The sequence below is a fragment of the Anolis carolinensis genome, chromosome 1 (assembly GCF_035594765.1).
Source record: "Anolis carolinensis isolate JA03-04 chromosome 1, rAnoCar3.1.pri, whole genome shotgun sequence".
In the NCBI taxonomy this organism is placed as follows: domain Eukaryota; kingdom Metazoa; phylum Chordata; class Lepidosauria; order Squamata; family Dactyloidae; genus Anolis; species Anolis carolinensis.
In genome coordinates, this window is record NC_085841.1 from 90,683,982 (window position 1) to 90,972,339 (window position 288,358).

The 288,358-nt window shown below is 40.0% G+C and overlaps 4 protein-coding genes, 3 long non-coding RNA genes and 2 other non-coding genes across 17 annotated transcripts; 5 read left to right on the top strand and 4 right to left on the bottom strand.

The window, feature by feature from the left end:
• Window positions 1-18,574: 18,574 nt before the first annotated feature.
• Window positions 18,575-80,158, bottom strand: trmt11 (tRNA methyltransferase 11 homolog). 5 transcript variants are annotated; one of them, XR_010005646.1, is made up of 14 exons: window positions 80,031-80,158; window positions 76,996-77,061; window positions 75,345-75,418; window positions 75,077-75,158; window positions 74,872-74,964; window positions 72,717-72,851; window positions 71,699-71,855; window positions 68,598-68,678; window positions 67,124-67,288; window positions 63,245-63,317; window positions 62,235-62,366; window positions 60,245-60,365; window positions 30,498-30,612; window positions 18,575-20,509 (listed from the first exon to the last, which is right to left on the bottom strand). XR_010005646.1 is itself a non-coding variant. In XM_062979020.1 (13 exons), exons 1-13 carry the CDS (start codon window positions 80,136-80,138, stop codon window positions 20,447-20,449), a joined length of 1,350 nt encoding a protein of 449 aa, XP_062835090.1. In that variant the 5' UTR covers window positions 80,139-80,158; the 3' UTR covers window positions 18,575-20,446. The 5 variants fall into 5 exon arrangements, 3 of the variants coding, with proteins under 3 accessions (XP_062835090.1, XP_062835085.1, XP_003215629.2); XR_010005642.1 differs by having other exon boundaries at window positions 30,498-30,696; XM_062979020.1 differs by lacking the exon at window positions 30,498-30,612.
• Window positions 80,159-80,215: 57 nt separating this feature from the next.
• Window positions 80,216-83,862, top strand: LOC100561611 (uncharacterized). Its single transcript, XR_010005652.1, has 2 exons — window positions 80,216-80,314; window positions 82,987-83,862. It is a non-coding gene; the product is annotated as an uncharacterized LOC100561611 (long non-coding RNA).
• Window positions 83,863-84,789: 927 nt separating this feature from the next.
• hint3 (histidine triad nucleotide binding protein 3) lies at window positions 84,790-96,625 on the bottom strand. Its single transcript, XM_003215582.4, has 5 exons — window positions 96,209-96,625; window positions 89,636-89,753; window positions 87,889-87,958; window positions 86,166-86,292; window positions 84,790-85,487 (listed from the first exon to the last, which is right to left on the bottom strand). The coding sequence occupies exons 1-5, from the start codon at window positions 96,608-96,610 to the stop codon at window positions 85,440-85,442; spliced, it is 765 nt and encodes a 254-aa protein (XP_003215630.2). The 5' UTR covers window positions 96,611-96,625; the 3' UTR covers window positions 84,790-85,439.
• A 291-nt stretch (window positions 96,626-96,916) lies between these two features.
• Window positions 96,917-225,620, bottom strand: ncoa7 (nuclear receptor coactivator 7). Of its 5 annotated transcripts, none has more exons than XM_062978989.1 (17): window positions 225,362-225,620; window positions 194,841-194,967; window positions 174,494-174,723; window positions 159,931-160,026; window positions 159,704-159,783; window positions 149,166-149,273; window positions 146,731-146,844; window positions 144,277-144,402; window positions 141,708-141,892; window positions 138,291-139,261; window positions 135,218-135,386; window positions 128,985-129,132; window positions 109,377-109,520; window positions 107,978-108,130; window positions 106,020-106,115; window positions 102,796-102,869; window positions 96,917-101,999 (listed from the first exon to the last, which is right to left on the bottom strand). In XM_062978989.1, the coding sequence occupies exons 2-17, from the start codon at window positions 194,888-194,890 to the stop codon at window positions 101,864-101,866; spliced, it is 2,880 nt and encodes a 959-aa protein (XP_062835059.1). In that variant the 5' UTR covers window positions 194,891-194,967; window positions 225,362-225,620; the 3' UTR covers window positions 96,917-101,863. The 5 variants fall into 5 exon arrangements, with proteins under 5 accessions (XP_062835059.1, XP_062835055.1, XP_062835066.1 ...); XM_062978985.1 differs by having other exon boundaries at window positions 138,291-139,294; XM_062978996.1 differs by lacking the exon at window positions 159,931-160,026 and having other exon boundaries at window positions 138,291-139,294; window positions 225,362-225,619.
• On the top strand, window positions 124,422-132,999 carry LOC103280527 (uncharacterized). The gene is made up of 2 exons (XR_507395.3): window positions 124,422-125,929; window positions 129,291-132,999. It is a non-coding gene; the product is annotated as an uncharacterized LOC103280527 (long non-coding RNA).
• Window positions 225,621-228,234: 2,614 nt separating the features above from the next.
• Window positions 228,235-228,306, top strand: trnae-cuc (transfer RNA glutamic acid (anticodon CUC)). Its single transcript has one exon. It is a non-coding gene; the product is annotated as a tRNA-Glu (tRNA).
• A 774-nt stretch (window positions 228,307-229,080) lies between these two features.
• Window positions 229,081-229,152, top strand: trnae-cuc (transfer RNA glutamic acid (anticodon CUC)). The gene has a single exon. It is a non-coding gene; the product is annotated as a tRNA-Glu (tRNA).
• Window positions 229,153-249,893: 20,741 nt separating this feature from the next.
• Window positions 249,894-273,504, bottom strand: hey2 (hes related family bHLH transcription factor with YRPW motif 2). The gene is made up of 5 exons (XM_003215558.4): window positions 273,230-273,504; window positions 267,965-268,043; window positions 267,761-267,844; window positions 257,578-257,659; window positions 249,894-252,213 (listed from the first exon to the last, which is right to left on the bottom strand). The coding sequence occupies exons 1-5, from the start codon at window positions 273,310-273,312 to the stop codon at window positions 251,537-251,539; spliced, it is 1,005 nt and encodes a 334-aa protein (XP_003215606.1). The 5' UTR covers window positions 273,313-273,504; the 3' UTR covers window positions 249,894-251,536.
• On the top strand, window positions 252,211-261,041 carry LOC134298541 (uncharacterized). The gene is made up of 2 exons (XR_010005656.1): window positions 252,211-252,905; window positions 258,553-261,041. It is a non-coding gene; the product is annotated as an uncharacterized LOC134298541 (long non-coding RNA).
• Window positions 273,505-288,358: the final 14,854 nt, after the last annotated feature.

The following is a 288,358-nucleotide window of genomic DNA, read 5'->3' on the forward strand; positions in this document are numbered from 1 at the left end:
ATAATAATAATAATAATAATAATAATAATTTATTTTTATATCCCACCTCCATCTCCCCGAAGGGACTCGGGGCAGCTTACATGGGGCCAAGCCCGAATAAAAACAGCAAACCAAATAAACATACAAGAAATATAGACATACATAGTAAAATTCAATACTCTAAACATAAGGTAAAAAGGTAAAGGTTTCCCCCTGATGTTAAGTCCAGTCATGTCTGACTCTGGGGGTTGGTACTCATCTCCATTTCTAAGCCGAAGAGCTGGCGTTGTCCGTAGACACCTCCAAGGTCATGTGGCCGGCATGACTGCATGGAGCGCCGTTACCTTCCTGCCGGAGTGGTACCTATTGATCTACTCACATTGGCATGTTTTCAAACTGCTAGGTTGGCAGGAGCTGGAGCTAACCGCGGCCGCTCCCGGGGTTTGAACCTGGGACCTTTCGGTCCGCAAGTTCAGCAGCTCAGTGCTTTAACACACTTTGCCCCCGGGGCTCCTTCTCTAAACATAACCAAAATATAAAACATACTAAAACAAGGATTTGGCACCCAAGTAGAAAAGAAAAGAAACAAACAAACTGGGCAAGGTGCAACGAGTGAATATTATAGCACAAGGTAGTTGATTCAGTTCCAAATGGCATTTACTCTCCTTGCAATAATATTATTATGCAGATTGATGTTAATTCTTTGTCTTTAGGACCTTTCTTATCACTGCTCTGTGGTAAACAGATGAAACCAGAATTTCAGCTGTTCTTACTGCAGTGTAGTATATCTGTGCCTCCTCCACTAGAGATCCTGCTGAGTTGTGTAGTATGCTCTTCTAAAATATTCTCTGTCCCAATTGTGTTGTCGAAGGCTTTCATGGCCGGGATCACAGGGTTGTTGTATGTCTTTCGGGCTGTGTGGCCATGTTCCAGAAGCATTCTCTCCTGACGTTTCGCCCACATCTATGGCAGGCATCCTCAGAGGTTGTGAGGTATTTCTCCATACCTCACAACCTCTGAGGATGCCTGCCATAGATGTGGGCGAAACGTCAGGAGAGAATGCTTCTGGAACATGGCCACACAGCCCGAAAGACATACAACAACCCTCTGTCCCAATTTCTCATGATCAAAAAATATTAGGAATCTACTTTCAGTTTTATCCTCCAAGACGTTAGGTAAAGGTAAAGCTTTTCCCCTGACATTAAGTCCAGTTGTGTCTGACTCTGGGAGTTGGTGTTCATCTCCATTTCTAAGCTGAAGAGCTGATGTTGTCCATAGACACTTCCAAGGTCATGTGGCCGGCATAACTGCATGGAGCAGTTACCTTCCCGTTGAAGCAGTACCTACTGATCTACTCACATTTGCATGTTTTTGAACTGCTAGTTTGGCAGAAGCTGAAGCTACAGCGGGAACTCACCTGGCTCCCCGGATTTAAACCGCTGACTTTTCGGCCAGCAAGTTCAGCAGCTCAGTGGTTTAATCCACTGAACCATCGGCGGCTCCAAGACATTAAGGACTTCAAAACCAGCAGTTTGTGCTCAGGATCATCAATCAAAGACAGGAGCCCCCGGTGGCACAGTGGATTAAACCCTTGTGCCGGCAGGACTGATGACTTGAAAACTGAGTTGCTGACCTGAAGGTTGCTGGTTCGAATCCAACCCAGGGAGAGCGTGGATGAGCTCCCTCTATCAGCTCCAGCTCCATACAGGGACATGAGAGAAGCCTACCACAAGGATGGTAAAAACAACAAAACATCAAGGCATCCCCTGGGCAACGTCTTTGCAGACGGTCAATTATCTCAAACCAGAAGCGACTTGCAGTTTCTCAAGTCGCTCCTGACACACACAAAAATTAATCAAAGAAAACTATTTTCATTTCCTTCCTCTTGTCAAGCCTATCATGGGCTTTCCTTGGTAATATTAATTCAGAGGGGGTTTGCCTTTGGCTTCTATGGTTGCAAGAATGTCACTTGCCCTGTGGTTTTCATGGCTGAGCAGGGATTCGACCCTGATCTTCTGAGTTGCAGTCCAGTGCTCAAACCACTACGCCATGCTACAGTACTGGCTGAGCTTTTAAATAATATGCTCAAAATCTGACAGAAAATTTTAGAAGCCTTTGTTTTTAGTAACTGTAAATACAGAATGGCTGAAGCTCTTAGATATAAATTATCTCTAAAGTGTTATTGGGGGATACCAATTATTTATTTACAGTAGAACCTCTACTTAACATTGTCCCAACTTAAGAGTGGTTTGAGTTAAGAGCTGTCGCTCAAACCATGTTTTGCTTTGACATAAGAGCAGCATTTTGAATTGAACGCTAGGGCCAGAGGGAGCGCTAGCGTGAGTGTACAGGGCTTTTAGGGCTTCAAGGGAACATCCTCCATGCCTCATGCTCTTGCCCGCTTTGAGAGATTGCTATCTGCTTTGCTCTTACCTGCTTTGGGAGATTGCTGACTATTTTGATCTTGTCAGCTTTGAGGAATATTGGTTTAGTTGATTTTGTGTGCTTTTTTCCTGGTATGTTTGGCTTCATGAAGAGAGAAAGGGAGGGAGAGAGAGAGAGAGAGAGAGAGCAAGAGATGAAGGGAGGCTAGAAAGACTGCAATAGGAAGAAAATGAAGCTTCTGCCTCTTTGCTTTGTGCTTCCTTGCTACAACTTTGTGCTTTTACCATTGTGCCACAACTTTATGCTTCTACCATTTTAAAGTTGATCTTTCTTTTTTTATTATTCCATGTGACTGTTCATTTATACATTATTTGATGTTTATAAAGTACATTTTCTCAAATTGTCTCAGAATGACATGGGAAACTATTTGCCTAGAAACAGCATCAGAAGAAGGCAATGAATAAATCTTACCAAGATTTGTGTTGAAGTGAGAAGTGAGAAGTGAGAAGTATGTCATTATTGGGCATTGCTCACCAGGAAATATAAGTGTAAATTACAAACAAGCATTTTAATAAAATGTTTTCTTTAATAACATCATCCAAGTTTGAAAAGTCTTAGAAAATAACATTTCATTAAAAGACAAAGCATGTATGGGGTAATTTTTTCATTTCCTGCTCATGTTGAAAGTATTACCCATATTATTTAACCAGCACTGAGAACATAGAACAAGAGATATAAATGTTCTTTGGAATCTTATTTATAGTTCCTTAGTACACCAATATCTTACGTATTCTGAAAATCAATAAGGTTTATGAGAGCCCACTGGAAATTTCAATTTTTGGCTTCTCATTTAAATCATGCTATTGACTCCATTCTCTTTCTTCATGCTGATCCAAGTTTTGAAGATAAGACTGATAAAACTGTCCAAGTTGACAGAATATTAATTTTCTGTCAGTGGGGAGCTGACTATAAAGAAAAACAAAGAAAATAAATTATTATTAATATTTTTATGGAAATAGGATTGGCGATAATTGATAACATATTTCTGTAGATATTAACTCGTATGTATAAAGTGTTTATTTGTAATTATCATCAGTCTCAGCACCAAGATTGATGGACGTTTCTTAATGAAATGGATACTTCACTATTATAGGCTTACTGATCAACATCCAAACTTCCCATACCATCAGCAGAGGAAAAAATCCACATGGAATATTACAATAATATGGAAGAGAACCAAAATGTTGGTTATAAGCCAGTCAGAAAAATCAATATTAATGCTCACACTACATCCTAGATTAATCCTTTAGTTGTGGGAGAACTTGAAGAAAGACCAAATTGGCCTCAGTCTTGAATTTCCTTTTGATGCAGCTATCTGAAACAGCAGAATTGTAATATAATTTTGGGTCTAACTAAATTCTAAAATTTCTTTCTGGTGCCAGAACACGTAAAATACATGAAATGTGTCCTAAAAGTATAAGGATTTCCTGCAAGATCTGACCAAGGGTCCATCGAGTCCTGCACTCCAACCGAAAGAATGGTCAATTGGATGTTTCTTATAAAATCAGATATTCATTATAAACAGATGGTTAAATCTAATATTACACTAGCAGAAAACATTTAACTGCAGCGGTGCAACTAATCTAATGGAGTCATAATCCTCAATGAATTGTGAAATGCTTTATGCAGCAGTTTGAGGAAGATCTCATGGGCCATTTTGTAAAATGCCTTATATCTCACCTTGTGGAACAACTTCCAAAATGGCTCGTGAAATGGCTTATGCAATGGCTTCCACAAGCAGAATCAAAGCAATGAATTAAATACTTGCACACATGTAATAAAGTGTTTCTGCAAGCACTGGAAGCAGTACATAGAAAGCACTGGACATTCTGTGATTCTCCAACTTGAACTCCAATTCCCATCAGGTCTTGCCAATGAATGAATGAATGAAAAAAATATTTATTTTACTTATTAAAAAAATAGAGGGTGGAAGTTGTTGTTGTTGTTGTTGTTGTTGTTGTTATTATTATTATTATTATTATTATTATTATTATTATATTTATACCCTGCTTTATATCCCTCAAAGGGGACTCAAATCAGCTTAAAGTTCTTGCACCTGCACTAATGGAATGGCAGCATTGAATAAAGTTCAAAGGTTTCTTTCTTGTTCATTTCTAGATTTTCCGCCACCAGAGATATTTCACAAATTGAGAGGTACATCCTATCCAAATGCATCTACTGTTTAAGATGCATTTTTAAACATTCATGGTACATGAGAAAATAAACCTATCTCTCATTTGTCCTCATAGGAACAATTCCAACAAAGGAAGGGCTTTTCTGACAACACAAGGAGATCCTATAGTTGAATGGAAATGAAGAAAAAGTCATCCCTCCAGGAAAGGTTCACTGTAAAATATTATTCTATGTTGTCCTGTGTTTAGAATCTACATAAGAAAATGGAGTACCACCAAGTGGTAACATACCGTATAGTCTCAGGTATAAGTCAATTTCATGTATGTCTTTTTTGTATGTTTTTACTTTAAAAACTTTATTTAATTATTTCAAAACATTTAACATACAATTGCCATGTTACATTATCTATTCCCAGATATATCCTCATCACCCCCAACATCCTTAACACAGCGTTAGAAATAACAGCTGCCAGTTCTATTATTTCTACTTATTCTAATTTAATCTATTACATTTATAGTTGTAATATATTTTCTAATTGTTCATCCACAATCTCTCTTGATCATTTGGTGGTTTGAATTTGGCATTAGTTTTACACATGAAGCTAATAAATAGCTCCCATGTACAGTATTGGAGCCCCTGATGGCGCAGCAGATTAAAGCACTGAGCTGCTGATATTGCTGACCTAAAGGTCCCGCTGTTAGCTCCAGCTTCTGCCAACCTAGCAGTTCGAAAACATGCAAATGTCAGTAGATCAATGGGTACCGCTCTAGCGGGAAGGTAACAGTGCACCATGCAGTCATTCCGGCCACATGACCTTGGAGGTGTCTACGGAGAATGACGGGTCTTTGGCTTAGAAATGGAGATGAGCACCAACCCCTTGGATTTAAATGGGTCCAGCAAGACTTTCAAACATCCTCTGAGGATGCCTGCCATAGATGTGGGCGAAACATCAGGAGAGAATACTTCTAGAACATGGCCATACAGCCCAGAAAACATACAACAACCCCATCATTTCTGTGTCTTTAAAAAGTAGAGAGTCATAATCAAAACTTCCTACGTTTTACATCTTTCCAACGGTCATATTTTGTCATTGAGGCTCTTGTTGAATACAAATGGAATAAGATTCCCCAAAGGCATATATCATCCAAAATTGGAGTAAATGTTTCCTCTTTTAACAAAAGAACACTGAAAAGTAAGCCCTCCACATCTTTACAGTGCCTAATTGAGTTGAAAATGAAATGTACTTGTCTCATGTAAACTTCTTAGCAAATTCTGTTCACTAAAACGGATGAGAAGCTTACAAATGAAAAACCTTCCCCAACCTGAAAAAGATCATAAATTATACAAGTCAAGAAAAGTGATTTCATCAAAGAGTCCAGCAATTTCCATGGAACATTTCAATTGTACTGAATTTACAGCTTTCAAGTAACCCTTTTATTATCCCTAATTTTCTGCAACAAAGAGCAGCAGGGATGTTCTAAATGTTCTTTGAAAACTCAGCAGTAAATCCAGAGCATACCATGGGAACTCAGGACACTGTCACTTTGATTTCTTGTTCCAAAAGTCAAATTGTCATTCTTTGTAATAGGAATCATATAATTTGTTGAGAAAATGCTTCTTTAAAATGAATTATTTTTTCACTCTGCTGCTTTTATCCCTTTACTTGCTTTTCAATCACTAGCCCTAAAAATAGTACCACATGATGGATTCTGGATCTTGCCTTTCTACAAGAATCATGCCCTGAGCCTAGGACTTACAAAGGCGCGACTGACAGCCTGACAGCCTCCCCCCCCCCCCCCGCCACCCTCATCCTCACTTATTGCAGAAGCCTCTGCAATCAGTGGGAATCCATTCCTTATTTCCATTATGACAGTTAGACATCAGGTCCTTATCGCTATTCACCATTGCACAAGCAAATGGGAACATCCGTCTTCTGCTTCCTGGGTGAAAGGGGAATAGACTCTCGTTGATTGCAGCTGCTGCTACCTGGTAAATGGGGATTGGGGCTTTCATGGTCAACATATCCCCTGAACTAGAAAATACACAGGGAGCATGAAGATGTGAATAAGTGGAGATTGGGGGACTTTCGTGGTCCCAATGTATCCCCTGAACATAGCGATCATGAATACACAAATTCATGTAGGGATAGTGATTGTGAAATTCTAGATGATCCATTTGTAATTGCTCAAGTGGATTTTGGCCACCATTATTTCATTGATGTACTTATTTATTTGATTTATATCTTGTTTTTCACATGGCATGGGACCCAAGGCAGATGGGAATAATGATGAGGAGTTGATACTGAAGTTAATTATCCTGTTCTTAAAAGCAATATTAGTATGGGACCCCCGGTGGTGCAGTGGGTTAAACCCTTGTGCTGACAGGACTGATGACTTGAAGGTTGGGTTGCTGACCTGAAGGTTTGCCAATTTGAATCCAATCCAGGGAGAGCATAAATGAGCTCCCTCTATCAGCTCCAACTTCATGCTGGGACATGAGAGAAGCCTCAAGGATGGTAAAACCATCAAAACATCTGGGCGTCCCCTGGGCAACATCCTTGCAGATGGCCAATTCTCTCACACCAGAAGTGACTTGCAGTTTCTCAAGTCGCTCCTGACATGAAAAAAGTATGGCTATAATAAAGTGATCAGACAAGCTTTATACCAGGACTCAAGGTGTGGCGGCGTGAGTGGCGCCATCTATATGTGGAACTGTAAGTTGCAAGATTTGAATTGTATCATGCCTGATTTTGCCTTTTTACCCTGTAAATGTAGTTGGATTGATTGGTTATTTATAGCTGTCAATCAATGTTGTTTGCACCAGTTATATTGCTCCCTCAGCTCAATTGTTTGGCTCTACCCTTTCCTGGAGTAGGTCAGTGTTTCCGTTTTCATTCCACCATCAAGCTTTCTATCAGATGGACGTGAGAGAGAGACTTGGCTCTAAAAGCCCTTGATTAAGTTACCTTCAGCACCAATTCTGAGGTTCTTACCCTTGAGACTTATGCTTCATGTTCAGACCAACCTGGATGATGTTGAGAAGTCTCAAGCGCCTTCAAATCAGTTCTTTGGCACCAGAGGAAGGCTCTGTGTCTTCAAACATAGGCCATTTGGACTTGGGGTTGAGGATTGCTTCGGCATTCACAGCCATTGAGACAGAGGGACCTGGAAAAGCTTCTCAGCTGCAGAGCTCCTTGGACCCAAGACAACCAGAGACTGTAATATATTTTCATTTACCCCTTTGAAACTTCCAGCTTATTGCCTTAAAGGGATAACCTTTTGTAAACAATAAAACCAGTTTTGAGTTATCTACAGTGTTTTGATCCTTGGTAGTTCTAACTTTCCTAAAGGAGGGCAAGAAGCAATCCCCTGAGGGTGTCCATGTCATGTCCATGCCTCTTTCGCTAAGAATTATAGCCCCAGGCATGACACACAAGGAATTAAGAGAGAGGTCCTGTCTGTATAAAATCTGTCAAGAGGAGATCATAGCTTAGTTGGCCACTGGGATTCAGAAGATTAGCCCAAAAGAGAGTTGAGTAAAGCACCTGAATTTTTCATTTAGCAGGAGTGATGATGCTATTGCTGTCCACTCAATCAGGTTTCACTGTTCCACCTAAACCTGTATTTCACTGCACAGTTGTTGTTTTCACCTAGGGTTTTTTTAGGGGAAAGAAAAGGGATATATGAAGTGACTATAAATGTATATGCTTCGGTTATGATTGATGGATTCTTTCCAGTCTCACTCTGAGATGGCTTTGTGGTCTTCCCTCTGGCTATCTTCACAAAAGTACAAAAAAAATATGGGAATGTAGGATCCTACTAAACATTATATTCCTAGGAAGTATGTGAAGCTATTTCATCACTACCCAAGCACGATAAAGAAGTCTTTATTAAACAAGAAGTGATCTAGCAACATTTTTGGATATGGCAAGTGGGTGGTATTTTTGGCCAAGATCCTTTTTAACTGAATGGAGGAAATACTGTGGTACCTAGAAATCTCAAAAACAGTCTTCAAGTTCACATGCGACCTACTTCATATGCCAGTAGTTCTCAACCTGTGGGCCCCTAGGTCTTTTGACTTTCAACTCCCAGCTGGTAAACTATACTACTATACTACTCAGAGGCTAAACTATTTCATTTCTTTTATAGTATCAGAAGCGACTTGAGAACATACTGCAAATTTCTTCTGGTGTGAGAGAATTGGCCATCTACAGTTTCCCTGGGGACGCCCAGATTTGTTACCATCTTGCTGGGAGGCTTCTCTCATGTCCCCGCATGGGAAGCTAGAGCTGACAGATGGGAGCTCACCCCATACTATGGATTCGAACCAGCAATCTTCAGGTCAACAACCCAACCTTTAGGTCAGCAGTCTACCTGGCACTAGGGTGTAACCCATTGTGCCACTGCGGCTCCTATTTTGGCAATAATAATAATAATAATAATAATAATAATAATAATAATAATAATAACAACATTTTAACTTTGAATATGTTTTGATGGATTTAACTATGATTTTAACTTTTTAGTGCTGTTTGTGTTTAATTCTGTTTTAATGTTTGCATATTTGTATATTTTAAATGTATAAAGGTAAAGGTAAAGGTTTCCCCTGACATTAAGTCCAGTCATGTCTGACTCTGGGGGTTGGTGCTCATCTCCATTTCTAAGCCGAAGAGCCGGCGTTGTCCATAAACACCTCCAAGGTCATGTGGCCGGCATGACTGCATGGAGCGCCGTTAACTTCCCGCTGGAGCGGTACCTATTGATCTACTCACATTGGCATGTTTTCGAACTGCTAGATTGGCAGGAGCTGGAGCTAACAGCGGCCGCTCCCGGGTTTGAACCTGGGACCTTTCGGTCTCCAGCTCAGTGCTTTAACACACTTCGCCACCGGAGCAAAGTGTATACTAATGCTTTTATGTCAATGTTGGCCCATTGGCAATAATAATAATAATAATAATAATAATAATAATAATAATAATAATAATACAACAGCCAGCAGAGTGTCTACTGTGGACTCATCTTGTTGTGTTTCAAATAATAATAATAATAATAATAATAATAATAATAATAATAATAATAATAATCAGCTGATGACCCAAAATGCAGACTGTGCAAGGAAACCGACGAAACCATTGATCATATCCTCAGCTGCTGTAAGAAAATCACACAGACAGACTACAAACAGAGGCACAACCATGTGGCCCAAATGATCCATTGGAACTTATGCCTCAAGTACCACCTCCCAGCAGCAAAGAACTAGTGGGATCACAAACCTGCAAAAGTATTGTAAAATGAACATGCAAAGATACTGTGGGACTTCCGAATCCAGACTGACAAAGATCTGGAACACAACACACCAGACATCACAGTTGTGGAAAAGAAAAAGGTTTGGATCATTGATGTCGCCATCCCAGGTGACAGTCGCATTGACGAAAAACAACAGGAAAAACTCAGCTGCTATCAGGACCTCAAGATTGAACTTCAAAGACTCTGGCAGAAACCAGTGCAGGTGGTCCCGGTGGTGATGGGCACACTGGGTGCCGTGCCAAAAGATCTCAGCCGGTATTTGGAAACAAGAGACATTGACAAAGTTACCATCTGTCAACTGCAAAAGGCCACCCTACTGGGATCTGCACGCATCATCCGAAAATACATCACACAGTCCTAGACACTTGGGAAGTGTTCGACTTGTGATTTTGTGATACGAAATCCAGAATATCTATCTTGTTTGCTGTGTCATAATAAAATAATAAAATAATAATAATAATAATAATAATAATAATAATAATAGAAGAAACTAAAAGCTTAGCTGCTATGCATTAGTCTAATTTCATTTAAAGACATCTGACCAAGTAGCTACTCCACTTTGCAATAATTATTTTCATACGATGATTATGATTTTGAAAACTAAAGACTAAAATACACATTGACTGATTGTACATATCAGACCTAATTGAAACAAGGCACCAAAGCAAACATTATCAAAGGAAAACTCCCCAGCTCTTAAATTATTGGTCTCTTCCATGCAGACAAGATGTACAAGAACTGTGTGTGCTGGCTGGAACGTTTGTGGTTATTAAAGATAAATTTTGTACTTTGGGAGTTCTGAGCCTTCAAACATTTTTTAAGTGTTATCGCTGCCGCAGAGATTAGAGCCTATAAAAAGTGAAGTAGGAGAATATATTAATTCCTTGTCTCTTGGACCACTCCTATCCTTCCTACAAAGAAAACAATTAGCAGCTCTTAAGATATGCTGATGTTTATTCTCCGAGGCAGAACCCTTTGCCGCAAGATCACAATGTGATGACAGCAGCAACTGAAGCAGGGCTAAGAGTTCATCCTTCAATTATTAAAATATATTTTATTTTATTTTATTGGTCTCCCTTTTGTCAGATGCACCAGGAAGTCAGTAAAATTCAGACATACTGTAGCTTTGTCATAAGTATAGTCAAAGTGCTGGCATTTACGGCATGTTCCCTTTAAATGCTTGTACCCCATTGCAGGATTTAACACAATGACAATGAAAGTTTTGTCCTATGTGTTGGTGAATCTGATTGCAGTGACACAAGCTAGTCCTATACATATTTACTTGCAACTGAGTACTACTGTTTCCTATGGGACTTACTCTCAAATATAGAATTGTAGTCCAATCAATGCAATGCTATCTGTAAGGATGCAGAAATAAGACCCATTTACAAACTTGTACTTATAACGCTGGAATGCAATTCCCTCTATATTTAACTAGTAGTATGGTCTGAATTTCCTAATGGCACCAGATCCTGTCTGATCCTGGAAACTAAGCAAGGTCATCCTTGGTTAGTATTTGAATGGGAGGCCACCAATAAATACCAGGTGATACAGATATATTTGAGATAATGGAACTGGGAAAACTACCTCTGAGTATTCCTTACCCTATGAAATTCATGGGTTCACCATAGGTTAATAGATGACTTATAATAACATGCACAAATATACCGTAAGTGGGTTTTACTCAGTGATGTAACTGAGGGACAAAAAAAGGCCGAGGAGCAAAATAGGGGCATTGCTCACCCAAAAAAGAATTATGTCACTCCCAGTTTAACTGTCATGGTGAAATACTATGAAAGCATGGGAGCTGTAATTTTACAGGGTTTTTTTTTTTTTGCCTTCTCTCCCAAAACAATCTGGTGCCTCACCAAACTATACTTTTTTATTCATACCATGTAGTCATAGTAGTTACAGTGCCCATCCAGACAGGCTCATATCCCGAGACCTGTGTCGGTTTTGTTGGAGGCATCCAAACAATGCCTCCAGTAAAATCGAACTAATTAAACATTGAGTAAGATCCAGATCGTATGGTAAGATCCCGGTCTTACTAGGTGTGGGCCCCCTGTGGATTCGGCCCCAGGAACACGTTGCGTAAACCCCAGGCCCAATCTACACAGCCGTCTCGGTTTTTCGGGCTCCAGGAGCCCACCATTCTGGTCTTTCTTGCACCCTCCTGGTGAGAGGAAATGGTGTACCAGGAGATGGAGGAGTATGGAGGAAAATCCCTCCTCCTCCCCCCCCTCCCCCCCGGTCTCTCACACCCTCCTGGCATGAGGAGGAATGTAACAGGAGCCAGGTAAGTTTTATTTACTTTTTAGAGGTACATTTGGGGACTTCAGGTGGCTGCATGCCACCGCCACCGCCACCCCGGAAAGCCTTTTTAAAATTTTTTTTGGGTGAACACAGATTTGGGGCCTGTCTAGAAGCGCCCACAGTGAGTTCAAACTGCATTAATTCTACATGGACCCTGAGATACTGAAAACGCTTAACAGCTAGAGCTCTTCTACTTGCTTCCTTCACATTTTCTTGACAACTTTGCCTTCCCTTTTTCTTTGGATACCTAAACTATTTCTTTAAAACTGAACTTTCAAATTACTTCAGTGCTTGAAATTTGGGGACTGATGGAAAATGTCATGTTGATAGGACAGTTGCCTCATTTTCTCAATTTCCTGTAGCTACACCCAGAATTTATGCTGAAGTAAATGTGCACAGAATTTCACTTTAAATTGATGAAGCTGAAAATCTAGTGTTGATTTGTCTATTTGTTATTACCACATTGAAGACATATTATTGCCTCAAAAATAGTTTGGTGGTGACTCAGAAAATGATAAGGGGAATAGGGTTGTCTCCACCAAGCCCCAGGATTATATGGCAGTGTAGGTGGGGCCTGAGAAACAAGGAGAAACGAAATGGTTGTGTTCACTCATTTTTAATTTAAATAACTTTAAACAGTGAAAACCAATTACTGATTGTGACAAAATTTGAAAATAATACAAAGAAATACAATGAAATTAAATATTTGAAGAACGGAATTGACTACTTTAGGTACTCCATACCTGCATAACCACCACCTGAGGAAGACTACACAGTCGAAACCGGTCGTGAATTGTGACTAACCTTGGACTTGTTTAAAACATTGGATTTCATAAAAGGATTCACTTACTTGGACCTTTAAATTTGGACTCACAATTAGTGACTTATACAGTCCTCCATGTGGAACATGAACTCTGGTGGGCACTGGACTCACAAACTCTGAATATAGAGTTTTACTTTCTATGTATGTATGTGTGTTGGTAACACATGGATTATATTTTGGTTTAATTACTGCTGTATAGTTCATATTATTGGATTACATTTCTAGATATAGTGGCCTCTTGCCTGAAAATTTGAAAATAAACCTTCTTATTAATATGGCCCTGTTGCAAAAAAATAAATAAAATGAAAAGGGGTTATTTGGTAACAACTTCAAAGTTTGTCATGGGAGGGAAACTATTGCTGGGCTTTTCTAAACATGCTGTAAGTAAGCGCTATTGATAATGACACTCCATACCAAGCTGAAAAATCAGGGTCCTTCCAGACAGGCCAAGCATGCAAGAGAAATTGGGGTTTTAAATCCCACTTTCTCTTGTGATAGAGGCCACACAGCTGGCCTAAATCCTGGGATTTTGCACAGGGGGGGGGGGATGTCCAGATAGGAGGGAGGGAAGGAAAACACATTTTTTCAATGACTGCATGTTTATACCGGGATTGAAAAATGTGTGTTTCTCAGGAAGAACCAGGTTTATAGGGAAAAATTTAAATACATGTTTTGCAGCCTTTAATCCAATTCCTCCTGCATTTTAGCTAAGCGTCGTTTTGCCACTCCCCCTTTTAACCCAATTTAACCTGGGTTATAATGCATGTATGGAAAGGCCCTCAGTCACCTCAGTTACAGCAACCATGTGAAAAGCTTTTTGGTGTCTGCCAAGAAAACTCTGGGTCAGGGTGATATCGTAGTTTGAGTGCCAGACTATGACTTTGGATAGCAGGTTTCAAATATCCAATTGGTCATGGAAACGCACTGGGTGGCCTTGGGCAAGTCATATTCTTTCAGCCTTGGAGGAAGGTGAAAGCAACCCCATTCTGAATAAAACTTGCCAAGAAACCACATGATATATTCATCTTGGTCACCATAAGTGCAAAGAATCTTGAAGACAGATAATAATAAGAAAAACCTATGAAATTCACCATAAATCAACAGGCAACACACACATGCACAAATCCTACATCCACTTGTGTCAGCTCACTCCAGCTGCTCGAGAATGAAGACGCGAGACCGGTGCGTAAACAAGGTGAACGTTTACTGAAGGATAACTGACGCATAAGAAGCCAAGAGTGCTGGGTGATGCCCTCGGGTCCCTTTATATACCCTCCTCCCACATTCAAACATGCAATTCCCGCTCGGTGAAAAACCCGCGCATAGTGCCCGCCAAAAACCCCCTTTGTCCGTTGGTGTCTCAAGGCCGACCCCGGCCTGCTTATCAGTCCAGGAATGTGCGGGAATGTCAGGGGCCTGATTCCCGGCGCCAATGTGAAGGCCCGGGAAACATGGGTCCTGACATGGTGTCCTCCTCCTCTTCTTCCTCCTCCTCCTGGAAAGAAACAACCAACACATCTACGATTCTCCGTTGTCCAACGTATTTCTTGAGCAAGCTACAATGGAATACCGGGTGTACCTTCCCTAGATCCTTTGGTAGTTTCAGTTGGTAGGTGACCTCGTTGATCCTCTTTGAGACTCTGAAGGGGCCTATGTAACGCGGGCTCAACTTTTTGGAGGGGAACCCCAGACTCAGGTTTTTTGTACTCAGCCAAACCAAGTCCTCCTCCTCAATTGTCTCCCCCTCCCTGCGCTTTCGGTCAGCAAATAGTTTGTACTTTCGCTGCGTTTCCCTCAGTGCCGCCGCCACATCCTGCCACCCAGCTCTGATCCTCGTTTGCCATTCCCTGCCTTCGAACTCCCCCTCCTCTTTCCACTCGGGCAGCTTTGGGAACGGCGCCACTTCTTGGCCGTATACAATCTCAAAGGGGGATCTCCCCGTGGCGGAGTGCGTCGCCCCGTTAAAGGCTACCTCAGCGAAAGGTAACAGTTCGGCCCAGTCGTTCTGCCTGCGGTTGGAATATATTCTCAGGAACTGCCCCAGCGTCTGCTGCGTGCGTTCGACCCCCCCGTTGGTCATAGGGTGGAACGCTGAGCTCAGGCTCCTCTCCGCCCCCAGCATCTGTAAGAACTTCCTCCAAAATCTCGCCGTGAACTGGACCCCCCTATCGCTAATCACCTTCTCGGGGCACCCATGCAGGCGATAAATGTGTTTAATATACAGCTCGGCGAGTTTCTCAGCCGAGGGGAGTTTCTGCAGCGGCACAAAGTGGGCTTGTTTGGAAAACAGGTCCAAAACAGTCCAAATGTATCGACACCCCCGGCTAGGGGGTAGTTCGCCCACAAAATCCATCGCTATGCATTCCCACGGTCTCGTGGGTTCTACTACAGTTTGTAACAGCCCTTGTGGTTTCCCTGGGGTTGTTTTGTTTTCTGCACACAGGTCACATTTGGCGATGTGTGACTTCACATCCCCCCTCATCCCTGGCCACCAACATTGCCTTGCTAATAGCTTTATGGTTTTTGTAAGCCCCAGATGGCCCGCCCCTTTGCTGTCATGATACCGTTTCAACATTTCTGGCCGCAACTTTTCAAACATCAAACCTCCATGCAGTTCCCCCTTCCCCTCATTGGAAATCAACCAGGCATCCCCCTGATACGCTTGCTTTAATTCCTTCTCCCATGTTTCCCCCTCCGCCTTGACGGCCGTGAGTTTATTTTCTCTTTCAGCTTGTGCTCTGGTTGTGACCGCTAGGCTCCACTGTTTGTCTGAAAATATCCCTCCCTCGGAGTCTCATGCTGAGGCATGCATGAGAGCGCGTCAGCCAGTACATTATGTTTCCCCTGGAAAAATTTCAATTGGAAGTCGAATCTACTGAAATATTGGGCCCATCTCATTTGTTTGGGGGACAGTTTGCGAGGGGACCTCAGGTATTGTAAGTTTTTATGGTCAGACCACACCTCAAAAGGAGTCCCGCTTCCTTCCAAAAGGTGCCTCCAGCATTCCAGTGCTCTCAAGATGGCTAGTGCTTCCCTTTCCCAAATCGGCCAGCGCTTCTCTACATCATTGAATTTTCGCGACAGGTACCCGCATGGTTTTAGGTTACCCTCCCAGTCCTTTTGCAACAGGACCGCCCCATACGCACAATCGGAGGCGTCGCAATGTACAACAAATTGCTTGGACATATCAGGGTGTTGCAACACCGGTTCCTCTGTAAATTTTTCCTTTAGGGCTTCAAAGGCCTCTTGGCATTCCCTCGTCCATGCCAGCTTGGCCCCCGGGGCCTTTAATCTGGTCGTTTCCCCCCTCCCTTTTGTCTTTAGCAGATCTGTCAGTGGTAGTGTCAGTTGTGCAAAGTCTTTCACAAACGTCCGGTAGAAATTCGCAAACCCAAGGAAGGACTGCAGTTGTTTACGGGTTTTAGGGGCCTCCCACCCTTTTACATCCTCCACCTTTGCGAGATCCATGGCTATCCCTTGGGATGAAATTCTGTACCCCAGGAAGTCTATTTGGTCTTTGTTGAATTCGCATTTAGCTATCTTGGCATAGAGTTTTGCTTCTCTTAGCTTTTGGAGTACTTCCCTCACCAATTGAACATGCTGCTGTTTGTTTTCCCCTCTTATTAATATGTCATCTAGGAAGACATAGACTCCCCTGTGTAACAACGGGTGGAGTACTTCGTTAATTAGCTGCATAAATATGCTTCCTGCATTTTTTAAACCAAAAGGACACACTCGGTAGTTGAATAATCCATAGGTACAGGAGAAAGCAGTCTCCCACCTGTCTTCTGGCTTGATCCTTAATTTGTGGTAAGCCTCAATTAAGTCCAATTTCGTGAATATTTTCCCCTCTGACAGTTGGGACAATAAATCCTTCATTAGGGGTAATGGGTATTTGTTATCTGTGCTGATTGTGTTAAGATTTCTATAATCAATACATAGCCTAAGTGAATTGTCCTTTTTACGCCTGAACAACACTGGGGCCCCCAGGGGGGAATTCGATGGTTCTATGAAACCCCGCGCCAAGTTTTTGTCAATATACTTCCTCAGTTCTTCCTTTTCCTGTGCAGACATCGGGTAGATTTTGGCTTTGGGGAGTTCTGCCCCTGGCACTAGTTCGATCCCTACTTCTACTCTCCTTTTGGGCGGGAATTTATCGGCTCCCTTTTCGTCAAAAACATCAACAAAGTCACGATATTCCTCGGGTAATTGCCTAGCCAGTTCTTCCAACCTGCCAAGTTCTTCCTCCCCCTTGTTGTCTATCTCCTTCTCTATCTTTTTGAAGAGTAGGCTCCTAGCCTCCCAATCAATAAGTGGATTGGCCTGTTCCAACCATGGCATGCCCAATATTACGTTATAGGTCGCCATTGGAGATATGACAAACGACACCTCTCCTCCCCAGGTTCCTATCTGGCATTTGACCTTCTCTATGGAGTGTTTTGCCACCCCTCCTGAGGCCAGGGATCCATCGAGCTGCGAGAACGCAAGCGGTGTCTCAAGTGCCACTGTCTCGCATCCCAATTCCCCTGCTAGTTCGGGTGTAACGATGTTCCTTGAGCACCCGCAGTCGATAAAGGCTTTACATGTGGCGCGTTTGTCCTTCCCCTCTATTCTAATTGGCATAACTAGCATTCTTTTGTCATGACTTACTAGCTCATCAGGTCGGCTTCCTCCCGGAGTTTCCTCCTCTGCCCGCTTTCCGGCCGCAGTCTTGGGTTTGGGCTGGTTGCCCCCTTCCCCTTTTCGCTGCCAACATTCGGCAGCCCGGTGCCCTACATGCCCGCACACGAAACATCCGCTCCGTGCCTTGTTGTTATTTCCTCTTCCCTCGGTTTGTTTCCCGGAGGGGGGTCTCTCCGGCCTCCTGGTCCCTCCGCTCGGCTGGGATTGCTGTCGTTGTGGTCTTCCGCCTCCTCGTTGTCTTCTCACTTGAGCTAGCGTTGTCTCGACGCGCCCTGCCAGCTGAATCCAGCCTTGTAGCGTCCCTGGGTCATCTCTGTGTGCCGCCCAGGAGAGGAGCTCAGGTCTCAGACCCTCCTTAAAGCACTCCGGTTTCGTCACGTTGCTCCAGTCTCTAACCTTTTCTGCTAGGCTCTGGAATTCTTCCGCGTACTGGGAGACTGACCTCTGCCCCTGGAGGATGGTTCTCAGCCCCTCCTTCGCCCGGAGTTGCTCCAGCGGATCGCAGAAACGGCCTTCCAGCGCTGCCAGGAACTGCCGTACAGAGTTCAGGCAGGGGTCGCGCCTGGCATGTAGTTGCACATACCAACCCGCAGCTGCTTTCCTCAAGGCGGCTCCTATGGCCCTGACCCGACTGGCTTCAGATGTAAAAGTCTGTCCGTTGTCCTCCATGAAGCCTCTGACCCCGTTAGGGTGCGCATATGCGGTAGAGGCCGCCACGGCGGCAAACCCCTCGAACTGTTCGGAGAGGGACATGCCCCCCTCTGCTCTGATCAAAGTTTCTTCCTCTTCGTCCATTTCCATGCCTCACTGTAACACAGGATGGCGCCAGTACTCTTGGCTTGCCTGTCAGCTCACTCCAGCCGCTCGAGAATGAAGACGCGAGACCGGTGCGTAAACAAGGTGAACGTTTACTGAAGGATAACTGACGCATAAGAAGCCAAGAGTGCTGGGTGATGCCCTCGGGTCCCTTTATATACCCTCCTCCCACATTCAAACATGCAATTCCCGCTCGGTGAAAAACCCGCGCATAGTGCCCGCCAAAAACCCCCTTTGTCCGTTGGTGTCTCAAGGCCGGCCCCGGCCTGCTTATCAGTCCAGGAATGTGCGGGAATGTCAGGGGCCTGATTCCCGGCGCCAATGTGAAGGCCCGGGAAACATGGGTCCTGACACACTTGTCCATTTCTACCTGCTGGATCAAATAACTAGTCTACATTTAAATTTCGCCATGTGTATTCTGTTTCTCTCTTTTCTAGAGTTGGCCTCGTATACTTTACTGTCAAAGACAAAGTACAAGATGGGCTTTTCTCTCCCAGGTTTAACCCTTGGCAACACCAGGCATGGCTGGGAAGATTCCTGCCTAAAACCCACAAGAGAAGATGGGCTGAAATGGACCAATTGTCTGGCTTTTTCTATGTTCTTTGTTTTTTTTATGTTCTTAACAGCTATGTTGCAGCCAGCAGTTCATACTGAACATTCATTCATAATGGCTTTAAAAATCATGAAATCTCATGAAATTGCTCCTTGGGTTTTCTGGGTTTTTCAAATTAATGTTACTTCTCCATCTATTCATTCCATTATTTTGGGAGTGGGGGCTGTTTGTAGCAATTTCTTGTGTCTGCACTAGGACATTTCCAAGGTTGTATGGTTTGGGGAAGTAGTTCTATAGATTGTAGGGCAGCTGTTCTCCTGAATGTTGTTATGGTGTTATTGTACAAAACTGCCATCTGCCAAAACTTTACCATAGCACCATTGCACTTTTGTGCTAAGAACTTCATCAGATGGAGCTGGGGAAAGCGGGAAAATCTTCTTCTTTGTGTGAGATTCCATCTTTAAATAAGACTGAGAATTTACTTACCCAGGATCACTTCCTCCTACCTCTAGTTCAATCATCCATGGAGACACAAGATAACTTCCTTAAGGCAGACACCACATCTATGGATTGCTTTACTTTCCCTCTCAAGCCCCTTACTCTCAAGGAGACATAAAGAATCATTCTTAAAGATCCCAACCCACGTGTTAATCTTGTTTTATCTTGTTTCCATGCGTATTGGGAGCTCAAAAGACAATTTTTCCCCGGCTCAATTTCCCCCGTTTTCCTACACTTCTGAAGCACTTCACAAATGAAGTAGCGTGGACGATAGGTGGAAGTTTGTTGGAGTAATATGAAGGGATCTGTGCTACTTCATCTATAAACTGTTTTAGAAATGGGAGGGACCTTGACTTACGAAATATGTATCAGTGTCAGTTTGAGACTCCTGAAACAGGTATTTGTTTTTTTTCTGACTACATGCAGAAATTACTATGGACTTTTATTTCTTTAAGTTGCACCTAATTAATGAGGATGTTCCAAAGTTCCAAATTCATAGTTTCATTGTTCTTTACCAGAGACCAGCACAGAGAATGTTGCTGTTTATTCGCTCAGTTGCTTCTGACTCTTTGTGACCTCACGGACCAGCCCATGCCAGAGCTTCCTGTCAGCCGTAGCCACCCCAGCTCCTTCAAGGTCAAGCTAGTCACTTCAATGATACCATCCATCCATCTTGCCCTTGGTTGGCCCCTCTTCCTTTTCTTTCCATTTTCCCCAGCATCATTATCTTCTCCAAGCTTCCCTGTCTTCTTATTATGTGGCCAAAGTATCCTTCCATCCAGTGAGCAGTTGGGCATTATTTCCTGGAGTATGGACTGGTTGGATCTTCTTGCGGTCCAAAGCACTCTCAGAATTTTCCTCCAACACCACAGTTCAAAAGAGTCTATCTTCCTTCACTCAGCCTTCCTTATTGTCCAGCACAGAGAATAGAATAAGTTCAACATAATTAAAACAAAATCCCTGTGAATAAAAATATTAATATTTAGAGTAAACAATAAAACTGTAAAAAAAAAAATCAAAATGCACCAGCAGTGCAGTATTAAGCCAAAAATATCAACAAAATATTATAACCAATAGAAAAGATGAACTTTCAACAGATACATGAGAAACATCTTGCCATTTTAAGCAAAGAATGAAAGTTGCTGCAAGGGTCAATGGAAAAGATAAAGCATTCAATCACTACTATTTCTGCTTGAAAGTGCAGAATCTTATAGTTCAGACTGTGATAATAATGTCCTTCCAGAAAATTAGAAAGCATAATTTGGAAATTAAGTGCTGGGTAAGCTTTCCTCAAATTAAATGGGTCAAAAGGGAAAAGAATTTTCCAAATTATAACAAGTCTTAAAATGACAAAGCCACAGGAAAATGACAACTTTTGAATCAGGTCCAGATTAGGCTAGATTTCAATGTGAAGAATTTACTCCGAACAAAGCTTGCCTTTATTCTTGATGTCAAATATAGCCAAAGGATGCTAGAAGGTGCAAAATAAAATCACCAATTATTATAGGCAAATCTGGAATCTTTCACATTACAGAAAGAATTAGGATCTCCATTGTAAGAATGGTGTTCTTAGGAGGTCTATGATCCAACAAAGAATGGAAAGAATATTTGATTATTATTATTAATTTTTTTTTGAAATGTTTAAAAATGTGCTCCTTGATTATCAGGAAGCCGCAGCGGTGACATGAAGGGGGAGGTGATGGTGCAGCAGGGCTGATGCACTCTCAGCTTGGTTGGGTGCCAACACAACACCACAATGGGTTCAGCCCAGATGTGTCTGGCTCCAACAATACATTTTCAAACATACATTTTCTAACTCTCTCCTCTTGTAACAATTTAAACATTTGAAAAACTTGGAGGGGATTTATATAAGGACCCGCGCACTAACATAAATCTTTTTGTCTCCTGAAAGAAACAGGAAACCCACCTTCTCTTTTTAAAGTTTTGGCTTCCCAAAATCAAGCATGTTCACAAAGCAATCCACAGGATTTGTAACTGGGTGTGCCTACATGAAAATAACACTCTGACGGTTAGAGCACTTGATTTATTATGCTCTGTGGGGGGGGGGGGGGAGAGTAATCCTTTTCCACCATGAGAATAAGCTAGCTCAGTAGAAACTGAAAACAAGCACAAATAAAACACCAGCCAGAATTGATTCAAACATGCATACTTTCTAATAAAAAATTGGAAACAGATGTTGCTTAAGATGAGTGATAATTAAAGAAGATAAATTAAAGACATGTTGTTCTGTGAATGGCTCTGTTGCACTCTAATTGCTTTTGCATGAAATAGGAATTGGCAAATTGCTGCTTCTGTCTGCTTTTGAGAGTTTTCCATTAATAAGAAGGTGAAGCAAGTTCCTCTTGAATCTGTATCTACTTTAATCCCAGGGTGGTTCTAGCAAAATGAACAAGGAGCCAGATATCCCTGAGTTCTGATCCTGTCAAATACATTCAAAAGATGCTAGAAGGTGAAAAATCAATCACCCATTGTTTTAAACTAATCTAGAATCCTTCATAGTACAGAAAGGCTCAGAAATTCCACTTATATGCTCTGCAAAATTTAACAGATGCCTACAGGGACATATATAAGTTGACCAACAACAGTGTGTTCAAAGGAATGCGGCCAGACAACATGAGGACAAAGCTTATTAATGAGAAAAACTAGAGAAGGTTACTGTACTTTTATAAGCAGAGAAACCTTAGAATTCATACAGTATGTTTGGGGAAGCTTTGAAAAAGAAAATATTCCAAATAAATAAAATACTTTTTGTCCGTACGTACACACACATGCAGAATAACTAACAATATATAAAATATACAACACATTATTGGAATCAGAATGCCAGAATGCCCCACTCAACATTAGATTATTCTCACGTCTGTGGTCACAACAGCTCTGGATTCACACCTAACTGTTCAGTACAATACATATCATAAACCAGATTAAATCCCAACTTTCTCAGAATACTCATCTGGACTCTTTGCCAACTTAGTCTGCTTCTCAGAGTTTTTGTTAGGATGACAACCATGTGGATAGGCGAGTGTGGAAGAATAAAGTATAATACCTTCACCTTCCAAAAATAAATAAAATCAAATTATTCTTTTAAGATGGAAAAAGCAAGATTTTCATACAGAAACTGATGCACTCCTATGGGGTTGTAAAATGTCTCAAGATGTAATCCTGTAGACATTTATCCAACAGTACATTCTACATACTGAAGCTTTCTCCTGAGTACATATGTGTCTGATTGCATTGTTAATGTATTGCATTGTGAATGTATTGCATTGTTAATATTGTCTTGCAGAAAAAGGTCAGTAGACAGTAATCTCTCCCAGTATATTCATTCTCTCTCTCTCTCCCTCTCTCTCTCTCCTCCCCCCCCCCCCCCCCCAAATTAATTTCTTCCTATGGCACCATGCAGCCCCGGCATGTAGATTGATGCAAGGAGAGAAAGGAATCAAAAGAAAATGGGATGGAGAAGAGAAAACATTTCTTCACATCCCATGCCCCTTGTCCTGTGAAACTAGGCCTTAAAATGCCCAGTGACCGCTCATAAAAACCCTACAGAGAAATTTATTCAAGCAATATAATCAAGATGTAGATGTGAGGGAGAAGATTTGGTACAAAGCAAAGTTACAATGCAGTAGTGGCTTCAATGCTGTGGTTCTCAAAACCACAGACATTCTCATTGCTGAGTTATTCAAGTAAAAACTCAATTTCTTAGGATTTTGCCAGCTTGCAGCTTTCACTTTTTTCTGAAAACAACTCAGAAAATGAAATATAGCTAGCAACCTTAATTTTTTTAATATAAATCATTAGGATACCCATGAAAAATGCAAGTATGGCATGAAATTAAAATGAAGGTTTTTCTGTTATAGATAAGTATAATTTCCTTACATTACTGAGTGACTATTCCGTTGTAAGGTCTGACAGATTACTCTTGAGAGTAGGTCACAGACCATTAACTAGTTCATAAATCATGTCATTAAAGTTATGAGGTTTAGTTTACGCTAGGCCTATTCAGTGCTTGCCAGTACCATGCAGCAATCATGATGGCAATATCTGTCTATTCCTCTGATAAAGTCTATGCCTATAGTCAGGTCCAGGTTGCATTACAGCTCAGAAGGAGTGCAAAAATTCAAGAAATTATGAAAAGGGGTGTCGAATTCATCTGCCTGGTAATATCAAGGCTGGCTCTTTGGACTTTCTCGCACCAACCCACTATGCCACAACAGTTGTGTTACTGTAAATAGTGGATAGATCCTGAGTTGAGCACCTTCGATAGCACACCTCTTTTCAATAGTGGAGCTGTGTTGGTTTAACAATTCACGGTCATAAGCCTTCCTGTACTATTGTCTATCCAACATGCCTTGTGACACATTCATTTTTGTATTAGTTTTATTTTAGTGCAAATTTTGCAACTCTAGCATTATTAAAAATGATCAAAGATATAATAAAGGTAAAGGTTTTCCCCTGACATTAAGTCTAGTTGTGTCCAACTATGGGGGGTTGATGCTCATCTCCATTTCGAAGCCGAAGAACCCGCATTGTCCATAGACACCTCCAAGGTCATGTTGCCAGCATTACTGCATGGAGCGCTATTATCTTCCCGCTGGAGTGGTACCTATTAATCTACTCACATTTGCATGTTTTCGAACAGCTAGGTTGGCAGAAGCTGGGGCTAACAGCAAGAGCTCACCCCACTCCCTGGATTTGAACCTGCAACCTTTTGGTCCGCAAGTTCAGCAGCTCAGTGGTTTAATCTGCTGTGCCACTGGGGACTTCAGCAAATATATATATATATATATATATATACACACACACACACACACACACACACACACACACACACATATATATATATATATATATATACACACACACACACACACACACACACACACATACACATATACACACACACACACACACACACACACACACAATTCAAGCAAAGCAACCACCTCAGGAAGAAAGGTGGGTGGAAGCATGGAGAGGTTCAGAATTTCACCCACTGACATCACATGATGGCCAAGATGCCAGCATAGAAACAGAAAGGACACATCACAGCAAGGTAGGTAATGGTAATGTAATAGGATGTGTAGCTATTGATGAGCTTTACCCATTAATGACTAAGGTATGGGAAAATCACAGGGAAGGGAGGCCAATTGGTAGTGGAATGCACACAGCATCATGTGATAGTGACCGTCACCAAAGGCATTGCAGTCCAGTTGCAATGCCAGTTTGCTTGCTTTGTATGATAAAGCCCATAGAACAGCAATAATACTCACAAGAATGTGTGCTAAAACCTTAGGAACCAGATAGTCTGATGAATGCATTCCTAGTATTTAAAAGTGAAAATTCATTGCCATATTGCCTTCAAACTTCTTCAATGGCTACTTAATTTTGTATCACTAACTAAATAACCTCTCTTGGTCTGACCCTTTAGCCCAACACCAGCAAAGGAGGTGTATGTAAGGCTACAATGAGGACTTCCAATGGAGTCACGCTGTTCTATATTGAGGGGTGGGAGCAGGCTGGAAATGACATCCTCCTTGCACCCAGATTGGCAAATGATCAGATCACCTTTGCCAGTTGCTATTGGCTACAAAGGGTCTTTCTACATTGTCAGTATAATGCAGCTTGGAACTCGTTTGAGAGGAACTGGTTCCACTGCAGGAGTGATTGCATTGATAGGTTTGGTCTGAGGCCAGGAAGGTAATTACATTCACCATGGAAACTGACATCAAACCATTATGAGGATTCTTTTTCTTCCCTTTCCAGGAGAGGTGCACACCAGTGCTCCATCTTATAGAGCCAAGTTCACCTGGATCTGGGATACACTGGTATCTGTTTTGGTGCATTAATTGACTGAACTGAGAATCTTCTCTGATTTTTTAATGTATTGCATTGGCAGTGTGTGTGTCAATGTAGTGTCAGTGTCGATGGGGTCAAAGGTGTGCTAGGGGACATACATATTGTAAGATAATTTATCTTGCTGAGTATGGAGTAATTACAGATTTAACACCCACTGAGGAGCCCTTGGTAGCACAGTGGGCTAAACCACTGAGCTGCTGAACTTGCTGACCGAAAGGTCGGTGGTTTGAATCCAGGGAGCAGAGTAAGCTCCTGCTATCAGCTCCAGCTTCTGCCAACCTAGCAGTTTGAAAACATGCAAGTAGATCAATAGGTACCGCTCCCTTCTGCCAACCTAGCAGTTCGAAAATATGCAAATGTGAGTAGATCAATAGGTATTGCTCTGGCTGGAAGGTAATGGTGCTCCATGCAGTCATGTCGGCCACATGACCTTGGAGGTGTCTATGAACAATGCTGGCTCTTTGGCTTAGAAATGGAGATGAGCACCAACCCCCAGAGTCGGACGCAACTAGACTTAATGTCAGGGGGAAACCTTTACCTTTATCTTACAGATTTGTAACTCTATGTTATGAATGTGTAACTATAATATAGAATGCCAGCCACTGGTTTTTGGATTGGCCATGCTGGTTTAGAAATGGGGGGGGGGGGGGGGGTGTCATAATTTAAAGACTTAACCATTCTCAACCTTGCACAATAATCTCAAAACAACACAACAGAACCAATTTTTTAAAAATGAAAGTAAGAACACAGATATGCTCACATTACTGTTACTATAATTGATAAAGTGCCTGAGGTTTAAATTGACTTTCAAATATACACCTAACTCTGTGAAGTGCTCAGCTATTTCATCTTAGCATGAACTGACAAGAGCAGAATGTTTTTTGAGATATTGGAACAATTGTTTCTGTAGCACACAGTTACTTTGTGAACCAGTCAAGCAATATGTGGTGTGTGGTGTGTGCAAAATCCCACAAGTCTTTGGCAAGTTAATAATGTTTTACCCACAATGGAGCTGGTTGGTTTTATTTTTCCTCATTTTCACCTGAAAAAATACTCACTCATTTTCAGGAAACTCTTTTCAAAAGCCCTCAAAATGAAACCACATAGTATTTTGTTTTTTCCACGACTCAGGAATGCTTTAAAAACGTGGGCTTCATCTAATTGTGGGCAAATGACTAATTTTCATGAGCTTGATTTGTTAAAAACATCTAGTTCTGGCACAGGCATTGTTTTTTCTGTAGATTGCCTGTACAGTCCAACTGTCAAACTAATGAAACCAAAGCAGTTCTTTCATAGAGAAATGGGAGGACTGAAGTGCCTAGCTGATCAATTGTGATGATTATCTCAGGGTGGCTAATTTTTGTGGCATCTCATGCTTCCAACATTCATTTAAATGTGCATTTTGGTGCTTTTTTTTTTTACATTGTGCCATTATCTCTGAACCAGACTCTGTCTGTCTGTCTGTCTGTCTGTCTGTCTGTCTATGGAGTAGAGAAGTGTCCTTGCTTAAGCCAATGTCACATGATATCTTGACACCAATTTGGGTATCATTCACACTCTAACAGGTTATGATTTAAATATAATTGCCATGGTAAATGCTAGGGTTTGTAGTTTGCTGAGGTACGAGAGGAGCTCTCAGGCTAAGAATTCAAAATGCCCTTCCATAAACTGAAAATCCCAGGATTACACTGGATGTTGCCATGATAGTTAAAATGGAATATTTCCCAATTCACAACACTGGAAAAAAGATTCCCTTATCAGCATGACAGCAAGGCAATTGAGTCACCAATTTCTCTATCTTTTCACTAGTTAAAAACATACCAGTAATAAAGATAAGACAAAGCATTTAATATTCAAATCTAGATTCATGAAAAAAAAACAAGAAAAAATTGGTGAAATTACAAAATTACATAAACTGCAAATAAGTTTAAAAGATGGCAAATGCCTTTGAGCACACACGCCATTTTCAGTGAACCTGGTCTTAACTGTAACTGACCAGTTTTAACCAGGATTCCTACTCAGCATGATGTGTAAGGACTTCTGCCTCACAATATTAGCAGGAAAATGATGGCGGAAAACAACAATGCACCTACATGGTGTACCAAAGCCTCCTGAGTATTATTGATTCTGCTAATATAATAAAAGGGCTTTATTTAAAAATACAGTTAATATTAATATCATTGTTAAGTGCATTGAACATGAAAATGCCTACTGTTTTGTCTTTTTAAATTCTACCCTGATGCTGAGTGACATAAAACTCACAAATACACCCTAATGAGTTATTTAGGATTATTGACTGTAACTTGGGCTGGGGCTGGATGACAAAAGAATAGCCTAATGCTGAAAAGAAAGGAGATAATAAAGAATTGCAGTTTTTCACTGAGAAGAGCAGCATGACTGATTCATGTCACCACCAAATTCAATTCCCAAGTTTGGAATTTCAGTCAAAAACCCATTTCATGACAAATTACCTGCCAAATCCCAAAATGTGGGATTAAAAAATACTGCTGTCTTAGCACAGCCAGATTTATAGTGAAAAATTCTGGACACATTCCAGCTTGCCAACATCTCCCTTCAATTGTGGTGCCCTGAATTGGACAGTGTGATTCCAGGTGTGGTCTGGCCAAGGCAGAATAGAGGGGTAGCATGACTTCCCTGGATCTAGACACTATACTCCTATTTATGCAGGCCCTGAACGTCCCCTATCATCTTACAGAGTCAGATCAACTCCTTGGTTTTCTGAGGAGCTGGCTGTGATAAAGCAGACGAAACTGAGACTAGAGTCATCTGGTGCAGATTTCAGGACGTATCCAACCGAGCACAGGCTAAAGCCTCTCTTAGGGCCTACTCCGCGGCATTGCGGGCAGCCAGGAAAGTTTTCTCGACTGCCCGCATTGCATATGCAACAAACAGACCATCTGAGTTGTTTCAGGTGGTGGGAGAGCTCCTCCACCCTTGTGAAGGGGGGGGGGCTGCCCCTTGCCACCTGACAACTCGATGTGGCAAGTTCGCCCATCACTTTGCAGACAAAGTCGCTCAGATACGCTCTGACTTAGACACCAGCCTTAACGCAGTATCTATGGAGGTGACCGAGGCACCTGTTTGTCCAGTGTTAATGGATTTGTTTCAGATTGTTCACCCTGATGACATTGAGGGGATCCTTGGAGCTGTGAGAGCGACCACATGCGCTTCAGACCCTTGCCCATCTTGGCTAATAAAACTTGCCAGTGGGGGATTGGCAAATTGGTTTGTGGGGATAATAAACGCCTCACTGGATCAGGGACTTTTTCCATCTACCTTAAAGCAGGCATTGGTTAAACCGATCCTGAAAAAGGTGTCCCTTGACCCGTCGGTTCTTAACAACTACCGGCCAATTTCAAACCTTCCCTTTTTGGGCAAGGTTCTGGAGTGGGTGGTCGCCTCGCAGCTCCAGGGGTTCCTGATAGAGACCGATTATCTGGATCCATCACAGTCTGGGTTCAGACCCGGTCATGGTACAGAGACGGCTTTGGTCGCCTTGGTGGATGACCTCCGCAGAGAACTTAACAGGGGGAGTGTGACCCTGTTGATTCTCTTGGATAATAATTTATTATTATTATTAAAATCCCATTGGCTTTTTTTGCTGCCATGTTGCATTGTTGGGTCATGTTTAACTTGTTGTCCACAAGGACTCCAAGATCTTTTTCACACGTACTGTTGTTGAGCCAGGCATCCCCCATTCTGTATCTTTGCATTTTATTTTTTTTCTGCCTAAGTGCTAATAACGAGCATCAGCACTTCATAATTTACACTACCAGAAAAAATCCACTATTTTATTTTTGTCAAAATAAAGGGGGGGAAAAGGAAAGATTATTGCACCTTACAAAATTTTAAGCCAGACATGACATTCACAGCACTGGTTAGACCACAGCAATAGGTAAACATGTTGCTTTTGGCATACAATTCTAATAGCTTTGATTTTCTGGCCATTTCTTTTCTTGATTTTTTGTTTCCTCTGTTAAATGTGTCTCTAAATTGATGCATCTTTCTTAGCCAAGAGAAAGATGGATTTCTTACTCATTTCTTAGCAGGTGCCATTGATGTCAGTGGCACCATATATATTATTTCAGCCATTTATTTTGTTGTCCAGCTTGGACATGAGAAACATGAGTTTAAAGCTAATTCTTTTTTCAAAGGCTTACATAAAAAGAGTTTGAAAATATGGTCTGAATTGAGAAGGGCAGAATCAATCAGAGTTGGAAAATTACTTTTTTGACCACAACTCCCAGAATAGTTAATCTTAGTTGGGAGGTTCTTGGAGTTTTATTTGAAAAAGTAACATTTGTAAGTTCTGGAATAATTACAGCAGGGGAAGAAGGGAGATGGAGAAAGAGAGATGTTAACAAAAGATGGAAATGGGTAAGGGTTGAAAATAACAAAATAGAACATGCAGTATATGATGTCCTTGAAAAAGGTCCAGGAACTTCAGCGTATGCCAGTAACTATTAACTACACAAAACTAAGTTGTTGCAAAAGTTTATTTTACTACTTTTGTCAGCATTCAACATTAACCTTGTGTGTCATAAACAGCTTAATCTAAAGAAACATTTCATGGGATTCATCACAATCTGTTCCAAGTCACATACATTGCAAGAACAGGAATGGCTTTCTTTTTTCAGGTCATGGATTAATATGGATTTTCTTTTAATGAAAAAACTTAATTACCACGCTGGACTAGCACAGAACTGAGAACCTGTGGCTTTCCAGATGTTCTTGAACTACAGTTTCCATCATCCATCAACCCTCACCATTAACTAATCCTACTGCAGTCATGGGTGACCGCAACACACAAGGTGAACAGTGGTTACTTCTAAAATCCCTTAATAAATATGTACAGAGAGCAAAACATAAAAAGGGAAAACATGTTGCCCTATTAGAAATGCATTGTTCTATAATTTTGGCCACCAAAATGGAAATCATAAGAAAAATGAAAGCTGGTGAAAGAGGGGGGGGGGGGGGAACTTTCCAGAATACATTTTAGAAGTTCCTTTTAAGTGGTCCATAGAAAGTTGGAAAATACAAGGCTTACCTGCCTTGGGACTTCATTCCACTCAGTCTTTGCTCCATTTCTCTGTGCTGCCAAAATGGAATCACATGGAGGCCATCACATGATGTAAGGACACTTCTGGTGGTTGCTCGTGGTACTTCATTGCAGCAGTGCAGGGAAACAGAAAGCAGACTGAGAGTTCTGGAATCAGGTGCCATCCAACTCCCAATGCCAGAAGACACTAGAAGCCGAAGAGAAGCCAGGGAAAGGATGTGGGATGGCTTTTATCACTGAATACGGAAAGGCATGGAACCTCCACAGTAGGGAAACAAGATGCTCAAGAATGTAATGCCTGTACACTCATATCTTCCATGTCCTGCTAAACTGGGCTTATGCAATCCTGGACTTGTTACTCTCTTGGGACTTCATCCCACAAAGGAGGAAAGCGGGGGTTGCTGTTTTTGTGTTACGTTTTGTGGCACTTCTTCTTAAAATGAAAAAAATAATGTGTTTACCTCCATCACACGTTTTGTATTTATATTAATCATTGGTTTGCTTTGCCATCACATAGTAGAGTATTGTCTTCTCCCACATCCCCCCTTATTATTTTTCATAGGAATGCATTAATAGAATATAAATTTAACCAAACCACACCCCAAATATATCCTGGCACAAATTTCATTTCATTAATTAGTAAAATGAAACCTTTCCTGGGGTACAAACATTTCAATATGGCAAATTAGTATAACTTCGACATTGCTCAGTTTCAGACATTAAAATTATTATTTTTTAATTACCAATCTTTCACTGTTGTGTCCAAAGAGTAATGGCTACTATAAGGAGCATAAAGACTGCCTACACAAAAACATCACAAAAGTAATTAAAGACAAAAAATAGAACTATTGCTGTCCCACTTCAAATTTGCCGCTTTAACCAGTTTCTGTTCACAGGGGGACCACTGGAGTCGTTTACTGCCCAGCTTTAAAATTCTTAAGAAATGGGGACAAATTACAAACCCAAAGAACGATCTTGCATTGTCTGAAGTCCTTAACCTCAGATTTTAAAACTGGAGGTTGAAAACTGCCCTCTTGCTTTCATATTACCAAACTTGGATAATCTAAAATTTGTCCAAATGTCTTCGGTACATAAGAATTACATGTACTTTGAAACAAGTTTTTTTTATGTTGTTCTGGGGCTAAATTGATCAACTTGGAGAGTTTCAAGATAAGAATCCAAGAGGAAAAAAAACAGAAAAAGAAATTATTTTTAAAAACTCGCTTTGAAACTTAATCTCATTATTGATTAAGTGTAAATGTACGTAGTGTTGTTTTTAGCACCTCCCACCAAGATTATCTGGGCGATCTGTTTAACATGCTGTTTAAATTCTTTTATTATCTTAATCAGAATTTCTTTAAAGTATAAGTTAAGTTTTAATTGTATGCTGCACTGAGATCACATGATAAAGGGCAAAATAGAAATACTTTTAGAAACATAGAGCTTGAGATAGAAATATTTTAATTAATTAATAAAAAGCTGATTTTTAAGAATATGAATAACAGCAAAAAAAGAAAGTTAAGATGTTTACTCTTACTTTACTCTCATATTTGAATGTTTTATTAGAATGAGGCATATACTTTCTAATAAATATTTATTACCACTGTTAACAACTTGATGATTTTTTTAAAAATAGGTTCAGGACTTTTCTTTTAAACGTTCACAGGTTGCCCACTTCAGTCCTGCTTTCCAGAGCAGTAGCAGCTGGCAGCAAGGAGAGCCATATACTTCTGTGATTAATATTGGCCATTAGAGACACACAGACATCAACTGGATATTCATAGTAGCGCAAGGGCTTCAATTTCCTTTTACCTAAAGTCCCCATAGTGTTTTCTCTTTTAAACAAAAGAACTAGAGCAGTGAGGAGCATGCTGCATTGGAAGAGAAGAGGAACATGTTAAATATAACTACTTAATTCTCTCCAATTCTTCTAACCTCTGGCCAGTTTTAGTTCCTTTACCTATCATGTTGCTTTCTCTTTTTTTGGAGGGGGTGGGGGAATGACAAACACTTACCGCCTATTGCTGCTTATCTATTAGTATTTCTAAATAGTATTCCCCAGGCTGTTTCAGAATGCTAGTCTCCTGGTAAATATTGGGATATTTTGTTTCAGAATGTCACACCTTATAACACCTTGTAACTAGTCCCCGGTGATGCAGTGGGTTAAACTGCTGAGCTGCTGAACTTTCTGACCAAAAGGTTGGCGGTTCAAATCTGAAGAGCACGATGAGCTTCCACTGTTAGCCCCAGCTTCTGCCAATCTTGCAGTCCAAAAACATTCAAATGTGACTAAATCAACAGGTACCGCTCCAGCAAGAAGATAATGGCACTCCACGCAGTTATGCCAGCCACATGACTTTGGAAGTGTCTATGGACAAGGCTGGCTCTTTGGCTTAGAAATGGAGATGAGCATCAACCCCCGGAGTCGGACACAACTAGACTTAATGTCAGGGGAAAACTTTTACCTTAAGCTAACACTTTATCACAGTTATTTCTGCTTCACATTCGTCGTGCCCTAAATATACTGGTTACCTGGAATTCTGAAATCTAAAATACTCAAAAATCTAAACCTTGGGTGGCTGAAATAGTGACACCTTTGCTTTCTAATAGTTCAATGAACACAAAATCTGTTTCATGCAAAATTACTAATAATATAGTTACAAATAAACCCTTATACCTATATTATAATATGTATATGAAATATAAATTAATTTCATATTTAAACTTAAATCTCCAAGATATTTCATTGTGTTTGTATATACAAATAAAAAGATATTCAACCTGTAGCCCAATATTCTGATCATTCTAAATCAAAATATGAAATCAAGGCAAATTGGTTAATCAAATTATTATCATTTCAGGAAATCCCAAACCATTCAGTTGATAGGCTGCAAACCCATTAATCATGAAAAATAAAAGTAGTAGAACCTAAAGTTTGTTTTGTTGTTGCTTTATTGATCAGTGCTGCCGTTATTCCAAATATTTCTTCCACATACATTTATCTGTGTGATAGCAGTGAAAAAGCAGGTGTTTCCCAATCATTTTCTACCCTACCCTCTTGAGATCTGACTTATAAGATTAGAATCAGGACAAAATGTTTAAAAAATATATCTAAAAGCTTTTAATTCTATTTCAGAACATTAAGATGGAACCACAAGAGCTCAACCAAAATCAGAAATTGGCATTTCTAACTCTCTTCCTATTTCTATAAACTGGAGCAACGCAAGATATTTCCCCAAGTGCCTCTTTCAGCAGTTGTTTAAATATGTTATGAATAGAATTGATTATATTTTTCTTATTGAAGCAGTACTTGCATTCCTGGAAGGGGAAATGGAATCATGATGGAAAATAAAATTCCTGGATCTGAAAGCGACGTAGCTTACCTAGCTGAGCAGCTGGCTGTACTCACAGTCTCTGCTATAAGAGGCCCACCACTGTGAAAATAGCTTCAGCAAAGGATTGAATCAGACAGACTTTTCCCCCTCCCATTTCCTCCTGCAGTCTTCACATTGTTATGCCTAGGAGGATACTATTATGACTGGAGCCCTGTTAGTGCACCCTGCAATGGGGACTACTTTTGCCAGATGCGTACAGCAGAGGCAAGGTAAAGCAAATCAGCCTGTTTCTCTAGTCCCTGTCTTCCGGCAGGGCTACAATGCCTATGGCCTCTTGCTGATACCTCCTAAGCTGGTACAGTAATGACAGTGCAGTACACCAACGGGATTTCAGACTGTCTCCTGAAACAGACAAACGCACATCCATGCAGATATGGGTTACTAAATTGGCTGGTATTCTGCTCTTAGAATCACAGAATTATAAAATTGGAAGTGACCAAAAGGGCCATTTATGCCAACGCCATTCTGCCATGTGGAATACACAATCGACACACTCCCAAGTGAGGGCCATTCAGCTTCTGTTTATAAACCTTCAAAGAAGGAGACTTCACTTCATTCTGAGGCCCTTTTGGTCTACACTGTCATATAGATTGAAACTGTGTTATTTGGCAGTGTAGATGGGGCCTGAGGTAATCCAAGTATTGGGTTGCTGTGAGTTTTCCAGGCTGTATGGCCATATTCCAGAAGCATTCTCTCCTGATGTTTCGCCGACATCTATAGGAGGCATCCTCAGAGGTTGTGAGATCTGTTGGAAACTAGGCATGTGGGGTTTATATCTGTGGGAGAAAGAACTATTGTCTGCTTGAGGCACGTGTGAATGTTGCATATGGCCACCTTGATTAGCATTTAATGACCTTGCAGATTCAATGCCTGACTGGTTGCTGCCTGGGGGAATTCTTTGTTGGGAGGTGTTAGCTGGCCCTGATTGTGTCATGCCTGGAATTCCCATTTTCTGAATATTTTTCTTTATTTACTGTCCTGATTTCAGAGTTTTTTAAATACTGGTAGCCAGATTTTGTTCATTTACATGGTTTCCTCCTTTTTATTGACAATGCCCACATGCTTGTGGATTTCAATGGCTTCTCTGTGTGGTCTGACCTGGTGGTTGTCAGAGTGGTCCAGCATTTCTGTGTTCTCAAATAATATGCTGTGTCCAGGTTGGTTCATCAAGTGCTCTGCTCTGGCTGACTTCTTTGGTTGAATTAGTCTGCAGTGTCTTTCATGTTCCTTGAATCGTGTTTGGGCAAGGTTGCATTTGGTGGTCCCTATGTAGCCAGATAGTATACGGTAGACTCCTGCAGAGGTGAGAGGATCCTTCTTATCCTTTGCTGAACTTAACATTTGTTGGATTTTCTTAGTGGGCCTGTAGATAGTTTGCACATTGTATTTCTTCATCAGTTACCCTGTGTGGTCAGTGGTTCCCTTGTGGTATGGTAAGAACCTTTTTGCTCTGGGTGGATCTTTGTCTTTCCTCTCGTGGCTTGTTCTTGGCCTTGCAGCTCTTCTGATGTCTGTGGCGGAGTCTCCATTGGCTTGTAGAGCCCAGTTTAGGTGGTTCAGCTCACCTTGGAGGAGGTGGGGTTCACAGATTCTTTTTGCATAGTCTGCCAGGGCTTTAATCTAAATATTATCAAGTTATATGACAATAACACAGCAATATAATATATTATATAATATAATATATATATATATATATCTCACACACACACTCACACACACAGTGAGGCAAACATCACTTGACTTTGACCAATGCTAAATAAACATTGAAAAGGTTGGAACAACACAGCTATCTATGTATTAATTAATGTGTGGTGAGCATTTTCTGCATGTGGTGTTATTGGACCACACTTCTTTAATGGAACTGTAACATCTGAAAATATTGAGAACATTTCTTCTGCCACAATTCAATATATTAAAAATACATCTAACTATCAAGTGACTTTTTCCTCACTCTGTGTGTGTACGCGCATAATTTAAATATACTGCCTAGTAGAAACAAACATATTCCAAAACTTAGCAGCCCCTTTCAGATTGTTCAGAGTAGAGTTATGGATATTTCCAGTTAAACCCAAGTTTGTGTAAATTAAAATGTTCAAGTACTCTCTTTTCTTTCACATAACCCTCAAGGGTTCCCCTTACTCTACACAATTGGAATGCTGTCATTCCACATTCCTTACAATGGCAATATCCTATGGGATCTTGAGATTTTCAGCAAGCAGTGGCATTATTTAGAATTCTCAGCCAAATAACTGCTTTAGTGCCTCTGACCAGGGCCGTAGCCAGAAAAAAATTTCGGGAGGGGTTTTGAAAATTTCAGGGGGGGGGGGTTGAACTCCTAGCACACACACACACACACACCCGCTACAAACCTGTCAATATCTGCTTGAGATAGTGCCTGGAGGGACTCTTAATGTTTTGCCTCTCATAGACTTAGCATGGGGATTTGGTTAACCAGTTAAAATTCATGAGTAAACCAGGTTGTTTTTTATAACCTGAAAAATTTGGGGGGGGGGGGTGAACCCCTAACCCCCCCCCCCTCACTACAGGCCTGCCTCTGACCAAACACCAAACCTCACAATATAATTATAACTATGCATATAATTATGCAGTCAACAAAATCAGAATTAGATTAGTTTAGTCAAAACTATCTTTATTAGATCTTTATTTAATAGAGTGTAGCTTGGAACATCAATGGTGTCTACTGAATAGCAGCAGAAAGCTCTTGTGGCAAGACTAGGTCCAAAAGAAATTTACTATGTATTATTTTTGCATTACTAAAATGTTCAAGGTGATCTTGAGATGGAGAAAGGGTTCCAGATCTCAGATCCCACTAACAAGGTAAGTTGTCTAGGGAAAAATATTGCTAAGCAATATTCGTGGAAAAAATATCAAATAGTCATAAAATCCTTGGGAATTTACCATACTTAGTTGCTGTTAGTTATCATTGTAGTAACAGTTTAAATTTTATTTTTATTTCTGCTTCTTCAGTACTTAAAATATTATATGGCTACAAGATACTGATCTGTAGCACAAAACAACTTCACATGAGAAGAAGTTTAAGTACAGTGCTCCCTCACTTATCGCTGGGGTTAGGTTCCAGGACCACCCGCAATAAGTGAAAATCCGTGAAGTAGGGACACTATATTTATTTTAATATTGATACATTATTTTAGTAGTTATACACTATTTTAAGTCTTTATCAACCGGTTGTGTGTTGATAAATCGCCTCCTTCTCCTCCCATTGCTGCTTGGGCTCCTTTTCTCTCCCTTTGTCTTTTCCTTCCTCCCTTCCTTAGGCTGTAAATTGTAATTTTTTATGATTCATAATAGTCTTTTAGTGTTTATTGAAAAACCGTGAAACAGCGAATCTGCGAAAAGTGAACCGTGAAGTAGTGAGGGAACACTGTAATAAGATACTCCTCATTGACCGTTTAGTGAGATCACATTCCCATAACTATAAGGAGTGAATAGATACCTTGTTACAATTTTAAGGCAATGTAGTTATTTCTTGACTCATACAAGAAAGGAACAAATTACAAGTAACTATGGTATTTATATGCAACATGGGGTTTCCGAGTGCTATTCATGTTTGTTATTAAAGAATTACCTTAAAACTCTTTAATAGCAATCTTGTATGTTATCAAAAGTTGTTACTCACTAACACATGATAAAACTATTTTGTCATAAAAATGTTCCTCCAATATCATATGTAACACTATGAGAAAATGAGAGAGAGAGAGAGAAAGAGAAAGTAAAAAAAAACAGCATCTTGTTAAACAAGAGTGGGAGAAGAAAAGAGGAATTCTAAGCATGCAGACTGTTATGTCTGTCTATCCACAAGATATCCATCATCCTCTCTTCTTCCTCAGGTTTTAGAAGAAATTGGTTGCAATGGTTTCATAATACATTATTTGTTGAATTTTTAATGCTGCATTTCAGTATAAACTGAAGCAACAGGAGCAACCCCCACAGTCACAGTTAACATCAATTATCACTCTCATTGGGATACTTATCAAGAAGTTCTGCATGATCCTGGGGTGGGGTGGGGTAGCGTTGGGGGGCCGATGCTGTCATGACAGCCAGCAGGATAATGTCAGAGATGTGGTATTGTCTTACCTCTCACCTTTGACAAACACAATTATCACTCATCACAGAGAGGGAATTATTTTCAAGAGAAACAAATAAAAAGAGCAACTTTGAAAATAATCTCTTGTGCCTTTTTTGTGGAAATCTGTCCTCTTCATGCTGATGTGGCATGCCCTGTGAAGGAAGCTAAGACCTTCTAAGATGTGGTGGCATTTTTATCCACACCTTGTCATACTATCACACTGAGTGACAGAAATGACTGTGAAGGGCCCATTCTCTCACTGAAGCCAAGTGTCAACACTGCTCTAGATTTCCGATTTGGCCAAACACACCTGATAGGAATATAGAAGAGCACCAAGGTTAAATTTCTGGGTCATTCACCATATAAGGAGCATCTTTTAAAAAGCAAGTAGCATATGAAAAAGTATCTTACAATATCATTAATATAGATTAAAAGACTGTGAAGACAAGTGAAATAGCCCACACATATATATATATATATATATATATATATATATATATATACACACACACACACACACACACACACACACACACACACACACACACACAGAGAGAGAGAGAGAGAGAGAGAGAGAGAGAGAGAGAGAGAGAGAGAGAGAGAGAGTGTCAAGGTCACTGCAAGGACTGTCTCACTACAGTCCATGGCTCACCTTTTTCCAATCTTGCCTTTTACCACTCAACTAAGAGAAGGCAGTGGTTCCTTTTATATATCAAAGTTAAAACACAGTACTTACATTGCCCTATGAATAAATCGAACCAGGTATTTTGGAGCAATTTGTCTAAAATTTCTAGACACATGCATAAGTTTATACAGTACTTACTTGACTCTTCTCCCTTTGGAAATTAACCTGGGAATCTATTGCCCTTCTGTAAATTACCCATAAAATATCATCTAAACTGGCCAAGCGACTTATTCAGTGAGAATGAATATTATCACTAGAAATTGCTGCTGAAATTTTACTTCAAAATTTGGAACTGCTAAAGTTCTTTATGCCAAATGGAAGAAAGCAAGGTCAGAAACCCTTTTAGGCTGCTCCTGCAAACTTTTTCTAAGAACTTCTTGAAAAAAGATGGGGGGGGGGGGGAGAGATGGACCACTTGCCAGAGGTCGATTTGCCTGAATAATTTGTTTTACTACTGGAAGAAGAATACTTGCAGCTGTTGCTTCCTTTTCCTGCTGCCACAGCAGAAATGTAGGCAGCCTATTAAAATGTATTTATCTATCCTATAAACTTCTAAAGAGAGTCTTTAAGCAAAAATGGCATGCAGGGATGCTCCCCTCCAACCGTAATTGTTAAATTAATTTTTTTACAGTGAAAGTACAATAGATTTAGCATCTGTGCGGCATACATGTGTTTCAATTTTAAAAACCAGAACCTTCTGGAAAAGAGATCTGAATAAAATCTGAGAGTAGAAACTCAGTTCTTCCTTCTCAGAAGCCCAATACCATCCAGAGGGTCCACGTATTTACTAAAATAGCTTTTAGCCATGGCAGATCCACAGTTCGGCAAGGAGGGAGACAAATCTCTGATAACTGCATTTCCCCAATCATCTCTGAAGCTTTCTGCCAGCAAGGGAAACTAAAATGGATGCTACTTTACCTTATATTGATATTGTCCAGATAAAACTGCAGGAGCTTCATGTACAGATAGTATGTATCTTTCCAGATGTTGAGCTGAATCTCCCTTCAGCCCTAACTAGAATACTTAAAGGTAAAAGAGAAGGGAAGATGCAACCCAATACCATCTGGAAGGTCACCCACCCTAAAGCTAAAGTAAAATCCAGATTAAATATACAAATTCCATATTTTTGTCCATTTGTAACTTTTATTCTCCTATGAGACACTTTTAAGATCGTGCCTCCTAGAAGACTGAATATTTTTGAATATTGAATATTTCCTTGTGTGTGTGTGTGTGTGTGTGTGTGTGTTTGTATATTTTTATCCCATCTTATGTTATGATTGAGCCTCATGGCTCTGTTACTGACAGACGTGGGCGTAAGACTCCTCGAGAGTCAGATACTCTCGAGGAGCGAGAAAGAAAAAGACTGCGAGACATTTTTGCAGCACCATCTGACGAAGAGTCTTTTGAGGGGTTTACGGAGAGAATGGAGGAGGGGCTGGTTAGCTCGGAGGAGGATGAGATGGATTGGACTCGGGTAAGGGAGGAATTGGGTGCCACTGGTCATGATGGGATAGAAGATGAATGGGGACCTTCAGGATTAGACCCATGGCTTAGCTGGAGGGATGGGACGGGATCCACAGCTGGAGATGCTGTGGGGCGTAGTCAGAGGTGTTCCAGCTCTGATGAGGAAAGTGATGAGGAAACGCCCGGGTTAAGGAGGACAGCTGACAGTGATGAGGATTTGTAACTGGCATAAAATGGGGCTTGGGAGCAATTGCAAATTGCGTTGGGCAAGGTAATCTGGACGAACGCTTGGGATCTGTGTGGGACGCTTTCCTGAAGACTGGTGTGTTTTCCTGTGCTGAGACGTAAGTTGTTTTGGAATTCAGGGTCAGACGGCGGGAGGAATTGTGTGGGCATTTGTTTGTGCAAACCTGTGCTTACTCTTATTAGCTTGACCTTCCGTCGTCTTCTTGACGGACGCCATCTCCTGTTTTGAAAACTCGGACTGAACTGACCACGGCTTGTCTTCCCCCCTTCTTGGACTTGGAATCTACAACGTCTGCTTCTGGCTTTGATCTACGGAAAGGAACTGGGTCTACTCTACTGCTACAATCCTTGGCTGATCTGTTCGTGTTGGAAATCCTGTCTGCTGTGTGTGTGGGAGCGACGCAAGTTACTCTAAGCACAGTGTTGGCAGCAGAGAGGAATCTGCTGCCAATTAGTTGCATTCTTTTGTATCTTTTGTTCCTCGGCTTTTGTTTTGTTTATCCCCAGGCTGAAGCAAGCAGTTTGTTTTTACCCGGATTAAACTCCGGTTTAATCCGGTTTATCTTTTGAACGTTTTTCCTTGCCCCTTTTTGCTCCTAAAGGCTAATACTGCCTGGCCCTTGTATTTTACGGGCATTTTTGAGTTCTGTAATCCAATAAACTCTGTTATCTTGAACCTTGTGGCGTTCTGTCCTTGACAGATTGCCCAACGCCCATAAAAAGTTTATTGCAGCAATAAACCCGTCAGGAAGACGATGGAGGAGTTAAGGGCCAAATTTGACCAATTACAAACGGCTTTTACCGTCAGCCAAGCAGCTCATGCTGTGAAAGGACATGTTTTGACTCCTGAACGCTTTGACGGAACCAGGTGCAAGTTGCCAACCTTTTTGGCACAAGTGGAGCTTTATTTTTCCCAGCTCAGTGCTCATGCTTTTCCTACAGACACTAGCAAGGTGGCATTTATTTTGAGTTTGTTGACCGGTCCCGCAGGACAATGGGCCACTAATTTAATTTTGGGAAATGACCCAGTCAAGGACAATTTGAATAATTTCAAACAGTTATTAACTGACACTTTTGGGGATCCTCTCCGCACGGAGAATGCTGGGTGGGCTCTGTATCGGTTGAAACAGGGAAAGGGGACTGTTTTGGATTACTTAAATAAGTTTAACCTGTATCGCCACCAGCTGGATTGGGGGGAAAATGCATTCATGCTTTTATTTACTGCCGGGTTAAGTGATATGCTCCAGGATGAATTAGCACGCTTGGAGCCGGCTGAAAATTGGGACGCCTTAGTAGCTAAGGTGCTGCGTTTAGACGCAAGGTTCGAGGCTCGTAAACACTCGAAAGCAATGTGTGCGCCACCCATGCATATTACCAGGGCACCTGTGGTGATGGGGGAAGAGCCTATGGTGCTTGGGGTCTTTAAAAAGCTGTCTACAGAGGAAAGGAGCCGTAGGAGGCAGCTGGGGTTGTGTTTGTACTGTGGGAATGCGGGGCATTTTGCCAAAAACTGTAATGTGAAACCTTCTCAGCTTTCGGGAAAAGGCCAGCCCTAGTGCGACGTGAGTCCAACGCACTAGGGCTCCTCAAGCAGTCAACTGAGGGGAGGAAGCATGTTTTCGTACCCATTACATTATCTGTTGGGGGAAGGGAACTTGTTTCTACTTTGGCACTGCTGGACTCAGGGGCTACGGTCTCTTATGTAGATATTGAGTTTGCTAAGAAGCATGGCATTCCTAGAGTGCGCAAGGCATGCGACGTGTGGGTGGAAGGAGCAGATGGGAGACTGCTGGAGACTGGGGTGGTTAACCATGAAACCTCAGCAGTAATGTGGGAGGTGCAGGGAGTAACGGGAACGTTTGTGTGGGATATTACGAGCTTGCCTAGATATGATGTGATCCTGGGGATGGATTGGCTAGCTGTAGTAAACCCACAAGTAGATTGGGCGACACGTAAAGTGACCTTAAAGAGGCAGGATTGTTGCACTCTGAATGTTACTCAATCTGATATGGAGGGAGTGCCTGCTGAGTATGGGGAGTTCTCTGATGTATTTTGTAAAAGAGAAGCGGACAAATTACCACCGCACAGGCCATATGATTGCGCCATCAAGTTAGCAGAAGGTGCGAAATTGCCAGCAGGAAGGCTGTATGCCTTGACTGTACCGGAAAGGCAAGCTTTGAGGGAGTTTCTAGATGAAAATTTAGCCAAGGGGTTTATTCGCCCATCTAGCTCTCCAACTGCGGCACCAGTATTCTTTGTAGCCAAAAAGACTGGGGAACTTAGGCTGGTCTGCGACTATCGGATCCTAAACAAATACACCATTCGGGATAGGTACCCGCTACCTTTAATCTCGGAACTATTGTCAAGGGTGCAAGGGGCTAAGGTTTTTACCAAGCTTGACCTGCGGGGGGCATATAACTTAATCCGTATACGGGAAGGGGATGAATGGAAGACGGCATTTAACACGTGTTTCGGATGCCACGAGTTCCGAGTCATGCCTTTCGGACTTTGCAACGCTCCTGCGGTCTTCCAGAGGTTCATGAACGATGTGTTCAGGGACCTAATTGACCAATTTTTAGTGATTTATTTGGATGATATCTTGATTTTTTCTAAGGACGAGAAAGAACATCGTCAACATGTCAAGCAGGTTCTGCACCGTCTGCGGGCTAATGGGCTTTTCGCCAAGGCTTCCAAGTGCGTCTTTCATGTGCCTGAAGTGGAGTTCCTAGGTCATGTAGTGTCAGGTAGGGAACTTAAAATGGATCCACATAAGGTCGACGCCGTTAACTCATGGCAGGAGCTAAAGACTAAGAAGGATGTACAAAGGTTCTTAGGTTTCGCTAATTACTACCGGGAGTTTATTCCGAATTTTGCAAAACTCACGGTACCTTTGACGCAGCTCCTGCGTAAGAAACAGCCATTTGTGTGGGGGCGGGAAGCTCACGATGCGTTTCTACAACTTAAGTCTAGTTTTCAATCGGACAACATACTAACACATCCTGATGTTGACAAACCGTTCGTGGTAGAAGCGGATGCTTCTAGCTACGCGTTGGGGGCTGTATTGTCTCAGAAGGATTCCTCAGGGACTTTGCGTCCCTGTGGTTTTTACTCGCGGCAACTAACACCCTTCGAGCAGAACTATACCATATGGGAGAAGGAGTTGTTGGCGATTAAGGTGGCGTTTGAGGTGTGGCGGCACTGGCTTGAAGGGGCACGGCACCAGATTGTGGTCAGATCTGATCACAAGAATTTAGAGCACTTACAAACAGCAAAGAAGTTAAACCAGCGTCAAATCTGATGGGCTTTGTTTTTCTCCAGGTTTAACTTCAAGGTGCAGTTCGTGGAGGGGAAGGCAAACTTGCGGGCCGATGCTTTATCCCGCAAGCCGGAGTTTAAGACCAATGAGCAGGTAGTATGTCAGACCATCTTGCCTACTGCCTCTCTATGTGTTGTAGACAATGAGCTCGGGTTACATGACCAGATCCTTGAGGCTCAGAGGGATGATGTGTGGGCTCAGGAGCAACTGATGCTGCTATCAGCAGGTAACCGTACAATACTGCCGCATCTACAAGATCAAGACGGAGTATTGGTACGCAGGGGGCAGGTCTACGTACCAGTGGGGGCCCTCAGGTTGGAGGTGATTAGAGCCCACCATGACGAACCCATGGCTGGGCACTTTGGCAGGTTCAAGACCGTACAGCTTATCACCAGGAGCTACTGGTGGCCAAAGATGCGGCAAGACATTCTGCGCTTTTGTGACAGCTGCGCTGTTTGCCAGCAGAGTAAGACGCCTGTTGGGCGCCCTAGAGGGTTGTTGTCGTCTCTACCTGTTCCGGAGAGGCCATGGCAAATCATTTCCATGGATTTTATTTCAGATTTGCCTAAGTCTGGGGGTTATACTTGTATTTGGGTGGTGGTGGATTTATTTAGCAAACTGGCTCATTTTATTCCTTGTTCAACCATTCCGGCGGCCCCTACGTTGGCCTTACTATTTACTAAGCACATCTATCGTTTGCACGGAGCACCCGAGGTGATTATTTCAGATAGGGCTCCGCAATTTGTGTCACGCTTTTGGAAACATTTCCATGAGTGCTTAGGGACTAAGTTAAACGTTTCTTCAGCCTTTCATCCGCAGACGGATGGACAGTCGGAACGGGTTAATGGGCTCTTAGAGCAGTATTTGCGTTGTTTTTGTTTAGATCAACCCACGGCTTGGGTGAAGTGGTTACCGGTGGCGGAGTTCGCTTACAATAATGCGGTGCACACGTCTAGTCAGCATACGCCATTTGAGCTAACTTATGGTTTTCACCCACGGGGAGGTGTGGCGCCGTCGACCAATGTGGTCTCTTCGGACCCTGTATACCGCTCTTCGGAAATGGCTGCACTGCATGATGTTGCCCGTCGCTTACTGTTGGAAGCTAAGGCAACGCAAAAGACTCAGGCTGACCGCCACAGGCAGGCAGGGGAGGAGTTGGAAGAAGGGGATTTGGTGTGGTTATCTTCCAAACATATTAAACAGGCTGGGGGAAAGTTTGCGCCGCGATATTTGGGTCCCTTTCCTATCGTTAAAAAGATTTCTTCCGTTGCGTTTCGTTTGCGTTTACCGTCTAGTTTAAAGGTCCATCCAGTCTTTCATCGTTCGCTGTTGAAACTAGATACGTCTAGTCGTCGTGGTGCTATAGCGGAGGGTATCACTGCCACTTCTCCGCCATCGGGGGAGGAGGCTTTGTGAGAGGGGATAGTGTTATGATTGAGCCTCATGGCTCTGTTACTGACAGACGTGGGCGTAAGACTCCTCGAGAGTCAGATACTCTCGAGGAGCGAGAAAGAAAAAGACTGCGAGACATTTTTGCAGCACCATCTGACTAAGAGTCTTTTGAGGGGTTTACGGAGAGAATGGAGGAGGGGCTGGTTAGCTCGGAGGAGGATGAGATGGATTGGACTCGGGTAAGGGAGGAATTGGGTGCCACTGGTCATGATGGGATAGAAGATGAATGGGGACCTTCAGGATTAGACCCATGGCTTAGCTGGAGGGATGGGACGGGATCCACAGCTGGAGATGCTGTGGGGCGTAGTCAGAGGTGTTCCAGCTCTGATGAGGAAAGTGATGAGGAAACGCCCGGGTTAAGGAGGACAGCTGACAGTGATGAGGATTTGTAACTGGCATAAAATGGGGCTTGGGAGCAATTGCAAATTGCGTTGGGCAAGGTAATCTGGACGAACGCTTGGGATCTGTGTGGGACGCTTTCCTGAAGACTGGTGTGTTTTCCTGTGCTGAGACGTAAGTTGTTTTGGAATTCAGGGTCAGACGGCGGGAGGAATTGTGTGGGCATTTGTTTGTGCAAACCTGTGCTTACTCTTATTAGCTTGACCTTCCGTCGTCTTCTTGACGGACGCCATCTCCTGTTTTGAAAACTCGGACTGAACTGACCACGGCTTGTCTTCCCCCCTTCTTGGACTTGGAATCTACAACGTCTGCTTCTGGCTTTGATCTACGGAAAGGAACTGGGTCTACTCTACTGCTACAATCCTTGGCTGATCTGTTCGTGTTGGAAATCCTGTCTGCTGTGTGTGTGGGAGCGACGCAAGTTACTCTAAGCACAGTGTTGGCAGCAGAGAGGAATCTGCTGCCAATTAGTTGCATTCTTTTGTATCTTTTGTTCCTCGGCTTTTGTTTTGTTTATCCCCAGGCTGAAGCAAGCAGTTTGTTTTTACCCGGATTAAACTCCGGTTTAATCCGGTTTATCTTTTGAACGTTTTTCCTTGCCCCTTTTTGCTCCTAAAGGCTAATACTGCCTGGCCCTTGCCTGGCTGCAAATTCTCACTGGATTCCTGAGACATCATCAGACGGCAGTTTTTAAAGCAATTTTACGCTGGTCTCCATTTCTTTTATCCAGTGCCCATGATATAGGTAAGTTCCCCGCAATTTTCTCTTTTTAGCACTATTTTCATGTGTCCCCCCGTCTAATGGGGGAAAGCGATGGGGCACAATGCACCTTGTAGCAATTCCTCCACAGCCCCCTTGCAGCCTTCTGTTAGCCCCCAAAACGTTACCGGGGGGGGGGGGATAGTGTGATGAGGTCACTGGAAATCACCATTACTCTAAGAAAATAATAGAAAGATTTTGAACCCATAAACTAAGGAATGTTCAGTCAGTATTGAGCCAAACCTGGGGCCTTTTCACACTAAGTCCCAGAATTCCTCTATTCCAGGAATTTCAAAAATGCAGTCACTGGGAGGAACTGAAAATATTGCCAGTTATTTTGCTACAGGTATAGATTTCCCTTTGTCATTTTGTTATACTCTTCCTGTAACCTGCTTTTATCAACTGCAGGAAGCTAAAACTGAATTTTCTTGAAATGAGTCCACTCTTTTTTATGTTCTGGTTGCCTCAATCACCAATGGGGAGCTACCTATTTTACTTCAGCTAGTGCTTGCTTTTCTCTCTTTCTCCTTCTGCAACAATTGAATTAATCTAGTTTTTCTCAAGGTAGTGCCCAAAATATGTTGGATTAAAGCTCCATCATGCTCAACTACCTCAGTCCAGAATGATGTGAACTGCAGTGAAATTGGGAGAAAGTGTTAACGCTGACTGATGCTGAACCCTTTAATCCCTTAACTAACACTTGAACATTTAAAATACTTCATTTTTTAGAGCTTGAATGTATAGCAATTACATTTTCTTTTTCTTCCCTTTCTTTTTCTTTCTTTCTTTCTTTCTTTCTTTCTTTCTTTCTTTCTTTCTCTTCCTTCCTTCCTTCCTTCCTTCCTTCCTTCCTTCTCTATTCCCATCCAACTTGAACCTTATTTCTAATTTCAACATTGTCTATAGGAAATTATCTTCCATGGAAATAAAAAAAAATGGCTTAGGTTGTATATATTGTAATGCCTACTTAAAAGCAGCACATACAGCATCCTTCCTGCAAAATGCTCAAGCTAGTGTACTCGGAAATATTTTTTACAAGCCTCTTAAAAATGTACCTTGCAATTTATATTAGGGGTTAAGCAAATTAGCCATTTTATATTTCCCTTCTAAAGCATGAATATGCAGCTAATAAACTGCTTAAACTATACAAAAATATTAGCGCTCTAGACTGAATGTTAGAGCTCTAGAGTAATCACCTTATGGCTGTTTATGTCTACAGGAACAGAATGTTGAAGGCTTTTAGCAAGTTAGCGAGCCAGAATCTTCCCATTCTTACACAACCAGGTTAATTCTGCTGTCATTTTAGTCACTACCAGAGCTGCAAAGAGAGGCTTCTGTTACTTACAAACCTTCCTGAAATCAAAGAGATGAGAAGAAATCATGGGAGGAATTTCCTGCTAGTGCTTCTGTCCTTCAAAATGTGAGGGTGAAGATAGATCATTTGAAAAGAGAGTCCTGGCTTCCTGCTTGCCTTTTGACAGAGATCATTCAGCTCAGGTATTGCCTCCCTCCCTCCCGGTTTCAGGCAGATACCAGCTTCCACCTTTTAAAAAGAGATTAAGATATTCTGCAAGTGAATGAACAGTCATTCATCTCCATTTTCCAAAAGTGATTAAAGGATTAGGGTATGTTGTGAGGATACATTAGTTTAGCGGTGCAATAGACACAGAAGCACAAATCAACACAATGCAGAGCTGTTCTCAAATGTACACCTTCACACAGTGCCCAGTCGAGAAAACTATGTGAAATGTTGTACACCTTGAAATCACCCACAGAGTAGAGCAACCTCGGAAAAGTTCTTTTTTGTCTGGCAATATATTTGCCACAGATTATGGGGGAAGAGTTTCAAGTGTTCAAGCAATCAAAACTTTGAAAGAAAATTAAAAGTCTTACAGTTCCTCTCAAGACTGAGAGAAAGCAATGCCTCTATGTTTGTAAGATGCATCTGGCGCCACAAAAACGTTAGCAAGAAATTCCCCTTTCCCATTTAGTCTCAAAATTGATACAGAGTTCCTTCATATCTCTTTATGCTGGAACAGACTGGCATGGTTATGTCTTGAAAGCTTGTAAATTACCTCTAAAAAGAAATAATTCAATATGTAATTTATTACAGAACATCCCCCAAGCAATTTGTGAATGTTAGATTTTTTTTAAAAAAAACTTTGTGATATAACATTAATATAATGTAATATATTTTATATTATTTTATATTTATATTTCTTGTTGTGAGTTGAGAAAGGAAAGCCACAGAACATAAAAAAACTTTAAAATGTTTTAAAAATGCATCTTTAAAAGTGGAAACATTGCTCAAAAATGTTTACTTATTTCACTGGGATAGGCAAAATGCTGCCTTTCAGATTCCTTACAATTAACTATACTGAACAGGGCTCCTAATGCTTTTAATTATTCATTTTTAAATAGTACTAGTTTTAATTCTGTTTTAATGCTTATAGTCGTTAGGTTTTAAATTGTATATTGTATTGTTTTACCACCATTCACTGCTTTGAGTCTTTTAGAGAAAAAACTGGTATATAAATAAATATAATCATCATCACAGAACATCATCACATCATCGCAAACCACAGACCACCTATGACAATGCAGTCTGAGCCCTGCCACATGCACAATGGAGGACCTTCTTACAGCAACACAAGAAGCACTTCAAGTGGCTAGCTACTGGTCAAAGGACATTTAGTATAATGCCAAGTTTTTAACTTTGCTTGTGGAGAGTTTTTTGAATACATTTTAACTGTACCCTCAGATTGCTTCTGACACAATAAATACAAAACTTTTAATCCAAACACATGCAGGGCTGCATTGTGTTCATACCTGTTCACCCCCCAAAGTGACATGTCTGTTCCTTATTCCTGTAATGTTCTTTTCACACATTATTTCAGAGCTCTGCATGCACAGGATAAACTTTTACTAGTTAAAAACCAATCTATTATATCAAGGAATGGTGTATCCTGTACTCTCTTGATTTGGGGACGAACACCCCATATTAACATCTGCCGCTCTATGAAGCAAGGAGGCCGACATCTCTTTCCTTCCCGTGCATACTGCAGCAATAAAAAAGCGGTAAGAAGAAAAAAAGAATGGTCCAAAAATAATATTTGAAAACACTGGAAAAATCTTCAAAGCACCCCAAATAACTGTCAGAGGCAATGATTTCAGAGCAGGCTTCTGAACAGACCCTCTCTGCCAGGGGCAAGACACTGGAATTTAACGCAGGCTGGAGTCAGATGGGCAAAAAAGAGCCAAAAAAACCCTTCAGCTGCAGTAGCAGCAGCAACAGATTACCAGTTTCTGGCAGGGAAAAAAACAAACCAACATGTCCAAGGGAGACAAGAGGTCATGGGCAACTTGCAGACACTGAATGAGGGTATAAGTGATCCCTAAGTTAAGAGCAAGATAGGTTCTGTAGGTCTGGTTCTTAAGTTCAATTTGTTTAAAAATCAGAACAGGTACATTTTTTAAGTGCAACTCCAGCCAAATATATGTATCGTTTAGCTTTGGACACATGAGGAAGGGTTAATACCCTTGGTGTTTGTTTTGCTATCTGTACCTGCTCAGATTTCACCTCACTTTCTGTCCCTGTGATAATTGGATTATGAAAAATTTGGCTTGTTGTGGAAACATGGATTGGTGATACAGCTTCAGTGGAGACACCTTTTCCCCACAAAGACTCTTCCAGGAGTCAATTTCTCTTCCTAAGGGTAGATTTCTCTCACTTTCTGTTGTCTCACCCTTGCTCTTAACTATGAGTCATTTGTAAGTCAGATGATTATAACTCGAGAACTCCTTGTATTGTTCTTGTAACCACATTTGTCTGCCTAAGTCAGGGAGCTGGGCTTTTTCATAATGGCACTGCTTTTGTGGGGTAAAGCCATTGAAAGTGGATCATCTCATTACTTCATTTTAGAAGTGGAATTCTTTTTATGAAGCCAGAATGTTAAGGTTGGGCTTATCAATTTCAAGGAAGCCCCTGGTGGTGCAATGGGAAAATCCTTGTGCCAGCAGGACTGCTGACCAGCAGGTCAGTGGTTTGAATCTGGGGAGAGCGGGTGAGCTCCTTCTGTCAGTTCCAGGTCCCCATGCAGAGACATGAGAGAAGCCTCCCACAAGGATGGTAAAACATCAAAACATCCAGGCGTTCCCTGGGCAACGTCCTTGCCGACGGCCAATTCTCTCACACCAGAAGCAGTTTCCAAGTTACACTTGACACACACAAAAAAAAATCAATTACAATAATCAGAAATTCATTAGATACGCAATCATTAAAAATGATTCTTGGGACTCCAAAATCGTGGTTACTGGATGTCTGAACAGGAGATATGAACACCTAGATACAAACATTTCTATTTGAGACCTTTAATGCAATCTACAATTTGAATTTTCTATCACAGCTTCACGTGGGACACAGCTGCAAGGACAAGGAGAGAAACATAAACAACTGCCATATCTCCCATAAAGCTTCATGTATGTTTTGAGTTTGTAAGAAGAAAGGTAAATTGAATGGTTTAATCACCAAGATTTGAAACTGAGACACTTAGCCTTTCCTGTGTCATGGCCAATCCAGTGGTGGCTCTCAATCACTGGATTAGTCTCCTGACAAATGTTGAGATAGAATCAATTTCACTATCTTTCAGGTATCAGGTACATCTACACTGCAGAATATATGCGGTTTGACACCACTTTCACTGCCATGGCTCAGTGCTATAGAATCACAGGAGTTGTAGTTTTACAAGATCTTTAGCTTTCTCTGCCAAAGAATAATGGTTCCTGACCATACTGCAAATCCCAGGATTGCATAGTTTTGAGCCAAGGGAGTGATGTCAAACTGCATTACTTCTACAGTGTAGAGCAGTGGTTCTGAACCTGTAGGTCCCCAGGTGTTTTAGGCTACAACTCCCAGAAATCCCAGCAAGTTTACCAGCTGTTAGGATTTCTGGGAGTTGGAAGGCCAAAACATCTGGGGGCCCACAGGTTGAGAACCACTGGTGTAGAGCATCTACAGGTCTTTTTAGGTAAAGGTAAAGGTTTTCCCCTGACATTAAGTCTAGTTGTATCTGACTCTGGGGGTTGGTACTCATCACAATTTCTAAGCCGAAGAGCCAGTGTTGTCCGCAAATACCTCCAAGGTCATGTGGCTGGCATAACTGCATGGAACGTTACCTTCCTGCTGGAGCAGTCCCTATTGATCTACCCACATTTGCATATTTTTGAACTGCTAGGTTGGCAGAAGCTGGGGCTCATGGTGGAAGCTCACCCCGCTCCCTGGATTTGAACCACCGACCTTTCGATCAGCAACTTCAGCAGCTCAGTGGTTTAACCCGCTGTGCCACCAGAAGCTCTACTTTAATATATGCAACAACAAATATTCATAACCTGCCATAAATTAAGGTAGTTAACATATAATAAGATCTTCAGATAAAAAACCCTTCAATATTCAAGGAAGACTGGGAACCCTTCAAAAATTTCCTGGAAGAACTCCAACATCTCATGTTTAAAGTGTTAATCTATTACATCACATTATATTAATTGATTACAATGAACTAGACAATATGGAAACAACAAATTCTTAGGTATATGAAAAAAGGATATGTAAAAATTTGACAATGTATTTCAATTAAAAATGACTTGAATACACTCAATAACAAACATTCATAACCTGCCGTAAATTAAGGTAATTAACATAATGGATTAACACAAAAAGACAGCAGAATCATCTAAAAATGGCAATAAAAATACTGGAATCAGCAACAGCCAGCTTTTTTTTAAAATGACAATAGGTCCAAAATACAGATGTATTTCAGCTGTATAATAAAGAATTTATGAGGTTTAATAGTTCCTGGAACCTAGATGGTAGCCGTGTGTGTGTGTGTGTGTGTGTGTGTGTGTGTGTGTGTGTGTGTGTGTGTGTGTGTGTGTGTGTGTGTGTGGTGTGTTTGACCCTGGAAATATCAATAACGTGGCATGCAACACAAGTTTAAAAACTCACAAACATCTTTGCAGACTTTATTTTACATCAGTTGCAAAAGGAAAAAGCAAATAAAATCAATCTTCCTAATAAAAATATATTTAAGACTTCCAGCTGTTCAGTTTAAAAAGTCAAAAAATACTAGTAGTTTTTGTTAAGAGGTAATGGGCTAAAAAAATTACAGTGACAAGGGTTGTAGTCCATTATCATTAGACCGTAAAGTACAAAAATAAATTAAATAAGAGTAAAAAAAAGTTGTGCAATAATCTGGTATAAACAAAGTTAATGAAAAAGAACTGTCCTGAACTTAAGTTGTGGTTTTTGCTTTGAGTTTTTTAAAAATTAAAAACAGTATTTGTTCTCTGAAGTATCCATATAATATTGAGGGCCAGATGTTTTAATAGCCAAATGTAAGCCTCATGAGTACTTTGCTTGTAGCGATCTTCCTTTTTTAAAAAAATTATTTCTGGCTGTCTTTTTCTTCCTTGGCAATTCTTTTTGTCACTCCACTGAAATATTTATCACGAAAGGAGTTGTGACTTTTGTATGGCAGGTATTGGCTTTCCAATATGTGAACATCATGGTCTTCATCCTATATGGGATTAAAAATGCATTGTTCAAACATACACTATGTGTTGCCCTGGTTTGATAGAAGAACATTTTCCCCAAGATAATGAAGCATGGTAAGCAGACTCAAATTAAAAACATACTTGTGGCTTTATTTTAAAAATGGCTGCATTAACAATAAAGCATTTTGGATGGGAGAGATCATACTGCAACCTTCGGTACTGTTGCAAATATCCCATCACTCCTGACTTACTCAGAGCTAAATAAAGTTGGATCACAATTAAGATTGTTCATTCTAAAGAACAGATCTTGTTGAACACCAATTCCCATCATCCCTTCCCATTATGAAGCTAGGACAGATGCTTCTTCCAATGAATAAAAACCAGCAAAGATCCTTATATTATTATTATTATTATTATTATTATTATTATTATTATTATTATTAATTGTCATTTCTATCCCGCCTTTCTCACTTGAGAAGACTCAGGCAGCTTACAAATCTGTGCTGGCAGGACTGATGCCTTGAAGATTGGGTTGCTGACCTTAAGGTTGCCAGTTTGAAACCAACCTGGGGAGAGTGCAGATGAGCTCCCTCTATCAGCTCCAGCTCCATGTGGGGACATGAGAGAAGCTTCCCACAAGGATGCTAAGACATCAAACATCCGGGTGTCCCCTGGGCAACGTCCTTGCAGACAGCCAATTCTCTCACACCAGAAGCAACTTGCAGTTTCTCAAGTTGCTCCTGACACGAAAAAAGGCATAAGCATTCATACATCCAAGCCCCATTTCATCAAACAGAAATGAAAGTGATCCTTCTTTCTATCACTTTTGCTGTTTAACATAATTCTTATTTTTTCTAGTAAGCTCTTAAACATTTACATAGCCAAGATTTCTTTAAAAACAGAAATTCATTTGAACCATAGTAGATTGCATTGTATTCTGTTGATCTTTTCCTAAAAGCTCAGGCTTGTTTATAAGACAAAAAAGAAATGTAAGAATTAACTCATGTAAGCTGGTTTTTTGTTGTTTTTTTAAAAAAGAAAAGTCTATATATGTCTTTACTTGTATTCCCTTACTGGCCATCACATCACTTGGCTCAGCCACATCCAGAATGTGCTCCAGCAATGCATTTCCTAGGACTGGATGGAAGAGCTGGATCCCTTTTCTGAAATGGCCTCTGTTGTGAAATGCAGTTGACAGAATTGTTTCCAATGCACAACAGTTCAATTAAATCTTCATCGGTTCTCAGTTTGTTTCTAAGCTCAATAGTGGAAACTGATAAATATCCATAAATTCCAAGATCAGGGCAAAGCAACCTCTGTGGTTTCAGGAGACTATTTTTGATCTCTGAAACCCACCAGAGGCTTTACAGACTACAGTTAAGTGGTCCAAATCCAGGAACAAATGAAAAGTGTCCAGAAATCCATTCCTATTTTTCAAAGGACATAATATTAAAAAGCAAAGGAGGAGGCCTTCTTATCTATTTAAAAGGCGAATTGTGGCTTCTAAAGTTGTCAAAGTAAGGTAATTCACACATTTTTTTACCAAGCAGAAGGTGGTTCAAAAGAGCTCTGGAGGTTTTTTGTTTTTTTTTGGGGGGGGGGGGAGGGGGTACCCCTCTTGGATGTGTTTATTTTGCCCGTAAGTAGTTTAGGAATGCCTATTTTTAATGAACTTGTCTGCCATTAAACTCAAAATTGTCCAAGATACTGTTAAGGGAAATATGGCGGGACCTTTTTAATGTGGCATCCTCACTGTCGAATCACAAAACTATTTTTGGACATGATCTCATTATTCAGAGAGACAGCACGGCATTGTGGTTTGAACATTGGACGATGACTCTGGAGACCAGGGTTTGAATCTACTGTTTGGCCTTGGAAACCTTTTGGGTGACCTTGGGAAAGTCACATTCTTTCAGAAGAAGGCAAAGGCAATCCTCTTCAGAACAAATCTTACCAAAAACACACCTGGTTCACTTTAGGGTAGCCATAAATGGTAACCAATTTGAAGACAAAGAACAACAACACAAGAAGCTTCTCATCCTAAACCTCCCAGATGAGCAATTAAGACACCCTATTAAGTCCATATAGATATAGACATATAGACATGGACATGGGTGAATAGATAGATAGATAGACAGATAGATTCACTCATTCATTTCACCAAGGGGCCGCAGTGGCGTAATGGGTTAAACCCTTGTGCCGGCTGAACTGCTGACCTGAAGGTCGGCAGTTCAAATCCACGAGACAGGATGAGCTCCCATCTGTCAGCCCTAGCTTCCCATGCAGGGAGATGAGAGAAGTCTCCCCACAGAATGGTAACATATCCACGCGTCCCCTAGGCAACGTCTTTGTAGACGGCCAATTCTCTCACAGCAGACGCGACTTGCAATATGTTCTCAATTCGCTTCTGAAATGATAAAAAAATCCATATGGACAATCCTTTTGAAAATCAAACTGAAAGATACATGTAATGTTATGAAGAAACATGTGATTCTAATAAAGTTTAAAAAATGAGCAGCTTAACAATGTTTTACAACGATTTTCTCTTAAAACTTCAGTCAGCATAAAAGTAGTGTCCCACCCTTGTTCATGGCTGTTCATATTCCCCAGAAAAATTATTCATTTGAGACAGAGTTATACAGACCTCATTCAGACATAAGAATAAATTAAAGTTTATTCTAGGAAATCAAACCTACACTTGTGGTATCTTCCCTTCTCTCTCCCCCACCACCCTCCAGTACGCTTTCAAAGAAAAGACTGGTTTCTTAAATTTCCATTTTGGGCCAATCAGAGAATTTGTCAATTATTTGCATGTATTTAATTAAAACACTCTTACTCATAAATACCTTTAAAATGCCTAACCTTGTGGTTGCAGCCATGTTTTATCCAACCACGCAAAACATTTTTTAAAGTATGAGATTTTTTTAAAAAAATCTAATAGCAAATAACCGCACAAAATGCAATACTATAACCAGGGATCTACATCAGGTATTTGGTAAAATAATGTCTTCATTTCTATCACATTTCTGAAACTATTATGCAAACAAGATTGCATAAAAAGGGTTATTGCTGAAAGAAAAACACGTAGCCATTTGAAGAATTAAAGATTAATGACATCTTAGTATTACAAAAACAAAATCATGACCAATACAAGTAACAAATCCCTTTCACCCCCAATGATTCTTGAACTCATACTACAAGAAAGGCTCACTACGAGAGCAAAGTATCAGGAATACTTTACAGTATTTCAGCAAAAAGTTATCATATGTAATCAATGAGAAGCAAATTATGTGGATATTATCTATCTTCAGGCAGTGTATCCCATCTATATATACAGTAAAGTCTCACTTATTCAACATAAACGGGCCGGCAGAATGTTGGATAAGCGAATATGTTGGATAATAAGGAGGCATTAAGGAAAAGCCTATTAAACATGAGAACCATCAAAATGAACAAAACCTGGTAGACAGCATTTAAAAACTCTACAATCTGGACAGTAAATAGAGAACAACACTCTGAAAATAAGGGTATTCCAGACAGGAAACAACCAGAGCTAGCTAACACCTCCCAACAAAGGATTCCCCCAGAGAGGAAACAACCACTCTTTGAAAGCTGCAAGCTCATTCAGTACTAATCAAGGTGACTAATTATAACATTCACACTTGCCTCCACAAACAAAATCCCAGCTTAGGGCAACGCCACAACAATATGTGGCTGGGCACAGCTAGTTTGCTTATAAATCTGATTTCTGAAACAACTCGCATATTAAGAATTTTGAATCAGCAGAGGAAAGATTATGAGAGTAAATCCTTGAGAGAATGCAAAGCATAAAGGAAATACCGAGAGGTTTTTATGTGTTAATGGTTCTAATAACAAGCTCTCATAGTCTAAGTTGTGCTGAGATCTAAAAGTCTGATTTATAACTTTATGGATACTTGGGTTAAATCTAGAGTAGAATTGTTACAATAGGACTTCACTATGGGTGCATCTACACTGTACAATTCATGTAGATTGAAACCACTTTAACCACTACGGAATCCTGGGAGTTGTTGTTTTACAAAGTCTTTAGCCTTCTCTGCCAAAGATTGCTGGTACCTCACCAAACTACATATATATGTCAAACCAAATTAATTCTACAGAGTAGATGCACTCTTAGTTGTATCTAACGAGTCCCAGTTTATTTCAAGAGGGTTTACTCAAGGGAGAGCAATTGCTGGATTTTTAAAAAGGGACCTATTGTTTTGAATCTAAACACATCAAAAAATTTCCAAACTCAAAAAACCCTTTCTGAAGGTTTAGGACAGCGCTGTTGTTGATGACCGTGTTGTTATTTAAATATCACTTTCCCCCAAAATTCAAAGTGGCTTATTTTAAAAGAACAATACAATTAAAGCATGCCTAAAATGAACTGAATTAAGGTGCTAATTAAAAAAAGTATAATTAAACTACTCACAATGTGTTCTTTAAAAATGCCGTTTTTAAAGCCTACCACAACAAAAAGATTCAGTGTCTCACGATGGAAGACACTGATCCCATGAAATCCTTGTAGCTTTCGGGACCACTTTTTAAATGAGGCACTGCACTGGGACTATTTTCTTTATCATCTCTTCCATAATAAAACATCCACACAACCAGAACTATTTTTAAATGTCCTATATTATTTTGATATGAGGAAATCATAATTAGCTGCAATATTTCAATTTCAAAATCTCTTAAAGCAAACATTGCCTGCCAAAACTCCAAAGATAGATATACACACCACAGTGAATCTTATATGTGAATCCTTTGCTTTTGTTACAGATATGCACAATTGAGACCCCATCTACACTGCCAAATAATACAGTTTGAAATTGTATTATAGGGTCAACGTGTACTCATATTGCAGTTCAATGCAGTTAAGACTGCATTATATAAGTCTACACGGATCATGTAATGTAATTTCAAACTGCATGATATGGCAATGTATTGGGTCTCAGCTTACAGAGTAATCGTATTGGGTCAAGAACCAGTTTCTTTCCAAACATTTATTTTCATATCTGAGACCCAAACCAATATTAAGTATGCAGAAATATTTTTAATTGATAAAGCATTATCTATGCTTGACATTTTGTTCAAACTGGAGCCCTCATGGGTGTCTAGTGAAACATCAGTGGAAACAAGGTGCTAAGTCCACAGAATAAGACATAGTTAACCATTTTTAAACTTCCGAGCAACTCAGATGTCTTATGGCTATCTGAATAGACTACAGCTCTTATTTTTGTCTCTTTTAAACTGTATTGTCTGAAGGAAGGACATAGATCCATGTTGAAGCCAAAGGATAAATCCTGAACTGCAGATTGCCATATTAGTAAACAATGGTGACACGAATGTGGACACACTGAAGCCTTCCTGTCGATGCCATTTAATAATATGGGGTGTGGTCATCCACATTTTTCATATCTGCAGTGACTCCCAAAACTGAATCCTTGCGTATACAGCAAACCCATTCATATTTGTCTGAGCCAATGATACATTATGATGTTGATTTTGAAAAACATCTGAGCTGAGAAAGTTCCTCACAGATTTATCTTTATTGAATGATGTTTGAAGGAACAAGTACTACTTTCAAAGGTTCTGGATTTGTAGGCAAATTAATAAAAGAGCAGCAGAAGGAGTAAGAATAGGCCTACTTTTCAGTGCTTTGGGCATTTATGTTCACTACCAGAAAACTATATCCCAAACAGAAAGAGAGAGACAGATGGGGAATAATATTTAAACTTGACAGCTAACAAATATAATTTATCTCCACAATTTTGATTTATGTGAAGAAACACAAACATCCTTGGATCAAATATTGTATCGGTGGCAGCGAGACATGTAAACATGATAGGCGTACAAACACAGACACACACATATTGGAAAGATAAAGTAGTTTTCCCTCAATGTAATGCTCTCCAGATGCAAGAGGCTACAACTTGACTCATCTCAACATACATGGTGATTATCGCAATTGCAGTCTAAGATGTAAACTTATGAGTGCATCAAAAAATGTAGCAAGGAAAATATTTGGACAGTTTCTAATATTTAAAATATTTCAGATAAAAAGACATACAATTAATTTTATCCTTGTCTCAGTTCCTAAAGGTTCCAAACTAGGGGAAAATTAGGATTCAGCTCTTGAATCTAATTAGAATTGAGCTTGGAAAGCTCATAAAACTGAAATTAGAAGTGTCTACAGTTAATCTGTGACTTGTTTACGTCCAATAAGCAAGAAGATGTTCTACTATATCAACATTCATAAAAGATTAATATCTCAGTTTGGCCACTTATAGCAGTTTTTCCCTGGGACAAATGATTTTAAATTTTTTCACTTGTGTTCACCACTTTACTTTCATGAATTTTAAATGGTACATTTTTAATGCTATAGTACCTAAAAAGGAAGAGTGTGGGAGCTGATAATCAAGTTCCCAAGAATGGAGCTACATACAGTTTCCACCTTCTAGAACCTGTTGTCTGAAATCCTATGAAGGTACTGCGCCTTCAGATTATCCTAAAGCTCATAAATTAGGTGATCAAGGACAGAAACTCTGGAAATGTGGGACCTTTATTTTAGCATTTCTGTTGAGACAAGATGCAAGACTACATACTCAATTTTCCTACTGTTAACATCTAAACAAGTAGAAATCTTTGCTTATTTTTCATAAGGTGTTTCCATCCTTCTTTCAGATGACATTGATTTGTATTTCCTTGTGCTATATTTATAAAGTCACACCCAGATTTTATTTATTTTATTCTCAATAGTTTCTTTTATTATTCATATATCTACAAAGTTTCAGGCTGGGAAACCCAGAAAAAAGGCATAATTTGAAATGTCAAACAGACGATGTGACAAGAAGATCGTGTTTGGTATTTAAGAGTCAAGTAGAGCATATGCTAAGTGTTCCCTTGAAAATCAAACAAATGAGCATACATTTATAGATAAGTAGAATTTAGCCCTGCTGTCCCTGAAATTGTTAGATAAATTAATTCCTGTTACTATGCAGCACCTCGGCATCAAAATAATAAAACTGGAACCAAAAATAACAAGACTTTTTAAAAATAAAAAATCAGCATATATCAGTAAAGCGTAACAAAAACATTACCTTCGATTATAGCTTCCAGGCCCATCAGCACAGAAAGTGCTTTCGCTTCTCATTTTTTGACATTTACGGCTGTTTTACAAACCTTCTAAAATCAACATGTGAAAATGCTTTACCGTGCCTTGTCTGGTATAGTAAGTGCCTTAGACTTGTAACGTAGGAAAAGCCCATTATCGGCTGTTTTGCACACAAACTCAACAGTATACAACGCCTGTTTTGCACACAAATTCATCAAAACAATTACCTCGAATTCTTTCACCTTTTCCATGGTTATCAGGTATCTAGACGTGTGGCTGGAAAGTGTCTGCTCACAGTTGCTAATCAGTTTCAGACATGGGTGCCGGGGTATAATCTCTTCTGTATATCTGGAAAAAATAAAACAGTCAAAGGGCTATTATATAAGAGCTTGTGAACTGTAATACGTGAATCTGAAACAGAACAGCCAGAGGGGCTGACTCAAACTGAATTAGACTACACACTTCCACATGGTTCATAGTCTTATTAAATTTCCCAGAGACAATGTGTGCTAATTGCTTTCAGGATCCAAAGCCACATGTGGAGCACAAAGGGAGGACAAAACAAAAGGCACAATGCAGGTGAAAGTTTGGCTGTAATGGGAAGAGTATGTTTCATGGGAGATTTCTAGTGTTTCAGCACCCAGGTCATTTAAAACGATTATGGGAAACTGTCTGCCAACAAGTATTCAAATAAGCACTGTCTTTATTCATACAATGCTGAGCTGTTTTTTAGACCTAATCCAACAAATATACTACTGCCATCCTGAGCTCATCGGTGGAAGGGCAGGATATGGATGTAAAAAATGCAGACATACTTCCTAGTCTGTAAATTCTTGGGGGGGGGGGGGCTCCAATCAATTGCAATTGGATCTGTTTCACTTGTGATTAACCCTAAACGCATTCCAATTTCTTAAGGGTCACTTACTGCTAACACAGTCAAGGGCTTTCAGTACAGTATCATTCAGCCCAAAAAGGTATCTTTCACCGTCATTCTGACACTAGCACATATTGTAAGCGGAATAAGTTCAGTACAATTCCATTCTTGCTGCTTTTAAGCACAAGTCAGTTTTAAACTATGGATTTAAAATTTATATTTTATTAGTCTTGGTGTTTTAACATTTTTTCTATATGTTATATATTTATTTAATGGACTTGAGCTTTACCCATATGCTTTTTTCAATGTTTTATTGATTTTTTTAAAAAGGTACAACCCACCCTACAGCTCCCCCTCCCACTCCTGTAGCTCGACTTGTTAAAACAAATAAAATTTTAAAAACCATAAAACACATTAAAAGCACAGTTGATCCCGCCCCCAAAACCACGGCATCCATCAACCTTTTAGATTGTACTTCTATTCTAATTGCTTTAACATCTGCTGTATATACACAAATATAGTCAAAATTGCTACCTACCCACAAGTGATATTAATACTAACAATTTAAACATTTTTACTAAAATTCAATTCTTATAATTGCATGTTTTATTTCCCATCTTAATGTTCTTCAACTTTTTCTTTTGAATCAAATTTTACTATACTTTTCTTATGAGTTTTATCTTCTCATTTTTTGACATGTACGGCTGTTTTACAAACCTTCTAAAATTAACACATGAAAATGCTTTACTGAGCCTTGTCTGGTATAGTAAACTGCCTTAAACTTGCATCATAGGAAAAGCCCATTATCAGCTGTTTTGCACACAAACTCAACAGCACACAACAGCTATTTTGCACACAAACTTATCAAAACTATTATTTCAAATTCTTTCACCTTTTCCGTGGTTCCAATCAATTACAACTGGATCTGTTTCACTTGTAATTAACCTGAAACACATTCCAATTTCTTAAGGGTCACTGACTGCTAATACAGTTAAGGGCTGTCAGTACAGTATCATTCAGCCCAGAAGAGTATCTTTCACCGTCTTTTTCCTATGAGCTTTATATATGTGTTTTAAGTATGTTCTATTTCCTCTCAAGCCAAGAGGAGAAGCGGGTAATATACTATGATGATGATATGGCCAACTAGTATCAGCTGAAGTTAGCTCCACATAAGGATGTTTAAGATTATAATACAGGCATTCCAAGTTGTCTTTAGTAATTTCAGATTGTTCCCCTCACCAGACAGAACTAAAATCAGAGCCATCCTATCTAGACTATGGCCAGCCATGTATGATAATACTCCAGATTCCAGACATTAATATTTTTTAAAACATTACACTTACTCTGGTTTATATATAGGAAGCCAGTAAACCAATCTTCCTCCAATCACCAGGTGTTCAGCCGCAAATTTTAACAGGTCAAAAAGGATATCGCTCAGATGATAATTTGAAGAAATGGAGATGTGATTTTCAGTTCTAGGCAGCATTTTACAATATAATTAATTTGATAGTGGACACATTATTTTATGTAAACAAAATATGATTTCACAATAACACCACAAACAAGCATGTAATCCTTCAAACATCAGGTCTCTCTACCATTCATAAAATTAAAAAGAAACGAACACATACAAGTCTGTTTCTGGAACAAAAATATGTTCTGAAGATTAAAAAGAGACAATCATATCTAGTTTTTCTTTTTCAAAAAATAAACATTTCCCAGCCAATTCTTAACAGAAAAAAAATCAAAAAATGAATTGCAGTAGCATTTATTTACCTTATAATTAAATTTAGATATATGTCTGAAATATGTGAATATAAAAAATGTAATAGTGGACAGAGGGGGACCAAAACTGCAGCAGATTTTCAGATACTAATAGGGCAATGGCTTTGAAAACCCCTCACCACCAACCTCATATAAACTCTGACTTGATTTCCTTATAATATAAGTTGATCTACCACTATCCTAAGCCTTCAGAGTCATGACCTCACATTGTTATGACTTGGCCCAAAAATTAACAGAAAAAAGCCTCTCCCACTACCATTAGTGAATGGCTTTTCCCACTTATTTTCTATCAATTCACACATAATTATATAAAGTTGCAAATTAAGTAGCACAATCTGAGGCCAAAATCACTGCCTATCATTTTCCATGTTGGAAATTATGTTTATAGGTTACAAGTTCCTATCTCAGACCCTACCTGAAAAACATGACTGAATACTTGCAAGCTAGAAACTAAAAAAACACATTATCAGATTTGTCATTCGTTTATCAGGAGGCTTAATTAAAAAGAAATACAGTCACATCTAGCCTTGAGTTTAGCATCTGCATTTCCAAAACAAGGCCCACCTACCCTCTTTCTGTCATTTTAGCCATCTCCTTTTGTGAACCAGTTCTTCTGGTGGCTTCTCGAATTCCATAGGGAGCTACACAAAAGAAATACGTAAAACACATGCATTGATGAAAATGTTCCAGTGACATCAGCCATTGCAGAATAAATACACTGTCCAACTTCTTACAAGTTTCTAGAATTTACTGGAGTCTGTCACTCTACTACAACAGCAAATAATCTGACTAGTACACACAGGTCTAATTCAAGGGGGTAATGATTACAGTGCTATATGATGAGGGGTGCATCTTCACTGTAGAATGAATGCAGTTTGACACCACTTTAATTGCCATGTCTCGATGCTGTGGAATCCTGAGAGCTGCAGTTTGGTGAGGTGCCAGCACTCTTTGGCAGAGAAAGTAAAAGACCTCATAAAACTTTAACTCCCATGATTTCATAACACTGAGACATAGCAGTTAAAGTGGTGCCAAACTGCATTACTTCTATAGTATAGATGCATTCTTGGGCAGGAATGGACAAGACTGGCAAATCTGAGGACCCCCGAGACATAAACCACTTCAGTCCAGCCAGAAGTATAGTTTGATTTTCCTAAAAATCTTATATTTGGTCAAAACAAGGCATGGAAAATTATTTTAAAGGGGAAATTACACTTTAACAGAAGCCGGGTTATTGGTTTATGGGGAAAATGTATTGGGGCTTCTGGGGGTTCCAGTGGGTGCAAATTCCTTAACTTGGTGGGTTGAAATAACCCACAGCTTGATATCCAGATAACAAACCTCCTGTGACATGTCTCTGCCCATCAGCTTAGATTTAAGGTTTGTTAAAAAACGTTTGTCAAATGGCAATCCTATACCCAACTAGAAATGGGATGCATTTGACTCAGTGGGACTTACTCCTGAATATGTACATATGGATAGGATCACACTGCCACAAACACCTCTAGTGTTTTTGTTAAAGTGCTATAAAAGAATCCCTTTCTCCACAGAAGCAGCCAGTTAATTGAACCCTGTTTTCGGAGATTTGACTAATTCCTCTGTTGGCAGCATTTCAGTGCTGCTGCAGCTCTTTCTGGAAATTATTTCAGCAGACTTGGTTCCAAATCACTTTTTAAAATACAGCCAGGATCCTACTGAATACCAATGGAGCAGAAATTCTTACTGGTGTGGTAACATGAGATCCCTGCTGGTAGTTGCTGCAACTTCTTCTTGGGAAATTTTGGATGCCGTAATGTCAAAAACACTCATACCATGATCCGTTTTATAACCCCACGATCCTGCTCTTTGGCTACTTGTTTTCTTTCTTTTGCTTCTAAGGCCTGTTTCATCTCCATTTCAACCCTCTGTCTCCACACAATGAGCACTGACTCTTGAGCGAAACCCTGATTTGTTCCTGTTTTCAGGCTTCACTTTGGATAGAATTCTTAGAGGGCTTTAAAAAAAGTTTTAAGGGGTATTTTAATGTGTTTGAATTTTTCAAAAATCTCTTTATGTTTTTGATCACTTTTACTTGGGAGGCCTTGTGAGCTGGGAGGTGATATGTAAATAGCTTAAATATATAATGCTGCTTATAATCACTTTTTAATCACTGTGTTTGACTGTCATAATGTTTTGAGCAACTTCAAATGGTAAAATCACAATAATTCACAGAGCAATCCCAAACCCTTTCTAAATCCATTGAATGCTCAAAACCAGAAATCTACAGATTTCTCCATCAAAGAAGACTAGATTTTGAAAATCTCAGAAATGGACAAACTACATAATTTGATCAGAGAGAAGGCATTGGATACATTTTAAAGGACTGGAAACTGTTCTTTATTTATATAAAGGAGAAAGAAGGAAAGCTTATACTTTCAGAATCTGAAAATTGATATATATTGAATATCTTGTTTAATCTTGTAGTTCAAATTGATATTAGAAGGAAGTTTTAAAAAAATAGATTTAAGATTTTTGTGTTTTGGAGGGTAAGGAATTAATTTTAATGTATTTTTTCTGTGGTGGTGGAAGTAGTTCAGTGGTACAGCGGTTAGTTTAATGTTAGTTATTTTCATTTTATGTATTCTATTATTCTTAACTCCATCCCTCTTTTTAATAGTAGCCATTACATGTAAGTTGAGTTATTGTACATGTATTTATAGTGCCCCTGTAATAAAATATAAATTATATAAAAAAGAAATCTGTTGAGGGGTTTGCAATATAGATGGTTGGTGGAGAGGAATAGATTTGGGTTCCCTCCATTCATTTAGGCAGGAGGAAATTTCAAATAAAAAGATCCAAGGATGACTCTCTGAGTCACCATGAGAAGCCAGTCTTTGCAATGGTGCTCCCATCCCTTACTTGGGACTTACCTTTGATTCACCTTTCAAGGGTGTAGTCTTTTAAAACAGGTAACAGAATTATGATCTGACTTATTTTTAATAAAATGCTATAAAGATCTTATACATCTTATTGAACCATTAAAATACTAAAAAAAATTCCACATAAATTTAATTACCTTTAATCAAGCATCTGTAACATGAATTTTGCACTATATTTAACCTCTTTGATTCTCAGATAAAATCAGCCTTTTTAACTAATCACAGTTTTAATTGTTCAGATTTCTTTTTGTCAGACTCTAATGGATACAGCCATGGATTTTGTCCATGTATTCATAAAGCAGTTACATTTAGAACTTTGTGATTAATAACCAGCATTAATTTGCATATTTCGACATGGCCACAGAGTGTAATTCACTACATTCAAATATGCTTTAAATTTGCCTTAACCTGAGGGAATATTTTCAAGATGCCTAATGAGAAGAGGGTGTTTAATTTACTCTGACTTGCAATTAGCATCAAAGACCTAATTTCCATTTCTGCCTTAAAAGGCTTTCTTCTTTCTTCCAAATACTGTAAATTCCAATGCTGCAAAGTCCAACATCTTAAAGGCTATGAATTCAAAGGAATTTACATACTCGATTTTGGGTTTTTTTGTAAATAATGTTTCATCCCTTCATAAACAGCTTCAACAATTAGTGCAGAGTGAAAGAAGATTCAGTTTGCACACTAGCAGATGAAATCTTGATTTTTATTTGCACACAAAGTTATATTTTAAATTCAGAGGCTGATCAGCATCAATTGACATATGCCCTTCCATCCCTTTATTATGTTCTCCTAGGTCTCCTATTCATAAATAGGACAGGAAGAGATTTAATGTCTTTAGCACATTATTGGCAACTTAACATGCAATTCAGTTAGAAACAAGGAAAAACTCCTACAAGCAAAAACAGAGTCAACGTGACTTCTAAAAGGTAAAAAACCCGTCAAAGCATTTCTAAAAAGGGACTGGTAATAGGTTACAAATTCTGTGGAATATATACATTCAAGGTAAAATTAAATTATGCAACAACTTATATAAATAATAATTCATATCCAGTGGATACCTGGAGGTGGTCACAATGCAGAAAAACTAGATTGCTTTCTTACTGCTGATGCCTTTCAGCTTCAAATTGGAAATTTGACATGTCAGTATAAAATTTGCAATTACACAGGACCACCAAGGTAGGAACACCATTCTAAGCAAATGAGAGGTCATAGAAAATTACAATATACTTTTAAAAACCTCTTATGCCATGAGCATTTGCAAATTACTGAAACTGCCCTTGTAAGATCTAATTTACATAAATTAAAGTAAATATTTGACAGCTTGAAATAAGAGGTTCTTCATTCACTGGGCTTGTTATAAGTAGCTTGCAATTCTTTTTAAAATCAGTGTGGGTGTCCTTGTACTAAAGTTCAGTTTAGAACAGACAATAAACTACATGACGTGCTTGTAAATGTTTCCATTATCATCGCTATATAGACCATATTTATGTAACATACATATTTTACATGATAGATCAACTTACGGTCCGTGATTATTGCATCAAACTGTGCTCCCTTCCTCCATATGGGCCTTGATGCATCAGAAACAAATGCATCAAGGTAGTGCTTTTCCAAACCATACTGTCGAAGGTTGGCTCTGATATTTTCATCTGGACCTCTCCACTTTTGGTTCTTCCGGCTAGCTTTGCCTTGGAGCAATTAGGAGTGATGAAAATAAAATTAAGATATATGGCTTAAAATAATCATTGATGTTCCTTCATTCTTACTGTAACTTATTTATATTCTTCTCTTATAAATAATCCCTGGTGAGCAGCTATTGTTTAAAGCTTTTACAAGCATAACTCATAAATACCAGTTGCCCCACAGCAGCCATAATGCATACAAGGAATTGTACCTATCTAAACTTACTCTGTAAGTTGTGCAAGAAATTAAATAATTACTTTCTACTTCACTCAGGCATAATGATGGCAATATTTGTCTGTCTTTCATAGTTGTGGCAGTACTTTTTATCTCAGTTGGATGTAATTAATCTACTACAATTCCAACTATACTTAAAGGGAGTGCTGGGCAATTCATGTAGGCTCTTCACATGCTTTCTGAAAACATGGAGAACTGGAACTCACACATCCTATAAACTGCAAAAAAATGTGAACTCTGCTTTTATGACATTTGTTAGTCTTTTAATGCATTATCACTATATCTTCTTCAATAAAGCAGCAGGGGAACAGCTCAATCCAGTCCACTCCACTGTTGGTTTCTTCACATGGAAAACAACATATCTAAAGTGAATAATAATAATAATAAACTTTATTTATATCTAGCCCCCTTTCCCCAAAGGGACTTGTTAGTGTAGATAATGTTAGTGTAGATCCTCTTTATGAGTTTTTGAAAATCATAGTTCTTGATAGGGGAAAAAAATAATGAAATGGAAATTCACTAACAAGAACTGCCCTCTGCAGAACATATTGCTTTTCATGTGAGGGAAACCATAAAGGACTGACTTCCAGAGATGCAGTTGAGTTTAGCTAAGAAACTCTGCTCCTGGGGAAGATGGGAGGGGGAAGGGGATATCTTAAAGGGAAGGGGCTAACTCTGGATCTCTCCCATAACGGCTATTTACAATATGCAGGCTACTGTCTCCTAACTAAGGAGGAAAACAGAGGAGGTTTCTGTGGGGGCACAACAATACCTATATACCTGGGGTCACATAAACATTTATGGAAAAGGTTTAAGACGCCGTGATCTACCCATGCAATAAGAAATGAATACATTTTAAAAAAAAACAATAAAAAGGACAAGCTGATCAAAACCATTTAGAAAATACATCCACTCAAGATGTTACAAGTATAGGATATTTTTAACATCATGATTATTCATAATTTCATGTAACTAGTCACCTACACATTTCCTAAATTTTGGATGTTGCTTTGGAACATACAAAATGACTGCCTTATTTTAAAATGTTTACATTGTCACTGCTAAGTATTGAAAACATACCCAGTCCATGTACTGTGCTATAATCTATATCCGTTCCAAATACATAAGCTCCAAAGTGTGCTGATGCTATAAGAAGTCCACCTGAAAGACAAAAAAAGAAACTGAATTCGTGAGAATACTTCCCTTTTAAAACATAATATCCAGAAAAGTTAATGAAATTCTACAAGTTCTATATTCTACAGCAACAAATAAACACAGAGGTAGCCAAGAACACCAACCCAAAACCTAAATGCAACAAGTGGGGCATGTGAATCAATGGGGTGCAAAAAGGTTTAAAACTGGACTGGCTCTTTTTGGAAGGACAGGAATTTGAGAGTCAGGGACTGAGAGCAAGAGATGTGAGTGATGAGATAAATAGGCTGCAAAGGGGTTTAACATTCAACTTGCAGTGTTGGAAGATTGAAGGAAGTGAGGGGCAAGGACATTCAACTAGTTAAGTAACCTGCAAACGTGATGGGCCAACTGTACTTCATTCTGGAATTATTATCGACAAAAGCAAGAAACTGTATCAGAATAGTTATTGCAAATCTCATCATCTCAGTCTGAAATTTTAGGAGACACAATAAAGCTCCATTCACAATATTCTGGGATCCTTCAAACTTTGATCTCTTCTAACAAATCCCTTCTTAGCATTACTGTTCTTTTCAGGCCAAATTTAGTCAATTCATACTTGAGCTTATTGTGAAAGAAATGTAAAATTTAAAAAATCACAAAAGCAGCTTCTGTACTACCTATAAATGTGACAGAAGTGCCCTCTACTGGCACATTAGAAAATGTTAATGGAAATAAGACATTAATGTGTTTGCTATCATCCTATGGAATAAGGCTAGGCAAGTGTGAGCCTCTCCAAATATTCTTGGAAATGCAAATCTCATCATCCTTTATCACTGTCTAGGTCTGGTGAAAGATCCAGTCCAGGAACATCTGCATTCCAGTTGTACATTCCTGCTATGGAACAATATGAAGAAGGGAAGCTTTTGGCCTACCTTGGACATAGAAATCTGGAAGAAAGGAAGTCCTTTCTTTTTAGATATATGTTTCTCCTTTCTCAAAAAATCCTTTAAACTCCCTCAACAGACAACTCAGAAAGGAGCAAAAGAAACCAAAAAGTTTCCTGCTTTATAGTGATAGTCCTGATTCTGATTTCCTCTAGCACAGGGCTGTAGTATTCCAAGTATCGTTAGTCTGCAACTCACATCAGCCACAACCAATAAAGCCAATGGTGAGGGCGTGATAGGGATTTACCTTTCGTAACTTACACTTATATCCCAACTTTTCCTCCAATGATCTCTTAGTAACACAGATCTGGATTTCCTCACTTTATCTCATAGCTGTTTATAAATTCAACAATATCTAGAAATATATGTTTCTCAACCCTGCCCCAGCATGATAATACATGCAATACCATTTATTAACTTCATTAATTTTTTTTAGGCACTAAGCAGAAGACAAAAATAAATAATTTGAGAAATAATTTTGGATTGTATTGCAGAATCATCCTTGGAGACATATCATGTAGACAGCAAATTAAAATTAAAAAGTTACTGGATATATTCCACATTGAGTGGACTGATGAGATCTTGAAATAACCCTGTCTGAACACAGCCATTCAATTTCTAACTATAGATTCATAGGTTAGCACAAAAAATAGAAGATAAGGAAGAGAGAGCAAGCATTCTATATAATTATAAAGGCAAAGGATTACTGAGTTCTATCTTGGATACCTTAGTCTTCTGAAGAAAGCATCCTCTCATGTCCCTGATGACAAAATAAACTATTCATTCATCCTAATTATAATTCTGGTAAATATGCTATAGTACCACCTCTTAAGCAAGAAAACAAGAAATATTGGACATAACCTATTGGAAATAACTGCAACCAGTCTCTGGGCACATATCCCTTTGGAAATAAATGGCAATCATAACCTTATTGAAAAGGAAAAATGATGTCATATCCATTTGGCAAATGTGAATATGAACATGTGGAGACCACCTTTGAAAACTACTAGTCAAGAAAAGCATGACCTTGTTAGAAGTCAACCCTTTGATCAAGTGATATTCATAAGCATTCCTGCAATGGCACACAGGTAACTCAGCTGTTAAACTGAAGAACCATGCCAAGGATAAAGACATGCCACTACAAAAATATAGTTGGTTAGCAGAGGATGATTGTATCTTTGTTGAAATTGTTGTAATTGCCCAAAAGACATACACTCCCTTGAAACTTTTTAGTTTAAAATATGCATTCAGAGATAATAAAAAAAAACAAAGTCTTCTTTGAAAATAACTTATCTTGTGTACTCACAAACATCTTGTATTAATTCACCATACAGGCATATTTCTTAATAAAGTTCAGTTATAGATAGGATGTAGTTCTCTGTATGTTGACAACACAGGGTATTATTCTTAATCAATTGTCCATAGTCTGTAGGTATAGTTGTACTCACTGAAGTCCCTAAGTCATACTTCTGTACGGAAAATCAAACAGCAACATGCATCCACCTCCACTGAGGGGATAGCAGATATTGAATACAAAATGGAGTCCTGAGTCTGAACATGCTCAGTACAATCATGTGTCTGTAACCCCTCCCACACCGAAGAGGTACAGTCAAACTGGCAAATTAACATACACATAGAATATTGGCTAGCAAATATATACATTAACAAATAAACAGTGAAAGGGTTGGGAGGTTGCTTATTTCCAACAGGAAAAGTTAACTGTACTGCAAAAACGTTGTTTAATCCTGCACCAATGATAGAACCAATTTGCAGTCTGCACAAAGGGTTAAAAATGGCATATGAAAAGTTAAAAGTAGCAGCAACAAAAATGAAGTTTTTGGAGTATAACAACTACTTTCAAAATAAGTACTGAACAATTAAACAGGAAATAACACTTTCAAACCAGGAACAGAAAAAAATTCAAATTTTGTTACATAGTGTCATTGCATACTTTATTCTATCCAGACAGAATGCAAACAAAACAACCTCATCTTAATAGATAGAAGCAGTTTTATAATCTGAAGGAAATGAACAGCAGGCAAAGAAACCATACCACCAAATAAATAAGTTCAATAAAGAATAGGCTGGATGGAGGAGAGATACCTGTTCCGACAAATGGATCGAATACAACATCATTTGGTTTTACTCTCCCGTGGTTGGCCATGATAAAAGCTAAACAAGCATCCATGCTTGTATTCCCAATAAAATGTCTCTTTTTTACACTATATGATTCAATGAGATCCCTTTGTCCATTGGCAATCTGTGGAATGTAGGGAAGGAGAAAGACAACATGAATGAATTACTTTGTTACCAGGCACTGCTAAAAATAATCAGATTACAAAGTCAGCTTTTAAAAATAATTTCCTACAATATGTTATCTCAGATCATAACACTGAGAACATAAAATGAAGAATGTTTGGGTTTTTTTATTCCAAAACATCCTCTAACATTGTGTTTTATTATTCAGGCTGCTACTATTTTGTTAAACAGTCCTGGGTAGACACTTTTTTTTCGTGTCAGGAGCGACTTGAGAAACTGCAAGTTGCTTTTGTTGTGAGTGAAGTAGCCATCTGCAAGGACATTGCCCAGGGGACACCCAGATGTTTACTATCCTGTGGGAGGCTTCTCTCATGTCCCCACATGGGAAGCTGGAGCTGACAGATGGGAGCTCACCCCGCTCCCCAGATTCAAACCACCAACCTTTTGGTCAGCAGTCCTGCTGGAATAAGGGTTAACCCATTACGCCGCCAGAGCAATGCAAAAAAGTGCTTTGAGGTGTTGAAAATGTATCAACTGTATGAAGAAACATGTGTACAAAACCTATCCCAAATGTAGCATTTGCAGAACTGAAACAATAGAATTTATATTAATATTAAAAAGAAAGCACACCAAAATGCTCAGGGATTTCATAAACAATTTTGTGTCAGAAACATGAGCTCTGGATACAAAGTTATTTTTTTATTCTCAATCTATTTGCTCAAAGAACTGGAATACATAATATAAATTATGTGAAAAGAATACTGCATTATCCCAGCCATATTCTCATCTATCAACTCTATCTGATACTGTAATTATTCTTCCTTAGTATGTTATTTAGAAATTAATGTAATGATCAACTCACCCATCTCCCAAAATATAAATAAATAGGATGCTCGGGAATATTGTTTGGATCCATTCCATAGTCTTCTAATAACCAAAATATATTGTCCGGTTTCTTTAAATTCACTTTTCCTTCAAACGGCAAAAACTCTAGAGACTTAATTAGGATAGTAGGGACAAAACAGGTATACAAAATAACAGATAGGTTATTATTATAATGGAGATTTATTTTGTTCCTTTTCTTTTGCAGTTCTGAAGTACCACCAAAATAACATTAACAATGTGCACAAGTCACTAAACTCATAGACTACAACTGCATGTAATTTTATGGTCCCTTCCCAACAAGTTACCCAAAATGGTGCAAAATCAAAAACATAATATTCATAGGCCTCTTTGCAGAAGGAAAACTATCAGATCTATTATGAGCTGCTTCTCTGTGATTTTAGAGAATTTATTCTGGAAAGTATGAAGAAGATGACAAGTAACACGACTTGGATAACAGCAAAAATATTCCAGTAGGGTGGTGAACGGTAAGATGGGCCTTTCTGAATCCAAACCTAGACCATGTAGGGATTTGAAAACAGGATGGCTCAACTTCTTGCCTTTGGGATTTTATTGGATTCTAATCTCTGCATTATGACTCACCATCTGTTATTATTGGCTAGGGCATATGGAAGATGCAGTCCAGTAACATTTGGATAGTCACGGATATGTATCCAACCATCTTTCCACCTATGTTGTGATAATAATTCAGCTACAGCATATTCTGTGTGAAAGCTAATTTTCCGGACTATGTTCAAAGGAAGCCCCATGATATGTCCACTGATACACTTATGAGGTTTGCAATGGACTGTCATGGTTAGTCTGATTCTGCCTTGATAAGTGAAACAGATAAACTTCTTTCCTGGGCAACACTGCCTCTGTGTCCAAGGATGGAATAACACAATCCACAGACTGCAAATCTCTCTCTTTACACGCATGACCCATCCCAAACAGGTGCTCATCAAATCAACGTATCGGTAGCCTGTTTGGAATACCTTACAATTTCTGTACCAAATAAACTCTTTATCAGGAATGTAAAGGAAGCCTACTTGCAGGTTACTTGCAAATACGTAATCTGCTGCAGGTAAATGTGAATATACCAGCCAGGCAAAGTTTAGTTTCAGTAAGTGAATTTAGTCCCGGGATCTCTTTTAATGCATATGATGAATCTATGATCATGTGAACTAAGGCTGGATCTACACTGCCCAGGATCTGATTCCAGATTATTATCTCCTTCTCCCAGGCCCAGTTCTTTATTGAGGCCCATGAAGCCATGTCTTCGGGTGCAGCCCTTGCTGGGCGCACTCGAAGGGGCGGCGGTGGCAGCAGCGGGCGGCGACCATTGGGTCGCTCGTCGCGGAACAAGGAAGTACTTCGCATTCTCGCAAGATTTCGCGAGATATTGCGAAATATCGCAAGATTTCTGCGAGATCTCGCGAGAATACCAATTACTTCCTTGTTACGCAGCGAGCGACCCAATGGTCGCCGCCGCTGCCGGTAAATTGGGGGTGGGGGCGGCCCTAGGTTTGCTTAAATGCTGAAAAAACCTAGGGCCACTCCTGCCTTCTCCCAGATTATCTGAAAGTGTGGATTCATATAATCCAGTTCAAATCAGATAATTTGGGATCAGATCCTGGGATATAGGGCAGTGTAAATCCATCCTAAGAGGAAGGAGGCATACTATATGGCATTCTTTGAACACTGAACAACAACCTGCCTGCATATAAGGGAATGATTTTGAGGGTAAAGAGACAGATTTACAGGTAATCATGGCACATCTCATACTTATGCCTTTGGGAAGTAAGGGAAACCTATAAAACACAAGTAGCAACTCATCCATCTTGCAAATAACTATCAAAAAGCTAAATGCTGCCAAATATGTACATATCCTTGTTTTACTGTAACCAGTTCTGTATGTATGTGCTGGCTTCAAGTCACCTATCAATTTGTGGTGACCCCATCAATTTTATGGAGTTTTCTTAGGCAACAAATACTCAGAGGTGGTTTTTAATTTCTCTAAAATATAACCTACAGACCTGGTATTTTTTGTTAATATCCAAGTACTAACCAGCTATGTAGTGTTATGGAATAACACAAATATAAGCAATTAATTCAAGAGGTTACAGAATACTTACATCTATCCTTTGAATTTTTTCTTCTTGTGTCAGTGTTTTGTTAAAAGCATGAACCTTTATTTTGTATGTTAAATTGGACTGTAAATACGGAGCCTGAAAAAAGCAAAACATTTTGGCTTAGGGTCATGGTTCAATGTGCTGTTGGTTACAGCTGAATAACAAGTTCCAGGAAAACATAAACCAAGACAGGTTCATTTCTACAAACCATATTCTCTAGTGGATAATTCTTCAATGAAGAGTACAGCTCATCTGTAGATTTTCCATGGCCCCACAGCTCAAATATAGATCTGAAAGTGTCACAATACTTAGGTTATATTCAGCAAGGTGGAACAAAAATCATAAATGTCTTTCTCAGTTTACTAGATTTATTCTGACACCCCCTATGAAATAGAACATAACTATGAACATGGAAAATCACCATAGAAGCAGGAAGGGAACTTCCTCTAATTTATAATTCCAAGCATGATCCTTACTTTGCACATACTGTTCGTTTCATTAGTCCTTTAGCTATATCTTCTGAAGGTAGGCTAAGAATCCAAAATGGAGACTGAAAGAAGGAAAGAAGAAACAGCAGTAAGTTTAAGGAAAAAGCAATATGATTAATGGAATTCTATCGCTTGTGTGACAAATGTACTAATGTGTTCTTCACCTGCACTGCCAGCTTACGATCACAATGGAACCAATAGAAAAGCCTATCAATGAATTAAAAGCAACCTCTTCTTTCCTTGCTATTAACATCTTATTCCCAACTACAACTAAGTAATAGTACCATGTTAGGTAGGAAGGGAGAAAGGAGGTTGTGGTACGTATGTATAATAAATACATAGTAAAACTTTATTTTTAACCCATCCTCTCTTCCCATAGGGACTCAGGGCAGCTTCCAAAGTAAAAATGGCAAAAAAATTCAATGCCAGTGCAATTACATAATAAACAATTAGACAAACAATTAAAAAGTAAACAGATTAAATACGGTTGACTAAAATGTATGAATCAATCAAAAACATAATATAAACAAATTACACAATTAAAATGCATATAAAAATATAGACCTTCCATAAATTAGATTATATGTATGCATATATCCACATATTGACAGATGGCACTTTTGATTTGAAAGAACAGAAATAAATGAATGCAATGGAGAGCAATTCCAAAAATGATGGCGAAGTCCTGCTAACTGCACTTCATTAATCTCAATGAATTTTGCGAAGCTCTTGCATATGAAACTGTAGAGTTTATCTTAGTTTGCTAGAAATTATAGAGAGCAAAAAGTCAACCTTTTATGACCAGTCTTGTACAAACTTACGTGAACGCAGGTTTTACTAAGTTCAGCTCGACATGCTTTTAAGATTGTTCTACACAAGTCAGGAGCAATGCTGAAGTTCATACATACACACAATGAAGTAAATTTCACTATGTTCTAAAGGGTGTATTATTTTTATATACTTCTATTACACTAGTAGTTTTGGAAATATTCCTGTATCTCCCGGTCTTTGAATGGCAAAATATTTATTTTACACATGATGCAAATTAGATATGACATTTTATCCATATTTTGTAAGACTGCCCTCAAGTTTAAAAAATAGTTATAGTATGCAGTATGAATAACACATTAATTAATATATACATTTAAGATAGAAGGAAGTGATCTGTACATTGTACTCAGTCAATTAAAATCAATGGGAAAGTTGCAGCCTAGCAATGCCACGAGGACCACATTTTGCATCCTTCCTGTTATGTAGTATTATATTATCCCTGATAATGTCCAGGCCTTAATATAATACAAGATAGCAGAAGGAATGCTAAAAAAAAGATGATGAATGAGAAAATGTGATACGGTTCCATATTAGCTACTCACTGAGCAAAGATGCCACACACAAAATGATGCCTCATCCATAAATCAAAGCGTTATTCAATTTTCAGCATTTCTAATGAAAGATATTTTTGTTCCAGCATTCCAGTTTCCAACTGTATTTGTACTGTATTTAAAACATCATCCCTTCATGGTCCACTTTCACTGAAAGCATTATGGATGCAAGTAAGGTGGAAGCTTGGCTTGAAAGGACTGAGTCAATACTTTAAAGATCACAAAAGCTTAAGATTTTGTTCTGGACCCAAACTTACATTTAGGCGTAGTTCCTGCTGACTGCTCAATTGTCCACCACAGAGGGAAACCAACGTTTTTATTTCCTAGGGGAAAGATGACAGAAAACATATGTTCTAATAGTTCTGGAAATTAAACTACCATCTCAAAATGTTAAATTTGTTGGTTCCACTATGAAACAAATGTTGTCCTGAATCACATCTGAAGACCAATTTCTTCGGGAAAATAATACTGAGGAAGACTCCGCCAAATACCCAACCTTCCCAATCATTTTGTACTATATTATTGTATGTTATCAATCAGCTTTAATCATATTGTACCCCCTGCCTCAAGCCGTAAATAAATCATAATAATAATTTACAGTGCAATTGTTGTTGCTTGTTGCAAATTGCCTTTTAAAGTCAGTTTTGAACTTTAGTGACCATATGAATGAAAGGTTTCCAAGTGCCACAGCCATCAACTAGCTTATTCAGGTTTTGCACCCTGAGTGCCATGGTTTCCTGGACTGCGTAAATCTCTCTGTGTTCCCTGTGCATCCAGATTCAACCATCCATAGAATCATAGAATCATAGAATAGTAGAGTTGGAAGAGACCACATGGGCCATCTAGTCCAACCCCCTGCTAAGAAGCTTGATTTAAAAAAGAAATCCAAAAGCTTGATTTAAAAAAGAAATCCAAAAGCAAACCTTGATTTTGACATTTTATATAATGGACACCGTTTTACCACGTCATTGTATATAATGGGACTTAAGCATCCATCAATATGGGTTTCCATGGAGGGTACTGGAACCAACCCTCAGTGGATACTGTATATGTGCATTTAAACTGTTAATTTTTAATACCATTGATGTTTCATTCTGTTTTAATGTTTGTGGATTTTTAATTGTATTCAAAGGCTTTTAATGTAAGCCATTTTAAATCTCCTTTGTGATGAGAAAAAGTGGGGTATAAATAAACATAGTAATAATAATATGCATATATACATAAAGAAAATGCATACTTAATCATTTGCACATGTAGAATTTGCACACGAGCGCCACGATGGCGCAATGGGTAAAATCCTTGTGAGCTGCTGACCTGAAGGTTGGGTTGCTGGCCTGAAGGCTACCGGTTCGAATCTATGAGACAGGGTGAGCTCCCTTCTATCAACTCTAGCTTGCGGGGATATGAGAGAAACCGCCCAGCAGGATGGTAACACATCCGAGTGTCTCCTGGGCAACCTCTCTGTAGATGACCAATTCTTTAACGTCAGAAGCGACCTGCAGTATGTTCTCAAGTCGCTTCTGACAAAATTTTAAAAACATGTAGAATGGCTGACATTATTTTAAATTTTTTTCACTGTTTTTTATGCTGATGCCATGCTGGTGCAGCGGGTTACATCACTGAGCTGCAAAACTTGCTGACTGAAACGCTGGTGGTTCGAATCCAGGGAGCGGGGTGAGCGCCTGCTGTTAGCTCCAGCTTCTGCGAACCTAGCAGTTCGAAAACATGTAATAGATCAATAGATACCGCTCAGGTGGGAAGGTAACGGCGCTCCATGCAGTCATGCTGGCCACACGATCTAGCAGGTGTCTATGGACAACGCCGGCTTTTCAGCTTAGAAATGGAGATGAACCCCAACCCCCAGTCGGACATGACTAGGCTTAATGTCAGGGGAAAACTTATACCTTTACCTTAACTGGTATAAAATTGCCTGGTTTTAAGTGATTAAGCATTTATTCCTTTATTATTATTATTATTACTTATTTGCATAGCACTATTAATGTACATGGTGGTTTAAAGCAAAACAACCAAAGTCAAAGCCATACAATTTAAGTTGGTGGCTCTAAACCATTTTAAACTTTAATGCACTTTAGTGGTCAGATTTTATCATGTCCACATAGGAGAAAGAACTCTTGTCTGTTTAAGGCAAGTGCGAATGTTGCAACTAGACACCTTGATTAGCATTGAATAGCCAGGCAGCTTATAAGCCTGGCTGCTTCCTGCCTGGGGGAATCCTTTGTTGGGAAGTGTTTGCCACTTTTCTTGTTTGGAAGCTGACTTGAATTCCTTTGGGGAGATAGGGTGTGTGATAAATAAATAAATAATTTAGAAGTTGTGATTTTTGTATCACTCTTGAGACCTTGGATGGCATAAAAATGTCTCAATAAATGAATAACACCCTACTGAATGGTAATTAAAGAAAAATCACAGCACTACAGTTGTGTAAAGGTCTCATCTTTCTAGATTTATTTGTTTGTTTATTTACCCTATTTATACCCTGCCTTTCCTGCTCAGAAGGGCACTCAAGGTGGCTTACATATGGCAATTATTCAGTGCCTTAAAAACACATATAAAACATAAGCTTAAAATATGTCAATATGTATTAAAATTAATACATATTGACAATTAAAAACATTACATTCAATTAAAATCACGCCATCCAAAAATCGTAGTCTAGAGCCGTTCCATAGTCACAGCACATATTACACTATTATTGCACTGCGCTATTATCCGAAAGCTTGATCCCAGTGCCTTTTGTACACATCCAGTGACTTGTGCACACTTTGGGAGGGCAATAGGAAGCTATAAAAACTAACCCTGAAACAAAAACTTCCTCTGATGGGAGACCTAATGGCAACTTATGCATCTACATTGTAGAATTAATGCAGTTTGACACCACTTAAAATGCCACGTCTCAGTGCTATGGATGTTTAGCCTTCTCTGCCAAAGAGTGCTAATGCCTTGCCAAACTGCAAATCCTATAGCATTGGTAATGAAAGTGGTGTCAAACTGCATTAAATTTACAGTGTAGATCAGGTATGGGCAAACTTCGGTCCTCCCTCCAGGTGTTTTGGACTGCAACTCCCACAATTCTAGGAATTGTGGGAATTGCAGTCCAAAACACCTGGAGAGAGGTCCGAATTTTGCCCCTACCTGGTGTGCATGAGCCTTCTCTCTCTGTCTCCCTCCAGCATGGATCATAGGGAGAGGGGTGGATTGCAACCGCGCATGCGCCCTGGCCTCCGCGAACGTTCCATGCGCGCGGATTGGCCCTGACGCGCCGGAGACTCACCGGCAGCCGGAAAGCCAAGTTCTCCTGCGCCAGAAGCAGCAAGTACCGCGCTCGCCCCGCGCCCGGCCGTGCCATGGCTCCCGGCTCCTGGTCGGGCGAAGCACGCATGCGCGCCTGGGGTGGGCGGACCCTCCGTGGAGAAGGGAGGCTGGTCTAGGAGCAGGAGCGGAGGAAGTGATGAGAGCGGCCAACAGGAAAAGGGCGGACCAGGAGGAGGAGAAGGGTAAACTTGAACTACCTGTCTAAAGAGAGCCTGTCATTATTCCGTTACAAGGAAAGAGACTGTAATGAAACCCTTGTGTTTGTGTTGCTCCAGGGAGGGGAAGAAATAAGCATGGCCTGTCAGGTTTTTGTTACAGTGTGCCTTTAAGGATGTGTTTATAGGCTGCTGTCTTACTTGCAGAGAGATTATATTTCAGTTAGATTTAAGTGCATAACTTTTCAAATTCCCTCCTTTACAATAACTCTAAATTGCAACTACAGCAGACTTAATTAACCTGCACCCATGGGAACTGGTAAATACCAGATAAATCTGGTACAAGGCAGTAAAACAAATTGTGGCCAATCAATCAATCAATTTTAAATGTTTATGGTGCCCTAAGGCTTTTGTTGCAGTCGACTAAAATAACTAGTTCTGTAGAAGGGCACAAGTTCTGTGAGTCACTGGCTTTGGGTCTGCAGTAAATTCCCTGGAAATAAGTTGTTGTAGTTAATATATACAATTATTATTATTATTATTTGATACACAAGATTAGGAAAGGAGATTCCACCTGTGTGGAATATGTGAGGGGAAGTCATAGGGAGGAGGGAGCAATCTTGTTTTCTGCTGCACTGCAGACTAGGATGCGGAACAATGGCTTCAAACTACAGGAAAGGAGATTCCACCTGATCATCAGGAAGAACTTCCTAACTGTGAGAGCTATTCGGCAGTGGAACTCTCTCCCCCGGACTGTGGTGGAGGCTCCTTCTTTGGAGACTTTTCAGCAGATGCTGGATGGCCATCTGTCGGGGGTGCTTTGAATGTGATTTCCTGCTTCTTGGCAGGGGGTTGGACTGGATGGCCCATGAGGTCTCTTCCAACTCTACTATTCTATGATTCCAGTACACTACAGAGCAAACAAGATCACTATGCTGGCTGATGTATTACACATCGGATACTTTCCAAATGTCTAGGACTATGTGATGTATCAGCAAATAATGCTTGCAGATCCAAGTAGGTGGCCTTTTGCAGACAGATGGTTATTTTGTCAGCATCGATTGTTTTTAAGTGCTGGCCAAGGTCTTTAGGTACTGCACCCAGAGTGCCAATCACCACTGGGACCACCTTTACTGGCTTGTGCCAGAATCTTTGCAGTTCAATCTTTAAATCCTCATATCACGTAAGCTTTTCCAGTTGCTTCTCACTGATACTGCTGTCACGTGGGATTGCAACAGTGACATACTTTGTTTTTTTAATACGATTGTGAGATCAAGAGTATTGTGCTCCAAAACTCTTTGTCATTTTGACAGTTTAGTATACTGTATGGTTAAGCTGATTGCAATAATAACTCGCAAACAACTAGAAACTACATTTATCTGGCTTTTACCAATCCCCATGAGTGCCAGTTAATAATAATAATACCTCTCTTTATCTCTCCCACAGGAGACTCAAAGCAGTTTTACATAAAAACATCAACATACAATTTAAAATATATAGATATGGTTTCAGTCTTCAACCGATTCGTTAAAAGGAAGCCTGATGGTCATCCATATCACCTAACTTTAGAGCTTATCTTTCTGTTCTAGAAGTATTAGTTGTTGCTTTGTTACAGTGCGCAGATCATATAAGACACAGATTGAGTATCCTTTATCTGGAAATCTGAAATAATTCCAAATTATCCAGATGGCTGGCAGAGATAGTGACATCTTTGCTTTCTAATGGTTTAATATACACAAATTTTGTTTCATGTACAAAATTATTAGAAAATATGATGGATAAAATTACCTTCAGGCTATGTGTATATGTACACATTTTGTTTAGACTTGGAGTGCATCTATATTGTAGAATTGAGGCAGCCTGATAGCACTTTAACTACAGTCACTTAATGCTATGGAATATGAGATCCTTCTCTGCCAAAGAGTGCTGGTACCTCACCGAACTACAACTTCCATAATCCCATAGCACTGAGCCATGGCAGTTAAAGTGGTGTCAATTCTGCAGTGTGGATCAGAGCTTTCCCAACTGTGTTTGGAACGTTAGTGTATCATCCACCGTGTGCAAATCTGTCGTGCTAATGGATCAAGAAACCTCTGAGTCTATGTGAAATATGCAATTATATGTTTTAAAAATATAAATGAAAGATTTTCATGAAATATGGGTCATAGGATCATAGAATAGTTGGAAGAGACCACCTAGGTCATCTAGACCAACCCCCTGCCATGCAGGAAAACCACAAAGCACCCCCAACAGATGGCTTGGATGGCCTCTGATTAAAAGCTTCCAAAGAGCTTCCACTACACTCCAAGGCAGAGAGTTCTACTGCTGAACAGCTCTTACAGCCAGGAAGTTCTTCCTAATGTTCATGTGGAATCTCCTTTCCTGTAATTTGAACCCATTGCTCCGAGTCCTAGTCTCCAGGTAGCCAGAAAACAAGCCTGCTCCCTCTTCCTTATGACAGCCTTTCAAATATTTACCAGTTTTGCCATACAATTTACATATGTATATGTTCATATCTCTTAAAAGGGGTTGGTTTAACTTCCAGATCGCTAGTAAGACTGAATTACTGTTTCACAAAATGATGCATGTCTCAAGTGTGTCCACATGAAATGTTTGGAATGCTCTAGTGTAGATGCACCCTCTGATCCCATATGTACATATGTGCAGATACAGGTATAACAAAATTGAAATCCAAAACCTTTCTGGTCCCAAGCATTTTGGATAAGGGATACTCAGCCTGGCTTATTTTTGTGCCCACAGCTGATTCATTGCTCTTCCTGGGATGTTACACTCTCCTTGAGGCATGGAAGGAAGAGAAAGGTGCAGTACCAAAACAGCAAGGGCCCACCGTGGCGCCGTGGGAGAGCTGGCACAGGGCTGGCAAAGCTGGTCCGATGATCATGTTGACTATCAGAAGCGGAACCCATTCAGCAGCAATAAGCCAGTGATGCTGCGGACTGAGAGAGGTGATCCCACTTATGGGAGGCCACCTGAAGGATCCAAAACAGAGCAGAGGGGGAAAGATGCTCACACGCATATTGGCAAGGAAGTCGAAGAACTGTGTTTGGTCATACGCAGGGTTGGGGAGAGAGGACAAGATGGGCGTGTGCGAATAACCTTTAAGCACCTTTTTGACAGATATGTGACTATTTCCAACAAAGTTGTAGGTGTCCTCTTGAGAGCAAGAAAGCATGGGCTAATTGACTTTGAAGGTGAAATGCTTTGGCAAGGAAGAGATGACGATGTGGTCATCACCTTACTTTGAATCAACTGGGTAAACTTTATTGCATGATACTCTGGGGAACAGTTTCAACACTTTTAAGTGGCAACCATGCTGGCTGGTCAGGATGCAGTGAACAAAATGCTATGTTAACATGTAAGATACATGGTTGCTAGTTTATGCCTTCGCCCCACTGAATTCTGCAGTGTCTCTAGTTTACGCTCTCTGTTCAGGATTAAATCTCAGCATGGTCTCTCCCCTCCTCCCTCCCAATTAAGCTGTGAGAGTGTGTGAACTGAAGCTAGGCAAATATAACTTATAACTGTGGCTGTACTAGAAATATAAAATGTTAGCAAATTAAAATATTTTGGGCATGTTTTAAGTCTCTTATCATTAAAAGGTCAATATGCAGTGTATTTAATTGTGAAATGATTATTACCTACTACAAAATTCTTTTTAAGACACTTCTGTGTCATAAAATACACTAGAGAATTGTGAGGCAATAGCTACCTTTTTAAAAGCAGGTAGTTTTGTATTAAACACATGACAGTGCTCCTCATCTATGTATCCAGCTCATACATCCCCATCTGAAGCTACTAAAACGAATAACACTTTTCAGTCAGTAGTCACTTTGAGTCTTCTTTTGCAGAGAAAAAGTGGGATATAAACACTACATCTCCTGCTGCTACTGATAATATATTAGATACAAGAATATTCAAAGGTCTAGAGCTAACCATTGTTTATTAACGTTTTCCTTTTCATGACACTACTGAGCTGACTATTACATTTCCAGTTTCATTTCATTAATTCACAATCGCAATACATACTTTTCATACTGTAACACATTTAACATTTCAATACAGTTGAAGATACCTTGCCTGCCCTCACAACAGTCCAGACTCAAGTATCAAACACATGCTAAATCTACAATAAATAGATTAAAACTCTTAATGCCTTAAAAGATGAGAACAAAACCTCATTTTATTCTAGTACATTCTTGAACATTAATACAATTGTATAAACTGAAAAGTAGGAAATGTATGGTGAAAAACACAGTCTAAGTAACTGTGTGCTATACTTCACTTTTCCTTATGAGACCTAGGTGAAATCGAGATGTCTGCATAACATAATATACTAGGGAAAAAGCAGATAATTAAAGATGTAGTGTATATTCATGCAGACTCTCAAAACATTCCCAATTTTGACATTCTTGGTTTTCATTTGTGGGTGTTGCCAAGATTTAGTATCTCAAGATCTGCTTGCACAGCAACAAATTTCCACAGCAGAAAACGCTTAAACTTTCAATTACAGCCAAATGAATGTTTAGGTGAATATTAGTTCAAGCATTTTGTAAACTGTTCATCTATCTTTAAAGGCTATCCACCCCAAAACTATCTATTTACTTCAATTCACATATGTAGTCTTAAGTACATGCATTTAATAAGCAACTTTACTTACACAGTTCACATTCACAAACAGTTCTGATCTACACTGACAAGCAATGTAATGTCTCAGATTAGAAGAACAGATTTAAGTCATATTGTGGGCACAATGGTTTGTTGTTAACTGCACTTGCTGTGTTGTACAGCTAAATACATTTGAGTGGTAACGGATTTAGCACCAAGACATCACAACTGCCTCAGCTTTGTAATGCCAAAGAATATAAGAGGCACAAAACCTTGCGTAATTTAGACACCCCGACTCAGATATGAAACCTTAATACCATTATTTACAAGATGTATTAATACCTGCTTTTGAAAGAAAATAGGTACTTTTCACTTTTTGATCTGGAAGCTCTGGAAAGTGCTAAGTTCTTGCATTCAAATATTTGCCTGAGAAATTTAGTATATGGAATTGAGTTAACAATGAGTTCAACCACTGTCTAGCAGCAAATTCAGTACTCGCTTTCAAAAAGTTTGCCTTGACACCAATTATATCCAATCCTGTACTATTCATTAATCACAAACATGTCTGATCCTAGGGCAAGCTTTTTTCAACTTGTAGCACTCTCAGAAGTCAGCCGTTCCATCAGTTGCTCAGCCTGTTAAAATAAGAAAATGAAGGCAATGCATTACTATTTGCCGAAATTTTCTTACTGGGTCTTTTAAAAGCATGAGGCCTAAATCAAGTCTCGTGGCCCAAATCCAAATTTGTGAGTAGTGTGACTGTTCTTCCATTTGCATTCTAGATGCATTTATTGGACACAGTTCAGGCAGATCGATTTAGAAAGCAAGAGTTGGTTGTTGTAGTAATGTAACATCTCAATTCCCTCCTTCATTCACCAAGTGGCTCTGCAAGATCTGAAGCCATGCAATTCGTGGAAAAAAAATTATTTCAGTTTTGATCTGTTAAGTAGAGATATCAAGCAATGATTCTGAAACATGGATATATAGGTCTTCCACCTCTCTGGACCAAACTTAATGAGTTGGATTCAGCATTGGGAGATTGCTCTAAAGCAGTGGTTCTCAACCTGTGGGCCTTCAACTCCCAGAAATCCTAACAGTTGTTAAGCTGGCTGGGATTTCTGGGAGTTGTAGGCCAAACCACCTGGAGACCCAGAGGTCGAGCACCACTACTCTATAGGGAATCTCTCAGGATGCTCCGATCAATGGAAGGGGGTATGTTTTTCGCAGCATTATTTTCCATGCTATCGCCTATCATTCACAGCAGTTGGAGAGGCACAAGAGGGCTTGCAAGAACTGAATTCTGAAATACTTACTGTGATAAACCAGTAGGAATTGATTCTGTATATCATACGAGACAAGAATCCCAACTGACTAGCTGGAGCCAGCACATGAAGATGCAAGTGGGCTATTGAGCAGAATGGAGGCCAATGAAAACCCATCCTTGAAAAACAGAAAAAAAGAAATCAAGACCTGATACCCAGAAGCTGAAAACAACATTAAGCAGCAAGCATTAGGACAAAATCCAGTTGTTAATCCCAACTAAAGAAGATCCGTTTAATCAATGGGAACTTGATACATTTCATTAATTCACTGAGATCTACCCTAATGAAACCCTACCAGATTTATTTCCTATCATCAAACAATCTGATGTAAGTACTGGAAGCAGCATGCTAAATGATGCCGAATAATTTAATAAAACTGTCACCTTTGACGGATAGGGATGATAAATTCTAAAAATTATATTCATTTATGCTTTATTATTACTGTAAACCATTGATACATTGGATCATTTTTAATTGGAATTTTGAAGTATGACTGCAAGGAAACAGAGTAGTGATTCGGAACAAAAGCAGGGCAAGTACTTAAGATATTAACTTTAGATGCATCCCTATTTCCCAAAATATTTCATAAAGGTGATGTGTATAAAATACATATTCATTCACATCGAAACTGGTAAGCTCTTCAGCCCACTGAATGGTAAATACAGATCTAGATCAGAGTTTTCCAAACTCTGTGTCGCAACAGTTTAGCATATCAGTTGCAGTGCGGAGGTGTGTCACACAAACATAACAACAGGCCTCTGAGTCTATGGGGAAAAAGCAATATATCATGTTTTTAGAAATATAAATGAAAGGTTTTCATGAGATATGTTGTGTTCCCATACATTTCGTTATTACAATTTAAGAATGTCTCTATCTCTTATAAGGGGTTGGTCAAGAGATTTGTTAGTGTTACTGTGATGTGAAATGATGCATGTCTGAAAAGTGTGTCACTAACTCGAAATGTTTGGCAAGCTCTGCTCTAGATCAGGAGTTCTCAACCTGTGGGTCCCCAAGTGTTTTGGCCTACAACTCCCAAAATCCCTGCCAGTTTACCAGCTGTTAGGATTTCTGGGAGTTGAAGGCCAAAACATTTGGGGATGCACAGGTTGAGAACTTCTTTAGATGACTTCTAGTTAGCCCCATACAACATTTCTAATGGCAATGGGTTATGGAAAGTATATTTTTAAAAAACTGTAAAGATTCCTGATCTGTGCTCTACCAACTGAAAAAACTAAGCAGAAATTGCTTTTACTGCTATTGATGGAAATTTCCTCCAACCTGTATTAATACTGGGAAGTACTGGTAGTCTTTGTTTTTGGAGGCTTCGCGTGCTCTAGTGTAGTGGTTTCCAACCGTTGGTTCTTCAGATTTTTTGTTTGGACTTCAGCTCCCAGAATTCCTAACTATTGGCCAAGCTGGCTGGGGATTCTGGGAGTTGAAGTCCCAAAGGTGGACCACAGTTAGCAGGAGGACACCATAACAGTGGAGATGACGAGAAGTATTGTATTTTTCCAACAAAATGCTTTAAATGCTTTTTTGAGTGAGGCTGAAAATCTCCCCAGGATTTAAAATATTTGAAGCATTTTTGTGTGTGCAAGGATTTAATTTTAAATTTCAAGAGCTCCCACAAAACCACATTACATGCACTTCCTTACTGACTCTTTAGCACTGTTGCAAAATAGTTTATCAGACACTTTCCTTTCTGGGAATGTACCTTATATCATTCAAGTCAGTAAATTTGTTCCGTTGAAGGATAGCCTTTCCAGCTGCCATCATTCTTTCCACTGTCGAGTAAGGAGGCAGAGAAGCAAAAATAAAATCTGATTTAAAACTCAAGTAAGATTCCCAATGCATTATTAAAGTCCACCATATCGGCCCTAAAACAATTTAAATTGATCCAAATCCTATTGGTTTCAGTGGGATTCAGTCCAACATGACTTTGAAAGGAGTTCTTCTTAACAATAAGAATAATTAATACAATGATTACAGACCTTGGAAAAAAACTAGTTTTCAAATAACTAGTTAACTGTAATTAGTTCCTTATGATGGCATAGATATATCACGTAACAGTAATGAGGGAGAAAACCACTTCTTTTGAAGTGTAACAATAACTTTTTATTTACTTTAATACAGAAGTATTGCCTCACTGCACATTAAAAAGGAGTAGCAGGCACTGCTTTGTGATGTTCCCACTGCACAGTTGTTATACTGAAGAAACAAGAAAATGAATGGGAAGTGTCCAGCAGCTGGTAGCATTCACATTTTAGTGACTTTTGAAAAATGGCAAAGGCGATACGTAAAAATCACAACTATAGTGATATTGCATATTTTACAGAATCCATGTAAACAGTATTACTTTTAAAAAGTGACTTTCCCAACTTTGATTATTTCTGACTCACCCTTTATCAAAGTAATCCAGGGGAGGATAACATATCAAGAAAAGAAAAACACAATGTTAAGACAGGCAATCCGTTGGGGAAAGATCTTGGGGCCCAGAAGTTGAATAACATCTGGTGATTCCAAAATTTCCACCCCTGATTCAGGGGTGGAAAAATATACCCTTCTGATTCAGTTTGTGTTCTTTAACAAACCTTTTTTGAGGGGGGGGGGGCATCCAGAGTTTCCTTCACTTTTTATTTTTGTAAGAGGCAAAGAATGATAAAAGGAGGCCCGTTTTTCCTCTCATGGAAAGGGATTCATGCTGCTATTTCCAGGGTGGGGCAGAGCAAGAGGCATGAAACTGGTTTCCCATCCAAAGCAAATGTCAATCTATGGTTGACAGTTTGGATCAAGTTGAGCTCATGGCCTTTAACCTAGTTTCCACCAACCTAGTGGTTCCAAAGCAAAAAAAGTGAGTAGATAAATAGGTACTGCTTTAAAAAGCAAGGGAGGTATTTTAAGGCACCCCTAAAGGAAAAATGCTGGCAATCTGACCAAAAAAGGGGGAAGTTTACGAACAAAAAAGCACCACCACTCCCGTGGCCGAAACCGAGCACAAGCCTCTGAGATGCCGAGAATGGGAAAAGTCTATATATACCTTTTTCTATGTACAACTGACTTGTCTGTATAAAACGGCATTGAATGTTTGCTGTATATGTATGTTCTGTGATCCTCCTTGAGTCCCCTTCAGGGTGAGAAGGGCAGAATATAAATACTATAAATAAATAAATGGATGCAGAGTCTCTCACACTCTTTGATGTCATCCAGCCCAATGCTTTCCCACTCCTATTAGTAAAGCAAGAAAGAGCAATTTGAAAGCTGAAGTTGCCAGCCACAGATGCAGGTGAAACATCAGGAAAAAATGCTGCTAGAATGCGGCCATACAGCCCAGAAACCACACAATACCCCAGTGGTTTTAGCCCTGAAAGCCTTTGACAAAACAATTTGAAAGCGAGTGGTCAGTGCTCTTTCAGACTTCCCAAGCAATTAAAAGTTGTGGTGAAGTATGCCAGTTCGCTTACCTAATGGTATATGTTCACTCTTTAATGTTTTGCAATTTCCTATGTGGTTTTTTGGCACCACTAAATAATGGTGTGGAGCTCCAGGTCTGATGTCTCTAAAGCACACCAAGTCTTCATGCTAATGGAACAGATAGAAAAGAACATGTTATGGAAATGGCCTGATAAACAAAAACAGTTTTCCTGATGCCTATTAGAAATAATCCTACATAACACTGATGTAAAAAAAAAATCCAACCATTGAACAGTTCTCAGCTCTACTGGAAAGAAAAGATAATAGGGAATAAAAGTTTGGGATTATTGTCCCCGGGGTTTGTAGGTAGCATGAAAGAACGGCCCGTGGAGTTGGATGAGAAAGAATTGTATTCTAGTTTTTTTTCTACAGCTATTATGTATCGTTTTCAATGTAGTTTATATGTGATCTTGTAAATATCAGTATTTTTAACAAGGGCTGACCCGAATACACTTGTCACATTTAAAAGAGCACATGAAAATGAACACCCAGAAATTATAAATCAAAAGAGAAATTAAAAGCAGTGTTATTCTTGCAACAAAAGGCAAATCATATAATGAAAAAGCCAAAACCATTTCCATCCCTACAATCGTTCTATTCCATTAAATTCTGTTTATTTGTAGCTTCCATAAAGTTCAAGGGGGTCATGTGAGCAAAAATTCTCAGCTTCCATGATTTTCTATAGACTTCCAAACAGTTCCAGCTCATGGATCCAAACAGAATAGACCTTCAAGAGCAACAGGAATTTGGTAAAGTCAATGCTTATAAATGCTGTTGTTTCCACATGTTTACTATACTTGGAATTCACAATTTTATTTAGGTCACTGACCCTCTTGTCTTTGGCTTTAGTATATCCCAGCTGAATGAGAAGTTGCATGTTAAGGATAAATCCCCAAACAAATTTGGATTGAGACTGAAATTGAAGGCCAGAGTTGTAATCCCACTGCTTCTTACCTGGCCGACAGCAATTGAATTTACTTCTCCCTAAATAGCAATAGCAGGATTCAAAGTGTGGCCTTGGAGTAGGATGCAGCCCTGCATATGTTGTTTTTGCAGCCAACCAATCTTTTAGTTTTCCAATCTTCTCTTTTGTGGCAGGGAGAGCAAAGCTGCCTCTTTTTTTTTTAAAGAAGGCAAGAGGAACAGTGAAATACTTGTTAAATAGGTCACAGGACCATGCCGCACTGTTTACCATTTTGAAAAACCAGTTTTCAAAACAAGGAGCAGACTAGTTGCCACATCTGATTTGATTTTTCCTCTCTGCGTTTTTGGCAGTCCATATAGCCTCCAGAGGATAGAACACTGACCTCTGGACTGCCAAAAGCTTTTAAAGCTTCTCTGTCACCACGTTAATACTGTCAGGCATTTCTATTCCAGTGGTCTATCTCCACAAGTGCATCTCAGCTACAAAATTAAAAACTGTAACAGTTGACATTATAGTTTTGTAAGGTTTTTAATTTTCTTTGCAAACTAAAACTAAAACTCCCATGAGCAGTTAAAGTGGTGTCAAACTGCATTAATTCTGCAACTAAGGACTTCATCACACTAGAGTTTGGATCCACTTTAAATCCACTTTAGGGAAGGGGCTTTAAACAGCTCAGCCAGATAAGTCCTGTGCCTCACCAAACTACAAACCCCAAAATTCAGCAGGAGGCAGAAACCGGATTTAAAGTGGATCCATGCTCTGGTGTGAAGAGACAGATAGATGCACTCCACCTGAAAACACATTTTGGCCCCTTTGCTACCTCTTATCTTTAGAACTATATTTTTAAATACTCGGCCAATGGCTTTAAAAGGGGATCTCACAGATGTGTATACAAGATTGAGCTATGAATAACTATCGCTACAAAGATTCAATGCTATTTCTGGCTTCCGAGGCTGTTGCTGGGAAAGAAGAAAGAAAAAGGGGATTTACAGCGCTCAAAAGAGGCGGGGGGGGGGGGATTAGTGTACAGTTGGGCACAAATTGTGCAGTCGAGGAACCATTGTGCAGTTGCAGGGCTAACAGATGTGCATTTGGGAAAATGGGTCAAAATATGTTTTGCACTGGAGTGAAAATGCGTAACAGCCCCAACATGCTGTCATCTAAGCCTGAATACCTTTCAAACATGATGATGAGACTGATAAAATCACCTAGTGTTGATTATGTTTGTTTTGTTGTGTATGTATTTTATCTTGTTTTATTGTGGTTATTTGGGCTTGGCCCCATGTCAGCCGCCCCAAGTCTCTGCAGGGAGATGGAGTCGGGGTATAAAAATAAAGTTATTATACTAGTGTTCTGAGAAGCACACTTTAGTATCAAACAAATGGTGAAACAGATGACACGTTACTGAGCTAAGATTCATAGTAAGTACAGATTGGGTATCCTTTATTCAAAATGCTTGGAACCAGAAGTGTTCTGGTATTTCAGGAGTTTTGGGGACTTTAGAATACACCGCATATACATAATGAGATACCTTGAAGATGGGGACCATGTCAAAACACAAAAAACATTTACGTTTCATATAACCTTATAGACACAACTGGAAGGTAATTTTATACACAATATTTTAAATAGTTTGCGCATCAAACAAAGTTGGTATACACTGAGCCACCAGAAAGCACAGGTATCACTCTCAGCCACCCACTAATTTTGAGCATTTTGGATTTTGGAATTTAATCATAGAATCATAGAATAGTAGAGTTGGAAGAGACCTCAAGGGCCATCTAGTCCAACCCCCCGCTAAGAAGCAGGAAATCGCATTCAAAGCACCCCCGACAGATGGCCATCCAGCCTCTGCTTAAAAGCCTCCAAAGAAGGAGCCTCCACCACGGCCCGGGGGAGAGAGTTCCACTGCCGAACAGCCCTCACAGTGAGGAAGTTCTTCCTGATGTTCAGGTGGAATCTCCTTTCCTGTAGTTTGAAGCCATTGTTCCGTGTCCTAGTCTGCAGGGCAGCAGAAAATAAGCTTGCTCCCTCCTCCCTATGACTTCCCCTCACATATTTGTACATGGCTATCATGTCTCCTCTCAGCCTTCTCTTCTGCAGGCTAAACATGCCCAGCTCTTTAAGCCTCTCCTCATAGGGCTTGTTCTCCAGACCCTTAATCATTTTAGTTGCCCTCCTCTGGACGCTTTCCAGCTTGTCAGCATCTCCCTTCATCTGCGGTGCCCAAAACTGGACACAGTATTCCAGGTGTGGTCTGACCAAGGCAGAATAGAGGGGGAGCATGACTTCCCTGGATCTAGACGTTATTCCCCTATTGATGCAGGCCAAAATCCCATTGGCTTTTTTAGCTGCCGCATCACATTGTAGGCTCATGTTTAACTTGTTGTCCACGAGGACTCCAAGATCTTTTTCGCACACACTGCTGTCAAGCCAGGCGTCCCCCATTCTGTATCTTTGATTTCCATTTTTTCTGCCGAAGGGCTACTCAACCTGTAGTAGCTGTTCAGCGGACACTGGTTCTGAAACTGACAGAAAGGATAGACAAGGAGCAAAGCACGCTTTCTGTTCACTTCTTTTGTATGTGTGTGCAAGGAGAAGCTTTTTATACAAGGTTTTCCCAACATATATACACACACACACCCTTCAACAACTAATAGTAGCTACAATAATCAGTTGAAGGCTAAATACATTTATATTGAAGAAGGAATGCCATAATAAAGGTATAACCCAGTAGTTCTCAACCTGTGGGTCCCCAGATGTTTTGGCTTTCAACCCCCAGAAATCCCAACAACTGGTAAACTGGCTGGGATTTCTGGGAGTTGTAGGCCAAAACACCTGGGGACCCACAGGTTGAGAACCACTGATTTAAACGAGTTATAAATCCCATCATTTTATGCCAGGTGTTCAAATTGTCCGCCACGTGTTGTCAGGATTAAAACTTCATTTTCTCTTGCAAATTCTGCAACAGTTCTCCACTATTAAAATCTTTAACCCTGTTAAGAGTGCACAGGCTGTCCCAAACATCTGACTTACAAACATCTAACTCATAGTTAGGCACCGGGATGAGACAACAGGAAGTGAGAGAAATCTACCCCTTGAAAAGGGTTCAATTCTTACAGGGACAGAAAGTGAGGTGAGATCTTCCGAACAGGGGGCATAGACAGAAAAACAAACTCTAGAGGGGTGTTATAGCCCTCCCCCATGCTGTCCAAAGCTTAGCGAGAGAAAGAGGGAGGGAGGCTGGAGCTACACTTAAAAAACATACCTGTTCTGACTTACATGCAAATTCAACTTTCAAATAAACCTACAGAACCTATCTTCTTCGTAACTTAGGGACTGCCTGTATTTGTGTGTGTGTCATATATATATATATATATACACACACACACACAGTGTTCTCTCACTCATCATGGGGTTAGGTTCCAGGACCACCCGCAATAAGTGAAAATCCACGAAGTAGGGACACTATATTTATTTTAATATTTATATATTATTGTAGTAGTTATACACTATTTTAAGTCTTTATCAACCAATTGTGTGGTGATAAATCCCCTCCTTCTTCTCCCATTGCCACTTGGGCTCATTTTCTCTCCCTTCTCCTTCCTCAGGATGTAAATTGTAATTTTTTATGATTTATAATAGTCTTTTAGAGTTTATTGAAAAAAAACACGAAACAGTGAATCTGCAAAAAGTGAACCGCGAAGTAGTGAGGGAACACTGTGTATATACACACACACACACACACACACACACACACACACACACGGTTTCCTCGAAAATAACACATCCCCTGAAAATAAGACCTAGTAGAGGTTTTGCTGAATTGCTAAATATAAGGCCTCCCCCAAAAGTAAGAACTAGCAAAGTTTTTGTTTAAAAGCATACCTGCCAAATAGAACACCCATACATGCAGGATTGGTAAATGTACGTACCATAGATGTACATGGAATTAATGGAAGTAACCAGAAATTCTTGATAGGTTTCAAAGTTTGGTTATGCTGGCTTGTGATGACAACTATTGTACGGTATACAATAAATGTTCATTTTTTTTTGTTCAACAATAAATGTGAATTCTTCTTTGTGGAAAAGTTCCCTGAAGACATACATCCCTTGAAAATAAGAACTAGCGCATTTTTGGGAACAAAAATATAAGATGTTGTCTTATTTTCGGGGAAACACAGTATATATGCATACACATATATATGAAATATGTGTGTGTGTGTGTGTGTCTCTCTCTATATATAAAATTATAAAAAAGATGTATACATTTCTGAGGGGAGGGTTGCAATATACACACACACACACACACACACATACAGTAGAGTCTCACTTATCCAACATTCGCTTATCCAACGTTCTGGATTATCCAATGCATTTTTGTAGTCAATGTTTTCAATACATTGTGATATTTTGGTGCTAAATTTGTAAATACAGCAATTGCTACATAGCACTATTGTGTATTGAACTACCCTTTCTGTCAAATTTGTTGTATAACATGTTTGGATGCTTAATTTGTAAAATCATAACCTAATTTGATGTTTAATAGGCGTTTCTTTAATCCCTCCTTATTATCCAACATATTCGCTTATCCAACATTCTGCTGGCCTGTTTAATGTTGGATAAGTGAGACTCTACTGTATATATGCATACACATATATATGAAATATGTGTGTGTGTCTCTCTCTATATATAAAAAATTATAAAAAAGATGTATACATTTTGGAGGGGGAGGGTTGCTCCATATATATGTGTGTGTGTGTGTGTGTGTGTGTACACATACATGTGTACATGGCATATTCAGAATGCATATATTTTAGAGGGCTGATATATATATATATATATATATATATATATATATCACCAAGAAACTGATTTAGCCAACATGCTAGCTATCAATATTACAAGTTTATGTACATAAGCAATATTTACATCAAGATTTAAAAAGAGGGCACATAGGAATGTATGCATTTTGGAGGGAAGGGTTGCAAATACCTATCTATGCAACTAGCTAACTATATGTATATCTATGTTCAGCATTATATAAAGATATGGACATTTTTGGGAGGGAAGCCCTCCCCTCTGCTTTCTTCCAACCTGTTTCACACCAAGGAGTCTCTTGAGGCTGAAGGAGTAATGAAAGCGGCAAACCGAGACCAGAGGGACCTGGGGTTGCCTTCTCTGAGAGAGGTGACCTTTGGACATTAGGGAGGCACCGATCCGAACTGAAGAGTACGTCTATACCAGGCATGGGCAAAGTTGGACTCTACAGGGTTTTGGACTGCAACTCCCACCATTCCTCACAGCCTCAGGCCCCTTCCTTTCCCCCCTCAGCCGCTTAAGCGGCTGAGGGGGGAAAGGAAAGGGCCTGAGGCTGTGAGGAATGGTGGGAGTTGCAGTCCAAAACCCTGCAGAGCCCAACTTTGCCCATGCCTGGTCTACACTGTAAAATTAATCCAGTTTAGTGGCTGAGTGCAATGGGATCCTGGGATCAGAGAAGGTAAAACTCCACCTCCCAGGATCCCACAGCATGGCGCCACGGCAGTTAACCTGCATGAACTGAACAGTGTAGACGTATTGCAAGACCGTGGAGGAAATCAGCCTGGACTCTTCTGCCTCTCTCTCCTCTCCATCTCACCTCGCAGGGGAGCAGCTCGGTGCCGCCCTCCTCCCCGTGGCTGATCCGGCAGAAGACGCACTTGCCATCATAGCCGCTGCTGCCTCCGCCGCCGCCTTCTCCCCCCGCCGCGCCCCCCGCGGCTCCGGGACTGGGCTCGGCGGCGGGGGACGAGCCCGAGCTGCCTCCTTCTTCGCCGGCCATGGAGTGAGCTTGGAGGAAGGAAGCAAGGGAGGGAGGGAATGCAAAGCAGCACAGAGCCCGGCCGCCTAACGCCCAGCAGAGCGCGCCCCGCCCTTGCGGCCCTTTCCCGGCAGCGACACCCAGCGGCAGAAATAAGAAGGGCACCCGGGCAGCTTTCCCTTCCTGCTGATTCATCAGGTGCAGACAGAATGGAGGCAATGTGTTGTCGAAGGCTTTCATGGCCAGAATCACTGGGTTGGTGTGAATTTTCCGGGCTGTATGGCCATGTTCCAGAAGCATTCTCTCCTGACGTTTCGCCCACATCTATGGCAGGCATCCTCAGAGGTTATGAGGTCTGTTGGGAACTAGGCGAGTGATATTTATTTATTTACAGTAGAGTCTTACTTATCCAACATAAACGGGCCGGCAGAACGTTGGATAAGTGAATATGTTGGATAATAAGGAGAGATTAAGGAGAAGCCTATTAAATATCAAATTAGGTTATGATTTTACAAATTAAGCACCAAAACATCATGTTATACAACATTTTTTTTCAATAAGAAAGATCTTTTATTTTCATTTCTCACTGCCTTCTTGAATTCCTGCTGATAACATTAGGACCACTCTGTGGTAGTCCCTACCCACTCAGTTGCCTGAGCAGTGGGAGCAGCAGACCAGTCTTCAGTGGCAGGCTGTGCACTCCAGTCCTCTGCTGGGAATGGTTGTATGGGCACAGAGGGCACTTGCACCCCTTCAGACCAATCAGCCACCTCCGGTTGTGGTGGTGCTGTAAATTCAGGGGCAGGAGCAGTCCATTCGCCCTGGAACTCTTCCTTTGTAACCGCCTTCTCAGCTGCGGCCTGCTCTTCCTTCTAAATCTCTTCAGGATCCCGGTAGAAGTAGAGATCGGGCATCACCTCCCATGGATTGTTATACAACAAATTTGACAGAAAAAGTAGTTCAATATGCAGTAATGCTACGTAGTAATTACTGTATTTACGAATTTAGCACCAAAATATCACAATATATTGAAAACATTGACTACAAAATTGCGTTGGATAATCCAGAAAGTTGGATAAGCGAATGTTGGATAAGTGAGACTCTATCTGTAGAAGGTCCGGGGTGGGAGAAAGAACTCTTGTCTGTTTGAGGTAGGTGTGAATGTTTCAATTGGCCACCTTGATTAGTATTGAATAGCCCTTCAGCTTCAAGGTCTGGCTGCTTCCTGCCTGGGGGAGTCCTTTGTTGGGAGGCGTTAGCTGACCGTGATTTATTCATGCCTGGAATTCCTCTCTTTTCTGAGTGGTGTTCTTTATTTCCTTTATTTATATAGTCCTATAAAACTACAACTTCTGTGATTCCATAGCATGGCAGTGGAAGTGGTGTCAAGCTGTATTCATTCTAGGGTGGAGCGGCACCCTTTGCACTTCTTGAATTTAGTCAGCACAGGATTTGGTAAGTCACAGTGATTCTCAACCTGTGGGTCCCCAGATGTTTTAGCCTACAACTCCCAGAAATCTCAACCAGTTTACCAGCTCTTGGGATTTCTGGGAGTTGAAGGCCAAAAACATCTGGGGATGCCAGGTTGAGAACCACTGGGTTAAGAACTTGGATGAATCTACCTCAGGCATGGGCAAACTTTGACCCTCCAGGTGTTTGGGGAGTTGAATGAATGAAAATACATCCTGCATATCAGATATTTGCATTATGCTTCATAGTAGTAGCACAATGACAGTTATGAAGTAGCAGTGAAAATAATGTTATGGTTGGGGGTCACCACAACATGAGGAAATGTATTAAGAGGTCACTGCATTGCAAAGGTTGAGAACCACTGCTTTAGATGCTGTGGGTAGTAGAACTGGAGGCAGATTATCAGGATATAAGTAAAAAGACTAGATAAGCGAGATGGAGTTCTGGTCCAACTTACCTGTCCGAATGTATCTCCTCCTATGAACCATTATGAACGTTAAGATTGTCTGGGGAGGCCCTGCCCTCGGTCCCACCTGCCTCGCAAGCGCAGCTGGTGGGAACGAGGGACAGGCCTTCTCAAAGGTGGCTCCTCGGCTGTGGAGCGCCCTCCCCAGTAACATCCGGCAGGCCCCGACTCTCTTGGACTTTAGGAAGACCGTAAAGACATGGCTTTGTGCGCAAGCATTTAATGAGTAAACATTATATTTTACATGGTCTGAACTAAGGTCTACGTGCAAGGTTTTTGGAAGAATTGAATTAAGTAATTATATGCTTTTAAGCTTGTATAATGTGTTTTTATTAATTGTTGTTCATTGTTTAAATGTATTGTTGATTTTTATTGATTTTGTTGGGGCATTGAATTTTGCCAGTTGTTGTAAGCAGCCTTGAGTCCCCTCGGGTGAGAAAGGGGTAAAGGCAGGGTTTTTTTTTCTTTCCTTTCTTTTTTTTCTTTTCTTTTTTTGTTGGACTATATATGCCCTCTTTTAATTTTAATGTACTGCAATAATTACAAATAAAATGATTTAAAAAAGAGAAAGGCAGGGTAAAAATGTTGTAAATAAATAAATAAATAAATATAAAATTGAAGCATGAAAAAACGCATGTAAACATATGAATGCGTAAATTTGTTTATTGAAAATGTTGCAATAGCACTGCATTACATATATTAAATATCCATAGTTTTTGAAGGGTCACAGAAATTTGATAGGACAACACTGTTCTGGATACAGGACACAAATGTTTCAGATACGCGCTGACAAGTATAATAGGATGGAATTGTATGTCAAATATCAAAAACTTTCTGCTTGAAACTCGCATGTGCCCCCATCATTCATAAAACGATCTTTGAGAGATTCTTGGGAGTGTCTTCCAAATGGAATTATAATAGCAGAAAGTTTGTCATGAGTAGCACTGCTGGTCGGATTATATAGTGAAAAGCAGCGTGAAAAGCTCAGGTGTTGGGTCCTAGTTCTGTTTTACCCTTTAAACATTTGTTTGTAAGTCACATAGTCATAATTTGTCTTTATACCCTGGTATACACAAGCTCTTTATGACACCTAAATATCCTAAAGGCACCAGATCCAGTCTGATCTTAAAAACTAAGCACAGTCAGCCCTGGTTAGTACTTGGATAGGAGATCACCAACAAGTATCAGGTGCTGTGGGCTCTTATTTCAAAGGGAGGAACCAGAAAAACCACCTCTGAGCATTCCTTGCCTAAGAAAGTCCTATAAAATTCATGGGCTCACCATAAGTCAACAGGCGACTTGAAGGCACATGCATACATATAGTCTCTTACTCTAGAAAAATTATGTATGTTCCTTCTCTGTGTAACACTATGTGAGATTAATAGAAAACATTTCCTTGTTTTTGTTACATTCAAGCTTGCAGGAGATTCTAATTGCCAGCATGTCGCCAATAGGATTATTGGACTCCAAAATAAATGTATGTGTGTTTGCTCCATGTGGTCATACGCACCAAAGTTTGTCAACAACTCTAGTATCACCATATCCCCACTGAACAGGATACATAACTTAGAACTGAAATGGGTAGGTAGCCAAATAGGATGCATATTTGTCACACGCATGTACACACTCACACCCCATTATCCATGCGTATGGCACAAAAGTATAAAGAGGAGGCCTGTGCAACTATGTACATAGACCTCTCCTATAGATATACAAATGGCCTCTATAGGGGCTAGGTAGATTATGCCACATATCATGTATTCAAGGATGGGTAATAGGAACACATGTATTGCTAACTTATTATCAAAGAGGGGCTGCTAAACCTCCTTTTGTTTCTATATATAAATATAAATAAAGATTTTCACAAATTGGGTGCAGCTGATAAAGCAGCATGACACAGAGAAGGAAAGAGCTGAAACATGATGTGCTAGTAAGTCAAATCATTCTTCTGGTTTGAGTCAAGCTGGTTCTGGGTATTTCCATGTCAACTGTAAAAAAACTCATCATGAATGGGACACACAGCTGGAAAGAACCATGTTATTATGTCATATTGTAGTCTAGATTAGGATAAATGCCTGGTAGAAGTACCTGATAAATGCAGGGTTGTTGTTTTTGTACTATCACTCTCACACTATCTCATATAATTGTAAACTGGCTACAAAATCATAAGACATCTGGCAGGTCATCCCTTGTACTAAAGAGTGACATATACAGATTAACTGATACTTTTAAAGAAATATAGACACATATTTTTTTTAAAAATCAATTCGCTCTCTCAATTTGTTTTGTTTAAACAATTGTCAAGGATCAAAATGTTATGACAGTATTATAAAGTGTTTGAAAACAGATATTATCTTTACCACTCTTTTCTAACCAATGTATTTTTATGAGAGGAAAATACTCTAAAACCATTTTTCCCAATTCATATACAACACTTAACATTTTTAATGTATCAAATTGAAGTTAAACCCTGGATTCTCATGTACTGCATCTTCAAATGAAATAAATGCTTGGCTACATGAACATATCCTTTAAAATGTTTTTTTCTTATCGGAAATAAAAGTAATCTATTTTACTAAATAAGCAGAAATCAGGCAATAGTTTAAAATCATATTCAAGAATAAGACTATTCCCTCCTCTTTGAAAGGGATGAATCTAATCGGCACAACAAGGAGTTTCAAGTAATTTGTAGAGAGCAATTAAAATTCGGTTTTCTGCCCTACAAGGGTATGGCCTTTTCTGAAATTCTTTCTTATTTTGTTCAAGAGTTAAAAACTAGATCTCTCTTCTAACATTTCCACTCAACCAACAAGATGAAGATATGTTTGATAATGGGAGCTGTCAATGCGCCTATCTCAAACAATCCAAAAGAATGTGTTCAGTCAAAACCTAAGATCCCAAAAATAATTACAAATAGCAACAAAGACATCTCTTTTACAAAATTAAAAAAACAGCAAAATATTTTTAAAAACCGGAAAAATGAAAATAATTTGCCACTGTGTTGACATCTGCTTCAATCAATATAGCTTCCTTGCAAATTCTGGCATTTGAAATATTGAAAGGAAAAACATGCCTAATACATTTCAGAAAAAAGTACTATACAAGCAATAAATATATTCCTTTAAAAATGCTCCCTTTAAGTGCTATATACCTAATGATCATTGCTTTGTGCTGCAGAATTTGGTAACACAATCTTTCCCTCTTTTTGGTTTCCACTCTCACTGAATAAAAATACACATGGAATGTACTATACGCCTCTATGATTTTTCCACAGACTTCTTTCACAGTTACAGAAAGTAATAAGACAGCTTTTAACAAACCTGTATGTTACAAATGCCTTCCACAAACACCTTCCTACCATGATGTAGGAACACTAGCCGAGCAGGAAAAAGACATGAGTTATGTCCAATTTTTGCCTTAATCTTCTTGGATTATTAGTCTGCCTGATTTCTGGGGTCAAAAAGCTTGTTCTGTCATGAGGCAGCCTACATTCCAATTTTCAGCATCCACTGAGTGTTCAGTAAATTCAAGTTCGGCTTTTTAAGGCAGGAACTTCATCACTCAAATGTCCATACTTCCACATCCTGGATGACAAAGTCTTCTTTTTTGGATAAAATGTCATTATTGAATGTGCTGCAACAGTTGCTCCGACCATGGTATAAATCAGCATCTAACCATAAGCCAAACCTACCACTGAAAAGAGAAGAAAATGGTTTGAAGTATTTTTTAATTTTAAAAAATGCAGTCTAGTAAGAATGATGCATTTTTATACTTGATTTTCAGCTAGAAATATAATTTTCCTCCAATGAGAACTTTTGCTGGATTGTGAAGTTTGTTTCTAAAAGGTAGCAATTTTTTTAATGAATTATATTTGACAGTACATTGTTGGCTAGGAGTAGAATATCATGTACAGATTAAAACTATCAAAATGTATCAAATGACTTTGATAGAGGACTTGAAAATTGCATTTTATAGCAAAAGAATGCATATCCTCAGCATACATTTTTTGATACCTGTGAACATTTGTTCAGATTAATTTGGTACCTTTTGGTAACAAGCTCCAAGATTGTGCCTGCTAATTATTAACCATAAACAGATGTTCACTGAAATGAGTTTTAACTGGGATGTGTAAATGTTCAAACAATGACCTTTATATTCAGATATGCAGAAGCACAACAGTAGGCTGCACAGATGGTTTTGATCTCCATTTAGCTAGGCAAACGCATTTCACTTTTTAAAAAAGGTTTATTGACTTGCATTCTCTAACTGATAGAGCTGTTTCTTTGTCCACTATCCAATGAAAGTACACGCACATGCAAAAACTACCACATAAGCAGACAATACTGTTTGTCACTGCAGCAGTTCTAACAAATTGAAGAGACAAAGATACTTTAATAATGAATTGTAGTTTGCTTTGTCGATAATGGAAGATGCTGTACACATTGTCTACAATATCATAAATAGGTCAAGAGAAATACATATGACTTACTCTCCACCTCCAAGTTCTAATGATGTTACATCTCCATTGATGAAGTAAGTGTTTTCTCCACTCCACTTAAAAACCTAAGGGAACAGAACATAAAACCTAAGTGAGCACAAGCACACTAAAATATGTTTGCAAATGTGTTGTGAGAGGTATTATTAACTGGTTAGGGAGAGATGGAGAAGGATGTGGGTCATTTATCCTCTACTATTTATCTTCCCAAGTTACAGTGGCAGTAGACAAGTACAAAATTGCACTGCATTACATCATTATGACTGTGTTCAGAGAACAAAAAAGAAAAATTCAGAACAATAGGGAAGAATGTCTAATGTGATTTTAGGGGAAACCATCATCAAGGAAATGTTTAATGTGAATGCTTCTTGCTAAAAACTGCTTGGGACAATTTTAACTTCAGTTCACCAAAGCAGTGTGAAATAGAGACATTGTCCCAAGTGTTTTTTGAAACAAAAATTATTAAACATTTCATATAATAGAGATGTCATGTTTTATTATTGCATTGTCTACAGTTGCTGTCAGTCCTCTCTGTATATTGAGCTTATTTATACTTTTTCAATGGTAGAAAGGTAAGTAATGCCTGTTGATTTGGATTTTGTGAAAAGAAGGAAGGAAACAATAGGGCTCAGCAAGCAGCTATTTCAGTGGTACATGGCAGAAGATACATCAAGAAAGGACAGGCATGTGATAGTGGCCAAAAATCCCATATGCAGTACTGGTTGTTCCTAAACTGGAACAGAGGATAGTTTGGGAACAACCAGTACAGAAGACAGATTACGAATGGATGCTGGATGTCTTCTATTCCAAATAGCCCAGGTAGACATGGTAACCGTTCGCCTGTAAAAAGTGTTTCTGCTTAACAGCAGGTCAGTAAAAAGAAAAACAATCTCCTTCCAGGCCTGGATCCTGATTGGTGTGTATAACAGGATCTTTGAAGATGCTGAGGAAAAAGATAGGTTCTCTGGAGAAATTATAGCTATCAAGTGTATGTAAATCCTTGCCTTTCCTATCTTGTCAAATTTATCTGTTTATTTACTTGCTTTATTTATACTCCGCCTTTCTTCTCAAAGGGACTCAAGGCAGCTAATCAAAGATGCCAGTGGAGAACTAGAAGAAAGGATACTAGGATTATGCAATGCCTCTCTCCTGCAAAGCATAACCCAACTTGTTAAAGGAGGAACCAGTAGTTGTAAGGTCCTTGTTAAGATAGGCCTTCAGACTTGTAAACCTCAATGAAAGAGATTGGAGGTCAACAAACTCCCCTTTTAACCATCCCCCATTTATCCAACTGGAAGAACTTCCTAACTGTGAGAGCAGTTTGGCGGTGGAACTCTCTGCCCCAGAGTGTGGTGGAGGCTCCTTCTTTGGAGGCAGAAGCTGGATGGCCATCTGTCAGGGGTGCTTTGAATGCGATTTCCTGCTTCTTAGCAGGGGGTGGACTGGATGGCCCAAGAGGTCTCTTCCAATTCTATTATTCTATGATTCTATCCCTCTTCTTTCCCTTCAATTCTTATCTCTCCTCCCTTTCCTTTGAATCCCCGTTACTCGAGTCTCGTCCATTCCCCTTACCCATTTTCTTTTATCCTACTGAAAAAGTTTCAATAAAATTATTATTTAAAAAGGTAGGCCTTCCTAGTTACTACTCTATGGGATAACTGCCTGCCTGGACTTTGGGGTGTCCTCCCAACTGCAGGCGTTTCTGAATGAGAATGATCATTTCAATCAATTTCAATCTGACTTCAGGTTAGGTTATGGGGATAAATACAGCCTTGGTGGAAACTAAACAGGGGTGTCCTCTTGGTACTGCTGGATCACTTAGTGGCATTTGATATCATCGGCCATGGTATCCTTCTGGGCATGTCTCTGGGATGGGAATCTGACGCACTATTCTACCTTTCCTTTCTGGAGCAGTGAAGGTGGTGCTGGGAGATTCCTATTCAACTCTTTGGCCATTCACCTGTGGAGTCCCATGAGGCTTGGTTTATATCTCTCATGCTATTTAACATATAAATGAAGCCCCCATGAGAGGCTTTCCAGGGTTTTGGACACCAATCTGCTAATGACACCTAGCTCACTCTCTCCTGTCAATCTCAACCCAAGGAAACTATTTCAGTTTTAAACTAATGCTTGTCAGCAGTGATGGGCTGGATGAGGCTGAACAACTGGAAGCTTAATCCAGGCAAGAAGGAGGTTCTTCTCATCAATTGAAAGGCAGGTCAGGGAGTAGAGGTTCAGTCTATGCTGGATGGCATTACATTGTCCCCAAATGCCCAGCTTGGGTACACTCCTGGATTCAGTCCTGACTCTGGATGCTCAGGTTTCTGGAGTGACCAAGAATGCATTTGCACAGTTAAAAGCTTGTGCACCCACTCCTTAGGATGACTCGCTTGGCCACAGTGAAATATAACTTGCTTAGATCCTGACTGAGTTACTATAAAGCACTCTATGTGGGACTGCCTTTGCAGTCAATGGAGCCTGAAGACAGATAACTAATAGGTGCTAGTTGCAGGGAGCACACAACTCCCTTATTGCAAGAACTCCACTTGTCAGTCTTCAAAGAGCCGGTTTTGACCTATAAATCCCTGTTTGATAGGCTATATCTTCCACTATGAGCCTGAACTTTAAGATCTGCTGGGGAAGCTTTCTATTGTCCCACCACCTTTATAGAAATGTTGGTGGGAAGAAAGGAGAAAGCTTTATCTGAAGCTGGTTCCATGCATTGCAGCTCCCTCCCTGGAGGTAAGGTGGCTCTTTCTTTGTTCTGGTCCTTCTGGTGCCTGAAAACTGATTTTTTTTTAAAGAATCTTTATGGTGTTGAATTGTTTTTAAGCTTTGTTTTAAAGTAAGATTTTAAATGGTTTTAATTATGTTGTAATTATGTCCTGTTTAATCTCAATTTTGTATGTTTTTAACTATATTTGTTTATTGGGGAGGGGCTGTAAACTGCTTTGAGTCCCAGTATGGGAGAAAGCCAGAATATAAATAAAGGATGGATGGATCAGATCATATACAAATTGTTGTTTTAAATGCGAGGCCTAAATTAAATGTTTAACCTCAACTAAAGTAGACCCATAAAATAAATGGGAACTTACGTTTAGCTAATAGGTATCCTTTATTGAGGCTGATAAATAGTTTTAAACCACAGGTGCAACCACAATTGTGGATTGTATTTAAACAAATATATTGTTTAAGTAAGAGTTCCCAGAGCAACATACCTTGAAAAGAGGATTAAATGTAAACAGGAGAGTTTCTCCGGTGCCATAATAGTGATCACTCAATCTGAAAGGATGTGTCGCATAAGCCCCAAATATCTGTCATAAAAGAAAATAGCTGTTAACAATATTTCCACATTTAAAGTTAGATTATCCTAACATGGAACACATAGGAATTATCACAGTCAGTGAACTAAACAGGCACAGCTTAAAACTACTGGTATGCCACCCATTATTCATTATTTATTTTGCCCATCTAAATGTAACTTCCAGTCATAATGTCATTTAATTCTTCCAATCCTTAAAGTAATTTCCAGTCAATATTAAGACTGTCTTTGGAACTCACTGGTTTTGGGTTTTTTTTTAATAAAGAGGCTGGTGAGCTACGCGTCAGATAAAGAGAGATCTGAAAGTTCAAAGAGCCCCAAAGGGGGGCTGTTTGTTGTTTATTTGTTCAGTCGCTTCCAACTCTTCATGACCTCATGGACCAGCCCATGCCAGAGCTCCCTGTCGGCAGTGGCCACCCCCAGCTCCTTCAAGGTCAAGCCAGTCACTTCAAGGATAACATCCATCTATCTTGCCCTTAGTCGGCCCCTCTTCCTATTTCCTTCCATTTTCCCCAGCATCATTCTCTTCTCTAAGCTTTCCTGTCTGCTCATGACGTGGCCAAAGTACTTCATCTTTACCTCTGATAATCTTCCCTCCAGTGAGCAGCCGGGCATTATTTCCTGGAGTATGGACTGGTTGGACTAGGGGGCTATTATCAACAAAGAAAATCACATTATACAATATTTGTTTTGTTTTTCCTGAACCTATTCCCAGAAAGCTCAGGAACTATAAGGAAATAATTGTAAGGATCTTAACATGATAATCTGCCAATCTTTTTCATACAATCTGTAGGTGACATGCAGACCATATGACTCTTACGATGGTGATACCCACACTCCTGTGTCTCTGCTTTCTTTGACCGATGAAATAACCTGTTGTTTTCAAAGGCCCTGTAAAGGGGAGACAGTAGAAGGTCCCGCCCTGGAGTTGGAAAGCAGCTGTTCCTTTGAAACACCAGCAAGTCTCAAGGACACTGAATCAAAGCAAGCACCAAGTCAGATGCGGAGTAATTGGAAGGAGGGAGAAGGGAGTGAAGGAAGGGAGATAAGAGAGGGAGTGGGGGAAGAATAGGGAGCTCCCGTTAGATTTGAGTTGTCAGTGTGTCTGAAATGAAGAAGTTACTGGGAGTATTCCAACTGGAATGGATAATGCTGGACCCTCTCACAGGCTTGCACATAGATTTTTGTGCTTTTCTGACCGACGTAGCAATTGCTATTACAGCTTGAGTATCCCTTATGTGAAGTATTTTTAGGAGAGGGATTTTTTTTTTTTTGGAATGCCTGCATTTGAATGCTGTAAATGTATGCAATGAACTAACCTGGAGATGGGAGCTAAATCTAAACACAGAATTCATTTATGTTTCATATACACTTTAAACACATAGCCCTAAAGTAGTATTATATACAATATTGGTAATAATCTGGGGAGAGGAAACAAAGTTGGTGTACTGTATACATAACCTTTAGAAAGCAAATGTGCTACTATCTCAGCCACTCATGTGGACAATTTAAAATTCTGGGGTATTTCAGATTTTGGAAATCTTGAAAGGCATACTTAATCTGCACTCCAATGTTGATTTTGTTTTAGAGAACATAGCTAACACATGCTAGTATTCTTACTTTTTCTTACATTTGTATAGACAAGATGGAACATCAGAGTCATCAATAAAGTCCCTCTTGTGCTACGAGAACATAAAAGGGAGACTAAAGCATAACATGGACTTCTTTCACTGCAATATGTTATTTTTTTGACTGGAAAGAGCCTAATCTGGCTGTCTTCTGAAAACAGGAAAGCATTATCATCTCATTGTTTATAAGCCTCACCCACACACACAACCACATCTTGTGGCTGACCTGATTATCCATGTCCTTGACAACAAGAAGCACTGGACTATCAAGAGATGCTGACTTTCGATACAGAGTTTTCAAGCTAGTTCCATGTTCTTGTGTGCTGTAGATAAGTCTCCAGGGATATCCTTGAACCCTTGCTGGCAGGCACCGGGCAAGCTAGTAAGTAAATGAAATCAGTGAAGTTTAAATTATTATACTGGTATCAAATGTGTCCCTAGAAATCCTTCTGTCCAGTATAAATCTAAACAGTTCTACCCATAATCAATATTATAGTCTCGTACAATAAAGTATGTTCCGAATATGTACCATCTGGTTTACTTAAGTGTGTGATCCTGTGAAAGCAAACGTAAAAATGGTGTGCACTAGTTCCTCCTTACCTTTAAATTCCATCGATTCCATCTGGGTTAGCTGAGAGACTCTCCTGCCATTTCTTAAACTACTTCCACTAAAGTTGAAAGAGTGAAGCCAAGGCAGTCCTGGTCACAGCAGAAAACTGGCTTTCGAGGAGCAACATTGGGTCCAAGAGCACCCCCAAGCTACAGACCTGGTATTTCAGAGGGAGAGCAACACCTTCCAAAACAGGCTGCAATCCCAAACATTGGTTTAAGTATGTTGTCGAAGGCTTTCATGGCCGGAATCACAGGGTTGTTGTGTGTTTTCTGAGCTGTTTGGCTATGTTCCAGAAGTATTCTCTCCTGTCATTTCGCCCACATCTGTGGCAGGCATACAGCCCAGAAAACACACAACAACCATTGGTTTAAGTAGCTGCTTTTCTTCTCTTCACAACATTGCCATCTGCTTGCATTTTTAGAAAGACTGCTTTCGAACGCTTCATGGTGTGAATCATGAAGCCTGTGTCGTATAAGATATGGCAAATGATGGTGTGGTTGTGACTTTCATGTGAAGGTATCTCAATTTCCCATCTACTTTGACTTTGGTAGATAGGAGGGTGCATAGCAAAGCTGAGTTCACCTCCTGGAAACCCTCTCTCTGCTTTATCAGTCCCACTGATGGTAAATTGTCAAAACATAATTATGTAGTTACACATTTAGATGAAATGTGAAAAGCTGTTCCTGAGCATCAAGATGTCTCAAGTTCATATGCTATGCTGCTGAGGGGGTATGGAGGAGGAGACATGAGCAACATTGGCAAATACTGTAGTGGTGCATCCCTTTGGAAACACAGGTGGCATGAACCTCTTCTATGACTTTTAACAAAAAATATATGGATAATACAAAACCTGAAGCCTCCGACAACACCCTGACTGTTCTGTTATATTGGGAGATGGATTAAAAAACACTACTGACGAGATCACCTTTTAAACCAACCTACAGTGCTACAATGTTTGTGACCAGAGCACTGAAATGAGAAAAAATTGATACAGACAGGTTGCCAACCATACCTGCTCTACATGCATGTTTTCTAAGAGTGCACTCTGGTTTTTTAAAACAGGCAGTGCATCATCATCTTCGTCAACATCAGCATCATCTTCTTCACAATAGCTGCAAACACTCTTTCGGCGCTTAGCCTCTTCCACAGTAATAATCTGCAAAGAAAAGGAATACACTAAGAGGAGGGGGGAAATAAAACATCTTCTGCTAACATGGCATAAACCTCAGCATAATACTCCGTGGTCATTTTTACACTGGTGGGTGTATTTTGAATTTTGGTGTGTATCAGAGATGCCAGTGGCTGCCATAAAGGAAGTGTCATACACAAAGGCTTCATAAAATCAGGAATCCTTACTTGAGTAACTGATCTTGTGGAGCAATAGAAGCTAGGCTATGAATTGCCTCTCTGTTATAAATATTGCCACAAAAATACAATAATCAGAGGAAACAAGGCAAATAGAATTTACAACTGAAGCATATAGCAAAGCTAGAAATAATCAGAAAATTAGTTTTGAAACCTTCCAGACAAGATTAATGTTTAATACCCACAGATCACTTTAATGTCTCTATTAAATATTAATTTTGTATAAAAGGCACTCAAATAATATTATAGCAGAAAACATGGTGGAACTTCCAGAATGGCATTTACAACATTATTAAATGCTTAACAAAGAGATGACATTATGACTGCTTCAAATTCTTATTTGTATGAAGAATGGCGACACTATAAATTTCAACTAATTATGATCACATTTGCATAAAGCAACACTAAACAAAGAAAAATCTATATAAATGATAGTCATGGCTTCTAACCTGGATTCCAGAGAGAAAAAGAAAGTTGGGGTACAAACTGAAGTTATCATTATCAAAATTGTATTGATTTCATGGGTGTGTTAAGCACATGCTTAGAATTCCTCACTGAAATCATGGGTGGGCTTGCATTCTTTATTTTTTAAAATATGGTTTTGCATATAAGAAACAGAAAAATCCAAGAAAGACCCTCCATTAACCAATCATCTATATATATAAAATGATAAAGTTGTTTGCGCAGTGACTATAACAACAAAACTAAACATCCCAGAAATACGAAATTTGGCAACACAATGCAAAAGGCTTGCCTCCAGGTTACAACAACACAACCACACCACAAAACCACTATCCGGACCCACAAAACTCACAACAACGCATCATGCGATAACAACACAACTAAACGCCCCAGAAATACAAAACTTGGCAACACAACGCAAAAGCCTTCCCTCCAGGTTGTAACAACACAACCACACCACAAAACCACACAGGACCCATAAAACTCACAACAACACATTGTGACTATAACAACACAATTAAACGCCCCAGAAATACAAAACTTGGCAACACAACACAAAAGCCTTCCCTCCAGGTTGTAACAACACAACCGCACCACAAAACCACAATCCGGACCCATAAAACTCACAACAACGCATCGTGACTATAACAACACAACTAAACGCCCCAGAAATACGAAACTTGACACACAACTAAACACCCCAGAAATATAAAACTTGACAACACAACGCAAAAGCCTTGCCTCCCGGTTGTAACAACACAACCACACCACAAAACCACAATCCGGACACACAAAACTCACAACAATGCATCGTGACTATAACAACACAACTAAACGCCCCAGAAATACAAAACTTGGCACACAACTAAACGCCCCAGAAATACAAAACTTGACAACACAACACAAAAGCCTTGCCTCCCGGTTGTAACAACACAACTACACCACAAAACCACAATCCGGACCCACAAAACTCACAACAACGCATCGTGACTATAACACAACTAAACACCTCAGAAATACAAAATTTGACAACACAACGCAAAAGCCTTGCCTCCCAGTTGTAAGAACACAACCACAACACAAAACCACAATCCGGACCCACAAAACTCACAACAACGCATCATGACTATAACAACACAACTAAACGCCCCAGAAACACAAAACTTGGCAAAACAATGCAAAAGCCTTGCCTCCCAGTTGTAGCAACACAACCACACCACAAAACCACAATCCGGACCCACAAAACTCACAACAACGCATTGTGACTATAACAAATACAAAATTTGACAACACAACTCATCCACCTCCCCAATCCCTACATTCACACTTGGCCTCCAAAAAAACAATTACAATAATAACAATGACAACAACAACAATAAGAATCAACACCATCACAGGCAAGAAACAGCCGGGCACTGAGGCTGACAGGCCAGTCAGTGCTACACTGGGCCTCCAAAAAACAATACAGTAGCATCTAACTTATCCAACCTTCATGACCACAACAACAACAATAATAATAAACACCTACACAGGCAAAACAAAAAAAGGACTATTGTAACACAATAAAAATATAAACCGCACTCAGCAGAATCAGACATTACAACTAACAACAAACCAAAAACAACAGGGATCTCAAGCAATTATTAATCAACACAAAAATTGAAGAAGGTAACAGACTTCAAATACTACTACTAATGTGAGTATAAAGAAGGTGGAGGTCACAGCATAAATACAACCTAATGTAGACTGACCAACACCACCAGACTAAGCCACAGCAACGCGTGGCCGGGCACAGCTAGTCTATATATATAAAATGATAAAGTTGTTTGCGCAGTGATTATAACAACAAAACTAAACATCCCAGAAATACGAAATTTGGCAACACAATGCAAAAGGCTTGCCTCCAGGTTACAACAACACAACCACACCACAAAACCACAATCCAGACCCACAAAACTCACAACAACGCATCATGCGATAACAACACAACTAAACGCCCCAGAAATACAAAACTTGGCAAAACAATGCAAAAGCCTTGCCTCCCAGTTGTAACAACACAACCACACCACAAAACCACACAGGACCCACAAAACTCACAACAACGCATCATGACTATAACAACACAACTAAACGCTCCAGAAATACGAAACTTGGCAACACAACCCAAAAGCCTTCCCTCCAGGTTGTAACAACACAACCACACCACAAAACCACAATCCGGACCCATAAAATTCACAACAACGCATCGTGACTATAATAACACAACTAAACGCCCCAGAAATACGAAACTTGGCACACAACTAAACGCCCCAGAAATATAAAACTTGACAACACAACGCAAAAGCCTTGCCTCCCGGTTGTAACAACACAACCACACCACAAAACCACAATCCGGACCCACAAAACTCACAACAATGCATCGTGACTATAACAACACAACTAAATGCCCCAGAAATACGAAACTTGGCACACAACTAAACGCCCCAGAAATATAAAACTTGACAACACAACGCAAAAGCCTTGCCTCCCGGTTGTAACAACACAACCACACCACAAAACCACAATCCGGACCCACAAAACTCACAACAATGCATCGTGACTATAACAACACAACTAAATGCCCCAGAAATACGAAACTTGGCACACAACTAAACGCCCCAGAAATACAAAATTTAACAACACAACGCAAAAGCCTTGCCTCCCAGTTGTACGAACACAACCACAACACAAAACCACAATCCGGACCCACAAAACTCACAACAACGCATCATGACTATAACAACACAACTAAACGCCCCAGAAATACAAAACTTGGCAAAACAATGCAAAAGCCTTGCCTCCCAGTTGTAACAACACAACCACACCGGACCCACAAAACTCACAACAACGCATCATGACTATAACAACACAACTAAACGCCCCAGAAATACGAAACTTGGCAACACAACACAAAAGCATTCCCTCCCGATTGTAACAACACAACCACACCACAAAACCACAATCCGGACCCACAAAACTCACAACAGTGCATCATGACTATAACAACACAACTAAACGCCCCAGAAATACAAAACTTGGCACCTAACTAAATGCCCCAGAAATACAAAACTTGGCAACACAACACAAAAGCCTTGCCTCTCAGTTGTAACAACACAACCACACCACAAAACCACAATCCGGACCCACAAAACTCACAACAACGTATTGTGACTATAACAAATACAAAATTTGACAACACAACTCATCCACCTCCCCAATCCCTACATTCACACTTGGCCTCCAAAAAAACAATTACAATAATAACAATGACAACAACAACAACAACAATAAGAATCAACACCATCACAGGCAAGAAACAGCCAGGCACTGAGGCTGAGAGGCCAGTCAGTGCTACACTGGGCCTCCAAAAAACAATACAGTAGCATCTAACTTATCCAACCTTCATGACCACAACAACAACAACAATAATAAACACCTACACAGGCAAAACAAAAAAAAAGACTATTGTACCACAATAAAAATATAAACCGCACTCAGCAGAATCAGACATTACAATTAACAACAAACCAAAGACAACAGGGATCTCAAGCAATTATCAATCAACACAAAAACTGAAGAAGGTAACAGACTTCAAATACTACTACTAATGTGAGTATAAAGAAGGTGGAGGTCACAGCATCAATACAACCTAATGCAGACTGACCAACACCACCAGACTAAGCCACAGCAACGCGTGGCCGGGCACAGCTAGTATATCTATAAATCTGGATTATCTGAAGGACACTGCAATGAAAGTAGAGGGGTAGGATACAAGGGTTCTCTTTTCTTAAAGTAATGTCTCTCCCTCATTTAAACATAGGCAATGTTGTCAGTTGGCAATGTTTAACCGAAGATTTATTAGCATTCTGACTCAACTATGAAATGGTTATAATGTGAATTTGTTGGTCTGTGTTCAATTGTTTGATTGTCTTTGTTGCTTGTGTAAAGGTACATTGGGTTTTATCTTTTGGTTTATGTTATTTTGTATTTTTATATGGCATTAAATGCTTGTCTCGGTATGTTGTAAGCAGCCCTGAGCCCCTATTGGGGGAGATAGGGCAGGATAGAAATAAAAGTCTCATTCATTCATTCATAAATCTATACCACTTTTTGAGCCTAATTTGCCAAATCCATTCACACTAGAATAATCGGCATGAAGCTTCAGTAATAGTCAAACTGTAGAAATATGCAAGACGACCCTGTTGGCAAGTATTTTTGGGTAAGATTATGGGCACAGTTTATTCTCTGCCATTTATCTACATTTGTATTTAGTTTATATTTCAACCAAGGGTCACTCCCAGAATTAAATTAGTAGGTAATGCAAATCTTCCTAAAGATAAATGGCATACTTTACAGCAGCAGAAATATCTATTACACACAAACACACAAACTAGATTCTTAACTTTCCAAGAGAAAAGAAAAGGGACATGGAATAAAATATTGTAAGTATTCCATATCTTTAAGATATTTCACATAGGGAAAATGGGCACAGGATGTGCGCGTGCCAGGTATAGCATATTTTATTTATTTATTAAGAACATGTATATTTTCCCTTTCCAATTTCAAATATGAATTATCTTACAAAATGATAAAATCAGCACCAGAATCATAAAGCACAATTGTCAAAACAACAAAATAAAATGTTACCACAACGATGAAGAAAACAGCATGGTGCCAACATACTTCCCAATGAGAGAAGAAAATTTAAACTAGAGACTATAGCAATTTGGACAATTCCTATCATCCTGCACAAGTAGCTAGCTTGGCTGAGAATGCTAGGAGTCATGTTAACGCCACTGGAGGACTGTAGTTACCCACTCTGATGTAGAGTGTGTTCTAACATGCCATATACTGTACAGTCTAAATAAATCATACATAAAGTTTCATATACAGAATATTTGAGCCCTCTCAACTGAACTTGAAGATGCAATTTTATAGAAAATGAAGGAGAAAATTAAAACTAAGCCCAAAGCAAGAAAAAACACAAATAGTTTTTTCAATTCTTTTAAACTATACACCTATGCCATAGAGTGACCTAGGACTTGTTCCATTACAGTAAACAGGACTTGCTTCAGAGCTGATATAACACAGAATCACACTAAACTGATTTTTAGGGACCAGGGTGGAAAGGTATAGTCTCAAAAAGAATAAACTCTAAAACAAGAGCACACGAGACTGTATGTAACACTGCATCTGCTCTGTCCTGAAAAATTAGATGCATTATCTTATTTACAGTTAAATTTCCAATATGATATTCACTGATGGACAAATTTGTCAACCTTATCAGTAAAGCCCACATTTCAAAATCTGGGTTTTGAGTTGTCATATCCACGCATCTTGAATCAATCGAGTCTATTCCAAATCAGCATCTGATGAATAAAACTGAAGAGGAGTCAGTACCTGCACAAAAGGTTCCTGGTCAGGTCTGGTGCTGTATATTATTTGGAAATTCAGGGGTGTCTGCTTTACTCTCATTGTTAGGATTTTGCTTTCCCAGCTCCACGTTTTCTCTCGCCTTGGCTGCCTGTTCGGGTTCCTCTCCGTCGATGAAGCTGCTGCACTCTCTGTCTCTGCTCTCTCGCACACCAGGAAAGTGTGTGTGGCTTCTACACTTCCTTGTAATAATCACTTTCGTTTTCTCCAGTATAGGAAAAAGGGGACCCTGACAACTGACTCAACACAAAGGAAGAACTGCCTTGGAAACCTGGTTAGAGCCAGAAGGCTCCCCACAGATAATCTGTACATTAGTAATCCCTGTGTCCCAAAGCACTTGTTTTTAGTTAATTTCTAGGATACAGAAGGAAAGAGTCTTTATTTCATATGCAGAACATATATGCAAAGGAGAAGAGACTGAACAACTTTGTTCCAGAGGAAAGTGAGAATCATCCCAGGGAGTCTGCCTCTCATCCCTTAGGACTTGCCTAAACACTTTCTTTCTCTCCTTTTGACCAAAAACACTTGTTTTAAGTTAACTTTGAAATGATAACAGAAATTAAAGTATCCCCGTTTTATATGTAGAATATACACACAAAGGAGAGGAGACTGGATGACCTTTGTTCCAGAGGATTGAGAGGCATCCCAGGGATTCTGCCTCTCATCCCTTAGGATTTGCCCATACACTTGCTTTCTCTCCACAACTTGATCGAACAAAAGCTCCCCATTAGCATTTCTAAAGGGAGATCACATCCAAGATAACTGCATTCTCCTTCCCTTATCTCAGTTATATTACTATTAACAACTTAACAGTAGCAACCAATAATACCTGCACATTCAAGCACTACTTCAAAACCTCCTTGTCCAGAAGGCACACCACCACTTTCATGCATAAGCCTAGCAGCACAGGAACAATTTCCAGAAGTGTACTCCCCTCATGGAGCCCCCAATGTTGCAGCGGGCTGAACCGCTGAGCTGCTAAACTTGCAGTGGGGTGAGCTCCCATTGTTAGCCCCAGCTTCTGCCAACCTAGCAGTTCGAAAACATGCCAATGTGAGTAGAAAAATAGGTACTACTCTGGCGGGAAGGTAACAGCGCTCCATGCAGTCATGCCGGCCACATGACCCTGGAGGCATCTACAGACAACGCCGGCTCTTTGGCTTAGAAATGGAGATGAGCACCAACCCCCAGAGTCGGACATGACTAGACTTAATGTCAGTAGAAAACCTTTACCCTACTTCCCCCAGATTACTCTATTGCAAATAAACAAGCAAGCAAACAAAATATTGTGGTGTCTGAAACCCTTAAGTTCCCAGCACAAACTTTCATGACATGAGTTCTTGTAATACTCCTTACAGTTGAATCAGGACTCATGCTGAGCCTATCATGAGATTTTTAGCAATATTTATTCAGAAGGGTTCTGCTATTGTGAGTTGGTCAAACTAGCCCAGTATGTGTCCATGACTAAGGAGGGATTCAAACCCCAGTTTCCCAGTCTGCAGCTCGGTAATGCAGTTTGACATCACTTTTAATTGCCATGACTCTGTTGTGGAATCATGAAATTCGTAGTTTGGTGACACACCAGCATTCTTTGGCAAAGAAGGCTAGAGACTTTGTAAAACTCCAACTTCCAGGACTCTATGCAATTGAGGTATGGCAGTTAAAGTGGTCTCAAACTGCATTAATTCTCCTGTGTAGATGTACCTCTAGTTGATTATTCAGACAACTACACCACAGTGATTCTTTATTATGTATTTGAGCACTGTATGACGTCCGTATCTTTGGGACCAGTACCCCCAGTTTCACCTACCTGTATCCAACAAAATATGTCTGCTTTAGCAATTTTCTCGGTCTTCCAGGCAATTCTATGATACATTTTCACTGGAAATTACCATCACTGTGATGACTCATGGGCCTTGTAGTCCTGTTCCTAGTACTATTGTGGCAGACGAAGAGGAAAACATGGGGTTTTCGCCGGTTCAGCAAGAGCCGGAGTCTCTTCACCTGCAGGATGTTGATGTTTGCCCTCAAGAATTCAGCCAAACAGGCCTTGGGCAGAACTCCCCTCCGTTTCCCAGGAGGGAAAATTATTCTAAAGACAGGGGAGTCAGGGAGGCTAATCGGAGAAGCCTGAGAATCGCTGCCAAACAAATGGCTGATTAGGTCTGCTTCCCTTGGGAAATTCTAAGGAGTCATGCATCTGGACAGAGTTGGGTTTCGCTTCTCGTTCTCTAGGGAAAGAGTTCTGTTGGCGGGAAAACGAGACCCAATATAGGTGTTTGGCGTGAGGGATTGTTTGCGGAGTCAATTGATCAGCTTGAGGAGAGAGATCGTGTGTGGACTTCGTAATCCCAGTTCCTTGCTTCCCGGATCAAGCTTCAAGCCTTGCCCTGTCTCACGGTTTTACCACGGACTCTGTTCATGCTTCATGTTCATCTTGTCTCCAGTCACGGATCTAGTCAAGAATCACGTTTATTTCCAGCCTTGTTGTCAAGCTTCATTGGACTCTAAGACTCTGTTATTTCCCCACACTATTGCTTGGCAAAGTGTGTGTTTCGGTCAAGTGGATTAAAACTTTGAACTCTAATATCTTATATTGGACAATACATTTCTGGACTATATTTGACCTCATCTGAAAGGTCTGCTTCTGAACTATATTCTTCACTTGTTTTTATTGATTTTATATATTTCTTTAATAAAGATATTAGATAGAGACTGGCCTCTGTGTAAGGTTATTGGTGCTCTGCAGCCAGGGACCTGACAATCACCAACTTGAAGGATCTAGCAAATTTCTACAGAAGATACCTCTCTAAAACTTTTCTTAGGTCCCCCAGGGTGACTCCAAGATAACTTCTGGTGGGAATTGTTCATTTCAATGGGGTTTGCTATTATCCATACTTTCCTATTTCCACAGTAAATTCCGGAATGTATCTCCTGCAGATATGGCCATTGTACTGCATTATGCTGCATTATCAGGAGCTTTCCATCCATCAATTGATCCATTCATCACTCGTGTATGTCAAGAGTACAATCAGAGGGACATGAAAAACAAAAACCCACAAACTATACTAACTGCCGTATATATAATCTGAAAGCAACACCAAACCACCATTTCCCCACTTTTCCTGTACTCACTACCGCAAGTTTTTTGTTTTTTTTAAACCTGTTAAAGGAACATCAGTTTCAAAAGCTAACACCAAAACTTTACACATTTAGGGTTAGCTCAATAAAAGTATTGCCAAAATATAGAGTGTAGATTTTAGTTGTCAACCTGGCTATCCATGCCATATTAGAAATAGCCATTCACAATACACGGTAATAACATAAGATATTCTTGTATTGGTGAGCAAATTAATGCATTTTTACAGAAACAAAGAAACCTGCTTTACAGTGAGTTGACCAAATTTTACATAAGTGTTCGTAGTCAACTCTTGAAATAAGAAAAAGCCACAGGACTCCTGCATGCAGAAAACAATCAGGGCCAGCTAACACCTCCCAACATAGGATTCTCCCAGGCAGGAAACAGCCAGGCTTTGAAGCTGCAAAGCAATGCATATCAAGGTGGCCAACTGCAACATTCTCACCTGCCTCAAACAGACAAGAGTTCTTTCTCCCACTCTAGACCTTCCACATATATATAAACCTCACTTGTCTAGTTTCCAACAGACCTCACAACTTCTGAAGATGCCTGTCAAAGATGTAGGTAAAACGTCAGGAGAAAATGCTTCTGGAACATAGCCATAAAGCCCAGAAAACTCACAGCAACCCATCATCTGGAACCCAGCCATGCTTCCTTTTCATTTGTTCACCAGTTCAGTATAAACTATTCTAAATGGCTGTCCCTTTGACAGAAGCATTAAGCTTCTTAGGAAGGGTGAACTGAACCTGCATGAAAAGCATGAACTTTCCTATCAAACTACAAACTCTTCTGAAATCCCTCTTACTGATAAAAAAAAAGAATAAATATGCTGGTACCCAGAAGTAACTCTGCAGATTCATAACAACACAAATCTAAAACAAAGACGTTTGAATGAATCTTAGTCACTTTCTTTTCTTTCTGAATGTCACATCTAAGTATGCCACTTACCCTCCTCTGATTTGCCAATAATAAAGGTAAAGGTAAAGGTTTTCCTCTGACTTTAAGTCTAATCGTGTCCAACTCTGGGGGTTAATGCTCATCTCCATTTCTAAGCCGAAGAGCCAGCGTTGTCCATTGACAGCTCCAAGGCCATGTGACCAGCATGACTGCATGGAGCACCGTTACCTTCCCACCAGAATGGTACCTACTGATCTGGCCCGGGGCTGTGGCGCAGACGGGAGAGCAAGCCAGTGCAATTAACTGCAATGAATCACTGACCAGGAGGTCATAAGTTCGAGCTATGTTGTTTGTCTTTGTCCTATGTTAAAAGGCATTGAATGTTTGCCTATATGTGTAATGTGATCCGCTCTGAGTCCCCTTCGGGGTGAGAAGGGCGGAATATAAATGCTGTAAATAAATAAATAAATAAATACTCATATTTGCATGTTTTTGAACTGCTAGGTTGGCAGGAGTTGAGGCTAACAGCAGGAACTCACCCCGCTCCCCAGATTCAAACCACTGACCTTTTGGTCAGCAAATTCAGAAGCTCAGCTCTGCCACCAGGGGCTCCGCCAATAATAAAAACTTTTCTATTTTAGATTTTACATGCCTTAGATTTATTTAAAATGGTGGTCCATGAACCAGTGCACATCTACCAGCCATCAACTGCTAGTCAGTGGAGAATACAATCAAATACAAAATCCAAAAGTGCAGAAAATGAATAATGCAAGGCTTCTTCATCAGGAAAAGTTGTTAAAATCATGTAAGAGAAAGAAAGTGAAGATTTTTTTCTGCATTTTGATTAGAGCAATACCATTCATTTGTGGGTTTTGTATTTTGTTGTACATATTTTGCTGTATTATCAAAACAGTTACCCTGAATATGTTTCGTGATCACTGGAGGGTTTCCAGGAAAGAAGCAATTACAGTCTTTAGGCACAAATATGGTCTTGCTGGTGGAGCCCCGGTGGCGAAGTGCGTTAAAGCACTGAGCTGGAGACTGAAAGGTCACAGGTTCAAACCCCGGGAGCGGCGGGAGCGGCCGCTGTTAGCTCCAGCTCCTGCCAACCTAGCAGTTCGAAAACATGCCAATGTGAGTACAGCAATAGGTACCGCTCAGGCGGGAAGGTAACGGCGCTCCATGCAGTCATGCCGGCCACATGACCTTGGAGGTGCCTATGGACAACACCGGCTCTTCGGCTTAGAAATGGAGATGAGCACCAACCCCCAGAGTCAGACATGACTGGACTTAACGTCAGGGGAAACCTATACCTGTTTATGGTCTTGGTCCTGAGCACCTTAGATAAGGACTGTTCTAGTTGCTGTTGTGCAGCTTCAAGTCATGGCGACCCTAAGGCAACCCTATCATGGAAATTGGCCTTTGCCTTCCTCTGAGGTTGAGAGTGTGTGGTGTGTCCAAGGTCACACAGTGGGCTTCCATGGCTGAGCAGGGATTCACATTCTAGTCTCCAGAGTTGTAGTCCAACACTCAAACCACGACACGATGCTGGCCCACAATATTAAACTGCTTATTAACCTACATTCCTTGCTCTCTGTAGAAATAATACCAGAGACACCGAACAAGCTCTTTTGCACAGACAGACTGGGAGACATAGAACTGTTCATCTAGCATATTTGCCTATTTGTTTTAACCAAAGGGGTAGCTTCCATTTTGAGAAGAATTAAAAACAAATATAGACATCCAAATATTTTGGCGCTACACCTATAAGCCCCAGCCATCATAACAAATGTAGAATGAATAAGCAAAGTATTATGGGAGTTGCTCTCCAGGAACATGTCACAACAGCTGCCCACCTGTTTATAGAGTTCTAGTGAAAGCGATCTGCTTCTGCGCTTTTGTAATTTTTAGACAAAACTTATGAGACCCTATGTAGAAAAGACTCTTTTCTTTGGGTTGCTGTGAGCTTTGGTCATGTTCCTGAAGTATTTTCTCCTGACGTTTCGCCCACATCTATGGCAGGCATCCGCAGAGATTGTGAGGTCTGCTGGAAACTAGGCAAGTGGGGTTGATTTATCTGTGGAAGGTCCAGGTTGGGAGAAAGAACTCTTGTCTGTTTGAGGAAAGTGTGAATGTTGCAATTGGCCAGCTTGATTAGCATTGAATGGCCTTACAGATTCAAAGCCTGGCTGCTTCCTTGCCTGGGGGATCCTTTGTTGGGAGGTGTTAGCTGGCCCTGATTGTTTCAAGTCTTTTCTTTACTCTTGTGGAATTTTATTCTATGCTTAAATGAAGCTTAAAATTAACAAAAGAAAAAAATCCATAAATTATATGGAGTACAGAACACATTTCTCAAAAAGACTTACTGTGATAGTCAAATCTAATTTCTGAAAAACAGCCACTCTCTCACCTATAGTTGCAACAGAAATTAAGCTGAGGCAAGGTATGCTGCCGTTTCTGTATGCTTCATACTAACTATTCATGAGCCTTCATACTTTTGATCCTTTCTAACAATGTCCTTTTTTAGCAACATGGATGGTGATCACTGTTTTGCCCAACCAACTTCATACTATAGTTTGAATAATTGTAAACAATTGCAAAATTTACAGCCCAATTTGAATAGCAGAGAACAAAAGAAAAGATTCTCCTCCCATGTGAAACTAAAGAAATGAATGAAGCGACCACTCAACACTATCGATTTTTCCCCATAATCAGGAGGCCTGAAGAGGTGAGATACTAAAATCTGGCAAGTCTTATGTATTAGTGTAAAATCATCTTACTGCTGGTATAGAAGATACAGTGCTCTCAAATGCCAAAAGTAGCATCTATCCATTATGACTAGTAATCACTGATAACTTTATTTTCCACGCTTTTGTGAAACTTCATATCCTTTGAAGTCAAATTGGAGGCCATCACCATATTGTACTGCAGCAAATTACTTATTTTCTTCATAGTTAACTTTGAACGCACAATAAAAGGGTGGAAGAAATGCCCACACTGCTGTTCTTCCTCAAAATATAACATGTTCCTACCTGAATTAATCTGGCATTGTTTGAGCAAACTGTTGGTGCCTGTATTATCTCATGGTACAATGAGGATGTTGAGGAGGTGAATGGAGTGTGTGCATGTGTCATTGCCAGTAAAATAGATGGTAATAAAAGCCTTGCCCCCTTTTCATTATGGCACCTTGAACATTCTGCCAAATACCCACCTTCTTCTGTTTTTATGGCTTCTGACAATTGAGTCACAACAGCCAATAATTCCCTGGCAAAGATGGCCACTCCAACGAAGAAAGAGGAAGTCATTCCCCACAATTTAAACCGAAGGAAGAAACATTTGGCATTTATATCCCCTGCGTTGAAAACTTATCATATTATAAAGTAGTTCAGCATTTATTATCTACAAATGTAAGAGGAAATTATAAACTAAGACTGTATTAGTGGTAGGACCAAAGTCTAATCATTTGTAGAAGCCGATAGAGAGACTACTGATGATATATCACCTTCATACCAACACACACAGGGCAACAGATACAGAGTTGGATGCCAAGCCTGGGACTTGGCCTATTTACCTGACAGTTTTTCTACACCCAATTAACACAACTTACCTCATCACATCATTGAGTCCACAGCATAAAATATGCTATTGTCTGTCTCCCAATCCCATTCTGATGACCCATGAATATATATACAGTAGAGTCTCACATATCCAAGCCTCGCTTATCCAAGCTTCTGGATTATCCAAGCCATTTTTGTAGTCAATGTTTTCAATACATCATGATATTTTGGTGCTAAATTCGTAAATACAGTAATTACTACATAGCATTAATGCATATTGAACTACTTTTTCTGTCAAATTTGTTGTATAACATGATGTTTTGGTGCTTAATTTGTAAAATCATAACCAAATTTGATGTTTAATAGGCTTTTCCTTAATCCCTCCTTATTATCCAAGATATTCGCTTGTCCAAGCTTCTGCCAGCCCGTTTAGCTTGGATAAGTGAGACTCTACTGTATATGTATAAAGAAAAAGAAAAAGCGGAACCTTCACTTGTCTCTGATAAGACAGAACTAGTTCCTTCTGCGGCTGCACACTATGTAGGCTGGGAATGTTTGGGTAACAGTGTGGGAAAGCCTGGCATATGAGACAGCATGATAGGTGGGTACTGCAGGTACAGGTGAACCAAGCCAACACCAGATCAGCTTGTAGAGAACAGATGGAAATAGGCGGAGGACTAAGAGAACCAATTTATACATTTGGCATTTCATTCCCATAGGACGTATGAACTAGAATAGCTTCTTCACTGGCTAAAAAGACCTGGAATTCAACTTTTTAAAAAAGACCAAAAACTAAATTGCTCTTTTATTCTTGATCACAACTCATTTTGCTTCACAAAGTAATGTACTCCAGAAATAAATACTCTTGTGTACTATAATGAAACAGCTATACATAGCTGCCATAATTTTGAATGGCTAGTTTCCAGAGTGCAGTTTTACCGTAATTCCAAATTGGAAGTGATCAGGATTTCAATTGAAGGAGAATATTATTTTTATAACATATTATTGCTATTGGGCACACAATTCTTCCTTTCAGTCATCACAAGCTGTCATTTGTTTCAAATATACATGTGAAAGTCCTGGTGAAAAGTCACTGCTCATTCTGGGTCATGGCCTCTTGGGGAATGATCTCTCTCATCTGGTCTAGAGCTTGAAAACATACCCTGTTTCCCCGAAAATAAGACAGGGTCTTATATTAATTTTTGCTCCCAAAGATGCACTAGGTCTTATTTTCAGGGGATGTCTTATTTTTCCATGAAGAAGAGCTCACATTTATTGTTGAACAACAAAATGAACATTTATTATATACTGTAAAGTAGTTGTCATCACAAACCAGCATAACCAGACAAACTGTTAATCCTATCAAGAATGTCTTGTTACTACCATTATTTACATGTGCAACAATCTATGGTACCTCTTGCAGTTTAGGTTTCACAAGGTTTCCACGCTGATTTCTCTCTATTCTAGTTTCAATGTAGTCATGAATGATGAATAATATAATATACTATAATAATAATATGATAATATAATAATAATATAATGATATACAATATATTAATTAGATAATATAATAATAGGATAATATAATAGAATAATAGAATGGAATAGAATGATATAAAATATATTAATAGGATAATATAAAATGGAATATAATAATAATAAAAGAATATGCTAATAATGATAAAATAATAATATGATAATATAATTGAATAATAGTATAGAATATAATGATATAAAATATATTAATAGGACAATATAAAATGGAATATAATAATAACAGAATAATAATATGAAAATATAATAGAATAATAATAGAATAATAATATAATGATATAATAATAATAATAATAGAAAAATATAATATAATGATATAAAATATATTAATAGGATAATATAATAATGGGATATAATAATAGTAACAGAATATGATGATAATAATATGGCAATAGAATAATAGTATAAAATAATGTTTCAGGGCATAGGATAGGAATAAGGATGAGAGGAGAATCCCAATGCGTCCTGTACCTTTAAGAAACTGAAAGAGCAGTACGAGTGGAAAGCCCTCTTCCTTCCCTCCCTCCTTCCCTTGCCCTGGCTCCAGGAGCCAATCAGAAGCCTTGGGGGCGAAGCAAGCATGGCCAGGAAGCATGGCCTTGTCTCCGGAGGAAGAAACGGCAGCGCAGCAGCAGCCACGGAGGCTGGGGACAGGCAAGGCAAGGCAAGGCCAGCAAGCACTTTCTCTCCCTCCCTCCCTCCCTCCCTCCGGTGTGTATGAGGAGTGCTGCTTTAGCCCTGCAGCCATGCTTCCCAATGGAACTCTGCTGCAGCCTTAGTTGCTAGGTCTTACTTTCAGGGGAGGCCTTATATTTGGCAATCCCCCCAAACCCCTGCTAGGTCTTATTCTTTGGGGAGGTCTTATTTTCGGGGAAACACGGTAGCTCCATCTTCCAAAATCCTAGAACCTTTTGAGGTAACGCAAATGTAACAAGTTAAATCTTGTTTTTTTTATTTTTACACCTCTGCAATGATTCAACTTTGAAGAAAATGATGCTATTGTCAAGAGACACAGCAGGAGCTCTCTCACCCTAAGAAGGCAATGCCTCCTCTGCATACGTTTTGCCAAGAAGACCCCCCCCCCCCAACAAGATTGCCATAAATCAAGGTCAACTTAAGGTACATAAGAACAACATGTACACAACATGGCTATTTAGTGTGGCTTTTGTGATGCACTCTTTTGTTTCTTTTAGGAAATTCTGAAGCCTAATTTACATTTTCCTCTGGGGTTTTCTCTCTTCTGTCCCCAGTTCATTTATTCCAACCACATCACATACTGAATCTAAAGTTGAGCAAATAAGTCCCTCTTTGGATTCATCTTAGCATTTCTGTCTTCTCTTAGTGAGGTTTGCTTTCTCTTATGCTCTGCATCCTACTGATCACCCTCCTGCAAACTTTTCAGCTTTTCTATGAGGATACTAAAGGAAGGAGTTGGAGGTAAAACTGGGGCAGGATGACTTTCTACTTTCAGAGGTTTAAGACTTGAGACAAACAGAAACCTGTGAAGATGTAAACTGGCATCTATTTTCCAGTTATAACTGCTGGATTTCCCCCCACTTCTCACAGAATTCAAAAGTATGTCACCAAGTATGTCAGTTTACTCCAATATATCGATTTGTAGCTCTACTTGTCATATACAAACAAACAAAAACACTTTTATAGAAAGTCCATTTTGTCCAAATAACCACAGTCTAGCAACAACAGAGATAGATAACATCTCATTCTGGAAAGGCTGTAGTCATCCACATAGTTTATTCTTCCCCTTAACTGAAGTGGGATATATTTATGGGGAGCAAAAAAGATGGGGAAGGCAAAACTGTCACCCTTTGGTTATTAAGACTTCAATACAATAAAAATAGTCTGTTGTTACTTTCACATAGGTATTCTTTGTTTCACGAACAATCTGATTACATCAGATTATCACAAATGCATAGACAACTTAACAAATCTATATCAAGTATATAACCTTAATAAAAATGCATTTTTGTTCTAGAAAAAATAATAATCCACACAGCAAAATTCACTCAAATACGTTTAACCACATTTGATACAAATTTGAATGAGGTAAGAACTCATTGGTTCACTTGGCTAAAAGTTATTAATGCTCAACCTAATTTTTAATTCAGGCTAGTTTTAAATTAAAATGTAATGAAACAACATTACATGTTGGGTATCCCATATCCAAAATGCTTAGACTGAGAAGTGTTTTGAATCTTTCTTTTTTTTGTATTTTGGAATATTTGCATACACATAATGAAATTTTATGGTGATGGGATCCTAGCCTAAACATGAAAGTTACTTATGTTTCATATATACTTTTATACACATAGCCTAAAGGTAGTAGTATTTTTAATTATTTTGTGCATCAAACAAGGCTTGTGGACACTGATCCATCATAAAGCCTGCCACTCATGTGGAAACTTTTGGATTTTGAAGTACAAGCAATCCTCAGGTTACAAACATCCGATTTATAAATGACTCCTAGTTAAGAACGGGGTGAGACAACAGGAAGCAAGAGAAATCTGCTCCCAGGAAGGGAAATTCACTCCTGAAAGAGTTAGCATGGGGGAAAAGGTGTCTCAACTGAAGCTTTCTCACCAGTCTTTGTTTCCACAACAAGCCCATTTTTTCAAAGTCCCATTATCATGCAGAACCTATCTTGTTTGTAACTTGGGGTCTCCCTGTATTTCAGATTTCTAGATCAGGGATACTCAACCTATAAAAGCATAAATTAATTTCAGGAAGTAGAAGAAAACAATTGAAAGAGACTTTCAGATCTTTAAATTCTGCAGGAATGCCAGAAGGGGGCACAATTTCCCTAATATGAGTTTCTTGCCCTCACATTGCTTGACTCTGATTGGGGGGAAATTCACTTTTCATACATTAAAATGCCTTTGTTTATTATTTATTTGCTTGATTATGCTTTTCTTTATTATTGGGAACCAGTGAAACCTTACTTAACAACATAAATATCCAAATCAAGAGGACTTTATGCAAAATAAATATATTTAAGATGAGAATTAATAGATAGTAAAGAAGTGGAAAGAAGAGGCATGCATACCACTTTAACTTCACTGAACAAAAAGGGGGATAAACATGTAACTGCTAAACAAATAATCACAGGCAATTTTGCTACAGAGAAGTATTTGTATGTTGCATGTTTTATTTAAATTAAGATCTTGCAATTCTGACATCTTTAATTATGTTTAAACACACTATAACTGTATATTATATAAACACGCATGCATATATATACACACACACCCCTCATATATTTACAAGTTCCCAAATAGGCTTCAATAAGTGTGTCACCATAACCAACTTGTTGTGGTGGAAAAAACTGGTCAAGTACATATGTGCAAATTCAGCTCTTTGAATGCAGGTCACATAGAAATGTGATTGGTCAAAACAATGGAATTTTCCAACCAAAATTTAATGTCGTTTTGACTGAAATGTACTTCAATAGTCCTTATTTGATACAGATCAGTTCATGGGTTGCAATTTATCTTTTGTTCCAGAAGTATTTATATTCTAGATAGAATCTAAACATGTGAGACTCAGGTTTATGTTTACGGATATGTATTATTTGTTGTCACATTTACAATAGTACCATTATTTGAACTACATGGTTAAATTTGTGATATTAGGTATAATCCTAGCAAAAGTAGGAAATTTAGGAAAGTATGCATGTGTGTGTTTGCTTGCTTGCTTATTCAAGCAGCATCCATGAATGGTCAGATTATTTTAAATATGAACCAAAAGCTAGCATCCAAATAACAAGGATGCATTGTAGATAATGTGTTTTTGAACTGTATTTTTGTTTTTATATCTTTTTCAACCTGTCCTTGTTTTTTAACTTCTCTCTTGTTAACAATAAGGATTACAAATTTACTTTAACAAATAAGATGCTAACAAGAAATTACAAGCACTGCTTTAATTGCTATGGCTCAATGCTGTGGCTGATATGAGAACTGTAATTTGCAAGGCCTTCTTTGCCAATTATTGCTGATTTATCACAAGACTACAGCTCTCAGGATTCCATAGCATTGAGCCCTGGTAGTTAAAAGTGGTGTCAAGCTGCATTAATTCTACAGTGCAGGTGCACCTTCCGTGTGATATTCTGTCTCGCTTCCACAGTGGGGCACCTCCTGACTTGGAAATAAAAAGAACTCACCTCCCAGCTTTTTGTTGAGGGTTCACTGAAGAAGTTGTCTATCATGTCCAGCTCATCCTTTTCGACCACCACAAAGCCCTGGTCCTTAGCATCTTTGCCATAGACATCAGGTGACCACTGCACAAAAAAGGTATATAGATGATCTACCCTGAAAAATAAGAAAAAAATACTGAAGGTTAAACAAAATGAACTTTGAAGTGTGCAAAGTTCGCTAAAGTACAAACACTGTTTGCCATCTGCTTAAAGTAGGTTCTGTATGTTTACAATGATTATGGCAGCTATTTGTTTTTCCTTCTTTCTGTCCAGAAGTGTGATGACAGCTGAACCAAGGTGTATACTTTCTCCCTGCTCTCACTTTGCACAAGTGAACACCCAAACTGAGAAATTGCACCGTGTATGGTTATTTGAGCATTGAGTCTCCTTTGCTACAAGAATTTTAAGCAGTTTTGGAATTCAACATCCAGACTGAGGGAGAAGTGTAAGCTCTCCTAGCAGACAAAGAATACAGAAAAGAAAACAGTTTCTTGGCATTGTGAGGATCAAGTGATGAATGCGTATGTGTAGAGGACTCCTCTGACCTTTTGACCCCGGAGCCATCTCATTGCCAGAGCCAACCTGGTTTGTGGTGCCACATGAAAGGAAGACGCAAGGCAGCAACATTTTTATCAAGTCTTCTTGCCATGATTTCATCCGTCTCCTTGTACATCACTTACAACTGCGTCATTCCACACTGCAAAACTGTGCTTTAAAAATTCATTACTTTCAGAAAGACACAAGGCTTACTTGAAAACTTTCCTACATCAGGAAGATACATGGAGCAATTTTGTCCTGGTGTTCCTGAACTGAAGGGCCAAAGACCGAGGAACAGTTGTTGGCCAGGGGACCAAGGCCCTCCATGAGACTACACCCTCTAACTGCCCCCAGGAAAGTTACCATGGCAAAGACGAGATCATTTTTTGAACCCAAGACTGTATAGCTGTGATGCTGTGAATGAGAGAATGTCTAGACCAGTGGTTCCCAGCCTCTGATCTTCCGGGTAGTTTGGACTTCAGCTCCAAAGTGTGCACATTGCTCTTCTTTTGGTTATTTCCCCTCACATTCAGAGGTTGGATTTATTTAGGGCCAATGGTGTATACACCATCAGAAACAGTTAATCGTCTGTTCCTGGAAGATTTGAAGGATGGGGTGAAGGTAGACTGTTTTTTGGGGGCAATACCAAAAGTCAGTGCACATCTTGGCATCATTTGGGTGAAAGTTCTTTGGGTTCTGGGGCCTGGGAACTGAGAACGAGTCTGCCCTTGGGGCTGACATGGGACCTTGCTCTCCCTTTTTGAGTTCTGGAGCTTGCAAGATTGGAGGGGGGGGGGCTCTAAGTATGCCTTTTTATATTTATTTATTTATTTTTATTTTTTATCTTATCTTTAAGTATGCCTTAAGACAACCATCTTGGGGGTGAGAAACCCTTAGATTGTATGGCCCTCAGGATTAGGTGTTTTCACCCAAGGGCAGACTGAGAGGTTTGTCACAAGTAAACACCTGCCCCAGCTAAGATCTGCACCAGGTTGCTTCCCCCACCTGCCCAAAGCAGGTTTTCCAGGTTTAAATCTTAATTACCTAATAGGACAAATAAATTGGTCCTTATTTCATCCAGTTTTGTCTGTCTACTTTCATTATTTCAGAGGTGGTCATCACTGTCTTTATCAGAGGTGGACTCGCACTTGCCTAAAGAACACAAAGCTACATCCGCCAGTTATATTAGGAGTAGAGAGTTGAAAAGAAGCACAATCTGGTCCCATCCAAATAGCATTGGTAATTTCTGTACTATACCAGTGGGCTGTATTTGTTAAACTGCCTTTCCCTAATCTAAGGAGGCAAGTTCAGCACAGGCATTTCCTAATTCAATTTTCTGCAAGACAGAGTTTCAACTGATGAAAGCTTTTAGATATGCAGAGTAACAGGGTTTCTGCCAGGCCCATGGACAGGTAGTCATGGGGAAACCAACCAAAAAACCTACTCATTAAAAAAAAAGAAAAAAAGTCAGACAAAGGTGAGATGCTCTCTTCTCAGAAGAATGTTTTCAGTAGATTTTTGCATTGCTGGCCCAGAACTGGGCCAGATGCCCTTGAAGTATCTTCCCTCTCTCTGTTTCTAGGTGCTGGAGCAAGAAACCTCTATTGCAATCACTTGTGCTACTTTCAACTATACAATAAGGCAGTGCAGGAAGAGTGCTGAAATCCAGTGCATTACACTGTCTGAGTTTAAAACTAATAAGGTGATCTTTTACAGCAGGCCTACCCAGATGATTTTTAAAATATGAATTGTTTTTTTAATATACACTGGTTTTACATTAGTTTTTTTTACTGATGTTATGTATCAAATTTGCTGTTGTTCCCCAACTTGATCCATGTGGTGTACATAATATCATCATCATCATCATCATCATCATCATCATCATTGTACTTCGCAAAACTGTCATTATTTCAAACTCATTCTCCTCATTACTCCAATGACATTTAAATAGCATGATTTCATGTTGAGGCTAATGTGTTATCGCCTATCTCAACAGTTTTATTGTTAAGCTTAACTTAACCTTGTTATCTTGATAAGAGGCTGAAACCCTAAACACACAAAGCAATGACAATCAAAACAAGTGAATAACCTTGATAGCTGACCTTTTCAGAGTCACTCTTCTAATGCTAAAAAGCCCTATATTTGTACACAAATAAATCTACTGTGTGCAGTTTGCAAAGGTTCTTCAAAGTACCATAGGAACAAGATGTCTTGTTTTGCTTACCAGCACACAAGGTGGTTTTGCAACCACAGCACCAAATTGTTTCAATAAAGGAAAAGATTCCATGTGGTACAATCACTTGTTTAGCCTGATATCTGTCATTCTTAGCCCTGACGGGTGTGCAAAAGCTGCAACTAAAAATCTCAAAATTTTTCAAAAGCAATAGCTGTAAGAGTCTTCTGTAACAAAGGTTTTTTACGGCATAAACTTTCTTGGCTTACAACCCACTTCATCCGATGGGCAGAGAGTAATGTTAGAAGGTACAGTAGAGTCTCGCTTATCCAACCTTCACTTATCCAACATTCTGTATTATCCAACACAGTCTGCCTCCCACCCGGATCCACAGCTGTTTCTCTAGGCAGCAACGCGCAATGGGCCAACACACCCAACAACAACACAAGTGCAGCCACACTCTCAAATAAATGGCAGACTTGTTGTAAAACATGATGTTTTCATAGAATCATAGAATCGTAGAGTTGGAAGAGAACTAGAGTTGGAAGACGATGTAGAGTCGTGGAGTTGGGCCATCCAGTCCAACCCCCTGCAAGAAGCAGGAAAATCTCATTCAAAATCACATTTTGGTGCTTAATTTGTAAAATCATAACATAATTAGACGTTTAATAGGCTTATCCTTAGTCCCTCCTTATTATCCAACATTTTCGTTTATCCAACATTCTGCCGGCCCGTTTATGTTGGATAAGAGTGACTCTATTATATAGATAAACAGTTTACATAGCTTAGGCATGAATTAGATTAGCATTACCATTTCCCATGTTTATTGTGCTTGAATTATTGGAATGGCCAGGATAACACTTATGGATAATGTGATTAATTGTGAAGGTATTGTTTTAAATGTTTTTAATTGTTGTAATGTATTCTATAATTCTATTTTAAATGTTCATTTTAGTTGCACATTATTTTTAAGGCATCAAATAGTTGCCTATGTGTAAAGCTGCCTTGAGTCCCCTCCAGGGTTGAAAAAGGTGGGGGAGAAATGTCGTAAATAAATAAATAAATTAAATTAAATTTGATGTCTCTCTTTTATCTGCTGCAGCTATCTCTGTATTTGCAATATTGCATATTATTTGTTTTTCTCTTTGGACTTTATTGTATATTTTATAGTTGTTTGACTCTTTATAGCCACATATGAGCTGTACAATCACCAGAACACACAGAATACAGTGAGATTCTTTAAAATACAATAAAACTATATAACAATTATGATTTTAAGATCCTTCTTTTCCTCGCTTCCTCGGTTTTGTGAATAAATGTGTAAGAATGTACACAATTTTTTGGTAAAAACTTGGGTAGTTGTCATTTGTGATATTTTCCAGTGTGGCCTTTGCAACATATCCATCCTTTTAGAACTCTGTTAAAATGGGGGATACCTTTCATTTCTAGGCACATTTATCTGGAAGTAAGGTCAATTTAACTCATTGAGATTAACTTTCTACGAGGCACTCGGGGTGAAACTAGGAATACCTTTATTACATTTCTGTTCCATACCAATCTTGTAAAGAAAAGCATCCATATATAACTTCCAGAGTCCTTGGCACAATCTTTTGTACCAAGCATTTATAGGAATAAAGATGGTTCTTCTCTCAGGGCAACATTACACAAATACTATTGCACAAATGAAGCAAAAGATAATCATTAGGTAAACTGTGAATTTATCCATTGCACACATGAAGCAAATCCCTGCAGAGCAACCATGTAATTTTCTTTAATCTTTCCATATTATTTTAATGTTTAAAACTTCTGTAGCAGTGCCTGCTTTCCAATATGCCAATGCTTCATAAGTAGCAACACTATACAAAGCTGAAGATATATTTTCATAATATAACATCCTTCAGTGAGATGAATCACATATAGACACAAACTAAGAGCAGCTCGTTTCTACTTACCTTCCAGAACTGTTAGCATTCCCCATTGCGAGATATACAATGAAATCCTTTCAGTCAACAGACCAATATCAATTGGGTCAACATGAACATTCAAGCAGAGACAAGGAGGGCTCTTATAAAGCTCACTTCTTGAAGGATTATTGCTTCCTCAGTTACGTGCAAAAGGTTGGAACGTCTCTTGTTTCACAATCACAACCCAGCAGTGACCAAGCCACTGATTAACCAAATTTCTTTGTTTCAGCTGACAGACTAATATTTTGGGAGCATTTACTACATGTCTAACGTCACATAGAGGTCAGAGATATCCCACAGAGACCACCTGAGTTTTACTGCAGAGTAAGCCATATGCAACTGCCGTGTAATCAACCAGCATTTCATTTTCAAAGTGGCTGCCTTGTTAGGCTATTGTCACTAAAACAAGAGTCTTGTATAATATTTATTATTCTTTATTATGTTTGATTTGTTGTATGGTTTCTTTGCGATGTTGGAAACCTCCCTGAATCCTCTTGAGGTAGGGTGGTATATAAAGTTGTTTGTTGTTGTTGTTGTTGCACCTTCCTGTTGTTGTGCGCCTTCAAGTACTTTTAGACATATGTCAACCCTAAAGTGGTCATATCATGGGGATTTCTTGTTAAGATTTGTGCAGAGAAATTTTACCACAGTTTTCCTCTGAGGCTGACAGAGTATGATTTGTCCAAGGTCACCTAATTGGTGTCTATGGCCAAGTGGGAATTTGAATACTCCTCTTCTGGAGTCCTAGTCCAACACTCAAATCTCTACACCACAAGGGTTTTTATATTTTAATGTCTCACATTCTGCAATTACTGAAGCACAGCATCCTTCCTTCTTTAAAAAAAGATATAAACCTTTATTTTAAGAGTGCAAAGGTTGAGCAGGTGGTAATTTGAGATATTTGCTGCTAATAGTACCACATACAATAATCCACCTTACAATACTTATACAATTTTCACATTTCATCTCAAAATTCATAATAAGGGGATGAGGGGAGATTTCACATATTTTCAGTGGCAAAGTAGTAAAGGTAAAGGTTTCCCCTGACGTTAAGTCCAATCATGTCTGACTCTGGGGGTTGGTGCTCATCTCCATTTCTAAGCCGAAGAGCCGGCGTTGTCCGTAGACACCTCTAAGGTCATGTGGCCGGCATGACTGCATGGAGCACCGTTACCTTCCCACCAGAGCAGTACCTATTGATCTACTCACATTGTCATGTTTTCAAACTGCTAGGTTTGCAGAAGCTGGAGCTAACAGCTCACATCGCTCCTGGGGTTTGAACCTGGGACCTTTCGGTCTGCAAGTTCAGCAGCTCAGTGCTTTAACACACTTCGCCACCTGGGCTCCAAAGTACTGCTGCTGAAATCCATTTTAGCCAGCAAAGGTGATAAAACTGCAATGGTGACATTTTTAATGTAAAACATCCCTGCAACAAAATATTGAGGGATGTAGCACAAAATGTGGTTTTCCTATACAGTACCCTGGAAAGAACCTCCAAAGAATTTCATGAAAAGCTAACAGCTTACCTTTCTCGTGGAACAGCAAACCAGTATTCTGGCTGTTTTCTTTTTTTACTATATTGCTGAGCCATCGTGGAACTTTGGGAGCTGAATGACTTCCTCATCGGCTTGCCCACTTTGATGCACAGAAACATTGGAGGGGCCTTGCTTTTCTCCTCTTTGGAAGGAAGCATGTCTGAATGTAACAGACCATAAGGTTACAACATTCCAAATGCACCCGTGGCACAATTCAACTTTCATCAAGAAAAGGCTGCACAGAAATGCCAGGCAGGATTTTGAATTTTATTTGCATTGCAAATACTGATAAGATGCCTGTCAATAAAAACACTGAAGCAGATTATGTAAAAGCAAAAGCAGAAATATATACAGCAGTTTTGATTACACAACTGCTTTCAAGAAATCAGTGGAATTAATCATATGCAAAATACACACACACAACCTCGCATATGAAACCACTTGCAGGAAAGTCAGATTAATGAACTTTAATGTGGCCCCTGTTATGAGGAAGATCCCAATATTCTAGTCTCACCCTAGCATATCTCAGTTAACAAAGCCCCTGACAATGAAGTTCTTTATTACAAAGATATTTTTTTTCTCCTGTCCCACTTCTACTTTTTTCCCCTCGTCTAGTCTAACTGGAAAGATGGAGAAGGAGGGCTGGAGATACAGACACTTGGTGTTGAGCTGCAGGTGCATGGCCAAAATACAAAATACAATAAATAAAGAGGGGGATTCACCCTCATCCAATAGGGAAGCAAAACAGCTGTTGCCTCAATAATTTTTTATTTATGTGTGAACATCAAAAGTAAGCATGCCTATACTCAGCATGTAAAAAAAACAACAGATCTATAAAAAGAGAACAGGATGCTGATAAAAGACGAAGTCTTCTCTGGATGCATTCTCAAAGAAGAAAGCATCCTTATAAAGACTTCAAAAATATCTCTCTAAGGATCAAAATGTTTTATGTACCTATCCAATATTTCATTCCACTTGCACTTGTTGAACTGTACTCATTATCTGTGGTGTAGGAACCTATCTCTGTTCTTTCCAGGTTATTTCTGCCTCTGGGCACAAACTTTTCTGTTGCAGAAATACTGGCAAGGAACACATCTACTTTACTAACTGACGTACATATGTATATTCAAGTTTTAGGAAAAATCAAGAATAACACCACATTGCTTCACAGCCTCATATGAGAGTTCACCAAAACAGCAACATCAAAAGCTAGATGGCATTGGTAAGGGGGAAGGGCAGGATAAAAAGGCCCAAGAAGTCAATGAGCAAGTACTGAAAGCACACATTCCACAGACCTGCAGTAAAGGTTGGACATCCCTTATCCAGAATCTCAAACTCCATAATATTTCAAAACCCAAAATTGACTATAGGGGTGACTGCGATACTGACACTGTCACTTTCTGTTGCTTCAGTGGACACAAACTTTGTTTCATGCACAAAAACATTACACATATTAGATAAAATTACCTTCAGACTATATGCATAATTTGTATATGAAACAAATAAATTTTGTCTTTAGTCTTAGGTTCTATCTCCAAGATTCCATTTTGTGCATCTATTTCAGATAAGGGATAATCAACCTGTACAATTCTAGAATATGCTTGGACTGCTCTACGAAATGTCAAGATAGACATTGGAAACTTACTATGATAGCCTATATACATTTCATCATTTTCATAAACTTCATGCTCACCCAGGTCCGGGTCATGGTCTGGCATACCTTCTTCTGCAATTGTACCTATGCAATTTCCAGTGACACTTTAGAAAAAGCCATCTTCATATTACCCTGCACATTATAGATAGTGTCCTAAGAACTGTTTTGCAGAATGGTTGCTCATGAGTATTCAGATCAGCCAGAGGCAGAGAAGCCAACAGGAACTACATGAAAAACATAGTGGTTCAGCTGGGTCTGAGGCCACATCTGCACTGCCATATAGTGCAGTTTCAGAATGCAAATTAACTGCATTGAACTGGATTATATGGCAGTGTAGATTTGTGTAATCCAGTTCAATGCAGTTAATTTGCATTCTGAAACTGCACTATATGGCAGTGTAGATCCAGCCTGAGATTCACTTGGAAGCACCAGATATAGAAATTAAATGTCTATGAGCTCCTATCCTATAGAAATGCCATCTAGGTGAAATCAGGCTCATCACTCCGGTTTATGCATCTGCCAAATACTTTTCTTTTTAGATGAGTGTTTTCTGGTTGAAAATCAAACTCAAGCTCCATTTACACCAGTGGTTCTCAACCCGTAGGTCCTTGGGTGTTTTGGCCTGCAACTCCCAGAAATCCCTGCCACCTTACCAAAACATCTGGGGACCCACAGGTTGAGAACCACTGATTTACACTGATGTGTTTGTCTTTTTTTGTTACTGTGCTCTAAATCATTTGCATACTGCTCCAAAGTCTTTTTGATGAGGAGCAATCTATCAAACCCTACTGCACACAGAAACACATACACAAATATACATACAGTAATTCAATCATATAATTGAGCAACTGCAGTAATGAAGAACTAACAGCCAAGGTTCAAAAACTGGAGTCAGCCTCCCAAGAAACAGTCCAAAATTTAATTGAATATGATGTCCTGTTTCCTTTCTGGTACTTGAATAACAATAAAACATAGTAATAAGTAACAATGCAGACTTGGCTTGAAGATATCAAAAACATTATTGTGTGTACAGTGGAAAACTCCCAATTCCTCAATAATGTAGGAAAGTTATATGAGTTTTCTCTTTTCCAGCTATACCCGCTTAGTAGCAGAGTGTGTGTTTTACAGCAAGGGTGGGACACATGTGCGCTGCCCAATGTAGTTGGGCTACAATTCCTGTCAGCACAAGCCAGAAAGGACAATGATGAAGGATACTAAGAATTGCAGTCCAACAATACCTGGGGAGCTGTGCATTTCTCAGCCCAGCTTCACATGAATAGAAACTTAAACTCAACCCAGGAAGAAATTATAAAAAATTATATTGCTAAAATATCCATCATAAGGTAATAGTAGGATAAATCAGTAAAAACAATGGCAAAGATTATTCAGTAAAATAGCAAGCATACCAACCTTCAATGGGCACTTGTATCCTCTGCAGCAGCCAGAGTCTGATTTCAGAATTGCTATCTAGATGAGATGTCAACGAAGAAGCTAGCAATCCTCCAAGCTCTTTTTTTTCTGTTCCTGCTGCTGAACCAACGTTTGATAATAAGTCTTTCTTCTCAACAGAACATAATTCAGGCCCTGCCCTTTTGCCTGTAAGGTCTTTAGTGGTAGGGGAATGTGAAGAGCTAAGTGTAAGATCTACGTCTCCTGGTATATTATTTCTCTCTTCCTTAACTTCAGTCAAGTCATCAGTAGTTTGTGGCTCACCTTTATCTTTATTGAGGTAAAATTCAATAAGCTTATCTTTATTCAGTTCCTTTTCTGCATCTAGTGTGGTCTCTATTTTATTTGTTGGTGAACTACCTCCCTTGTTCACTTCAGGAACTACATCAAGCTTTTCACAGGACTCAGAATCAAGGACATCTTTAGGGATAGCTTCCTTGGCCTCAGATGAATCCACTACTAATTGCTTACAATTGTCTTCATTTGTTGCTTGTACCCTAACTTTCTCTTTTGTTTTACAGTCCTGGGAAACACCTACCATTCCTGAATCTCTGTGCTTTACTTTGCTGTCAATCTGTGCTGAAGACTCTTCAAGATCTATAAAACTATCTTCCTTCAGAAGGGAATTGTCTTTGGTTAGGTCTAAAGAAATTCTCTCTCCAGACTGTTCTGTAGCCACCCTTTTGGAATATGCAGCAATAATGGAGTCCTTTGGGGTTTCTTCTGACTGGGATGTCACCAAAAAAGAACTTTCAGAAGATTTAAGGATGTCAAAATCTGTAGGTTTCTCCTTGCCTGGGGATTTGATCAGCTTGGAATTGAGAGTGATAAACCCATCCGCTTTCTGCTTCTTTTTCTCCTTGCTCATGGATTTAAATTTGCTGAAAGGGTTGATGTCCTTTTCAGAAGCCAGGTCTTCCCACTCCACAGGCCTGTACAAAGGACAAAGATCCTTTGGAATGTCACTGTCAGGAAAGATGGTGGATGTACATGGAATGTTAAAAATGGGAAACGAAACAAAAACAAATGATAATGCAACAGGTACTAAAACAAATAAAAGTACACATGGCTAAAAAGAAAGAAGCAAGAAACTAAAATGCTCTAAACCAACCTTGAAATAATGTGAACTAAACCAAAGAAAGACATCCTTCAAAATAAAATGCAAGTCAACAGAAATAAAATAATTATGAAGTTGAAAGAACAGATATAACCAAGGGTTTGTATTTTGATGTGCATGTTGTGAAATTGAATAAATGAATTTGCTTTTAAGCATCCTGTAGGTATTCTTATGGGTGAGGAAAAACGAATATAAGAACTAGTTTGTGTCTTAAATTGCTACAATAGGAACAACAAAATAATCATTTCCTATATTATATACTAGCTGTGCCCGGCCACGCGTTGCTGTGGCGTATGGGAATTCTTTGTTAGGTAGGTGGAATAACAGTGAATAGCTTTTTAGCCTGAAAGCCTGGCCATTTTCTTATGGGAATCCTTGTTTGGTGAGGTGGAATAGAAAGGAATAGGCTTGCTGCTTGGAAGGTTAGGTAGTTGCCTTTTAGGGGAATTTTTTTGGGGTGGTAGAATTGTAATGAATAGCCTCGGTGGTTCAAAGCCTGGTGCTTGCTACCTAGGGGAAATCTTTGAGCGAGCTGATCCTGGGCAGCCATGCTGTCCCGAAAAATACTTTGAGTTCCGCACGCATGCGTACATTGCCTGTTGTGGGTTTTGGCCTTTTTTTGGTGTTGTGATTGTGTTTTTTGTGTGATTGTGTTGTATGTTACTGGAGGCATGGATGATGGATTGTGTTGCCAATTTTAGAGTTTGGGGGGTGTTGGGTTTTGTTGTTTTGTGAGTCGCCGTGATGCCAAAAGCCTTTTATATATATAGATAACTTATCAGTCACTAAGAACCAACATATTCTATCTCCACAACTGATTCTTTTAGTTGGTTCAGAAGAATATTTATACTCATAAACTCCAAGCTTTCAAAACCACAGCTTAATTCAAATCATGAGAAGGGCTCAGAATTCATAAAATACAAAGTTTTAATATCTGCAAGGCTCTTGCCATTTGGGTTAAGTGAAATATTAAATCTTTGAGTTGCCCAAGGGTTTATAATATTCTAGAACTCATGAATACATGTTTTAACTAGAGTGCTTTAGAAAGGCTTGCAAGCTACCCAGTCTTGTTTATATCAAACAGAAATGCCATTAAACATTTTTGTCTTCTACCATAAAGAACAATAATGAAATAATTTTATTCCATAGAAATCAATACTGTGTCGATAAACTTTAGTATGCTTCTTGGCACACCATGCCTTTTAAATTACCTGTGCACTCATGAATGATGAAATGAATTATGTGACTACAGGCCATATTCCAAGAGTGAGATTCACACACTCCAGATATTGCTTCTCTGCTGGTTCCTGACAGCCCAAGGGCATTTTGGAGACTCCAAAATAGTTTTTCCCCAGATGCCCTTTAGAGGGTGTTAGAGGCAACCTCTACACATACTTATACTTTCTGTGGCTGATTTAGACACAGAAGATACCTTTTCCCAACAGGTAGTGATACTGAAGTTGTACTCTGGGTCAATACCTGTTGAATAAAAGGCTTCCCTTGGCCCTAAAATAGTCCTTCCCATGTTCACTAAGAGGCACACAGGGAGGAGGATGTTTGAAGGCAAACATTTTTCAAAAATAAAATTCAGAGGGTGCAATCCAACAAGGTTTTCTGGGTCTAATATCAACAGTTGCCCACCACAATCACCATAATAATGTATACCGATGTGATCTGGTACTTCCAACCCTACAATTTGTCCTTAATGGTGTGAGATACTCTCCTGAAAAACACATTTAAATATGGACACCAGGCTAGTTAAATCCATGCTTTTGCTAGACTCCTGTTATTTTGTTCCCTTCTCTATTCCTTCTACCTTTTCTCTGCATTGTGCTTAAGAGTAAGAGTTTGACAAATTTTTCAAACTTTTTTTGCCTTTCACATGGTGAGGTGCTTAAAACACTCTTAAGCACCATTCAAGTCAGATTTTTTATATATGCACACATATATTTTTGTATATATGCATATATGAATAAATTGAATTTCCAATTACTGTACTGTGTTTTACTTTACATAAATAGTGTTGGTAAAAATCACTATATGCAGATTTCATCATCTGAAAAAAAGCATTATTTGGGCTAAAGTAAGCATCATCATTCTTAAAGGTAATTTTCAAAAATTACAGTTAACTTATTTTCATGCTCTTCTTCCTAATGGCTGGCTTGCTCCTTGAGGCCTTCTATGCCTTTTCTTTTCCAGCGGATCATCCTCCATCTCCCACCAATAAGAGTAAAAAATAACCAACAAAGAATACATCTTACGATGGCAGAGCATCTTTAATCTTCATGTGAGATATATCATTGTAGAGTGCAATTGAAACAACCTCCTCCATTGGACAAAGAAGCCCATATTCTTCACAGCCATTCTCAATTACCAGCGGGTCTGATTTGTGTGGGTCAAACATTATGGTGTTGGGTGTTACTATCATGACCCCTCCTACCACACCCTGAAAATAAAAAAAATAATTGGGCATTAAGCACAATGGAGCAGCATAACATAACCCCAGAACATCCTTAATTCTGTTTAGTTTTCTGCATCTTTCATACCATCCTCCTCCCTCCAATGGAATCATATTTTTCCCCAAAATAGTCAGAGCAGATAACATTCTAGTAAAATGAAGGAACGATAAAGGTTCCAACTGTTCAGCATAGATCTATCTCTCACAGACAAGGTTAAAGCTATAAAAAGGGGTCAAAGGATTTAAATTTCATCCCTGGCGACAATGAAATGGGACCTATTAGATTGTTAATTAACCAGAGTCAAAATATTATTAAAATTCAGGAGTCAACCCAAACCCTTTCCCAACTTTGGCTACCCCCTAGCATCTTACAGAGCTGTCTTCTTATATTTGGCTCAGTTCCTAATATGAAATGTAAATAGTTATATGCAAAACAAATGACAATGTCTTCCATTTAAACAACTTAAGCTCTCTCTCTTTTAGAGCGTAACCACATATTATATGCATACTCAATGAAAGAAAAAGAGAAGAGCAAACACACATCTGGAACCTCAAGAATCAGCAGGGACAGACAATACGTAAAGAGAGATGCAATCTGCAGAGAGTGAAACAATGCCTCCTTCTCATTGAAGCCTTGTTGTTCTCTGCCTTCAAGTTGTTTCTGACCTATGGCAAGTTGGCAACCTTATCATAGGGTTTTCTCAGCAAGATTTGTCCAGAACAGATTTATTACTGCCTTCCCCTGAGACTGAGAGAATGTAACCTGCCCAAAATCACCTAGCACAGCGGTCCTCAACCTGTGGGTCTCCAGATATTTTGGCCTACTACTGCCAGAAATACCAGCCAGTCTACCAGCTGTTAGAATTCCTGGGAGTTGAAGGCCAAAACATTTGAGGATCCCAGGTTGAGAATCACTGACCTAGTAGGTTTCATGGCTGGGCAGGGATTCAAACTCTGATCTCCACAGTAATCATCCAAGGATCAAACCACTAGACCACACTGGCTCCATGAAGCCACCTTGATCCAAATCACCTTCTCTTATAACAAGTTCGCTCTGGGCTCTGGACTACACAGTTAATAGCATGATTGCTGCACTTTAACTACTATGGCTCTATCCAATGGAATCCTTGTAATTGCATGTCACTGAGAACTCTCAGCAAGGCAGCTCTAGTGTCTAAACAGATTACAAATAGCAGGACCCCACAGAATACAATAACGTCAAGGGAAGTGAATCATAGTACTAGGTATAGTACAGAAAAGATCACTAGCAGAAGCACTGGTCACACAAGAATATGGGGAAAATATGTAGTTCCACCCTTAACTCAAAATACTAACTATGGATTCTTGCTACAGAATCTCAAGCATGCAAACATACTGCATCTTGTGTATCCATAACACAAAACAGTTTTCGTTGGCTTTCTACCAAGGAACATCAATTTTCCAAATGAAACAAAGTTCTCCACAGAAAAACGTACTATGTTTACTATCCTGGCTTAATGTATAAGATATGTTGATATATTAGATCTAACATCAAAAGCAATTGATAACATTAATAAGAACTCATTAACAAGCATGGTGTAGTTATTTAAGCATTGGACTATGACTTTGGAGACCAGGGTTCAAATCTCTACTTGGTTATGGAACCCAGCTGGGTGAATGTGGGTGAGTCACACACTCTCAGTCCCCATGATAAGGTTACCTTAGGGATGCCATAAGTCAGAGATTATTTGTAGGCACACAGCAACAAACAACAAAAACCTTTCATGCATTTTAGCCTACATCCCAACCAGAATGAGACAGGCACTATGGAAGCTATAGTCGAAAACATCCCTAGCTCTGCATTAAATTAAAGCTGTGAGACACAAAGACAAACAGAACCTTTCAATTGTCAATAAGTCTATTTTGCTCCATTGTGGACTACAAAATTGCTGGAGGGGATTTCAAGCAACCATGAAACATAGCTGCTGGTCTGCATTTATATCAAAACTGTACACACCTGAATTAAAGGTTTGAGATGTGAACTTTGAATAGCCCTTCTAAAAAAATATTTTTCCACACAATACCTTCTTATCTTATCTCAGTGGATACTTTCATCAATGTTCTAAAGATAAGAACATTATTTGTCAATGCTGTTTAATTAAGAAATGTACATTGTAGCCCTGGAAATCATTTGATTTGGTTACCATAGAATTCCTTTGAATGGGCTAAAAGAATTATTAAGTGTCCTGTGTTAACTTCATTAAAAAGTCTGATAATCTTTACCATATAAAAACAACAATTCTACACTGGCAGAGTTTCTGGCACTCTATGGTGCCTTCTGTCTATAAATTTATTAAAGAAATCTGTTGCAAAGAAAATTTTCAAAACTCTACCTTGCCATCTGTGAAGTAGCGACAATTCATTTTTAAAAACTTGACAACAACTGGCTCATCTTCCTCTGAAGTGGATGATAGAACTCTGTGAAGTGGTCTACAAGCCTTCCTTGCTAAGTCAGCATCCTTTAAAAACAAAAGCAACTTTTTAGTAGTAATAGTAGTTTATTAATGCTTGGACCACTGATCATTTGCATATGAAAGAAATAACTACAATACAAAAATTATACATTCAATGAATGGCATATACATCTTGCATATTTAAAAAATTCAATACCATTAGAACACAGTAAATATAAACAACGATTAGATTAGATAAGAACATTCCCAAAGAAATCAACTGCAATATCAGCAATACATCTTGCCTAATTTTTATTGCTGCCAAAGCAAAAAAAAAAAAAAGGAATCTTGCAAGTTACCACAGAGAAGCGATAGAAATGTTTTCTTAAACATTAGAGAAATGCAGATAACACAGAATAGTTCCCAAGAATGTGGCTCTTGGTTCAGAATGTAATGAGCACAAGAGCAAATAATGGGGCAAATCTTCAGTTCCTGAGGTCCCACAAATACACAAAAAAGAGCCAAAAAGTATGGGAATATCTGCCATCAATCCTAGCTGTAGACATGGTTTCAAGGTGTAAGGTTACAAAAGCTTGCATACATTTAGGGAATGTGAGTTTTGTCAGGCATGCAGTCCTTTGTGAAATCAGTTATTCACAATCCAATATACTATTTTTCTGAGTGCAAAAGGTTCATATGATTTCTTTAAAAACCTTTCTTCAATCTGCACAACAAGGTCACAGTACAGCTGTCCCTCTATATCAGTGATTCTCAACCTTTGGTCCTCCAAGTGTTTTGGACTTCAGCTCCCACAATTCCTAACAACTATTAAGCTGGCTGGGATTCCTGGGAGTTGAAAGTCCAAAACAACTGGAAGGCCACAGGCTACGCAGGCCTGCTCTGTGTCCATGGATTCTGCACCAAGATATTCCACCATCCATGGCTTTAAACTATCCACCTGCCAAAAAAACAAGTTCTCAAAAGTAAACCTTGATCTTGGTATTTTATATAGGAGTACCATGAGCATCCACAGATTTTGGTGTTTACAGGGCCATCCTGGAACCAAACCCAGCAGATACCAAGGGTTCTGAAATGTCTCTAAAAGTTTAGAACATTTTTGAGGGCAGCGGGAGCAGGAATGCAGATCATGTTATGTATCAGTTCATTCTATAACAGATAAGAACCTTCCATTTGATGAATTGAACTTTATTTCTGTTACTCAGAATTCAGCCAGAATGAGCAGCAAGCTTTAATGTTAACATTTGTAGTGGATATATTCTCTGCAAAAAGACATAAACATCTCCCAGAAGCATAACATTCCATACAGAACTCATCATCCTTTCAATTAGGAGTTCTGTGTAACTTGAAAGTGTATACATTTACTGGCATGCTTGCATGTATTAAGTGTGCAATACATCTAATAGTGATTCCCAGAGTGGGCGCTACTGCCCCCCGGTGGGCGCTGGAGAGATCCAGGGGGATGGTGATGGCACCTATTAGGACACAGGGGCAGGGCTAGAGGAGGGGCGGGGCCTCTTCCCAAGTGCCGGAGACAGGGCTGAGCACCTGAGGCACCTGTTAGGACACACAGGGGGTGGAGCTAGAAGAGTGGGCATGGCTTCTTCCCAAGAGTCCGAGACAAGGCTGAGAATCTATACCTCTTCTGAGGCACTTGTTGGGACATAGAGGGTGAAGCTAGGGAAGGGGGCAGGGCCTCCTTCCAAGAGCCTGAGACAGGGCTGAGCCTGTATACCTCTCCTGAGAGGACTTTTAGGACTAAAGGGCAGGACTAGGGGCCAGGGCGGGGCTTCTTCCCAAGAGCGGGAGACAGGGCTGAGCCTCTGTATACCTCCCCTGAGGCGCTTGTTAGAACACGGGGTTGGGGTATAGAGGTTCAGCCCCGTCAGGCACTTAGGAAGAGGCCCCACCCCCTCCTCTAGCCATGCCCCCTGTGTCCTGGCAGGCGCCGCAGGACATGGATAGCAGCTCAGCCCTGCCTCAGAGCTCATAACTCCGCCCATCCTAGTCCTGACTCCACCTCCCAGCCCTGCATCTTAGACTAGGGGAGAAGCTCAGTCCCGCCCTCTTGAGCAGGAGCCACGCCCACCCCTCTAAGCCACTCCCCCCATTCCAGGGGGCACTGAGTCATATTTTTTCTGGAAAGGGGGCAGAAGGCCAAATAAGTTTGGGAGCCACTGATCTAACACAACTGAGTGATTTTTACACTTAAACCAAAATACACTTTGTGCATTATGGCAGCTGAAAGATTTACAAACTTATTATAGCACAGGTTTATGACATAAAAAACTTCATATTGAAAGCATTATAAGATGGTTTATTTTTCCTGGAAGAACACACTTCTGTCTAACATAGCTGATCCTCAGAGTATCTTACCGGAAGTTTATCGTACTCCGCATCTGATGATGAAGGTGAAACAGTGGCACCAGGACTTGAGGAAGCTAGTTTAGCAGCTGTAGACATTGGCTCAGTATCTGGCACATACAGAACCTGGAAACAAAACAATAATGAAGATTGTGGCAATGAGGTCAACCAACCTGTCATCGCATGACTGATATGTAATCAATTTCTGAAGGTTTTAGGGCTTCCTCACTGCTTAAAAAAACTGCACAGTTTTTGCAACTGTGAGCTAATCTGGATTCAGAAACTGAATTATATGGCAGTGTGGATGGGGCCTCAGGTTCAAAGAAGATAATGAAAACCCCTTCACACAAAGTTTAGCAAGGATCCCTATACAATAAGTTGCCATATGTTGGAAACTATTTGAGTGCACACAATATGAGATGCTCCTCACACCTGTGATTAAGATTCTGTACATTGATTTGATATACTTAAAACAATTGTCGTAAGGTACACTAAGAGTTTTTGAAACTGAAGGTCACCAGTTAAAACACCTCTATAAATGCTAGTAAAAATCTGGTTACTTGCCTATAGTATGATGCAATCTTACTTTAGCCTTACGCTAATGTCTTGTCAAACTAGAAATAGCCCCAATGCCAGCAACTCACTAGATAGCCTTCCCTAGAATCTCTATTAAAGAAACCCTATTAAAGAAGTCCTCAGTTAACACTGTGTTTATTCATGAAGACTGTACGATGCCTAATGCATACTCTCCATTCAACCAGTAGCACAGTATCACATCCTTATTCAGGAGCTATAGAAAATATATATGAATGAATTCTATAGCTGTTTGTCATACAGACACCTAGTTTTAAATCTCCAGTATCTAATAAGTAACTTTGATATACCTTCTAGAACATAGGATGACTCCACAAGACAGATGTAGAATACAAAGATGACAAATCACCATGCAATATCCCACACAGGTGAAGAGTAGTAGGGTGCTTTCTACTAAAATCACAGTGAAAAGATACTATACAAATATTCTCCCCACCTCAACCCCTCACAAACAAATAAAGGAACAACAAAAGAGAAAGAGAAAAATGGTAAACGAAGTTACTAGTACAGTGGTTCTCAACCTGTGGGTCCCCAGATGTTTTGGCCTTCAACTTCCAGAAATTCTAACAGCTGGTAAACTGGCTGATAGGCCAAAACACCTGAGGACCCACATATTGAGAACCACTGTACTAATATAAGATGATCTGAGTTCCCTGTAAACCACTTCCTGTGAACACAACAGTGTAAGTGTACAACAGAAGCCTTATGATTACTCAACAATAACAATAGCACTGTCTCAGTGAAACTGATGTCCACATCATTTATTCCTACCCTTGTGGCTGTTTTCTGTGATTTTTGACACACTGGGACCAGTAGGACAGTATTTTTATACGAACTATATGATATGTCTAGGTATGCACATGCTTTATAGTCTTAACCAATACCAATATTGACATAGCTATACCTTCATATCTCAAGAAACATAGCCTTGACACAAAGAAGTATCTGACCTTATTTCTCACATAAAATACACTGAAACAAATGCCTGCTTATAACTTAAGAGAAATGAGGAAACCCATTAACAATTGCTTGGGGTGTTCCATTGCTAATTAAGAAATAGCAAAACCACTAGGAATTATACAATCTGAATGCCTTTATCTGAGATGCCATTATGTGGAATCATGCATACAATGGGGCTGTATTAAGTTCTGAAGTATCAATATAGGCTGAAAATCTCCTGCCTCAGACCCTGGAGTGCTGTCATAGTGAGATGTCTACATCTGCACATAAAGCTAAGACAAAAATGCTGTTCTGTATAAGCTGAGACAAGGTATGCACAGGCAGAACATTGGGGGCTGTATACCCGGTATACAGTCACTTCATTCCCACTTTCCTCTTCCTTTCAGACAAGTGGGGAAACTAATTAAGAAATAAAATAAAAATACAATTTCGCATTATATGTGAACGAGAGTTCTAGCTAATTGTTCCCTCAAAAAAAAAAAAAGCCCCCAAATCCAAGGTTCATAAACCAACTTCAAACCATGGGTATAAAGCTTGCTTGGTATTCTGGCTTGTTGGCTTTGTACCCATTGAAACTATGGCCATGTAAGACTTCCTGGATAGCTTACTTCGAAGGCAAGGGAACTGCATGCACAAGACTTGCAAATCCTTGGTTTTCTAACCAAGGTTTAAGATTAGTGTGAACATGGCTAGTACAAAGAATGCTGAGCCAAGTAGACCAATGCTTTGATTCAGGATAAAGCAGCTTCCCATATGCATCATAAAAATCACTGACCATTTTTACAGTCAGATATATCATTTTGGATGCATAACTTCCATCACTGTGGTTACTTCAAAACTGATTTTTGAATAGTATTTCTCAGCAGATCAAATATTTTTAGAATATATCATACCTGGCCTGGGACAATTGTATGTGTGAAAAGCTTGTTGAGTTCCACAAGTTTATTTGGAGTGATGTTAAACTTCAGGGCTATGCTATTCAGCGTATCTTGGCTTCCAGCCTGGGAGAGGAGACAAAAAAAATATGTCCTTTGATCAATCATATTAAAAAAAATCAACAAATTGAAACTCTAGATTAAGAATACTTTTTTCACATATTTTTGTTAGTTAGGGTGGGAAAACAAGATTGTGCTAGAAGTCTAACCTGTTTATTATAACATAGGCTTTCATGGAACCATCCATTCATCCAATGCCTTAAACCTACACCTACACCTACACTTAAACCTACACCTGTTGGTAAACTCTACAAGTTAGCTGGCATTGCCCCTCCTGACATGCGACGGGAAGTTGCTGCTAACTGCGAGAGAAATAAGGTCGAACATTGTGAAAGCCACCCATTGCATGACTATCAGCCTCCCCCCACCAGACTCAAATCAAGGAAGGGCTTCATGAGAACCACCACTCCTCTTGATGTTCCTCCAGCAGCAGCAAGGGCGTCCCTCTGGGCAGCTAAACCTGGCAATTCTAACTGGATGGCCCCCATGAGGGTCTTCCTCCAGGGGCAAACCAAGAATGGGCAACTTGGAAGTCCCTAAACAGACTGGGCAGATCTAAAGACAACTTGGCAAGGTGGCACTACCTGGAGGAATCCTCCACCTTGTGTGACTGTGGAGCAGAACAAGCAACTCCGCATATGTACGCTTGCCCAGAATGTCCTGCCTCATGTACAGAGCAGGAGTTGCTTAAAGCTACGGACAATGCGGTTGCTGTTGCCCACTTTTAGTCTAAAACTATTTAGTTGCTTGTGATTTCCTTTTTTTCATCATTTTAAAATGTATTTATTATGCAATGCTTTTGACACGAAATAAAAAATAAATGGAACCATCTGATAAAATGAACTCCATTCCATGGATGTTTATGCTATAATAAATGAATTAACATTGAGGGTACTATAGTATTCTTTTGCTGTAATATATGGTTACCCACTTAGAAACAGATTTTTGAAAATTATATACTAAATGTGTAACTTGCTTCATATCATGGATTAAATAGTTAGCTCAAAAATATCAGCTGATCTAATTTTCATTCTACCCCAGCAAGCCCAAATTCACTTGCATGGTTTTGGTCCAGTCTACTTGAGACACTGTGTCCTACCATATAGACCAGGGGTCTCCAAACTAAGGCCCGGGGGCCGGATGCGGCCCTCCGAGGTCATTTACCTGGCCCCCGCCCTCAGTTTTATAATATAATATATTGTATATACATATAATATTGATAATAATATTATAATGTAATACAATATAACACTAATAATAATGCCATATAATAATATTAATTATATGTTCTATATTACATATAATATTACTAATAATATTACAGTATAGTGGTATAGTTCAGTATAGTATTATATAATGCTAATATTGTGCTATGCTAATAATATAATATATTGTATGTACATATAATTTGTAAGCCACTCTGAGTCCCCTTTGGGGTGAGAAGGGTGTGATACAAATGTAGTAAATAAATGCAGTAAACAAATGCATAATAAATAAATAAATTTTAGACTTAGGCGCGCCCAAAGTCTGAAATGACTTGAAGGCACACAACAACAACAACCCTAATTAACTTGACTATCTCATTGGCCAGAAGCAGGCCCACACTTCCCATTGAAATCCTGATAAATGTATGTTGGTTAAAATTGTTTTTATTTTTAAATAATGTATTGTTTTTTCATTGTTCTTGTTGTTGTTGTTGTTGTTGTTGTTTTTGTTTTTGCACTACAAATAAGACATGTGCAGTGTGCATCGGAATTTGTTTGTATTTTATTTTCAAATGATAATCCGGCCCCTCAACAGTCTGAAGGATTGTGGACCGGCCCTTGGCTTAAAAAGTTTGAGGACCCCTGATATAGACCAAGTAGACCCTTAAGGTCAAATAGTGAGGCACTAATCTCTACCCAGATTAGAGACAGTCTTCACTTAAACCTGTCCAGAGATGGCACTTTCTCGGGCACAGCACCAAAGATCTGGAACGCACTGCCAGAAGTTATTAGAGCAGCCCACACCCTCATGCCTTTTAGGAAAAATCTAAATACTTTTCTGTTTGGAATAGCTTTTAATTGATCTGTAACAGAAGCCCAGGATTTATAGCACTTTATAATTATATTTTCTCTCCATTCGAGAAATTTTAGAGTGTTTTTACTTACTTTAATAATTTTAACATCCTACAAGGAAGGACTGTGTAACCTATTTGGGATAATTGTAATGTTCTATTTTATATTGTATGTTCTATGCTGTTGTAAACTGCCTTAAGTCTGTTGGAGAAAGGCAATATCGAAATTTCCAAAATAAAGTAATAAATAAAAGTAATATTCTAGTGCTTAAATCAGACATGTAGAAACAACCAAGACTGATCTGATGATCTGGAGCATAAAAGTATCTTATCTTTATTATACAATATACACAAGGATTAGTGGAAAAATACTCATAGACTAATAAGAATTCAGTGATAGGAACCTAAGTAAAAGCAAATATTAATATATAGCAAGTCATTACTGACCCACTTAGGTTTCTGTTTAGATCAACAAGGCAACCATTTATTAGTTTTACAAGATAAGACAACATTGTATACAGAGCAAACTTGTTTTCTACACATTGAATATAATCCACTGAGCCTCATTAAAAGTCTACTGGAACCTAAGCAAATACAATAAATTGCATGGTTCTGTCTCTTTCCCTCTCTTTGCAGATTTCTTGATTTTAAAGGTCTTTGATGACCAAAGCTGGTGATTTTGGTGGATAACTAAATAAAAACATCAAGTATTTTGTTTAAATGTCAATGCCTGATTTTCAGCTCAAAAGACTTTTAAAGTTGCGTACAAATAAATAAAAAACAACAAGACAAATCTCTGCCCTCTGGCTTACAGTCTAAAAAGAAATTGACTTAAATGGAATAAGGAGATGACGAAAGAAAGTAAAACAAGTCTGTCATTGTTGTGTTCTTCCACATGCATCAGTGGTGAAAAATATACATTTGATGCAGAAAATCAGAAGAATTAAACAAATACTGTATGTCTATGTATAAGAGAGGAGATGATGATGGTGATGATAATAATAATAATTTTATTTCTTATCCGCCTCTCCCTGCAGCTTGAGATGGGTTACAACACAATTAAAAAACATGAAGGTAAAGGTAAAGGTTTCCCCTGACATTAAGTCCAGTCATGTCTGACTCTGGGGGTTGGTGCTCATCTCCATTTCTAAGCCGAAGAGCCAGCGTTGTCCATAGACACCTCCAAGGTCATGTGGCCAGCATGACTGCATGGAGCGCCGTTAAACATGAACATTGCAAAAAATCTACAAATATACATATTCCTAAAAAAGATCCACATTAAAACTGCATTTTTATAAAATACATATTAAAATACACAAAGCAGACATCAAACAAAGGATATGAATTTAAGATTCATAGTTAAAAACTTTCTGGGTAGGCCTGCCGGAAGTGATATGTCTTTAGATGGTTTTAAAATTCTGCCAGCTGATTTACTGGCAGGTCATTCCAGAGTCTAGTGGCAGCTGATGAAAAGGTCCTCTGGGTGGTGGTCGCCAGTCGGGTTCTGGGAGGCTGAAGCAGACGCCCCCAGAGGATCTAAATGTTCAGGGCGTATTGTATGGAAGAATACAATCCTGTAGGCAACCTGGACCCCAAACCATGTAGGGCTTTAGAGGTCAAAATCAACACCTTGTAAAACTGAAAACTAATTGGCAGCCAGTGGAGTGGCATTAGGATAGGTGTAATGTGCTCACTCCTAGATGTTCCTGTAACCAATCTGGCTGCTGAATTTTGAACCAACTGGAGTTTCCAAACTTGGTGCAAAGTACAAATTCAATGTAAAGAGCATTGCAGAAGTCCAACCTTGAGGTTACCAGTGCATGCACTACCATCTTTAGGTCTTCCAAACCTAGGAAGGGGCGCAGCTGGCGTATCAACCGAAGCTGGTAGTAAGCACTCCTGTTCATTGCATCTACCTGGGCTGACGTTTGGAGGGACAGATCCAGGAGACCTCCCAAGCTGCAAATACAGTCTTTCAGGGAGAGTTTAACCCCATCCAGAACTGGTTTACATAACTCTATCCCAGATTAGGACCCTTGATGGTAAGCATCTCTGTTTTGCCTTGATTCAGTTTCAATTTGTTTTTCCTCATCCAGCCCATTACCTCCTCCAGGCATTCATTCAGAGGAGAATGCTATCCTTAGCTGGGGCTGTTTTTGAAGGCATGGAGAAATATATTTGGGTGTCATCAGCATACTAATAACACCCCGCCCCATGCCTACGGATGATGAGATGAGGAGCCCCACCAATTCTCGGTAGCCTTTCCTTCGCACATTTGGTATGAACAAAGAAGCTATCAATACATTTATAGAGCCAGTCTCCATATGAGGAAAGGTTCCACTTAGACTATCATCTAGCAGAGGGTTTGATATTATTCACATGCAAGGAATATACAGATAGCACTCTTAGAATGAAGACAAACGGATAGTCAATCAAAAAAATACAAAACAGACATAGAAGCTTCAGCAAAAACCATATCATTAAAGGATCCTACCCATTTTTGCTGAATCAAAATATTCCACTGCCTCTTCAGCAAGTTTACTAAATTCAGTACAGTCTAATTCTAATTAAAAGTGCACTTTTTCACTTATTTCAGCCAGACAAATAACATTTCTAGTACAACACAGTTTCTTCCTTCCTCCCACCCTTGAAATGAGAAATACCTTAACTTCATAATGCAGCTCAAGATGTAGGCAGGGGCTGCTGTCAAGAAATGCAGGAAAAAGAAAAAGAGAAGGCAAAGGCACTGGGCTCACTATGTGTGCAGATGCAACCAAAGACTCAACCAGGTTTAAACCTATTGCTAACAGTAAGTCCAGTGTCTTTCTCCAACATCTTCCAATAAACTTAATTATATTCTACTCAGCTTCCAAATAAGGGAATGATGGTTAGCCCAAGGCAAAAATTTTAATGTAATTTTTCCTCCTTGCATGTGAATGTATCCACTAGGATGGATGCATGTACAGAACATCTATGGGGTATGAAAATCATGAGTTTGTTCCCATGAGGAAAGAATTTTATTTTTGAATGATTCAATTCATGTGACCTATATCGTACAGGAAAATTCATATATCAACAATTCACTGGTGGCTTCAAACATCAGGCCGGATGATAACAAGAGAAACGCTTGGTCAGAATCAAGGAGCAACACTGCATACAACTGCACAAGTACATTACAGTTGTCTTCCACATTTGCGGATTTGATTAAAAGGTTATCTCTAGGAATCTTTAGGTCCTCCAGTGTGACTCAGAGGTCAACCATAGAGATGCCTAGTGAGGTGTTCTTTCAGGAGAACCTTCTGGTAAAGGTTAACTATACAGTTGCAGTGGAGGGCTTATAGATTTCTAGAGAGACCTATTAATCAAATCTGCAAATAATCAAACCCACAAAAGTTATACCTTCAAACGTGGAGGTCAACTCATTCAATACTGACTGAAATGCAGTCTGCACAAACTCAAAATGCAACACAACCATCTTTTGAAGAAGTGAAAGTTATTGGCTCCTGGTCTATTATTTACAAGACATCAGTACATCTACCCAAAGCTCACTCATATTGGTCAATTTTGAATAGAACACATGCTACTGATTACTATTTTTCCTCTATAAAATAGAAAAATCCTTTATTAGTGGCCACTTATTTTGAAGAGACATGTTTCAGAATCAATGCATGTTGTGTTTTGAAGGGCAAAGTATACAGCATGCTTCTCGCATGTGCCAACCAGAACAACTAGAAACTGATGCCACCGGTTGCAAAATGTAAACAAAATAGAAAGAGAAGCTTTTATCCCTCTTATATAGAACTAGAAAGAAGCATGGGGAATACAGGAGAGATAAAAGGATGCACTTCTTCATACAGTGCATAAACTGTAGAAAAATCACTGCTGCAAATGGCAGCTCAAATGGGTTTAAAATGCATGACTGTAAGGTTCTCAGTATAAGATTCTCAGTCAAGACAGCTACCTATCACTTCCGGTAACAAATATAGTTCACATTATTATTTTCCATATATTTTGCAAAGTGTAAAGTTCTGATGCCTACATATTGGAAGAGAACAGCAAAAGAAGTTGTGACTGGTGTTTTCATAAAGTTACCAACGTGTAAAGAAGCCATTTCTGAGAATGTAGCCACTCAACTCAAAATGCTAACATATTGTCAGGGAAATAAGGGAGAATATAGCTCAGAGAGACTTTAGAAACAGAAATCCCAAAAAGTGAACTTAAATGATACAATAATCTTTAATCATACTAATTCACACATGATGCAACCATCTAATGGCAGAGAGCCAGAATATTATTATAATCCTATATGAGTGGGTATTACAATAGGCCAGTAAAATACAATTTGCCAACTGAAATGACAGGAGACCTTGAAAGAAACAGACTAATGTATTAAAGTCTTTTTGATTTGACTGAAGATAAAAGACCAGAAAACTCGTTGCTAACTGGCTGATCATGGAAGAGTCCCTCCTGATTGTGTAGATAAGGAAGAGCTTGAGATACGATCAAAGCAAATTCAAAAGAGAGAGAAGTAAGCAATCTCCGATTGACTGCTTCCATTGTTACACTTGGTATCTGTTTCTAACAGTCACCCACTAAGCCGTTCCTAAGATAAGTACCATAACTGATTATGCTGGTTATTAGATACTGCACTTTGGTGCATTATCTTCTATGAAAAAGATATAATAGACACATTTGTTTTGAGATGTCTGTGGAAGAAAATGGTTTTGTTTGCAAATGCCAGTTAAAGATACAAGAGATTATATATAGAACTCCTCAACAGATGATTATGTGATCGTGTTGTGTAAGATAAGTTACAGTTGGCCCTCCATATCCACAGATGCTGCATCCATAAATTCAACCATACATGGCTTGGAAATATTTTCCCAAAAATCCAAAAACCAAATCTTTATTTTGCCATTTTATCTAAGGGATACCATTTTGCTATTCTGTCGTATATAACAGGATTTGAGCATGCACAGGTTTTCCATGGGGCTCCTGGAACCAATCTCCATAGATACTAAGAATCCACTGTAGTTTCTTATCATTGAAATTCTACATAAATGACTCTTAGTGATGCCTTTAAAGGTGAATGTGATGCTCCAATATGATGTAAGAAGTTTGAGTCCTTACATGAATTTTAAATTTATAAATCATGTCCACATAATTTATAAAAGAAAAATGTGGATTTTTTTATATTGATAAAATAGCCTAAACATTTTCACAATACCTGCATATTCTCTCACATTAAATATCATGAAATTTAAATATACAGGATGACATACAGGATGCTATTCTGCCTATCTGGATGATTCTGGTGTTCATGAGTTGGAAACCCGAGTAATCCAAGAGACTAGGGTTAACCCCAGATAGATGTACTTTAACAGACAAATGCCAAAAAAACCCCTTAATTCCTTAAATCAGTGTTTCACAAACTGTGTTCCTCCAGGTATTTTGGACTTCGGCTCCCAGAAATCCCAGCCATCTTACCAGCTGTTAGGAATTGTGGGAACTAAAGTCTAAAACATTTGGAAGAGCACAGTTTGAGAAACTCTGCCTTAGATAAAAGAGCTGGGGTGAAGAACCATGCCTGCTGCAGTATAACAGTTGCCAAAAAGCAGAAGATATAAGGATGTAGTTGCACATTTGTCTTATTTATGGGCTTCCCATGAACAGATGGCTAACTGATGTATGAACAGATACTGAATTTGGCAGGTTTTTGATGTAACTAGATTCTTCCTCTGCCTCTCTTCTCCGGGAAAGAAGACAGAGGCTATTTCCAAACCCCCAGGTCCCATTTCTCCTCCTTTTGGGAGGATACCAGAATTATCATGAGCAAGAGGAGCAATTGCCCCTCTTCATCTACCCCCTCCCCCTTGAGTAACTCTGTACAGGCTGGATCAAAAAGAAAGGGACCAGAGAAATGGACCACAGTCAGAGTGCTGAGAAGCAACAGAGGAGCCAATGCTCAATGTCTGGGCTCATTTATGGCATTTTCCCAAGAGCCCCCAAACCCCTATATGGATTGTTAGAAATAAAAAGAATGTGTCAAATCACTTACAGTAGAGTCTCACTTATCCAACACTCGCTTATCCAACGTTCTGGATTATCCAACGCTTTTTTGTAGTCAATGTTTTCAATACATTATGATATTTTGGTGCAAAGTTCCTAAATATAGTAATTTCTACATAGCATTACTGTGTATTGAACTACTTTTTCTGTCAAATTTGTGATATAACATGATGTTTTGGTGCTTAACTTGTAAAAGCATAACCTAATTTGATGTTTAATAGGCTTTTCCTTAATCCCTCCTTATTATCCAACATATTCGCTTATCCAACATTCTGCCGGCTCGTTTATGTTGGATAGGTGAGACTCTACTGTATTTACAACAAGTTTCACATTGATGTAGCAATTGGGGGCTGTGAAGTGATGATTGGGGTGTGGAGGGATGGGTGTGTTCTTTTGTGGTGTGTGCTGAGGAAAGCATTTAATTTCATTGTGCAAGAGTACAATGGCAATAAAACTATTCTATCTAAGGGATAAAAAGCTCAACAGAAAAGAGGCAGACAGGTAAGTACATAACATACGATCAGTTTCAATATCACCTATTACCTTACAACATACAAAACAATATAATACAATACAATACAATACAATAATATATCATGATAATGTTGTAATATAGTAATACTAATATATTAAATATAATTACTACTGATAATATATAACAATATATAATGATATACTGTTTTATTGCTGTATATTTGTATATTTTAAATTGTAATGTTTTTGATTGTGAGCCACTTTGAGTCTCCATATGGAGAGGTAAAGTGGGACATAAACAACAAACAAACTTACAATGGGGCCAGCTCTGGACAGATCAAGTCCTCGTGAACACTTTGGGCTTCACAAACATGCCAATACAATTATCTCATTAAAACTGTTTTACCACTAGTCTCCAAATTACTGAGAGAATGCTGAACTTAACTCCTACATTCTGCTCATGAAGGAAGACCATAGCCATCACATGCCAAGCTAATAACTGGCCCAGACTTGCTCTCTACATGCCAGAAATTGTTTCCAGAAAAAAGTGTGTAGCTTGCAAACTCCCAGAAAGAAAGCGAAATAGGCTACAGCTAAATGTTATAGTGTAGTTTTGTCAGATTATTATAATTTCTTTAAAATTATACAAATTTGGAAGAAACCATACTATGCTACCTCTTGCACCATTCAAAATTTACAGTGCAATCATAGAACTATCAATTCAGAAGGAGGTCCCACTGAGTATTCAGAAAGGTGTATTCCCCTAAATTGTGTTTGCATACCTAACAATATGTAGTCCATGTATTTTGATGCACGGGTAAAATTGCAATATATTATTATTTCTTTTTTTTTAATTCTTGCAGTTCTTTAGCATTTTGGGCTTTTAAAACATTTTATTTACTACATGAAGAGTGCAAAGTTTTGATTCTTCATGTTTTAATGTTAGTGTGAAGGTTGTAGAAAAATGGTAAAAGATTAACGATAAATTGTGTTCTATACACATAATAAATTTTATTTGTTTTGTATTTCCTGTTTTTACTATTCATAATAATATGCTGAAAAATCTTCAAATACAAAGCTTGACTATGTATGTAGATCAGGCATGGGCAAACTTCAATCCTCCAGATGTTTTGAACTTCAACTCCCAAAAATCCCAGCCAGCTTACCAGCTGTTAGGAATTGTGGGAGTTGAAGTCCAAAAAAACTGGAGGGCTGAAGTTTGCCCATGCATGATGTAGACTTACAACAGACAGTAAATGAGCAGGCTTGTTTTCTGCTGCCCTGGAAACTAGGACTCAGCAATGGGTTCAAATTACAGGAAGGGAGATTTCACCTGAACATTAGGAAGAACGTCCTGACCATAAGAGCTGTTCAACAGTCGAACTCTTTGCCTCAGAGTGTGGTGGAGGCTCCTTCTTTGGAGGCTTTTAAACAGAGGCTGGATGACCATCTGTTGGAGGTGCTTTGATTGTGCTTTTCCTCCATTGCAGGGTGTTGGACTTGATAGCCCATGTGGTCTCTTCCAACTCTATGATTCTCTGATTCTATGAGCAGCTTTCACCATAATAACATTATAACACTTATATCAGTTATCAAAGCAATTTTCCTACTCTTTCTTCCTGGATTGCTGAGCTATATAGATATTCCCAAAAAGGAATATGCTGGTGGAATATCAACAGACCTAGAGTACATGATCTAGGTCTTTGTTGGTAATCCAAACTGATGGGAGGTGAAACAAAATATATAGCATTTTGATTAAATTAAATAAATGGAGGGGAGCAGTGGGAACTGGCATACTTGCTACACCCTATGTCCATGGCATACAACACATTCTTACCGTATACTCGATTGTACCATGAGGTCTCTGAGAAACCATTTTCTTTTCTTTTTTCTCATTGGTTTTGGTTTGATTGTCATCTGAAGGAGAGACCAGAGGAAAAATTACTGTCAGTGAACAACTATCAGATCACTCTGTCAACATATCCAAATGTTGTCCATTAGTTGGCATTAAGTAGAACACAGCCCATCCATAAAAGCTAAACTTGAAACTGAACATTAACTCACACAGAAAAGCTGTTCTTGCATGTAGGGTTTCCCCAGTTGCCTTTGGGGAGATATTTCTCCCATCATCAATCATTCCCATCTTTGCCCTTTCCATCTCTGTTCAGATGACAAATTCACATACACCTTTAGCAACACATCTTGGAATGAAAACATACAACCAAAACAAAAAGCAAAAGCAGTTGTTTTGTAGCAATCCTAGCTTAATGATTCATTAGAGTTATCTATGACGTGGCTATCTATATACAAATGGTCATTTATTCTACAGATGGAAAAAGCACAAGTCACATTTTTTCATTATGTCTGGAAATTAGTTCTGCTTAATTTAAATGGTTGAATACTCTCTCAAAAAAAGGCATAATCTTGTCTATTTTACGTGTTTTGCTCCTCTTTTTCTTCCCAATCACAATGGCAATGTGTGTACTTTCAAATCCCTGTTCATTCATGATTCTCGCCAGAAGAGCGGCTCTAGGAAAGTTATGGTTTGGTGGTCTCATTTTCCTCAGAACAATATAATAGGGATTTGGGAGGAGAAAACATGGGTATTTAAAGGGCCTCTGTATGAAGGCATGAGAACTTTAGCAGAAGGACAAAAAAGAAACATAATAATATAAACATAAACCTTGTTTGTGCACAGTCCTTAATCAAATTAACTACTGCATGATAGGGAGTGCAGGACTGTATCTATAAGACCATGTTTAACTGATGGGAAAATCTAAGAACATTTTATCCTCCCTTAAGTGGGATTATGAATGTTGTAGTGACACATCTTTGGGAGACATCCAGCCTATGCTAAAGGAGGTCACACCAGAGGCACATTTTCTTCAATTTTTTTGGCTTCTCTACACTGATAAAAACAATTCTGTTTGGCACCACATTTTCCTAGTTCACATTGGCCTTGCAGTGCTGCCATTAATGGCCCACAAATTGTAATGAGATTGTCATAATCAGTCACACATTTGCCTCTGATGAACTCACCTTGCTATTAGGGGAAGTCCACATTTCCAATCCTTTGCATAATTTTTGGCCACAAGGGGATGGCCTCGTTTGGTTTTTTTCACCATCATGCATGTGAATATACATATTTCCTGTAAAGTGGGGTTATGCTTATACTGATATGCAAATATCTACACCTTCTTATAGAGAAAAACTTAGCATTCCTGGCAGGAATGATCACCTTCCACCAACCAGTTCTGTCTACCACTAATTTCCCACAAACCTCCCAACTTCACAGGAAATTACCTGGAGAACTAGCAACACAAAATCTAGATTTTCTGTGAAATTGTAGGGTAAAAGGCAAGGTTTTTTAACATGGTTAATGCCAAAGAACCACACTACAAGCAAATCATCAAGAACATCTTGTGTCAAGATCTCTGCAGCTAGGAGTCTATTATGTTTTTTTAAGTCTTACTTTTGTTTAAAAAAGCAGGAATAACTAAGAAAAGAAGGAATCAGAAAGCCATATCTGTGGCAAAAGAATTGTTGCATTGGTGCAGTTTAAAGCTAGTTTGAAACGTGCTCTAGGTCACACAAAGTTAGTCTGTGCTGTGCAAATGTTAAATATTCTCCCTCTTTTTTTACCTGAGGTGTACACAGTGTGCTTAAGGATACATCTGACATCATGATATGAACAATCGTCTTAGCCTTTGCAAGATCAACAAGAATTATGTGTACCATTCTCTGTTAACATCAGTGTTGCCTCTTTGCAATTTCCTGTCATCCAGTATTTTTATGGCCTGCTTGAAGTTATGAGCTTCAGAGAAGTTCATCACAGGACCTTGTATGGGTAACCATAATACTCGGGTCAAAAGGGCATAGCTTCTCACGTTGTATATGTTTTATTAGTTTTCAATGCACCTAAACCTGTAGACTATATTCACACTTGACCTGCATTGCAAACAGAGCCGGTCCAACAATGAGGCGAATTAAGCAGTCACTTCGGGCACAAAACATAAAGGGGCGCAGTCGAGACTGCTTTTTCTGTTGATTTGTTGTAAAACATGATGTTTTGGTGCTTAATTTGTAAAATCTTAATGTAATTTGATGTTTAATAGGCTTTTCCTTAAACCCTCCTTATTATCCAACATTTTCGCTTATCAAACGCTTTTATTTTTCAGTAATTGGTTTTTTTTTGGGGGGGGGGGCAAAATTCTGTTTGCCTACACTTGAAAAATACCTAGGGCTGGCTCTGATGGCAAATACACATAAAATACTTCTAAGAATATAGCCAGCTTTAAAGACATATTTCCTAAGGCATATGTGTGAATACCATCTGAATGTGAATACACACACCTTGAAATCTCCTGTAAATATATGGTTCCCCATGAATTTTCAAAAGGTTTTCTTTGGTAAGGAATATTCAATATATGGTTTGGCCAGTGCCTTTGTCTGAAATATAGCCTACGACATCTTGGTATTTGTTGCCAACTTCCCATTCATTTGTTAACAAAAGATGACCCTGCTTAGCTTTCAGGGTCAGTTGGGATCTAGTACCTTTGACATAAGGACAAAACAGGGAGTGAAATCACAGCCACAGGACCTATCATTTACTTTGACTGGCAGGTGCTTTCTGGTCTTAGGAATGAATCTCAATGATGTTAACTAGAGATGGCAAGAAGGGAAGCAGTGATCTTCTATAAGCAAAGTGTAGGATGTTTAACTCCCCCCCCCCCACTGGCACAGCGGGTTAAACCGCTGCTGAACTTGCTGACCAAAAGGTCAGCAGTTCACATCTAGGGAGTGGGGTGAGCTCCCACTGTTAGCCCCAGCTTCTACTAACCTAGCAGTTTGAAAACATGCAAATGTGAGTAGATCAATAGGCATCGCTCCAGCAGGAATCATAGAATCATAGAATAGTAGAGTTGGAAGAGACATCATGGGCCATCCAGTCCAACCCCCTGCCAAGAAGCAGGAAATCGCATTCAGAGCACCCCCGACAGATGGCCATCCAGCCTCTGCTTAAAAGCCTCCAAAGAAGGAGCCTCCACCACAGTCGGGGGGGAGAGAGTTCCACTGTCGAACAGCCCTCACAGTGAGGAAGTTCTTCCTGATGTTCAGGTGGAATCTCCTTTCCTGTAGTTTGAAGCCATTGTTCCGTGTCCTAGTCTGCAGGGCAGCAGAAAACAAGCTTGCTCCCTCCTCCCTATGACTTCCCTTCACGTATTTGTACATGGCTATCATGTCTCCTCTCAGCCTTCTCTTCTGCAGGCTAAACATGCCCAGCTCTTTAAGCCGCTCCTCATAGGGCTTATTCTCCAGACCCTTAATCATTTTAGTCGCCCTCCTCTGGACGCTTTCCAGCTTGTCAACATCTCCCTTCAACTGTGGTGCCCAAAATTGGACACAGTATTCCAGGTGTGGTCTGACCAAGGCAGAATAGAGGGGGAGCATGACTTCCCTGGATCTAGATGCTATTCCCCTATTTATGCAGGCCAGAATCCCATTGGCTTTTTTAGCAGCCGCATCACATTGTTGGCTCATGTTTAACTTGTTGTCCACAAGGACTCCAAGGTCTTTTTCGCACACACTGCTGTCAAGCCAGGCGTCCCCCATTCTGTATCTTTGCATTCAATTTTTTCTGCCGAAGTGAAGTATCTTGCATTTGTCCCTGTTGAACTTCATTTTGTTAGTTTCAGCCCATCTCTCTAGTCTGTTAAGATCATTTTGAATTCTGCTCCTGTCTTCTGGAGTGTTAACTATCCCTCCCAGTTTGGTGTCATCTGCAAACTTGATGATCGTGCCTTATAACCCTTCGTCTAAGTCGTTAATAAAGATATTGAACAGAACCGGGCCCAGAACGGAGCCCTGCGGCACTTCACTCGTCACGTCCTTCCTAGATGAAGACGACGCATTGGTGAACACCCTTTGGGTTCATTTGCTTAGCCAATTGCAGATCCACCTAACCATAGTTTTGTCTAGCTTGTTTGCCAGAAGGTCGTGGGGGACTTTGTCGAAGGCCTTACTGAAATCCAGGTAGGCTACATCCACAGCGTTCCCTGTATCAACCCAACTCGTAACTCTATCGAAAAAAGAGATCAGATTAGTCTGGCATGACTTGTTTTTGGTAAATCCATGTTGGCTATTAGCAATGACTGCATTTGTTTCTAGATGTTCGCAGACCACTTCCTTAATTATCTTTTCCAGGATCTTGCCTGGTATCAATGTGAGGCTGACCGGACGGTAATTGTTTGGGTCGTTCTTTTTTCCCTTCTTGAAGATAGGGACCACATTCGCCCTCCTCCAATCTGCTGGGACTTCTCCTGTTCTCCAAGAACTCTCGAAGATAATTGCCAGTGGTTCTGAAATAACCTCAGCTAGTTCCTTCAATACTCTTGGATGTAGTTGATCTGGCCCTGGGGACTTAAATTTGTTTAGAGAGGCCACGTGTTCCTGGACATCTTGTTTCCCTATTTGGGGTTGGATTTCCCCTACTCCTTCGTCCATTCCATGTTGACGCGGTTGAAGATGGCTTTCTTTTTGTGAGAAGACCAAGGCAAAGAAGGCATTAAGTAGTTCTGCCTTTCCCTGTCCCCTGTCAACATCATCCCATCTTCTCCTCGCAGAGGCCCTATTGCCTCCTTGTTCTTCCAATGCAGGAACGTAACAGCGCTCCATGCAGTCATGCCGGCCACGTGTCCTAGGAGGTGTCTATGGACAACGTCAACTCTTTAGCTTAGAAACTGAGATAAACACCAACTCCCAGAGTCAGACATTACTACACTTAATGTCAGGGGAAAACCTTTACCTTTGCCTATAGCCTCCCCCTTTTGAATAAGTTATATATCTCCCTAGATAGCTGATCAATATTCTATTAACAATCCAAAGAAGAAGAATGGGGGCAGACTTCATATTTGCAAGAACTACATTGTTTATATTTGATCCCTAAGACCCACCAGTCAAAGCCTGGTACAAGAGACCACACACTTAGAATTAAAGAGCTATGTGCCCAGGAATTTGCCTGCAGAAAGGACTGAGCAGAGTTAACAGATTCTCCCTCACACAAAAATCCAACTCCTTGTTACCTTACATTTCAATAAGAAGGCATGTTGTTTTGTTAAAGCTAATAGATATCAAGAGACCCTCCTTAATGGATTTCTGATAGTAAGAGAATAACAGCAGCAGCAATGTTAAATAAATAAAGCAATGTTTGTAGAAAATTTCTGTTAACAGGCAGAAATACCAAAGGGTCTGATAATGAACTGTACTGTTAATAAAAACACTATATGCAAAACAAAATAAATAAAAATCCATAGCTAAATATATAGCTAAGTATCATCAAAATGTTTTCAAAGCCATTCATTCATTGCCTCCCCTGCCCTCTACCACTTTGAAGAATGACATCTGGCTGACAGAATTTGCATACCTAACAAAAGGTAAGGCTGCCTGTAATCCACAGACCAAGAGAAATGCTTCTGAGCTGAAAAGCTGTGCATAACCTTTAGCAATTTCTCCTTTGCCATTCTGCAGCTGTTGTGACCACTGGGCACGTCTTCAGGCAGGGATTCACAGCTGTCCCCGGTTGCTGAACTGTACCCTGAAGACGGCAAAGCTTCTTCCCATTGTAGAGTGATACGTCTTTCAGGGTATTCACTGGCAGCAGCAGGAGCCCCCTCTGAGGCCTTCCCAGGCACATCTGGCAAACAACTCTTGCAGAATTCTCCTGGAAGGTGGGTACAGCAACACTCCGCCGCAAACATCTTCAGCCACAGGAATGCTGACTGGTCACTTGATCAGGCCTCCATAATAAATTGTGATCTTTATCCGTTAAATCTTTTAATTTTTTAAGCAAATGAAATAGGCTTTGCTTCCAACAAACTCTCTGCCAAGTCAACCTGGCCTGTCTGAAATTTATAGATGATTAGACCTAATCCACATCAAAAGACTAAACTTTCCAGAATGTAAATTACGCTGTCTCCTGTTGGTCTGCAGCAGGGCAAAGAGCATGCAAAAGCCACTCGTTTTCTTCTAAGGTTTGCCTTAGGCAATGACTAGGGAAGGGGTTTGGCCTGTATCGTGCAATCCACACTTTGGCCGGGATTGGGAGGATGAAAGGCATTCTGCTTACTCCACCCCTCACTTCACACACAAAATATGAGCAGAGATTCCTATAGAAAAGGAACTAGAAGATCCTAAGTCCAACACAGAATCCGAGGTAGCTCTCACGCTAGTTATGCCATCGCTCACAACTGGGGGATGGAACATTATGGTTTAAGAGCCACCAATTGAAGTTACTCATTATGGTATTTAGCTAGCATTTTGATGCTTTTCGTCATTCCAAAAGTAACTCATTGCTTTGCTGCTTTAAAAATAAATGGGGAGGGGGACTGAGAAAATGGCATCAAACTTTTCAATTCCTGACAATATACGTCAAAATGCCCTTATTTGTTCAGAAGTGCTCATTACTGCATTGGGAATTTCACATATGTTCGCTATACAGGTTGTGGTGGTGGTTTTTCTTTTGTTTAAAAAGCATACACACATAGGATAGCTGTAATGTCCAGTAATTAAAATAGCTCCAATTAATAATCCAAAATAACTATAGGGACAAAACACTCACTGGGAAAATTTGGACTATCCCAACTCATCGTAATAATCCATGATATTAATAAGCCCTGTATTCCTGTCTCCATAAAAGTCTGAAAACAAAACAGAAGGCCTTCAAACTAAACACATAATCTGAATTAAGAATCTAGGTGTAATGGCTCTGTAATTGACTGGAATTCTCAAGACTGTGGGAATTTCAAATCGCAAATGAGGTATTCACCTACAATGTTATATTGTCCCAATTTTTGTTGAGTGAAAGAGTAGAAACAAACTTACTTTAGTGGTAAAATGAGCAAAAGTTTCTAATTTCTTTAAAATGTGGCAATGGTATGTGTGTGTGAGAGAGGGGTACTGATAGCACTTGTGAACCATTTTAAAAGAACCTTTATTAATTTTATGCCATGTTGGTTTTGGTAGCACATAATGCTATGAATCATGACTGAAAATTCTCTTTTTACACTGTGATGAGCTGGAAAAAGACTGTTTTTCAAACATTATAGTGATGAATGGAAATGAATTGGGTTTTTTAAATCAATTCTCCAAGTTCTATAAATATTAAATCAATTTGAACCAGTGTACTATACAGGCATTTTGTTCTCTGAAGACTTCTTGGATTTTTTAGTACAGTAGTTATACAACAAGTAAAGGACTTCTTTGTAGCTTGGTTTGTTAAGATGAGATTGAATTATCCAAACACTGTCTCAACATCATTTGTAAAAATGTTCTGAAATGTACATCAGATGAAATATAATCCAGCATCCAAATTGCCCTATTCTATGCTACACTTCACATTAAAAAGCTTGATGGACAGACAGCTTGCTTTGAATTATATTTTTACTGTCATCTTGAAAAGTCACTACTGGTAACTGTCTTTGAAAACTAAAGCCTCATCTACGCTGCCATATAATGCAGTGGAGATGGATCTTTAGCTTGGGGCATCCAAATGACGCAGCAGACTAATTCAGAGTAACCCAAGGTAAATCATTTAAACTCGTTTAGACCTGCATTAAAACAACTGCAATGATCCAGATCTTCCTTGGGATCGCCATCCACGATCCCAGGTGTCTGGTTCCACAGTCATCTCATGCTTCCCAGTTTCAGACAGCACGGGAAGGTGAGATGACACTGCAAAACTTCCCTCTCCAAGCTCTGTTGCGCCATCACTGTGGGCAAAGAAGAAAATTGACAGCCTCTAGGAACAGTTGTGGAGGTTTCTGCTCATTTTAATGGTGAAACGGGGGACAGAGAAAGAAGAGTGGCACTGGCTATGTCTAAGCTGGCTAACAGCGAACGCTCACGCCGCTCCCGGGGTTTGAACCTGCAATCTTTCTGTCTGCAAGTTCAGCAGCTCAGTGTTTTAACACACTTCGCCACCGGGGCTCCATGGAATAACCATCAACATATCCAAGGGTCATTCAAAATCCATGAGCATGCATGAAGTCAACTTGTACATGAGTATATAAGGTATGTTGATGCAGGCACTCCTAGAGAAAGCCTTTGTAATATGAAATCCAGTCCCAGCTGGAAAACAGCCTCAAGCATCTTAGGATATGCCAGAGGGAAATAGCTAAAATACAGTACAGAGTAACAAACAGATTTCTGGTTACTGATTTACAGGATCTTGATCCAAACTTTGCCCTTTTCCAAACAAAACAATGAAAAATTTGGCAATACACAATCCTATAGGATCCCACCTCAAACTGGGCATGAAATACTCAAGTTAAGCTTGCTAGATGGACAAATAAATATTATAAACTGCAACATCAGCTATCCACTTCTGGAGTACAGGGTGAAGCTGATTAACTATGAAAGAAAAGTGGTGTCAGTTCAATGGCTGGCAAATTTCTGGGCCCTTTCACACTACACAATTATCCCACTATGATTTCATTTTAATTGATAAACCTCTGTCATAAGGAATTCTGGGTTTAGCAGTTTAGGGAATGGAATTTACAATTCTCAGCTAGGGAACTCTAATGCAGACTTAGACTTTAGGCTTCCATGTGTTTGGTCCACACCAACTTGGCCAACAGTCAGGACTTCTGGAAGCTGAAATTCAAAATAGGTCTAATACCTTCCTAATCTACAATCCCCATGATTCAGTTAGATACTGTCATGCCAGTTAAAGTAGAATATACTGCTATAATTGTGGAGTGTGGAGTGACTATTGATTCCGGTACATTAGACACTCTTGAGGCTTGATTACTGAAAAATACAATTGAGTTAATGCAATCCCTAGAATCCTATTTGCTCCCAATATGAGTTGTAACTCTACAGTATGTGCATACAGTTTTATGCTGACCAATATATGTGAAAGCAAATCCTTTTTCTTTATAATTCTGTGTCCAAAGAACAAGTTGTACCATTGTTCTTTGTGTCTGGCTTTGTGACAGAGGTTTGTTTCCAATTGCAGCTTTATGCTACTGAAAAGTGCTTCCACACTCAAGCTCTTGAGCACCTGACCTTTGCTCATTCCTATTTGCCTTTCCTAATGTCACATCTCATTCTGGGTCTGAACGGTGCAGTGACAGCCCAGGAACACAGGTTGGTTGGTATCCACATTTCTGCCAGACAAAGTACTTTCAAATTTGCATACAGCCACTATTGGATAAAATCCTGAAATCAACCAAAGTGTGTGAGTGTGTGCGTGTGTGTGAGTGTGTGTGTGTATAGAGAGAGATAGAGACGGGTGGGGGGGGGGGGGGAGAAGAGGGAGCAAGCTTTTGGATAGCCCTCCCCATTGAAATCAGGCAGGCTCCCTCCCTCCTGTCTTTCCGAAAGAGGACAAAAATGTGGTTTTGGGACCAGGCATTTGAGCATGAGTAGCAGCAAAAATGAGATAAGAATATATGACCTACTGACAGACCCCACATGAACATGGAAAGCGCCTTAAATGTATATTTAAATGTATAATTATGTATATTTTAATGGATATTCTTAATTTTATTGTAATTTTTAATCTTGATGGAGTTTTAAATTTGATGACAACAGTTTTTAATGTGTATGTTTATATTGTAAGCCGCCCTGAGTCCCCTGATGGGTGAGAAGGGCGGGGTAGAAGTGATGTAATAATAAATAATAATAAATAAATAGCATAGGAAAGGTTAACACCCCTGTGTTTGTTTCACTGTCTGTGCCTCTGTTCAGAAAATTTCACTTTGCCTTCCATCCTTGTAATAATTGGATTTTTTAAAATTTGGTTTGTTGTGGAAATGAGGATTGGTAATAAAGCTTCAGTGGAGATACCTTTTTCCCATGATAACTCTTCCAGGAGTGAATTTCCCTTCCTAGAGGTAGGGAACACTTCCTGTTGTCTCCCCCCATTTGTAACTATGAATACTTTGTAAGTTGGATGTTTTTGACTTGAGGACTGCCTGTACATAGTTTAAATTAAAAATGTGCAAAATGCTACACAACACGTGCAGGTCTCCACGGCCAGTAGTTCTGTGGCTCCCACTGCTACCATTCTGGCTGCACTGCAAAATAGCATGTTATACCAAAACAAGACACTCCAGGAACTGATGACATCTTTGAGAATGCAGTTCTTTTCCAAACTCTCTGTGAATTCCTGTCAGAAATTTATCTCTAAAACAAGGCACCCACTTCCTGAGAAACTTGGTTTAACCCAGAAATCAGAGGTGTGATTGGTCAGTTTCCCTTTGCTAGTATACTTCTAAAGTTTAGTGGTGCTTGGAAGAAACAGAGGATATACTGCCCATTGAGAAATCAGGACACTCATATTGTCCTACAGACACTCATGGTCAAAAGTATGCCAGGAAACATACTTGCTTCTCCACTCTGTCAATATTTTGCTTTTTGTTACACATGGCAACACTTGGTATTGTTTAAAACAAACAAATCCCACAGATTCACTAGCTCTCTGCCCCCTTAATTCAAATTTGCGAGGGCATGAAACACTGTATTGTCAGATTCAGCTGCCAGAGAAAGGCCTTGCATATCATAGCCACTTTGTCTTTGATAATGAAAGGAAGAAATGGTCTCTTGTGAAGGTCATCGTGAAAGTTGAAATTGTGCCACTGCCATATAAATGCTAAGCAGATTCATTATACAAGTGAAATGTTTTATGGCTCTGCTAGAAAACTATCTTATGTTCTCTAAACTAAATTCATTTGAACCTTATCCAAAATAACTCAGGCAGCCATTTCCCATCCCATTATCCTTGTGGTGTCCTGCCAAACAATGGAGTCATTCCTGCAAACTCTATTTACTCTTCAGAAATGTCATAGGGCATTGTAAAAGTGACTCTGGGAAATGCATATCACTTTGCAAATCCCTGCCTGTAAGACAAAGGTGAAACATTTTAGCTTCAGGGGTGAAAAAATAACTGAAGGCAAAACGTGATCAAGGTTTATAAAATTATTGAAAATATAACAGAGATAGCTTGCTAGTGCTCTAACAAAAATCAGAAGGCAGACAATTCAAGGGGTAAAAGAAAATACGTGACTTTGCATATAATTAACCTCTGGAGTTCACTATCCCAATACAGTAGAGTCTCACTTATCCAACATAAACGGGCCAGCAGAACGTTGGATAAGTGAATATGTTGGATAACAAGGAGAGATTAAGGAGGAGCCTATTAAACATCAAATTAGGTTATGATTTTACAAATTAAGCACCAAAACATCATGTTATACAACAAATTTGGCAGAAAAAGTAGTTCAATTTGCAGTAATACTATGTAGTAATTACTGTATTTATGAATTTAGCACCAAAATATCACGATGTATTGAAAACATTGACTACAAATATGCGTTGGATAATCCAGAATGTTGGATAAGCGAATGTTGGATAAGTGAGACTCTACTGTATATGGTAATGATCACTGTAATAAATAATTTCAAAGGAGGAATTATACACACTTATGGAGAAGCGATCTATTATCTGGTGTTATGATGACCAATCATTCAAAAGTAAATACAATCGAGTGCTCAATGAAAGCAAGGTACTATCAATTCTCTTAAGGCACCAACTTCTTCAGGTTTTGCCACTCACTGCTATCCCACCCCTGACATCCAGTCACCATTTCATCAGGATGCAAAGGATAGAAAAAAGAAAGGGTTCATTTATAAGATTAATATTTCTGCCTCCTCCTCTATTCAAACAAGCACCTTTTCAGACTATACATTTATAACTCTGTGAGTCCACGTTAAGCACCATGGAAACATCCAATGGAAGCCTAGGGCTTGCAATCTGGGGAAACAGAGAAATCCAATTACCCCTCCCCAAATGGAAAAATCTTAGGATTCCAAAGGGTGTTGTCATGACAGCTAAAGTGGAATCATAGGGCTTTGACTGTGTAATGTGACAGGGGTCTAAGTTCCATTCCTGCTGGCCATGATAACATCTGACTGCCTTGCAGCTGATTATTAGAAGGCACTAATAGCATTAAAACTTGATCCCAGTTTTTTAAACTTATTTTCCTTCTCCTTTCACATCCTGTTTCCCTTCTATAGCAAGTCTTTTTTCACTGTAAACCTAAGGACAGAGTTTCATTTCCATTTACTTGAAATCCCATCAGAAAACTTGGCTGGTGGCTATAGGGAATCTCTATACTGAAAGATGGCATGCCTTTGAATACTTGTGCATAGGAAGCAATACTGTTTTTGAAGAAACTTACTTCCACATGCCCTATCTGAAGAGCTTTCTTGGGAATGTAACTGGTTCAACACAGTTTTCATTAGGCTCTTAAATCCCAAAGACAGTATTTATGCTATAGGCACACTTTCAAAAGCCTCTTTGTTCCTAGCTCTTAATTCTTTCAGTAGTGTGTTCTTGTTATGGGACCTTTTAAACAAATAACCAAGTATTCTCAGGAAAATGTAATAGGCATTTGGGACACATAATTCATATTATTACTATTAAGACTTCCTGTATTAAGATTATCAAGAAATGTTCTCACGGAGTAACATGTACATGAATACATGCACTATAGTCATAATTTGTATTAGAAAGATAAGATGACAAAATCTGGGCTTGGTAAATCAACCAGGAACACATGAGGCTAAAATATTTCAGTGAAATGCCCATTCAGTCATGGAAACCCATTGGGTGACCTTGGGCAAGTGACACTCTCTCAGCCTCAGAGGAACAGAAAGGCAAACCCTCTTGAACAAATCTTGCCAAGAAACCCCATGATGAGATCTCCTTGGGGTTGCCATAAGTCAGCAATGATTTGAAGACACACAATAACAACAACCCCACTCTATTCCGCTTCATCTTTCCATTTCTTCTTTTCGTTCTCCCCCTTTTTCATTTCTCATTAGTCCTTCTCGCCCTCCACTGTGTTCATTCATTTTCCCCTCATTAAACACTTCTTGTTTCCTCTGATTAACAGGCACCATGCCCCTCCTAACACCTTAATTATTTGACAGAGAAAAGCACCATTGTCCTCTGGAGAGCCAAATATCTCATCTTCATCTCTAGGAAAGATTAAGCAAAGCTGAAAAATAGTGACTGAAGATGGTATCTCAATAAAGGATGGTGAAGGTAAAAGGTAGCAGAAATGGGGTGGAAATTGTGAGTGCACTACTCAGTGGCTGATGTGCAAGAGCAAAGAGAACCACCATAATAATCAATGCATGGAAACAGAAGATGACAAGAACAAAAAGAAAGGAAGATAAACCTCTTTCACAAGATCCAAGAAATCAAATGGAAATTTAAAAGTGGGAAAGCTATATGACCAGCAGGGGAACACTTAACATGACCAAATATAAAGGAAAAGGAAACAATATACTGAAACACTATATAAAAGAAATAAAGTCAAGTTGGTCCATGTCACTAAATTTCAAATTTCTATTTATGATTATGAAGGCTGGACAGTGAAGAAAACTCATAGAAAGATACCAGCTCATTAAATTTGGTGCTGGCAAAGAGTTCTATGGATACTGTGGACTTCTAAAGAGACAAATAAATGGTTCTGGAGAAATAAAGCCTGAACTCTCCCTGGAAGCCAAAATGACAAGATTGAGGCTGATGTTTGTACAGTGTTCCCTCACGACTTTGTGGTTCACTTTTTGCGGATTTGCTGTTTCGTGGTTTTTCAATAAACTCTAAAAGACTATTATAAATCATAAAAAATTACAATTTACAGCCTAAGGAAGGGAGAAAGGAGAAGCCAAAGGGAGAGAAAAGGAGCCCAAGCAGTAACGGGAGGAGGAGGAGGCGATTTATCAACACACGATTTTTTGATAAAGACTTAAAATAGTGTATAACTACTAAAATAATGTATAAATATTAAAATAAATATAGTGTCCCTACTTCGTGGATTTTCACTTATTGTGGGTGGTCCTGGAACCTAACCCCAGTGATAAGTGAGGGAACACTGTACTTTGGCTACTGTATGAATAAACATGACTCACTATAAAAGGAAAAAGGCAGCATGAAAATGGAAGACCTTATGGATAGGCTCAATCACGGAATCCATGATCCTAAGTTTGCAAAAAAAAAAAAAAAAGATTCCTTGATGAAAGGATGACTTGGAGATTTCTCATTCATAGGATCACAACAAATTGCAGTTAACCGGACAGCCGTGAACAACAACAAATGCCAAATCTGACTCCAGCCTACTTACTGAATTCCCCAAAAGTCCAACAAAATACACCTATCTATCATTAAAGCCACCGTGTTTGGCACTGTGATTCAACCCAACCCAGTGATTTGCAGTATCACTTTCAAATATGTAGCAATTTTTTAAATTTTAAAATTTTAAAACATGTCAATACGTTCTCAGCCAATACATAAAAAAATCTACACACAAATTGATTTTGTGCACTTAACTAGCCTCTGCCAAGACCAATAAGATAACAATTGTTTTGTAGCATGACTAAGGTGCTAAAAGGAGCTTATAAAACTTAAAAATGTTTATATGTTCTATATAGACTCTGAAAAGTAAACTTAGTAAAAGTAGAGCAGTAAGATCAGAAGACAGGCAAATTTTAGGTTGCTATATTTAAAAGGTATTTTAAGAGTTTTTTTAAAAAGCAATACATCCCTTTTGTTAACTCACCAGTAATATAAAATCGCTTAAGATCTGTACGCCTAATATCCTTTATCTGGCTGCTCTTTTTCTTTTTTTTCTCATAGTCCTCCTTTTCACCAGAATGTTTGCAGTTTTCTTGGGATCCACTGGTTTGACCTGAAATGACATCATCTTTTCCTGTTGAAGTTCTACACACTGCGGTTCCATTTGTGGAAGTTGTCTCTCCATTTTGTTTAGCTAACCGCTTCTTTTTCAAACTAGAAAAAGAAAAGAAATGGAAGAAATATACATGGATAGCTTTCAGGGAAATAAATACTAGCAACTGAGTAATTATAACATATACACATCACACTTTTATTAGACTCATATCCAACAGACCTCCCAGAGCTGGGACTCAAGGCAGCTCACAACATGATTTAGGGCCCATCTGCACAGAATACAAATGGAATGCTGATCTGGAGTGGAATACTTTGGAGCAGCATCGCCATGGTCCTCAAGGCCACCCCCAAGCCAGTGTGGGGCAAGTGCGGTCCACACTGTGTGCCCCTGAGCTGGACTGGTGGCTGGATAGTGACTGCATGGCTCAGTGGTGCTGAACCCTTTTGGTGCTGTCACTGTCATTTTGCCCCTGTCATTTTGGCCTTTGTGGTGCCACCAGGCACAAAAGTGACAATGCTCATTGCTTTGTATCTATAATGATGATACCCAGAGATGCAAAGCAATATGACCTAGGGGGAAAGGAGGAATCACTTCCCCATTCCTCCAGTTGCCTCATCACAACAGACACTGTCATTTTCATACCCAGTAAGCAATGCAAAGATCAGATCAACAGGACAAGATGGGTGCCATCTCCTATCCCTGGGCTGCCTGCGCCCAGGGAAAGCAGGATGGTGTTTCAACAGCTGCTTCCCAAATAGGAAATGGCCCAAGTGTTTACAATGCCCCAAAACACAGACTACTTTTTAAAATGTGGACGTAAGTGGCCTTCTACTGGGCCAACTCATATGGTCCATGTATATGGGCTCCAAAATGGATGTGGATAAAAACAGGTACAATAACAAAAGTCAAAAGAAAGTTGTAAGGATAAAACATTTAACAAATTATAGTAATATTGAAACCAGTGTAGTACAGTGTTCCCTCACTACTTCGCAGTTCACTTTTCGCGGACTCACTGTTTCGCAGTTTTTTAATAAACACTAAAATAATATTATAAATCATTAAAAATATGATTTACAGTGGCGGTGGTCTCAGTCGGGTGTGGGCGGCAGGGCGGAAAAGGAGCCCAGACGGCAGCAGGAGAAGGAGGAGGCGGCACCATGTTCCCCTGCTTCTTTCTTCCCTTCCTTCCTCCCTCCCTCCCTCTTTCTACTTCCTTCCTATGGAGAAGCCTAGCATCCTTACTTCGTGGATTTTCACTTATCACGGGTGGTCCCGGAACGTAACCCCTGTGCTAAGTGAGGGAACACTGTATAGTGGTTTGTGTGTTGTACTATGACCCTGGAGACCCCCGCTTTGGCATGAAAACACACTGGGAGACTTGGGTGAGTCTCAACCCCAGAAACCCCTATGATTTTTTTTTCATGTCAGAAATGACTTGAGAAACTGCAAGTCACTTCTGGTGTGAGAGAATTGGCCGTCTGCAAGGATGTTGCTCAGGGGATGCCATAAATCGGAAATTACTTGAAGGGAGACAAATATTAAAACACAATTACATTATTAGATCCATAATGTAAAAAGTACTTCAAAACACATCAATAAAAAGGTAGAGCAATAAATCATTAGAAGCCCCTTTATTAGCAGTCAGTCTTTCAATTGCCTAATGTCCACCCAAAGATAAAGGACCACAGGGAAGGAAGTGCAAGAGACATCCACAACTGAGATCAGCCAATCTTCTTATATAAAATTACCAACTCTTCTTATAGAAAATTCAATCTAAACAAACAAAACTTTTGTTAATGATAGCCCATTGTTAGCTTGATTTTTAGGGATTCTTTCCATTCTATTTCCATTGGATACATATTGCTACTGTATCTCTGCCTCCTATGCCCTTTCAAGTAACCTCTGGGGTCTGAATTCAACCAACCCAGCACACTTTACCTTCAGTTATCTTTGAAACCGAGACACAGTTGAAATAAGAGGTACAGGGTCATGGATTTCTTCTATGTTAACTTAGACTTCTGAAATTACCAGTATGAGACCAACACATATTGCAAAAGTTGCCGTGCTTCTGACATTACTGCATGAAGCAAACTATTATGAACCCAGGTAGGATTTTGAATGAAACATTTTCTCAAAGAACACAACACGGAATAATATATTTAGCTAATATCTATTTATTATGTCATCCCGTCTAATATGTTATCAACCTATAATTTCACAGTCAGCTTCCCCAGATTTCACCCTGACTTTGTTTTCACAGAAACATGTTATTCACTTAACTCAAGGTTATATAAATCAGTGTCCTCTAACATGTGTTTTCTCCAAACCTCTAATAACTACCCACAAGGAGACAGAGATGAACAACTCTGATGAAGTTAGAAGAATAATCTTTTGTTTCGAAAGCAAGGTTTAATAATATTCCCATTTTGTGTTGCATGTTCATTAGTTATTGTTTTTATGCTGATAAGTCACCTTAGACATAAGGAAACACAGAATAAGATAAGGGACACAGCATAGTGGCAATGCACATGTTTGGCATGAACATTTCTGAGTTCAAGACCTAGCTCTCCACACCGGGCTGGGAAAGATATAGACAACCTTGGAAACTCTCTTACAGTTAATGCAAATAATAATGAGCTAATTGGATCAATTGTAAGACATCTTCCTAAAACCAAAGTAAACAACTAATTTCACAAGTTCACTTCAGTTATCCCATTACTGCCTTTTAATTTACCACAATTCATCTTAAATAGCTACCCTAGTTCTCAGTACTGGGATATAAATGCTAAAAATAGCACACAAAATCTGAGCAAGTTTAGATCTTGGAATCTATATATATAAAAGAGTGATGGCATCACGGCGATGGACAAAACAACAAATCTACAGCTCCCCCAAACTCTAAAATTGGCAACGCAATCCATCATCCCCGCCTCCAGTAAGATACAACATAATCAAACAAAAAACACAATCACAACACCAAAAAAACACAACAGGCAATCTGCGCACGCGCAGAAACACAGTCCTCCCAACTCTTTCCGCGCGCGCGCACACACACAGAACCGTTCCCCTCCCTCCCTCTCTTGCACCTCCTCCACCGCCGAAGCCAGGGACTCTGCAGGAGAAGGCACATCTCCGCCTCACGAGGCTGAGCTCCCCATCCTCGAATCGGGAGTTCTACTCCAAAACACCCGGAGGGCCTAAGCCGACCCTTCCCTGCCCTCACCTCTCGCCTGGAAAACAAAAAGGTCCCTCCCTCGGGACCTTCCTGGTTTTTGGCGCCAACACTGTCATTGCCGCGCCAGGCACTTCTGGGAAAGGGAGTCCTGCCTCTCTCCCTCTGTGTGGAGGGGCAGCCTTTCCCACCCCTTTCTCTTCCTCTCGGGCCTGCAGCGGCGGACGAGCACCACGTTGCCCGCCTTCCTGGCCCGGTTCCCCTCCTCCTCCTCGCCGCTGCTCAGGCCTCCTCCTGTCCTCCGCGGGAAGAACATGGAGGCCGGCATCGGGAAGCGCGGAGGCGGGGAGGAAGCCGCGACGCCCCAGGCCTGCGCCTCCACTGGAGCCCGCTCTTGCCTGGCCTACAACCCACCACCACACCGGCGCCACCTCCGGTAGGAGGGGAAGGGCCGGGATTGAGGGGCAAAGGGGAAGGGCAGACCTCACCCCGCCACGCCTCCCGCCTGGCCCCTGAGCACGTACAGAGCGCCTTCTCCTCTTCTCTTATTTACCCTTTTCCAGGGCCCGGGGGATGGCGCAAACGCCTTCCTTGCAAAATTATAAATATACAGTAGAATCTCACTTATCCAACATAAACATCCCAGCACAACATTGCATAACTGAATATGTTGGATAATAAGAACGGATTCAGGAAATCCCAATTAAACATCAAATTAGGGAATCATTATACAAATTAACCACCAAAACATCATGTTATACAACAAATTTGACAGAAAAAGTATCACAATTTAAAACACTGAATACACAAAAATTGACTACTAAAACGCAGACTACATTGGATAATCCAGAACATTGCATTACCAAATGTTGGATAACTGAGATTCTACTGTAAGATGAAATAATTACTGTGGTGCAGTAATACACAACAATATAATCTCTACAATCACAACACTAAATAAACAACACCACTCTGAAAACGGGAATTCCAGACAGGAAACAATCAGGGCCAGCTAACACCTCCCAACAAAGTATTCCCATCGCCAAAGTCTGGGAAATCCTCTGTTTTCTGAGGGTCACAGACAGTAGAAGCACATAAAATATCACACACAACACCACTCTGAAAACAAGGAAATTCCAGAGAGGAAACAATCACGGCCAGCTAACACCTCCCAACAAAAAATTCACTCAGGGAGGAAACAGCCAGGCTTTAAAGCTACAAGGTCATTACATGCTAATCATTTTTCCTAATTGCAGCATTCATACTTCCCTCCAACAGACAAAAACAATCAAAAATATTGTATATTCACAACCTTACGAAAATAATACCCCTGATGGTGCAGCGTGTTAAAGCGCTGAGCTGCTAAACTTCTGGACCGAAAGGTTGCAGGTTTGAATTCGAGGAACAGACAGAGCCCCCACTGTTAGCCCCAACTTCTCCCAACCCTAAAGTTCAAAAACATTCAAATGAGAGTAGATGAATAGGTACCACTCCAGCGGAAAGGTTACGGTACTCCATGCAGTCATACCACATGACCTTGGAGGAGTCTACGGACAACGCCAGCTCTTCAAGCTTACAAATAGAGATAACCACTAACCCCCAAAGTCGGACACGACTGGACTTAATGTCAGGGGAAAACGTTTACTCTTTACCTTAACTACCACCAATTCCTCAATACTTTATTTCCCATACCACCAGACTTCGCCACAGCAACGCGTGGCCGGGCACAGCTAGTAACTTATAATTGTTTTAAAGGCTAGGAAAAGAACAGAGTTTTTAATATTATATGCCTAGATAAAAAAACTCATCTTGGAAATTCTGCTGCAGCAACCACAACTTATGCATTTGTCGTAGAATCACAGTATCACAGAGTTGAAAAAGACCACAGATGCTATCTAATCTATCTTCTCACATGGAAGGAAAGCAAAAAATATCTCAACAGATAGCCATCCAGCCTCAGTTTAAAAGCCTCCAAAGAAGGAGTTTTCACTACACTCTAAGGCAGAGAATTCCACTGTTGAACAGCTCTTACAGTCAGAGAGTTCTTTTAATGTTCAGGTGGAATCTCCTATCCCAGGGGTCCTCAAACTTTTAAAGTCCCTCAGATTGTTGAAGGGGCGAATTATCATTTGAAAAAAAAACCAAACAAATTCCTATGCACACTGCACATGTCTTATTTGCAGTGCAAAAAAAAAACCCAACAACAATCATTTATTTATTTATTTATTTGCTACATTTGTACTCCACCCTCTCTCTCACCCCGAAGGGACGCAGAGCGGCTTATAAGTTGTATGTACATACAATCTATATATATAAAAGAGTGATGGCATCACGGCGATGGACAAAACAACAAATCTACAGCCCCCCCAAACTCGAAAATTGGCAACGCAATCCATCATCCCCGCCTCCAGTAAGATACAACAAATTTACACATAAAACACTATCACAACACCAAAAAATGCCAAAACTAAGTACGCATGCGCAAAAACACCATGCTTCAAACCTTTATGGCGCTCGCGCGGCTCCAGTAAGATTTATAGGACAAACACAATCACAGGGCCACAAACGGCCAAAAACTGCAACAGGCGATGTGCGCCTGCGCGCACCCCCCCATCCCTTCCCGCGCGCGCACACACACACCTCGCCTCAGAGCTGAAGGAAGGAAGGCAGGAAGGCCGATTCCTTGCTGGGCGCGGGATGGAGGAGGCCGCGCTGGGAGGCGTGCGGGCCTCACGTCGCTCTCTGCCCTCTCCCCCTCAATGTCCTCCCCCCTCAGGGCCCATGGAGGGCCCCGGTTGCCGTTCAGGCCCCCTCCTCCCGCCCCTCTCCCCTCCCCCCAATGCGAGGAAGGCCCCGCGGAGCCCCCCCGCCTCACCCTCTCTCCTCCTCCTCCCTTCTCGGTTCTTCTCGGAGGTCTTCAAGCTCTTCAAGGTGAGGGGGGGAAGAGGAGGGCACGGCCCTCGAGCAGGCCTGGACCTCCCCTCGAGTTGTTTGGGGCGCCAACCCCCGCCCTTCCTGGCCTCAGGGCCCTTCCTTTTCCCCCTCACCCGGTTCAACGGCTGATGGGGAAAAGGAAAGAGCCTCAGGCCAGGAAGGGTGGAAGTTGGCGCCCAAAACAAGTCAAGGGAAGGCCCCAGTTGGCCCAGGCTGAGCTTCCCCCTTTTCTGTTGTTGTTATTGTTGTTGATGTTCTCACCCACAAATGACAACCCCTCCAATGCCTCAGAAGCCCCCCTTTTTCCCCTCTCAAACCCTATCGCCCTCACCTTTCCCTTCCCTGTAATAATTATTAATATAATAACTGATCATCAGTTAAGAATGTAATAATCACCAATAATAATACTAATTTATTATTAGTATAATACTGATAATCATTCGAGAACATAATAATTCATAATAATAGTCAGTTCTTATTATTATAACACTGACAATCATTCAACAATGTATTAACAAATCGTAATAATAGAAAATTATTATTATTATTATAGTAATAATCATTCACAAATTAATAATTATTATAACATTGATAATCATTCAACAATATAATAACAACTAATAATAAGTAGTTATTATTTTTATCACAATGATAATCATTCAAGACTATAATAATTATTATTGTTATAACAGAAGGCGCCTCATATAATCCACTTCTAAACAAATAATATCACATTATAAATATACACTAGAATCTCACTTATCCAACATAAACAAGCCGGCAGAACGTTGCATAAATAAATATGTTGGATAATAAGAAGGGATTCAGGAAAACCAATTACACATCGAATTAGGTCATCATTATACAAATTAAACACCAAAACATCATGTTATACAACAAATTTGACACAAAAAGTAGTTCCATGCGCAGTAATGCTATGTAGTAATTACTGTATTTGCAAATTTACCACCAAAATATCACAATACATTAAAAACACTCACTCCAAAAACATTGACTATTAAAAGGCAGACTCCATTGCATAATCCAGAACATTACATAAACGAATGTTGGGTGAGATTCTACTGTAATATGAAATAATTACTGTGGTACAATAATACACAACAATATCATCTCAGGACAGTAAATAAAGATCAACACTCTAAAAACACAGCTATTCCATCCAGGAAACAATCAGGGCCATCTAACACCTCCCACCAAAGGATTCCCCCCTTCACACAGGAAACCACCCACGCTTTGAACCTACAAGGCCGTTCCGTACTCATCACTCTCTCATCTCAGCACAGTAAATAAACAACAACAGTCTGAAAACACACAAATTCCATCCAGGAAACAATCAGGACCACCTAGCACCTCCCAACAAAGCATTCCCCCCCTCTAACACACGGAACCACCCAAGCTTTGAAACTACAAGGCCATTCCGTACTCTGGGGCCAATTTGCAATATATTAATATATATAATAATACAATACATATATAATACAATACATTGTATATACATATAATACTGCTAATAATATTATAATACACTACAATATAATACTAATAACAAAAAAAACCAATATATATATATATATATATATATATTACTACTAATATTGTGAAATAGTCGTATATGTTATAGCGTAATATCCTATCATATGTCTTTAATGTAATAAATGAATAAATAATACTGTATAATTTTTGTTGACGGTCACAACAAAAATAAAACCCAATGTAGATTGACCAACATCACTAAAAAAAAGCCACAGCAACGCGTGGCCGGGCACAGCTAGTACATAATAATATTGTAATGGGCAAAGGGTCAAGGTTTCCCCCTAATACTAATATTGTGCTATGCTAATCAGATAATATATACAGATAATAATCTATATATATAAAATGATAAAGTTGTTTGCGCAGTGACTATAACAACAAAACTAAACATCTCAGAAATACGAAATTTGGCAACACAATGCAAAAGGCTTGCCTCCAGGTTACAACAACACAACCACACCACAAAACCACAATCCAGACCCACAAAACTCACAACAACGCATCATGCGATAACAACACAACTAAACGCCCCAGAAATACAAAACTTGGCAACACAATGCAAAAGCCTTGCCTCCCAGTTGTAACAACACAACCACACCACAAAACCACACAGGACCCACAAAACTCACAACAACACATCGTGACTATAACAACACAACTAAATGCCCCAGAAATACGAAACTTGGCAACACAACGCAAAAGCCTTCACTCCAGGTTGTAACAACACAACCACACCACAAAACCACAATCCGGACCCATAAAACTCACAACAACACATCGTGACTATAACAACACAACTAATTGCCCTAGAAATACGAAACTTGGCACACAACTAAACGCCCCAGAAATATAAAACATGACAACACAACGCAAAAACCTTGCCTCCCAGTTGTAACAATACAACCACACCACAAAACCACAATCCGGATCCATGAAACTCACAACAATGCATCGTGACTATAACAACACAACTTAACGCCCCAGAAATACGAAACTTGGCACACAACTAAACGCCCCAGAAATACAAAACTTGACAACACAACACAAAAGCCTTTTCTCCCAGTTGTAACAACACAACTACACCACAAAACCACAATCCGGACCCACAAATCTCGCAACAACGCTTCGTGACTATAACACAACTAAACGCCCCAGAAATACAAAATTTGACAAAACAACGCAAAAGCCTTGCCTCCCAGTTGTAAGAACACAACCACAACACAAAACCACAATCCGGACCCACAAAACTCACAACAACGCATCATGACTATAACAACACAACTAAACACCCCAGAAATACAAAACTTGGCAAAACAATGCAAAAGCCTTGCCTCCCAGTTGTAACAACACAACCACACCACAAAACCACACTGGACCCACAAAACTCACAACAACGCATCATGACTACAACAGCACAACTAAATGCCCCAGAAATACGAACCTTGGCAACACAACGCAAAAGCATTCCCTCCCGATTGTAACAACACAACCACACCACAAAACCACAATCCGGACCCACAAAACTCACAACAACGCATTGTGACTATAACAAATACAAAATTTGACAACACAACTCATCCACCTCCCCAATCCCTACATTCACACTTGGCCTCCAAAAAAACAATTACAATAATAACAATGACAACAACAACAACAATAAGAATCAACACCATCACAGGCAAGAAACAGCCAGGCACTGAGGCTGAGAGGCCAGTCAGTGCTACACTGGGCCTCCAAAAAACAATACAGTAGCATCTAACTTATCCAACCTTCATGACCACTACAACAACAATAATAATAAACACCTACACAGGCAAAACAAAAAAAGACTATTGTACCACAATAAAAATATAAACCGCACTCAGCAGAATCAGACATTACAACTAACAACAAACCAAAGACAACAGGGATCTCAAGCAATTATCAATCAACACAAAAATTGAAGAAGGTAACAGACTTCAAATACTACTACTAATGTGAGTATAAAGAAGGGTGGAGGTCACAGCATAAATACAACCTAATGTAGACTGACCAACACCACCAGACTAAGCCACAGCAACGCGTGGCCGGGCACAGCTAGTATATTATATTATATTATTAGCATAGCACAATATTAGCATTATATATTACTATATTGTACTATACCACTATACCATATTATTATTACAGTAGAGTCTCACTTATCCAAGCTAAATGGGCCGGCAGAAACTTGGATAAGCGAATATCTTGGATAATAAGGAGGGATTAAGGAAAAGCCTATTAAACATCACATTAGGTTATGATTTTACAAATTAAGCACCAAAACATCATGTTATACAACAAATTTGACAGAAAAAGTAGTTCAATACGCAGTAATGTTATGTTGTAATTACTGTATTTATGAATTTAGCACCAAAATATCATGACATATTGAAAACATTGACTAGAAAAATGCCTTGGATAATCCAGAACCTTGGATAAGCGAGTCTTGGATAAGCGAGACTCTACTGTAGTAATATTACATTTAATATATAATATATAATTAATATTATTATATTATACAATATTATTACACTGTATTATTATTATTAGCCGCCTTGAGTCCCCTACTGGGTGAGAAGGGCGGGGTAGAAATACTATAATAAATAAATAAGTATTATATTGTATTACATTATAATATTATTATCAATATTATATGTATACACAATATATTATATTATTACCATAGCACATTATTAGTAAATGAATGAACAATACAATATTTAAAAATAAAAACAATTTTAACCAACATAAACCTATCAGGATTTCAATGGGAAGTGTGGGCCTGCTTCTGCCCAATGAGATAGTCAAGTTAAGTAGGATTGTTGTTGCTGTGTGCCTTCAAGTCATTTCAGACTTTGGGTGAGCCTAAGTCAAAAACTGAGGGTGGGGGGCAGGTGAATGACCTTGAAGGGCCACATCCGGCCCCCAGGCCTTAGTTTGGTGATCCCTGTCCTATCCTATAATTTGAACCCATTTCTCAAAGTCCTAGTTGCCAGGGCAGTAGAAAACAAGCCTGCTCCCTCTTCCTTATGACATCCTTTCAAATGTTCAAACATGGCTATCATATCTCCTCTCAACCTTCTCTTCTGCAGACTAAACATACCCAGCTCTTTAAGCCACTCCTCATAGGGCATGGTTTCCAAACCTTTGATCATTTTAGTTGCCCACCTTTGGACTCCTTCCAGCTGGTCAATATTGTGGTGCTTAGAACTGGACACAGTATTCCAGGTGAGGTTGGGCAAAGCAGAATAGAGGGGCACCATTACTTCCCTTGATCTAGACACTATACAGGCAGACCCCAAGTTTCAAACATTCTACTTACAAATGACTCATAGTTAAGAATAGGGGTGAGACAACAGGAAGTGAGAGAAATCTACCCCTCGGAAGGGAAATTCACTCCTGAAAGAGTTATCATGGGGAAAAGGTGTCTCCACTAAAGCTTTATCTCCAATCCTTGTTTCCACAACAAGCCACATTTTTCAAAATCCAATTATCACATGGACCGAAGTGAGGTGAAATCTTCTGAACAGGGGCACTGTTCTGCCTCCATGCTCTGCCTCCTCGTGGCGTGACAGGCACAGACAGGAAAACAAACATCACAGGAGTTCACTTTGTGTCAGGACCCAGGCTACAGAGCACCAATAACCATGCGCAGAGGCCAGATTCTATCTAATATCTTTATTAAAGGAATATATAAAGTCAATAAAAACAAGTGAAGAATATAGTTCAGAAGTAGACCTTTCAGGAAAGGTCAAATATAGTCCAGGAAAACAATTATTTATTTATTTATTTACAGTATTTATATTCCGCCCTTCTCACCCCGAAGGGGACTCAGGGCGGATCACATTATAACACACATAGGGCAAACATTCAATGCCCATAAACACATCAAACAGAGACTGAGAGACACACACGCAGAGGCAAGTTAACTTTCTTCTGAGGGGATGTTCGATTCTGGCCACAGGGGGGAGCAGCTGCTTCATCATCCACACTGACGGCACTTCCTCATACCAGGTCGTAAATTAGTTAATCTTGCCTCCCCACTTTTTTTTATTAGTGGTACCTTATCTCCTACTTGATAGATGCAACTATCTTTCGGGTTGCTAGGTCAGCAACGAGCAGGGGCTATTTTTTATTTTTAATTGACGGGTGCTCACCCCGCCACGGGCTGGCCTCGAACTCATGACCTCATGGTCAGAGTGATTTAAGGCAGCTGCTCAACAGCTGCGCCACAGCCCGGCCCCCCGTCCAATATGTGATATTAGAGTCCAAAGTTATAATCCAATAACCGAAACACACACTTTGCCAAGCAAAGTGTGGGGAAATGACCGGGTCCTTTAGTCCAATGGAGCTTGACAACAAGGCTGGAAGCAAACTAGATTCTTGGCAAACAAGACTTGATACGAGGCAACAAGAGGAAAGAAGCAAGAACGAGGTCCGTGGCAAGATCCGGGGACAAGGCAGGCTTGGAACTAGAACAAGGTCCGTGGCAAGGTCCTGGGAACAAAGAACTGGAGTAGCGTAGTCCACACACGATCTCACTCCTGAAGCTGACGAATTGACTCCGCAAGGATTTCCTTGCGGGTAAACACCTATATAGGATCTTGTTTTCCCGCCAAGGAACACTTTCCCTGGAGAACAAGAAGCGAAACCCATACTGTGTCCAGATGCATGACTCCTTAAGATTTCCCAAGGGAAACAGGCTTAATCAGCTAATTGTCTGGCAGCGATTCTGGCGCTTCGGCGATTCGCCTCCCTAGCGCCTCTATCTCGATTATAATTATCCCGGCGAGAGAACGGGGGAGATTTCTGCTCAAGGCTTGTTTGGCTGACTTCTTGTGGGCAAACATCTTGCAGGTGCAGGGGCTCCAATTCTGGCTGAAACGGTGGGAAACCCAAGTTTTCCTCTTCTGCCACAATAATACTAGGAAGGGGACTACATGGCCCATGAGACATCACACTTTGTTAGTTTAGGCCCAGCTCTCTAATCTGTTAAAGTCATTTTGAATTCTGATCATGTCCTCTGGAGCTATCCCTCCCAATTTGGTGCCATCTGCAAAATTGATAAACACACCCTAAACCTTCATCCAAGTAATTAATAAATAGGTTGAACAGCACTCGACCAAGGACAGAACCCTGGGGCACTCCACTCGTCACTTCTTTCCAGGATGAAGATTAACCATTGCTGATCATCTTTTGGGTTTGGTTGCTTAAACAATTTCAAATCCACCGAACAGTAGTATTATCTAGCCCCATTTTACTAGTTTGTTTGCAAGAAGATAATGGGGGAATCTTGTCAAGGCCTTACTGAAACTAAGATATGCTACATCTACAGCATTCCCTGCATCTACCAAGCTTGTAACTATATGGCAAAAAAGAGATAAGATTAGTCTGACATGACTTGTTTTTGAGAAATCCATGCTGACCTTTAGTTACCACTGCATTCTTTTCTAAGTGATTACAGACTGCCTCAGGTATGCACACATCTGTTTTCTCAAGCAGTGTCTCTGCTGGCTTTGCTCTGCTGCATCCTTTGCTTTGTTTCTTACAGTAACTTCACACAGCAAATTATGAGCTGTTTAGGCATGCCATGAAATTATCAAGGATATCTGGATAATGTGAAATGCTAAAAGAACAGCAACTGCCTAGAGTGAACAGTAAATTTGCCAGCCAATATTATGGCAGCCCACCATACAATCTGGCATGAGGAATAACTCCAGCCGTAAACCTCTCACTTTCAGCCACTTTTAAGAAAACACTAGAAGTGGCTGAATGTACCAAGGCCAAAATTTTCGAAAGACGGAGACCATCTCTGTATTTCACAAAATGGTGACTTAGGGAGGGGAGAAAATATATCCTTGCAAATAACAGCTCAATAAAAAAAAGCTTTACGCTGGCACACACATATTCTGCCACTACATTATTAATTCAAAAGCCTGCATGTTGCAGTGATTGGATACAAGATCTGAGGCCCCATCTACACTGACCATATAATCCAGTTCCTAAATGCAGACTATCTGCTTTAAACTGGATCATATGAATGTACACTGCCATATCATCCAGTTTAAAACAGATAATCTGCATATGGCAGTGTAGATAGGACTTGAGAGATCCAAGTTCAAGCAGTCCACCTTGAACCAGGAAGCTCATAGAGTTGACCACCACTCTTTCTCATTCTAGCCTATCCTCTGAGTGTGGTGATAAAGTGGGGAGGAAAGCGCTACATTAGAGTCTCACTTATCCAAGATAAACGGGCCGGCAGAAAATTGGATAAGCAAAAATCTTGGATAATAAGGAGGGATTAAGAAAAAAGCCTATTAAACATAAAATTACATTATGATTTTACAAATTAAGCACCAAAACATCATGTTTTACAAGAAAATGACAGAAAAAGCAGTTCAATAAACAATAATGTTATGTAGTAATTACTGTATTTACAAATTTAGCACCAAAACCTTGCAACATTTACTACAAAAACAATGACTACTAAAAGGCAGACTGCCTTGGATAATACAGAACCTTGGATAAGTGAAGCTTGGATAAGTGAGGCTCTACTGTATGTGCACTGCTTTGAGCTTACTGAAGGAAAGAAGGTAAACATACTTAAATGGGGAACTAATAAGATAACATTTTTGATGCTGAATTCATTTCTCAAGAACATTCTCCATTTCTCAGGAGAATGTATCAAACCACGAGAACATAAGATTTAATTCCACATAATTTAATTAGAAGTTTATATTTACATCCACTGGGGAATTTGGTTTGACTCATTACAATGTCACTGGCTACAAAAAGTTAGTCTACACTCAAGTCAGATAATTTATATTAAGCAAAATATGTTTGTTCAACATATCAAAACCATACACTCTACAAGTCCAGCACCTTAAAAGCAGCTCTCATCCTCCAGTTTTTGACATCATTAACCAGAACAATTGTGGGATTGAATAAAATATGCCTTCTGAACCATAGCCTGGTGTTATATACTTTGGGGAAACCAACATCTGCTTCTACGTTTTTTGATAAGTCACCAAAATGAGCCCAGTGCAATATTATGATCTATCTTCTCAGATCTTTTTTAAAAAGTAAACTTCTTGACATCTGCCAGCTGCATCAGATGCCTCATGTACCCACCAAAAATATGCTGTGGGGTTTTCCCTTGTCTCTAAAAACAGTTGTGAGGAAAGAAGACTGTTCTACTTATGGATTATTCTATCAGCAGATCCCCACATGTGGATCTTACCCTCTACGACATCCACCTCCAGCACACTGGGGCCACTGGGGATTTCCCCATATTTGGTATTTTTTTGACCTGCTGTGGGCCCAAGAGAAGTTTATCTCAGCCAAAAATTAAGGTAATGTGGCCTTTTAAACCAGCTTCTCTTTGTTTTTAATGGGGAAAATATGAGGAGGTATGAACTTGAGGGTCCACAAATTATATTCTGCACACCTGTCAGTGGAGAACTCTACAGCTATACCTGCTATTTTACATTCTTTTTCATCTTGGTTATTTTCTTTTCTAGAGTGACTAAAATATATTCTAGGATGCATTTTTCAGAACAGAAAAAACTTTGTGGATGAGATAATCTTGGCCAAATCATAAAAATCTCACTTCCAAAATATGAGAGACTCACATCAATAAGGGAATGTATCTATATCTTCCTACTCTCACTTATAATTCTGTCACAAAGTTCTCCACCCCTTCTGTGAAAGGGCACCTTACAGATCATGTACAGATAAACCAGCCATGTTTCATAACCCACCACCTACGTAAAAAGAGGAACAAAGATTTTTAACCCACATGCTTGGTGTCCTAGTTTTGAAAGCCTGAGGGCCAACAGATACTTCCCACACTGCATGCTTTCAAAGGGTTTCTGTTCTGTTCAATTCAATCTAATGCAATATTTCCAACACAAGAGGAAACTGGTTTTTCCTACAAGACAGAAACAATATCATGACCAGAGGCTATAGCTTCTCTGAAAGAAAGCATACAAAAACAGACTTTTTTCCCCACTCAAAAAGCACCAAGATCATTTATTTGAAATGCCAAATATTTTATCTTGGCATGGAATATTTTAAGCTCATTGACAACAGAAGGTTTTAGATGTTGCTTTGTGCCTTCAAGTTGTTTTCGATTCATGGAGATACTAAGTCGAACCTATTACAAGTTTTTATAGGCAAAGTTTGTTCAGAGAGAAGTTGCCTTTACCTTACTCTAAAGACTATGAAAGTATGACTTGTCCAGTGGCTTCCCATGGCTGAGGAGGGATTTCAATTCTTGTTTCCAGGATCACAATCCAATGGTCAAACCACTATATTACACTGGCTTTCCACATTAGATTTGCATCTTTTTAGTTTAGACTGGAAGTTGACCATAAAAGTCATAGTGGAGGACTCTATGGGATTATTGAACTTAGACAGCCCAAGGGACCATATTAATCACTGGATTACTATGAGTTTATTAATCAAATCTGCAAAAATTAAACCTGCAAATTTGGAGGGCCAACTATACTTACATTTTGAATTTAAGGTGTTAATCTTGGCATCCAAAGTCCTAAATCATTTGGGCATTCAAATTCCTAAATCACTGAATTATTGGGTACTCCTGAATACCTGAAGAAGTATCTCACGCTATTACACAGCTGGCCCAACTTCTGGCATCAGCTGAAGGGGTTCTTCTTTGTGTCCTAGAAGGACAATCCAGTGGTGGCGAGGGGAGATGGAGAGGCCTCCTTCCCAGTTGATGGAATGAGTGGTAGAATATTCACCCATTTAGAAGCCTAATCAGTGCTGACATTGCTGTCATTTGAGTATCAAATCAAAACAAGATTTATTTTATAAAACACCTTGGGGCTCAATTGATATTAAAATACAAATATTTTTGTTTAAAAAAATCAAAGTGATGTTAATTGCCTCATTTTAACTTGTCAAACTGCTTAATATCCTTTTAGTTTATTTTAAAGTATCTTTTTAAGTAATGTACTGTTTTATATAACCGGGTTTTATATCGCTGGTTAAACTAATTTTATTGCACATCGTCCTAAAACTCTACAATATGTGGCATGATATAATTTTAACAAATAAGTATTAAAATAAATACATGTATGCTCATTCACAAGCTGATTAAAGATAAGCATGTGAAACCATTGTAAAACAAAGCTATTTTTAATGTGAATGTCAGGTTACCTTAATATAGTGGTTCTCAACCTATGGGTCCCCAGGTGATTTGGTCTACAACTCCCAGAAGTCCCAGCCAGTTTACCAGCTGTTAGGACTTCTGGAAGTTGAAGGTCAAAACATCTGGGGACCCACAGGTTGAGAAACACTGCCTTAATAGAACTACCAGTTCTAAGTCACAATAGGTAGTGGTTTCATTTTATTCTGCATTAGTTAGATGTCAACCTTCTGCAGTCTACTCTTTAAGAGGGATACAGATACATTGGAAAAGGTTCAGAGGCTGACAACAAAGCTAAAGGGATTGGGTACTGTTTCCATGATAGTACTTTTCAAATATGTGAATGGCTGCTTTACAGAAGAGAGAAAAGACACATTCTTTGCTGCCACAGAAGGCAGGACTGGATCCAAAGCTTGAAAATAATAATTCAGATTTGCAATCTTATTATTTTATTCATGTTTTCTTTAAGTTCATTCTGGAAAAAAAATTGAATTGTGAGATGTCATTATAACCACTTTACTTTTGTGCTGGTTCTTATTATTTAGAAAAAATATTTATTTTTAACATTATTAAATGTCATATTGTTTTGGTATTCTACTGCACATATTTTCATGTATGCATTTCACTTACACATTTTATTGTATCAACTGGGTCATGCAAATACTGTAAATTGAATCAAAGCATTATAGATTCATTGGGTTGAGAGGCCTGTTATGGGCCATGAAGTCCAATCCCCTGCTCAGTGCAGGATCTCCAGAGAAAGCATCATCGGGAGGCATCTGTCCAACGTCGTTTTGAAGACATCAGGAGGAGACTAACCACACCTCTCTATGTCATTTTTTATCCTGCTGAACAACTATTACTGTCAGGAAGTTCCTTCTAATGTTCAATCAAAATCTACTCTCATGTAATTTAAATCATTATACCTGAGGCAAAAGAGAATAGAACTACCTCCTTCTATTTGTGACAGCCCTTGAAATATTTAAATAGTATGATCTTATCATGGACCCCCGATGGCGCAGCTGAGCTGATGAACTTGCTAACCGAAAGGTTGGCGGTTCAAATCCCGGGAGCAGGGTGAGCTCCCGCTGTTAGGCCCAGCTTTTGCCAACCTAGCAGTTTGAAATCATGCAAATGTGAGTAGATCAATAGGTACCGCTCCAGCGGGAAGGTAACAGTGCTCCATGCAGTCATGCCAGCCACATGACCTTGGAGGCGTACACCGACAACGCTGGCTTTTCGGCTTAGAAATGGAGATGAGCACCAACCCTCAGAGTCAGACACAACTAGACTTAATGTCAGGGGATACCTTTACCTATGATCATATCACTGAACATGCCCAGGTTACCCCTCTGTGAACCTGCTCCAACTTGTCTACATCCTTCTTAAAATGAAGCACCCAGAACTGAATGCAACTTTGGGGAATAGTGGGCTCTCACTTACTGGAGGCCTTTAGGCAGAGACCAGAAATCAATCTGCAGTTGATGTTCTAGCATGGGATTTTCTCTAGTAAGCAATAGGTTAGATTAGATGACCTTAAGGTCTCTTTTAACTGTGATTCTGTGAAGACGCAGACCAAGATAGGTCACTAAGCTAGTTCACAGCCTCAGGCTACAGGTTCACAGTACAAGGCTCACAAGCTGTTCTACAACTGATCAGTTATTCTGCACTACCTGAACTCTGGTGTTTCAGTGGAAAGGAAAACAAAGATTGATTGGCTGATAAAAATATATTTACAGTATGCAGCCGTTATGCTTACAAAATCAAAACCTATTCCAAGTCTCACTCTACAAACACAAAGGGGGGGGGGTGTTGAGAGGAACATAATGATAGGGAAAGCATATAAAAACAAGCATCTTGCAGAATAATGAAAAGAAAACAGTTGTCCCCCTTTTGCCCCTTTATTCTGTGAGATGTTCATTTTCTACAATATGCAAAGGAACCTGTTTACTCAATACATTTGGATTCCATCAAGGATAAGCAGAAACAAGCACTATAAAATAAAATTACTGCTACAATAAAATTGCTAAAATAAAATACGTTTAGGAGTAATTTACAGCTAAGGGTGGAGAACTCTCGTATAAGTTAAAACTTGTGCGCCAGCTGCGACCGCTCTTGTTACATCCCGTTTAGACTACTGCAATGCACTCTACGTGGAGCTGCCTTTGAAGACTGTTCAGAAGTTTCAATTAGTCCAACGGGAGGCTGCCAGGTTAATAACTGGAGTGGCGTACAGGGAGCGTACCACTCCTCTGTTACGCTAGCTCCACTGGCTGCCGATCAGCTACTGAGCACAATTCAAGGTGCTGGCTTTAGCCTATAAAGCTCTAAACGGTTCCGGCCCAGCTTATCTGTCTGAACGTGTCCTCCACTATGACCCACCTCGAAGCTTAAGATCGTCAGGTGAGGCCCTGCTCGTGGTCCCGTCAGCCTCACAGGTGCGGCTGGCACGGATGAGAGACAGGGCCTTTTCAGTAGTGGCTCCCCGCCTATGGAACGCCCTCCCCAGTGAAGTCAGGCAGGCTCCCTCCCTCCTATTCTTCCGTAGGAAAGTCAAAACTTGGTTGTGCGGCCAAGCTTTCGAATAACAATTAGCAGCACTAATTATTATTATGTATGCTGGAACTCAATTGACAGACCCAGTTTTTTAGACTCGGAACATGCCCATCTGTATTTTATAAGTGTTTTTACGAATGTCTGATGTAATTTAATAACTTTTTAATTGATTCACAATGTATTGTACAATTTTATATATGTGTTTTATTCTAAGCCACCCTGAGTCCCCTATTGGGTGAGAAGGGCGGGATATAAATATTGTAATAAATAAATAAATAAGTTAATGACAGACAGACATCAGATCTGTGGCATATATTTGTCTTTTACTGAAACCACCAGCTCCACTAAACAAAATCTGGGAGTGAAGAATCACACTTAGAGATACTCACATTAGGAATTTATTAAAATTAATAAAGTTGCATGGTACCCACAGTACTTCCATATGCAAAACCACTCCTGGGTACTCCAAACTTTCTTCATTTCAGCAGGGTACTTTAAGGCAGTTTAAGAAGTAAGGGGTATTTTGTTAATGCTACTGTCCAAACATGTTACAATCTACTGTGAAATCATCCAAAGCTTCCTCTCTTTCCTCACCAATGTGTTACAAAGAGATACTGTGGAAAGTCAGGATACAATCAGGAGAGAAAAAACAAACTATAACTCGCACAGAAAGTAGAAAAAGGCAGTCTTGACTGCACACTGGGACTTCTTTGGTGACCTAGATTAAATTGTTATAACACAAAGAGCGAGGGCAGAGGGATGCACAATTACATTTATAATCAACTGAAAGAACGGCATGTGCTTACCGGGCAAAATAACCTTGCCGTCGCTCTTTTTTCTCTTCCTTGGTCTCCATAGTACACCGTGAAAAATGCAAGATGAAACAGTTGATATTTTCTGCTTCCAGTTAGCGCTTCATGTCTTCTTGTGTCCCTGTGAGGAGGAAAAAAGAGAATCTTGTCAATAAATGTGTCAACAACACCTGACTTTATTTATAAGAGTTAAAGTCAGCATGCCCCACAAGTAGCATATTTTAACCAGTCAAAGCAAGTCACATGACAAGGAGCTTATTGTAACCCCAAACAAAAAACAATGATCACAACTCAGTTGCCTAGAAAGGTACGTGAGTTGTCATGGTTTCTCACAAATGCAAATATGGAGTTCCTCTTGGGATTTTTTAAAAAATATATCTTATTTTTTCAATTGTAACATGCCATTGATTGTAAGACACACCCTAATTTCATTACTACCAAAAACAACAAAATACACAATATACCTGTGATTTTAAGATGCACCCCATTTTTAGAGATGTTTATGTAGGAAAAAAGTGAGTCTTAGAATTGAAGAAATACAGTAATAGCAAATAGACACTCAAAAAAGCTGCTAAATCATGGGTAGTGACCATCCTGGGAGAGGAGTTTGAAGAGTTGTAGTTCCAACAAGTAAATTCCCAAGCTCTGGGAAAACAATAAAAATATATGAAAAAGTGAGCAGGAGTGGTTTTAATATAAAACTAAAAAAAGGTACTTTCCATTTCCAATTCATAGCGTACAAGAGCTTTTTTTATTAGATCATGAAACAGGAAGGCAGGGATATTAGGGATAGTAGGGATATTCTTTTTCAAAGCAGGAAATAATTATAAAAAGCAGAAGTGCTTAGGACCAGAAGTGTTTCAGATTTTGAAATTTTTCAGACTTTGGAATACATGTATTTCCATATATGTACATGAGATATCTTGGAGAAGGAACCCAAATATAAACACAAAATTCATGTATGTTTCATATACACCTTATATACATAACCTGAAGGTAATTTATACAATGCTTTTAATAATTTGGTGCATATAACAAAATTGATGTATACTGTATACTGAAAGATGAGAAAGTAACAAAGTCATGGGCATAATTTCAGCATATAGATTAGTTCGGATTTCAGAATTCCAGATAAGGGACACTCAATTTGTATTAAGTACTTATCATATTTTCACTGATGTTATATCATTGGCACATCCTCTTAGAAAGACCATGCAGCCTTTCAGAAATGATAAGAGGCCCTGCCTGGAGACAGAAGCAATGAAGTCGCTGAAAATAAACTTCAAAAAACATACACTGTCATTTGGAATAGAGAAAATATGTGTAATGCCCTATTTCTTTCCCAGCTTCCCCACTCCCTCTTGTAATTATCTGACCTCTGAAAAGATGATGATATCCAAGGATGAACAGACCATAGGAAATATTGGTCTATACTGAATCAGGACTGGTCCTACCATTAACCAGTGGGGCAACCATCTCAGGCAGATGTGCTGAATGCAGATGTATCAGATGACCACCTTGTGTCTTCTACTAACCACTCCCCACATTTAGTAGACAACAAAGTCTGCCCTACGTCTTCTAAACAGTTTGTCATTAAGGTATGGTTGAGGACCCTATATCACTACTGGTGCTGATACCTTAATGACAAGCCCAGGTGGCTTCCAAAAATTGTGCCATTTTGTCCTATATCTCAAACAGCAAAATGAACTTCCTATTGCTTGCAGTTGTTCCAATCAATCGGGTACAGATAAGTATTATGTCCCAGATAAACAGATCCTCTTGTTGGATGAAGGCAGCCACAACCTGCACAAGCTTAGAAATGGAGATGAGCACCAACCCCCAGAGTCGGTCACGACTGGACTTAACGTCAGGGGAAACCTTTACCTTTACCTTTTAACAGATGTCATTATTGTTTGTTACAACGTTTCAGCACAAGTTGGATTTTATACACAAATAGGAAACTTAAGTCCAAATGTTTAGAAACATGCTAAGATACAGAAACATTTTTTGTCTTCTGGAGGAATCACATCCACTTTTATTGAGTGGCCATATACTAACTATAGAGTATTTGCTTACCAAAAAGAACAGTTTTAGTCATATTTCTAGGATTCTCATTTATTACTAATGTAATACTTGTCCTCCTACTTGACCCATGGACCTCCTAATTTACTATACTATTCTGCTATCATACTCAAGCAGTACAGTGGCTAAAATACTCAAATGTATAATCCAGTGCAATGGTTCTCAAACTCTGGTCCTACATCCCATTAAACTTAAAACATCCCAAAGTTCCAACCAGCACAGCCAGTGCTCAAGGATTCTTGGAGATTAAGACCTAAACCAATGGAAGACCATAGTTTGAGAACCACTAGTCTAATCAACCAGGAGGGTCCTTTCTTTGGAAAGATTACATTGAAAAAATACATTCCTGATCATTCCCGGCTCAACTACAGCAATGTTGTTCAGGAGTTATATTTTAGTGGTAAATATTTTTAGCAGTTGCTATTTCTACCTACAGATTCCAGTTTATCTTCTGCCAACTGATAATAAATCCAGAGTTCAGAAAAGGTTACCTTGAATACTATAACTCCTCGAATCCATCACAAGCATGGCTAGTGCCCATTTTGGTTGAAGGATTCTTAGCATTGGAATCCAAAAGTAACTTTCCCAAATTCATCAATATAATCGTGGAAGCTCATTAACAGTGGTGCATACTCGGACGTCTTGTGATCCATGTCAGCTAGAATAGAAGCCACTGGTCAGCTTCCAAGATACAATGTTCCTTTTATGGCCTAAGAAGTGAAAATTGTGGGCACTGACTGTGTAAAGATCTCAGAAATGTTTTTACTAGTGTACATTAACTGTTTTAACTCCATTTCCTCAAATTCAATAGCAGCTTGTGTTGAAATCCAAGGAGATGTACAGATCATTGTGGTTTGTCTGATTAGGCATGACATCAATTCCAGGCTAACAAATCCACCACATTATAATCAGTTTTAAGAACATGACAGCTATCTGAGAATGGAAGGGCAAGAGAAATGTTGTACATCAAGCAGCAATCGGAGGGAGATTTTGTAAGCTAAATCCATTCTTTCTTCAGGCAGAATGCAACAAACAAAAAGGGGACTGGAAAGAGCAATTGCCATCTTAATGAGTGAATACAACATTAAAATGTAGAAATTATCAATATTTATTGCTAAAAACTACTTTAAAAAACAAGAAATGTATTTCCATAACATTATAAATTTAAGCATTCTGCCTGTGACATTACAATGGGCTCTGTAGGCAAACACAAATACTGTAGCTATCTCAATTGTTGTTGTTATTTTTAAATGGCCACATAACACTCCACAAGGCAGACAATTGAATGTTTTGAGCTCCTCTTGAGTGGAGAGTTGCTTCCAACAATCTGTTGCTCAGTCCATGGGACTTTCACAGGCTTTACATTCAAAATCAAGTTACAGAGCACAAGAAATGTGCTGGGATCTCAGGCTCCATCTTCTGCAAAGGCTCAAAAGCAGGAAGCCTTCATTCACATATTTCTTTTATCTTGTTTCTTTGAACATTAAGAGATGCTAGTTGTCTGTATTTTAATCATTAAAACCCAAAAGACTTTTATTTATTTTAAAGATGAAGGCCTACCTCCCCCCCCCCCCCCCCCGGAAAAAAAGTAATCTCAGAGCGGGTTTTGAAACATTATAATATTAGAAGATAACACAACTAATGGTATGTCTGCATTGTAGAATTAAAATATATGCATACTACTTTAACTGCCATGGCTCGATGCTATAGAAACATGGAAATTGTAGTTATACAGGGTCTTTAGTTTTCTCTACCAAAAAATGCTGGTGTCTCACCAAACTACAAATCCCAGATTCTATAGCACTGAAGCATGGCAATTCATGTGGCGTCAAACTTAATCAATTCTGCAGTATAGATGCACCTTTATTGCAGCTAAATAAATCCCTTAAACAATGCAAGATATGTTGTCCATTTTTATATAAAATCAATAGCTTAGGTGTGCTTCTGTGAAATTAAGGACTTCATTCTATACAAGCCAAACAAAATGACCAACATGAATGCATAGAACCTCTCAGAAACAAGAGCTATTCACTTCTAGGAAGATTATTTCTGGAAGAACATAACCAAGGAAGTATCTCGTCGTACTATTTTGTTATTATTCTAAATAGTCATAGTTTGCACCATAATAAATACAACTCATAACTTTTTTGTGTCACGTTCGTAGCGCTCAACCACAAGACATACACATTTATCACTTTCATTAATTTAAACAGAAAACCAGTCTTTAACTCAATACGATCAATGAGTGGATCATGAATTCCCTGTTCAGATCCCTTTGGACATGAGAGCAAACATTTTTCTTACTTAATTTATATTTTATGGCTTTGTGACTGGATATATCAGGTTACTTTATGTACCTCTGTATCTTTGGGGAACAGTTGCTATAGATAATGTTACAGCATAAAATTCAGTTAAGATCATATAAGTGAAGATGTCTGTATGTTTCTTGATTGCTACAGTGACAAAGTAACCCTGTATTTACCTTCCTATAAACGAGTCTCACTAGGGGTGTATCTACACTGTAGAACTAATGCTGTAAATGGTAATTGAGCCATGGCAATTAAAGTGGTGTCAAACTGTATTAATTCTACAGTGTAGACTCACCCTTAGTTCAACGCTTGGCCCCAGTTAAGCAAATCTCCATTTCAGAATCACCACATTATTTGAAGGATTATTTTGTCCTTGCAAATAATCCCATGTGTTGAGATATTCTGGAAATGCCCTTCCTTCTGTCACATCATAGAGGTACCTCCATATGTTGTTATGAATTATGTATGCCAAAAAAAAAACCCAAAGAAGAGAACCTAGAAACAACTACTATGGTAACTCATTAATTCCGAGAAAAAAAATTAATACAAGAAAGAGAGAGAGAGAGAATGAGAACAAAAGGAAGGCAGTTAAACCCCACACATTATCAACAGTTTAAAGCAAAAGTTAAGGTTTCCATGGCAGCTGTGTGCACAGTCCAATACTGTGCACAGTGTACTAAAGCACAGCATGGGGAGCCAAACAAAATGCTAAATATATGCAACTTGAGAAACTTCAGGACGGCTACATAAACATTCATTTGCATTTTGAGTTGGTTCTTGTACAATTTCCATCGGTGAACTGGAGATTAGATTTAAACACATTACCATATTTTCCTTCTGCTCCATTAGTGCATTCTCAATCTCATTTAACATGAATTGATTATTTCCAGATTCCTCATGTCATTATCTTCTTATACCATGTTTCCCCGAAAATAAGACAGTGTCTTTTATTAATTTTTGCTTCCAAAGAGGCACTAGGTCTTATTTTCAGGGGATGTCTTATTTTTCCATGAAGAAGAATTCACATTTATTGTTGAACAAAAAATGAACAGTATATACTGTACAGTAGTTGTCATCACAAACCAGCATAACCAGACAAACTGTGAATCCTATCAAGAATTTCTTGTTACTACCATTATTTCCATGTACAACACACTATGATGTGTACATTTACTGATCCTGCATGCTCTGGTGTTCTGTTTGGCGGGCATGGTTCCAAACAAAAACCTTGCTAGGCCTTACTTTCAGGGGAGGCCTTATATTTAGCAATTCAGCAAAACCTCTACTAGGTCTTATTTTCCAGGGATGTCTTATTTTCAGGGAAACAGGGTATGTACCAATACAGACATTAAACATTATTTGATCCTGATTTGTTTCAGCTGAACATAGTTGAACCAAACCCCAGTTGTTTAAGATTGTTGGAAGCATGAAACTGTGGTTCGGAAGGTTTTATTCACTTTTCAAAAAGAAAATGTACAGAATGTGAGACTAACATTCACCACAATCCACCCTTGTCATCTAAGGCCCCATCTACACAGCCCGATGTCCCAGGAATGGATCCCAGATTATCTGCTTTGAACTGGATTATATCAGTCTCCACTTCCATATAATCTGGGATAAAAAGGTAATCTGGGATCAGATCCTGGGATATAGGGCAGTGTAGAAATGGCCATAGTGCAACTTGAAACTGTATAATATGGTCAATGTAGATATAAAAATGAGTTCAATGCAGTTTCAAACTGCATTACGTGGCAGTGTAGATGGGACCTGATTTAGGAATTTCAACTTGGGATGTCCAGATGTTGTTACACTAAAATTTCATCCATTTTTTCCAGCATGATGAATAGACAAATATTATGAAAGTTACAAGCAAATTCTCCCTAGGGCTGTAGAATTAATGCAGTCTGAGGCCACTTTACTGTCATGGCTGAGTGCCACGGGGCCATGGGAGCTGTACTCTGGTGAGGCACCAGCACTCTTGGGCAGAGAAGTATAAAGGCATCATAAAACTATGCTAATTGACTATGATGGGTGCATTTATAATGTGCAATTAATGCAGTTTGGCACCACTTTAACTGTAATAATTCAATGCTATGGAATCATGGGAGCTGAAGTTTTACAAGGTCTTTAGCCTTCTCTGCAAAGTACCTCACCAAACTACAATTCCCAGGATCCATAGCATTGAGCCATGGTAGTTACAGTAATACCAAAAAAGGGAAACGTTAAAGAATGCTCCAAGTTTCATACAGTAGAACTTATTTCACATGCCAGTAAGGTAATGCTCAAGATCCTACAAGGTAGACTCCAGCAATACATGGAGAGAGAGTTACCAGATGTACAAGCTGGGTTTCAAAAATACAGAGGAATGAGAGACCAAATTGCCAATATCCGCTGGATAACAGAGGACGGTAGGGAGTTTTAGAAAAACATCTATTTCTGTTTTATTAACTAAAGCCTTTAACTATGTGGAGCATAATAAATTGTGGCAAGTTCTTGGTGATATGAGGATACCAAGTCACCTTGTCTGTTTCCTGAGGAATCTGTATAAGGACCAAGTAGCAACAGTAAGAACAGACCACGGAAAACAGACTGGTTCAAGATTGGGAAAGGAGTATGGCAGGGCTGTATACTCTCACCCTACCAATTCAACTTGTATGCAGAACACATCATGAGGCATGCGGGGCTTGATGAATCCAAGGCTGGAGTTAAAATTGCTGGAAGAAACATTAACAACCTTAGATATGCAGATGATACCACTTTAATGGCTGAAAGCAAGGAGGAGCTGAGGATCCTTATAACCAAGGTGAAAGAAGAAAGTGCAAAAGCTGGGCTGCCGTTAAACATCAAGAAAACAAAGATTATGGCAACCAGACTGATTGATAAATGGCAAATAGAGGGAGAAAACGTGGAGGCAGTGACAGACATTGTATTTCTAGGCGTGAAAATTACTGCAGATGCAGATTGCAGCCTGGAAATCAGAAGATGTTTATTTCTTGGGAGGAGAGCAATGACCAATCTTGATAAAATAGTTAAGAGTAGAGACATCACACTGGCAACAAAGATCCACATAGTTAAAGCAATGGTATTCCTCGTAGTAACCTATGGATGTGAGAGCTGGACCATAAGGAAGGCTGAGCAAAAGAAGATAGATGCTTTTGAACTGTGGCGTTGGAGGAAAATTCTGATAGTGCCTTGGACTGTGAGAAGATCCAATGAGTCCATACTCCAGGAAATAAAGCCTGACTGCTTACTGAAGGGAAGGATATTAGAAGCAAAGATGAAGTACTTTGGCCACATAATGAGAAGACAGGAAAGCTTGGAGAAGATAATGATGCTGGGGAAAATGGAATTATAAAGGAAGAGGGGCCAACCAAGGACAAGATGGTTTGATGGTACCCTTGAAGTGATTGGCTTGACCTTGAAGGAGCTGGGGGTGGCAACAGCTGACAGGGAACTCTGGCTTGGGCTGGTCCATGAGATCACGAAGAGTTGGAAGTGACTGAATGAATAAACAACAACAACAAAAGTTACAGTGATGTCAAACTGCATTATCTGTCTGGATTTGAACTTTCATGTAAAGCAATATGAATCCAAATTATATGGTCAATGTTGAGTCATATAATGCAGTTAAACTGCAGCATATGGTTCTACATTGACCATATAATGCAGATTCAAACTACATTATATGACATTGGAGATCCAGTCTAATTCAGCAAATTTTGATATGTCAATGGGGAGAAATATGTAATTCTCCAAGTCATGTTGGGCTGAAACACTCATCAGCTCTAGTCCAAATTGCCAAAAGTCAGTGATCAGGGAGCTGTAGTGCAATGACATCTGGTGGGCTACACCTTTCCCAGCCCCCGTTCTATAGTTATTTTAGCATTTTGAAGAAACATTCAGATGCTGAATCTATGGGTCCCACACATGAATACAGGTTTTCTCAGGGTGAGGAGAGAGCGATTTTCCACTGGTACAGTTAAGAAGGAAAGGTATATTTCCTGAGGCAGAAAGGAGCTTTCAGGGCATTTCAAGCATATTGCTATTTGTATACAATTCCATAGTCCAGATAAATACTTCTACAAGTCAGGTTGACTAGAAATGTATTACTTTAGGAGAATTTCTTTCTTTCTTTCTTTTTTTTACAGCTGAATGGTAAATTAAGCAACAAATTGACAGTGCGTGCAAGACTGTTACACTGTGATACACCAGAGTTCAATTGCAAAAACATTTATCAGCTGTCTTATAAACACAGCTGTTCTAAGAATAGCCTTTTTCTAATAACATGTATTATTGTTCCTGTCCACAGGAATGCCATAAACTGAAAGAGTTTATATGCAGAATGAAGAGAGGTCTTTGAAAAAAGCCTGTTCCCATGCATCTGAAATTCTTGATATTTCTTATACAAGGAGTCTGATTCTTTCAAGCCAGTCATTCCTTTCTCCATTATATAAACAAGATCTTGGTTACATTACAAATTAATCAAAGTGAAATTGAATTTCACAATAGATATGCCTCCATACTAACCCTGTTGCTCGTAACAGGAATATACTCTGTGCGTATACACATATATATAGGCAAGTCAAATGGACATTTGCTTCCCTGTTTTTCATCACTAAATTCACCAGTCACCATGTTGTCATCAGAAATCTTACCTTATTGTTGTCGAGCCATGGCACCCCCCCCTCCCCCCCAAAAAACCCCAGGATTTATAGTACACCAAGAGACTTCAAGCTTTTATTAAAACCTTTTCTGCGGTCCTGGAGTTGCAAAATACGGAAGCACTAGAGGTTCTGGACCTAGCACCAGCTGTACCTTACAAACACTATCACATCTAACCCTTTAATAAAATGTATCTGTTTAATGATTTACTGTATACCTTGTATCTTTTATGTACTGTGTAAATTCCTAAAAATATAAACTATATCAAATGCATGTATCAAAATACCTTTTGAAGGCAACCACCTTTCAGTGCTCCCAATTTACATAACTCCTTGGGAAAGGAGATGATGGCCAGGATTCTTCCAGCTATTTCCCAAGCCAGATAGCTATCAGTGTATGTGTATGTAGATAGATGATATTCATTGTCAACAAAATACACTCAGGATGTTTGTCCATTTAACCTGAGGCTGAGAGTCTGCCACTCTATGCCATCAGCCAAGCCCTTGATTGTCCACAATCACAATCTTTGTCTTCTGAATCTTGCACCTTTGTCTCACATGGAACTAGACACTTGAGTTAGGGCCCTTCCAGACAGCATAAAAATCTAGGTTTTAAATGGGGGTTAAAAAATCCCAGGATCTGACTGCAGGTCCTCCACATAGACCTGTTAGTCGTGGGATTGGGTCCCTTGCCATCCTCACAGGCTTCCTCTGTATCACAAGATAGATGGCAGACAGGGGACATCTGAAGGAAGATTTTTTTAAAAAATAACTCCATTATACGCTGGACTGTATATACAATTATGCGCACATACAAATATCACAATATAAAATGTAAGCAAATTCACATATATGCATATGAGGTTTAGAACATAACAGAGTGAATTTCGTTTTTAAAAAACTTCAGCAGGATTTTTTCCTTCTCCCAATTGTTTATTCAAGCTCTGTTTAATATTATAAAGTTTAAAATAAAGAATTTCAGAGTTCTAATTGCTTTCTGTTTGTGCTTCCTTTAAATCAGCTCTGTGTCCATTTCACAGCCCAATCAGCTGATCAGCTGTTTCAGGCTTTTACAAAACAGAAGTGTGTTGGAGCAGTCTCCACAGAGGGGAGGGGAGGAAATGACATGTTTTTTGGAAGTGCAGGGATATACAGTGATGCGAATATGCACATTTTCCAGCCAGAACTGGGATAAAAGGGGACCTTTTTACCCCATGTTTTTCTTCTGCTGCAGCGAATCAGTGCAGATTTGCCGGTAACATCTTGTGTTCACCCCCCTTTTAATCCAGTCAATGCCATGTTTTAGGTGCTGTGTAAATGGGCCCTTAATCAGAGACTCATCAGGATATCCATTATTTCCTCATGAACTGTGCCCTCCCAAGGGGCTTCTCTGCAACAGATTGGTTCTTTGAACTGACCAACTGCCAACCATAATTTTTGTCACCACGGGAATCTTATCCTGCAGGCGGTAATGTCAAGGGAACCTCTGGGCAATCCAGATGTGGATCCCAACCTTTTCAACCAATCAGGGACGGGAATGGGAAGTCTGAATAGCTGTCAGAACTGTGTAAAATGTGATGTATTTCTCTATGACTATGTTTGTACCTTTTGAAGCAAATTGCTTGTACTTGCAACCTTTTTGACCAAACTGTAATATACCTCTGTGGCTTTGCATTCAACCTGGGCAGCTTGCTTCTCTGTAATGGCTGATCTGGTTTAGTGGATGCTTGCTGGGCACAGATCTCTTAACCGTGGTCCTAGCTGATATCACTACATTATCAGAATAATCTTACTAAACTATATGTCTCACCATGTCCCAGACTCACCAAAAATCTATAAGATCACATAACCCATAAGGGAAATGGCTGATGATAGCAATACAATCCATGTATCTGCAGGACCAGCATGCATGGTGTCATATATGTCAGCTACTGGCTTTGCCCTTTGAATATCATGGGGGCAGCAATCCAACACATTTGGGCTGGATCTACACTGCCATGCAAGGCAGTTTGGAACTGCATTATGTGGTTAATATAGAGCCAAATAATGCCATTTAACTGCAGTGAACTGCCATGGACTGTAGTAGGTTGGCAAAAGTAGCCTTCAGTTCTGAGAATTTGGGGTTCAGAAAAATGGTGGAAAATATTTTGTAATTTGCTTTTGGGCTCCAAAGAGAAACCTGCAAGATCTTTAGCAAATGATTTTTTAAAAAGAAAAGAAACTCTGTAATACTCAAGCTCACTCTAATCACTGCACTTCCAAAATTAGCAGCTACAAAGAAAAATGAAACAAAGGGGCTCTGAGTGGTATTACTGCAGTAGCGGGTGCTTTAGCCTGCAAGCACTCAAAGCCATTAGTATGACTCACTGCAACTACACAAACCACTTTAAAAACTGCCCATAGTAATGAAGCATCAAGCAAGATTCCTACATTTAAACCTAACCACACTGGTTGCAGTCCAAAAATTGCTAGACAACAGAGTGTTACAAGTGATTAGTAAGAATTCAAAGGCATCGCCATGTTACTCTGGATTACTATACAAAGGGATTTTGCAGTAGCTTTGATACTAGAAATTGATAACACAAGCTTTTGTAGACTTAAGCCTACTTCATCAGATGTGTGAAGCGAAGTGCCTAGGAACAGATCTTTATAGATATGAATGTGTGTGGAAACAGCAATAGAATTGCAAGACTTGTGGGTATGATGATGAAATGACAACTTCTGTTTTATCCATAGTTTTCAGGAGACAGAATATATTGTTTAAAGCAAAATGGGTTAGATGCATAGGACCCCTGAGAAAAAGGAAAAACCACAAATAAACTCCCACTATTTCCTTTTTACCTAAAAGAATACTTCTCCATGAATCTCTAGGTCCTCCAGCACACTCAACTTCTGACAAGAGATTCTAGAGAAAATACTTTAATCAAGCCTTTGAATAATCAAATCCACAAAAATTAATCCCACAAATATGAACAGCTGAGTGTATATGAATGCTGGAAGCTATGGCAATGTAGTGTGATACTGCCCGGGAACTGGAAAATAGATGTGGTAAACTGCTTAAGAGAGCCCTCATGAGGTTGGAGTGGTAACACGCATTGAACAATCATTGAAGGCCCAGGTTTTTGTGGTGGCCAAAGGAACCTTTGCACGTTCGAAAGCTGAAAGCCAAGTATGTCTGAGATGATGAATCTGGCTATGGTGGTACATGCCTTAGTTACGTCTACTTGGGGCTGCCTTCAAAGAATATTTGGAAACTTCAGCTGGTCCAAAGAGCTACAGCTAACTAGGGCTGGCTACAGGGAACACACAACTTACCTGTTACAACAGCTCCACTGGATGCCAGTGTGTTTCTGGGCACAATTCAAAGTGCAGGCAATGATCTTCAAAGCCCAATGTGGCTCAGGTCATTTGGCAGATCTTGTCTCCCAGTATAAACCTGCCCAGGCCCTGAGATCTTCAGGAGAGAACTTTCTCTCAGTCTCGGCAACATTGCAAGTTTAGACTGTGGGGACCTAAGAAAGGGCTTTCAGGTGGCTGCCCCTCGACTCTGGAACTCTACATTGTATTTCTAAAGGCTCAGCTGAACTTTAAAGGACCCACAATGCCAGAAATTTGTGGACTGAAGAAAAATGATGTTTGGGGAGCAGGATTCGTATTTGGAAGGGGCTATGCATGGAAACAAAATGGAAAGAATGATAAGTTCCCACATCACAAAAATGTTTCTCATTTTTGCTTCAGCAACTCTTTAAAATTCAGATGTAACTATATAAAACAACCAGGTGCAATGAAACAATTAGGTCAGAGAAGCCTTGCTATAAGAAACCCTTTTTGAGCCTTTTTAAAGCCTTTTTTCCACTTCTTTCATCAGTCTCTCTTTTCTTATGATTTGTATTTTGGTGGTCCTTAAAACATCAGCTGAGCCTTTAGATAAACAATGTAGACATTCAAACTAAAGGGGCAGGAAAAAGTGCCATGGGGATGTGAATCCAGCAAATATAAGAGTTTTAAATGTAAACAGTTCCCAATGTCTCCCTCTTTGGAATGTTAGAAATGTGGGGACTGAAGGAAATACTTATCTTTGGGGCAAGAATTCTTATGGGGGTAATGTTCCCCCTCTCTCCCACCTCCGTAGTTATATATCTGCATAGAAGCTTGTATGAGTCACATTCACAAACCTAACATATGGAGAAGGCAGATTTCTGAATCTACTTTCACACAGAGAGCCTCAAATCCCACAGTTTAGGTTAGTGTTGACTCTTGACAGTGGAAGCAACTGTACAAATAAAGAGCGGACTCCCTTTTCCTATAGTAAAAGTAACCATGGTATTAAATGTGCTAAAAGACCTGTAATACTATAGTAGAGATTGTTAGGTCCTACTCTACAGAGTCAGCTTTATCTAAACACAAATACATGCAAAGAATATACTAAGACCCTATTTGGATCCCAAGAAAGGAAGCACTCTTATTAAGCTCATTCAGTTAATGAAAGAAGTATCTGTAAAGAACAGATACAACTTGCTCTCACCGGTCCTTGCATGGTTGTAATGCAGTTTTATTTTGGGCAGAAATCCAGTTTGGCCCAATCTTCAAGCAGTCTGTGCCAGAAAAAAAAGCAAAGCAAGAGAGAGTACAGTCCAAGGGACAAATGTACCCATCAATGCACCACGTATGATCCATTTGGAAAAATTTATGGGACACAATCGCTTTCCTCTGTAAGCACAACAGCAAGAGCATTATCTCCAAATTGCTAGAATTGGACAGCCTCTCTATATTATTGCCACTTGTTATCAAGTACAGTGGAGTCTCACTTATCCAAGCCTCGCTTATCCAAGCTTCTGGATTATCCAAGCCATTTTTGTAGTCAATGTTTTCAATATATCGTGATATTTTGGTGCTAAATTCGTAAATACAGTAATTACAACATAACATTACTGCGTATTGAACTGCTTTTTCTGTCAAATTTGTTGTAAAACATGATGTTTTGGTGCTTAATTTGTAAAATCATAACGTAATTTGATGTTTAATAGGCTTTTCCTTAATCCCTCCTTATTATCCAACATATTCGCCTATCCAAGCTTCTGCCGGCCCATTTAGCTTGGATAAGTGAGACTCTACTGTACATCTAATTGCAGTGGATACTCTCTACATGAAGGCACTGATCTGATAAGGGTTTTTGAACATTTGGTCTTCCAATGCTGGGAATTAATATTATTTATTATATAATAAATTGATTGATGTATTGATTGATTTTTCTGCTTGCACTGGGCCCAAGGCAATTTACATCTAAATTAAAACAAGGTACAACTAAAACAAAACAAAAATTCATACAAAAGTTAAAAACCAATGGAAAAAAATATTTTAAAAACACAAATTTAAAACATTTAAAACACATTTAAAACACAATTGAGTCAGCCCTCCATGTCCATGGAATCTGTATCCACAGATTCAGCCATTCACAGCTTGAAAATATTCAAATTCCACAACCTGGAAGAAGCAACCAAGACGCCTCTCTCCCATATCTTCACTAAACCTCATTGTGATTTCTTTTCCATGTCAGGAGCGACTTGAGAAACTGCAAGTTGCTTCTGGTATGAGAGAATTGGCCATCTGCAAGGACATTGCCCAGAGGACGCCCAGATATTGGATGTTTTACAATCCCATGGGAAGCCTCTCTCATGTCCCCACACGGGGAGCTAGAAATGACAAATGGGAGATCACCCCGATCCCCGGATTTGAACCGCCAACCTTTCAGTCAGCAGTCCTGCTGGCACAAGGGTTACTTTAACCCATTGCGCCACCGGGGGCTCCTGTTGTGATGATGGTTAGAGTAATAGAAAGATAATAGGCTTATACTAGGACATACAGAAAGAGTGACAATCCCTTGTAACTTCTAATTATTGGCCATATTGATCAGAACATGTGACGGTTGTAATTCAAACATCCAGAGGAGGAAAGGTTTCTAATTCAGTTAATCCATTGTTCCAACCTCAGCATGTAGCAATAACAATCAGGAAAGCATCTTGTTTCCTATCTTTAAATCATGTTCAAGGGATCACTACAAGAACAAAATATTTTCTTTCCCCAGATCTATTTTCCAAACAAATCCTGCATCCCTGTTTTCCCATGTGTTTGAACTCTCAAAAGCAATATTTGGGGAACATGAAAAAAAACCAGAAAGTACATTTGCCACCATACTACTGTTTTTGAAAAATGTACTACAAATATAAAATATAACAGATGATGTGTGGGCCAGAAGCAAAACGACAGCGACTATAAATGAAAGGTCACTGCCTGAAAACATCAAAACATTGGCATTTAGTGAGTCTTGGTTCCATAGCACTGAAATGTGTTTCGGTTCAGAAAACTCTGTGACTATTTAACTCTGCTCCCATGTAAACATTAAGTCTGTACACCGGGATGAAATGTTCTTATTACAGTGATTTCTCCTTTTCTTCGTCTTCAGTGCTCTAGTAGCAATTTCTTTATCCAAAACTGCCCATAGCTCAGTAGTGCATGATCCAAAGTTCAATCTCTGGTCCCCTCTTCAGTATCTCAAAGAGTTACTGCCAATGCAAGTGGGCAGTGCAGGAGTAACTTAGAATAAAGTACCTGCTGTTCTAAACTGCTGCTGCTGCTCAATCACATTGTCGTTTCCAACTCTTTGTGACCTCATGGACCAGTCCACGCCAGAGCTCCCTGTCGGCTGTCGCCGCCCCCAGTTCCTTCAAGTTCATGCCAGTCACTTCAAGGATACCGCCATCCATCTTGCCCTTCGTCAGCCCCTCTTCCTTTTTCCTTCCATTTTCCCCAGCATCATGATCTTTTCCAAGCTTTCCTATCTTCTAAACAAATGGTTCTAAAGAATGAACCCCAGATTGACACACTTCCTTCTCTTTCTCATAGAATCACTGAACCAGAAGAGACCACAAGGGTCATCCAATCCAACCCTATTCTCCCATGCAGGAACACACAATCAAAGCGCTCCTGACAAATGGCCATCTAATGTCTGCTTGAAAATATCCAGAGAAGGAGACACCATCATACTCCCAGGCAGCATATTCCGCTATTGAACAGCTCTTAGCATCAGGAAGTTTTCCTAATTATTTTCCTGTAATTTGAAACCATTGCTTCATGTCTAGAACAGAAAACAATCTTGCCCCTGCTCAATGTGACATCCTTTCAAATATTTAAACATGGCTATCATATCCTCTTTCAACCTTTTCTTTTCCAAGTGAAACATCCTCATATGGCTTGACTTTTTTAGTGCAAAGCAATTAGCACTATCCACTGTCATCTTTTTTGCTCCTTTTCAAAGCACAGACCAATAGCTAATTTTAACTAAAGCCAGTCAAACTAAGCCAGCTACAGTTTACAGTTCAGACTAACCACCTATGGATGTGATAGCTGGACCATAAGGAAGGCTGAGCAAAGGAAGATAGACACTTTTGAACTGTGGTGTTGGAGGGAAATTCTGAGAATGCCTTGGACCACAAGAAGATCCAACCAGTCCATACTCCAGGAAATTATGCACAACTGCTCACTGGCGGGAAGAATATTAAAGCTAAAAATGAAGTATTTTGGCCATATAATGAGAAGACAGGAAAGCTTGGAGAAGAGGATGATGCTGGGGAAAATAGAAGGAAAAAGGAAGAGGGGCTGACTAAGGGCAAAATGGATAGATGGTATCCTTGAAGTGACTGGCTTGACCTGGAGCTGGGGGTGGTGATGGCCGACAGGGAGCTCTGGCGTGGGCTGGTCCATGAGGCCACAAAGAGTTGGAAGTGACTGAACAAATTGTGATGCCTCATGGGCCTTGTAGTCCTGTTCCTAGTGCTATCGTGGCAGATGAAGATGAAAACATGGGGTTTTCGCCGGTTCAACAAGAGCCGGAGTCCTTTCACCTGCCGGATGTTGATGTTTGTCCTCAAGAATTCAGTAAAACAGACCTTGGGCATTCCTCGCCTCCGTTTCCCAGGAGGGAATTTTACTCTAGAGACAGAGGAGTCAGACAAGCAAATCGCAGGAGTTTACGGATCGCTGCCAAACAACAGGCTGATTAGGCCTGCTTCCCGTGGGAAATTCTAAGGAGTCTTGCATCTGGACAGAGTTGGGTTTCGTTTCTCGTTCTCTAGGGAAAGAGATTGTTGGCGGGAAAACGAGACCCAATATAGGTGTTTGACGAGGGAGATTCTTTGCGGAGTCAACAGAGCTGCTTCAGGAGTGAGATCGTGTGTGGACTTCGTAACCCCAGTTCCTTGCTTCCCGGATCAAGAATTCAAGTACTGCCTTGCTTTGCTGTTATCCACGGACCTTGTTCCAAGATTCACTGTTTGCCTTGTTTCTAGTCACGGACCTTGTCAAAGAACCAAGTCTATTTCCAGCCTTGTTGTCAAGCTTCCTTGGACTTCTAAGACTGACATTTCCCCACACTATTGCTTGGCAATAGTGTGTGTTTCGGTATTGGATAAAGAACTTTGAACTCTAATATCATTTATTGGACAATACATTTTTGGACTATATTTGACCTCATTTGAAAGGTCTGCTTCTGGACTATATTCTTCACTTGTTTTTATTGCTTTTATATATTTCCTTAATAAAGATATTAGATAGAGATTGGCCTCAGTGTATGGTTCTTGGTGCCCAGCTGCCAGGGGTCTGACACAAATAAACAACAAACAAAAACCAACAACACATCAAGCTGTGAATATAACATTGAAGAGAAAGTTTTCAAACTTCTTCTCACAGTCATACTGGGAAGAGGAGAAGAAGAAAAAAACACCCAGGTGAGGTTTAGTTGGCTCATGTTCTTATCACTATATTATGGTTTAATATTATACCTATCTGAGCCTAATGTTTAACCATTATGACTGCCTCTGATTCAAATCACCATGTTCTTACAGAAGCTTGGATAAAACTAGCTGATGCCATAATAGATGTCACACTTTCAAGACCAAAAAGTGCTCTCTAGCCTGCTGCAAAATTATCACAAAATGGAACCAGGTTGCACCAGTTGTTCACAATATTATGCATTTATAATGCCTTGGGCCTAAACCTGTACTTGTATGCTTATGCTACTTTTCCCCAATGATCTCCATTCCCAACCAGCATATACATGAATTAATGCAATATGGTAAAAAAAAAAAATTAAGGCCCCTTCCACACATCTGTATAAAATCCACATTGAAGTGGATTATGTGGCAGTGTGGCCTCAAGATAATCCAGTTCAAAGCAGATAGTATGGATTACCAGCTTTGATGTTCTGGGTTATATGGCTGTGTGGAAGGGCCCTAAGTTTACTTATCTGTTCAGACAGCATGCTTACAGCATGATGGAAAGGAAGAAAGTACAATACAATAAAAAGAGAGCAAGTTTGATTTCCTGCACTGCACACATAAACTATGGAGTTTTTGTCCCACATCCCCATAAATTCAATCTGCCTGTTTTCAGGCTGGCTGCCCTCATCCTGTGGAAGACAAAGCAGAGGAGAAGGATGAGAGACCAGGGCCGGCCGGAGATAAATTTATATGTAAAGCGAGGGGGGAAATTGCGCCCCCCCCCACCGGCGCCGCGGGAGGCGTGGCCATGTGCCGCGGGAGGCACATGGCCACGCCTACCGCGGCGCCGGCGGGCCCCGCCTCCTGCTCCCTGGCCCCGCCTCTCACGTAGCGTGGGAGGCGGGGTCACGGCGAGCAGCGCGGGAGGCGGGGCCAGGGCTGGCCCCGCCTCCCGCGCAGCTCACCCCGACCCTGCCTCTCACCCAGCGTGAGAGGCGGGGCCGGGGCGCACAGGCCGGGAGGCAGGGCTCCGCCCAGACGGGGCCTTGCCTCCCGCCCCGCGCGGCCTGGGCTTTTCCAGGCAGGCCGACTGCACTGGAGGTCCCTGCAGGCCGCGATCGCGGCCTGCAGGGACCTTCGGTGCAGTCGGCCCGCCTGGTAAAGGCCAGACGGGCGAGGCTGAGCTGCGTGGGAGGCAGGGCCAACCCTGGCCCCGCCTCCCACGCAGCTCACCCCGACCCCGCCTCTCACGCAACGTGAGAGGCGGGGCCGGGGCGCACAGGCCGGGAGGCAGGGCTCCGCCCAGACGGGGCCTTGCCTCCCGCCCTGCGCGGCCTGGGCTTTTCCAGGCAGGCCGACTGCACCGGAGGTCCCTGCAGGCCGCGATCGCGGCCTGCAGGGACCTTCGGTGCAGTCGGCCCGCCTGGTAAAGGCCAGACGGGCGAGGCTGAGCTGCGTGGGAGGCAGGGCCAACCCTGGCCCCGCCTCCCACGCAGCTCACCCCGACCCCGCCTCTCACGCAACGTGAGAGGCGGGGCCGGGGCGCACAGGCCGGGAGGCAGGGCTCCGCCCAGACGGGGCCTTGCCTCCCGCCCTGCGCGGCCTGGGCTTTTCCAGGCAGGCCGACTGCACCGGAGGTCCCTGCAGGCCGCGATCGCGGCCTGCAGGGACCTTCGGTGCAGTCGGCCCGCCTGGTAAAGGCCAGACGGGCGAGGCTGAGCTGCGTGGGAGGCAGGGCCAACCCTGGCCCCGCCTCCCACGCAGCTCACCCCGACCCCGCCTCTCACGCAACGTGAGAGGCGGGGCCGGGGCGCACAGGCCGGCCATCCAGGGCCATCCCAGCCGGCCATGAGCTCGCTCGTCACCGAACAGGCCTTCCTGTTCGCCGGCGAGTAAGCTCATGGTCCCCGCTGGGAGGGGGGAAGCCTGACGGCGCCCCCCGGGCCCTGCGCCCGAGGCGGCCGCTGACGCGGCCGCCTAGTAACAACCGGCCCTGTGAGAGACATCCAGGTAGCCAACCAACTCAATTCTTGCAGATGCTGAAGATGATTTCACAGACTCACAGAGTTGAAAGAGACCACAAGGGCCAATTAATCCAACCCTTGGCATGCAGGAGCACACAATCAAAGCACTCCTGACAGATGGCTATCCACCCTCTGCTTAAAACACCTCCAGAGAAGGACACTCCACCACAATCCAAGACAGCATATTGCCAAATAGTTCTTATTGTCAAGAGATTCTTCTTAATGTTTAGGTGGAATCTCTTCCTGTAATTTGAATCCTCTGTTCCATGTCCCAGTCTCTGGAACAGCAAAAAAAACAATTTGCTTCATCTTCCTATGCCATTCTTCTGTATATTTAAACATGGCTATCCCTTCTCCTTTTCTTTTATTCTCCAACATAAACATGTCCAGTGCCCTAAACCACCACTCATCATTGAGCATAGTTTCCATAACTTTTACCATTTTGGCCACCCTCCTCTTGACACATCCTTCCTGAATTGTGGTGTCCAGAACTGGACACGGGATTCCAGGTGAGGTCTCATCCAAGTATAATAGAGAGATATTAATATTTCCTGCAATTTCATCTTCCCACTGGAAGGTCAACCTTCTCTTTCTGGGGGGAAGAAATACAGGAATGAAACAGCTAACTGCTTGACAATCCCTCAATTCCTCCCCCCACACCCAGGCATTCTCCACATAGTCCACAAAATGACCATGTGGAGGAACACCAATGAAAAATGGGTAAATACCTTGGGAAATTGTTTGGGATGGGGAATTTCTTCACCTGCCATAACCAAAAAAAGTTAGATACAAAGGCCTGCAAATGTCACTAATAGGATGTCAACCTCAAACTGGAAGACATGTTAGGCCAACAAATTACATCCATAATGATAAATGCTTGTTTTACCCAACTGTCAATATGAACACGTTTTTTAAGTTGTTCTTTGGTTCTTTTCGCAATAGGAAGTAAGTGTCTCTGTCCATTCAATATGACCATGTTTGTTGGGAGATTCTGACAGCTGTAATTCTGAAGTTAGTTTTCCCAGCTCTGACAAATTAAAAATAAAATCAGATTATAGACAATGCCTGGAATTTTAGGAAAGGTAAAACTTCATACACATCTCATTTCTCCTAATCATAAGGGAAACTGTTGGCACTTTTGCAAAAGTAACTTCTAGGCAATTAGGTCAATTTTGTTTTGAAACCAGTGCAATTGCTTTCTGGATAAAGGTATCTGTGAATTGATTAATACAGTATAGCATTTGTGAGTGGAGTGCTACTTGCTCTACCATTGGCCAACAAATTATGGAAATGACAAAGCAAATGCCCGAATGCAACTAATCTGCAATATGACAGCTTTCCAATAACATAGTATGCTTGGATTTCTTTTATATGTCTCCAATTCCCTCTGCAAATCTAACATCCTGGGATTACCATTGCCTAAACTCTGAAAACACATAACAAGCAGTCTGATACTGCTTCTTCTCACTACTGCACATTACAGCTCAACTGTGAAGAACCATGCCCCAGACAAATCCTGTGCATTACATTAGTGACATTCCTTTCTCCACTGTTTATTTTAAGCCCTTTTCCTCTTTTACAACTTAAATGTTTAGTCATGCTACTGAGCCCCTCCCACATCTCTTTAAGGCAGCATGTTGTTATTTCCACTTCACAGATGAAGCATAAAGATTTAAGAACAAGAAAAAAGCCACCTGCCATGTGAATGAATAAGTCCTTCTCAAACGGTTTTAGCTGTGGGGTATATAGGTGACTTTCCTCTTACTCTTATTACCTTTGCTAGGGATCTCACCCCAAGCTATTCTGCAACTGGAAACTCATAAGTAAAGTGCTATTTCAAGTAGAAACTGGAGTTAAATTTGTACATTCCTTCTTGTTGTCGTGTAGCTTTGTTTCCAACCAGATGACTTTAAGGTGAACGTATAGGGGTTGGCAAGATTTTGCATGTATCTACCCTGCAGAATGTATGCAGTTTGACCCCACGTTGGCTGCCATGGCTTAATGCTATGGAATTAGAGCTTAGAGTACTTTGAATGCGATGTCCTGCCTCTTGGCAGGGGGTTGGACTGGATGGCCCATGAGGTCTCTTCCAACTCTACGATTCTATGAATCTATGAATTCTGGAATTTGTAGTTTGGTGAGGCCTCAAACATTCTTTGGCAGAGAGGACTAAAGATCTTGCAAAATCACAACTCCCATGAATCCACAGTACCAAGTCATAGCAGTTAAAGTATCAAAATGCATTAATTATACAGTGTAGATGCACCTTTGTTTGGGAGAGTGGGAGTTGCCTCTGCCTTACTCTGAAATTGACAAAGCACAACTTGCCCAAGATCACTAGTGGGTTTCCATGGCCAAGCAGGGATTCAAACCCTGGTCCACAAATCCCTTAACCAGCACAGCTTTTGCACATTTTTCACAGCTCTAGTCACCACTTGAGCTGTGATACCTATTGGAACCTTGTCTTCAGCATGACTATATGAAAGGCATAAGAGATGCACAACAAAATAGCTAAGGGGAACTTTCCTACTCAGGGCTCTAGTTAACTTAGAACAGGGCCCTCTGAGTGCTGCTTGGTCAAGGTGCGAGGGGAACTAATAAAGGTTTCGGAAAGAAATGAAAAGAATCAAAGCACACCTTTCTACCCTGACATGGCTTTACCCACCCTTTCCTTCAAATAAAGTTGTTGAATGACAGTATGGAGTTCTTGAACAAAGAATATCCAGAGGAGGTTTGTCACAGCCTTCCTCTGAATATAGCCTAAAATTATCTTATATTCCCCGGCAGTATCCCATTTATTTACTAACCAAGCTTGACCCTGCTTAGCTTCCAAGATCAAACAAGGCCTTGGGTGAGCTATATAATGCTAAACACTAAGCTTTGACACTGGCTGCCAGCCCAGAAGCTAAGTACTTTATTGCTGTATTGTGTGAGAGCAAGGTTTCTGGAGGTTGGTGGGTGGTAGAGGAAGAAGGGGGGACAGAATTGTAAGGTTTTCCTCCTCATTTCTTTTGTTTAAAATTCAAATATATATTTAGTGGACATTTCCAATTTTTTACACACATACAAGGGGGAAAGGTGTGTCGTCTAAGAAAGAAAAATGGAAAATAAGGGTTTTGGAGTTATTGTTAGTAAATTAAGTTTTACTAATAGCTAATATTTCGCAGGGGAGGGGGTGAGGAGACAAGAGAAAAGGCAATGAACATAGTTACAATTATTACATCTAACTTTTCATTTCCATTATATTTATTTTCATTACTTAAAGTACTAAAAGTTCATTATATCCTCTGTAGCAAAGAGAGGAGTGATATTATCAGTTTCAGATCTAACGGCTGTATCTTCTTGTATTATCTCACTGGGCAACTTGGAAGGCACTAAACAGACTGCTCTCTGGCACCACGAGATGCAGAGGCAATCTTAGAAAATGGGACTACAAAGTGGAGTCCATGACATGCAAGTATAGAAAAGAGCAAACCACAGACCACTTACTACAATGCAGCCTCAGCCCTGCCACATGTACAATGGAGGATCTTCTCACAGTGAGACCAGAGGCACTCCAAGTGGCTAAAGTTTTTAACTTTGTGTTTTAAAATACATTATAACTGTATCCTCGATTCACTTCTGACACGATAAATATCTCATATTGTTCTTTCTTCTTTTCCTGCTCTCCTCTGTAAAGGTTTGTCACTGTTATTCTTGCCAGATTGTTTCTTTTAAATCTTTATCTAGATCTAATTATTGCCTAATAATACTCCTCATTTCTTCCATTGTAATTTAGCAATGGTATGGACACTTAAAGATTATGGAGCATATCTCTTGATCTCAATCACACTCCCAACTCCAGTCTGGCTTTATGGCACTGAGGTGAGGTCATCTTGGAATTTAGACTGATGAATAATGTCCGTTTCAGAACATCACAGAGTGGGATGTGATTGCAAAGGCCAGGAAATCCAACCTTCTGCTATGCATGGACACAGAAAGTAAAGCGCTTCCAAAAGATGGCTACCTGATCTCTGTTTAAAGCCCTCCAAAGCAGGAAAGACCACCACTCACTGGTGTCCAAATTTAAGCTTTTTGTCTTAAACCCAATAACTAATCCCAAATAGAGTAGATATACTGGATCAAGCACTAAATGAGGTTAACATCACTGAATCACCAGGATGACCTGAGGCAGTGGAGATGCTAGACCACTGTTTGGGCTCAGGAATGGGACAGATGAGGGCCAAAAGACTGAAGCTGAACCCTAAAAAGACAAAGGGCCTAATCACACTCGAGCAGTGGTTCTCAACCTGGGGTCCCCAGATGTTTTTGGCCTACAACTCCCAGAAATCCCAGCCTGTTTACCAGCTGTTTGGATTTCTGGGAGTTGAAGGCCAAAAACATCCGGGGACCCTAGGTTGAGAACCACTGCACTAGAGCATCTATCCACTTTTAATCCGGTTTCTTCCTCCCGCAGAATTCTGGGGTTTGTAGTTTAGGGAGGTGCCTTTAAACTGCTCACTTAGAAAGATCCAAGGCCTCACAAAACTACAAACCCCAGAATTCTGCAAGAAGCAGAAACTGGATTTAAAGTGGATAGATTCTCTAGTGTGATGAAGTTAAAAGGCACAGTATTGCTGGGAAAAGGGGCTTCATAAAAAATGTGGGAAGTGTTTTTTTCCTAGGCCTTCACATTGCTAGTCCACTGTTATCTGTCTGCCAGTCAACACCCTAAAACACTATAGTTGCTGTTGTTTTGTATATTCTGGATCTTAACTTGGGGTTAAGGCAGCAAAGATCATATTGTAATTAGTATGCATGCATAGCCTCAAAATTAAACATTTATAAAAAGCTACTCTGAAGCCTTTTAGGAAAAAGTACACTTTTAAAATTCCCAGGGGAAGCCTTCCCTTTCCATTACTTGTCTTCTCACATCTGCCTACTTTGGTGTTGTAATCTGCAATGACTGACATGGGTCAGGAAGTGTGGCAGCTGAAGCCAAAAAGGTATGACAGGCCAAAGATTGAGAACCACTGAGGCAGAGGTTTCATTTTAAAGCACTGATTTGAAACCATATAAATATTTACTCAAGCATTAAACTCATCTAACCCTCTTCAAAATGCCTGCTAAATATTGACCACGTATGCACACATGAACACACAGATATTCTAAAGTAATTGTAAGCAATCAGAATCAGGTAACTGGAGAATATAGAGTTTGAAAATAAAAAGAGCAATTATCTCTTAAAGATATTATAACAGAAACATAAAAACATAGTAACTTCAGGACATAAATATTACAGAAACACAGTAACTGCAGTATATAAATACTAAAAGCATATATTATTGTATATTTACTCAAAATAGTATGGAATGATAAAGAGCTGTTAAAACTGAAACTGTACACATAAAAACTTTTTTTCTCCCTAGAAAACTACCTTGACAGTCATGCCAAATATGTAACTGTAATGCAAGATATCAAATAGCCCAGAGAAGGTACTGCAGATAACCAGATTGTGCTTCAGCCCAGAATCCTCTGTATATATTGAGCTCTGCTTTGCAACCATAGAAGCAATTGCATCTATCGAGATTGCGTTGACTGCGTATTCTTGCATGGTAGAGGGTTAGATTGGGTGGCTCTTGGGGCTCTTTTTACTCTTGAGTAAAAATGCATGGAATCGAGTTGTGCCTGTATGCTTGGTTGGAAAAATCCAAACTGGCAAGAATTGTGTCACTTCACCCCATTTTGCATTGATTGCACCCCATGTCCTCAGTCCCACTTCCTGCTGGCAAGCATCCCCTGATATCCTTGCCAGTTTTAAATTCAGCCTCTACACAAAAATGTTTCCTCACCACTGATTTGAAGAAATCCCACAAGGTGTTATAAAGGTGAGATACTTTCAGAATAAACTTTTATTCTGAATTTCTCCCCTTCGCAAACACAGAATTGTATAGATGGTCCAAACCACTGCTTCTTAAACTGTGGGTTTAAGAAAATGGGATCCCCTTAGCTCAAATGGGATCCCAAAAATTGGCAACAGTAAATATTTTCTGAATGCCATCTAGTGACTCTTTTACACATTTAGACAAATCTGTTGTTCAGTGTTCACAGTGGACTAATATTGATTATTAACAATCTGCGTTTCTTACCTTTCTTTAAAAAATGCATAATTTGAAAGAAAGAACAGAATAGTTGTTGACAGCTAGTGTTATAAGGTCTTCATCTGGAAAAGACTGTACTGTAACCTTCAAGAACTGGTTGGTTTAGGAGAGGTATAGTCACTCAAGGGAGAACTAGAACGGAACACACCGTTTCTTGTGTTGAGAAGGTAAGCCGTAATCATTGGTTTTTATAGTCTCTGATTTGAAGCCAAAATACATAAGCTGAGACTATGTACATTGGACATATTATGACTTGACATGAGTCATAGAAAAATGGAAGAAAGCACTCAACATAACGAGTCATGCTGTAGGGAAAGAGGAAGAACACATAACGGATTAATTCAGTAAAGAAGCCAAGGCCCCTGTTTACAAAGCTCTTAGAAAAGCTACTCACAACCAGGTCCCACAAGTCAGTTGACTGAATAGCAAATAACACACCAAACTAAATCAATTATTACATATATGGTTGGCTAGCATGGGAGAGAGCCAGTGTGGTGTAATGGTTTGTACACTGGACTATGACGCTGGATGCCAAGGTTTGAATCCTGAATGACCTTGGGCAAGTCATATTCTTTCAGCCTCAGAGGATGGCAGGGAGAGATCTCCTCTGACCACATCTTGCCAAGAAAACCTGTGATAGATTTGCTCTAGGTTGCCATAAGTGAGAAACAACACACAATAACAAAACACAGATGAGAACTAAATGTTATATTTCTGGCATTTGTTACACTGGCAATATTATATTGGCAATTACCTTAATCTTCAATTTATAAGTTGCCATTTCCTTTGGAGCTGAAATTGTAGTTTTGGAAAATGAGAGTAACTTTAGCTTACTACAAGGTTCTGCAAGAAAAAATTCAGTAGATCTCATAAGCCCCTTCTACACTGCCATATCACCCAGATTATCAAAGCAGATAATCCACATTATCTGCTTTGAACTGGATTATATGAGTCTACACTGCCATATAATCCAATTCAAGGCAGATAACCTGGATTTTATATTGCAGTGTAGAAGGGCCCATAGGCTCCTTCCACACTGCCCCTAGATCTCAGGATCTGATACCAGATTATCTACTTATCCCAGTTTATCTGGAAGTGGAGACTCATATAATCCATTTTAAGGGAGATAATCTGGGATCGGATCCTGGAATATAGGGCAGTGTAGAAGGGGCCATAGTCTCCATCATCATAGCATCATAGAATTGGAAAAGACCGCAAGTCCAACCCCCTGCCATGCATAAACACACAATCAAAGCACTTCCAACAGATGACCATCCACCCTGTCTTAAAACCTCAAAGAAGATTAGCAGGTTTTCAAATACACAATGCAAAATAATGTACTGTAACATAAACATCCTATCTGTATGTGCATGTTTAAAATGGTATATGTAAACAGAAAATAACTACATAATCCTCATTAGCAAATAGGCTTTGTGTTCAAATTGTTCATGTGTTGAAGGCCAAAGGCTTGTTACACACAAATATGTTTGCATAAGAAACAAAGGGCAAGGAAGATTGCAGGAATCCTCTTGGGATTGGCTCATTGTTAATTAAGTATATTTTGCTCATTATTGGCCTGGGTAAGGCTATTGTTGCTATTCTTTTTTAGATTATACACTACCTGGATTTTTGTTGAACACACTGATTTATTAACTACATGCTCTCATCAACTGTGTCAGATTCTTGCTTCATGTTAGTAACATCTTTTAAACAATTTCTAAATTAGTTGTTTTAAGTTTGTGCTTTATATTAAGAAAAATGTCTGTTGTATTTTTGTAAGGCGATATACATCTTTATTTCACTGTAGATGTTTTCGTTGAATAAAAACGTTATTAAAATAATAATAAAGTACTCAATTCCTAAAATTATTCCTACAGAAATCTGGAAATTGGAGCCATAAACACAGTCTCCTTCCTCCTCAAATTATAACCCAAGTAGACAGGAATCCTGGTTGTTCAGGGACGGAAACAAACCCTTCCTGACACAGGAAAAGGCCTACTAAGGATGAAGACGCAACAATTATGAACATCTCTATGTTACAAATACAATGGCTAACTAGATAGTACGATAGGAATTGCCGGATGGTGCCCATTTTAATCAGTGTGGCTCCAGCTGTGGATTTGTGACATTGTAGCTCGGTGAATTGGGGAACTGGGTATGTTTAGCTTTGAGTAGTAAAGGTTCAGAGGGGACATTATAGCCATGTTTAAATATTTGAAAGGATGTCACATTGAGGATGGGACAAGGTTGTTTTCTGGTGCTCTGGAGACTAGGACACAGAGCAATGGATTCAAATTGCAGGAAAAGAGATTCCATCTAAACATTAGGAAGAACTTCCTGATGATAAGAGCTATAGGGCAGTGGAATGTGGTGTGGTGGAGTCTGTTTCTCTGGGGGGTTTTAAGCAGATGCTAGATGGCCATCTGTTGGGTATGCATTAATTGTATGTTCCTGCATGGCATAATAGGGTTGGACTGGAAGGCTCTTGAGTCCTTTACAACTCTGATTCTATAATTCTACAAAGTACTTGGCATTCTCTGCTGGAGAGCTCCAGTGCACTTTAGTGTACCATGGTTGCTGAATTACCCAGAAAAACAATAATTTTCCTAAGGGAACTTTGGTAACAACAGAGCCAGGAGTACAGTAGAACCCTTCTGTCACATTTCCAAGTTCCACACCAAATTAAAAGCCCCGAGATCCCTTAGGATGCAACAATCAGAGGAAGGTGGTCTCAAATATACCATTATTTCATGTAGATATACTTTTAAGTCACAACATACAAAAGATGGAAGGATTGCTCTCAACAGGGCCTACACACAAGGGCTTTATTATTATTACACTGGCCAGGACACATTTTGTTGCCTGAAATGTTAGGCCTGTTTCTGGGTATATTTGACCAGATGATTCCAAAAATGGCACAAGTTTTTCCCTCCTTTCTGGGAGTGACATCTCCAGACCATCCAGCTTTTGAGATACAGAACATATACCATTTAACAGACGTCATCTGCTTGCCCACAGGAAACCGTAATAACCATATCTAATACACTAGAAGTGATGCAGTTTATCCAATGCAATTTTCTGAATCCATTCCCCAAATCACTCCAGGGATAGGCCTAAAAACCAAAGTACCAAGAATATTTGGGGAGTGGGGCTGTGCTGTGGTGGGCTGTTGTAGTTGTTTTTATAATGGTGATTGTAAAGGTGGGCTGCCGTTTGAGTTAGGCTCTCCCCTAAAGGAAGCTGCTTAGACGGCTTTCAGCGTAAGTCTTAAGGAGATTTGAAGATGTCAGGCCAACCAGGAAGGGCCTGGACTAAGCAGGCGAAAGAGGGGGAAGGAGGCCACTGTCCACGCCCACGTCCTGAATCTGCACTAAATCCCCCCCCCCTTCCTTGGCCTTGCAGTGCATCTGGCAGAAGGCTTTGGGGCTGGAAGGAGACCAAGACACAGGAGGGCTCCTGGACAAGGCCTCCTCCCTCCAGATGGAACAGGGCCAAGGAAAAACCTGGGAGAGAAGGAAAAGAAATAGGGGAAAGGGAAGGAAAGGGGAAGGAAGCAAGCCAATGCAGCACTGCTACGCCTCCATCCTCAAGGCACCCTGGAGAGATGTCTCTGCCCACCAGCTGATGCTGCAGTTCTTGGGGCTGAAGGAGGGGCAGAGCAAAGAAAACAATAACAACAACAAATCACCAACAATGCCATCACTACCACCATACAATGAAACCACGATTAATAATACAACTAATTAACAATACTAATTAATTGAATACGTTGGTTTAAGTTATAGCTACTAGGTTTAATTCGATGTGAGGTTTTAATGTTGTTTTCATATGTGGGTTTTTTTCTGGGATTTTATGTCAGTATATGTTTGTTGTATAGAGGCACTGAATGTTTGCCAGTGTATGATGGAATCTGCCCTGAGTCCCTTTGGGGAGATAGGGCGGAATATAAATAAAGTTTCATTATTATTATTATTATTATTATTATTATTACATCAACTATCACTACCACCATACAACAAAAATATAATATGAGCAACTAGCACCACCATACCATAGTTATTAATAATAACTATTGCCCCACCATACATAAAACCAATACCATTGCAACTAACAACCATACAGCAAATAAACAATATGAGTAACTAGCACAACCATACCATAAATATTAATAATAAATATCACCCCACCACATATCAAACCAATACCATTGCAACAACCATACAACAAACAATATGAGTAACTAGCACCACCATACCATAAATATTAATAACCATCACCCCCCATGCATCACCCCAATACCATTACAATACAGCAAAGCAATGACAATAATAACCGTTAGAATCAACATACAAATATTAATAACAAGCACCATATAATAAACCAATAATATCAATAACCATCAACCACAAACCAATAATATTAATAATAATCACAAGGCAATAGTAATTATGATGATGATCAATGCGATGCAACATCTGAATAATAATACATGATCACGATCACAATGAATCGTAGGCAAACCCACCGAGGTGGAAGGAGGCGAGGGCTGTGTCCTCAGCGCAGAAATCACGGGCATCGCCGTCCCTGGAGGCCCAGGCCGGTGGGCAGCTCCTCCTCCGGGAGGGCAGCAAGGGGAGCCCACGGCATGGTCTTCAAAAGGAGCAGAAGCGCTGCGGGAGGAAGCAGGGTCACCGCAGCAGGAGGAGGACGAGGAGGAAGCCCGGCTAGTGCTGCTGCTGCTGCTGCACGCGCCGAAAGCGGGGCTGATGCTGCCCGGTGCGCGCGCACTCCCTCCCTCCCCCTCCCCCTGCCTCCCTCCCTCGCTCGGCCTCTCGGCAACACAGCAGACCCCTCCGCAACCAGGCAGCCCCCTCCCCCTCCCCCTCTCCCTCCCTCCTTGCCCGCCCCGCCCTCGCAGAGGCCCTGTGACCCTCCTCTCCCAAGCATTTCCTCATCTCGCACCATGGAGGAGGAAAAAGCCAGCTTTCCCTTTTCTGCTGCCCCCCCCCTACACCCACCCCACGCCAGCCCCCTTGTCCTTCTCCCCACCACCAGTAATCCGAATGATTGCAGTTTGACAGCCATGGCTCAAGGCTGTGGAATCAGGAGAATTGTGATTTTGCGGGGTCTTCTCTGCCAAAGAGGGCTGGGGCCTCACCAAGCTGACTCCCAGGATTCCATAGCATTGAACCATGGACCCGAAAGTGGGGTCAAACTGCATTCATTCTACATTATCCACACCGCCGCCCCCCTTTTTGATTCGCCTTGGGGCTAGATACTCCGCTTAGGCAGAAAAAATTGAAATGCAAAGATACAGAATGGAGGAGGCCTGGCTTGATAGCAGTAGGTGTGAAAAAGATATTGGAGTCCTGCGGGACAACAAGTTAAACATGAGCCAACAATGTGATGCGGCGGCTTTAAAAGCCAATGGGGTTTTGGCCTGCATCAATAGGAGCAGTTCAAATGTGGGTAGATCAATAGGTACCACTCCGGCGGGAAAGTAACGGCACTCCATGCAGTCATGCCGGCCACATGACCTTAGAGGTGTCTACGGACAACGCCGGCTCTTCGGCTTAGAAATTGAGATGAGCACCAACCTCCAGAGTCGGACACGACTAGACTTCATGTCAGGGGAAAACCTTTACCTTTACCCTGTCTAGATCCAGGGAAGTCATGCTACCCCTCTATTCTGCCTTGGTCAGACCACACCTGGAATCACACTGTGTCCAATTCTGGGCACCGCAGTTGAAGGGAGATGTTGACAAGCTGGAAGTGTCCAGAGAAGGGCGACTAAAATGATCAAGGGTCTGGAGAACAAGCCCTATGAGGAGCAGCTGAAAGAGCTGGGCATGTTTAGCCTGCAGAAGAGAAGTTTGAGAGGAGACATGATGGCCATGTATAAATATGTGAGGGGAAGTCATAGGGAGGAGGGAGCAAGCTTGTTTTCTGCTGGAACACCACAGGACACAGGAAATGAGAACAAAGGAGTCAAAAGTATGAGTCCTCGTAGGAATTATGTGGTTTTCCTCCTTGGGGAGTAATTATTGACCTTCCAGTCAGCTGTGTTTTTTTAAAAAGTGCATCAATATTAGGGGTGTCCTGACAAGCACTCTGCATTTTCCTGTTCTAGTTTCAAGCCCTAAATGGCATATACTCTGATCGGCTGGAGCACATTATCTGCTTTGTTTTCTGGTGAATTTTAAAAATAATATTTCTGAGTCAATGCGTGTTACAGTGCTCATTAGAAGTGTACATTTTGGAGACATCCCACCCTCGAACGGTCTTCAAACTGCATTATCTGGTCAGTGTAGAAGCACCCCCTTGCCATGGTCTGCAGTCTGTCTGGCCTGGCTCAGCTACTGTGAAGGTAGGCCTTCATCAAAAGTGGATTCTCTCCAGTATTTGGAACATGCTTAGAAGGGGTTAATCACAGAAGCATAAGGCTTCTGTGATTACCCATGAAGGCTTGCTGAAAAAAACAGCGGCTGAGACCTTATGATAAAAAACGCTTGGAGAAGAATGGCTCTTGGTAATAGACAACCGTTGTATTCTGGCTCCAGATCCGGGTTCTGCTGCGTCTTAGGTTGGCTTCAAGGTTTTCTGGCATTTCTGACTCATGGACTCTAGCCTTGTGCATTGAAATGCTAATGCGCACATATGCCAACTTGAAATGTAAGGTATAGGGCAATGTGCTACCCCATCACAATGAGTATTTGCATACTACTCTCTGAACATCAATGTGAAAACAGTCCCAAAGTTACGAACAAGATAGGTTTCCAGACAGGCCCTATATCCCAGGATTTGATCCCAGGTTTTCTGCTTTAAACTGGATTATATGAATCTGCATTGCCAGATAATCTGGTATAAACAGAAAACATGGGATCAGATCCTGGGATATAATGCCTATCTGGAAGGTCCCCAAGTTAAAGGTTCCTGGAACTAATCCAAGTGCATGTTGGGAATCTGGGAAAAAATGTACCATTTTGTAAAAGAAGTCTAGGGGTGCATCTACACTGAAGAATTAATTGCAGCTTAACTCCACTTTAATTGTCTTGGCTCAATGCTATGGAGTCAAGGGAGTTGTAATCTTACAGGTAGCCTTCTCTGCCAAAGAGTGCTGGAGCTTCACCAAACTACAGCTCCCAGGACTCCATAGCATTGAGCCAAGACAATTAAAGTGGTGTCAAACTGCATTTATTCTACAGTGTAGAGTAGATGCATTCCAGTATGCTGCTGCTGCAGATGCATAGCAGTCTTGAAAAAGACGTCTAATTTGTATGAAATAATTAATTGTCTCTGTGTGAAATGCAGTGATCACAGTGAAGGAATCAATTACTATACCACCACAATGATGTAATCAGCATTAAATGTATTACTACAGTATTTAAAAACTCAAGTTCCCTGGTGGTCTAGTGGTTAGGATTCGGCGCTCTCACCGCCGCGGCCCGGGTTCGATTCCCGGTCAGGGAAGTAATTGTTTTGGCTCGTACGGTATTTTCACATTCCTTTCATACGTTAAAAATTAATTTGCCTTCCTTCCGATTTAAACAATGCAAGAGTTTATGTTTTACTCATAATTATTCTATATTTTTGGAGGGAAGAAATCATTTCACACAGACACACACCTCTCCAAAACCAGAACAACATAATTTATAAGCTGTTAAATGTATATATATTTTGGAGTATACTAACATTGATAACGAAATACTTACATTAAAATAATAACAACAATCCAGGACTCCAAATGCCAATTTTTATTTTAGTTTAGTATTTTAGGAACCCATAAGCTTCTTTGCTATGGCCCCTTGGGATGGGATATTTTAACATTGTCAACTCGGAAGTACACGATTCAAACAATCTGCCTTTAATGTATCTCTAGAGTGTACGACTTCGTGTCTTTATTGTATGGATCTCTAACATGTATGACTTTGTGTTGTCCCTCCAAGCCATCTGGTAAAACCCAAGATTCCCTGCCCCTGACTTAAAGAGAAATCCCCTCGGCTGACTCTTTTTAATTGCGGAGAAGGAGGCGATGTCACTTTAAGAATTCAGAGCCGCCATCTTCTGCTCCGTTGCTAAGCAGCGTGTTGGCTAGGAAAGGCGTCAGATGTAAGACGTCACGCTGATAGGTAACTTTGTGTTGAGAGGCGGGATTATACTTGGGGGTGGGATTTATAGGAATGGAAAAGGAAAACCAATGATAAGCTTTGTCTTAAAGAAGAAGGAGGCCCGTTTTGTCGTAGTTCCCTGGTGGTCTAGTGGTTAGGATTCGGCGCTCTCACCGCCGCGGCCCGGGTTCGATTCCCGGTCAGGGAAATGTGTTTTTATTCAATACATCTTAATACTGGTATTAAAACGTTAAGACTCCTCTTACTTAAATAATTGTACCCTTTTGCATTTAGAAGAATAAATCATTTTAAAGGGAAAAGGTGTGAAAGAGGAGGTTTGAAAAGAGTGACTACAATAGATTTCACAGGGTTGTTGTATGTCTTTCGGGCTGTGTGGCCATGTTCCAGAAGCATTCTCTCCTGACGTTTCGCCCACATCTATGGCAGGCATCCTCAGAGGTTGTGAGGTATGGATAAACTAAGTCAGGAAAGGAAAGAATATATATCTGTGTAGAGTCCAAGGTGTGGCAAGAGTTCTTTGTCACTGGGAGCCAGCATTAATGTTTCAGTTAATCACCCTAATTGGCACTGGAAATGTTTTGTCCCTTGCCTGGGGGCATCCTTTGTTCAGTCAAGTCCTCATTGTGTTGGTTCCCATCTACTGTTTTGATTTTGGAGTTTTGTAATACTGGTAGCCAGATTTTGTTCATTTTCATGGTTTCTTCCTTTCTGTTGAAGTTGTCCACATGCTTGTGGATTTCAATGGCTTCTCTGTGTAGTCTGACATGATAGTTGTTAGAATGGTCCAGCATTTTTGTGTTCTCAAATAGTATTCTGTGTCCAGGCTGGTTCATCAAATGCTCTGCTATGGCTGATTTCTCTGGTTGAATTAGTCTGCAGTGCCTTTCATGTTCTTTGACTCTTGTTTGGGCGCTGCGTTTGGTGGTCCCTATGTAGACTTGTCCACAGCTGCATGGTATCCGGTAGACTCCTGCAGAAGAGAGAGGATCCCTCTTGTCCTTCGCTGACCGTAGCATTTGTTGGATTTTCTTCGTGGGTCTGTAGATAGTTTGTAGGTTGTGCTTCTTCATCAGCTTCCCTATGCGGTCAGTAGTTCCCTTGATGTATGGTAAGAACACCTTTCCTCTGGGTGGATCTTTGTCTTGACTCTCATGGCTTGTTCTTGGCCTTGCAGCTCTTCTGATGTCTGTGGTGGAGTATCCATTGGCCTGTAGAGCCCAGTTTAGGTGGTTGAGTTCACCTTGGAGGAGGTGAGGTTCGCAGATTCTTTGTGCACGGTCTGTCAGGGCTTTGATTGTGCTCCTTTTTTGACTTGGGTGATGGTTGGAGTTTTTATGAAGGTATCTATCTGTATGTGTAGGTTTTCTGTAAACTGTGTGGCCCAATTGTTGATTGGGTTTGCGGATGACCAGAACATCTAGAAATGGCAGTTTTCCTTCCTTTTCTTTTTCCATGGTGAATTGGATGTTTGGGTGGATGCTGTTAAGATGGTCCAGGAACTTGCTGAGTTCTTCCTCTCCATGGCTCCAAATTGTGAAGGTGTCATCTACGTATCTGAACCAAACAGTTGGCTTTTTTGGTGCTGTTTCTAGGGCCTGTTTTTCAAAGTATTCCATATAGAAATTTGCTACTACTGGGCTGAGAGGGCTCCCCATGGCCACTCCATCCTTCTGTTCATAGAATCCAGTGTCCCACTGAAAGTAGCTAGTGGTGAGGCAATGGTGAAACAGGGCTGTGATGTCTTCTGGGAAGTTTTGTTTGATTAGTGTGAGGGTGTCAGCTACTGGGACTTTGGTAAAAAGGGACACCACATCAAAGCTGATCAGGATGTCCTTGGTGCTTAGATTGAGGTTGCTGATCTTTTCTATAAAGTGTGTAGAGTCCTTGATATAATGTGCAGTGAGCCCAATGTGGGTTTGTATCAATCAAAGCCCTGACAGACCGTGCACAAAGAATCTGCGAACCTCACCTCCTCCAAGGTGAACTCAACCACCTAAACTGGGCTCTACAGGCCAATGGATACTCCACCACAGACATCAGAAGAGCTGCAAGGCCAAGAACAAGCCATGAGAGTCAAGACAAAGATTCACCCAGAGGAAAGGTGTTCTTACCATACATCAAGGGAACTACTGACCGCATAGGGAAGCTGATGAAGAAGCACAACCTACAAACTATCTACAGACCCACGAAGAAAATCCAACAAATGCTACGGTCAGCGAAGGACAAGAGGGATCCTCTCTCTTCTGCAGGAGTCTACCGGATACCATGCAGCTGTGGACAAGTCTACATAGGGACCACCAAACGCAGCGCCCAAACAAGAGTCAAAGAACATGAAAGGCACTGCAGACTAATTCAACCAGAGAAATCAGCCATAGCAGAGCATTTGATGAACCAGCCTGGACACAGAATACTATTTGAGAACACAAAAATGCTGGACCATTCTAACAACTATCATGTCAGACTACACAGAGAAGCCATTGAAATCCACAAGCATGTGGACAACTTCAACAGAAAGGAAGAAACCATGAAAATGAACAAAATTTGGCTACCAGTATTACAAAACTCCAAAATCAAAACAGTAGATGGGAACCAACACAATGAGGACTTGACTGAACAAAGGATGCCCCCAGGCAAGGGACAAAACATTTCCAGTGCCAATTAGGGTGATTAACTGAAACATTAATGCTGGCTCCCAGTGACAAAGAACTCTTGCCACACCTTGGACTCTACACAGATATATATTCTTTCCTTTCCTGACTTAGTTTATCCATACCTCACAACCTCTGAGGATGCCTGCCATAGATGTGGGCGAAACGTCAGGAGAGAATGCTTCTGGAACATGGCCACACAGCCCGAAAGACATACAACAACCCTGTGATTCTGGCCATGAAAGCCTTCGACAACACATACAATAGATTTGTCCTGTTTTGACAGCAAGTGGATCAAGTTTTACAGAGTTATTTAAAGTTTTTTCTTCTGCTTCTGAGGTTGTATTTTGCCCTTGCTAAACCAGGTTGTTTCTGGGTTGCTGTGAGTTTTCCAGGCTGTATGGCCATGTTCCAGAAGCATTCTTTCCTGACATTTCGCCCACATCTATGGCAGGCATCCTCAGAGCTTGCAAGATTTATTGAAAACTATACAAGAGAGGTTTATATATCTGTGGAAGGTCCAGGGTGGGAGAAAGAACTCTTGCCTCTTGGAAGCAAGTGTGAATGTTGTAATCAATCACCTTGATATAGCATTTAATGGCCTTCGACAACACCCAGGTTTTTCGTTTGAATGTCAAATAGACAGCTAATAAAATAAAAATATACCCGTGAAGAAATTTGTATGTGAGCCTTATTTTACCAGACAGTAAAGGGAACTGTTGATTCAAATACAGTAGAGTCTCACTAATCCAAGCCTCACTTATCCAAGCCTCTGGATAATCCAAGCCATTTTTGTAGTCAATGTTTTCAATATATCATGATATTTTGGTGCTAAATTCGTAAATACAGTAATTACATCATAACATTACTGCATATTGAACTACCTTTTCTGTCCAATTTGTTGTATAACAGGATGTTTTGGTGCTTAATTTGTAAAATCATAACCTAATTTGATGTTTAATAGGCTTTTCCTTAATGCCTCCTTATTATCCAAGTTATTCGCTTATCCAAGCTTCTGCCGGCCCGTTTATGTTGGATAAGCGAGACTCTACTGTACCACCCTTCCAAATGTCCGCCTCCTTTCCATTGAGCATCGCTTATCAGGAATTATAAATTCTGAAATATTGCAAAATTCAAAATTGTCCACATGAGTGGCCAAAAGAGTGGCAGCTTTGCTTTCTGATGGTTCAGTATACAAACATTTTGATTCATGCAAATTACCTTCCGGCCATATGTGTAATACAACGTCTATGAAACATAAATTAATTCTTTCAGCTCAGATCGCATCTCCATTGTGTATATGCAAATATTTCAACATCTGAATAAAAATCTGAATTCCAAAAGAAGACAAAACAGCGTGGCTGCAGGGGCCGTGTGAAGAGGTCCTTAGTTCAGTCTGTATGTGAGGACTAGTACTGGTATATTGGGCACTCATAGCTGCACTTTCAAGATGGCTTTTCAGGTCAGTGTCTCCTGATCTGGCACGAGATCTCAACAAGGAAATTACCATCATTGTGCAAACGTTCTTCACAGATGATAGGTCCTAAATCTTTGCTCCCTCTTAAAGCCAATTCTTGTCAGCAACAAAGGATAATAGTTTCCACAATTGGCAGATGTTTCTTTCTGCTTTCTTCTGCTTTCTTCTTATTTCTTTTCTCATGATGACGGGTTTCACCAAGAAGTTTTTCACTGTGAATTAGCAATGAGTTTTCATCTAAGCACAAGTTGTTCTGATTGTACTCTGTTTTTTGGCGTCCACTGAAGACTTGTATTGTATCTTTCCATTGTACAAATGGTTTAGCAACCAATACACCAAGCTTCTACAGGGGCCTATTCTGCCATATAATCCAGTTCAAAGCAGATAATCTGGATTGTATATGGTAGTGTAGAAAGGGGCTTAGATGCCTCTTCTTATCCAAAGGAACTGCATATCCTGGCATTGGAGTCCATGAATTTTGCACTAATTGAGCTTTCACTTGGTCATCAGAAGCAGCCTTGTTCATATAAAGTCCAAGGTCTAACAAAGACACAGCTTCTTGCCTTTGCTCCTGTTCCATGGTTTCTTTGGTAGTGCTTGGAATTAGATGAACCAGTGGGAAACACCTCAATTTCCACAGTTTTCTCAGTTTTCACCTGCAACCTAGGTCAAATTCCACCCTTACCCCCACCCTGTGCCTTAAGCTTTGCCTGCTGGCTGCGAGTTGGCCAATTTGGCTACTTGCACTATGTTGGCTATTGCAGCTATTGCAATGTAAATTGACGGAAATATAGGTAATTATGTTGTTTGTTGTTTATTCGTTCAATCACTTCCGACTCTTTGTGACCTCATGAACTAGCCCACGCTAGAGCTCCCTGTGGGCCGTTACGACCCCTAGCTCCTTCAAGGACAAGCCAGTCACTTCAAGGATAACATCAATCCATCTAGCCCTTGGTTGGCCCCTCTTCCTTTTTTCTTCCATTTTTCCAGCATTGTTCTCTTCTCCAAGCTTTCCTGTCTTCTCATTATGTGGCCAAAGTACTTTATCTTTGCCTCTAATATCCATCCCTCCAATGAGCAGCTGGGCAGACTGGTTGGATCTTCTAGCGGTCCAAGGGACTCTCCGAATTTTCCTCCAACACCACTGCTCAAAAGCGTCTACCTTCTTTCGCTCAGCCTTCCTTATGGTCCAGCTCTCAGATCCATAGATCACTACCAGTAGGTAATGATAGTGTGAATAAATTATCAACATTTGTTTGAGATAGGGCTTGCAGTTCTAATTTTTGCTTTCATAGACTCAGTACGAGGATTTGGTTAACCAGTTAAAAAAAAAAATTCTTCTGATCTCTTTTTAAACTTTCCAACAGCCATAAATAGAAATGAGGAATACAATGTCCTTACCTTTCCAACTTTAATATTTAGTTATATATCTTTATACTTCAGGATTTTGTCTGGGTTCTTCATAGCTGCCCCTCCAAATCCTAGGACTTTATCATACTAGCCTGTTGTCTCACTGCAATCACAACAGTAACAGGAACAGAAATATGGCCAAATAGGTGTATTCATTATGGCATGTCTCCATAGTAGTGCCTCAGTGCTTATTTGGCAGTCTGTGGTCACATATTCCGCCTTCTATGCTGCCTCCATAACCTCATCTTCCTCTCCTAAGCCTTACCCAGTGTGCCATATTATTAATATGGACTTTAAAAAAGAACAGAAAGGAAATGTGTCAGAAGGAATAAAAGGAAAATAACCATTTGGGGATTAGCAAGAGGGGAGGAGAGATGACACATGATTGCAACACATCAGCACAGAGTGGAAATGATTTATCGCACTGAGGTAAGTACTAGGAAGATAGCACTATCAGGAGGCATTGTCGGAGTTTTCCCATCAATAAAAAGGAGTGTGACAGTCATGGTGGGAAGGCAAATCGGCAGCAGGATGCATACAACATCATGTGATAGCTAGAGGCAACAGTTGAGATTAACCTGGTGCAAATCTGGTTTACAGCCTCATGTGATAATGTCCTCTTTTGATTTCTTGACTGCAGTCTTCATTTTGATTAATACCTGAGCCATGTTTTCATTTGCTTTCTAAGTTATGTATCTCCTCTATGCTTATTATTTTTAATGTTCAGTTGTAGATCTGTCTTTGCACTTTCTTCCTTGACTTTAGTCAGTACAAGCAGTCCCTTAGTTATAAACACCTAGTTTACAAACGACTCATAGTTAAGAAGGGGTGGGGGGAGACAACAGGAAGTGAGAGAAATCTACCCCCAAGAAAGGAAATTCACTCTGAAAGTGTTGTCATGGGAAAAAGCTGTTCTCCATTGAAGCTTTCTCACCAATCGTTTTCACATCAAACCAAATTTTTCAAAATCTAATTGTCACAGGAACATAAAGTGAAGTGAAATCTTCTGAACAGGGGATATATATATATATTAGCTGTGCCCGGCCACGCGTTGCTGTGGCGTTGTCTGGTGGTGTTGGTGAGAAATTTGAGTTAGTGGTGGTATTGAATGTCTGTTGTATGGTTGTCTTTATGTTTAGTATGTACAGTAGAGTCAGGCCTCTTTGAGTATACAGCTATCTTCTTTCTATGTGAAAAAGATAAGCAAACACTCTAAAGGTTCCAAACATAAAAAGAGATGTGACATGTCAGGGCCACAGAAATAGTCAGGCCTCTCTGAGTATAGAGCTATCTTCTTTCTATGTGAAAAAGATAAGCAAACACTGTAAAGGTTCCAAACATAAAAAGAGATGTGACATGTAAGGGCCACAGAAATAGTCAGGCCTCTCTTAGTATACAGCTATCTTCTTTCTATGTGAAAAAGATAAGCAAACACTCTAAAGGTTCCAAACATAAAAAGAGATGTGACATGTCAGGGCCACAGAAATAGTCAGGCCTCTCTTAGTATACAGCTATCTTCTTTCTATGTGAAAAAGATAAGCAAGCACTCTAAAGGTTGCAAACATAAAAAGAGATGTGACATGTCAGGGCCACAGAAATAGTCAGGCCTCTCTTAGTATACAGCTATCTTCTTTCTATGTGAAAAAGATAAGCAAGCACTCTAAAGGTTCCAAACATAAAAAGAGATGTGACATGTCAGGGCCACAGAAATAGTCAGCCTCTGAAAACCTTAGGATTGTATGATGTTGTTGTTGTTGTTGTTATTATTATTATTATTGAGAGGCTGGGTGGCCATCTGTTGGGAGTGCTTGGATTGTGTCCTGCATGGCAGATCGTAGGAGGTGTTCGCTGGCCCTGATTGTTTAGTGTCTGGCATTCCCGTGTTTTAAGAGTGTTGTTTTTTATTTGGTGTTGTGATTTTAAGCCTGTTAAAATATTAGGAGAGAGATTGTGTTGATTGTCATGGTTCATAGCATATATTTAAAATATAGAGTATTAAAATGGGTTGGTTATTGTAGAAGGTTGGAGTGGAGATAAATGATTCTGATGATGGGCGGGCGCTAGGACCCAGGGGACAGCTTTTTCCCATTGCCTGCCTTCCCTCTTGCCGGCCGGCCATTATACTTTCTGTTTCCCTCCCGGCATGGCTACTGATGGTGCGTTGTGGGTTCTCTCCATGTGGAGGTGCGTGAAGTGATTTTGTGTTGTTTCAACCTTAAGGCGTGGATGATGGGTTGTGTTGTCCAATATCGAGGTTGGGGGGCCCGTAGTTTAGTTGCTTTGCTCTGTGCCGCGATTCCATCACTCTTTTATATGGCTGGAGTTACACTTAAAAATGAATCTGTTCCAACTTACATACAGATTCAACTAGTTAAGAACCTACCTTGTTTGTAACTTGGGGACTACTTGTAATTGCTCCAAGTCTTTGCTATTTTTTTCTACTAGTATGGTGCCACCTGCATATCATAAATCATTGATGTTCCTTCCTCTAACTTTCACACCTTTTCCTTCCAAGTCCAATCCTGCTTCAGGCTTGATTTGTTCAATATAAAAGTTAAAGGGTGATAAAATGCAGCTTTACCTGACTCTCTTGGAAACCATTTCATTTCTCTATATTCTTTCCGGGTGGTTGTCTCTTTGTTGCGGCTGCCTTTCACATTGTTGTTGTTGTTATTATTATTATTATTATTATTATTATTATTATTATTATTATTATTATTATTATGTTTATTTATACCCCGCTTTATCTCTCCTGAAGGAGACTCAAGGCAGAAAATCCCACAATACCTGCTTTGAACTATTTTATCTGAGTCCACACTGCCATATATTCCAGTTCAAAGTAGAAAATGTGGGATTTTATTCATAGAATCATAGAATAGTAGAGTTGGAAGAGATCTCATGGGCCATCCAGTCCAACCCCCTGCCAATTAGCAGGAAACTGTGTGGAAGGGGCCCTAGAAGGCCCAACCGTTATTGACCAAAAAAGCTTCAACAGAAGAGTACTGTACATGTCATCATTGTCATAATCAACTTGATTCTTATTAATAATGGCTTTCTAGAGTTTTTACCAAGGAGAGAGTTATTCATCGGGACAATCAAATATTATGGCACACCCATTATTTAAAAAGTGATTCATATTTTTTCTTGATCTACACCAGTGTTTCTCAAACTCTGCTCCTCCAGGTGTTTTGCACTTCAGCTCCCAGAAATTCCAGCCAGTTCACCACCTGATAGGAGTTGTGAACATTGAAGTCCAAAACATCTGGAGGAGCAGAGTTTGAGAAACACTGATCTACACAATCAAAGGCTTTATGATCATCTATAAAGCTGATTTTCTTCTGAAATTCTTTAGTGCACTCCTTTAGCCAATGTATCTTTGAAATTTGATCCCTGGTGTCTCTTGCTTTCCTGAATCCAGGTTGGACAACTGGCACTACTTGCTCTATAAATAGATAAACTCTTCCCATGGTGGAGAATCTAGCTAGGAATTTTTAACTGGAAAAAACCCGACATTTTTTCCAGCTCTTCTTTAAATAAAGAGTATGGTACTTTATAGGTCGTCGTCATTGCAGTCAACTCGATTCTTATTAAAAATGACAAATGTCTTTGTCAAGGAGAGAAATTTCCGAATCCTCTTACTAGGAAATGTGCGTGGCTTGTGGTTTCATCTGAAGAGCAATTCATTGGTTGCACCTTTTTGGGAAAAATACTGCCAAAATGTTCCACAAGGTGGCATACATAACTAAGCTTTTATAGTACTCCCTTTGCTATCATCAGAAAAGTAGAGGTCTTACTGGTTAGATGTAATTCTCAAGCTATACACCTCAAGGGAAAAAGCAGATTTTCATATTGCTTCTGAGTAGAAAACTGTATGAATTCTATCTGTAGTTTTTGCAAGTTTCCATCCAGAAACAACTGGCTAAGATGAAATAGACCAATGGTTCTCAACCTGTAGGCCCCCAGGTGTTTTGGCCCACAATTCCTAGAAATCCCAAACAGTTTACCAGCTGTTAGGATTTCTGGGACTTGAAGGCCAAAACATCTGGGGACCCACAGGTTGAGACCTACTGAAATAGACCTAAGACAAAGATGAAGATTTGGTCCTCCAAATGTTGGATGCTGACCTCTGTCATCCTTACTATTGGCTGTGCTTGCTAAAACTGTTGGGAGTTACATAGAATCATAGAATCATAGACTAGTAGAGTTGGAAGAGACCACATGGGCCATCCAGTCCAACCCCCTGCTAAGAAGCAGGAAATCGCATTCAAAGCACCCCCGACAGATGGCCATCCAGCCTCTGCTTAAAAGCCTCCAAAGAAGGAGCCTCTACCACGGCCCCGGGGAGAGAGTTCCACTGTCAAACAGCTCTCACAGTGAGGAAGTTCTTCCTGATGTTCAGGTGGAATCTCCTTTCCTGTAGTCTGAAGCCATTGTTCCGTGTCCTAGTCTGCAGGGCAGCAGAAAACAAGCTTGCTCCCTCCTCCCTATGACTTCCCTTCACGTATTTGTACATGGCTATCATGTCTCCTCTCAGCCTTCTCTTCTGCAGGCTAAACATGCCCAGCTCTTTAAGCCGCTCCTCATAGGGCTTGTTCTCCAGACCCTTAATCATTTTAGTCGCCCTCCTCTGGACGCTTTCCAGCTTGTCAACATCTCCCTTCAACTGTGGTGCCCAAAATTGGACACAGTATTCCAGGTGTGGTCTGACCAAGGCAGAATAGAGGGGGAGCATAACTTCCCTGGATCTAGACGCTATTCCCCTATTGATGCAGGCCAGAATCCCATTGGCTTTTTTAGCAGCCGCATCACATTGTTGGCTCATGTTTAACTTGTTGTCCACGAGGACTCCAAGGTCTTTTTCGCATACACTGCTGTCAAGCCAGGCGTCCCCCATTCTGTATCTTTGATTTCCATTTTTTCTGCCGAAGTGAAGTATCTTGCATTTGTCCCTGTTGAACTTCATTTTGTTAGTTTTGGCCCATCTCTCTAGTCTGTCAAGATCGTTTTGAATTCTGCTCCTGTCTTCTGGAGTGTTAGCTATCCCTCCCAGTTTGGTGTCGTCTGCAAACTTGATGATCGTGCCTTCTAACCCTTCGTCTAAGTCGTTAATAAAGATGTTGAACAGAACCGGGCCCAGGACGGAGCCCTGCGGCACTCCACTTGTCACTTCTTTCCATGATGAAGACGACGCATTGGTGAGCACCCTTTGGGTTCGTTCGCTTAGCCAATTACAGATCCACCTAACCGTAGTTTTGTCTAGCCCACATTTTACTAGTTTCCTTGCCAGAAGGTCGTGGGGGACTTTGTCGAAGGCCTTACTGAAATCCAGGTAGGCTACATCCACAGCATTCCCTGTATCGACCCAACTCGTAACTCTATCGAAAAAAGAGATCAGATTAGTCTGGCATGACTTGTTTTTGGTAAATCCGTGTTGACTATTAGCAATGACCGCATTTGTTTCTAAGTGTTCGCAGACCACTTCCTTAATGATCTTTTCCAGAATTTTGCCTGGTATTGATGTGAGGCTGACCGGATGGTAATTGTTTGGGTCGTTCTTTTTTCCCTTCTTGAAGATAGGGACCACATTCGCCCTCCTCCAATCTGCTGGGACTTCTCCCGTTCTCCAAGAACTCTCGAAGATAATTGCCAGTGGTTCTGAAATAACTTCCGCTAATTCCTTCAATACTCTTGGATGTAGCTGATCTGGCCCTGGGGACTTGAATTCGTTTAGAGTGGCCAGGTGTTCCTGGACAACTTGTTTCCCTATTTGGGGTTGGATTTCCCCCAATCCTTCGTCCATTCCATGTTGCTGAGGTTGAAGATGGCTTTCTTTTTGTGAGAAGACCGAGGCAAAGAAGGCATTAAGCAGTTCTGCCTTTTCCCTATCCCCTGTCACCATCACCCCATCTTCTCCTTGCAGTGGCCCTATCGCCTCCTTTTTCTACCAAATGAACCAGCCAATAAGAAGCAAACCCATCTGGAGGAGTGAGCCAATCAGTTACAGTACACTTCCATCAGAAAGCCCACACACCCCGCTACCTCTGGAATAAAAATTCTCCACACATACCTTGTTTCTCAGCAAATCATGTGATCTGTAAGTGAAAGGAAGCTTTCCATTTTCTTAGCCATGCTTAGGAGAATGCATAGCTGAGTGGCCCACAACATGAAAATCCCCAATTCATTTCCTAATGAAAATGATCTCCTCCAGTGCCCAACCATGGTCTTTCTTCTTGAAAAAGAATACAGCAGGCCTGCACAACATATGGCCCACGGGCCGCTTGTGGCCCACCAAAGGGTGTCAAGTGGCCTGTGAAGAATGTAAAAATGAAATGAATGCTTGCTGGAGAAGAGGAGGCACCCTTTTCTGGGTCAGTGGCGACAGGGGAGAATGGGAACTGACACAGAGACATGTGGCCCTCCTCATTTCTCCCCAGGAGTCAGTTGGGAGCCCCTCTTTCTCCTCCACTCACCTGGTTGCTCATGGCAACTGCGCATGGCCTACACACAAGGATCATCAAGAATTCCTTCTGAGGAAATGAACCAGCCAATAAGAAGCAAACCCATCTGGAGGAGTGAGCCAATCAGCTCCATGGGGTGGGGTGGGGTGGGGTGGGCTTGCACTTTGTGACACACTCCACTGTTGCTATGGAAACTCTGAGCCAATGGGATGGGTTCTTTTGAATCTTCAAATTGGGCCCCATTGGGCAGCAAGTTATTTGGCATCTTCTGGACAGAGAAAGCGGGTCTGACTTCTTCTAATCAACACAAAGTTTGTAAAACTCACTTTTCAACTACAACGCCTAGAATCCCCAAGCTACTGTGATCACTGCTTGGGGATTTCAGGAGTCATAGCCCAAAATTGAGTTTCCCAGGGTCTGTCTATGTAGAAATCCCTAATGTGATCAGGCTCTCCCATTTCAGCGTCATAGAATGCATCTACACTATAGAATTAATGCAGTTTGGTACCACTTTAACTGCCATAGCTCAAGGCTATGGAAGCCTGAGAATTGTAGGTGCTAAAAACCTATCTGGAGTTTGAAGTTTACTCTATTTTAATTGTGTCTCCTACCTACTGCTAAGTTGTGTAAGGTAAAGTAAAGGTAAAGGTTTTCCCCTGACATTAAGTCTAGTCGTGTCCAACTCTGGGGGTTGGTGCTCATCTCCATTTCTAAACCGAAGAGTCGGCGTTGTCCGTAGACACCTCCAAGGTCATGTGGCCGGCATGACTGCATGGAGCGCCGTTACCTTTCTGCCAAAGCGGCACCTATTGATCTACTCACATTTGAATGTTTTTGAACTGCTAGGTTGGCAGAATGGGAGCTCCCCCCACTCCCCTGATTTGAACCGACGACCTTTTGATTAGCAAGTTCTGCAGCTTAGCCATTTAACCCGCTGCACCACTGCCTCCCCCCCCCCCCCCCCCAAATTGTGTAAAGCTGGAATAAAGAGAGAAAACTGAACTTGGGTGGGTGAAAAGTATGATTTGGGCTTAAACAGTTTCATTGCTGTTTCACACAGTTTCATGTATAGAACTGGGTGCTAAAGTGCGCTGTATATGAGAATTCCTTTGGAAACTGTTCATAAACTGCCTACTAAAAGTGACTGGGCACCACACACACATAATATGTGATTTTTGGTCTTTAGGAAGAAACTAAAAACCTGGTTGTGGGACCAAGCCTTTATTTAACAACAATAAGAGATATTGAACCATACATGCAATGGAGAATTGACATTGGATTGATCTTGGATTGACGCTTTCGGATTGTGTGATTTTAACTGTTTTTACTTGTTTTAATCTGTTTTTACTTGTGATGTTTTAAATGCTATGGGTTGACCATTTTTAACACTATGTTAATTGTTCATATATTATAAACCGCTTTGGGTCCCCTAGGGGAGGAAGCTGGTATATAAATGATGTAAATAATAATAATAAATAATTTTTGGAGAAATTGCCAGTCCGTTTCTAGGTGCAATACAAAATGTTGGTGATCAGCTTCCTTTATTTATTAACCATACATTCTATGGTCTGCAACAGCGGGATGGTGTCAATAGAAATGCTGCTCTTTTTTGGTTCATTGCTCTCAAAATTTGTTTGTGACATAAGTCTAATAAAGCAACAGATAGTCTTTGCAAATAGATATGTGACATCCTGTCTTGCTCTGGACCACAGCTTCTCTTCTAAATTTCATTGCTGCTTTTAACACTTATTTTCAGTTCCAGGAACCAAGCCTGCAACATATTAATTAGTTGTAGACACCACATTTAAGCATTTGCAGAGGGTCTCAGTTAATCCCTGCATATCCTACACTTGGAGACAGAGTTTCTAAAATAAAAAGCTATTCCTTTCAAAAGACTGTAACAGCATGGCCATGGCAAAATAATTGTGGGAGCAGTTCTTTAACAATCCCAAATATCTGGAGAGCCAAAGATTCTCTAGTAAAAAAAATAATCTAGGTTTTTGTGGCAATATTTGCTCAGAAGAGATTTGCCATTGCCTTCCTCTGATGCTGAGAGGGGATCTTGCCCAAAATCACCCAATTGATTTCATAGCTGAGCGGAGATTTGAACCCTGGGTCATATTTCCATGCTGAACTCACAACACCACACTATTTAAGCTTCTGCAAAGCCAATCGTGGTCTCTATTTCCAGACTATCCAGCAAGAACAAAGTCTAATGTTTCAGGAGTTTTTATAACACTACTTTTTCACATGGTTTACTCTCTCTGCAGAAGATCTGTTTGCGTAGATGTGCATGAGGACAGAACAAATTAACACTTAACTGCATATGCACATGAAATTAAAAACCAAGAGCCGCGAACAGTTCCTTTCTCACTATGTATTTGTAGTACAGTACAATGATTCCACTTTAACTGCCATGGCTGTGTCCTATGGTACCCTGGGACTTTGATAAAGTGCTAGAGCTTTCTGGCCAATAATACCTCTCCATAAATTGCAAATCTCATGGCAGTTAAAGTGGAATCATTGTACTGTACAATTATGCAGGCTCATATGTCACCTTGGTGGATGACCTCCGTACGGAATTTGACAGGGGGAGTGTGTCCCTGTTGATTCTCTTAGACATCTCAGCGGCTTTCGATACCATTGACCATGGTATCCTTCTGGGGCGGCTCTTGGGAATGGGGATTGGGGGCACTGCACTACAGTGGCTCCACTCCTTCCTGGAGGGCCGCACCCAGATGTTGAAGCTGGGGGACACCTGCTCGGACTCTGGCCTTTAACCTGTGGGGTCCCGCAAGGTTCTAATCATTTCCCCCTTATGCTTTTTAATATCTACATGAAACCACTGGGTGAGGTCAGGGTTTTGGAGTCCGGTGCCATCTCTATGCAGATCACACTCAACTCCACTACTCCTTTCCACCTACCTCCAAGGAAGCCCCTCGGATCCTAGACCAGTGTCTGGCCGCTGTGATGGGTTGGGTGAGGGCCAACAAGTTGAAAATTAATCCTAACAAGACAGAGGTCCTCCAGGTCAGTCATTCGACCGATCGGGGCATAGGGTGGCTACCTGTGCTTGACGGGATCACACTCCCCCTGATGGCACAGGTCCGCAGTTTGGGGGTCCTTCTGGATTCATCACTGTCACTTGATGCTTAGGTGTCGGCGGTAGCTGGGAGGGCCTTTGAACAACTAAAACTAGTGCACCAACTGCGACCGTACCTTGAGAAGTCTGACTTGACCTTGGTGGTCCACGCTCTGGTTACCTCAAGGATGGATTACTGTAACGCACTCTACGTGGGGCTGCCCTTGAAGACTGTCCGGAAATTGCAGTTGGTACAATGGTCGGCAACTAGGTTACTAACTGGAGCTGCTTACAAGGAGCGTTCAACCCCCCTGTTTAAGCAGCTTCACTGGCTGCCGATAATATTCCGGGCCCAATTCAAGGTGGTTATTACCTATAAAGCTCTAAACGGTTTGGGACCTGCCTATCTTCTTGATCGCGTCATCCCCTATGAACCTATGCGATCTCTAAGATCCTCCAGAAAGGCCCTCCTCTCGCTTCTGCCTTCCTCACAATTGCATTTGGTGGGGACGAGAAAGAGGGCCTTCCCGGCCATGGCCCCCCGACTCTGGAACTCCCTTCCCAGGGAGATTAGGTTGGCTCCCTCTCTAGCCTCCTTCAGGAAACAACTGAAGACTTGGATGTTTCGGTTGGCCTTTGGTTAGACAGTCACTGGATGACCAGCCTCAGATGGTTTTATAATTCTATCCTGAATTTTATTAGGTCCCCATCATCTGTGTATTTTTAATTTATGTTGTTCTTGCATGGCTGCTGTAGTTCCTCCACCGATGTAGTCAACAGGACTGTACCTGGTGGTTGATTGTTTTTATTAACTGTTGTAAAATTCTTGTTTTATTGTACTACTGTTTTATCTTTTGTATATTGTGAATTGTATTTATGCTGCTGTTTTGCTCATTTATGCTGTTTTGGGCTTTGCCCCATGTGAGTCACCCCGAGTCCCCATGGGGAGATGGTGGCAGGGTATAATTATTATTATTATTATTATTATTATTATTATTATTATTATTATTGACACAACGACGTTGTATGACACAGCAAACAAGATAGATATGCTGGATTTCGTTTCACAAAATTATTATTATTATTATTATTATTATTATTATTATTATTATTATTATTATTATTATTATTGTCAAATGTTGGAGAAAGATCCAACTGATACTAAATCCCTTTAAATTCCTATGTGTTTGTGTTTGTTTTCCAACAAAAGTTGAACATGTACTCAAATAAATCCTGCTATAAAAATGGGAAATCAAAAATGCTTAACTTTGGGCAGGGTCATATGCAATATGACAGATAGTGAAGCTATTTTTTAATATATATATTTAAAAATATGTTGTTTTTTGTTTGTTTGTTCAGGGTCAAATGGTTTACACAGCAAAAATGATGGCTTGAAAGCAGACTCCTTGTATTTCTATTAAGTAATAACAATAACAGTTATTATGGACTACAGCTTTGTGACTGCTTTGGGGCATCCTGGGTTTTGACGGTCACATCAAAAGATCTGTCTGGCATGAGAACTGGTCGGTATTGAGCCAGATAATGCCTGGATTTGTTGCTGAGGTCAGTTCCCATGATTGTCAGCAGGCAGCAGGCACTGGGTGTTGTAATCCTCATTCTCTTGAAAAAGCATATTGTGCTTGAATAGTGATTTACAGAAATGACTCACTGGTTTACTAGGTCTTGAAGGAGGACAGTGGCCCTTCAAGGTCATATTACTTGGAGCAGCGAGATAAATTTTTCTCTTCATGCTGTCTGTTGCCTGCAGCATTTTCTCTTGGCAGATCGTATTTGTTTGCAGCTATGGCTAGGTGAATATATTGATATGGATATGCCGTGTTTCCCCGAAAATAAGACAGTGTGTTATATTAATTTTTGCTCCCAAAGATGCACTAGGCCTTATTTTCAGGGGATGTCTTTTTTTTCCATGAAGAAGAATCCCCTTTTATTGTTGAATAAAAAATGAACATTTATTATATACTGTTCAGTAGTTGTCATCACAAACCAGCACGACCAGACAAACTGAATCCTATCAAGAATTTCTTGTTACTTTTACTATTTCCATCTACAACAATCTATGGTACATACATTTATCGATTCTGCATGCTCTCGTGTTCTATTCAGAGGGCATGCTTCCAAACAAAAACTTTGCTGGGTCTTACTTTCAGGGGAGGCCTTATATTTAGCAATTCAGGAAAACCTCTATTGGGTCTTATTTTCAGGAGATGTCTTATTTTCGGGGAAACAGGGTAGGTGGTGCAAATATATCTTTGTATATCTATGGATATATGTCACAAATGTTTGTGTGTGTAGGCGTTTCAAGCCTATTACATAAAGAAAAATGTCTATACACTTTTCTGTGTGCATGTAGTATATGTGAAGAAGGAAAAATCCTTTCTGCCTACTTTTTGTACACAGCATATCACTTTGGTCAAAGGCAAAACATTTACTTTGTGAGGGAAATACTTGGCACACCAATAAGTATTGTGTTGATCACTTCCCAGTAATACTTTAGCTGGGGAAAGGGAGAAAGTATTTTTAAGGAGACAGAAGGTATTTACAGTGCTCATTATAATTTATTAAGCTAGCTGTTTACTATTTCTGGCTGCAGCTAAACTGTATAATTAATGCAGTTTGATGCCACTTTAACTGCCATGGCTCAATGTTATGGAATCGTGGGAGTTGTACTTTGGTGAGGCACCAGCATTCTTTGGCAAAGAAGGCTAAAGGTTTGAAAAACGATAACTCCCATGATTCCATATTATTGAGTCTTGGTGGTGAAAGTGGTGTCAGATGGCACCTTCTGTCAGCAAGAACAGTTTTATGAAATCAAGACGTGGTGCAGCAGTAAGATAATAATAGAAACACCATTATATCAAATCCACAACCCCAAATATCTCCACAAAGTATTGGCAGTACCAAGAATATTAGAGAGGTTTTCCCCCAAGTGAAGGCTGTGGTAATAGGAGAAAGACCACGGAGAAAAGCATTAGATATTAGAGGGAGACAGCAAAAGCTATGGCCACTTTCCCCCAAAAGTTGGACTTCTAGAGTGGGAGTCTTCAAGGCCAAAGTGCTCTGAGGGAAGTGGCTTAGAAAAACATCAGTCACACAATACACGTAACTTTCTCAACCAACACTCCCAGTACTCTTCAGCTGCAAGGCCACCCTCAAGTCAAGCATTTGGGATCAGGCAGATCAAAGCCAAGGATCGCCTCCTCCCATGGTCGCTACTGCAAGGGTGAGGGGAAAGTACAACTGCTAGGCTAATGCAGCAGTTAAATATTGGCTATAAGGTTTCTCTGCATATCCCAACTGCATCTGGAAAGGAATAGGCATCAGCACCATGCCATTCTACGGATGTGTTTGACTAGCATGGGATAAGATAGGGGCTATATTCACAAAACATATTCTGACCCATATAGGGAGTAATAGTACCATCACAAAGTTTGTTGCCATATTTTAAGCAAGATGTAAGGGGATTAAGAAAACGTTTCTATTGTATGAGACAAATACAGTGTATATTCTTGCTAAAAGCATGTAGTCTCATTAAACAGTGTGTCCGGAGCTACCTGATGGCACAGGTGGCAGGTTTTGATTTTTAACCATTAGCTACAACTTCTTATTTTTTTTCTGGAAATTTGCTGTGATCAAATCGCAGAATAACCGTGTTCTAAATCCTGGGGAGTATACCGTTGGGCTTCCATATCCACAAATTCAACAATCCACATACTGAAAACGTTAAAACGTTAAAAGAAAACTCAAAAGGCAAATCATGATGGGATTTGAGTATCCACAGGTTTTGGTATCTGTAGGTGAGGTGCGTAATTGAACCAAGCCTCAGTGGACATCAAGATGGTACTGTTCTGTATTCCCTTGGTCCCTTCCACACTGCTATATAAAATCCAGATTATCTGTTTTGAACTGGATTGTATGGCAGTGTAGACGCAAATAATCCAATTCAAAGCAGATACTGTGGATGATGTTTTGATAATCTGTATTATATGGCAGCATAGATGCGACTTTAGGATGGATATACACTGCCATATAATCCAGATTATCAAAGCAAATAACCCACATTATCTACTTTGAATGGGATTATAGAAGTCTACACTGCCATATAATTTAATTCAAAGCATATAATCTAGATTTTACATGGCAGTGTAGAAGGGGCCTTAGATTTTGGTTGGTTCCTTTATCTTTTTGCAGGCAGGCAAAAGCATGTTTGTTTACTCAGGCCTTTCTCACTTGAAGGTCTTTTAATTGTGCTGTATTGTATTTTAACTCCGTTTTACCTGCTTTAAATAGGAATGTTTTAAAATATTTGTATTATCCATTGTTTTAGCCTTATTTTAGCTTATATATTGTGAGCTTCCTGGGATCCCATAAGGGCAGAATATATAAAGAAAATAAAGAAAACTAAACTAAAAACCATAGCAGGAAGAAAAAACTACAATGTCTTTACAATGTTTGCCAAAGTGTGCTAGTATCTTACCAAATTAGAAATCCCAGGATTTCAGTGAATTGTACCGTTGCAGTTAAAGTGATGTCAAACTAAATGAATTCTATATTGTAGAGACACCATTAGAGTTATGCTAGCACAATGCCCCAGTAGGATTTCAGCCCTATTGCTGGGGCCAAAGGAGCAAATATTTTTATTTTCTATATCCTAAGAAACGATAGCTTTTAAACTATCTCTGCTCCAAATCCATTAGAACTACAACTTGGACTTTCTTTTAATCTGCTTGTTTCCATATATGAGCTCTATAAGAACAGGGGATATAGCTAATGTTGGCCATCTGTTTGCAGAATGGAAAACTTGGTGAAAATTATTTTATCTCCCCAGTACGTTTCAAGGGTTTGCAGATTGGGGGACCTCTGGAATATATTTTGAATGAGGAGGGTAAGAGGAAGTTTTGTTGTGCATACAGCTGTTTACAAGACAACAGACTTCATGTCATCTTTGTTTCACAATCATTTAACCATTTGAGAAACTAAAAATAGGGTTCTTTCTTACTATTTTTAAAGGTTTAGGTAACATGCTTGCAGTTATCAATCTATAAACATGACCAAACCTGTCGATGGAACTTGTGTGTTTCTTCATTACTGTCCAGTCAGTTTTGGCATGTGGTAACCTATGAATTAGAGACCTCCAGAATATCCTGCCATCAGCAGCAGTTCTTAGCTCCTGCAGAGCTAGGGCTCTGGCTTTCTTGATTTGAGTCCTTCCCTTGTCCTGTTGCCTCTCACTTTACTAAACATTATTAACTTTTTCTAAGCAGTCTAATAATTTTACTTTTTTAATGGAATTAATGAAGCAATACTAAGAATTATCAATCTTTCTAATGAGTCATGCTGTCTCATGATATGGCCAAAGTACAATTGTCTCAATTTGTTCATTCTAGCTTCTAGGAATATTTGAGGGTTCATTTGTTCTAGGAGTCAATTGTCTGTGTTTTTGACAGACCCTGGCACCACCTCTAATCTTATTGTTTCTTTTTCTGTCTGCTTTCTTTATTGTTCATCTTTAACTAGTGCAGATAGAAACTGAAGATACCATGACATTCAATAAGGAATCCTATTTATGAAAAAGCAGCCTTGTAAAAGGACAGGAACCAGGTCTTGGACCACAGTATGGAGGGAAAGGAAATTTAATCTTGCCATGGCTCGAGTTCAGGTTCCCACAGCTGCTACTTTTTGCATGATGTTACCTTGTGTTTAGGAAATGGACTTAAAGTGAAATTAAAACATATATTCATCACACAACTATGCATGTTGTGCCTCATGGGGTGACTGAAACATGTTAAGGCTTTCCGCATTTAATGGGCATACCACAGCAAACAACCTCTCAAATCAGTCAAAAAGGACTTCCTTTAATTAGTGATATGTAAAGGATTTTGCATAGAAAAAAGGATTAACAAAACATCCACTACCTCCTCCCAACTAGAAACAGTATTTTTAAAACAAATATTTTAAAAGTATATTTTGCATAATGTTTAACATTCTCCATGTTTATTGCTTTCTCCACACAGCAGAGAAATGAAGTGCATAGTAATACATGCTGTGCTTTTAATTGACTTGCTCCCAACATTAACTCTCTATCTCCTGAGTCAATGAATGTTATTTCATGTTGCAATAAAAAAGGCAAAATACTTTTGTAGCACTGCTTACCTTGAAAGTAAGAAAATAATTTACATCCTTAATAGCTTGGTTTGGGTTGTGAATCAAGGCCATACAAAAACATGGGCAGGGGCAAAAGTCAACCAAAAGGATTCCATTGAATATACCATACTTACTACTTCATGCCTGTACCCAGCAAGTGACAACAAAGAAGGAATTAAAGGATTTGCATCCCTTCAGGAAGAAGCTGGGTTTTAGCTTGCAAAAGGAAACAAACAAATCAGATGTGGATATTTGTAAAATAATTTGTATTCATATAGGACAGGCGCAGTGAGACACTGCAGTCTCACTGAGGCATGCAATCAATTTTCTAATTTAAGGGATGGGCAGAAAATGGGAAGGTGACAGGGAAAGGGATGGCTGTGTAATTTTTGGCTGTTGTTCTGTTCACTGCTGGCTTCAGCTGGTTCAGTCTCTGACAGGTTATATCCTCCCCCCCCCCCCCCCCGCCCAAGAATGCAGCCAAAGATATGAGAAAGCTTGTTCATCCCAATAAAGAACTATCCTGATGTTCACACTCTCATATAAACACACTTGGGTATAATCGTAAGCCATTCCTTTCAAAGAAAGTGTCAGGAGGCCAGTACTTGGTTGAACCAAACACTGGAAAGAACCATACTTTTATCATGATGTTCCATGTCATTGTTTGACATGTCTGCATAATGAAAGGAAATCAGTGAGACCAGGTTTGGTTCGTGCAGACTCAACATCCAATTCCCTTAGTGCTATTCTGTCACCACGGATGTGGTCAGTTTGCTTAGATCACACTGATTCCTACAAATCCCAGCCTAATAAGTTCAAGAACAGTATTATCTATTCTGGATCTCATCACAAAATTCCATATTTCTGCATATTTCTTTCTAGCATCTTCCTCATATTTGTGCAATACAATTTGCCTCAGAAAGGAAGACTTCTAAACATGCATGCAAACACACCACACATTTGGAACAGGGCAGGCACTCAAAACATTTTGGACTTCATCTTTCAGAAAAGGTTTTTCTTAACAGTCATATAATCCATCATTTCTCTGATAATAATGCATAGCAAGAGGATTGATTCTACAGTTTCTATATTTCTCAGGAAATCTCTACATGGCAAAATGGGAGTCATAATGTTGACAATTTTTGATGTCTGGGGTGGTACCAAATTTAAAGAAAGAAAATATGTCCACTTTGGCCAGACTTAAGGCAGAATAGGTACATTGTTTGCCATCTGTCTTTTGGGAGTCCACATAGCAGTTACACCTGTTCCCTCTTCTGTGAAGCACTTTCTGTCATAGTTGCGGAAATGTTCTGGGAAAGGCTTTGAAAGGAAATTCAGAACGCTCCAACCTCAGTCCCCCATGGTCGGTAGGGCTTACTGTTCCCGTTCCCGTTGGATTGCTGAGGGCTTGCAGTTGTTGATATAGACAATGGTGGGCTGATTGCTGTTGCTGCCGCCACTGCCGCTGCTGCACTTGGTGGGAGCATTGGGAATGCTCCTGCAAAAGACAAAGGGAAACTCTGAGCTGCGGCTGCGGCTGCAGCATGCACAGTGGCAGAGAGGGAGAGAAGCGAGGTAGAGAGCGGTGGGACGCAGGGAGCAACGCTGCCAGTAGAAGGCACTCTAAGCGTGGAATCAGCGTGGGCAAAAGTGGCTGTGAGAAGAGCCGAGCCGTGGGGAGGCATTTCCGCTGTTGCCGTTGAAAGTCTGCATGGGGAGACGTCAGAGGAATGTAGTCCATTTTGCTGCAGCAGAGATGTGGGGAGATGGTGGAAAGCTGTGGCCCAGTGGTGGGGATGTAAATGGTGGTGGTGATGGGCCATGGACGAGGTCATTGCAGCCGCTTCCCTCTGAGAAGCACAGGTGCTGAGATGAGAGACGAGTCGAACCCTGAGTGGGTCGGATGATTCCAGGCCTTCCACTGAGGTCAGATACCTCGCCACTTCAGTCAAACATTCTCGAAAACCAATGCTAATAAAATCCATGGCAAGAGCATGTGCATCAAAATAACCTAGAGGTTGAAAACAGAAAGAATTTAACGGTCAGATAGCTTTTTGCTACTTCTTCAAAAGTTTTGAAAATGTTAAAATATACAATCATGAAGCAACCAATTAAAATAATAGAAATGTTAAAATCAAGAGATTCCAACACTACTCTCAAACTAAGCAGTCATTTCAGAAAGGCCTAAATGAAGAGATGAGTCTTTAAAAGTCACCTAAAATACATCATAGTTCATGTCCCCTAATTGCCAGTGAGGAAGGGTATCCCAAAAGGAAAGAGTGACCCAGATATATGTAGTTGGGAATGGGGTTTTAGACAGGGAAGGAAGAAGGAAATTAAATCAGAAAGTACTGACAATAAGAATTACATTACTAACACTGGACATTCACAAAACTCTTGCTGTTAAGCTGATACCCTAATACTAATAATAATCTATGGTCCTGACTCACTTATAGGTGTTATTGTTTTTGAAAATCTTTAAATTCTATTTTAATTATTTTTCTCCTATTGGTTAAAAATGAAATTTTATTGCAAGATTTCACATAGCATCGACTTTTTGTATGTTTTAATTGCAATCTTTTTAACATGTACATTTCTTCAAGTCCTAGGCTTGGGGAAAAGGCAGGATATAAAGCAAGATATTAAGAATATGAACTATGATAACTGTTGTACATCACTTCAGAGGCCCTGGCAGGTTGAAAGGTAATAGTTAATTTTTTTAATTGACACTAAACGATGTATTAACACCTATTGTTCTTCATACTTACAAAGAATCAACAAGCTTGACCTTTGAAAGATACCATGTTGGATTTCACAATAAATATCCAATTCCAGAGGAAATGCTTTAACAATTACATATATTTAACAATTCATGCAATGATGCTAGCAAATTGTAATTCTTTTCTCTTTTTTTAAAAGCTACCATACTTATACATAATATTTGGAAAGTAAATCTTTGAACATAACAGGGTTGATTTATGAGTAAAGAAGTCTTTAAAATTGAGGCTAATGGCATTATGCCTGGCTCTAGAGCAGTGGTTCTCAACCTGTAGGTCCTCAAGTGTTTTGGCCTACTACTCTCAGAAATCCCAGCCGGTTTACCAGCTGTTAGGATTTCTGGGAGTTGAAGGCCAAATCATCGGGGGACCCACAGGGTGAGAACCACTGCTCTAGAACATCTGAAGCCTTCCTCAGTCTCAAAACCTTTGGGAAAGATCTTCCTTTTGGCCCTGACACCTTCATGGGCACATTTGCTGGGCTGTGAGACAGGGTCCTCTTTATGACAGCTCCTAGGATCTGAATCTCCCCTTTTAGGCAGGCTGCACTACCACCGAAGACTTTTTAAAAATCCCTATAAACATTTAAGAACTCACTGTTTTTAACAGACGAGTAAAAGGGCTTTAAACAATGTCTGAACTGTTTTTACATTAAATGCTATCGTTTATTTTTAATGTTCATTTTAGATAGTTGCAATGTTACAGATAATTGCAATTTAATATTGATCTTTTGTTTGTTTTTATTTATATCACATACATTTTAACTTTCTAACGTGCCTTGTGTTTCACTTACAGGAGGAATGTTAAATAAATGAATAGAAGTTTTTTTATTTAAGAGAAATGGTGCATGGATTTGGTTATTTAAAGATGCATTCCAGATTAGTTTGGTTACTCTGTTGCAGCAAAATATCAGTATTCCTAATACTGCCAAGCAAGTGACAATTAAAAACAAAGCCTCCAAACATTTATTTTAAAAATAAAACCACAAAAGGTCATTCTGAAAACAGTGATCTTCCATTCCTGCTTTAAGCATTACAGGCTGGGGCTTGAAAGGGTCACCATTGTCTTTCATCAACCAAATACAAATTCCTCATAGGGTTCCTACACTGCTCCCCTTGTCAGAGACTTTCTTATCATGCCAGTGCAGCAGCACAGACCTAGTTGCTATCTGACATGCTACAAATCAGTGTATTATTTTTTTTGCGTCAGGAGCGACTTGAGAAACTGCAAGTCGCTTCTGGTGTGAGAGAATTGGCCATCTTGCAAGGATGTTGCCCAGGGGATACCCAGATGTTTTTGATGTTTTTACCATCCTTGTGGGAGGCTACTCTCATGTCCCCGCATGGAGCAGGAGCTGATAGAGGGAGCTCATCCACTCTCTCCCAGAGTTGGATTCAAACCGGCAATCTTCAGGTCAGCAACCCAACCCTCAAGTCATCAGTCCTGCCAGCACAAGGGTAATAGAACCCAAGAAGCCTTAACATAGCTGCCCAGTGTTAATACAGTATGAAATTATTGTGTTAGTTTCTGGAATGTGGTTTCAGTTATCTGAAAAGATACAGAAAATCATGCTGGAGGATGTCTAAAGAAGGGTTCTCCCTAGGCTTTCAGAGTGATTTCTGCTGTACATAGACCACAGCATGGTATAATTTCAGATAAGAAAAACAGTTTACCAGATTATACACCAAAATCGGATTAGATGAAATGTCCTGGAACAGATCCCTCACATAATATGTGGGTCCACTGTACAACCAACAGAACACCAACTGTAACTTTAGACTTGCTGCATTTAGTCAATTTAGTCAGTGATTTCACCTAACTATCAGTGCAACAGTACATTGAACAATCACATCCCTCATGAAAAACTGTAATATGCAATCCCATATATGTATAGGGATGGAAAGAATATTAGGAAATATTCAGAAAATTGTGAAAGAAAAGTTGTGTTTCTAAAGTGCCAAGAAATTCTAATAAGAAACCGGAAATCAAAGGGAATAATTGCAATTCGAGACTTATTTCTGCACAAAATTCAAACATGGTTTATTGTGGACAAAGGACACATATTTTTGTGCAAAACTCCCACTTCCAAATTCTGCCTAGAACAGGACCAAACTGTGAATATTCTTTGAGTACTGTGCAGTTTTCAAAGCCTCTCACAGCAGAATAATTTTGTTAAAATTACTCATTTGCTTCCTTCAAGAATGAAACTAGCTAAGAACGACATCCCTGAAGCATGTCTATTCAAAATTATTAAACCGCACATATATTTACAACTACACCCTATCCAGCTCAGTATTTACAACTACACCCTATTTTGTATGTCTATGTAATATGTCACACCAAAGAAATTTCTCATTTTCAGATTATCTAAAATGTTTCTATTATATATATAGATATAAATATATCTGGATAACATCATGAAAATAAGCCCTGCAGATTTCAAACGCATCGCGTTTCAAGAAATACCATACCCTATGATGTGTGTCTTTGTGGCCTGGGAGACCATATGTGTACGTGCCCAAGTCTCCTGTCAACATCTGCTGACTCCATTGATTTCATAGGGTTTTAGGCTGGTATTTTTGCCAGTTCCTTCTTCTGAAATATAGCCTACAACACCTAATATTCACTGATAATCTCCCATCTAAATACTAACCAGAGCTGACCATGCTTAGTTTCCAAGATGAGATGGGATCTAGTGCCTTTAGGGATTTTAGGTCCAGAAGGCTGCATCACCAGTTAATAAATTAAACAAGCATCATTTCTAGTGACTGTCATTCACAAATAAAGCTAATACTGTGCCCCACTGACAAAATTCAGAATTAATCCCCTGCAACCAACTAAATTAGAAAAAAAAAATCTCTCTGACCACATTTGGGGGAAAATTCTTAGTGCTAAGCCTTTCATTTTGAAAAATCCAACTCATTGCATAATAAATAAAATTACAACAACTAATGTTTAAATGACACTTCATAGTGTTTGAAGCACTTAGATTGATTACTACAGTAATTGTTTTAATGACTGCTAAGACAGGCTTCTCCCTGACTGAGGATATTTAAATAGTGGCTTGATTTCTCCAGTAAGCATATAGCTAAGGAGAAATTTGAAATGAGGAAGACACAGTAAACTAGTTGCTTAAGTCAAACGTTTTCCTCTCTGTCATACAATGATCACAATCTCAGTTGTCCAACTGCCTGTTGATAGTCAAAGCTTGTGTACATTGAGATATCAGAAAGCAAATTAGTCATTATCTCAGCAATCCATGTAGAAGATTTTGTTTTTTGGAATATTTTGGATTTTGGAACTCCGGATAAGGGATGCTTCTTTATCGTGTCAGAAACGATTTGAGAATATGCTGCAAGTAGCTTCTGGTATGAGATAATTGGCCATCTATAGAGACGTTGCCCAGGGGACGCCCAGATGTGTTGCTGGAAGGCTTCTCTCATGTCCCCGCAAGATAGAGCTGACAGACGGGAGCTCACCCTATCTTGTGGATTCCAACCGGCAACCTTCAAGTCAGCAACACAACCTTCAGGTCAGCAGTTAGGCTGGCACAAGGATTTAACCCACTGCGCTACTGCGGTGCCTAAGGGATGCTAAATCTGTACTTATACCCTCAAGAAATACAAATTTACAGAGGCAACATGTAAAGTAACCAACTGAATTGCTCGAAATTGAGCTTTCAGGTGACCATTTGGCCTTCTAAATTCCCAGTATACATTTTAGGCACATATCTCAAACCAGGGGTAGGCAAAATGGAGCCTTCCAGACATCATTGCCCTACAGCTCCTAGCAGCTCTCACCAGCATAGTCAGTGGTGTGGGATGATGGGACTTGCAGGCCAAGAATATCTGGGAAACTATTCTTCTCCTACCTTTGCCCTAAAACAATGACAATAAGTAAGTAGTATGCTTTTTGAATGAGGTTAACACAGAACAGATTATTCTCTTACAAACCGACATTTTGGATTCCCAATTCCAAATAGCAAACATAACAGCCCCACAAAATAAGCACTATTGTGGGTAGTGGGCTCCTCCCCCTCTCCCCTGAGGGCTACTGGGTTTCCTCTTAACTATCCAACACCCAAAGGATCCAAGCTTAGATGTTGCCCTGGTGAATGAATGGCACGGCCTAATTTTGCATGGAAAACATTCTTTCTAGAACAAAGAGCGAGGAATAAACAATAAGGAAAGTTTCCTCTGGATCCACTTCCCGTGGTATAGCAGCTGCATAATGAATCTTAACTTTGGTTTTGTTTCATGCTGCACAATTGTTGCCACAGCCCTCCTTGTTTATGTTTGGATGTTTGGGGTATTTGTTTTGTCTCCCTTGTGCCGATCTCAGTGCTCTTTGCAAACCCCAAACAAATCTCTGACTGGGCTGCCTGTGAATGAAGCCTTTACTCTCCCACAGTGTTATGAAAGCAAACACAAGCCCAGGGTCAAGTGCTTCTTTTGTCCCAGTAGCGCTTTCCCACGAGTTCAGCTCTGCCTTTAGCATGATTTCCATTCTTTTAATCTAGAACTGCTTGTCAAAAAAGGAACACTGGCTAAGGTTGCTCCCCACAAATATTAGAAACAAGACCCAAATCAATTCCTTACCTTTCCCTCCCGTCGCCTGCAGCATCTTCAAGTGATCCACTGTCATTTGCAGGATTTCTGCTTTTTCTAATTTGGCAGATCCCTTTGAGATAAGAGGCACAAACAATAAAGGCTTAAAAGGACTGCGTGCTTTGATTTGGTATATTCTCTTTTGAGCTCCCTCTTATGGTTTCAATTTTCCCAACCATTAGAGCATTCTCAGCGTAATTCTTCTGCTCAGCATCTGTAGCCCAGACTTTATTTTTACACACAAGTACTATATCATGGTGAGTCGCATGACATAAACGGGGTACACATTTCTAGAGAACACGGAGTAGCAGAAAGCGGGGATGCATGTACAGAACATATATTCATGTTTTCAGACTTTAGAACACCAAGTCCAAGAGGAATAGAAAACCTCAAATGGCACAAATCATGGAGAAGTTCAGTCTTTATGAAATAAATGTGAGTTGCAAAAACAACAACACGGTAGTTGTTACCCACTCGGATATGTGCAGGAAAAACATCTCTGTGAGATGTTTCCAATTATATTAGTACAATCAAAATAGTAAAGACTGAGTTTTATGATCCACAACTAAGGATAATGATTCTTAGTTAAACCATGTTTCACCCAGAAGTTCTGTCTAATATTATTTTTCAAGATTCTTACAGCTGAAAGATTGCATCTGTAAGTATTTGTGGGCCCAAGCATGTCCATATGAATCTATAATGTAATGAAAGTTTGACCTTAGAAGTCTGTTTTCCAGTTTATTCCTATTCTTGCCTTTGTTGTCATTGTTGTGTGCCTTTAAATTGTTTCCAAGTTATGTCAACCCTAAAGCAAACCTATAGCTGAGTTTTTGGGGGGTTCAGAGTGTGTGACTCACCCAAGGTCACAAGGTCATGGCTGAGCAGGGGGTCAGACCCTGGTCTCTCAGGCCATAGTCCATTAGTCTTGTTTACTTCATGAAAACCACATTCTTTCCTTGCACCAAGAAAAATGTAGCAGCTCTTCTGGATCAGAGGAAAAGCCTACCTAGTTCAGCATCACCTTTTCTGCAGCACCAACCCAATGCCCAAGGGAATGCCACAAATGGATAGAAGAGCAACAAGCCTCTAGTTTCTGCTCCCCGGAGCCATGGTGGTGGGTTGCACTGGAGGTGGGTTGAGGGGTAATTGTATTGTGGGTGGTGGGTTGTCTATTTATGTGTATGTGTATATGTTTGTAATATGTATTGTGGGTGTATTACAATTTTAAAATAAAAAAACTATTTAATTTAAAAAAGAATAATAATTTCTGCTCCCTAGCAACTTGCACTCAGAAATATAACACCTTTCATACTACCTACAGGGCACAACTGTAACAGTGACTGATAACCACTGATAGCCTTGAATTTGACCAATCCCCTTGAATTTGACCAATTGTTTGTAGGAAACATAATGCATGGGGACTGCAAACACAACTTGTAGTCAGAGAATATGGCTAAACCATAACACTACACTAGAGCAATCTGCCCTGAATAAGGTTATAAGTCTTTTCACCTGAAAATGCTGATACTGATGGTGGTGTTGTCGTTGTTGTTACTGTTATTATCAGATATTTCCATCATTACTGGAAGACATTTGCTCTAGTGCTAAGGGTAAAGAAGCACTATATAAAGGAAAATCTGTTTTCAAAAAGCATTTTTTGGACTATAGGGAAATGATATAGCAGGAATGGGTTATCATTACAATAACTTTAACAATGGGGTAAATTTGAATATAATATATTTTATAAATGTAACTATTTACATTGTTCATTTATTTATGATAATAAACACTGACTGTATATTTTACATATATTTTAAGAAAGAGTGTGCAAAATGTGGCCTGGAAACCACATGTGACAGACCCCGGGGAGAGTTTTGTGGCCCCCAATGGTCAAAGGTACTTTTTTGTAAATAACTTTTTTTTTTACCCAGAATGTCCCCAAATGAACTCTAGAGAGTGTTGATGGCATTTGATCATATCAAGGAATCAACAAATTTCGCAAATTTTGGGGGGAGGAAAATAGTCCAGAAATGCTCTAAAATACCCACTAGGGGGCATGAAGTGCATTTCCATAATATTTTGAGGGGGCCCTTTTTTGAAACCAAAAGTCCCCCATATCCTCTAGAGAGGTGAAGTGTTTAGAGGCAACAACAATGATTTTTTGCAGCTGGTTCAGCCCTCCAAAGTCTCCAGCCCCCTACTCTTCACCCGTTTTAAAAGTTGCAAAACCGCTCAGAGAATTAAGGTGTTGGTAGATAGGTGCTCACCATTGCTATGATTATATATTAAGCATTAATTTCTCTTTCTCAGAAATAGATTTTTTTCTCTGTTTCAACAGGAATTCTTTCTGTGTTCCAACCTCCACAAAGCTGTTTGCTATCAATACTCGTCCCATGACGTAACTCTGGAGTAGTCATTTTCTGATTTTACAAAAAGGAAATACTGGGGACAGACTTAATTAACGTTTAACCAACACCCAAGCGATAATCAACAAACCTTCTTGGATCCAAGCCTATTCCAGCCTGATAAAAAGCACAGCTAAGAGACAATCTGGTTTTGTGAAAAGAATGAATGAGAGGGTGAGTGGAAAGTACCAGTGTTGTTGCTGTTGTTGCGTGTCTTCAAGTCATTTCTAACTTATGGTGATTGGAAGATGAACCTATTATGGAGTTGCCTGTAACTGAATATGTTACCCGCCTAAGGTCACCCTTTGGGTTTTCATGGCCAAGCAGGGAATTGGACCTTAGTCTTCAGAGTTATAGTTCAACACTCAAATACTACACCATGCTGGTTCCTCTCTCCATAAACTCATCCATCTCTTCATCTCTTTTGTCTGAACTGCATCAATATACAAATTGGAGATTAGCTGAAAAAGAGCAGCTTTTTGAAAGAAGGGGAAAGTATTATAAACGAAAAGGTACTGTAGTTTAGCACTCCCCAAATATCCACATGCCCCCTTTGCTTTCAGTTAGCAGAACTCATACATCTCTTAACATTTTATTGTATGCTTGTGAGAAGCCCGTTTGTGGAACTCATTGCCCATTGAAATCAGGCAAGCCCCCACTCTGTTAGCCTTTAGGAAAGATTTAAAAACATGGCTCTTCCGATGTGCTTTCGGAGAGTAACTGTTACACGCTTTTTGTTACTCCCCCCATCATTTATCCCCTAGACTGTTTGCTATCTTATGTCCCTGTTCCCCGTGGTTTTATTTTTATCCTTTTCTCACCCCGAGTTTTAACTGAGTGTTCATGCGGCCCGCCCTGTTATATTGCTTTTTTGATTTTGTGTTGTACTGTACACGATCATTTATTGTATTGTTGTAATTGTATTATGATATGTTGTTTTTATATTTTGCTATATTGTATTGTCCCGGGCATGGCCCCATGTAAGCCGCCCCGAGTCCCCGTTGGGGAGATGGTGGCGGGGTATAAATAAAGTTTTTATTATTATTATTATTATTAAGTCCAAGAAGTTTGATATATTATTAAAAATATATTACAAACACATAGGAAATTGGCTTATACCTAGCTGCAGATCAGATTAGCAGTGGTTCTAAGTAGTTTTCTGGGGTCTCAGGAAAAATAATAATTCACAACTCCTGCTCTCTAAAGATTTTGAAGGGAGCTGCCAAGCACTGAAATGGAACCTGATGCATACAAAGGCCATAGTCCACCAGTGAGCTCTCAGGACACAATCCACAACCATTCAATGTGATTGCAAGAGCTAGAATGTTGAGTCTGAACACTGTAAAGCCAAATTCAAATCCTTCCTTTCCAAATATTTTTTGAACCAGTCTGTTTGACTCACCTTCTCTCAACAAGGAGAAGTAAAAATTAGAACATGTCAACATTACCTTTAATGTTCAGGGGGAGTGGTCAAGTTTCTTGTTACTTTCCTCATTGCCTTTCCAAGTTAAAGTGTTACCACCACTCACAACACAAGACTCTATTCCAGGGGTCCTCAATTTTTTAAAGCAGAGGACTGGTCCACGGTCCCTCATTATGTTGGGGGGCTGGACTATAGTTTGAAAAAAAATACGACCAAATTCCTATGCACACTGCACATGTCTTATTTGTAGTGAAAAAATGAAAGAACAATACGATATTTAAAAATAAGAACAATTTTAATCATCATAAACCTACCAGGACTTCAATGGGAAGTGTGGGCCTGCTTCTTGCTGATGAGATAGTTAAGTTAATTAGGATTGTTGTTGTTGTTGTTGTTGTTGCTGTGTGCCTTCAAGTCATTTCAGACTTAGGGCGAGCCTAAATCTAAAACTGAGGGCAGGGGTCAGGTAAATGAGCTTGGGGGGTCGCATGCGGCCTACGGGCCTTAGTTTGGGGACCCCTGCTCTATTCCTTTTGCCACATTTGAAAGCAACTCAGTGTTATTTATTTATTTTTATTGATTTATTATTTAAACTTATATGCTGCCACTCCCCTAGGGCTCGGGGCGGCTTACAAGAAAGGCTAAAATCTAACAATTTAAAAACATCTTTAAAATATCTTTTTTAAAAAATCTTTAAAACACTCCCCCAGGGCTCGGAGTGGCTTACAAAAACAGCTAAAATCTAAGCAATTTAAAAACAGCAATAGCGGAGATCAAAAGCCTGCCAAAACAGGTGTGTCTTACATGCCCTGCGGGAGACTGATAAGTCCCGCAGGGCACGAACTTCAGGCGGCAGAGTGTTCCAGAGTGATGGCACCACTGATGTAAAAGCTCTACGTCTAGTTGCTGTTAGGCACAAGGTCTTAAAACTGGAAACTTCCAATAGATCTTGGTCCTCCGAACGGAGGCATCTCTGGGGTTGGTAGGGGGTGAGGCGGTCCCTCAGGTACATTGGCCCTAGACCATGTAAGGCCTTAAAGGTAAGCACCATCACTTTGAAAGTGATCCGGTGCTCAATTGGTAACCAGTGCAGCTGTAGTAGGATTGGTGCTATATGACATCTCATTGGGACTCCCGCAAGAAGTCGAGCAGCTGCATTTTGTACCAACTTGAGCTTCCAGATCACCGAAAAAGGAAGGCCAATGTAGAGGGCATTACAGTAGTCCAGTCTTGAGATGACGATAAAAATGAAAGCAAAATACACACACATCTGTCTTGAGAGCCAGCATGGTGTAGTGCAGGGGTCCCCAAACTTTTAAAGCAGAGGGCCGGTCCACAATCCTTCAGACTGTTGAGGGGCCAAATTATCATTTGGAAAAAAAATACAAACAAATTCCTATGCATACTGCACAGGTCTTATTTGTAGTGCAACAACAACAACAACAACAATGAAATAACAATACAATATTTAAAAATGAAAACAATTTTAACCAACATAAACCTATTAGGATTTCAATGGAAAGTGTGGGCCTGCTACCGGCCAATGAGATAGTCAAGTTAATTAGGATTATTGTTGTTGTTGTGTGCCTTCAAGTCATATCAGAATTTGGCCGAGCCTAAGTCTAAAATTAATTATTTATTTACTGCATTTATTTATTATATTTATATCCCACCCTTCTCACCCTGAAGGGGACTCAGAGCAGCTGTATGTACATACAATATATTATATTATTAGCATAACACAATATTAGCATTATATATTACTATATTGAACTATACCACTATACTATTATATAATATGTAATATATAACATATAATTAATATTATTATATTGTATTACTATTAGTATTATATTGTATAACATAAGATTATTATCAATATTATATGTATATACAATATATTATATTATTAAAACTGATATAAAAATATTATATTATAAAACTGAGGGCGGGGGCCAGGTGAATGACCTTGGAGGGCCGCATCCGGCACCCGGGCCTTAGTTTGGGGACCCCTGGTGTAGTGATTTGAGCATTGGACTACAAATCTGAAAACCAGGGTTCAATCTCTTGTTTGACCACTGAATGATCCTGAGCAAATCACATACTGCAAGATCCCAAAAAACTCTTTATAGGATCGCTTTAATATCACTATATGTCAGAAATGGCTTAAATGCACACAAGAATAACAAAGAAAAGGCAAAATGGCATTTTTCCTGCCCAGATGAGTACCAAATAAACTGTTATTCATTATACCCAGCCTGCCACAATCTTGCCAGGAATTGCATTAAGTGACAAAAGCTACTTTTGCAGGCAAGACCCTCAATTACAATTTAAGGATAGCTGGACAATAACTGATACACCCATCAAATTGGATAGCAATCTTGTTTGGAAAATCGGTCTTTTTTTTTTTTTTAACTACAAACGCTGTTCAAATACTCTTTAACAAACATCTATTTCTGCTGAAACACCTCATCTCTCATGTTGACTATGGCCTTCCCTGAGAGTTTACACAGAATGTTTTCCCCTTTGAGGAATCAACAGAACATATTTGGCAATCATAAAGATTTACTGAAGAAGAGCCAGTATTATGTAGTGGCTTGAGTGTTGGCCTAAGATCCTGAGAGACCAGAGCTCAAATCTCTGCTCAGCCATGGAAATGTACTGGCTCACTTTGGACAACTCATACTCACTCATCCCCAAAAGGAGGCCATGGTAAATCCGCTCTACCAAGAAAACCTTATACAGTGGAGTCTCGCTTATCCAACATAAACAGGCCGGCAGAACGTTGGATAAGTGAAAACGTTGGTTAATAAGGAGAGATTAAGGAAAAGCCTCTTAAATGTTAAATTACGTTATGATTTTACAAAGTAAGCAGCAGAATTCCATGATTTACAACAAATCAACAGAAAAAGCAGTTTAATATATGGTAATGTTATGTAGTAATTACTGTATTTATGAATTTAGCACCAAAATATCGCAATGCATTGAAAATATTGACTACAAAAACATTGACTACTAAAAAATTGACTTCAAATAAGGGTAGAATTGCATAAAATGAATTTACAGTAACAACTATCAGAAATTAAATCTGTAAAAAGTTCAGTCCCTGCTGCTTAGAGAAACAGCTGTGGGTCCAGGCAGGAGGCAGACTGCGTTGGATAATCCAGAATGTTGGATAAGCGAAGTTTGGATAAGTGAGACTCTACTGTAATAGTTTGCCTTAGGGTTACCATAAGCTGGGAAATGACTGAGGACATACATCAACATTATCAGTAAAGAGGGCTTTTCTTTCAATGACTTGGATTACATGCATTCTGAACACAGTCGCCCTGCATATCCATGGATTCTGCACCCACGGATTGAAACTATTTTGTAAAATAAACAATTAATAAATCCAAATACAAACCTTGATTTTGCCATTTTATATAAGGAACACTATTTTATTGTGCGATTGTGTATATATAATGGGACACGAGCATCCATCAGAGATGCTGGAAGCAAATCCCAACAGATACCAAGGGTCCACTATAATCCTTTTAACCATAGTCACTTTTAGTGACTTGACTACTCGCCTTCAAAAAGTATTGGCTATTATTTGCATTAAGTTAACACATACAAGTGTGTTGGCATCATACAGTACATGCCTAAGGTAATCTCTGAGGGTTTGCTCACATTTTAAGTTCTATCCTCACATCCCCAATAACAACATGTACATGTACTCTATGCTGATCTTTTGTAAAGACCCAGTACAAACAGTTTCAGTGAGGACTAATGGATGTCTGCTGCTGGGTAACTTCCAAGGGCTTGTTTTATAATGTTTGTGGTTTTCAAGAAGTAAACAAAATGCAAGGGGACAAACAACGGTTGTCTCTTGCCCCAGTTTCTTTGACTAGATGGAAATACTTCAATTTTCTGATGCAGCAAAGGCCAAAAAAGGGCTGCTTTACAGATTGCACAAGGAATAGTGTGCGTATCAGGAATACCGTTTTCTTTGCTCCTTGTCACCTCTTTACATCCACTTTCTGCTCTACTATCTAACCTGAGAAATAAGAAAACTTCCCTGAGAATTGCACGTGGTCTTAACTTAAAGTGCCCATTTTCATAAGCATGGTATAGCTCTCTTTAATAAAACACATCTCTCTCTATTAGCAAACACAAGACACAAGGCTTAGCACAAATGGAAACCAAATAAAAACAAGAGTGTTATCGGCAAACTTTTCAAGACTTGCATAAGTATGATTTAAAAAAAAATAGCCTATCTCCTTAAAAATGAAAAGCAATTAATGTTGAACAAGCCCAGTAGCTCTGGAATGGTGAGTACATGTTGGTAAAAAATCCTCTAGGAAATGGAAGGTGGTGTTGAAATTTATTGTGGAAGATGGCATTTCTGTTCGGTTAAGGTACATTTTGTTGGAAGTCCCACTTCTCTTAATCTAAATCATCAATTACATTTTATATTGTTTACTCAAAGGTGGATTCTAGGGAAAGCAATATAAAACTGAAGTGCACAATTTTAATTTTAATGTATGACAACCCTCACACTCTTAGAACTTGAAAGTGTATATTTCTCTGCAACAACTTCTCTGCAGTTCAGTTTAAAACAGCTGACTGACGTATGACAGAGTTTATGGCATTACAGCACAACAGTAGCACTTTCTTATGCACAAACAGAACAGCTGTTCATGATACCATATTTAAAATACCAATTCTGGAGCAATTGTGAAGTATTTCCACTGAATGTGAAACATATAAAGTCCAAACATATAAACTTTCGATACCGAGAGTTCAAAGCCTGCAACTTTATACAAGATAAAAAGTTCTGCCAAACAAGAAATCTATAGGATTGTGTGATGAATTGTCTGTAAGTTGCTATCTCACAGTTGAAATAACATTTCCTGATTCTAGACTTATATTTTTAGAAAGAAAAGAAATATTTTTTTCCAAAGACGTAGTGAATTCTTCCCATGGCCTGAGGCATGAGATATTGTCCCAATTGGCTGAAAAGGTACCAAAATCGCCCTTAACAAGTATATTAATATTACAACTAGGGAATCAAGACAGATAGTTTCTCTTTTCATATTCAGAAAACATCTGATTTTCAGAGATCATGCAAGTCAGTGGCCATTGTGGATTTAATGTTCTCGTGGCAACAGATGGTCTGAATCCATAAATACATCTGATATGTGCACTTATCATTTTTTCAGCCCTTAGCATGTCATAATACACAGCTCGAATGGACTGTGTGGCCATTCTGAAATTGTTAGACTGCAATGCTTAACATTCCTCATAATAAGTTATGCTACTTTATGGGGGTTGTAGGCCCTACTTTAACCATTTATAAAGACCAATTATTTTAGGGCGGAGCTTGAAACTTTGAACCAAACTTCAAATCAAGACAGCAAAGGCCTTTACTTTCCCTATAGCTCTTGTGATCCTAGGAAGTCATGTTTGAAGCTTTTGACTTTAACCTGTGCTCTCCATGATATCATTGACAGAAACCACAGACACTTTCCCCAGGATTCAGATATTATTATTTTTTTTAAATGTAGGACACATTTAATATAGTTCTGAGCAATCTTAATTTTTAAAACTATATGTAATGGTGAAAAAAAATAAGTGGATCTATTGCCCCTGCTCTTTCTATGCTTCCTGCTAATGAATACACACACACACACACATCACATTTGAATACGTTCTTCAAATACTTCTGCTGGGATTATTCTGCAAATTGGAGATTAGTTTCTATGGGCTCTTCCTCACATGTTCACCCATGAAAATATACATTTATAACCATTCTTCTCCACACAGATTACTTGAAATAGCCATAGTATGAGTCCCAATTGTTATAGCAGAACAATTTGTTCTTGCATTTATTTTTAAAATAATAATCACAGGTTGTTTAAATGCCTCTCCTATTAAGGAACTTAACTTAGGCAATTTATCATGGTATATTAAATGTAAACTTTGCATGACTGATCAGAAGAAGAGGGAAAGACAATGCTGTTAAAATATGTATCCAGAAGAGTATTTGATTATTTTTAACCTAAGTGAAAGAAAGTACTCAAAAAAGAAGAAGAAAAGCAACCAAACCACTACTGGGACACATAGAAAGAACAGAGACAACACACAGACAATGTTGCCCTTAAGGGAACAGCAAACTAGAGAATGGAAATGTTTTTCAGCTTTGTGGAGGATTTTGCTTTTAATAGTTTTCCCACAACAAAGCATTTTATTGGAGTGCCTGTTCTGTGCCAGATCAAGACACATCAAGCCTTATTTTAATAAGCTATATGAAAGTCCCAACATGACCAGATGAGATACCAAATGTTTTATTTATTTATCTTACTTGTTTTTCAAAGGCAGTTGGCACGAGTCGTCTCAGTTCAGACAAGCTGTTATTGATACGATCACGACGCCTTTTCTCAATAATCTGTTTCCAGAACAAAAATAATATGTAAATGGGAAAAAATGCAAAGGTATATAAAAAGTAAAATATAATGCAGCAAATTAATCTTTTAACATAAAATTCATACAGAAAAAGAAAACTTACCCCTCTTCTTTTTTTCCTCGCCATAATCTGGGATGTTGTTGTAGGAGAATTTGATCGGATCACAGAACTGGCACTGTGCCTGAGGAACAGATGAAAAGGCCTGTCAGGTGCTGAATCCAATTGTTTTATTTCCTACAGCAATTTAATCTCTTCTCATCCCACTATGTGCACGTCCTTAAAATAATACCTATTCCCCCAGAAAGCAGTGAAAACATAATTTTTTCATCCCTGATAGACTATTCCTTTTCTCCCAAACATATGCCACTATCTGAGTTCAGCCCGGACAACCTCAAATCTGGTCAATATATAATAATTAGATATGGCTGAACTAAACTGAGACTCATATAAACGAAAGAACTCTCTTGTTTAAGGCTCTGCTCTTGACCTCATGCAAAGTTGCTGCTTGCATTATGTTTTGGACTTTGACCTACATATTGTCTTCATGTGCCACTTTTCAGGTGTAAACAGTACACATTTGGCAGAGAGTACACTTTTTAAACAACAGCAATAAAAATTATATTGAAACAGGCATCTTAAATACTTCTGCTAATTTGTATTTTAAGGAGCCCCGATGGCGAAGTGTGTTAAAGCACTGAGCTGCTGAACTACCAGACCAAAAGGTCCCAGGTTCAAATCCCAGAAGCGGAGTGAGCGCCCGCTGTTAGCTCCAGATTCTGCCAACCTAGCAGTTCGAAAACATGCCAATGTGAGTAGATCAATAGGTACCGCTCTGACGGGAAGGTAACGGTACTCCATGCAGTCATGCCAGCCACATGACCTTGGAGGTGTCTATGGACAACACCGGCTCTTCGGCTTAGAAATGGAGATGAGCACCAACCCCCAAAGTCAGACATGACTGGACTTAACGTCAGGCGAAAACCTTTACCTTATTTGTATTTTACTGAGCGTTGTTTACAACTAACTGTTCAAGGCTAAAAAACATTTATGCCTGAAGTAAGGCATTTTAATGGAATTCATGCCTGTGTACAAAAATCATATTTAAAATGAAAATGGTTATTATGAGGAAATATGTGCTCCACTGAAATCAATTGGACATACAGTAGAGTCTCGCTTATCCAACATAAACGGGCCGGCAGAACGTTGGATAAGCAAAAATGTTGGATAATATGGAGGGATTAAGGAAAAGCCTATTAAACGTCAAATTACAGTAAGATTTTACAAATTAAGCATCAAAACATCATGTTTTACAATAAATGAACAGAAAAAGCAGTTCAATAATGGTAATGTTATGTAGTAATTACTGTATTTACAAATTTAGTAATTACGAATTTAGTAATTAGAATATAGTATTTACAAATGTAGTAATTACTGTACTTACAAATTTAGCACCAAAATTGAAAATATTGACTACACAAACATTGACTACTAAAAAATTGACTACAAATAAAAATAGAATTGTTGGCTAGAGAAACAGCTGTGGATCTGGGCGGGAGGCAGACTGCGTTGGATAATACAGAACGCTGGATGAGCGAAGGTTGGATAAACGAGACTCTGCTGTACTTCCCATACCCAGCTGTAAATGACTATCCAGACAGACATGGAAGACCTGATCCTTTGCTTGCAGAACCTCTGGTGTTTATCAGGTTTTAACTTTCTAATCTACAGGCATTTCTGTTGTGGAATTTCCATTCATTTTCAGCAAAAAGAAATGTCAGTTACTATCACAAGCAATATACGTATACCACTTGCGTTGCTTGAACAATCGAGCAAAATCTTTACTAGTAAAAGACATCTTTAGCATGTCTTTTTGATTATAGCAGGAGCTAGAAGTGGGATTGCAATAGGAGGAATTTTTTTTACCAGCCTTGGATTTTAAAATATTAACGTATTACCTAAATTAAATACACGCCAACTGTGTATTTATATGCCTATTTTTAATCAATGTTTAATGTATTTAATTTTTAACTGATTGAATTGCCTGTAATATTTTTATACTGTGTTTTATTGTAAGCCACCCTGAGTCCCCTATGGGAGAGAAGGGCGGGATATAAGTATTGAATTATTATTTTTATCTTCATTATTATTAAAGGAGAAAAATTCTGTTGACTTTCCATATATTTAAATAAACATTTATTAGATACTACTACAACACCACAAACCCATTCACATATATACATATTTTCTCCCTTTCCCTTCCAGAGTCATTTTAGTTATATTCAGGCAGCTACATTAACAGAAATATTTCTCTTAGGCCAAAGATCCCCAAAGGAGACCAAATAACTTTAGGAAGATGGCTCTAGAGCAAACACTTCATGGTATGATATGTTAATTTAGTAAAACGCTTACAGCTTGCATATGACTTTCATAAAAATCCAAATTCAATTAGGATTAATTGTCCAGTTAATCTACTAGCAAGCTTGATTAGGATCAGTGGAAATATTGAATTACTATCCGGCATAGCAAATACAAATCACACTCGCCAATGTTAATATGCTATTACTACATAGATGTCTTGAAGCAAAGTATTAATAAAGGTTAATTTAAAATGAATTATAAAAGGTGCTCAGCTTAATAGCATCATGTAACACCTATTTATACACCCAGATCACACTGAATTTTTCCCAGCAAACTTAGAAAAAGAAAAGCAACTTTATAAGTCAAATGACTTTGTTAGTTATCTTTAAAAGTACTTTTACTGTTACCTGGTTTCACAGCTTTCCTGTTGACTGCAATCTTACAGAATTTACTGCACGGTATGGGAAACCAAAGTGAAGTACTTTTTAGTGCTTTAGTTTAGTTTTGCAACTAAAACTTAAGCACACATCTAATACTCTGGCTAAAGTCAACGGGTCTTTGCCTGGACTACAAAAAAGCTCCACTTATTGGTAGAAAGGGAAATGTAATCAAAATCAAGCTTCTGTAGTATCCTAATAATCAACACTCTTGATTTTCCTTAGGTGCCTTACCAATTTTTAAAAAATATTTTTAGGAAATGGAAATCATATCCTGGGAAGTGAGCTTTTTTTTGATTAAGTGGAGCAAAGTACACACTATATATAATCTTATGTAGTGCTGTATGTTGTTGCCCTGCTAGTTTAACTGGTCCCAAACCCTGAGATATGTATGATGTGAAAATAGAATTATTTGGTTTTAATTTACCCATTAGTTTTTAGCAACACAGGGCTGGGCATGGGTTAATATCATGGAGCCCAGACATCTCATTTAAGTGTACAAGACAGGGTTGCCCGATTATCACCTGTTTCAAGAGACTTTGACTAATTATAACACCTTCCTCTTCACCATTTTTCATTCATGAGGTCGTCATAAGTCCAAGTCGACTTGATGACAATAGCCTGCTGTTATTACTGCTACTTAATATATTGTATTAATTGGCATAAACATCCAACAGCATGTAAGAATTCCCCACTATTTGTTTCCTTAGCATCCAGCCCTGAAGGACATTTTTAGTGAAAATATAGTCATGTATATTCATAGTATAGTGATTATACATGGCCCTGTTAGTGTGGAGTATCTGTAGCACCTTGGAAAATAACTGATTTTCAAGTTGACTATGATACAACTACATTGTCTAAATACCCTGAGGGTACCCAAACAATGGGTTAAATCCTTGTGCCGGCAGGACTGCTGACTGAAAGGCTGGTGGTTCGAATCTGGGGAGTGGGGTGAGCTCCCATCTGTCAGCTCTAGCTGACATGAGAAAAGCCTCCCACAGGATGGTAAAACATCAAAACATCTGAGCATCCTCTGGGCAGTGTCCTTGCAAACGGCCAATTCTCTCACACTAGAAGTGATCTGCGGTTTCTCAAGTCGCTCCTGACACACACAAAAACCCAAATCCAACTGATCCTAGAAGCTAAACAGGGTCGACTGTGCTTAGGACTTGGATGTGAGACTACCAGTAAACACCAGGTGCTTCATTTTTCAAAAGCAGGAACTGGCAAAACCAACTATGAGTATTCCTTACCTAAGAAAACCCTTTAAAATTACGACAAAAGGTGCATCCACACCAGGCATAGGCAAGCTTCATCCCTCCAGGTGTTTTGGACTTCAACTCCCACCATTCCTAACAGGCCCTTTCCCGCTTAAGAGAGAGAAAAGGAAGGGGCCTGAGGCTGTTAGGAATGGTGGGAGTTGGTCCAAAACACCTGGAGGGACCAAGCTTGCCTATGCCTGATCTACACTGTAGTATTAATGGAGTGTCATTGCTGAAAGATATGAAATCCTGGGATCTGTAGTTTGGAGAGTCACTAGCATTCTTTGGCAGAGAAGGCTAAAAACCTTGTAAAACTACAACTCCAAGGACTCCACAATATTGAGTCAAGGTGACAGTTAAAGTGCTCCCAAACTGCATTGATCCCACAGTGTAGTTGCACCCCAAGGCTACAGTCCCTCCCCCTACCCTGTAAGACTTAACAGAATATTCTACAGTGTGGATTCATCCTGGGGTATGCAGGGGAGTGCGAACAAAAAAAACTAACTTTGGGTTGTGGTGAGTTTTCCGGGCTGTTCCAGAAGCATTCTCTCCTGACGTTTCGCCCACATCTATGGCAGGCATCCTCAGAGGTTGTGAAGTCTATTAGAAACTAGGCAAGTGGAGTTTATATAAATGTGGAATGTCCAGGATGGGAGAAAGGACTCTTGTCTGTTATGAATGTTGCAATTAATCATCTTGATTAGTGTTAAATAGCCTTGCAGCTTCAAAGCCTGGCTGCTTTCTGCCTGGGGGAATCTTTGGTTGGAAGCTGTTAGCTGGCCCTGGAATTCCCAGGGGGTTTTTTTTAGCATTGTTCTTTATTTACTGTCCTGATTTTAGAGTTTTTTAAATACTGGTAACCAGATGTTCGTTTTCATTTTACCTAACCTTGCTCAGCTCTTTTTATTATAGCCTTGACGCAACCTCCTCTCCTTCAACCTGAATAATCAGAAGGTGAGCTCTGCAAAAAAATAAAATACAGTAGAGTCTCACTTATCCAACATAAATGGGCCAGCAGAATGTTGGATAAGCGAATATGTTCGATAATAAGGCGGCATTAAGGAAAAGCCTATTAAACATCAAATTTGGTTATGATTTTACAAATTAAGCACCAAAACATCAGGTTGTACAACAAATTTGGCAGAAAAAGTAGTTCAATACGCAGTAATGCTATGTAGTAATTACTGTATTTACAAATTTAGCACCAAAATATCACGATGTATTGAAAACATTGACTACAAAAATGCGTTGGATAATCCAGAACGTTGGATAAGTGAGACTCTACTGTATACAGAAATGCTCTTCCTTACCCGGAGTAATTATTTTCGCTGCCAACGTCTATCGTCTCGTCCATATCGCTGTCGGAGGTCGTGTCCTCGCACGGCCGCTTCATGGTGGCCCCAGGAACCAGTCCAGAGTCCAAAGACAGAGGCAAATCAGGAGAAATCAAGGGTTTGCTTTCCTTTCCTTTCTTTTTTGGCGTCACCCGTCCAGCGCCACTCAATGGAAAGGACTTCTGCCCCTCTTTCCCACGCTGCAGCTCAGCCTCAAGCCTGTGCTCGGCGAGGCCACTCCCCCTCGCCCCTCTGGGCCACCGGATTGGACAGGCGGAGGAGTGAGTGACAAGGGCCCTCGCGTTCCAGAACGCCTCTGCGCCTCGCCATTGGCTGAGACGCGGCAGCGAGTCCCCCGCGCCAAAAACACCGCTGGGGTGTCTTTTCTTGGAAGCGTGGGAAAGCCCCGGGCGACTCTGGCTCCCAAGCCCGGGGTGGGGGAAGCGAGGGGGAGGGCGGCGGCGGCGGCGGCGGGTGATGCCGGCGCTGTCTGCGGAGGAGGCCGGAGGAAGGCGGACAACGCCGGGCAGCAGCTGTATCTACACAGTATCTACACTGCAGAATTATAGCCACAGTTTAACTGCCATACCTCAGTTTCCATAAAGAACCAGGAGTGCCCCTGTACTGTCGAACGAATGACACCACTTTAACTCCTCTGGTTCAGTGCTATGGGAGCTGTAATTTAGTAAAGCACCAGAGAGGATTGAAGACTTTGTCAAACTACCGCTCCCATGACCCCCCAGCATGGAGCCATGGCAGGAACTACCTTCATTCGGCACCCCAAGGCTGGAATCCCCGTTCTACCATAGGAATCAGTTTGTTTTATGGTTTTATTTCTGAAAATCATACAGATGACAATGCATGACAGGACAAACGTGACATTCTATAAATCAATATATTTATTTATTAGCAACATTTATATCCCGCCCTTCTCACCCCGAAGGGGACTCAGGGCGGTTTACAAGTATATATACATACAGTATATTATATTATACGACTATAAGGTAAAGGTAAAGGTTTTCCCCTGACGTTAAGTCCAGTCATGTCTGACTCTGGGGTGTGGTGCTCATCTCCATTTCTAAGCCGAAGAGCCGGCGTTGTCCGTAGACACCTCCAAGGTCATGTGGCCGGCATGACTGCATGCAGCGCCGTTATATATACGACTATATTGCAATATTATTAGTAATATTGAATGTAATATAAATATACAATTATATTAGTGAATTATAATTATTATTACATTGTATTACATCATAATATTATTATTAATATTGATGTATATACAATATATTCTAATATTAGTATAGTATAATATTATTATATATTATTATATCATTACATTGACACAGGAGACATGGTGGAAAGATGTCTTCCTGGCATCTTTGGGGGGGGGGGGGCGTTAAGGGAAAACTAATTGGTCTATATTGAAATACAAACTGAATCTGTAACTTAGTCACAAAAACTGTAAATAGACCATAGAAATCAGCTGACACAGATCAAGGACCATGAGAGGCACTGCAGACTAACCCAGCCAGAAAAGTCAGCCATAGCAGAGGACTTTAGGAACCAACCTGGACCCAGGATATTATTTTAGAATACAGAAAGGCTGAACCACTCTAACCACCACCAATGTCAGGCTACACAGAGAAGCCATTGAAATTCACAAACGTGTGGTTAATTTCAACAGAAAAGAGGAAACCATGAAAATGAACAAAATCTGGCTACCAGTATTTTAAAAACTCTAAAATCAAGGCAGTCAATAAAGAACAACACTCAGAAAACAGGGGAATTCCAGACATGAAACAATCAAAGCCAGCTAACACTTCCCAAAAAAGGATTCCTCCAGGCAGGAATCTGCCAGATTTTGAATCTGCAAGGCCATTAAATGCAAATCAAGATGGCCAATTGCATCATTCACACTTGCCTCCAACAGACAAGAGTTCTTTCTCCCACCCTGGACCTTCCACAGATATATAAACCTCCCTTGCCTTGTTTCCCATATACCTCACAACCTCTGAGGATGCCTGCCATAGATGTGGGTGAAACATTGGGAGGGAATGCTTCTGGAATATGGCCATACAGCCCGGAAAACTCACAGCAACCCAATCAGTTGACTTGTTACACTCTCTCAGCCTCAAAGGAAGGCCAACCCACTCTGAACAAATATTGCCCAAAAAACTGAGTGAATAGGTTCACCTTAAGAGTGTCATAAGTCAGATATGATTTGAAAGCAGGCAACAACAACAAAACTTTGTGCATGCAGACATTGACTTCTTATACCTTGTAGATATAACCAAACAATGAAAGGTTATATCCTATGAGTGAGATTTGCCCAAAGTCAGGTTTTTAAAATTTTAACATTTACACTATTTTTCTGAAACCATCTTTGGGAGAACAGTAGGGTTGGGATGGCCCTATGCCCCCCCCTCGGGGATGATGGGCCTTTTCCCTTGCCCTCCTTTTCCCAATGGGCCCAAAGCGGTTACTCTACAACCCCCAAAGCCTTCTTTTACTCCGTCACAGACTGAAAGGGAAATCAAAGTTGAACTGTCTGTCTTCAATTCCCTATCTCCCTGGAGGAACAATTTGGGAGTGGGAAGGGGTGCCTAAGTGGCTGAGTGGATGAACCTAGGAATGTCAGTGTTAATTCAGTACACACGCTCACTTGGATGTAGCAAAAGACACAAAGGTCCATTATAGATGCCCTGGCTTGTGCAGGATAATAAACTTGGGTTCGCGACGGGGGCAGAACTACCATGGAGGCGGCAGGCAGCTCCAGAGCGCGTTCACAACATTTCCCATCCAGTTCCCATCCCTGGTTTCTTTAGAAATATACTGTATTGAGTATGCAATTTCGAGACTGTCTTCCCGTCTTTATTTGTCCTTCCGCTGGAAGTCATCATTGCCTTTCTATCTTCCTTTTCACTTTTGGCTTGGGAGTCCAACAAGGAAGGAAGGAAGGAAGGAAGGAAGGAAGGAAGGAAGGAAGGAAGGAAGGAAGGAAGGAAGGAAGGAAGGAAGGAAGGAAGGAAGGAAGGAAGGAAGGAAGGAAGGAAAGAAAGAAAGAAAGAAAGAAAGAAAGAAAGAAAAGTTTTCAAATGTGCTCGATTAAAAGTCTGCAACGGGTAGTGTGTGAATGTTGCTAAGGCACTCATATCTGAAGTCATGAAAGGGCAATACAACATTGTAGTCGATGGATGCTGGTGATGCCCATGATGATGGCGGCATTTCTTCTGACAGGGTTTGTTGGAGGAGGCGGGATGTTCTTCTTCACCCGCTGAAACCACTTGGCTGGCTTTGCTGTTGCATCAGGCGACAAAATGCCTCAGGACGACCACGAGTTTGACCTCACAGCATTTCAATAAATCCAATGGAATGATATTGACTGGGAACCGGTCTGAAACGGGATCGGGAATGTAAAACACTGAACGTTATTTCTTTTGTGTTGTCGAAGGCTTTCATGGCCGGAATCACTGGGTTGCTGTGAGTTTTCCGGGCTGTATGACCATGTTTCAGAAGCATTCTCTCCTGACGTTTCGCCTGCATCTATGGCAGGCATCCTCAGAGGCTGTGAGGTCTGTTGGAAACTAGGCAAGTGGGGTTTATACCTCTGTGGAAAGTCCAGGGTGGGAGAAAAAACTCTTGTCTGTTGGAGGCAAGTACAAATGTTGCAATTGGCAAGCTTGATTAGCATTGAAAGCCTGGCTGTTTCCTGCCTGGGGGAATACTTTGTTAGGAGGTGTTACCTGTCCCTGTTCTTGTTTGCAATGCTCCTGTCTTCTGGCTGTTGTTCCTGGACACAGCATATTATTTGAGAACACAGAAATGCTGGGCCACCCCAACCACCACCATGTCAGGCTATACAGAGAAGCCATTGAAATCCACAAGCATGTGGACAATTGGAACAGAAAGGAGGAAACCATGAAAATGATCAAAATCTGGCTACCAGTATTTTAAAAACTCTAAAATCAGGAGAGTAAATAAAGAGCAACACTCTGAAAGCAGGGGAATTCCAGATATGAATCAATCAGGGCCAGCAAACACCTCCCAACAAAGGATTCCCCTAGGCTAAACCATGAAGCTGAAAAGCTATTCGATGCTAATTAAGGTGGCCAATGGAAACAATCACACCTGCCAGGAGTTCTTTATCCCACCCTGGACATTATTCCACAGCCTAAGCGGCTGAGGGGGAAAAGGAAGGGGCCTGAGGCTGCGAAGAATGGCGGGAGTTGCAGTCCAAAGCACCCGGAGGGCCCACGTTTGCCCCTGCCTGGTATAGAGCAACACTTCAGGGAAGGAGTTTTAAACAGCTCAGCCAGACAGGACCTGGGGCTTACCAAAGTACAAACCCCAGAATTCTGCAGGAGGCAGAAACCTGATTTAGAGTGGATTCATGCTCTAGTGTGATGAGTAAATGACAGATGTGTTCTCCCTTCTCGGATGTAAGGCATCACTGTGTTGTTCGCCGCCGCCAGGGTGAAGGAAAGACCTCCAAACCAATGCTATTGATGCACAGCGGGCATCGCAGTGTTATCCGTGTCTACTAATGGGGGGAAGCCGAGGTGGGGGGGGGGGGGTCAGAAGAGGAGGCGAGAGGCCTGGTGGCGGATGAGAGACAGGCGAGGAGGGGACAGATAGCGCGGCGGCAGGTCGCATTTCAAAAGCCCTCCAAGACGGAAGGGGTCAAGTTTCTGTTCACACGGCCTGGAGGCTGGATCCGGCGCCGGGAGCAGCAGCCGCGGCCACACGGACGGCGTCCCAGGAGGGGACCCCTTGCCGCCTCCGCCGCCTCCTCCTCTTCCAGCGCCTGCGGTTTGCCCTTCGCTTCCGAAAGGCGTCCCTCGTTTCCTGGGATGCGAGGCAGTGAGCCAGCCTCAGTGGAAGGCGCTTTCGGGGTATCCCTTGCCTCAGAAAAAACCTTTGGTGTGCAGCAGGCATGGGCAAACTTCGTCCCTCAAGGACATAATAAAATGGTGCAGATTTCAACGTGACAAAAACAATATTTGGTTTTTGAAATTTTAAAAAAATATTCTTAAACTATGGATGGTTGAATATGTGCATGCAGAATCTGTGGGCGCAGAGGGTCAACAGTGTGTGTTCTTAAAACGAAATCTAATAAGGACCTCATTACACTAGATTTTGGATCCACTTTAAGTCCACTTTAGGGAGGGGGCCTTAAACAGCTCAGCCAGACAGGTCCTGGGCTTCACCAAACTACAAACCCCAGAATTCTGCTAGAGGCAGAAACAGGATTTTAAGTGGGTTCATGCTCTAGTGTGATGAAGCACACAGTGACAAATTTTAAGCCATAGATGATGGGCTGGGTCCATATAGCTGATTGTTTCTGCCTCCTTAGAAGGAAATCCCACTACGTTTACTTGGGCTGACTCCAGGTGAACTGTGCTTGTGATGGCATCCCTAACAGACATCTCCCAAAATTTCCCTAAATGCACTTTCCCCTAGCATCTCTTTTTTCCTGCCAAAACAAAAGAACAACCAAAGGCTATAAAAATTCATAACATACTCCCTTTTGTGTGAGTATTGTGGGGGGGGGGATGCATCTACACTGCAAAATTCATGCAGTTTTGAGTTGCTGTGAGTTTTCCGGGCTGTATTATATTTGTGAAGCATTCTCTCTTGACATTTCCGCTCACATCTATGGGAGGCATCCTCAGAGGTTGTGAGGTATATTGGAAACTAGGCAAGGGAGGTTTATATATCTATGGAAGGTCCAGGGTGGGAGAAAGAACTCTTGTTTGGGTTGCTGTGAGTCTTTCGGGTGTGTGGAGCTTTCTCTCTTGACGTTTCTCCTACATCTGTGGCAGGCTTCCTCAGAGGTGTGAGGTATATGACTCTTGTCTGTTGGAGGCAGGTGTGAATGTCTCAGTTAATCACCTTGATTAGCATTAAAGGGCCTTGCAGCTTCAAAACCTGGCTATTTCCTGCCTGGGGGAATCCTTTGTAGGGAGGTGTTAGCTGTCCCTGATTGTTTCTTGTCTGCAATTCCCCTGTTTTTTGAGTGCTGCTCTTTATTTACTCTCTTGATTTTAGAGTTATTTTTAATACCGGTAGCCAGATTTTGTTCATTTTCATGGTTTCCTCCTTTCTGTTGCAATTATCCACATGCTTGCAATGGCTTCTCTGTGTAGCCTGACATGGTGGTGGTTGGAGTGGTCCAGCATTTCTGTTTTCTCAAATAATATCCTGTGTCCAGGTTGGTCCCTCAAGTGCTCTTTTATGGCTGACTTCTCTGGTTGAGTTAGTCTGCAGTGCCTTTCATGGTCCTCGATTGGTGCTTGGGCAAGGCTGCTTTTGGTGGTCCCTATGTAGGTTTGTCCACAGCTGCATGGCATACGGTATAGTCTATATATACATGCTACCTCCTTCAGATGTGAGAGGATCCCTCTTGTCCTTTGCTGAAGGTAGCATTTTCTTACTGGGTCTTGTAGGTTGAGCTTCTTCATCAGCTTCCTTGTGTGGTCATTGCTTCCCTCGATGTCTGGTAAGAACACTTTTCCTCCGGGTGGATCTTTGTCTTTCCTCTGGTGGCTTGTTCTTGGCCTTGCAGCTCTTCTGATGTCTGTGGCGGAGTCCCCATTGGCCTGTAGAGCCCAGTTGAGGTGGTTCAGTTCCCCTTCGAGGAGGTGGGCTTCGCAGATTCTTTTTTTCTGCCAGGGCCTTAATTGTGCTTGTATTTAGTCTGCCTTGCCTTTCATGTTCCTTAATTCGTGTGCGTTTGGTGGGCCCTGTCCAGTTTGAGACAGGGACCATCTCACTTCCATGGCTGACGGCTATGGAATCCTTGGGTGTGTTGTTTGGGAGGCAGAGAAGGCGGAAGAGCTTGCGAAGCGAAGGCTCTCGTGATTCCATCGCCTTGAGTGGCGTCCGACTGCATTCATTCCACAGTGTAGCTGCACCCTGACTGTGTGCGCGTGTTGAGTTCTTAAATCAATCCATTCTGGGCGATGTGTTTTAATCCCTAAATTCCTGAGGAGCACGGCTTGTTTTCACTGAGGGGGGAGGAGGGTTGTCGCTTGAGTTGTGCCCGAGGAGCGGTGCTGCTCGGAGCGAGGCGTCCCTCTCGCAAACACGAGCCTGCCCGAAAGGGGAGCCCAATGAGGCATGACATCCCTCGGAGCCTTCGCTCAGTCGCAGGCAGCAGCCACATGAAAGAGGGGCACGCAACATGTCACTGCGGGGGTAGGACGGGGAAGCGGCTCTGTCTGTCTTTCCTCGCGGGGAAGGCGCCCACACTCACCCGGGGAGAACTTGGGATTGGTCTCCACCCCGCCTGCTTTCTTTTTTCCTCACTTTTTAATGATGAATGCCTGGCCAGCTTTCCCTCGTTTCTCTCAGTTACGCCTCGGTCTGCTCTGGCTTTTGCCAGGACACGTGTCTGTCCCTGACAGTTCACGCGCGCCCTGCATGCACTCGACGCCAGGCGTGGAAAAGGGCTTCGCAACACATAATACAGAGCGCTCTCCTCTCTCTCATGCACGCAATATGTATTAACAGCTCGTAATTCTGGATTTATTTTGCTCAAAATAATAACAGGACGAGAGATGCCCTGAGCGGGGAAGTCCCGCCAAATTACGAAAATCAGTTCGAGCCGCGCGTAGCTTCGCAGCCCAGGGACACACTGCTCGGACCCTTATGATACAATACGAAATTAAGATGGGTAGCTCGAGCTAAATCGTTATGATAGCATTTACCCTGCGATATATCCTCCAGAATGCATGCCGTTTCAAAAGCTCTTTAGCTACTATGGCTTCAATGCTTTGGAAGTTGTAGTTTGGCGAGGCACCAGTCCTCTTTGGCAGAGAAGGCCAAAGAACTTGCGAAACCACATCTCCCAGCATCCCATAGCATTGGGCCATGGCAGTGGTGCATGAATTCTCCAGTGTGGATTTTTTTTCCTGTCAGGAGCGACTTGAGAAAAGGCAAGTGGCTTCTGGTATGGAAGAATTGGCCGTGTGCAAGGACGCTGCCCAGTTTTCGATGTTTTACCATCCTTGTGGGAGGCTTCTCTCACTTCTTTACTGAGGGCCCTTCCACACAGCCATATAACCCAGAATATCAAGGCAGAAAAATCCCACAATATTTGCTTTGAACTGGGTTATCTGAATCTACACTGCCATATATCCCAGTTCAAAGCAGATAATGTGGAATTTTATTCAGCTGTGTGGAAGGGTCCAGAGAAATTAATTATGTCATCCATTCCTTTCAGAAAAAAAATATTTCCATTCATGCAAATGAATTCAGAAATAGGAAACTAAACTCCTTTTCTTGTTGTTTGTTGTTAATGTGTGACTGTTCCATTACATGTTGTCACTTATATCATGAACATGCTCTTTCAGATAGAGTCAATGAATGCTTTCCAACCTAATTCACCTACCCACATAGAAATATTCAATCTATCTCAGTGTGTTATAGAGAAAGAGTGGTACAATTTTCCATGACTGTCAAAATTTAAAATCAAAGTAATAATGCTGCCACTAAACACTAAATATTGATATTTTGTGCTACCCAGTATGATATCCTTATACACTGATGCAATATCCACAGTTTCACTTAGGCATCCTTCAATAAAAATTTCCCCATCCAAAAAGTGTTTGTGGGTTTCTCTATGTCTTCAAGTCTAAGGCATGGCCAAGTATAGGAAACATATAAGGTTTACTATTATTTAGGGAGAGGTCTTGTATTCATTACACATATGGAGGTCATGCTGAATGGTGAAAATGGGAGAATAGCTCTGAATATGCCTGTAAATGGTAACATTAGAACATATGCCCACATTCACCATCTCCCTTAATATCCAAAGCAACAACTTGAAAATAAAATGGTGCAACATCTACCAACTTAAGACTCTTGTTTATCATTTCATTCATTGTGAAATAGTTTTATGTTTTGATTTAATACAGTTTCATGAATTCACCAATTATGCACAAGATGTCTAGGACTGAAATTTCGAGTTGTCTTATTTGGAAATGAAATACAATGGAAATAGTGAGAATTATTACTGGCAAAATGTTAGGAGGACTGTGTCCTAGAGAACTGATTTATAAGGAATACTTTTAAACACACACACACAAATACTTGGAAACTGGAACAAGAAGTAACTTCTTCCAAATAAACATTTTAAGTGCCACTAAAATTAATGGAAAATAAGTGTATATAACATCAGAATGGCGACCTCATTTTATGATTTACCCAGAAAATAAATTAATTGGCATTGAGCCACTTCATACACAAACTGTAAAAATATATATGACAGCAGATTTCAAGGGGAAGAAGTTAGCATGGGGGGGGGGTCCAGCAAAGGAAATGTTGACAGGATAAGCCTGTTGGACATGTAAGCTTTTGGACATGAAGTTAGCACATGGCATTTTCTGCTTTGGTCTTCTTCAAGTTTTGTTAGAGGGGATTTTACTGCCAGGATGAGGTCAGCAAAAGTCCCCGACTTTCCTAGTGGTTGAAAAATTGTACAACCAGTGGAAGATATTTATGATACCTTCATGACACATATTAGTTTGCCCTGGCTTAAATTATTTTATTAAATTAATTGAAGTTTATTAAGAGCAACTTTCTTTTGCTTATTGTATATTGTATAACAAGTGGCCATGCCGCATTCAGAGACATACAAGAGTCTTATATAAATGGATGAAGCTGCCTTTAAACTAAACCAGTCTAATGGGCCATCCCATCCACTAATAAATCCCTTCAGCAAAGACCCAAGCAGAAGTTAGGGCCTTTCCATACAGTCATATAACCCAAAATATCTAGGCAGAACGGGGTTATCTGAGTCCACACTGCCATATATACCAGTTCAAAGCAGATAATGTGGGATTTTATTCAGCTGTGTGGAAGGGGCCTTAGTCTAAGCTTTTAGCAAAGTGCTTAGGTATTGAAGAAGCCAGAGAACGAATATAAAACCTCTTGTGTATAAAGGATGTGCCCCCAGATTATTTCCGTTGTTGAAACCGAGTCCTCTTCTACACTGCCCTATAACCCAGTATCAGATCCCAGATTATCTGCTTATCATATAATCCAGTTCAAAGCAGATAACCTGGGATCGGATCCTGGGATATAAGTACAGTGTAGAAGGAGCCTGAGTTTAAAATACTAAAAGTTCTTTGTACTCCATTACTCAATGGAGGCAAGAAGAGAGGAAGGATTAAAATCTTGCCCATCCTAGTAGAAAACTTCTGTTTTCCTCGTTGGTAATTTTTCCCATGTTGACCACATGCTAATGTTGTCTACTTTTCATATCTGAAATGTTAGAAGATATGATATAACAGTGTCCTGATGGTCAAAACTTTCATTTTTATTGGATTCCAAGTATATGCAATAAGATATCAATCAATATGATTACTTAATAGGTGGAGATTTTATACTTTGTAATCTTCTGCAGATTTAAATGATCATAGTGATCTATTGTGAGAGGCACGGTGGATATTCGTGAGGTATTAGGTCAGTGGTTCTCAACTTTCCTAATGCCACAACCCCTTAATACAGTTCCTCATGTTGTGATGACCCTCAACCATAAAATTATTTTGTTGCTTCTTCATAACTGTAATTTTTTTACTATTATGAATCGTAATGTAAATATCTGATATACAGGATGTATTTTCATTCACTGGACCAAATTTGGCACAAATACCCAATATAACCAAATTTGAATACTGGGGGGGGGGGGGTTGGGGGGGTTGATTTTGTCATTTAGAAGTTGTAGTTGCTGGGATTTATAGTTCACCAACAATCAAAGAGCACTCTGACCCCAGCCCACAATGGATCTGCACCAAACTTGAATACTGGTGAGGTTGGGGGGGGGGCTGTTTTTGAATTTGGGGAGTTGTAGTTCACCAACATTCAGAGAGCACCCTGTACCAAACTGGTGATTGAACTAGTAAACTTGCCACACATACCCAACATGCCAAACTTTGAATACTGGTAGAGTTTTGAAGGGACTGGCCTCAGAGATTGGGAGTTATAGTTCATCCACATCGACAGAGTAATATGCACCCAACTGATGGATCTGGACCAAACTTGGCCAGCTTTGGTCAGCTTTGAATACTGGTGGAGGTTTTTTGGTGTTTTTTTTTGGGGGGGGGGGGAGAGAACTGATTCAACATGATGGTAATTGTAGTTCTCCCTGCATCTAGTTACAGCAGGAGGGGGGCTTTTGATGGGAGGATTTGCTGTCTGTTTCCAAAAAGGAAGAGAAGGACAGGCAGAGAGATCTTCAGCCTTCTCTCCCTAAGACTATTAGAAATATGTGTTTTCTGGTGGTCTCTGGCGACCCCTCTGACACCCCCTGATGATTGCTTGTGATGATTTTGTTCCTCCCCCCCCCCGCCCACCAGTTGTCAGTTCTCTCTTGCTGATGTAATGTTTGTTTCTGATACTTTAACTGGTTTTATGTGTAATAATGCTTCATTACTGTTTTTATGTTGCCTTGTAAACTGTTTATGGACTTACAACAGTAAGTTTACACTATTATTTGAAGCTACTATTGACCACCATGCAAGGGCCAATCTGATTTTCATGTTTATCTTTTTCCATGAATGGCTCTGACCTCTACCATAGAAGTGGATGGGAAAGATCTTCCAGACAGGAGAGCTTTATATTCACTCGAAACAGGGAGCATGGATGGGGCAAATGTGTTGGGTGTTCAGGTATAGGTATTTTAAAAGCTTGTTAAATGAAGCTTTATTTATGTTTGGGAAAGAGTGCTTTGAAAAACAATGCTTGCTAAATATAATTATGTTTCCTTAGCATAAAAATGTCTCTCAGTTACAGAAAATTGATTGATTTTTCTTTTTTCGATTGCCTGGTATAGTCTTATTAGATGCTTCACTTAAATATGTTGATTGAGGGTGGAAAGCTAGTGGACAGATGACAATGTTGATTTAAAGCATGCCCTTCATATTTAATTATTTCAAATACCAACATAGCAGTGGTTACATTAGTATCTATATCATTGGGTATGTTCAAACAAACAAATAAACAAAAATTCAGAGAAATAATTTGGGATGAGAAGCAAGTTTATGTGGAGTTTTGCCAGGAATAGCAACAAAACTCCCCCGTCTCATATTCATTGTTCTTGAAACATCATAAAGCAAAACAGCATGGAAATGAAAAATGTCATAGTTCAAAATCAAAATCAGATCCCAAATGCAAAGTCTGAAAATGGTTTTTCAAGACACATTAAATATCTTTTTCTGCCTTTCTCATCTCCCATTCAGACTCACTAAAAAGCCTTGTTTGTTTGACAGCTAACTGTGCCACACCACTGCCTTAGGAATGGATTCATATGTCTCTTATCCCAAAGTTATAGTGGCTACTGGCTGTTTTTAAGTGGAATTCATTGCAAAATATTTAGAAGACTGCATATAGTTCATGTTAATGCATTACATCACATGCTTTCCTGAAAAAAATTCTTTAAGCTTTCACAATAGTTGGTGGCCAGGACTTATAAATAGCCATGCAAACTGTTCATGATAGATCCTGGATATTCCTATTTACCTTCTTGGTTAAAAAAAACACAGGATTTTTTTGCTGGATTTTTCATCAGCCAAGCTGATAAACACAAACAGAGAAGATGGCAGAATTTTCATGGTATAATTTATCTTATTGCTGTGGGAAATTATGTTGGTAAAACTGCAGGGAATACAACAAAGTCTACAGAACATGACAATTTATTATTCAAGTTAAAGCATATGACCCTAGTTAGTTATACACTTACAGAGCTCAATTTCAATGTAAATAAAATGTCAGTCAATGTGAATTTGATATTCATTCATGATTTGTATTTTTGCATTGATTCAGGTGAATTGTGCTGTTATAATGAACTCTGGGGCACAAGTACAGTGAGAAGAATCAGTAATGGAATCAGTCTAGTTGAGCAACCAAGTAATAAGGTTAGTGTGCACTCACTGTCCCCTTGGAACAAATCTATTCCTGATTTACTAATTAATGACAGTCACACATTTAATTCAAGTAGATAGCTCATTGAAGCCAGGAAGTCTGCAATGACTAGCCTGTTACAGCAAGTAGAAATAAAATGGATAGACTTTGGATGGCAGTTACATTAATTTCACCTCAGGAAAAGTTCTGATTGTACTAAGATGCAGTTTTGCAACTATTTTTGGTGTTCTGCAAATGTATAAGCAAAGATATTTACAACAAGCCATAATGAAATTGGCAAACTCTGTCAGTTCTAAAAGATACATATCTTATATTGCTTTAAATTGACCATCAAATGTTGTATTAAATCATTTTATATCCTACAATAAATCTTTTATCTTACTGCAGCTGCCTTCCTGTCTGCTGAGAATTTAACATCATACATGTGTTATCAAATGTTTGTCCAGAGGTCCCTAAGTTTTTTTTTCTTTCACATTTCTGCAGGAAACTATCTTATGTTGTTGAAAATGACAACCTTTTTCAAACCTTCTCTAGTAATCTATGATCTGGCTACTTATTGTTTCCTGTATATATGTAGTGGGACGCACCTTCCTTTACTCTATGGTTTCTGAGAAATTAGAAAAGGAACTGAAGATCACATGCTCCCTCTCCTTCTCCCTCTCCCTCTCCCTCCATTTGACTATGTGACCTGTTGATAGCTGTTTCCTTAAAAGAGAGATGCCCTGGCTGGATGGCACAGAAAATTATCTCAAACGTATCTGAAACTGGACTGATAAGTTTTGTTCCTGTGCATGCTGAACACATGACAGTTGTGAATAAATAAAATATGTTATTTTTTATCCAAGTCTACTTCATTTTTGTCTTCTTATGTGCATGATATAAAACAAGTTCTTTTATGGGAGGTTATATATTTTTGGACACTGAAAAATACTTCTAAAGCTCTGCTGTTTTTTATGCACTGGCAAATCTCTGTCTTCCTAAGAGATCAGGGATAACAGGTTATTAGGTCTAACAACTAAAACCATTGCCAAGCATAACATCATCTGGTTATAGACCACAAGAGAAGATTATATTCTAAAGGTTTTTTGGCTCTTCTCTGAAAGATCAAGCTTTTCTAAAAAGTTATGATCTCCAAAAGGTGTTTTCCAAAAGGTTAGAAATGCCATTTGCTCACAGCTACCTATCACCATACATTAGAAATGATACAAGCTGCTAGGATTATTTGGCAGACAACATATCCTAGGATCCCATGGCTTATTTCAGCCAATGTCTGTGCTATATCTCCAGTGTCATTGTTTATTTTTTAATTAAACAATTGAGGCAATATGAGTGTTGTAAACTGACTTGGATAAACCACTCCAATAAAAATAACAATAGCATGTGTCAAGTATTCAAAACATTTTTATAAGATCCCTATAAAATCATTCATGATTAGTTCCCCCTTATGAACCAGTGGGCTAGTGTCTTATTTAAAGACAAAATCATATGTTCTACATGGGTCAGATATTCATTTATTATGTGAAAGAGGAGTGGGGTGCTGATCTGAACAGCAATGTTAGGAAAGAGGATGCATGACTTTCCAAACTTGTGATGAGCCCTGCGGTAGAAATTATGTTCCGTATTAAATTGTTGTGCAATACTGTTCAATACTTCCTTTGACTTAACTTCCTTCAATATATTCAGGAGGACAGAAGTCCTCTTGAATCCCTCCTTGTCATTTCTCTATTGCTTGTGAATATTATGGAATAATCCATTCAAACCTTCTAGAAAGGAGAATGATGACCTGAAGAGAATTTTTATTGGTTTAAAAGTATGGTCCTGTATGTACTACTGGCCTACAGATTTGTGCCCTCGTGCAGATACTTTCAAGGTGACTTCTAGACCTGGCAGTTTCTTCCAGAGTGCTTTCCAACATTTTGACTTCTAGGCTTTCTCTGTTCTGAATTCTAGAACTGTTTTGGAACCATCATTTCATGTGCTAGCACAAGAAATTCTGATCTTTCAGTACTTTTCCAGACAAACCACTGTAATCCAGAATCAATGTAACTGAAATTTAATGTAGATATTTTATGTTGCTGTCAGAAAAGGTATTGATACATTTTGTTTTTAAAAATGATGAAAACAAAAATGACATTTAAAATGATACAAAAAGAATGTTTTTGAAACAAATTTTCAAAA

What these genes read in the sequence shown, in the direction of transcription:
- trmt11 (XM_062979015.1), bottom strand. Translation starts at nt 80,138, where the DNA reads ATGCGTGCTTCGCCCGACCAGGAGCCGGGAGCCATGGCACGGCCGGGC. An exon ending in AAAAAATTCAAAGGATAGAT is followed by an intron (nt 72,852 to 74,871) that starts GTAAGTATTCTG and finishes ATCCTAATTAAG; the next exon opens with TCTCTAGAGTTTTTGCCGTT. An exon ending in ATTTATATTTTGGGAGATGG is followed by an intron (nt 71,856 to 72,716) that starts GTGAGTTGATCA and finishes TACATTCCACAG; the next exon opens with ATTGCCAATGGACAAAGGGA.
- hint3 (XM_003215582.4), bottom strand. Translation starts at nt 96,610, where the DNA reads ATGAAAGCCTTCGACAACACATTGCCTCCATTCTGTCTGCACCTGATG. An exon ending in GAGTGAACATATACCATTAG is followed by an intron (nt 87,959 to 89,635) that starts GTAAGCGAACTG and finishes CTTACTCGACAG; the next exon opens with TGGAAAGAATGATGGCAGCT. An exon ending in ACTGACTTGAATGATATAAG is followed by an intron (nt 86,293 to 87,888) that starts GTACATTCCCAG and finishes CTGTTTTTCAAG; the next exon opens with GATGGGTTTTCATTGGCCTC.
- ncoa7 (XM_062978985.1), bottom strand. Translation starts at nt 194,890, where the DNA reads ATGGAGACCAAGGAAGAGAAAAAAGAGCGACGGCAAGGTTATTTTGCC. An exon ending in TGCAAGAACAGCTTTTCTGT is followed by an intron (nt 159,784 to 159,930) that starts GTGAGTTAATGT and finishes TCTCTCCTTCAG; the next exon opens with ATGACAATCAAACCAAAACC. An exon ending in TCAAGGACATGGATAATCAG is followed by an intron (nt 106,116 to 107,977) that starts GTCAGCCACAAG and finishes CTTTTATGACAG; the next exon opens with ATATTTGGGGCTTATGCGAC.
- hey2 (XM_003215558.4), bottom strand. Translation starts at nt 273,312, where the DNA reads ATGAAGCGGCCGTGCGAGGACACGACCTCCGACAGCGATATGGACGAG. An exon ending in AGCGAAAATAATTACTCCGG is followed by an intron (nt 268,044 to 273,229) that starts GTAAGGAAGAGC and finishes TCTGTTCCTCAG; the next exon opens with GCACAGTGCCAGTTCTGTGA. An exon ending in GCAGGCGACGGGAGGGAAAG is followed by an intron (nt 252,214 to 257,577) that starts GTAAGGAATTGA and finishes TTCAACCTCTAG; the next exon opens with GTTATTTTGATGCACATGCT.